This window comes from Geotrypetes seraphini, chromosome 8 (genome assembly GCF_902459505.1).
Source record: "Geotrypetes seraphini chromosome 8, aGeoSer1.1, whole genome shotgun sequence".
In the NCBI taxonomy this organism is placed as follows: Eukaryota; Metazoa; Chordata; class Amphibia; order Gymnophiona; family Dermophiidae; genus Geotrypetes; species Geotrypetes seraphini.
In genome coordinates, this window is record NC_047091.1 from 66,755,295 (window position 1) to 67,043,652 (window position 288,358).

Consider the following 288,358-nt stretch of genomic DNA (forward strand, 5'->3'; position numbering starts at 1 on the left):
TTCTGTCACGAGGAACAGATACCATCTAATCAAGTTAGCCTGTTGGTAGGGGAGGTTGATGTGCCAGACGTCCAGACGCTGGGAAAGTCACTTGTCCCATCCCTCAAAGTGCAAGCGCTTTCATCAGATATACAGGCGCTGCAACCCTGGGGTAGGTGGGTTTCCAGGCCATGGCTTCGAGTTTTGACAGTCAGCAACGGACACTGTATAGATGAACACTGCCCAACACCGTTAGCCTTGCTATCTGCAACAGGCTGAAGCCTGGAGGGTGGAACTCGCCCATGGGGACGCCATTCACAGCTAGCTTAAATCCTTCAGCTTGACACAGCAGTAGAATCTGGGGGACATGGGAAAGAAAAAAAACCTCAAAAGTATTGCAGTCACCTTTGACAATCCCCTTACAGGTCCAAAACAGTTTTAGATGTATTAGAGCAGGTCTTCTCAATCCGATTCTGGAAGCATACCTAACCAGACAGGTTTTCCTCTCCAATATACGCAAGAGATAAAATGTGCATATATTGGACACCCATGTAAGCACATTTATCGCATACATATTCCATTGTGGTAATCCTGAAAATCCAACTCATTATGTGTGCTCTGTGCTGCCCCGATTAGAGAGCTTAGGTCTCCACCCAATCTCCCCATCACCTTTCCATTAGATTCTCATCAAGACACTCCCCTTGCCCCAATAAAAATATTGCCTTTAATCCTCCCCATTCAGCAATCCTCCTTGTATACCTAAAGTATCCTCCTTGTATACCTAAAGTAAGCCCTAACGAATATGCATGTGCAAATGTATGTGCTTTCTGTCCTCTACAACGTTTCATCAGACACAAGAAGTTGATGGCTGCAGATTCCTTACCTCAAAAAAGCGCAGGGGGTGGAATGGGAAAAAGGCAAGCAAGACTCTCTCCTTCCATCTCCGAGACGGGCCACATGACCAACACAGATCCTTCTCTCTGAAGCAGACTGAAAGCTTCACATCATCCCCATCAGACTTTGATATTAATACTAGTGAAAACCTTAGAGGAGTAGATCAAGGTTGGAGACAAAGAAAGGTCACCAACGGTCCTGGACAAGATAGATCATTCCTTCCACCCCTGCCTCCTCCCTCAATGAAGGTCATTTCCTGCCTCAATTTCCTTCACTTCAGTGAAATCCAAGTGACTGCCCACTGTAAACAGGATAAATTTATCCTCCAGATGATGAAATCTCCTGCAGCTCCAGTTTACTCATTCACACTTACTCTTCTGGGTCCTGGTTCACCAAGCCTCGTAACATGATCATATGGCCTGGTGCCAGCCCCTTAGTGAGTGGATACGAGAATGGCAATGTCTACGAGAAATTAAAAAGCCAAGGTTATCACCTAGAAAATGAAAGCTCTGCTAACCATATCCACATGCATCATTTCCATCCCTTTGAAATTAAAATGTTTTAAAGTTACATTTCAGTGGTCCTGTAATAAGCTCCCATGTACAAATCACGCTCACCTGTTCCTTAGCTGTCAACCATACTTTTGTAAAACTGCAGCAAAAGCAATACAAACTGGGAATCAAGACTTACCCTTACTGGTACTTTTGAGGTGTAATATGTTACTTACTAGATCAGAGCTGTTCAGGAGAAGTGGCTGCAAAAAACAAGCACATTGCAGTCAGAATACATGGTATAAGGACAAAGAATACTATGCTGGTGTTCTACAGGGGAAAGTAAACTGGAAAGTGAAAGGGGAGGTACTTACATAGAAACATGATGGTCGATAAAGACCAAATGGCCCATCTAGTCTGTCCACTTGCACATGTTGATGTAACAACGACACCTTCTGGCAGTGGTGGTTCCCCCTCCCCCCCCAGGGGGTGGGTAGCATTATTGTATTGGGATGGAGAAGGAAATTGTAGGATTCACTGCCACAGGATATCAGAGACAAATAGTCTAACCAGTTCAGAAAGGGATCAGACATTTTTGGAGATTCCTCAATGGCAAGCTATTTAAGAGAATACTCTAGATCAGTAATTCCCAACCCTGTCCTGGAGGACCACCAGATAAGTCAGGTCTTCAGGATAGCCCTAATGAATATGCATGGAGCAGATTTGCATGCCTGGCACCTCCTGTTATATGCTGATCTCTCTCATGCATATTCATTAGGGCTATCCTGAAAACCCGACTGGCCTGGTGGTCCTCCAGGACAAGGTTGGGAACCACTGCTCTAGATCACCACCTCAAGATTAGGACATCCTTAAACTATGACTTCAGGAAGTCAGGATATGTGGCACATGCCACATTTCTAAGGGCCCACTGTTTGCCATAACTGGAGCCTTATTAGGTAGCAGCTTCTGAGGAGCGGCAAAGAGCAGCTGTAATCAAAGCAAAACAATGGAACCTAACAGCCAAACACCCTCAAGGAACCTGCATAGAGGATGGGTAATTTTCAAATAACCTAGTTACTTGGACAAAGAGTCTTTGCAAATTGCCCTCATCATGTGCATCTAACTATATCTCATAGTCAGCAGCAATGCAGGCAGAGATATGCTGCAGTGGTGCTTATTCATGATTTAAAAAGGTGGTGTGGGGGGTGTCCATCAATGTGCTATCCAGAATCAGGGACAGACTGCCGACACAGCTCTGTCCTTGACACGCCTCTGTGGTCCATATACGTTTTAGTGGCTTAAACATTTTGGCCTGCCTTTTGTAAAATACTGGTTTATACACTGGCCCCAAAGATGTATAAGTGTCAGGCTGGAAACGTTGAGAGTATGAATAGCACTTTTAAAATGACTGCCAAAGGCACTAGGTCTTACGAGTACAAGAATGTAAGGCTCTGTCTAAGTGAATTTTTTGCACTTATTAGGTAAAATTTGCTGGTTTTGGTATGATGGTTTCAAATTAGAAAAAATAATTTCTCTAAGTGCCCTGTTATATATTTTTCTCTCTGGATATATTGGGGGGGGGGGGATCTGTAACTGCCCTGGAATGTATAATTTCCCCAAGAGTTCCTCATTGGTACAGGATACAGGCAAAAACACACCCAGGCCTAACACACTATTTAGGGGTATTTTCAAAACAAAAACATCCATAAACCTTCCTTGATCAGCACTTGGACGTTATTCTTGGCATAACATCCAACTGCCAATTCTCAAAACAAATATCAGATGTCTTGTAGGATATTTGCCCTCCAGGACATCTAACTCATAAAGGAGTGTGTTAGAGGTGGGATTTGGGCGTCTTGCAGTGATATCAAACCTTTCACAAGATGTCCTGGATGGAACTCGAGACGTTCCGACCTAGATTTGTTTTAGAAGCGTCTAAGTGCCAAAAAGATACCCAAACTGACTAGATGGCCACTGGATGTATATGGTATGACACTCCACAAACCGACACCTCCCCCCTGCCAAATATATGAATGAAACAGTACATAGCTGTGCCTAAACCAGCAACACTTAGGGCTCCTTTTACGAAGGAGCGCTAGTGGTTTTAGTGCACGCACGGGATTAGCGCACGCTAGCCAAAAATCTACCGCCTGCTCGAAAGGAGGCGGTAGCGGCAATTTAGCACGTGCTATTCCGTGCGTTAAGGTCCTAGCATGGCTTTGTAAAAAGGAGCCCTTAGTATGGGAAAGCCTAGTAGAACTTCACACAAATGTCTTAAGTAGCCAGGTGGGTGGGCTAGTGAACCATAGAGAGGAGGAGCCAGACACATAAGCCCTTCATTACATTTTCAGTGGAAAGTATAAGCCCACCAAAACCCTACTATACTGGTATATAGGTGCCACTTGCATCCATAAGGGCTACTGGGGTAGTAGATGTGTGGGTATAGTAGATTTTGGGGCAGTTTGACGCATACGGCTTTAATTTTAGCTTTTAAAAAGTGTTAAAAATCAGGCCAACCTGATTTGGTGAAATTATTGGTTCCATATAAACCAACCTGTAACTTGCACTGAGTATCTGTTCATCAACTGAGTTTACCGTCGGTTCATAGTTAGGTTAGCATCAATTCGTAATTCCACCTTTTCCCCTCTTTTTACGAAATTCTCTTCCAAATGAGATATGCTGTGAACTGTCTTACCCATAATCCAGGTCTCTATTGAAGACCTATCTTTTTGGTTTAGCTTTTCCTTAACTTACATGGTTTAGAGTGGAGTCCGATCTGAGGCAACTAATTTGACCTTTTTTTTTGTTTGTTTTAGAATGGTGTTCCTTTCTTTTTAAATTACCGTATAAGGGGTATATGGTAAGATGTATATCTGGAACCCTTTATGTGAAGTTCACAACAGTGCCCTCTCTAAGGTGCCCCACTGCTCTGTTGGCATGTCCATGTGACCAGTCCCTTACAATGGTGCTGATTTGGATGTTTCTAACTTGGGACGTTTTTATTGCCGAAAATGGTGAGTAAAAAGTAGATTTTCTGGCAGGTGATTTAAAAATAAATAAATAAATAAATTTGAATGTCCCATTCAAAAATGGATATTTCTCCACCTCTGACTTTGGACGTCTTGGGGGAAGCATCCAAAGTCGGACTTAGACATCCTATTGAAAATGGCCCTCCACGTCATTTCCTATAAACTGTACAGATGAGGCCCATGTCTGTTGGATTATGCTCACGTCAACAGCCACCACATACTTTTCTCCCACTTTGAACACTGCTGCCTTTTGTAGCACTTACTTCACAGAAAGGATACAGTGTTCTCTCCTCTGTGAGCGGCTATAAGAAGAGAAGAAAAAAAAAAAAAAAACTGCTGAAAACATCCAGAAAAGCAATCACATAATGTCACACAACTGGCAACTTGCTCTGCTGCTAGATACATTACATTGCTGTTTAGAAAGGCAATGCATCGGACTGAGACTTCTCCATAGATCCCCAGGGTGTCCATCCTTTCCAGGGGCAGCCGGTACCAGTACTCCAGAAAGTGCTGTCCATTCACGCTTACCTGAAGAGATAGAGGTCATGCACAGATGTTAACTTCTGTGCGTCAAACCAGTGGTCCATTAAGTCCAGTATCCTCTCTCCAGAGTGGTCAATCCAGGTCAGAAATACCTGGCATAAACCCAAATAGTAGCAACACTCCAGACTACTGATCCCAGGGGCAAGCAGTGGCTAACACATTACTCTGGCAATCTTTTACTAAAGATTAGTGCATTATCGGGGGGAAGGCTTGTGAGCACACGCTGCACGCAGCCAGCTCACAAGCATCCCTCCCCGCCCTGTCAATTCTGACAGAGAGAAAGTCCCAGGCCAGGCAGCGATTGGATGGCTCAGGACCTTCTCTCTGACATCAGAATTTGATGTCGGGGGGAAGGCTTGTGGTCCGGCTGTTGCACGCGCCATGGCCCGGAGTTGCTGCTGGGGGGATGGAGCGTGTCAGTTCCGGGTTGGTTTCAGGGGGGGGTGGTGTGGTACAGCAGATGGGAAGATTGAGGCAGGGAGGCAGAGGCAGGTTCAGTGGGGGGCAGGCAGGGATCCCAGCGGGAGGCAGGGAGGTATCCCTGGAGACGGCCAGGCCACGTACCTCCAAGGGTACATGTACTGCGTGTTGAGAAATATTGCCTTAGAGTGAACACTGGTAGGGAAAGTTGGCCCTTTTGTCAGCTGGGGGCAGAGATAAGCAGCAAGAATCTTAAAATCTATAAGTTCCGAGTTACCGTACTTACCAATCTGACTTAAGAACAGCTTTAAAAACATAACGTGTTCTTAACCCAGGGAACCTGTCCTGGAGGATCACTAGCCATTTGGGTTTATGGGATAGCCCTAATGAATATGTGTGGAACAGATCTGTATTCCTATCATCTTCATTACATGCAAATCTCTTTCATGCATATTCATTTGGACTATCCTGAAAACCTGACTGACTGGTGGTCCTCCAGGACAGGGTTGGGAACCACTGATATAGAGTTCAAAACTCAGAATCTTTCCCCCCCCCCCTTTCTTGTTATCTGTCACATGACTATGTGTAGCCTGGTGGTCCGGCTCACCTGGACTTTCTTGTCCAGAAAGAGAAAGATGAGTTGGAAAAGGTCCCCGACTTTCAGAGGAAGCCCAGCACTCTTCTGCTCCTCCATCCACCTCTCATGCTGCAGAGTGTTGCAGACCACATGTGGTGTAGAATGAAAACGGGGGTTGAAGTGAAAGCCAATATCAGCCCTTGGCTTGATGCTGCACCCACACTGGAAATCCACCTGGAACCTGTCAGAAAAGAGGGGAGCAGGAGAGAAAAAGAGATGGGATAGGTTGGTATCCGAGACACCTGCATTTTCATTATTTGAAGAGAAATTATGCAACAAGCAGGCAGAGCTGTGAAAAGTAAATACAATATGTGCTACAGAGCCTGCACTTCTGAAATCTGTGGTGAGAGTGATGGTACATGGTAGAGATCATCACTTTCAAGCTCAGCACTGAAGGCATTCTAGCTGAACCACAATCATTTTATACTGTATAGACAAAGGACAAGGTACAGAGCAGGAGATAAGCCTTCACACAACACTTATGGTCAGTCAGGAAGATAGGCCAGACACAGGAGCAGGAGGACAAGAGGAGATGAAGTAGGGAATAGAGTAACTTTTCTCTGTTCTGCTTCAGCTTCACCCCCTGCTCTTCTCCCCTCCACCAGGCTGCATGGAAGGAACGGCCACAGCAAAGCACTCCTGCCTTTCTGAAGTCTGAAAATAAGTGAACTGTGTTCCAGGCTGTTCCCCCTCCCCAAAATTAAGTCCTGGTCACTATAGAGAAGATAGGTATCTTTATCTACATACCAGTCTCGCATGGTATGGGCATGGACACAGGGATACAAAGGCAAATAAATACCAACTGGCTTCATTCATCTGCCCCACTGCCAAGGATGCATCTTGGTGCTGCCCATAAATGCTTCACTACTTGAAGATCTCGCGCCTTAAATGAATCAGGTTTAAGAGTCTTCCTCATACCCAATTCCACACCGAACATCCCTCCATACCCAAGTCAAGCACTAATCTGAACTGTTCCACAAATCTGTGAGACTATGGTCTGAACAACCAGTCTAGATCAGTGGTTCTTAAACCTGTCCCGGGGAACCCCCAGCCAGTTGGGGTTTCAAGATATCCCTAATGAATATGCATGAGGAAGATTTGCCTATAATAGAAATGACAGGCATGTAAATCTGCCTCATGCATATTCATTAGGGATATTTTGAAAACCCAACTGGCTGGGGGTCCCCCAGAACAGATTTAAGAGCCACTGGTCTAGATAGTACTTCGCCTCCATTCACCTGCTGGCATCAATCTGGCTATCCCCGCCTTGGGCTTATGCTATCACTGACTTCTTCAGGGATCCAATTATAAGTCAAGGGAAACTTAAAATTCATCAGATAAATTTCCATAAGCCAGGTTTTAGGATATACAGGACCTATGTAACAGAATACCACAATGTGCCCTATATTGGCAGAGGAACATTCTTTTTTTTTTTTTTAAATTCCTTATATGCTGCTTGCAAACTCAGAAGCAATAAAAGCAGTATAAATTGGGGATATTACTCTATCCCTGGCTCACAAACTGAGTTTGTACCCGAGACAATGGAGGGTTAAGTGACGTATCCAAAATCACAAGGAGCAACGATAGGATTTGATCGGGGATCCCCCGATTCGCAGCTGTAACGATTAGGTTACTCCTCCGTATTCTTGAGTGTCTCCCTCCTCATCAAACCCTGCCTGCAGCATGACCTAATAATGATGCTAGGATCTTTCATTGGGGGAAGAGAGGCTTCTTAGTGTATGGGTTTAGTAGCGTCTTCCTTCACAGGTATTCAAGGAAGAAGGAGGCACTGTGTAGCCTGCAAAGAGTCCTGCTCATGGCCAGCTAAAATCATATAAGTCAGTGTAGTTATCTCTAAGTTTCTTAACATTTTGGAATACCGCCTTATCAGAATTCAAAGCAGTTAGGAGTAACCACAGCTCAGGGTGATCTGAAATTAAGGTGAGGCCTAAGGAGTGAATCCCTGGAGTGAAGGGTACCAAGGACCAGAGGTTGTGTTAAATATGCTGGTGCCCAGTGCAGACGTTTGGGTGGGTGCCTCAAAGCCCATCAGAAGGCTGTATCTCATTCAGGTTCAGACAGGTTTAGAGCCCCCCTGTAGCATGGGGACCTAGGGTAACTGTCCTGTTTGCACCCTGTTCCTGCTGAGAGACTCATGAGTGCTACAAGGTCCATGAACCCTTGGAGTGGTTTTTCCCCCTTCAGTAAGGTGAGCAAAACCAACAAAGTGCATTGGACTCAACCACTGGGAAACTCAGAGCTGAAGTACCAAGGGCCAGATACCCAATCTAGAGGTCATTTTGAGATTTTTGTAATTAAAAAAAAAAATCTTTATTCGTTTTCATATCTTACAACAAGTGTATAATATTCAATCAAGAATTTTACAAATCACTTGACATTCTTATTTATAATCACCAAAGCATAAAAAGAACCCCTCCCTCACTCTTTTTTTTTTAAATCTTTATTGATTTTCAAATATTGACAGTGCAATACATATGTAACTGAATATATAACAAATCAAAAAAAGCACTTTGAACTTACAAATATTCAAGAGCAATCATTCCCCCCTTAATTAATCAAAAATACAAATGCATATAATCTTCCAATAACCTAATTTTAACTAAAATAGTAGTGCATTTCCACTCCCCTCCCTCCCACCCTGGATGTGTAAGGAAATCAAACAAAAATCAAAGAGAAATGACAACTATATAGAAGCAATAAAAGATGCCAATGGGCCCCACACCAAGTTAAATATATTACTATACCCCAAGATTTCAGCATTCATTTTTTCATATTTGTAGCTAGAGCATAAGTTCGCCCACAAAAAAGGGAAGTTAAGGCGATCAGAGTTCTTCCAATTGCATGTTATCATCTGCATGGCTATTCCCGTCATAATTAAGAAAAGCCAGCATTTATAACGATCCATAGGGGGTTTAACATGTAATAAATTTCACTTTTAACATACATTTTGCCTGTCTCAGTTTTTATATTTATCACAGTGGTAGATTTTCTGCACACTAGTGAACCTCTTACATCACTGTTGAAGTTTTACAAACAGGAAGCAAAAGCTACTTTCTATTTATAGTACCAGCCTATAACTTGAAGTGCTTCCCAGAGGGGTACAACTATGGAGGGGAATATTAAAAATTAGTCTTGGTTTACTCAACACCGTTAAGCACGGTTTCAAGTAAAACAAAAGTTGCAGTCTCATTGGTGGTGGAGACTTTTTGCTCACCTTTCAGCATCCTTCAGCACCATCCCCTGGAGCAGGACTAGTTTGCCATGATACAAGCCACCAAAAATGGTTGTGATATACGGGACCACCTGAAAAATGTCAGAGTGAGAGCAGGCAATTAGGCCTCCTCAAACTGGAACTAAACTTGATCTCCCCCTCCCCCATTAATCTTAAATTAAATTCCTCTGACTCCACAAGCTGAGAAATGTGGCCTTCCAGATCAGCTAGTTGAATGCACCGGAGAAGCAAACACAAAAGGACCCCCACCCCTTGCCTGACCTAATCCATCAATGAAAAGCTTGTGCTAGAAACTCCAAAAGTGAGAGCCACTTACTGGGTAGAAAACGGGCGGCTGGAGCAAAAACTGAGCTGGGCAGACATCCATAGCAAGAAGCTGTTTTGGTATGGCTTGCTGAGAGGAATCACATGAAGTGCTTGTCACATGCTTTGCAGACAAGCCCACCCTGGCTTTATAAAATAAAAAAAAGCCATAAACACACCCCCAACTCAGCTTTTAGCTCTTTCTTCTCCCCTCCCTTCCCAAGGCAATACTGATATCATTAAACTGAACTTTCTGGACACGTTTTCAGTGCTTAACACCCTCCACACAGTTGACAGAGAACAAACTTGCTATTTTTAATATTTAGCTGGGACTTTTTGTTTCTGTTTCTGGAGTAGGAAATAAAACTGCAAGTTCATACATAGCCTTACCATATGGTTCCAGAAAAGGGAGGATGGATTGAGACATCCGGGTTTTACTTCCATTGAAAGCAATGGAAGTAAAACCTGGATGTCTGAATCCATCCTCCTTTCTTTGGAGCCATATGGGAACCCTACTTTGGGGATAGGTAAAGCCAGGACTGTATAAACATTCCCAGAACTACTGATGCCAGTTATCACATCTTGGTGTGATTAACAGCTCTTTTTGCTGTATTTGTTATTTTGGGGGGGGGGGGGTTTCCTGGGGGGGGGTTCCTGAAAATGGCCTTTATTCTCAGTTCTCCATGTATTCCAGCTGGATGTCTGCCACCCTGTAAAGAGTAAGTGAGGTCTGCTTTTCTCTCCATTGCTTCTATAGAATAAATGAAAGCTATTATCTAATTAACATAGAACATTCACTTGATGATGTCATCTTTCTCAGATCTCTACATCCCACTTTAAATTTACCTAAATACCAGAATACTTTATTTGATATTTTATTGATCTTGGGGAATTCCCACTGCAGCTCCTTGTGACCCTGGGCATGTCACTTTAGACTCCATTGCCCCAGGTACAATAACAGATTGTGAGCCCACTAGGGACAAAGTACCTGTATAATATGTACTGCCTTGTGTATGTCTAGTACTGTAGTGCCAAAGAAATGATTAGTAGTATTAGCAGTAGAATATTTCTTTTAAATTTCTCCTCAAACAAAATACTACAACACCTTACAGCATGCAAAGCAGGAAGGAAGGAAATGGAGGACTATGCAATATAATGCCTGTCCTGAATTACTTACCACCCCATTCCAGAACTGCCACAGTACATAGTTTCAGACTGTAAACTTTTTATAGAGTCCAAGTTTTGAATTTATTGATTTATTAGCCACCTTTATGAAGAGAGAGTCACCCAAGGCGGTTTACCTCATGTTTTAAAATCAGTATTTTCCCATCTCAGCAGGCTCACAATCAAAACTATGGAACTGTAGGGGGGGAAAAAATCAACTTAGAAATATACTTCTTAATTTAGCACTAGAATTAGGCTAGGATTCTTCTGGAACTAGTAAGGTCACTAATAATAAACCTATTTTTATGTATTATGTGATCCCTTTGTATTTAAGATACCAAATTCCCTATATAAGGGGTTAGCTTCTGTCCAGAATTTAGAACATACCATGTCTGCCTTTAAGACATGTATGTCCTCATATATTGATCAAGTTTCAAGTTTATTGACTTTTAATATACCGACCATCAACAAGTATCTGGCCGGTTTACAATAAAAATTTAAGAAAAGATAAATACTTAAAAAATAATAAAAGTGCACACCAAGGACATTAAGTAGACAGACTTGAAGGTGAGGGAAAGTAAGTAGGATGGGGGGAGAGTTGCATGTTAGAAGAAGAAAGGAGAGAGAGGGAAGAGGGTAAAACATATGGGGTGGGATCGCTTTATAAAAGCGGTTGGCTGAATATGAAAAGAAGAAAAAGATGAAGAATGAAAGGGAAAATCTAAACACAGGAAAAGGCGTCGCTAAATAAGAAGGTCTTCAGGCTTATCTTAAATTTATCAAGTTGATGTTCGGATCGGAGTAGCTGTGGCAGAGCTAAACAATTGCTAATTTTGAGCACAGGCTAGTGATGTTTTTGTTTACAGTTCCACAGTATGTCATATGCCTGGAACTAAGTGCATCAGGCTTAGTCTCCGGCAGTATAGTACTCCCCCGATATTCGCGGGGGTTCCGTTCCAGGACCCCCCGCGAATCTTGAAAAACCGTGAATACGGTTTTTCATGGAGGAGACTGAAGAGGGTAGCGGGAGAGCAGCCGGAGCGCCGCGAGTGCAGAAAATCACTTGCGGTATGCTCTGACCGCCTCTTCCTGCACGAAGTTGGGCCTTATCCAATCAGAAGCTGCGTGTCAAAGAGCTCCTGATTGGATAAGGCCCGACTTAGTGCAGGAAGAGGCGGTCGGAGCATACCACGAGTGATTTTCTGCACTCGCGGCGCTCCGGCTGCTCTCTCCTGTCTCTCCCGCTGCCCTCTCCTTGTTGGCGGTTCGCAGTTGGAAAATACCGCAAATGACCGGGACCACGAACCGCCGACCATGAACGACCGTGGAACATTGTATTCAAATCCATGCTGAAAGACCACTTTTTTGAAGCTGTGTTTAAGTTCTAACCCAACCCACTTGTGGAGCACCCATATCTGCTTGCCATTCCATCTAAAGTCCACTAACGTCTCTGCTTCATCATTCCCGTTGTAATTCCCTACCTGAGCAGCATGTATAGATTCACCCTTTTTGTCCTATTTGTCTGCCATAATTAGATTGTAAGCTCTTTTGAACACAAACTGTCTTTCATGTTTAATGTACAGAGCTGCATGCGTCTGATAGTGCTATAGAAATAATAAATATAGGGTTACCATATTTGTGAAGTGAAAAAAAAGAAGATACATGACCAAGCCCCCGCCCACTCCTCCCACAGCCCCACTCTTGCCCCACCCACAGCTCTGCCCCACCCTTGCCCTCACTCCACCCCTGCCTCCCACCATAATTGACCTTGCCCCCACTTTTCACTTCTTAGTCACCCTTCATGTTCTATGTATCTTTTTAGTTCTTCTTTCTCTCCAACCCCCCCCTCCCCCAACATAGAAACATGATGGCAGATAAAGTCCGAATGGTCCATCCAGTCTGCCCATCCACAACATCTGCTATCTCCTCCTCTCCTTAAGAAATCCCACATGCCTGTCCCATGCTATTTTGAATTCAGATACAGTCTTCATTTCCACCACTTCCATTGGAAGACTATTCTATGTATCTACCATCCTTTCTGTAAAGAAGTATTTTCTTATATTACGCCTGAGCCTAACACCTCTTAACTTCACTCTATGCCCTCTCTTTCCGGAGTTTTCCTTCATTTGAAAAAGTCTCACCTCCTGTACATTAACGCCACAGAGATATTTAAATGTCTCTATCATATCCCCTCTCTCCCGTATTTCTTCCAGCATACACATATTAAGGTCTCTAAATCTGTCCCCATACGATATATGACAAAAACTACTAACAAGTTTTAAAGTAGCCCTCTGGACCGACTCCATCCTATGTATATCTTTTTGAAAGTGGGGTCTCCAAAATTGCACACAAATATCCCAAATGGTGTCTCACCAGATAAATACTTTTAAAACCGATAGGAGGAAATATTTTTTCACTCAGTGATAAAGGCGGATAGCATAGCAGGTTTTAAGAAAGGTTTGGACAAATTCCTGGAGGAAAAGTCCATAGTCTTATTAAGACATGGGGGAAGCCTCTGCTTGCCCTGGCTCGGTAGCATGGAATATTGCTACTCGTTAGGTTTTGGCCAGGTACTAGTGACCTGGATTGGCCATCGTGAGACCGGGCTGCTGCGCTTGATGGACCATTGGTCTGACCCAGTAAGGCTATTCTTATGTTTCTCCTTCCCCCCGTTAGATCTGGTGCTTTCTCAATGTTCTCATTCCCAGCAGCACTGTTCTTGCTCTTCGGGCCACTGGCACCGTGAGTGAAGCTTTCTCTCTGCTACTGCTGCCTGTCCCTGCATAGGGGAGAGAGATGCCAGACTGTGGGAAGGTAGAGTTACCATATTTGTGATGAGAAAATAGGGGGACACATGGCCCTGCTCACGCTCCACCTACAGCCCTGCTCATACCACCCATTTCCTTGGTCCCCCTTCCCATCTTCTGTACCCTTTTAGTGCTTCTCTCTGTCTCTCTCCTTCCAACCACCCTCTGGAGGCACTCCTCGGTTTAGTGCCTCTGAATATTGGCAGTTGGGTGGCTAAAAGTGATTTAAGTGGACAGAAGAAGCCACTTTTGCACACTTAGGACCCCTTTTACAAATCACGGTGGAGGTTTCTACCTGGGCCAGCAAGGTAAATGCTCCGATGCTCATAGGAATTCTGTGAGCGTTGGAACATTTACCTTGCTGGTCTACAGTAAAAACCTCTACCATGGCTTTGTAAAAAGCCAGCGTTAAATTGCTTTAAATATTGGGAACTGAGTTTATCTACTTATGTATAATATAATATACTATATTCTCTTATCACTTGATTCCCTGATATGTAATTTTCATAATTGAATCCTCTACCACACCATGTAATGTACATGAATCACTGTTATGTAATTTATCTAGATAATCTTTATTACGCAATTCTTTTGGTAATGTCCAAATCTCCTATAATTTGTATTCCGCCTTGAACAATATATAATGTATAATGTATTCAAAATTAATTTTCCTATGAACTGTTTTCCTACCTTCTTCTACTCTATGTTTATAACCTAACTAATTTATTTTTCTCAAGTACTTTAGCAAGAATGTGAGCCTTTGGGACAGTCAGGGAACTCTAAGTACTCTCTCTTCATCTTAATTAATCTTACTTATTGCATTTCTTCTGTTTCTACTGTAAACCGCTTAGAACTTCACGGTACAGCGGTATATAAGAAATAAAATTATTATTATTATTATTGCCAATAAATACGAGTAAAATACTTGAACATTGCAAATACACTCTCATCATAGAAAAATCATACCAAGAATCAACAAATTTTAAAGAAAAACATTGAGAGGGTGTATTTAATCACATTTCAAAGAAGTAAAGCAATGACTAGGGGGGGCAACTAGGAGAAATAAGAAGGTAGGAGAAACCTTCCGTTCCATTACCAAGAAAAGAGAATGTTAACAAAGACATCTCTTCCAGAGCAGGGATAGTGTTAATTTTCTATAAAAAGGGACACTACTTACACAGATGTAATGCTGAAATGGGAGAGGACATAATAACTGGAACTATTGGAATTTTTGCTGCTAGGAAATTCTTCAAGTGATTGGGATCCATAAATACAGAATTCTTCAAATCAATCTTCACAATATATTTACAAGGATACTGAAGGATAAAAGTCCCTCCCATTTCCAATTCTTTGGATTTAAAGGCTTAAAATGTTTTTCTCCTCCTCTTCATGGCTCTAGATAGGTCAGGAAACACCAAAATTTTGTAGCCACAAAACCTTTCTTCTTTATAGTAGAAATAAAGATGTGGGACTCAAGCTTTGTCAGGTTCCAAAGCAAACATGGTGGGTGGTTAAGAATTGCCGCGGCTGGGCCAGACCAGTGGTCCATCGTGCCCAGCAGTCTGCACCCGTGGCAGCCCCTAGATCAAAAACCAGTGCCCTAACTGAGACTAGCCCTACCTGCGTTCCGGTTCAGCAGGAACTTGTCTAACTTTTTCTTGAATCCCTGAAGGGTGTTTTCCCCTATAACAGCCTCCAGAAGAGCGTTCCAGTTTTCTACCACTCTCTGGGTGAAGAAGAATTTCCTTATGTATGTACAGAATCTATCCCCTTTTAACTTTAGAGAGTGCCCTCTCGTTCTCTCTACCTTGGAGAGGGTGAACAACCTGTCTTTATCTACTAAGTCTATTCTCTTCAGTATCTACTAAGTCTATTCCCTTCAGTGTCCTCTTTTCAAGGGAGAAGAGGCCCAGCTTCTCTAATCTCTTGCTGTACGGCAACTCCTCCAGCTCCTTAACCATTTTAGTCGCTCTTCTCTGGACCCTTTCGAGTAGTACCGTGTCCTTCTTCATGTACGGCGACCAATGATGGACACAGTATTCCAGGTCAGGGCATACTATGGCCCGGTACAGCGGCATGATAACCTTCTCCAATCTGTTCGTGACCCCTTTCTTAATCATTCCTAGCATTCTGTTTGCCCTTTTCGCCACCGCCGCGCATTGCGCAGACAGCTTCATCGACTTGTCGACCACTACTCCCAAGTCTCTTTCCTGGGGGGTCTCTCCAAGTACCACCCCAGACATCCATGTATAAGATTTTTGTTAACGACATGCATCACTTTACACTTATCCACGTTAAACCTCATTTGCCATGTCACGGCCCATTTCTCGAGCATGTTTATGTCACGTTGCAGGTCTTCACAATCCTCACGTCTCTTCACTATTCTGAATAACTTCGTATCGTCTGCAAATTTAATCACCTCACTCGTCGTACCAATTTCCAGATCGTTTATAAATATGTTGAAGAGCACGGGTCCAAGCACCGAACCCTGCGGCACTCCACTGGTAACAATCTTCACTTATCTCAACCAACAAAACTAAAACAACTACCCCACCCATTACCTATAATAGGCAATGAAAACAGTCATGTTCACATGCATCATGGTTTCTTCAGTGCACGCCTCTGTGAAAGGGAGAAACCCCCTCCCCAGTTCTGTAAAGTTCAATTTCCTCTCATTTAATACATGCATTTCTCTCATTTAACCCATATGATGCACACTGGGAAGAATAACCCAAAATCACAGTTACCAGATGTTTGGGTCCACCTTGGAGGTTAGCGCCCAAGAAAAAGACCTTGATGTCATTGTACACAATTCGATGAAACCTTCCGCCCAATGTGTAGCAGCGGCAAAAAAATCAAGCAAGATGGTAGGAATGATTAAAAAAGGGATGGTTAACAAGACTAACAATATTATAATGCCTCTGTATTGCTCCATGGTAGAAGTGTGGTAGCTGTGGTAGTAGAGTGGTAGCTGTGTTAGTCCATTCTAAAGGTTAATAAATAAAAATAAAACAAAAAATGGACTAATATATTTGTTGACTAGCTTTTGAATGCAAAAACCTGCCTTTCCTGCTCGGTTAAATTGCTTTGAATACTGATCCTGAAGTTTATGCATGTATTAAATGAGAGAAAATTGAACATTATAGAACTGGGGAGGGGGTTTCTCCCTTTCACGGAGGCGTGCACTGAAGAAACCATGATGCATGTGAACATGACTGTTTTCATTGCCTATTATAGGTAATGGGTGGGGTAGTTGTTTTAGTTTTGTTGGTTGAGATAAGTGAAGATTGTTACCAGTGGAGTGCCGCAGGGTTCGGTGCTTGGACCCGTGCTCTTCAACATATTTATAAATGATCTGGAAATTGGTACGACGAGTGAGGTGATTAAATTTGCAGACGATACGAAGTTATTCAGAGTAGTGAAGATACATGAGGATTGCGAAGACCTGCAACGTGACATAAACATGCTCGAGAAATGGGCCGTGACATGGCAAATGAGGTTTAACGTGGATAAGTGTAAAGTGATGCATGTCGTTAACAAAAATCTTATACATGAATACAGGATGTCTGGGGTGGTACTTGGAGAGAACCCTCCAGGAAAGAGACTGAACCGCTGTTGCTGTTTTATGAGTACCAAGTCCTGCAATACTTGGCAAATACTATGGTTTCCTTGTGAGGAGGAAGTTACATATTTCCCTGTTTTTTGAGAAATTTTTCTTATGTCTATAGTAAAAATCTTGGGAATCTGAAGATTCTGGGGCAGATAAATTTGCAGGGCCATGATTTGTGGCTCTAGCTGCCAATATTCTCCAGCAGGTGGCACCGCCAGATCACCAATGTAACAAAACATTTCAATAATGTTTTGATTTGATAACTAGTAACTTGCTGAATTATTAAAATCACCAACCCACAGTCCAGATAATTCTAATTTTCTAAAGTGTTACAGTTTCAAAACAAGCTTCATCAAAGTAAATTGCAATATCATAGCAAGATTTAGTCTACTTGAAAAATTCTTTATGAAAACAAACATCTATGGTCTCCTTTAATAATAATAATAATAACTTTATTTTTGTATACCGCTATACCACAAACAGTTCAGAGCGGTTTACAATGTAAGAGACTGTACATTTACAGCGAAGATACAATGTGAGGGGATGTGCTATGCAGTTGGGAGCAGTTTACAATGCAGGGGACTGTACATATTCAGTATAGGTGTTTATACAGCGAAGAACAATGCAGATTTACAAAGCAGGAGACTGTTCATAGGATGCACATTTTATTAAAAACTCAATGCGGGGAACGGTGCCTACAATGTAAGCATCATTTGTGCATATACAGAGGCATCTAGGCACGCTTACAGATGCCTAATGCTAACGTAAGCGTGGCTTACGCTAGAAGTGACCTTAGGCATCTGTAGGCTTGCCTAGGTGCTTCCGTAGGCATGAATAAGACACCTTAAATGTAGGCTTGTAAAATGCTACATTTAAGGCATCTGTACAAAAAAATAGATGCGATTCTGGACATGGCGCCTGTCGGTGATTGACACGCAGTAGGGCACCCGCTTGCAAATGCCTACCGCGAGAGGTGCTGTTTCCAGAATCAGGCCCATAGGGCCCGATATTTTTGCAGTTGGCAGCGATCATCATTTTTTTGAACTTTCTTCAGTGTTACTCCCAGAAATTCAATGCTGGGCAATATCCAGGTTCCATCATGGAATTTCCATGTTATAGTCTGGTGAAAATTAAACTGATTAAGTAACTTTTATTTGTTCCTAATAGGCAGTTATCTTTGCTGTTTAAGTGCTAACTCCAACCTTGAACACCCCCAAATGGCTGGTTTCACGTTGGAAGCTAACTAGACATTTTCAGTGGCGCTGTCTGGTTATGTGCCGCTGAATACGCCCGGTTAAGTGATTTAAACGGCGCTAACTAAGCATATGTCGCTGCCGAATATATAGACATTTGAAATGTCTACATTAGATATTTTGAATTATTCCCTTCCCTTCCTGAAGAATATTTACCCCACAATTCCTGGGCTTCTTTAGGCTGAATTCATAATCTACGCTTCTTATAATTGTATCATTGCTGGGGGAGTTTTGAGCCTTCCTGAACACAGGAGCATGAATTTCTGGTGCTGTAGCCAAGAGGGGCAAGCATGACGCTGCAAACAGTTTAAAAAAAAAAAAAAAAAAAGAGCAGCTGGTGAAGTTGCATTCAAGTTTGCCTTCCAGAAAATACAGTTAATTTGTTATTTGACATGTAATTGACCCTTAAACTATCTTGCGCTTCGTTAGTCACTGGTAATCTTAAATCTTAGACCTGGCAGGGAAATCAGGCAAAGAGCAGAGATATGAAGCAGCTGCTACCATCACAGAAGTGCTGTAGTTACACAAGAGGTTGGGGAAGAAGTGTACCCTTTATACAAGGGGCAGATAAATAGGTGATGGGTGACAAGGTGATAGATTGGTAGGAGGTATGACAGAAGAAGAGGAGTGACAGAGGGAATGAAAAGAATGTCAAGCTGGAGGTGAATGAAGTCATAGTCACCACAGTTTGAGCAGAGGCTGGCAGAAGAATAAAACTTCAGCCTACTTTAATATAGAAATGTAGAAAATGACATCAGATAAAGACCATATGGCCTATCAGTCTGCCCATCAGCACCAGCTACTAAGCTCTTTCATCCATTCCTCTTCTTCAGCGATCCTCTGTGCTTAAGAACATAATAATAGCCATACTAGGTCAGAGCAATGGTCCATCTACCCCGGTATCCTGTTTCCACAGTGGCCAATCTAGTCACATGTACCTGGCAGGAACCAAAATAGTAGCAAAATGCCATGCTACCAATCTCAGGGCAAGCAGTTGTCTTCCCCCCTGTCTATCTCAATAACAAACAATGGACTTTTCTTCCAGGAACTTGTCCAAACATTTTTTTAAGCCCATCTACACTAATCGCTGTTACCACTTCCTCTGACAATGTGTTCCAGAGCTTAACTATCCTTTGAGTGAAAAAATATTTTCTCCTATTTGTTATAAATGTATTTCCATATAACTTCATCGAGTATCTCCTAGTTGCAATGTTTTGAGTTTTGTGTTTTGCCATTGTCTAGTCTATTTTGGGTCCAAGGTTCAGGCCTCGGAGGCAGTAGGAGTAAGTTAACAAGACAACAACCATGTGGTGAATAAAAAGTATGTTACTGTATATTATGTATGTTAACCTGCAACTCGTTCTGAACTCTTTGGGGAGAACAGGAGAGAAAACAAATAAAATAAATAAATATATATATGAATAGGCTTTTTCAAATATAGATCATAAATTGGATTCAGAGCTGCTTCTTTATGTATATAAGAAAATGTGGCTGTCCTTCTAAAAATGATTGAGGAGGGGTATTTGCTTGTGTATGTCTCTGTGTGGAGGTATGAGTGAGCAGAGCAGAGTCTGTGTCCTGCCTGAATGAATGGTATGTGTGTCTGAATGGATAGGTATGGAGGAGGAGAAATAAGAGAAAAGGGGGATCAGAGCGCTGGAGCCTGTCTTTATAGATTTGAATTTGTTCTAAAAATAGTATCTTCCAGTATCTTTCTGTGTCACAATTTGGTATTTGTTTGAAACAATGGCTCTTAATTGGCAAAAAAGGTGTCTCTCTTTTGAAGAACTGATAGCTAGAGCCATTCTGTGTCTGAATTCCTTTGTTTATACCTCAAGCACCTATCTTCATCATATCTTTTGAAAGTTCAGGGCTTGAGATTTCTCCTACTACTATTATAAGGAAGAAGGTGTGTCAGTATCAATCACACTATACCCAATCCTACATACCACTGTAAAAGGAACACAGAAACCCTTAATCTCTTATATAGACCCACAGGGACCTGAACAAAAATTGTTGGAGAAAAAGACCTCAATTATGCTTCATGGGTCAGAAAAAAACTCCATTAAAGAAGTCAAAATAAGCTGTAGAACATTTTTTTTTTTAACTTAAACAAACAGGGACAAGCCTCAGATTGTCGGTTTCAAGTGTATAAATGAATTGTAGTCTTTCAAATGATAAATGAAGAATTCCTATCCCTATTCATTGAGTTTTTATATTAGATTATTTAATTGGAGAATGAAATAAAATTAGATAGTGAAATTTATGAATTGAAGGATTTAATTAATAAAATCAATAATAAATAAGTAATTAATTAACGTTTTAACTATGATAGGGAGGATGGGTTCAAGTCAGTGATTTTACCAGGAGTAAGAGAAAAGAAGTCTCCTTTCCTTTGGAAGAAATTCCAAAATGGTAAAATTCACTCCATAATCTGAGGCTTGTCCCTGTTTGTTTAAGTAAAAAAATGTTCTACAGCTCATTTTGACTTCTTTAATGGTTTTTGAGATATATATATTTAATAGAAAACCATAAGGAGGGGCATAATCAATAGGTCATATAAAAGATCTGTGTGTCGGCGGCATGAGACGTCCGACTAAACGTGCCGATAATGGAAAGATGTCTAAGTCGTTCGATTATCAGCACGAAAGACGTCCAACATAAACACGTCCACAAACAGTATACAGAAGCACCTAAAATTACCGACTAAAATGGTGATCATCCACACAAGATGTACAAATATTTTTCCCGATATCCGCTGGACGATTTGCTAGTCGTATAGCGCTCCTTATCCATTAGTTGTCCTGGCACATGTCCTACTGATGTCACACGGTCCCCAACAACGTCCTGCATGCCCATATATAAACCTCCACGTAGCAGTGCGACCCTTGTGGGCGTAGTAGGCGTTGTGAGAGGAGTCAGGAGTTTGGTGGTGGATAGCTTAGATATATTGATTACTGAGTGGGATTGAGTGATTGGAGAGTGATCCTGTGAGTGTGTGTGTGAGAGCAAGTGAGAGAGAGTGTAAGAGTGACAGACAGAAGAGATCGTGTGAATGATTGTGGGAGTGAGAGATTGTGTAGTGAGGAAGGGTGTGCTAGGAAGAGTGTGTGGCCACCAGGGAGAGCTTGTGTGAGTGGTTGGGGTGTGATGGTGGAAAGAAGGGAACCTAACTACTCCCTAGGGGAGACAGAGTCCCTGGTGGAGCTGTGCCTCCAGTTTGAGGCCAGGGTGTTTGGCCACAATGGCAGAAGACCACCCCGCAGCGTTGCGATGAGGGCCTGGTCAAGAATACGTGACACCCTGCATAGGTGAGAATCACCCAATACCTATCACTATGTAAGGCCACACATGTAGCCAGTGTGTCCTAGTCTCTAAACCTGTCACCTATTGCCCCCACCCCTTCTTTCAAGGAACTTCTTGCTTATTGTGTGTTCTATGAACACATATATATATCACAGATATAAAGGAAACATAGGAGTTTGTATGTGTATATATATATATATATATATATATATATATATATCAATCCTATATAATAAAACTCTAAGCGCCATGCGCACTTAGAGTTTTGCGATTCCTGGCTCCGTGAGGTGTGCCTCCATGCCGAATTCGATTTTCGAACATGGAGGCAGGCCAGAACATGGAGCAACTCCCCCCTCGCCGTCACTCACCGCCAGAGTGCCGCCTCACTGCTGCCGCTGATTCGGAGGGTGGATGGGCACAGGCGCATCTGCCAGCATCTTCTTCTCACCCTCCTCCCTCTTGCCTGCTCACCCGCCCGCTGCACCTCCTCTCTCGAACGGGCCGGGGACCGCAGCCAGCCGCCGATCGCCTCCATGAGCGAAGTGAGGAGCAGGCCCGGGCGGCGCAAGGTCCATGCCTGACCCCGGCTCTGCCTAGCGCTGGCTGAACGGCTGAGCTGCTGCTGTTGCTGCTCTGCGGAACCCCGGCCTCTTTCTCCTCCCGCAGATGTGTGCACACAGATGGGTGGGCGGCCCGCAGACAGGAGACTGCCGAAGCCGGAAATGCACGAAGCTTCCCCGGGGGGGGGGGAGGGGGGAGAGGGGAGGAGGGAGTGGTAAGCGACGGCGAGTAGGGAGTGGGAGCAGTCCTCAGAGGCTGTCGGTGCCTGCAGGCCGCCGCGGCTTCAGGCGGATGTCGGTGGAGGGCAGACAAAAAAGAACGAAGGTAAGGGTTGTTGCTGGACATGGGAAGAGGTGCTGATGGATGGGGGGGAAAGGAAGGGAGGCCTACTGCTGGACAGGGGGAGTAGAAAAGAGGTGCTGCTGGACAGGGGGGGGCAGATAAAGGAAGGGAGGCCTACTGCTGGACAGGGGGAACAGAAAAGAAGTACTGCTGGACAGGGGAAGAGATGCTGATGGACGGGGGGGGGGGGGGGCAGAAAAAGGAAGGGAGGCCTACTGCTGGATAGGGGGGGGGCAGAAAAAGGAAGAGACGCCTACTGCTGGACAAGGGGAGCAGGAAAGAGGTGCTGCTGGACAGGGAGGAGTTAAAACAAAGGGAGAAGGGCTGCTGCTGGATAAGGGGAGCAGTGAAGGTATTGTGGTGGACACAGGGGAAGAAAAAGGAAGGGAGAATGGACAGGGGGAGCAGGCAAGGGGTGGTGGTGGACAGCCGAGGAAAAAGAAAGACAGAAAGAAAGAAATACAGAAACAGGCTAAGGAGAGAGAGAGAAAGAAAGAAATACAGACACACACACACATATTCTACCACCCATTAATGTAACGGGCTTAAAGACTAGTAGATAGATGAAGGCTAACATTATCTTGGCCGGAAGATGTTTCATCTCTGGATATGTCCCTACCTCATCAGAATATTCATGACAGATGTGATGTGCTCAGTGCCCTCATAAACCTGCATATGTTTGAAAAGGGGGATGCAAAGGACTGTCACCTGACCCCATTCTCCACCAGGTTCTTCTTGAAGGCGTTATGGTATGTACCGTGACCTCGGGTCCCTGAGGCACAGGTGGCACAGGATCAACCGGGACAATCCAGGCCTCATCCGGTGCACCAGACACCGCCTCAGAGCTGGATGTAAGTGGCAGCCCCCCCCCCCCCAACATAGTCATTAGCACAGGTTTGGCAGCTGCCTTGTAAGGCATACCAGAAACCCTGAAACATATATGTGACTATCAGATACTAAAAAGCTATAATGGAGGAACCCGAGGTAATCTTCAGATCAATGAATATCTCTCCTGTTGACATCTGCGCTGGTAGCATACTGAGTGCTCATTCTCTGAACCCCTTATCTGCAATCAACTGCATTTTCAAGGAGGCATAACTGAACAAGGGAAATACGCCTCAGAAGCTGCCGGGCAGATGTTGGGTCTGGAGCTCACCTTCATAGCTCCAGACCAATGGCAGCCCTACTGTTTCTGAGGCGTATTTCCCTTGTTCAGTTATGCCTCCTTGAAAATGCAGTTGATTGCAAAAAAGGGGTTCAGAGAGATACTATCCGATTCAAAGCATAATCTGTGATTCATAGTTGCACCTGTCAAGTTCTATCCTATGCCGAACAATAATTGGGAAATATACAATGTTACTCTGAGAATAAATAAAATTAGTATGCTACTGTGTTTCACAGATATTATAACAATATATTCTTATCCTTTCATACTTTTATATAAAAAATTTTTTTGGTGATGTGCTCAGACCTGTAACCCAATAAATAGTGTAGTCACTGTATTGAGTTTAACAAGGGGACCATCATTGCAATCACCTGTCCCCGACCCTCCCTGATAGAATTTAAACTTATTCAGATTCTATAATAGTACTTATCTGAATGGAGAGGTATTTGTTGTTAAACTTGAGCTGGTTAAATCTCAATGGTGACTGTGTTGAAAACAAATAAAGTGATGCTTAAAATCCAATGGTGATAATTTATGTAGTCATCAATCCCCGTCCCCCCGACTCGAGTTTCGTATTCTTCGTCGGGGAGGGATACTGAAAATCTAAATCTAAATCAAAATCAAATTCAAAACATGGTCATTATTTTAATTTACTTAACAATTATTTTATAAGATTCAAGCTTATTCTTATCTCAATATTATTACTATTCTTAATTAACTTATTTAAATACCTGTTACTGGCTGACTGAGACCAGACACGTTCAAAATCTCCTGGCCATCTGTGAAGCTCTACTGGAACTATGCGCTTTTAAAGGAAGCTAAGCAGGGAAAAAGGGGGTTGTTCCTGTTAGACCCCGGATGTGAACAGCGTCAGGGAAATACTACTATATAACTAGCCACTCGATATCCACATTCAAACCTGTTGGTTGTAGGGTCTGCCAATTATATATGAACCGCTGTTCTTTTTGAATAAGCATTTTGGATATGTCCCCTTCAGAATTGTGAATTTGTATTAGCACAGTGTATTTAAGGCTGAGTCATATATTAAGGACTCAACTCACTTTCTAAAAGTCATAGAACAAAGTTTTCAGAACTCAATGACGGAAGATTCAATACTTGTTACAGCTGATGTAGTGGCGTTATATACTAACGTTCCACAAAAGGAAGCAGTAAATTTAGTCAAAATCCATCTAATGAAACTAAACTTAACAGCTTTTAAGACATCTTTATTGACAGAATTAGCTGAACAAGTTATTTACAATAATTACTTTAAATTTGAAAATGATATTTTCCTCCAAACAAAAGGAGTGGCAATGGGGGCCACAGTAGCCCCTACGCTAGCGTGTCTCTATATGACTCAGTTCGAGGAATCACATGTTTACACTTCACCCCACTTCCAGCACGTTTCATGCTGGAAGCGATTCATAGATGATGTCTTTTTTGTGTGGAGTGGTGGACAAGAAAATTTAAATATATTTTTAGAAGAACTTAATCACAAAGATAGCAATATAACTTTTACATATACTACAAACAAAAATCAAGTTACATTTTTAGATATAAAAATTGTTAAACAGAATCAACACATATCCACCACTCTACACAAAAAGACATCGGATAGAAATACTTTATTACAGTATCAGAGTTTCCATCCACGACCATTAAAAAATAGTATCCCCACTGGGCAGTTTCTCCGATTACGGAGAATATGCTCAGAGGAAACTGATTTTGAAAAAGAGGCTTTTGAAATGTACACCAAATTTACACAGAGAGGGTATCCTGCGAAAACCGTTAAGAAAGCGTGAAAAAGGGCAAAAAACTGTCACCGATCATGGCTAATGCAAGACAAACAAAATAAGCAAGAGCAGCAACACATAGTCTGTGTTATGCCCTATACCAACAAAAGCAATGCCATAAAGCACATCATATTAAAATATTGGCCAATATTGCAATATTATCCATCTTTGCAAAATCAGCCCAAATTTGCCTTTTCTAGAGCAAAAAACTTAGGTGAACAGTTAAAGCATAATTTAAATCATTATGATACTAGAAGTAAGCTTCCCCATAAGCCTTGTGGTAAATGCAGTGTCTGCCGTTATATATCTGACATGAATTACATTGAGATACCAGGGTCGGAAGGACGACACTTTAAATTAAATACAGGCACAAATTGTGAATCTAAGAAGGTGGTTTATTGTATACAGTGTCCCTGTAAAAAATTATATATAGGCCAAACGATTCGTATGATTAAAACACGAATCATAGAACATCTGAGCAACATAAGAAAAAACCGTGTCACCGCCCCCCTGGTATCTCATTGGTTGGAAAAATCACATGCATTGGAAGATCTTAAATACACTGTGCTAATACAAATTCACAATTCTGAAGGGGACATATCCAAAATGCTTATTCAAAAAGAACAGCGGTTCATATATAATTGGCAGACCCTACAACCAACAGGTTTGAATGTGGATATCGAGTGGCTAGTTATATAGTAGTATTTCCCTGACACTGTTCACATCCGGGGTCTAATAGGAACAACCCCCTTTTTCCCTGCTTAGCTTCCTTTAAAAGCGCATAGTTCCAGTAGAGCTTCACAGATGGCCAGGAGATTTTGAACGTGTCTGGTCTCAGTCAGCCAGTAACAGGTATTAAAATAAGTTAATTAAGAATAGTAATAATATTGAGATAAGAATAAGCTTGGATCTTATAAAATAATTGTTAAGTAAATTAAAATAATGACCATGTTTTGAATTTGATTTTGATTTAGATTTAGATTTTCAGTATCCCTCCCCGACGAAGAATACGAAACTCGAGTCGGGGGGACGGGGATTGATGACTACATAAATTATCACCATTGGATTTTAAGCATCACTTTATTTGTTTTCAACACAGTCACCATTGAGATTTAACCAGCTCAAGTTTAACAACAAATACCTCTCCATTCAGATAAGTACTATTATAGAATCTGAATAAGTTTAAATTCTATCAGGGAGGGTCGGGGACAGGTGATTGCAATGATGGTCCCCTTGTTAAACTCAATACAGTGACTACACTATTTATTGGGTTACAGGTCTGAGCACATCACCAAAAAATTTTTTTATATAAAAGTATGAAAGGATAAGAATATATTGTTATAATATCTGTGAAACACAGTAGCATACTAAGTTCTATCCTATATCATATCATGTCTGGCACCTCTCAAAGCTCACCTCCTTGTAAATGTGCTCTTCCTTGGCAGCTGTTATAGTATGCAACCTATTGCCACCCAAAATGTGGGTGATGAGACACTGGTCAGCCCACTGTGTCAACAAATACATCAAGCCCATTCAGTGTCACCTGCATATGCCTGCCACCTTTTGTTTAGATGTATACCGGTGTAACTGTACACAGAAATTAGTTTACGTATTTGTTCACACAGTGGCCTGACCTGTGTCCCTACACCCACTTGGTTTCAATGGGTTGGGTAGGGATTGATACGTAATTGTGTATGTAGTATGCAACCAATGCACGCTATGGTAACCCTAACTTCATATTCTTACTGCACACAAATCACGCACAGCATGCTGCTGAGGGCCTGGCCCAGGAGGTGGTCCCGGAAATGTGTCTACAGGCAGCCAGGGAGGCAGTAGCAGAGGTAGAGGCTGAACAGGAGGTGGAAGGGTACTCTGCATTGGAGGAAAGTCTGCCATCTGAGGATGTTGTGGAGATGTCTGATGTCTGAGGCCCAGGTAGTAGAGGTGGAGGATGCAGCACAGGTGGTGGCGGAGGTGGACAACGAGCATGTGGTTGTGGAGCAGGGAGCATGGGAGGTCCCTGATCTATATCAGGACATGCCCCCTCTTGAAGGGGATGGGGAGGTGGTTATGGAGGCAGCAGCCCTGGCCCCACACCAAACACGATTTGTGCTCCATCAATCGGATCTTTAAAGCACATGATATCAGTCCCACATAAATTAAAGGGCATGGACACCAAAGTGCATAGATCACACCTTCAGTTTGACAGGTTGTATAATCGTTCAATATATACTGCTTAGAAGTTAATGGATGAACAAATTCATTAGACTCCTGCATTAAAGGGCACATTCCACATACACCATATTTATGGTGTCCCCCTATCTCTTTATTCTCATTCAGAGGTACAGATGGTAGCATATTCAGGCTCAATATATCACTTAAATTGGTATTCCTTATACACGAAAGCATCAACTTTACATCCCCCAAAGTCTGGATGGACTCTCAATAGTTGCATTTGCTGGCAAATAACTCATTGTATCTGTGGAGTCATGGTGAGACCTCATCTGGAATACTGTGTGCAATTCTGAAGGCCACATTACCGTAAGGATGTGCTCAGAATTGAATCGGTTCAGCGGATGGCCACCAGGATGGTCTCGGGGCTAAAGGGTCTCCCGTACGAAGAAAGACTGAGCAAATTGCAGCTCTACACTCTCGAAGAGCATAGGGAGAGGGGAGACATGATTGAGACATTTAAGTACATCACGGGACGGGTCGAGGTGGAAGATGATATCTTTCTTCTCAAGGGATCCTCGACCACAAGAGGACATCCGCTCAAACTCAAGGGAGGGAAGTTTCGTGGAGATGCCAGGAAGTACTTCTTCACGGAGAGAGTGATTGAGCATTGGAACAAGCTTCCAGTGCAGGTGGTCGAGGCACGCAGCATCCCAGACTTCAAGAACAAATGGGATACATATGTGGGATCCCTACGAGGTCATGCCAAGGGATAGGGTCACTAGGACTTGAATGAGCGGGTCAGTAGAGTGACAGTATAATTACAATTATACTTTAGGGGGTCAGTAGACTTAAGAGGGTGGGTAAATGGTGTGGGCAGACTTGATGGGCTATAGCCCTTATCTGCCGTCATCTTTCTATGTTTCTATGTTTCTACTTGTGAATGATATCACTTTCTCTGATTCCTTACGTTTTTGATATTCTAATAAAACTTCTCAAGGGTTAAAATATGCCCGCTTGCAAGCATCTCATACAATAGATTCTGGATATCTTCTATTCATGAATTTGTCTGTTAATTCTGCAGACTTATCATGGACAAAAGGAATATTTGTTTTCAGGTGATATGGATGCATACTTGAGAATGCTAATAAAGAATTCCTATCTGTGTTCTTTGAATATACAGATGTCACCAACACATCCAAAAAGGTAATCTTATTAGCATCAGCATGTAATTCAAACCTAATGTTAATATGACATCTATTCATGTGAAGGGACATTTTGATAAAAATGTCTAAGTCTAACTTGGACATTTCCAGTTGAACATCCAAAGTTGCAAGTACAAAAATGGCTATTTTCAAATGGAAAACTACTCAATGTCCCAATATAATTTTATTTTTTAAATCATCTACTTAGATGTCTTGGCCACTGGGACGTCTAGGCCACCAGAACGTCCAACTTTATATCCCATTTTTGATCAGAAAAACATCCAGGTTGAAAACATCCTAATCCTGACCATTTGGACGTGGGTGTGGTTAGCATAGCAATGGTCCGGCCACACAGACATCCCGACAGAGCAATGAGACATCTTAGAGGGCACTGCTGTGAACTTCACATAAAGGGTGCCAGCTGTATATCTCACCATAACTCCGTTATAATTTAGTGTAAGCCCCACCAAATCCTACTATACCCTCTTGTGTACCACCCAATACCACTTATGGCTGCAGGTGGCACCTATTTGGCAGTATAGTAGGGTTTGGATGGGCTCACACATTCTTCCATAAATGCAGTGCACTCCATCATCCTAATATCCCCTCACTGGATGACCTGACACTATCAAACTCCCTGACTCCATCATCCTAACAACCTCTATGTATCACCCTGACACCTTCACACCCCTTGACTTTATCATTCTGACATTTGATCAGGGCTTCACCCTGATATCAATGCACTCTCTCTATCACCCCCAAAACTTTATCACTGTATCACCCTGATACCATCACACTCTTTCTCTTTATCATCTTGATACCTCATCACTTTTTCACCCTGACATCATCACATCCCTTCTGTCACTCTGACGCTTCATCTCTGTATAACCCTTGTACCCCCTCAGAAAGGTAAAATATAAATCAGATATTAAATTAATATAAATATATCCATAGGCACCAGAACGGGGAGGGCCAGATGGGCTGTGGCCTCCCCCAAAATTGCCACTTACTTTTACCCCTGGGGGTCTAGAACTGCAGCAGGCAGGAGTGAGCTTTCCACGCTCCTGCCTGCTGCTAACCTGGTCGGTCGTGGTTTCTTCTGCTGCTGAGCGGCAATGAGTGGGAGCATGCTTTGGCGTTCCTGCTCAGTGGCTTTTTTGACTGGCTCCCGCAAATTCTTGTGGGAATTCATGGGAGCCAGTCAAAGAAGCTGATGAGCGCCGAGCAGGAATGCCAAAGTGTGCTCCTGATCAATGCCACTCAGCGGCAGAAGAAACCAGCCATAACCAACCGGGTTAGCAGCGGCCAGGAGCGAAGAAATCTCATTCCTGCCCGCTGCACCTCTGGACCTCCAGGCCAGAGGAGGTAGGAGAACAGGGCTGGGTGCAGAGGCTGACAAGGGAGAGAGAAAGGGATAAGAAGGAGGAGGGGGCTGGGTGCAGTACCTGATGGGTTGGGCTGAGGGGGCTAGTGCCTGACAGGGGAGGAGGGAAGAGGGGCTGGATGCAGTGCCTAACAGGGGAGGAGGGAAGGGGGCTGGGTGCAGAGCCTGACAGGGAAGGAGGGAGGGGACTAGGTGCAGCACCTGACAGAGGGAGGGAGGAGGGGAGGGAGGGGGCTAGGTGCAGCACTTGACAGAAGGAGGGAAGGGGGCTAGGTGCAGTGCTTGACAGAAGGGGGAGGGAAGGGGGCTGGGTGCAGAGCCTGACAGGGAGAGGCTGGGTGCATGGTGTAGGGAGTTGGGCAGGCAGGGAGGACAGATGCTCAGGGGGTTGGGAAGACAGATACTGCATATACAGGGAGAGGGTTGGGAAGGACAAATGCACGGGTGGTGTGGGTTAGGAAAGGAGGAAAAGAGAGATGCTGCATAGGGGAGAGAAAGAATTGCTGCCGTGAGGGAGGGAAAAGGAACAGAGAATTGTTGGACATAGGTGTGTGGCGTGAGAGGGAAAGAGAGATGATGTATATGGGGAAAGGAAGAAAGAGGGAGAATTGTTGGACGTAATAGTGGTGGAGAGGAGGGAGGGAGAAATGTAACACTGGGAGGGAGGAGAGATGACCCAAAGAAGCTAGACCACTGGAATGGGAAGGAGAGAGAGAGAGAGAGAGAGAGAGAGAGATGCCAGACCACAGAATGAAAGGGAAGGAGGGGAGAGAGAGATGCCAGACTGCAGAGAGGAGAGAGATGTTAGACTTCGGAAAGAGGAGGGAAAGAGAGAAAGATCCCAGACCATGGGAGAGGAGAGAGATTCCAGGCTATAGGAAGGAGAGGAGAAAGATGCCAGACCATATGAGGGGGGAAGACAGAGATGCCTGACCATGGGAGAGGGATGGGATGGTGCATAGGGACGGAGGGGAAGGGGAGAAAGAGGGAGGAGATAGTGCACAGCAATGAGTGCAACAGGGAAGAGAAGAAGAAATGCTTCTTATTGATAGATGGCAGTAGGGGAGAAGAAACAGGGAGGAGATGGTACACATGGATAGATGGGAAGAGAAGGCATGGAAAAGTAGATTTTGAGAAGAAAGCTGAATGTTAAAAGTTAATGCTAAAGATGGATGTATGAATAAATGGAACTTATTCCAATGTATGTGAAAAACACTTTGGGGCTCATACTAAAAAAATAAATGGCCAAAAAGTGGCCTAAATCGGTACTTGGACAATCAAAAAGCCAGACCGTCCAAGTACCAATAATCAAAGCTGGTTTTAGATATATCTAAAACCAGCTTAGGCCTTTCCCCTGCCTCTAAATGCCTAGAGCGAAAAGAGGATTTTTAGAGGAGGGGAAAGTGCAGGAGGTGGGCCGACCTAGACTTAGTCGTACAGCAAGTAAAACCAAAACCTTTAGCAGGTAGCCTATTCGGAACTTATACGTTACCCTTACCCTTCCTAGATGTGTATAAAGAATATGAATAATACAATAAATAATCTGAATAAAAGAAAAGAAACCATCATATACCTCCATGGTTTTTAACAAACATATCCAATGGATCACAAATCCTATAAGAGTCTTCACTTAGCTTTAAAACTTTGTCCGGGGGTCTCAATGTGGCCCCGTTTTGGAATCTGCTTCAGGAGACCCGAATAAGAGTAATACAGTAATAAAGAAAAAAGAAAAAGAGAATATTATTATGCCTCAGAGATTGATCATATGATTTAAACGCTATGATTGGACAGTGAACTCCATGAGAAAAGGGGATTTTCACTCCCCTATAGAGTTCCATATCTCTGAGCGTTCAAGATAACAATTGATCAATCCACTGAGACATATAGGGCTCCTTTTACGAAGGTGCGTTAGTGGTTTTAGCGCAAGCTACACTCTAATGCCTCCATAGAGCTTGCGTTAGTATTTTTCGTGTAGCACGGGGTTAGTGCGTGCTAAAAATGCTAGCGCACCTTAGTAAAATAATAATAATAACAATTTATTGTTTATATACCGCCAAAGCCAAGGTAGTTCGAGGCAGTTTACAATAAAGAAGAGCTGGACATACAGCGAAAAACAATGAAATCTTTGAGTACAATACAATGCAGTGCAATATAGAAGAGCTGGACATACAGCGAAAAAGAAGTAATGAAGTCTTTGAGTACATGGCTGTTTGTGTAGAGTAAGGTAGCTTTGTAGTGACGGGTTTACAATAAGAGGAACCCATAGTGTTTTTCACATACATTGGAGTAGTTCCATTTGTTCATATCTCAGTATACACTATAGTATACTTTACTTATCTCCCCATACAAATTACAGCACCCTGTTTCATTTATAAAAGATGGATGTATGGCAGAAAGTGAAGGAGAGAAAAACAGCAAATGGATAAGGTGGCCTTGGATACACAGTTAAGAGCACAGACAGAAGGAAATGCAGCCAGAGACCGGGAAAGACGGTTTGGAAACCAAAATCACCAGGCAACAAAGGTAGGGGGAAATGATTTCATTTTCAATTTAGTGATTGAATTGTGTCAGTTTTGAGAAATGATATTTTCTGTCTATATTTTGCACTGTTCAGGAAGAAATGCATTTGTTTCTATTTCTCTGGAGGTTGTACTGCATGCAGAGTCTTGAATCTTAGGGTTTGGTTTGTATATATTAGTACTTTTAGTTTGTGGTCCTGTATTTGCATAGGGGTTATCTGTGTTCTGCATGTGTGACTAAGGCCAGGTGTTCTGGTAGGAATTAATGTTGAGAAACATACAATGTGCTTTGCGTACTTTAATTATGTGGTTAACCATTATGTATTGTTAATAAGATTATATTGTGTGCATATATGAAAAATGAATGGAAAAAATGGTATTACAATTAGTACTATTATGGGGGTGGGGTCTGAGGTGGAGCTTGGGCGGGGTCTGTGGCAGAGCTTGAGGGCCCCCCAAACAAAAAAGCATTCCGCTGCCTATGAATATATCCCATGTATATTCCTAGGGTCTCAAGCCTTAGCAAATGTTGTACAACTTCCTCAATTTGTCACAGAGATTGCAGCCCCCCTGTCTTATACTTCTAGAACTGGACGGAATAGTTCAGATACGTTCTGATCAAATGCAAGTGCAGCGGCATAATCCCCTCTCCCTTTCTACCAATTATACCTACCTATGTATCTCAGCACATTTTCTACTCTGTAGCTGGGCTGAAGAAGGGGGAAGAGCGGGGATATGACAGTAACGTTCAACACTCGTAGCATCAGCACTGACTGTGATTTAATCATGTGTTGCTAAATCTGAACTGCCACTGGCTTGTGTCTTTGGAGATGTGGGGAGGCAATAGAGAATGTGATCACTTCAGGCTACCTGTTGATTTCTCTCTGGTCTTTAGAGGGTTTTTTTTTTTCTCTTTATGTGTATTAGCAAAGAGACGCTTGCAAGGAGGAAGTGACCTGTGACAATACCTCTCCTCTTCTTGGCAGCCTCCAGCACTGTTAATATATACTGTATATCCAAATGTTTCATTGGGTAAAGTCAGTTCAACAATGGGGTCTGCCCACCTGACCTATGCACCTTTGTGCTGCCAGAACACTGTTCAAACCCTTAACTGCAACTCAGGATGTGGCAAGGTTGTTAAAATTTGACCAATCAACGAACTCTTCTGCAGCCTCTGACCAACTGAAAAGCTTTCCTAGTCACCTGCAGGAGTGGCCATTTTGGTGATGATGCATAGGAATGTAGGGTCTCATATGCATAGGTCAGTATAGTTGAAAAGCAGCATCGTGTGTGAAAAACTCAGTCCCCAAATGATAGTCCCAATGTCCTAGTCATCCATGCTCCCTCCCACAGCTTCCTGATTGGCTGAAAGTGTCCCTAGTACCAAACAGGCCAGCACAAACCATACTCCAGGGTGTCTTCAGAAAAATGGAGTATTCATCATAGATTAGGTTTGTATATAGTAACCTGCCAAGGCTGCATATTACCAAATTCTTTGCCTATAAAATCCAGCTAATATTTCTGTGTACTTTGAATGAAATACTAATGTGTCTGTTCAAGCAAAAAAAGTCTTTGCAGGATGTTCCATTGGTGAGAGATCTGAACTTGAAGGTAACAGACTCTTGGCATCTTCCTTCACCACGATGTGCGAATTAATCCTGCTGAACCTGCATTTACAGAACCTGGGCCAGAAGTTACAGCAGGCGAACTGATCTACAGTTTGGAGTTGAGGTACATGATCAAAGGAAAAAATGTGCAGATCAGTTCTTTTGAAAGGATAATCTACAATTGCATTCTACAGCATGGAAACTGTGAGAAATGTGATAACTGTACAGTGATAGAGCAATTCACTATTCTAATCTATAGAACGCTATGAGAAATATGTCTTACCCCAAAAGACTCCTCCAACAGTTGTGACCAGGTTTCCGAGATCTCTAGGCAAAAGGTCTCATAGTCCCCAGCTCTCTAAATTGCCTTGAGAGCAAAGGAACAGAAATGCTCTCACTATCATTCTCATTCTCACTTTTTTCTCTCATTCGAGGTATGTTTCACTTATTTGAGGGCTCTCTTACCCTCACACTATTTGAGTCCCTTTTCTCACTCATTAGGATTTTGACAAATGAAGTTGAAGGCTCTCTCTCTCTCTCATTAGGAATGTGTCACACTTACTTAAAGGCTCCTTTCTCACTTATTAGTGCCAGTGCACTGGTCCTGATAACTGCTTTCATGTGTGGCAAGCCTATGAGAAGAGAAACCAAGTGGCCTAACCACTAGGAAGATATCTGAGCAAATTTGCTGCTACCATCCTCTCCCCAATCCCATCCCTCAGCCTTGTACCTTCATGTTCTTTGAAAACTATGTACTTCCTTTTAGCCACTGAGTAGAGATCAGTTTTCAGCCCAGAGAATTTACTCAGCTTTAGGGCTCCAAAGAAAAGCAAATATTAATTCATGCAGATTTTATTCATTAGTAAAGCAATACTCACTCTTTCGCCTTCAGTCTCACTCTGGAGCTGGAGAAGCAGAAGTGTACAAATGGTAGCTTGGAGTTAGCACAGGGTCTATTTTGTATAGAAGCTAACTCTGATCATTCATCACTCCAGTGGTTGGAACCTAAGGACAGTATCAGGTAGACATCTAAGATCCAGAAATAATAAAGAAAAAAGACATTTTAATTTAGTCATGAAATTATAATGCATGTAATTATATGGTAGACTGGATGGACCATTCAGGTCTTTATCTGCTGTCATATACAATGTTACTTACTTTTACCTGGCATCTTAAAACTCCAACTTGTACCCACTCAGTCCATTTCCTCCAAAGTGTAAAATCTTAAGGACTTTTGATTCAAAATCCTTTATGTCTCACTGTAAGTCTTTTCCAAGTGGCTTTGAAACTCTTCTACTTTCTATATCTATACAGATGCATTTATGGAATACTACCCTTCTTTCTGAACCACCTTTCTGGTTTCCAGTAGAACTTCTCAACTATGATACCACTCCAACTTGCGTCTACTTAACCAACAGCTGTGCCATTGCTAGTGTCTCTAGAGGAAATCTTGTACTCCCGGTTCTTTACCAGTCTATAAAAAATGCTGTGTCATTCTATGGGTCCTTCATTATTCAAGTTAAGAAGGATTTCTTACCATCACTGATAAAGCAGAGTGCTATGTCATCAAAGCTTAATAAAATTATCCAAGATTTTATGAATCCCCTCCTCGACTATGTACAGGTCTGGATTTTCCTATAGGCTAACTAGGCTTCAGCCTAGGGCCTCAAGATCAAGAGGGGCCTACATTCAAATTGTTAGCAAAATTAAAATTACACTATTCTAAAAACAATGAACACTAAAACACTGAACTGAAAATAAGGAGAAATTCTACGCTTTGGGATCGGAACCGGCTCCGGCCACAACGGGGCGCCGACTTGGCTTCTCCCTTTCTTTTTCTCGCCCTGGGAGGAGGATCGGGGAGGGAAAGATGTCAGTCCGGAAACAGCTAGGCAAAGCCCAGCCACGTGGGGAGAAAGGCAAACCGTGGATCCGTTAGGACAGGGCGGCCCAGACTGGCATCGGGGGGTGTGTGTGGGGGGTTTCAGTGGAAGAGGGATGGGAGGCAGGCAGGCTGGCATCGGAGGGGGGTGGGGGGGTTTAATGGAAGGCAGGCAGGCAGGATGGCATCGGGGGTGTTCAATGGAAGGGGGATGGGAGGCAGGCGGGCATCGGAGGGGGGTGAGGTGAGGAAGGACGCACTGGGGGCACTATGGACATAGGAAGGGGCAATGTTGTGTGTATGTTTGATTAGTTATTGTTACAACTACTATATATGGTGCTGAGAATAAATGTCCAAATAAGTGTTCTCGACTTTTTTTTATTTATTATCCGTGTTACATTTTTTATAAAGGTTAGTACCAATAACAACATGTTTCATTTAACATATTGATATATATCACAGTAATGATGTATTTTATTATCTCTCATGTAATTTACAAACTTAAAAATGGGAGGTGAAAGGGCCTCATAAGTGGAATAGCCTAGGGCCTCTTTTCATCTAAATCCGGCCCTGACTATGTACTCCTTTATCTCTCACCACTGATAATTTCACCACAGCCTTTTTTGAGAAAGTTACTAATACACTATGGGGCTCATAATTGAAAGTGAAATACATCTAAAATCCCGCTCAAATTGGAACTTGGATGAACTTAAAGACAGGTCGTCCAAGTGCCGATAATCCAAACAGGTTTTAGATGTATCTAAAAACTGCTTAGGCCTTTTCAGTGCCGCTGCATGCCCAGAGCTGAAAGGGCCATTTTAGGATGAGTGGTGAGGACAGGATTTGGGTGGGACGTGGGCTGACCTAGACTTAGTTGTACTGTAAGTATAACTGATAGTTTAACAAGACTGCCTAGAAGGAACTTATACGTAGTAACTTAGGTGATCCAAAAACAGATCTAAATGCACTAAAGGTATCCAAAGTGACCAGATACCCACTGCAGATACAAAGTACAGACCCCCACACACTCCCCCCGTGATCACTGACTCCCCCCCTCCCCCGCCATAAAAATTGGAATAAAAATGTACATACTTGCAACCTGCATCCAGAACATCAGCATCTAGCAAAGGAAAGCCTATTAGAACTGCATAGAGGTGGCTTAAGTAGTCTGAGCGGTGGGCTAGCGAACCATAGAGAGGAGGACCCTGGCCCATAACTACTGCATTCATGGTGAAACTACTGCATTCATGGTGAAACATGTGCACCCCCCAAACCCCCCAAAAACTCTATTGTACTGCCATTTAGGTGGCACCTACAGCCATAAGGGCTACTGGGGTGGTAGGCAGGTGGGTCTAGTGGGTTTTGGGGGTGTTTGGGGGGGGCTCACCATGACCTGCAAGGGAGTTGTGGTGAGATGTTTATGTGGCCCCACAGGTTGATACTTATTGATATATAGCCTAAATGGAGGAAAAAAGATCTGAGAATCACCTTTTGGGGATCATAGATTTCTCACCCCAAAATTGTACGGTGATGAGTCTCTATCATCGATCAAAAACCTCCATCCTATCCTACGAAAAATCCTTTAGATTATAAATTATTTTCTTTTATTATATTTTTAATTACTTTTTAAATTTTTGTTTTCTTATATTTTTTAATTTCTCATACTATAGATAACCTGCCGTGGCACTTGTATTTACTTTGTTGATACACATCTTTCACTTGGTGTGTTTGAGATGTTTATGTGGCACACTTTTTGTGAAGTTTGCAGCAGTGTCCTGTAAGGCACCCCACTACTCTGTTGTAATGTCTGGGTGGCCAATCCATCACTTTGTTGGCCCCTCCCATGTGCAAAAGGTCTTGTTCTAGGCATTTTTGACTTGGATGAATTTTTGGACAAGAATGGGGTATAAAGATAGATGACTTAGCAGTCTGGACGATCAAATGGCTGGATGTACAAGTAGATGTTTCTCGGAAAAAAAATATATTTTGGATGCATTTTTCGAGAATGGACTTTGAACATGTCCGACTTTGGGCAACTAGATGTATTTTTTTATTATGTCCCTCCACATATGCTTCTCTTCCTAGCACTGTTCATTCCTCTACTACTTTATTTGCCTTCCCCTCCAATTTATTTATCTACTCAGGCTCCTTCTTTCCTCATAGTACCGTATATACTCAAATATAAACCAACCCTAAAATAAAACAAGGTAATCTTCTCCCCGCCCCAAAAAAAGGAGGTAAAAAGGTTGACTCAAATATAAACTGGGGGGGTATTAATAGTCAAGTGTATTGCCTTGCCCTGCCCTGCCAGTCTGTGCAACCTGTTTCCCCTCCCTCGCTGCTCTGCCAGGCTCTGCATCCAGCCCCGCCCCCACTCCCCTGCCCTGCCAGTTTCTGAACATAAGAATAGCATTACTGGACCATTGGATCAGACCAATAATCCATCAAGCCCAATAGCCCATTCTCACGAGGCCCAATTCAGGTCACTAGTACCTAGCCAAAACCCAAGGAATAGCAATATTCCATGCTACCAATCCAGGGCAAGCAGTGGCTTCCCCCAGGCTTTCTCTCAAAAGAACATAAGAATTGCTGCTGCTTGGTCAGACCAGTGGTCCATCTTGCCCAGCAGTCCGCTCACGCAGCGGCCCTTAGGTCAAAGACCAGTGCTCTACTTGAGTCCAGCCTCACCTGCGTACATTCCTGTTTAGCAGGAAGTTGTCCAACTTTGATTTGAATCCCTGGAGGATGTTTCCCCTATAACAGACTCCAGAAGAGCGTTCCAGTTGTCTACCACTCTCTGGGTGAAGAAGAATTTCCTTACGTTTGTACGAAATCTATCCCCTTTCAGTTTTAGGGAGTGCCCTCTCGTTCTCCCTACCTTGGAGAGGGTGAACAATCTGTCTTTATCTACTAAGTCTATTCCCTTCAGTATCTTGAATGTTTCGATCATGTTCCCTCTCAGTCTCCTCTTTTCAAGGGAGAAGAGGCCCAGTTTCTCCAATCTCTCACTGTAAGGCAACTCGTTCAGCCCTTTAACCATTTTAGTCGCTCTTCTCTGGACCCTTACAAGTAGTACCGTGTCCTTCTTCTCCCTTCCTGCCAGGTTCTGTACTTCTAAGCGAGGGTCATAGCATAATCATAATCCAATTTGATCTAGACAGTGCATTTAACCTACTAGACTTTGATCAAATGTTAGAGATCTTCAGTGATTTTGGATTTAGAAGTCTAATCCTCTCCTGGTTCCAAGGCTTCCAAACCACTCAGCACTAGGCTGTATGTATGTAGAAAATCTGATTAACATCACATCTAAGCACAATTTCTTTCTTTCTTTTTTTGCTTTGTCATTTACAGTTTCTCCAATCTCTCACTGTACGGCAACTCCTTCAGCCCAGTTTCTCCAATCTCTCACTGTACGGCAACTCCTTCAGCCCTTTAACCATTTTAGTCGCTCTTCTCTGGACCCTTACAAGTAGTACCGTGTCCTTCTTCTCCCTTCCTGCCAGGTTCTGTTCTTCTAAGCGAGGGTCATAGCATAATCATAATCCAATTTGATCTAGGCAGTGCATTTAACCTACTAGACTTTGATCAAATGTTAGAGATCTTCAGTGATTTTGGATTTAGAAGTCCAATCCTCTCCTGGTTCCAAGGCTTCCAAACCACTCAGCACTAGGCTGTATGTAAGGATGCTCTACTTTATGACATCTGCCACCCTCCCAGTGGGGTCCTCCGAGGATCCACACTTTCACCATCAGTATTCAACCTTCTAATGCAATCCTTGGGAGCCAACCTAGATCTCTCAAGAATAAACAATTCACCAATGCAGATGACATAATGATCATGCTACCTGTAATAGCCTCATTAGCCAACATCCTCACCACTTCATAGAAAACTGGACCTCAACACACTGCCTCAAACAAAATAAGAAGAAAATCAAATTCCTTTGGCTAGGACCCTCAAATAACCCATGCTATACTTCAAGGATTGCAGTAGACGACACAGACTTTCCATTAGAACTACAATCCCAAATCCTAGGAATAGAAATTGATAACCACCTATCCATGAAGAGCTAAGTACAATCAATAATAAAACAATCTTTGCTCGTGATGAGAAAGCTAAGATCCATCAGAAAATACTTTGAAACAGAGGCTTTCTGAACTTTAATGCAATCCCTAATCCTATCTCAGATAGACTACTGTAATGTAACACTAGTTCTTAGTTCTAAAACATTGCTATCACGTCTACAACTAGTTCAAAATGCAGCAGTAAAACTCATAAATGGACTATGGAAATTGGAACACCTACAGCCCTTACTATATGAAACTACATTGGCTGCCCATAACTGCAAGGATAAAGTTTAAATTACAACCTTTAAGATTGTGAGAGGGAATGCCCACGATTATCTAACCCGATTACCTAACAGCCTACTCCAGGGTGCCTCCACCAGAAATCTTTTCCATTTTAAATTCCCAGCAGGCAACAATATAAAGTCTACCAGGCAAATTACCTTATCCATCCAATATCAATTAGCAAAATGCTAGAACCAACTACCACTTACATTAGAATCTTGTGACCACTAGTCTCAGATTCAGAAAACTTTTAAAAGCATTTCTGTACCGAGACAAGGAGCCAACCCGGAAGTAGCTGAAATGGTAATTGTAAAAGCCTAATGCAACTCCTGGGACATAATGATGAGCCAACGATGACCTACTTAAACTTGTAATATGTATTTGTAGCTATGACCTAACTGTATTGATAGCTACTAATCTACCTGTATTAGCAACTCTGTTGAATGTCCATGTCAAACTAAACTGTCTATTGTAACTTCCTGGGTAACTGACCCAAAATCTTGTCATGTAATCCAACCTTGAACTGAATGGCTAAAGGCGGAATAGAAAATCTGATTAACATCACATCTAAGCACAATTTCTTTCTTTCTTTTTTTGCTTTGTCACTTACATTTGTGCTAATCCTGTCGAAAGAGTGAGTGAAACGTTAACCAAGTCAGTGCCTGGATTGCATATAAGATGCTGGAAGGCTAGACAGAAGTCTTCAGAGGAAAGGTTGGAATTTCAGAAGCTGGATTTAAGCAGTGAAATCAGTTCCCATATCTCCAAGAAAAGAAAAACTTAAGCCTTCTGCTCCTTAGGAAATGAGCACAGGTTTTGAAACAAGGTAGCAAAAAAATTCCTTTTGAGAAGAACTATCTTCCATGGACCTTGAATCTGCTTCATACAAGGAGAGGAAACAGGAGGAGAGTCAGTGGCCAGGCTAAAACTGTTTCTTTTAGCTGCCCCATTAGTCATCTCAGAGAGTGAGGAATACACTTGTACTGCAGATTCCCAAGCCCACAATCAGTGGATGAGTCTAGCAAGTGCAGATCTGAACTGTCCAGATCAGGTGCTGGTGTCACTTTTATTTATCAACTTGAATCTCCAACAAAGTTTAATTTTGTAATACTGTAGAGAGAAAAGAGGGTCCCAGAGGATTATCAGGGACCGCCAGCAATTTAACATAATCTGGTAATACTTCTCGGCTTTTAACAGCATAAGAGGTGTATTTTGGTTTCACATCTCTTTAGCTTAAATAAGGACGTGTTTCAATTGGGAAAAATCTTTTTTTGTAATTTTTCTAGCTGTATTGTGCTATGGCTTTTGAAGACCTCCTGGATCGGGTGGGTGGCACGGGACGTTTCCAGATTATAAGTGTGTTCCTGCTCGCCCTCCCTGTCCTGTTCATAGCCAATCACAACCTCCTTCAGAACTTCACAGCTGCTATCCCTGGGCATCACTGCCAGCTGCCTCCTATAGATAATGCCAATTCCAGCTGGGTGGCAGGCTCAGTAAAGCTGGAAAAGGCCTTCATCCCGCTGGATAGGAGTTATCGGCCAGAGCGGTGCCTACGATACACCAGGGCTCAGTGGTGGCTTCTGGAGTCCAACGTCACAGTCACTAACACCACTGAGATGGATACAGAGTCCTGCAAGGATGGGTGGACATATGACAGGAGTGAGTTTAGCTCCACCATCATTACCGAGGTAAGATAAATGGACTAGTAAATCTAAATATTGAAGGCTCTCCAGAGCATGAACGCAAGAGCCAGTGTGAAATATGCAGCTCAGTGCTTACTAGTACTCCCTTTTAATTAACAATTACTAACATTACACAGGGCTAGAAATGAGATGGCACATGAAGTGGTGAATTGTTAATCCCGCCCTGAGATGTTTATGCCTATGAGTTTGTATGTGTATGTTCTTGGATTTAATGCTTATGACTCCCACATTGATATGAGGAATGGATTCTTGCCTTTTGCTTCCCCTCTCTGTCACTATGGTAACTGTCAATATCTAATTCTGCTTTATTACAGTGGGACCTGGTATGTGGCCAGAGAGCTATGAAGCAGATGGGACAGTCCATTTACATGGCAGGGGTGCTGGTGGGAGCCATTGTTTTTGGTAGTCTCTCTGACAGGTAAATCTAATCTTGAGTAGTGCTGCTGCTGCTGTAGGTAAGTGCAGCAGGTACATTTTCATTTTGTTCTCCCATGCTGTTTATGGGATATTTCATTTTGGAACAATGCTGGTGTTAGATATGTTGGGTCCCAGGATGGAAATTAAGGAGGAGGCCTCTACTGATCCCCTGTCCCCACTTGTCATTATAACTACACATAAAACAACTTTAAATGTCTTCTTCGCACACAAAATACAGACAGACTCTCCCCAAATTCTGTAAAAGGGATCACAAATCAGAAATGGAAATATGAAGACAAAAATTGAACTGGGAAGGGAACCCCAAGAAGTTAAACTCATCAAGTATTGCAACAGTGGATTAATAAAAATAGAAATGCCCTTACATAGTAACATAGTTCTGGCCTTATTTCCTTTTATACTGAACACAATACAAAGACATCTGCAATGCACATATCCCACAGCTAACACATTCCAATTAATAAATTCAACACAAAACATTGTCCTACCTTTGTTGTTTGGACATTTTATTTTTCCATTATGCTGGTGCCAGTTTCTCTTGTATGCATTCCAGTCTGTCTTCTGCTAATTCTTCCTCCCATGGCTACAGTCTATTTGTCTCTTCTCCTCTTGTTTTGTTCCATTCCTTAACTACGCCTGTTTTTGACATACTGATCTTTCTCTTTTAGCTCATTCCTCTCTTTTTTCTTTCTGCCTCTCTGTCCACACAAATTTCTCCCTCTTTCTCACCCTTCTTCTTTATAGTTTTCAGCTACCTATCAACTTTGTATTTCCATCTCTCACATCCTAGATCTCACATTTCCAATCTCACTCTTCCCCTCGCCTCTTATCCCTTTCTTTCTTTCATCTGCTCTCCATTACCACATTTCTACCCTTTGTACTCCCTATCTTCCGCTCACTCATCACCTTGCCACCTCTTGGCCTCATCTGCATCGATCCACCATTTCTAAAATGTTCCCTCCTGCCACTCATGTGGTTCAGTATCTTCTCTCCTTTTTCTTCCTATCTCTCTCCCTCTTCCTTGACCTCCTCCCATCCTCATTGCCTGACATCTCCTTATGCCTTCTGCTTAACTCCCAACATCTTCCTGTATCATCTCTCTTTCCTCCTGCTCTTCCAAGTCCTCCAGTGGCCCCTAACTTTTCTTCTCTTTCCCTCTCTCTCTCCTTCTGTCCTCATCCCTCCTGATCCAGCATTTCTCCTTCTCTATTTCCTCTCTCCATCCTATTGTCTATCATCTCTATCTCCCTCCCCTCTGTCCCTGGACTGTCATCTCTCCCTTTAGCCCCTTCCCCCTACTCTTAGTCTGGTATTTGCCCCTCTCTCTCAACTCCTCCTCCTGCAGCTATACCTTAAAATGTATTTTTCGCCACAGGGTTATCATCACAGAGGCAATTCTGCTACACTTCTTGTGGCCAGCCCTGGCCCTAAACCTCTACTGTATTCCGCCCAGGTGGAAATAGGATTTTGCATCAGAGAGGTGTAGGATATAACAGAGGGAAAGGTCACAAGCAGTGTAGCAAAATCACTGCCACATTGGCACATCCTGTGAAGTGTAACACCTCTTTTACTCAGTAGCTGGAAAGGGGAACACAAAGTATTTATTTGTTTGAGGACCAAAGCCAGGGCCAACTTGCAGCTGGAGCCCTATAGCAAGCAGGCAGCAGACACTCCTTTCACGCTCTTTAAATAAATGTAGACCACACCAAGGTTTAACAGTCCAAACTCCAACTTTTACTCTTCCAATGGGTTGAAGTGGCACTTTCTTGAACAGAGAAACAAAATGTTGCAAGAACATGTCCAAATCCCAAACTCTCCCCTTAGGTTTCAGTTGTGCAGTCCAAATTTGAAAGCACTGGCATAAGAATCCTTCGTGTTGGATGGAATCTGATCAGATGGTTGGAGATCACCAAAACATAAATTTGGTGCCATCTCAGCCCTTAAATCTCTTTTGGAGGTAGGGCTACTTTCAACTAGCCCTCCCCCCCATCGGAGATTCGAGCACTGGGGCTGGCTTCTTATTTTCCTGGCTTCCAGAAAATGCTGGAACCCATAGCTGGGTCTCCAACTGCCCTCTGGAGTCAGCATGTTTGCACCCCTGCCCCTCTGAACTTCTGTTGACCTTTCTATTCCCATGCAACAGTCACACCTCCCAACAATAGGCAGCCCTAATGCTTAGGGACTGCAAACCAGAAGCTGCAGAAACTCTATAGCACCGATGAGTTTTAAACCACAACTGGCATGGGAAATACATGCACCACATACCACATTCCTACTGCATACTATTTCTCCATGGCTACAGAAGAAAAATACATTTTATGATATACTGGGGAAGGGGAGAAGTGGGAGGAGCATATGTCATGCCAGGGGAAGGAATATTGGACCACTGAGACCCCTTCTAGCTAGCTGTGGGTTCTAGAGCAGCTGCCTTGATTGTCCCTTCCTATCCCCAGGTCACTTTTATTAGTGGCTTTTATCATTTTTTTAATGTTCTTGCTCAATCAGGTTTTGTTTCATGGAACTCTTTCTTTCTCATATTTAGTGCAATTTATGTGGAGCTCCACAAGGCTCACCCCATTTTGTTACTTTTTAATATTTACATGTCTTCTTTAGGAAATAGGTTGTCTGAGTTTGGAATTAAAACATATATATATGCAGATGATATCAATGTTTTTGGTGCCTGTGTCTTCTTTACCATATATGCACCGTGATCAAATTATAACAATTTTATAGGCTGTAGAAGAATGGATGATTGAGTTTAAATTAATGTTAAAATCAAAGAAAATGACTCCCCCCCCCCTCCTTTTACTAAATCGTGATAGCGGTTATTAGTGCAGAGAGCCGTGCTGAATGCTCCCATAAGAACATAAGAATTGCCGCTGCTGGGTCAGACCAGTGGTCCATCCTGCCCAGCAGTCCACTCATGCGGCGGCCCTCTGGTCAAAGACAAGCGCTCTAACTGAGACTAGCCCTACCAGCGTACGTCCTTGTTCAGCAGGAACTTGTCTAACTTTGTCTTGAATCCCTGGAGTGTGTTTTCCCCTATGACAAACTCCGGAAGAGCGTTCCAGTTTTCCACCACTCTCTGGGTGAAGAAGAACTTCCTTACAGTCATACGGAATCTATCCCCTTTCAACTTTAAAGAGTGCCCTCTCGTTCTCCCTACCTTGCAGAGGTTGAACAACCTGCCCTTATCTACTAAGTCTATCCCCTTCAGTACCTTGAATCTTTCGATCATGTCCCCTCTCAATCTCCTCTGTTCGAGGGAGAAGAGTTCCTATGAGCTTCGGGAGCAGCGTGGAGTATTCAGCGCAGCTCCCTGTGCTAATAATCGTTATCGCGGTTTAGTAAAGAGAGGGGTAAGTTCTTGTCTGCTACTCCTACTAGCCTAGTGGAAGAAAGCCTCTGTTTAAATAGATTTGTATGTTTTTTAGCTCCCACTATAAAAATCTTAAGGGTACATTTAGATAGAAATATAATTATGGATGCATAAGTATGAGATGCTGTGATCCGTAAAGCTGCGTTCTATTAGATCTTATTTTGATGATTTTTCTTTTCGTTTGTTAGTCCAGTCATTAGTAATATCTATCTTGGACTACTTAATATTGCCTATTTTGCAGATTTCCAAAAACATTTCTGTAGATTTCCCCACCCCCACCCCCTTTTACAAATCTGCGCAAGAGGATTTTAGCGCCTGCCGACTCGTTGAATGCTCTGCGTTGCTCCAACGGTCATAGAGTTCCAATGAGCATTGGCACAGTGCACAGCATTCAGCATGCTGGCTGGTGCTAAAAACTTCTTGCGTGGTTTTGTAAAAGAGGTCAGTTTAATTCAGAACACTGCAGTATGCTTGATTTATAGGCTGAAGAAATCGGACATTATTACTCAACATCTTTGTCAACTGCACTGGCTTCCTTTGAAGGCCAGAACCTTATTTAAATTTGGTTGTTTTTGTTTTAAGGTTCTGTATGGCCTGGCTCCAAGCTATCTAGTTGAACATTTTTTATTTAGTCAACTTACTCACTTATTGCAGGCCTCTACGTTTTTTGCGTTTCCATCAGTTAGAGGCTGTTTATATAAAAAGTATTTGGAACGAGCATTTTCATATCGGGCTGCATGTTGGCAAATGGAATTGTTGCTTCTAATCAGATCTTCTATTTCCTATTCACATTACAGAACAATGTTTAAAACCTATGGGGCTCATAATCGAAGGAGAAAAACGTCCAAAAACTGGCTTAAGTCAGCACTTAGACGAACATTTCTCATAAATGTCCAAGTGCCGATAATAAAAGCAGGTTATGGACGTATTTCTAAACGACCTAGGTCTTCATAGTGTCGCTGAATGACCAAAGCTAAATGGGGCGTTTCGGGAGGCATGTCGAGGGCGGGAGTTGGGCGGGATGTGGGCCGGCTTAGACTTAGTTGTACAACATGTATAACCAAAAGTTTTACAATAGAGCCTAGAGGGAACTTGGACGTTGTGACTTAGACCATGTAAAACATGGTCTAAGTCAGTGTTCTTCAACCACCGGTCCATGGACCAGAGCCGGTCCACAGAAATTTCCTGCTGGTCCACAGGGCCAGCACGTGCATCAGGCCCAAAACAGTGTTCTTCAACTGCCGGTCCACGGTGCGATCAATGCAGTGTTATCTTCGAGCCAGCTCCCTCTTCCTAACTGATTCAGTGCACAAAGCCACGGGCAGTGGCTCCTATGGGCATCCTGCGCCTGAACCGGAAGCCTTCTCTCTGATGTTGCAACATCAGATGGAAGGCTTCCAGATGAGGCACGGGACGTGCACGGTACAATTAGTACTATTATGGGGCGGTGTCTGGGGTGGAGATTGGGTAGAGATGGGTAAGGTCTGGCCCACAACTTAGCCCAGTGTTCTTCAACCGCTGGTCCACGGACCGATGCTGGTCCACAGAATAATTCTTTTATTTCTGCCGGTCCATAGGTATAAAAAGGTTGTAAAACACTGGTCTAAGTCACAAAAAACCACCTAAAGTCACCAGATAAGCACTGCAAACACATAAAACAGACCCCCACACACTATCCCAGTGATCACCAACCCCCCCCCAAAAAAAATTTTAATCATAACTTTAAAATTCTGCCTCCAGACTATCATCACCTGGCCCTGGCATAGGAAAGCCTAGTCGCCAAAGCCCAGAGGCAGCTTAAGTCATCTTGGGGGTGGGTTAGGGACTCATGGAGAGGAGGACCCATGACCATAAGCCCCTGTAATCACTGCATTGATACTTAAACATGTGCACTCCCCTATACACCCCCAAAACCCTTTTGTACTGGCATATAAGTGGCTCCTGCAGCCATAAGGGCTATTGGGGTGGTAGATAAGTGGGTCTAGGGGATTCTGGAGGTGGTTTTGGGGGCTCACCATAACCTATAAGGGAGCTGTAGTGAGGAGAAGACATGGCACCCTTTTTGTGAAGTTCACAGCAATACCCTGTAAGGTACCCCACTATTTAGGTGCCATGTCTGGGTGTGCAGTCCATCATTTTGCAGACCCCTCCCACGTCCAACAGAGCTTGTTCTAGGCGTTTTGAACTTGGACAGAAAGTTGGACAAAAATGTGGTATAAAGATAGATGATTTAGTGGCTTGGACGATCAGATCGGCAGGACGTATAATTAGACGATTTTCGAAACGAAAAAAAAGTTGGACGTATCTTTCGAAAATGTGTCTTAAGCTGTTTTCTTTACTTTGGACGACTTGCGAGATGGACGTAAACAGACTTAGACGTCTCTTTCGATTATGCCCCTCCACCTGTTTTGTAAATTTTTAAGGGAATGATTATGGCCCTTGTTTCTACTTTGTATCTCATGGTTTACTGAAGTGATATGATATTGTATTGAATTGTAATTCACAGTTATTGTACAGTTCTCTTATCTTGTTACCCGCATCAAACTGGAAGGTATTGTGGGATACAAATGAAGATTTGTGTTATGTTATCCATATTACACACTATTGCTTGCTCCTTTCTCAAATATTAAACAGCGGGCACACCATTGATGACAGAAAAATATTCAAAATCTGGTAGTGGCAGTGGTGGTGTCTGTCATTAATATTTCCCATGTTTCAAACAAAAAACACATCCCTAGCACCCAGAGTTATTCTGCACATCATGATAGTCAATCACAAGCAACCAGCTCTCAGTTCATTTTTCAACTGTGCTGTACAGGGACAAAGATACAGGAGGTTCCTTCTGCCCAGCATGATTTTGAAGACATTTACTACTACTAGTAATTATTTCTTTAATGCTACCAGACTAGGGTTACCAGATTTTCCATTCAGAAAATCTGGACCCCTTAGACCCGCCCTCCAGGCCCACCCAGTTCTACCCATCCTCGCTCCACCACACCCCCAATCCCGCCCTAGCCCTACCCCAGCCTCGCTCCCTGCTGCAAGCTCTGGTCGGGCAGGAGGGGCATCCGTGCATGCAACGTGATGTCATAAGATCATAAGAATAGCCTTACTGGGTCAGACCAATGGTCCATCAAGCCCAGTAGCCCGATCTCACGGTGGCCAATCCAGGTCACTAGTACCTGGCCAAAACCCAAGACGTAGCAATATTCCATGCTACCGCTACAGGGAAAGCAGTGGCTTCCCCTGTGTCTTTCTCAATAACAGACTATAGACATTTCCTCCAGGAACTTGTCCAAACCTTTTTTAAAACCAGCTACGCTATCCGCTCTTACCACATCCTCTGGCAACGCGTTCCAGAACTTAACTATTCTCTGAGTGAAAAAAATTTCCTCCAATTGGATTTAAAATTATTTCCCTGTAACTTCATCGACTGTCCCCTAGTCTTTGTAATTTTTGACGGAGTGAAAAACCGATCCACTTGTACCCGTTGCGTTGCCCTCCCGCCCAACGGCAATTTTGAGGGAGGCTTTTCAAAACCCGGACAAAGTGCCAGATTTTGAAAAGTTGTCTGGGGAAATACGGATGTCTGTAACCCTATACCAGACGTATGCAGCACTGTACAGAGTCACAAAGAAGACATTTACCAATGTACACATGTCCTTTATTTTTAAACTAGAGCATAACAGGATAGTGAAACTAATCCTTCAAGACACACAAAGGAAAGAGAAAATAAAACGGGCTAAATTTTCCAGAACTGCTCATTTCCTTGCTCCTCCTTTTGCTAAGCCAGGATAGAAGTTTCTACTGCAGTCCAGAGCGCTAAATGCTCCGGGCCGCACTAGAAACCTCTACCGCGGCTTAGTGAAAAAGGGCCTAAATTAGGAACATTTACAATCAGGTAAAATGTTCTCAGTTGAAAGAGTGCCTAAATTTAGGTCTGCTATTCATTTGCTAAGATTCAGAAACCATGTTCACTCTAAGCCCTATAGGTACGTGCTGCCCTCTTGCGTAATGTTGGCGTATTGCAGCACAGTCACGGCTTCAGTCCTGTGGGGCCTGCAGGTCCTCTGACAGTCCTGCAAACAGCGGTGTAGTAAGTGGGGCAGACCACCCTGGGCACCGTCTTGGAGGGGGGTGCCAGCACCTCTCCTCCTCCCTTACCCCCTGGCATGCGCACCTTCAATTCACCCCCAGCATACCTCCAGTTCTTCTCTGGCACAAGCACCAGCTCCAACCTGCTCCTTGCACCGGCCTCGGCGCTCCCCTCTGACATTCCTTCCGGGTGCCATGGCTAGGAAGTGACATCAGAGAGAGAACCAATGCTGAGGCAGGCAGCGAGTTAGAGATGCTGCTCGTGCCGGGGAAGCTGTACGGGAGAAGGGAAGGGGAGCACACGCGAGGGGGGACGCCACTGCCCCTGGGCTCCTCCCACCCTTGCAACTCCAGTGCCTGCAAAGCATATTTGTCCTGTGTAACTGAAACTGTGAGATTGCTGCTGAGGATTGAAATTTGGTACTAGGCATGTAGCGGTCCAGAAGTGGCGTAGCGAGGGTGAGAGGCACCCAGGGGCGGTTCGCACCTCCCCTGCCTTCTTTATCCCTCTTTCCCCCCCCCCCTCGCTACGCGCGCACACCCCTTCCCTACCCTATATCTCTTTTGACGTCCCCAGCACGAGCAGCATCCCCAACGCGCTGCCCACATCGGTGTCTGCTCTCCCTCTGATGTCACTTCCGGAAGTGGCGTCAGAGAGAGAGCTGGCGCTGGCGCAAGCAGCAGGTTGGAGTTGCTGTTTGCACCGGTGAAGAGATAGTACAGTAGGGGGAAGTGAAGGTGCGTGGGCTGCAGGGGGAGGAGTGGGGGGGGGGGGCAGAGAGGAGGAGGAAGAGGGGTGCTGGCACCCAGGGCGAACTGCCCTCCCCGCCCACTCCCCCTTACAACTTCACTGTGGCCCAGGGTTTAGGCATCTTAAATGAGGTGCTTGGCCTGTCAGAGGGGCTAGTTTAGGCTCCAAATTCTGAAAATCAGAGACTTAAACCCTTTGAAAACTGATCCCAGTGTCCTTCAGTCTTGTATTTGCTTTTCTTGGTATGTTTCCTATACATTAGGTTTGGACGGCGGACTATCCTGATCTGGTCTCACCTACTGCTGGCTGTCATGGGAGTCTGTGCTGCCTTCTCCTACAATTTTGTCTCATACTGTGTATTCCGCTTCCTGACTGGGACGGCCATTTCAGGCATCGGACTTAACACGGTGTGCCTGAGTAAGTGATATTCCTGAACATAACAAGGGGGTCAAAACCAACAGGGGCTTAGTAAGGGAGGGCGGACTGCCTCGGGTGCCATCTTGGTGGGGTGCCACCTCCCCCCTCCCCGGTACCTCTTTGGATCTTCGCCAGCATGAGCAGCATCTTCAACCTGCAGGACCAGGAAGTGATGTCAGAGGGAGAGCCGAAGCCGGTGTGAGCAGGATCTCTGGCCTGCTGCTTGCGCTGGCGTTGGCTTTTCCTTTGTCACTTCCTGGCCACGTGACCAGGAAGTGATTTCAGAGGGAGAGCCGAAGCCGGTGTGAGCAGGATCTCTGGTCTGCTGCTTGCGCTGGCGTTGGCATTGGCTTTTCCTTTGTCACTTCCTGGCCACGTGACCAGGAAGTGATTTCAGAGGGAGAGCCGAAGCCGGTATGAGCAGGATCTCTGGCCTGCTGCTTGCGCTGGTGTTGGCTTTGGCTTTTCCTTTGTCACTTCCTGGCCACGTGACCAGGAAGTGATGTCAGAGGGAGAGCCGAAGCCGGTGTGAGCAGGATCTCTGGCCTGCTGCTTGCGCTGGCGTTAGCTTTGGCTTTTCCTTTGTCACTTCCTGGCCACGTGACCAGGAAGTGATTTCAGAGGGGAGTCGGGTCAGCACGAGCAGTAGGCAGAGAGGTGCCGGCGCCCCCACCAAGATGATGCCTGGGGCGGTCTGCTCCCCCCTCCCCGTGAACCTGCACCTGGGGAGCCTAATTTTTAATTTCAACTGTCAATGGTGAGGTACAATACCATTCACTGCAATTACAATCTAAAAAAAAACTGGATATTCAGTGTCAGTGAATATCTGGTTTCAGCACAAACCTGAAAGCGTTAACTAGTGATATTCAGACCTCTAAGAAGATAGCACACCAAATAAACTTAGCCTTTTTGCTGTTCTAATTCTACCTAGTTAATTATCTGGTTAGAGTTCTGAATATTGCAGCTAACCAGAAACCTTGCGCTCTGCCCAAGCTCCACCCACAAATTAGGGTTACCATTTGGCTCCAGAAAAAGGAGGACGGATTGAGACATCCGGATTTTACTTCCTTTGACAGCAATGGAAGTATGGAGGACAGATTGAGGCATCTCTGTTTAATTCACTGAAAGCAATAGAAGTAAAACCTGGATGTCTCAATCTGTCCTCCTTTTTTTTGGAGTCTTATGGTAACCCTACACAGACTGCTCAAGAACTATTTAGATCAGTGGTTCTCAACCCTGTCCTAGGGGACCACCAGCCAGTTGGGCTTTCAAGATATCTCTAATGAATATGCATAAAGACATATTTGCATGCCTGTCTCCTCCATTATATGCAAATCTCTCTCATGTATATTCATTAGGGATATCCTGAAAACCCAACTGGCTGGGGGTCCCCTAGGAAAGAGGTTGAGAACCACTGATTTAGATAGTACCGAGGTGGTCAAAGGAAGTATTCAACGGCTCTGCTAACTGCTAAGTGCGTTATATCAGCCCACTGTAGTATGCTTAACTTGACCATTTATTTTTTCCCTCAAAACAGGACAGGGACAGGACCCCGGAACCCCCCTTCCCCCCAAGGTACCTTTTTTTAATCCCAGCAGCTGCCTCCTGTCCTGATGTCTTCCAGCAGCGGCATGCTGGAATACATCAGGACAGGAGGCAGCCACGGGGATTAAAAAAAGGTACGGGGGGAAGGGGGGAGGGCTGTATTCACTACAGTACTTGTTTCTTCAGTGGGCCCCTGAAAACGGAACATTTCAGCGTCCCGAAGCTGTGCTTGGGGACAATGGGACAGGCTACCTAAAAACAGGATGGTCCTATTCAAAATGAGATGTATGGTCACGTTAAGTATGCTCCCCTTCTATGCATTTTATTAAGACTAGGACTTCTTTTGAGAGGAGACTGAGTACCGGAACCTTTTGCATTACTTGATAAAAATGGCCCATGGTTCCCAAGTATTAATAAAAGAGCTCAGATTCTGCACACTGCCTTTTCATGGATTCTGTGGCTGGTTGCAGGGGGCGTGGCTACTGTGGGATGGGTCTCTCAGTGATCACATAGCAGACAAAGAAGCAAAATCCAACAAATCTGCAGTAAAGGAACAGTGAAACCGAAACCAAAGAAAAAAAACTGCAGAACACTGAACAAAGATGCAGGCAATGTTTATTCAAATAAACAGTTTGTTGTGCACAAATAAACCACCTGATCAGTAAAGGGACCCGACACGGTCCGTGTTTCGATCAGCACGTCTTCATCAGGGGTCCCTAGAATGGTGGCAAGAAATGTATTTCACAACAATATTGCCTGATGTTTGGAAAGGCGTGTCACTGCTGAAAAAACATCGCAGCCTATAGATCAGGCAATATTGTTGCGAAATACATTTCTTGCCACCACTCTAGGGACCCCTGATGAAGATGTGCTGATCGAAACACGGACCGTGTCAGCTTCCTTTACCGAACAGGTGGTTTATTTTGTGCACAACAAATTGTTTATTTGAATAAACATTGCCTGCATCTTTGTACAGTATTCTGCAGTTTTTTTCTTTGGTTTTGGTCTCTCAGTGATCACACCACTCCTGAAGAATGACTTGTTATTTGAGTACCGGCACATTTATGGCTAGAATCAATGCACTGATTACAAAAAACTACACTGGCTGCCGATGGAAGCAAGGGTCATTTTCAAGTATGCCTGCCTCTGCTTCAAAACCATAACAGGTTCATCCCCAATCTACCTGTCGCACCATTTTGAATTTCCAGGCACCACTTGCACACGTAATGCCTATCTGTTTGCTTTTCCCTCCTTGAAGGGCTGTATCTACAAGAGAATCCTTGATAGATCATTATCATTCCAAGCAGGCAAATGGAATAAATGTCTAACCACATTCATTTCAAATGCACCCCGACGGCACAGTGCACAGTGGCCGCTAAGAGAGCGAATAGAATGCTAGGTATAATCAAGAAGGGTATTACAACCAGACGAAAGAAGTTATTCTGCCGCTGTATCGGGCGATGGTGCGCCCGCATCTGGAATACTGCGTCCAATATTGGTCACCATACCTTAAGAAGGATATGGCATTACTCGAGAGGGTTCAGAGGAGAGCGACACGTCTGATAAAAGGGATGGAAAACCTTTCATACGCTGAGAGATTGGAGAAACTGGGTCTCTTTTCCCTGGAGAAGAGGAGACTTAGAGGGGATATGATAGAGACTTATAAGATTATGAGGGGTATAGAGAAAGAGGGACAGATTCTTCAAACTTTCCAAAAAATATAAGAACAAGAGGGCATTTGGAAAAACTGAAAGGGGACAGATTCAAAACAAATGCTAAGAAGTTCTTCTTTACCTAACGTGTGGTGGACACCTGGAATGCGCTTCCAGAGGACGTAATAGGGCAGAGTACGGTATTGGGGTTTAAGAAAGGATTGGACAATTTCCTGCTGGAAAGGGGGATAGAAGGGTATAAATAGAGGATCACTGCACAGTCCTGGACCTGTTGGGCCGCCGCATGAGCGGGCTGCTGGGCACGATGGACCTCAGGTCTGACCCAGCAGAGGCATTGCTTATGTTCTTATGTTCTATCTCTTTGATAAATTTCTCTGACTCCTTTCCTTCCTTGTTGTATCTTTGAAATGCTTCCGGATAAATCTTGACTACTCTTGGCATGCTAATGTAATTTGAAAGTCTTTTTCTGTAACATCGCTGTCTGTTTACAGTCTCTTCCTCTGTAAACCACTCTGAACTGCTTGTGGTATTGCAGTATACAAAAATAAAGTTGTTATTATTATTATTTCTTGCCACTCATGTGCCCACATGGAAGTAATCCCTGATGGGGGTTATCTCATTTCAAATCTCTCTCTTTCAGTTGTTGAATGGATTCCTACCAGGTTGCGTGCAATCGTTGGGACATCTACTGGATATTTCTATACTTTTGGCCAAATCTTCCTAGCAGGGTTGGCTTATGCCATTCGGGATTGGCGCTGGCTGCAGCTTACTGCCTCCTTGCCCTTTTTCATCTTCTTCATATGTTCCTGGTATGTGGCCTTGCTTGTCCCCACCAGCTGCTGATAAGATAGTTTTACAGTATTAATTAAGCTGGACAGATCTTGCATGGGCAAAACCAGGACTGGATCAGTCTGTCCTGCTGAAACTGAGCCAGTTTGCCATCCTACAAATAGGCAGAGCAGCAATCAGTCATGGTATTTGGATTCTAATTCAAGCCAAATATGCAGGCAGTCCCCGGGTTAAGAACGAGTTACATTTTTTAAACTGTTCTTAAGTCAGATTTGTATGCAACTCAGAACTTATAGATTTTAAGATTTTTGCTGCTTACCTCTGTTCCCAGCTGCCAGTGTTCCCTCTAAGGTGCAGCATGTACAACCACACACTATTCTTAATGTGGCTAAAGGTCCCTCGGCCACAAGAGGGCACCCGCTGAAAATCAGGTGTGGGAAATTTCATGGCGACACCAGGAAGTTCTTCTTCACTGAAAGGGTGATTGATCATTGGAATGAACTTCCGCTTCAGGTGATTGAGGCCAGCCGCGTGCCAGATTTTAAAAGGAAATGGGATACACATGTGGGCTCTCTAAGGGGGTAAAATCAAGAGGGGTGGGTCATTAGAGTGGGCAGACTTGATGGGCTATGGCCCTTTATTGCCGTCATCATCTATGTTTCTAATCTGCTACAGGAGAAGGGTAGGAGCATATGCCACTGGAAATACTGCTCAGTGAAGTCAAATTAAGACGCAACCGTGTTCTTAAGTACGAGTCGTTCTTAAGTCGGGTGTCTGTAACTCAGGGACTGCCTGTACATCAAAGTACTTGAGTTAGTAGTGCAATCAATATTGCCCCCTGGTGCGGGCACTGCAAGTGAAAGTTGGTGACTGAGCTCCCATAGAATAACTATCAGGAAGCCTCACTCTTCTTCCTGGCAATCCAAAAGGTCACTGACTGGCCAAGCAATTGCTTTTAAAAATAAAAAGAAAGCTAATTAACAGATTCATGCATAAAACATTTTGACTTTCTTTGATTTTCACAGGTTTCTTCCAGAGTCTGCACGTTGGTTGATTCTGACTAAAAAGCCTGAGCAGGCAGTAAGGATGCTGAAGAAAGTGGCAAAAATAAATAGAAGACATGAGGAAGGAGAAAAGCTGACCATAGAGGTACTACATACTTCCCTTTTGCCACCACCAGTTAGTTGCCCCACTTCCAACAGTGGAGGAGTGTGATGAAACTTAGAGGCCATAATATCCTTTTGCTGGTTGGAGACCAGAAGCGAGAGAGGGGAGGAAAAACCACAGAAAGACAGAATTCACTGTGGGTATTAGCCCATGGTTCCACAAGGAAGGATATTTCTTGGACATGATGCCACTGTGCAGCTCCACAGGTCACACGCCCAAAAGTCTGCTGAGTACCTCTTCATCTTCCATCACCTTTCAGTTCTTCTGCAGCTCCTTTTTAAGTTCCTTTCTATTGCCTCTTTCCCAACCCCCAAAATTCCTCTCCACCTAGAGAATGACACAGTGACAAAATGCATCACCATTCCCATGGAGAACTGCGGGAAACAATCCCGTGTCAATTTTTAATGTCTATCTCAACCTCAGTCCTTCTACACCAGCATTCTTCAATTCAAGGCTTGAGGGTCAGTGGTTGTGCCAATTCCTACTCTCATTCTTCCCTCTCTCATGACATGGAGATGGTTTCCCGCAGTTATCCGCAGGGATGAGAACGGTGATGAATTTTGTCACCGTTTCATTCTCTTGCCTCCTACCAGAGCTCTCTACCACCATGCCCTTCTTTTTCCCTTTAGGTTTTTCTATTTTTTTTTTTTTTTTACTTTATTTCGTTTTTAATGCCAACAAAAAGTGCAATACAATTTATATGCAAATAATGATAACCAACCAAGCACTTATAATCAATCACTATCTATACAAAAGATAAAAATTCCCTCCCCCATCCATCATTACCATCAGGAATAATACCAAAACAAAAGATATACCCCCCCTCCCGCTCCCACCCTCCCTGGATGTGTGGGTAAAAAAACAATGGAAAATAAAGATAAAGGACAACTATAGCAAATCTATAAAAGACAAGGTTTTTCTGTATCTCTCCCTTCTCATATCTCTTCATGTTCTCCTCCACTTCATAAGAACATAAGATATGCTATTCTGCCTCAAACCTCATTGCCATTAAGGCCAGTATTCTGTCTCTTACAGAATACCACTGTTCCCTCTAAGCTGAGTGGGAGTCCTCTGTGCAGGGCCGCCATCAGGGCAGTACCACCAGTCCTGCATTCAGGGGCCTCCCCCAGGGTCCTAGGCCACAGTCTAGGGGGAGGGGCGGTCCGCCCCACGTGGACAGGAGAGAGCTGGACGGGGGACCCGCGGAGTTCAATACATCTCGAGCCGCGAGGCTCGTCTTCTGTTCCTGCCTGCCCTGCAGCAAGCGTTCCCCGATGTCAGCGCTGACGTCGGAGGAAGGGCTTAAGCAAATCCTGCCCTCCGACGTCAGCGCTGACGTCGGAGAATACTTCCGGTCGGCTATTTGTGCGCGGCAGGGCAGGCAGGAAGCAGAAGACAAGCCTCGCGGCTTGAGCTTCGTTTTGCTGAGAAAGTTGCAAAGATGGGCTGGGAGGCAAACACGGAACACAAAAGGGGGGAGGGAGTGCGTTTTGGACACAAGGCATGAACTTGGGAGAGAGGAAGGGAGGGAAAGAGATGCTGAGGTGGAGGAGGGAATAGGTTTTTGGACACAGAAGGCATGGACTTGGGAGAGAGGAAGGGAGGGAAAGAGATGCTGAGGTAGGGGAGGGAATGCGTTTTTGGACACAGAAGAAATGGACTTGGGAGAGAGGAAGGGAGGGAATGCGTTTTTGGACACAGAAGAAATGGACTTGGGAGAGAGGAAGGGAGGGAAAGAGATGCTGAGGTGGGGGAGGGAATGGGGTTTTGGACACAGAAGGCATGGACTTGGGAGAGAGGAAGGGAGGGAAAGAGATGCTGAGGTGGGGGATGGAATGGGTTTTTGGACACAGAAGGCATGGACTTGGGAGAGAGGAAGGGAGGGAAAGAGATGCTGAGGTGGGGGATGGAATGGGTTTTTGGACACAGAAGGCATGGACTTGGGAGAGAGGAAGGGAGGGAAAGAGATGCTGATGTGGGGGAGGGAATGCGTTTTTGGACACAGAAGAAATGGACTTGGGAAAGAGGAAGGGAGGGAAAGAGATGGTTGTGTACACAGGGAATAGAAGAAAGGAGAATTTTTGGTCATAGGGAGGGAGTGAGGTACAGATAGTGGCATACCAGGGTGGGGGGGGGGGGCGGTCTGCCCTGCCCCGGGTTTACGTCCCAAGGGGGTGCACAGCTGGCCACCCTCCAGTGTTCTCCCTAGGCCGGCAAACTGCGGCTCTTTAGCCACTTGAATGCCACCGCCGCCATCGGGAACAGGCCGGCGCCAAGTTCTCCCTGCTTTTCCCTGTGGGGCCGGCCAACTCTCACCACTCGCGTCAATTCTGACGTCGGAGAGGACGTTCTGGGCCAGCCAATTGCTGCCTGGCTGGCCTAGAACGTTCTCTCCGACGTTAGAATTGACGACGGGTGGCGAGAGTTGGTTGGCCCCGCAGGGAAGAGAAGCAGGGCGAACTCGGTGCTGGCCTGTTCCCGATGGCGGCAGTGGCAGCCTATTCCCCAGTGGCGGTGGCAGCATTTTCCCAATGGTGGTGACATAGGGGAGGGCAGGGAGAAAGAAAGAAAGGGGGGACAGGAAGCCAGAAAGAAAGAAAGGGGGCAGGGTGAAACAAAGAAAAATGGGGCACGGAAAGAGAGAGAGAGAAAGACAGACATACAGAACGAAAGAGGGTGTGGAGAGAGAAAGAAGGGGGCAGGGTGAGAGAGAGAAAAACAGACATACAGAAAGAAAGGGGGTATGGAGAGAGAGAAAAAGAAAGAAGGGGCAGGGTGAAACAAAGAAAAAGTTTGGGGAGGGAATGAGGTCTGGAGGAGAGGAAGCATATAGAAGGCTGAAAGAAGGGAAGAAATATAAGAAATATTGGATGCACAGTCAGAAGAATAAAGTGCAACCAGAGACTGATGAAATTACCAAAGGTAGGAAAAATGGTTTTATTTTCAATTTAGTGATCAAAATGTGTCTGCTTTGAGAATTTATATATGCTGTCTATATTTTGCACTATGGCCCCCTTTTACTAAACCGCAATAGTGTTTTTTTAGCGCAGGGAGCCTATGAGCGTTGAAAGCAGCGTGGGGCTCCCTGCGCTAAAAACCGCTATCACGTTTTAGTAAAAAGGGAGGGGGAATATTTGTCTATTTTTGTATAGTTGTTACTGAGGTAACATTGCATAAAGTCATCTGCCTTGACATCTTTGAAAACCCGCGGAATATAAATGATAATTAACATTTTCTCTGCGTACAGCGTGCTTTGTGAAATTTTATTGTTGCTAGATCATTTTGACTTGGCCACAAAGGTAAGGGGGAGGGAGGGAGGGGAACTGCTGAAAGACGTCTAGTAATCCTTGAAGGCTTGACTGTGCAGGGAATTATTTTTGTAAAATCATGTTTTGTTATGTGACTGGCATTATTTAGACTTTAATTTCTATGAATGAATAGAATGAAAATGATATAAATTACTTGCTTGTTTTATGTGCGTGTGCTGAAGGAAAGTGGAGAGAGAGTGGGCTGCGGACGCTGAAGGGAAATGGGGAAGAGAGAATGGGGAGAAGACGCTGATTTATAAATTGACAATTGTACAGAATATTGTTTCTTTTTTATAATCATCCATAGCTGCATGTTAATGATGTGCTCATATGCACTTATTTATCATCATAACATATGCATCATCATTAACATGCAGCTGTGGATGTGTAAGGACAGGCTGAGGAGGATGGATGGGAAGGAAGGAAGGTGCACATATCAACATATCGTACATTTTTAACATGCATGATGCAGCTATAGGCAAGCAGAGGAGGATGGGATCATACAGATGTGTATGTTCAGATATGCGCTCAGATGTGTAGTTTTTTCTGGTATATTTATTAAGCTTACAGTATTTATAAAAACACATTTAATACTTGTTACAAAAAAATATTGTGCAATTGTGATCTACTTCTGGCCTACAAAGGTCAAAAGAAATCCTTAACTGAGATTTTACATTCAAAAGTGAATTATAGCTACTAGCACTATTATTTATTAGTTATTTATTATGCAGATGTTTGTTAGTTTGTTATTAGTTCAGTATTAGACATATGTTAGTTTAGAATAGATAAGTATAGATTAGTTTAGGTTAGGTTAGGTCCCTGTTGAAAGAGTCTACCTTGACGTGGTTGCAGGCTTACAAATCTTTTGGTCAAAGAGTGCGGCGACAGAGAAAAGTATGTGTGTATTCAGCCCATGGAAGAAGGGGGAGTCGGGGGGGGGGGGGAAGGGGTGCATGGGGGGCCCAATAGGATTGCTCAGTAAGGGGCCCAGAAATTTCTGATGGCGGCCCTGCCTCTGTGTGTGGGTGTGGGGTCATTATCAAAGACAGGCAAGCCCTGCAGGACTCCAGGGAACCTGCCTGTCCCTAGCAATTGAAAACAATACTGAAACACCTCCCCAACGCTGACAACAGTTCATTTGGAAGACTTCCGCTCAGCTTAGAAAAAACAATGCAGGTCACAAGTACCCTGGCAGAATCTAAAAAGAGTATGTATTCTATGCTGCTGATCCCAAGAAAAGAAGTAGATTTTTCACCAATTTCACCTTAGTAATAGTTTATGGACTAAGGGCTAGATTCACTAGTTCCGACCACTTTGTGGCCCCTTTGCAAACCCGATTCACTAACCTCTGTCCCGATCATCCTCTGATCCGCGCATGCAAATGAGGGGGAACAGCATTCAAATATAGGCAGGAAGCGATTCACTTAAAAAAAAAAAAAAAAAGCAACACCAACTGGGCTGGGGACCAGTCGTTCACATCGTTTCTGACTGCTCTGCCCTGAATCTCCTGCTCTCTGCCCCAAAGCCACAATTCTCCTGCCGCCCTGCACTGCCCCGAATCTCCTGCTCTCTGCCCCAAAGCCACGATTTTCCTGCTGCCCTGCTCTGCCCCGAATCTCCTGCCCGATTCTCTCTGACTCTCCTGCCCTTCCCCACTAAAGCGGGTTAAAACCACAGGCTCGCGAAAAAGTAAAATTTAGCTCTGACGGGCACAGAGTGCCAGAGCAAGCGCAGACCATCTACAGATGCACAAGGCCCTGTGTCCACTGGCTCAATGTTTTTGGCACTCTGTCAGTTGAAGTATTGCCACTCTGGAAGAAGGCGGTAAGGTACTAAACTCATTGTGGGGGATGGGGAAGATGGAGAGTAGGAGAATTTGGAGTAATGTTCCCTCTGAGAACTGAAGATGACATGATTAAAAATTTTCTATTACATTGTGAGCACTTCTTACAGATACATACATGTACAGAAACACTCGCAGAAAGGCTGGAAAGAATTCCATGAGCCATGCTCGGCATACTTTCCCTCCTTGTTTGCCTGTGCATAAGAACAGCTATACTGGGTCAGATCAATAGTCCATCCAGCTAAGTTTCCTTTTTCAACAGTGGCCAATCCGGGTCACAGTACCTTTCAGAAACACATAAAGTAGCAACATTCCATGTGCTGATCCAGGGCAAGCAGTGGCTCCCCTCATGTCTGTCTCAGCCCCCCGGACACGGATCGGATCAGATCCCTCACGGATCCGATCCGATCTATGATCTTAGTGAATCTAGGCCTAAATGCAATTTCTCAGCAGGTAAATACTCACCAGTGCAGTTTTCTTTCCTGCCCGTCTCAGTACTTCTTCAGGTCAGTCAGGGACGCTAGGACATATGCAGCAGATTCTGTAGAATATATCTATTTATTTGTGCTTGTTTCCAGGGATATGTGGTAACTTTCCTAAGTTAATGTGGCTAATAATTTGTTTATCCATAATTCCTCCATGAACTTGTCTAAAACCTTTTAAATTGAACTACTGTATACTAGAAGTCTTAATCTTAACCATTTCATATTCCTCTTATCTCACCCTCAAGTTTGCTGTCCTTCTCCCTATTTCTCTTCAGATTTCTGTCCCATACCCACTACCAGGTATTGGACAGAATGATGGGTTGAGTAGTGGTAGTCTGGTGGAGTGGTGAACCAGAATATTCTCTCTGTTCCCTCAGATATTCTTTCCTCATTATGTATACTTCCTTTCTACTGAGTCATGCTGGGCTTTTTGAATGACTTCTCACAAAAGGATATCCTGTAGTCTGGCCACCTTAATTCTGGTCTATGACATTTTCAGAGGACTTAGGTTAGTTCAAAAGGCTGTGATGTCACTGACTCCAGGCTTTGGTATCAATAGCAGAGGTGGATTGCTTGGAAGGGCTGTGATGTCACAACCACCAGGCTGTGACATCAACAGAGGAATTGGACTGGCATCTTACTGGTTCCTGAATTTTGGCACGTTCTCCTTGCTAGGTCCTGAAAAGCAACATGAAGAAAGAAGTAGCCGCAAGTGAGTTCACCTACTCTGCTGTTGACTTAGTACGCACTGCCATCATACGACGCATTTCATTCTGCCTCTCCTTAGTCTGGTGAGTTGCCTCTTTTGTTACAATTGTTAATGACATGCTGATGTATCTAGGACCCCTGACACTGGTTGTATATAAGATTTGATAAGATTTTGCTCCTGTAACTTAGGGCATGAAACTGGAGACTGCTATTCAGTTTTGTTGTTTTTTTAAATCAAACTTTATTTTCCTTAATATTTTTAAACAAGTATAATCATGTGCATATCGTTACACAATTCTTATATATCCCAACTTCTCTCTATTACTCATAAGGAGTAGCAATGCTATGAATGCCTCGGGAATAGAAAACACAACATGAAATATAGTCTTAATTTTGCCTTCTCTTAACATATCCAGAAAAGGGCCATAACTTTTCCAAAAAAGCATCATATTTTTCCATTACCGGATGAGTCATTTTTTCACACATCATCATTTCATGAGGTTTGATTATCCATTCTGTAGAGTGAAGCTTTCTAGCCATCGCAAAGCTTTCTAGCCATCGCAAAGAGAAAGGGATAATTAGGATGTCACAATTAATTTGAAACAGTATTTTCCTAATTCTGTAACCCAGTGTCTCTCAAACCTTTTTTTTTTTTTTTGTAGCTCTGGCACACTAAACAGAGCAAATGTTTTCCATAGCATATTATAACTAAAATTATAAAATTGCAAAACCAACAAAAAATTAAATTTGAGACTTATTTATTTAAAGTTCTTTAAGTTATGTATGGGTAATTGTAACAATGATGAAACTAAATTAGATAGAATAGAATTGCTAATCAATGCGATGGATGTGCTTGTTTTCAATGCAAATTAATTCAAAATGCGACTCGATAGTCAACAAGCAAATATGCATCTCAACATCCACCATCTGCAGTTGTTCTCTTTTTTCGATTTGATTTCTGTCAGAGACACAAACCACTGAATTGCAAGCCAATCAATTTATTAGTTCATAGAACATGACTCAACACGATTCGTGTTTTGGTCAAGGGCCTCCATCAGGAGTCTGGAGCTTGAAATTGATGAACAACTCAATTAGTTTGATGAACAAATTTGAATAGTTTCCAAGTGCAAGAAATCTCATGGCCATGTTTCACCCTCATTAGGGCTGCTTCAGGGGCTGTAAAAACTGACAATCAAAGAAATAAAACAATATGTTAGTTCAATCACAATAAATGATGCAATCCAGAACATAAGAACATAAAACCACAGACCATAAAAAGTAATTAAAATGTACCCAAAAGGTGTTATTCAACTGGTATCACCTATTGGCAATAGCTGTAAAACATTAAAGAAGCAACCATAAGACATCTGTGGAAGCTCTCACAAGTTAGTTATAAAGCTTAAGAATGTAAATCAGCCAGTCTAAAAAACACATACCGTAGCTTCTCTCCTCTCCTTTGCAAACTTCAACTGTGGTGAAACTGTTGTTAGGTGAAGGACTAGTTAAAAAGCCCAGTGTGCCAGGGTCAAGGGTCATATAAATTATTAATGAATTTTTTTTAAAAAAAACAACAACCCTAATTCAGTGCACTAGTTAAATCAGTGAGGCTAAGAGGTTCTAAAAGCCAGAGTGCCTCAATAATATAAAACCAAAAGGTAAAAAGCACTGGGCTCAAAAAAGGAATGATTTACAAACAACAGAAAGACAGAAACCAATCATGGGGCCCCCCCCTTTATCAAGCTATGCTAGAGGTTTTTAGCGCAGACTGTCACGGTAAATGCTCCAATGCTCATAGAATTTCTATGAGCGTCAGGGTACTTACCTCGTTGGCCTGCACTAATAACCTTTACCGCAGCTTGATAAAATGGGGGGGGGGGGGGGATAATATTTGAATGCCTCAAGATCAAAAAATAATATGGGAACACCAAAAATATAGTCAAAACCAATTTGGTAGCAAAAATCCACAGATGTCCTTAATAAATATGAAATCCTTGCCATCTTCCATGTTTCAAATAGTGTGGTACCAGCAAATAGAAATTCCTACAATCTAACAATTCAAATTCACATGTATAGAAGTCCTAAATCCACCATTGTCCTTAATAAACAGGAATCCTTGCAATCTCTAAAAAAAAAACCCAGATAGGTCCATTTCCATATTCAGACCTATAAAGCTTATTGGTTGAAATTTAAAGATAAATCTTTGTTTAGTTTTCAGCAGAAGTTGATCTCTGTTCCCTCTTCTCTATCTGGGAACTGCCAGTGCAGAAACTCTTCAAAAGCACGACCAGTTTCAGTTGTGTGTCCCACAAGTGGTTTGTCTTTAATCTTCCTCTTAATGGCAGTCTGTTCTTTATCTTGCCAATATAGAAAAAATTACACGGGCAGATACCAGTAGTAGCTGGCCCTGCAAGCATTTTTGCCAGCTAAAACCTAGGGCTCCTTTTATCAAGGCGCGCTACGGGGGTTAGCGCGTCGGACGTTTCATCACGCGCTAACCCCCGTAGCAAGCTTAAAAACTAACGCCTCGTCAATGGAGGCGTTAGCGACTAGCACGGCAGGCGGTTGAACGCGTGGTATTCAGCGCGTTAACTGCCTACCGCACCTTGATAAAAGGAGCCCCTAGTGTAAATACACATGCCTAAATTCGGCACGGATCAAGCGTATTCTATAAAAAAAATTGCAGGTCATTTTTAGAAACGCTCATGCCCCATGCAGATTCCCTCTGTAAAAGAGCTGAGGTTAACAATGTCTAGGGATAGTATATTCCACTGTATAGGGCCTAGGGAATGGAACAGTCTCCCTGAGTACTTTCGTCAGCAACGTAACATACAGAATTTTAAAAGGTCGCTTAAACGGCATCTTGTTTGCCAAATGAAATACAGGGTATGAGACTGTGTAGTTAATAAGGATGGTCACCTATGTCTTTTATTGTTTGTATTTCTGCATTGTGCAGATAATAGTGTCTTGTATTGTTTGTCGATTTATTGTCGATTTTGCATGTAATTTTGTAACCCGCCCTGGGTAAGGGCGGGATATAAATAAACAAACCAAACCCCTTTGAGATCCATACATTAGAATTTAAGTGCACCACTTTATAGAATACGTTTGTGCGCGTAAATTCTAATTAGTGCCAATACTTGCTTGTAAGAGGCACTAAGTGGCTTGTTAAACAATTAATTTGCACGTACACTTTGGCCGTGCACAACTTTAGTCTCCATATATTGAATCCGGGACACTGTGCATATTTCTCAGTCATCTCCTGGGTGTAGAACCTCTACAAAACTAAAAACACTGCCCACACTTTTCCCCTGAGTGTACAGTAGAACCTCTTCAGAATTAGAACATAAGAACATAAGAAGCGCCATCTCCGGATCAGACCCTCGGTCCATCAAGTCCGGCGATCTGCACATGCAGAGGCCCCTGCCAGGCGTCAGTGGCGTACCTAGGGTATGTGGCACCCGGGGCCCATCATTTTTTGACACCCTCCCCCCCCCCCCCCCCATGTAAAAATTTTTTTTTTTTTTTTGCAATAACCATGAAATGGAATAAATGGTCAGAATAGAAACAGGCAGTGAAAATTTTCTTTTATTGAACCTCATATATGTAACCATTATTCCAAACATAACATAACATAAATTATGTCTAAATTGTCATGACATTAGAAGTACATATAGAGTAGTTGCAGGTGATGCTTGGGACAGTTCTGATTGTGTTAGTTCGGTTTTATGTGTTTTTTGAATAGAAGGGTTTTTATTTCTTTTTGAAGGTTTTGCAGTCTGTGGTTGATATCAATTGGTTGTAGAGTTGGGGGTCGAGTGTTGCAGCTCGAATGGCTAGGAGGTTGTCGAACAGTTTTTTTCTTTTGACGTTTTTGGTTGGAGGGTGTGTGAATGGTGCACAAGTTCTCCTATGTCTGTTTGAAGTGGATTGAATTATTTAGCTGAAGAAATTAGTTACCCCCCCATTCCACACACATTAATTCTCTTCCATTTTTGTTCCCATTATAAAAAACACTGATAAGTTCCCAGAAAAAAAATACATTAAAATAAGAAGTGAAAACAAAGGCCCCTACAGATGAGAACATAACATAAGAATAGCCTAACTGGGTCAGACCAATGGTCCATCATGCCCAGTAGCCCATTCTCATGGTAGCCAATCCAGGACACTAATACCTGGTCAAAACCCAAAGAGTAGCAACATTCCATGCTACCGATCCAGGGCAAGCAGACACTTCCCCCATGTCTTAATAACAGATTATGGACTTTTCCTCCAGGAATTTGTCCAAATCTTTCTTAAAACCAGCTACACTATCTGCTTTTACCATAACTTCTGGCCACTTCATTTTTAAGTTTAGATCTTTCTTTTCAAACAGAGACCTTGCTAGATGTCAAATACAGCACAAGGTAACTTCACATGGACTTAGCTGTGCAGGAAATGTGAATCTCCTCATACACCCACCATATAGTGCAAAAATGTGCAAAGGTCTGTTTTTTTCTTTCAATCACTACATAGCCTAATGCCACACAAGCAGCGCTGTTACAAACATATTCTGTAGGTCAATGCTAAGGATAACAAAGTTTCCTTCCTTGGACCAGAAGGAGATAAACCACTGGAAGAGATCCCAAAACAACACCCAAAGACCCACTCAGTGTGTGAATCAGTTGAGTGGAGTGGACTAACTGGGGGGTGGAAATGGGCCCGGAGTTTGCTCAGCAGAATTTCCCAGACCACCTCTTCCTCTCAACACATTGACACGCTGCCACCATCACCACTAGGAACACTTCACTGGGTAGGCCAGCTATGCTATAAACTTTATAAAACACATTATTATATTTTCTTATAAAGCACATATTTTAACTGACCTCTCTGACATCTTCAGCCTTTCCATTCACAAAAATAGAAGGAAGAAAAGTTCCCATTTCCTGCTGTCTCATGTCCCCGGCCTATACAATATTTTTTTTCTGCAGACCCTTCAAAAGTCTGACCAAATCCTCGTTTCACTTGCATTATAAAGTACTGAGGATGCCATCTCTCCCCAATCCCAGGTCCTAAAGTCTAAGACAGTAGCGCAAACTAATGCTGCCAGATACAGGAAAAAAAAATTTTGATTCGATTCAGCCCTATTGAATTGGTTTTTCAATTCGATTTTCCTGCTCAGTTGGGTGATTTTTTTCAAAACTCCTGGTGGGTTTTATAGCTTTTTCACCCCCTTTGGCTTCTCCTAACCACACTGGCGCTGTGGTGTAAATAAAATAAAGAAACAAAAAGGACTTTTCCTCTTTCTGTTAAATCCTAGCTCACGTTTGCAGTCCAACACCAGCTCTGGCAGGATACACATTTCAAATCTGACATGTTATAATCACAAAACAGAAAATAAAATTAATTTTTCTACCTTTTGTTGTCTGGTTATATTTCAAATCTTGTTGGTCCAAGGCTCTGGTTTTCTTCTGATAACTTGCTTGCCAGGGTCTCCTTCTTTCTGCATGCTAACCATCCATCTGCCAACTCTGTCCTCCCTTTCCATTTCCCTTCCCTTCCCAGGAAGTCTGGTATCTTTCCTTTTTTTCATCTCCCTCCACAGATCCACCTTTTCTTAAATACCCTTTCATCCGGCATCTCTCCCTCCTTCCCCACCATCCCAGAGTCCACCATCTCTCCGTTTCTTTTCCTAATTACCCTCCTATCCAGTATCTCTATCCCTCCTCCACACCATCCCTTGTGTCCAATTTCTCTCCCTTTCTGTTCCTTCCCTCCCTAAATCCCATGGTCCATCATCTCTCTCCCTCTCCTCTATTTTCAGACCCATTATTTCTTCCCCCCCCCCAAAGTTTGGCATATGCATGTCTCTTTGAACACCCCCTTCCCTCCGTGTACTTCTAAATCATGGTCCCCCCCCCCAAAGGCCTGTCCCCCCTTAAAGGTCTGCCTGTCCCACCTTGAAGGCCTGCACCCCCCTTGAAGGCCTGTCCCTTCCCCTTGTAGGCCTGTCCCCCCCTTGAAGGCCTGCCTGCCTGTCCCCCCCTTGAAGGTCTGCACCCCCCGAAGGCCTGCACCCCCCCGAAGGCCTGTCCCCCACTTGAAGGCCTGTCCCACCCCCTTGTAGCTTCTCCCCCCCTTGTAGGCCTGTCCCCCCTTGAAGGCCTGCCTGCCTGCCTTTCCCCCCTTGAAGGCCTGTCCCCCCTTGAAGGCCTGCACCCCCTTGAAGGCCTGCACCACCCCCCTCGAAGGCCTGCACTCCCTTGAAGGTCTGCACCCCCCCCGAAGGCCTGTCCCCCACTTGAAGGCTTGTGCCACCCCCTTGTAGCTTCTCCCCCCCTTGTAGGCCTGTCCCCCCCTTGAAGGCCTGCCTGCCTGCCTTTCCCCCCCTTGAAGGCCTGTCTCCCCCTTGAAGGCCTGCACCCCCCTTGAAGGCCTGCACCCCCCCTTGAAGGCCTGTCCCCCCCCCCCTTGTAGGCCTGTCCCCCCCCCTTGTAGGCCTGGCCCCCCCCCCCTTGTAGGCCTGTCCCCCCCTTGAAGGCCTGCCTGCCTTTCCCCCCTTGAAGGCCTGTTCCCCCCCTTGAAGGCCTGCACCCCCTTGAAGGTCTGCACCCCCCCAAAGGCCTACACCCCCCCCGAAGGCCTGCACCCCCCTGAAGGCCTGCCTGCCCCCCTTGAAGGCCTGCACCCCTTGAAGGTCTGCACCCCCCCCGAAGGCCTGTCCCCCCTTGAAGGCCTGCCTGCCTGCCTGTCACCCCCTCCCCCTTGAAAGCCTGCTTGCCTGCCCGCCCGCCCCACCCTGAAGGCCTGATGCCCCGACCCACCCCGAAGGACCGCTCGCCCCCCTGGCCTCCCCGCACCACCTATGAAGCAGCCGCAGCAGGATCGCGAAGTCAGCGTCAGCGATCCCTGCGCTGCTTCCTGCGCCACGGTCCCGCCCCTCCTCTGACGTCAGAGGAGGGGCGGGATCGCGGCACAGGAAGCAGCGCAGGGATGCTGACGCTGACTTCGCGATCCTGCTGCGGGCTGCTTCACAGGTGGTGCAGGAAGGTCAGTGGGGCGAGCGGTCCTTCGGGGGTGGCGGGGGACTGAACGGCAAGGCCGGGAACACCCCCTTAGGGCTGGCACCCGGGGCGGCCCGCCCCCCCCGCCCCCCCCTAGGTACGCCACTGCCAGGCGTACACCTGGCGTAATTTTTAGTCACCCATATCCTTCTATGCCTCTCGTAAGGAGATGTGCATCTAGTTTGCTTTTGAAACCTAGGATGGTGGATTCCACCACAACTTTCTCTGGGAGAGCATTCCAGGTGTCCACCACTTTTGCGTAAAGCAGAAATTCCTGATATTTGTCCTGAACTTGTCCCCCCTTAGTTTCATTCCGTGTCAAATTGGACAATGTAAATAATTTTTTCTGCTCTATTTTGTCGATTCCTCTCAGTATTTTGAAGGTCTCGATCATATCCCCTCGCAGTCTCCTTTTCTCAAGGGAGAACAATCCCAGATCCTCGTATTCCAGTTTCTCCATACCTTTTACTAGCTTCGTTGCTCGTCTCTGCACCCTCTCCAGCAGTTTTATATCCTTTTCCCGGGTTTATAACCTTTATGATCAATTGTATACATAGCAAACATTCTTCTTCCGAATTTAGAATCTCTTCAGAGCTAAGCAAACTGAATGCCCTCCTCTCTTGAGTGCTGAACTTCTTCAGAACTAAGTACATTGTCCTGGTGTCATAGAATCATAAGAGCATAAGAACATAAGAGTTGCCATACTGGGACACATTGAAAGTCCATCAAGCCCAGTATCCTGTTTCCAATAATGGCCCATCCAAGTCATAACCTGGCAAGATCCCAAAGAGTAAAACAGATTTATGCTGCTTATCCTAGGAATCAACAGTGGATGTTCCCAAGCCCAGCTTGAGGCACACCACTGGTAATATCCCTTTCTTCAGACTGATCTCCATTGACCACTACCCTATGTCGTCTTCCACTTAACCAGTTCCTGACCCAGCCTGTCACTTTGGGGCCCATCCCAAGAGCATTCAATTTATTTATTAGACATCAGTGTGGAACGCTGCTAAAGGCTTTGCTAAAATCTAAATATACCACATCTAGCGCACTTCCTCTACCCAATCCTCTGATCACCCCTGAGCTGTCTCTTCAAGCTTATGAGCCCTCGCTATTTTATCCTTTCCTCGTAGGGAAGTAGTCCCATTATCTTTATCATTTATTTATTTTATATAATTTAAAAAATGTATTAACCGCCTATATCAAGGATCTCAAAGTCTCTCCTTGAGGGCCGCAATCCAGTCGGGTTTTCAGGATTTCCCCAAAGAATATGCATTGAAAGCAGTGCATGCACATAGATCTCATGCATATTCATTGGGGAAATCCTGAAAACCCGACTGGATTGCGGCCCTCAAGGAGGGACTTTGAGACCCCTGGCCTATATCTAGGCGGCATTACAATAATAACATGCATAGAATATAACAAACAAGACTTTTACAAACATCTTGGATTACAGATGAATAAGCGCATCTTAAATAGATCTTCACAGTACAGTTCATCTTAAAACCAGCATTCATTGTTTCAACTTTTCATTGTCCTTCTTGGTACATTTTTAAATCACATATGTTACTAGTCACAGTTAATGTTTCTAGTTTGTTGAGGTCAAGTCCCAGATAACCATGAGACTTTTCTTATTCTCTTTACTATGTGCAGGTTCTCTACCAGCTTTTCCTATTATGGTTTGGCCATGGATCTTCAGAGCTTTGGAGACAATATCTATCTGATCCAAGTCATCTTCGGAGCTGTTGACATACCTGCTAAACTGATTTGTGCTACAGCAATGTGCTACATTGGACGCCGCATAACCCTGAATGCATCACTCATCTTGGCCAGCCTTGCAATATTAGCCAATATATTTGTACCAAAAGGTGAAGATTAATTTTCTTTTTACTAATAAGGACATACCATGCTAAGTCATTGTGGTTAGGTCCAAGGCAAAGGCCAATATGGCCAACATTGGCCAGTTTGAGTCACAAGCACGCAGCAAATGCTAAAACAATAAGTCTCACCTATACAATGGAGTCAATCAGGAGTTCCCTAATTATAGTCTGGAGAGCTCTTTTTTTCAGCCCAGATTTTCTCAACAGTGCCCAAGCTCAGCGAAAAATTTCATTTAAATTATGTTTTTCGATAATTTTCAAGGCAACTACTGGCACCTATAAAATCAGCACCAGAATTGTGCCTCTGTAGGTGTGGCTAAAGCCGTGAGTGGCGTTAGGCGCCATAAAGCACCTACTGAGGCACGATTCACATCAAAGGTAGGCATCGGAAATGTAGGCCTGGAAAAACCTGGCCCACATTTCTAGCGCCTACCTTTGCTGGAAGATTCTCTAACCGGCGCCGTTGCGTTATTGACATGCAATAGGTGGCTGCCTTTAAGGTGACTGCTGAAAACGGCACAGGTTAGAGAATCCAGGCCTTCCTGCCTACAGCTGAATCTGGCTTCTAGACAAAACTTTAGGGGGTCAATATTCAAAGTGATTTTAACCAGGCAGGAGAAATTTGGAATAACCAACAAACATTGCAAAGCAGAGTGAAGAGCAGTGGCATAGTAAGGAGGGGGTGGTCCACCCAGGTGCCCCTCCTCCTCTCTGTCCCCCCCCCCCGCCTCTTCCTAATCCTCCCCTCACCATGTACGTGCCCCCTTCCCTTCCCCAATACCTCTAGTTGAAGTTGTTTGCGGTAGTTAACAAAATGCTCCTAGCAACCCCGTCGGCTCTCCTGCTGATGTCACTTCCGACTAGAGATACGGGGGGAAGGGAAGTGGTGATGTGGTAGAGGGGTCGGGGAAGGAGGGGGGGCAGAAATGAGTGCGGGGGAGGCATGTTACCACCCCAGGTGCCTCTCACCCTCTCTACGTCACTAGTGAAGAGATTGCTGAGGTAAATATTTTATAAGATTATTTGATAAAAATGAAGGGAGACCAGAAGATTGGATCTAGTGAGAATTTTATATGGAATCCAGTAGTCTACAGGAAGCCAGAAAAGAAAAGTGATGCAGTCATATTTTCTCCATCCACGATTTTCAGTGACACATAACAGGATAATTCTGCTGAATGCAAGCACTAAGGGCCTGATTTTTAAATGGCACCTAATTCGGTAGGCGCCTAGGAAAATGGCACCTACCACGTCATTCAAAGTTAGGCGCCGTTTGTAAAATCATGCCTAGCAGCACTTAAATCTAGTTAGGTGCCTTTAGGCGTCAAAAACATAGGCGTTGGTATTTTAGGCCAGGGTTTTCTTGACCTAAAATACCAGTGTCTAACTCAATCCACGCCCAAACTCCACCTCTAACCATGCCTACTTTATGTGTAGGCGCCTCGGTGTAGACGCCTACATCCAAGTTGAAGGCCCCCACTGAGTTAGGTGCCTACTGACAAATTAATTTTTTTAATTGTTTTGTAATTGGTTTTTAATAGCTCTTTCAATTAACAGCACCAATTTAAAAAAAATTAAGTGCACCCTGATCTAGGTGTTTATCGGTAGGTGTCGTTTATAGAATCAGGGCCTAACTGTCTAAGCCTAAACCAGCTATGTAGTGGGTTTAGTGGAGTCTCAGTGCTTATCTAGTTAAGGCCTGAATATCAGCATTTGACCAGTTAAGTTAACTGGCCAAATATGACCGCATAAATAGAAGCCCTATTTTTGGCTAGTTTAACTCAACCAGGTCAAGCTGAATGTCGGCACGTAATTGGTTAAGTGCTGGCCCTCTGCACTTGTCTGGATATTCAATACTGGTACTTGGGCATAAATGCAATGGTAGAGAAAAATTACTGATTGCCTCTAGGTGAATATTTGTCCCTTAATATAGCAGTTTGTAAGACAACAAAGATGTCAGGTATCCCGGGCTTCACCAGCCAAAGAAGATTAATGGTAATGGGGCACAGCAACAAATTCAGCAAATTCCAGTGGGGATCCTATCCTACCTAGCCCAGCAAATTTCATGGAGATCCCAACCTTCACCAGTGATTGCAGTGATTGCAAATGTGATGTGTATCCCTTCTCTTGAAAACTTCGGAGGTCCATGGAGGAAGTGAGACAGCAGGAAAGTGTAGTTAATTACTTGTAATGTAGGTTCTCCGTGAACAGCAGGATAAGTCAGCCACATATGGCTTCCACAGTGGCGTACCAAAGGGGGGGGGGGAAGTCTGCCACGGGTGCACGGCTTGGGGGGGTGCACAGCCGGCCAGGTCCAGGTCTTCCTGTCCTTCCTTTCCCCCGGCCGCGCCACTATGATCTTGCCTCCCCCCGCCGACAAGAAGTCTTTCCGACGTCAATTCTTACGTCGGAGAGGACGTTCCAGGCCAGCCAGGCAGTGATTGGCTGGCCCGGAACGTCCTCTCCGATGCAAGAATTGAAGTCGGAAAGACTTCTTGTCAACGGGGGGAGGTAGGATCGTAGCGGCGCGGGCCGGGGGAAGGAAAGGGGAGAGGTGCTTTTTTTTTTTTCCACGGCAGGGAGGGCAGGATATAGGTAGGCAAGCTGGCTGGCTTTAGCGCGGCAGGGAGGGAGGGAGATAGGTAGACAGGCAGGCTGGCTTTGGGGGTGGCCAAAATCTGGAAAGTAGTGAGGGGACATAAGAAGGAGGCACTGGAGGCACTTTCTCAAAGGACCCTCAGCCACAAGAGGGCATCCGTTCAAACTCAAGGGTGGGAAATTTCATGGCGACACCAGGAAATATTTCTTCACTGAGAGAGTGGTTGATCCTTGGAACGAGCTCCCGGTGCAGGTGATCGAGGCAAACAGCGTGCAAGAATTTAAGAGCAAATGGGATGCCCATGTGGGATCCCTTAGAGGGTTAAGCCAAGGGAACCTGTCACCAGGAGTGAGATCCCTAAGATAGTAGACTTGGGGGTGGGTCAGTAGAGTGGGCAGACCTGATGGGCTATGGCCCTTATCTGCCGTCATCTTCTATGTTTCTATGTTTCTATGGACACAGGACGGAGGCACTGGAGGCACTAAGGACACAGGATGGGAGCACTGGGGGCACTATGGACACAGGACGGAGGCACTGGGGGCACTATGGACACAGGACGGAGGCACTAAGGACATGAGAAGGAGGCACTGGGGGCACTAAGGACACGGGAAGGGGGCACTGGGGGCATTATGGACACAGGAAGGAGGCACTAGGGGCACTAAGGACACAGGACGGAGGCACTGGGGGCACTATGGACACAGGAAGGAGGCACTGGGGGCACTATGGACATGGGACGGAGGCACTGGGGGCACTAAGATCTTGGCCTCAACACTGATTAATGATGGTAGGAATCTGACTTCAAAATCACTATTACGATTTGAGCTGTATGTAGCAAATCAGGCACTGGGGGCACTAAGGACATGGGAATAGAAAGGAACAATTGTTGGGCCTGAGTGCAGAAAGAAAGAAATTAAAGAAAGGATACACAGTCAATTAATAGATGCCCCTTTTGATGAATAAAATAAATGGTCAAGTTACCTCTGACTTACTTTCTCTGCAGCAGAGTTGGCAACCATACTGATGTACAGGAAGGTCCCGCGCTGACTCGTCTGCCGACTCTGCTCTGGAAGAAGTAAGTTATGTCAGATGGGGTGGACCCGGCAGACGCTGTCATTGTGAGACTTTGCCACAACTCCCTGTATTTGCTGGGTCCACCCCCTCCGACGTAACTTACTTCTTCTGGAGCAGAGTCAGCAAACGAGTCATCGCGGGACTTTCCAGAATGCGGCTGCTGAGTCCGCTCCAGAGCAAGTACGTCGGAGTGGGTGGACTGGCAGCCGGCAGCTACAATTATTGTGGGACCTTGCTGCATGAAGGGAGAGAAAGGAGCAGGATTGCTGGAATGGAAGCGTGGTGGAGGGAAAGAAAGGGGGCAGGGTGGTATGGAAGGATGGTGCTGATAGAATTGATGTACAGAGAAAGGGGAGAGACATAAGGGGGAAGGATATTGGAGGGAGAGAAAGGGGCAGATGCTGATTGAAGAGGGGTGGATAGCGAGAGAAAGGGCAGACATTGGATGGTAGTGGAGAGCCTATGCTGGATGGAAGTGCAGATGGGAGAGATAAGGGAGAAAATGCAGGAAGAAAAAGGGAGGAGAGAAAGAGGGGAGCAGACGCTGGATGGAAGTGGACAGAGAGAGGAGAAGGTACTAGATGGAAGGGTTGGAGAAAGAGGGTACATGATGGAAGGAAGGGATAAATAAAAGGAGGGCACATGATGAGAAAAGGATTGAGTTAGGGAAACACTGGAGGGGTGAGGAAAAGAGGTGGCAAGCTTTAGGTAGACAGTAAAAAAGGACATTGATGAGAGGGTAGTAAGAACGTAATCTAGACAGATGCAGAAAATAAATTGAAAAGGAAAATGAGGGAAAAAAGGGAAAGAGATTGCAGAGGAGAGGTGTGGGAGAGGGAATGAGAGGAGAGAGATGCCAGACCAATGGGGGCATAGAAGGAGAGAAGATGCCATATAGGAGGAAGAGAGACGGCAGACAGTGGATGGAAGGAAGAAAGTTACAAGAAGATGAGGAAAGCAGAAACCATAGAAGACAAAGGTAGAAAAAAAAATTTCTATTTATTTATTGCTTTAGGAGACAGACATGTGTCACTGTTTCTGTGGTGCACTGTATGCAGAGTCCATCTTCTTACTGGTTCAATTTAACCTTTGTCTATGTATTTCTATTTTATCCCCCCTTTTACAAAACTGTGGAGCTTTTTTTAGCACCAGCCATGGTGGTAGCAGCTCTGATGCTCGGAATTCTATGAGCATCAGAGCTGTTACCACCATGGCTAAAATCCACACTACAGTTTTATAAAAGGGGAGGGGTTAGTTTGTGATAACATATTCCATACTAGGCGAAGGTGTTTTCTGTGTTCTGTGTGTTCGAAAGACATGGTTTTTTGTTAGGATTGACTGCAGGATTGATCTGTGCTAGTCTGGCTTGTTTAGTTTTACAATGGGTGTATTGATGTTGTACTGCTCACTGCATATGTAAGATGCTGCCTTTTCCTAGGTACTCATGTGTGATGTGTAGCTTGTTACTAAAAATCATGTTTTTCGTACAGATGGGGGGGAGGGTCAAAAAATGATGGGCCCCGGGTGTCACATATGCTAGGTACGCCACTGGGCTTCCATTCATTGGATAGCTCTCTAATAGCTCAGAAAGATTTTTATTTTTTTTTCTCTGACCATGTGTGGTGCCGGGGCCCTACCTGGCATGCTCGGGCACTACCCATTCTCCTCTGCTCTCCCATATTCCCTCAGGATGTTCCTAGCTATGACCAGATTGGCCCTAAGAGGAGGTAGGTGGGTTTTGTGGCTGACTTATCCTGCTGTCCATGGAGAACCTACATTACAGGTAAGTAACTACACTTTCTCTTAGGACAAGCAGGATGAGTCAGCCACATATGGGTGTCTCAGCTGAGGGATGCGTGGATTAGCCTTGCTGTGCTTTTGCGCCCTGCGCATTCCTCACCTGGCTGTGTAGGCCGAGCTGGGCAGGATAAAAAGCAGACCAAATTAGGTTGTGTGAATATGGCTTTAAAGAAGTGATATGGGTGCAGCAGATGGAGGTAGTACAAGGCAATAACTTGAAAACAACTATCAAGCACCACTTAATCAACATCTAGTATAGACAGAGAGCACCTGGTGAATTACTTAATCCAGGGGTGCCCACACTTTTTTGGTTTGCGAACCACTTTTAAAATGAGCAAGTCAAAATGTTCTACCAACAATAAAATTTTTAAAAACACAAAGTACGCAGAGAAAATGCTAATTATCATTTGTATTCTGGGTTTTTATCAGAGGTCAAGGCAGATGACTTTAAAATATGCAATGCCACCTCAGTAACAACTATTCAAAAATAGACAAATATACCTCCTCCCCTTTGACTAAACCACGATAGCATTTTTTAGCGCAGGAAGCTGCGCTGAATGCCCTGCACTGCTCTCGATGCTCATAGGCTCCCTGCGCTAAAAACCGCTATTGCAGTTTAGTCAAAGGGGAGGGGGTATACTTTTCTATTTTTGTATAGTTGCATAGTGCTAAATATAGACAGCAGATATAAATTCTCTAAATTGAAAATAAAATCATTTTTCCTACCTTTTTGTCTGGTGATTTCAAGAGTCTCTGGTTGCACTTCCTTCTTCTGTAAAGCCAATATTTCTTTATTTCTTCCTTTCTTTCTTTCTCCCCCTGCCCCCCTCAAGCCATCGTGCTGATTTCTCTACTTCTCCGATACTTTCCCTACCCCAATCCCCAAGCCACTACGCCGATTTTACCCTGCTGCTTCCCCGAGCCAGGCCTGGCGCGTTTAAGCGCCGGGCACACAAGACTTCTTCTCCAACATCAATTCTAACGCCGGGGCTAGCCCAGACCTTCCTCTCCGACGTCAGAATTGACTTCGGAGGTGAAGTCTTGTGAGTCCGGCCCTTGTATGCGCCAGGCCTGGCTTGGGGAAACAGCAAGGATAAAAAGATTGCAAAGGCAACGCGATCAACTCGCATTGCCTTTGTGATCTACTGGTCGATAGCGATTGACCATTTGGGCACCCCTGACTTAATCAATATCTAGTAGAAACAGAGAACCTTTGTTCAACACTTAGTTAACATCTAGCTGACATTTAACAGTTAATGCTTAGTCAACTTCTAGCTGACACTTAACAGGCAACACTTTGTCAACATCTAGCTTGCAGGGCTGTGAGGTGGTGACTCTAGCCTACAAGTCTATCAAAGAGTCACAATTTGTTTCTCAAGGCTGTGATTGGTGTGGGGACTGAGAAGGCTCCCCTGGTCTGCGGTCATCTTCTATTGACTTTCAGACCATGATAGTGTGGCCCCTCCCGGGCAGTGCAGCCTCCTACTTCCCTTCCTGGGTGATCGAGGTTGAGGGTTGCCCTGGTGTAAGAGCCACTTGTAATACAATTTGCCCGAATGCATTAGGGACTTGGAAGGCTCTGTCCAGGCAGTAGTGTTTGGTGAAGGTATGCATCGAGGACCATGTGGCCACGTTACAGATATCTTCTATTGGTGTTCGGTGCAAGTGAGCCAAGGTGGTGGCTACAGCCCTGAACTGGTGGGCGTGGGCTCCCGTTGGCAGTTCTAGTTGTACTCTTCTATAGGCAAAGGATATACACTGGGTTATCCAACGCGACAACATGCGCTTGGTGACCGGGAGGCCTGGCCTGTTGTGGTAGTAGAAGACAAACAGTTGAGAGGCTTGTCGGAATCATTGTGTCCTGTTGCGGTGCATGGCTAGGGCCTATACACAGTCCAGGGAGTACTGGTGGCATCGTTCTGAGCCTCCCTGTGGTTGGATGTAGAGCACAGGGAGGTACAGGAGCGAGGGGGCTGCACTCCTGCCTCCGAAGACCTCCAAATGGACAACCAGGCTGGGCTGGAGGAAGGGGAGAGGGGTACTGGACCTGCAAGGAAGGGCTGGGTTGGATGGTAGAGGGCACGAGAGAGAGAAAGAGAGATGCCAGGGTGGTGGGGGAGGGGTCAAGAAAGAGATGCTAGGATGGTGGGGGAAGAAAGAAGAGGGAGAGGTACTGGATGTCCAAAGGGGAGACAGGAGTGAGCGAAGAGAGAGAAATTCTTGCTATACCCCTGGGGAAGGGGCCTACCAGGGGACAGGAAGGAGAAGAAGAGATGCTGGCATATTGAGAAGCAGGCATAGGGGCACCGAATATTATGATGGATAGGGGAGGGAGATGCTCAACAAGGCAGGTTTGGTGTCACAGGAACTGGAACTATAGGCATTTCAGCTCAAATCTATACATAGGAATTTTGGGGCTAAATTTAATATTTTATTACCTTCTGAAAATCACTAATTTCCTGTGCCCCAATTCTACTCTGGTGATCTGCTTAACAGAGACGCCCCTCCCAGTGCTGGATATTTAAAGCCATTGAATAAAATTTTTCTTTTGGGCCCCTCCCATGTCATAAACCAGTTTATCATGTGTACATTGCAAATACTGACATATTCTAATTAATAAAAAAAATAATTCTACATTTGTTGTCTGGTAATTTTACTTTTGCAATCATGTTGGTCCCAGTCTCTGGTTTCTGGTTTCCTCTGTCATTATTTAATTGTCTTGTCAGTGTCTCCTTGTCCTTTTTTCTCCTTGTCTACCTACTCAGGTATGGTATTTTTTTTTTATTAATCAGAATATGTCAGCATGGTGGTGGTAAATCTCCAGCACTGAGAGGGGCCACCCTTGGCGTCTCTGTTAAGCAGAGCGCCACAGTAGAATTGAGGCACAGGAAAGTAGTGATTTTTTAAATATTAAATCTAGCCCCCAAATTCCTATGTATAGATTTGAGCTGAAATGCCTATAGTTTCAGTGCCTCGTATGTAAACTCATTTGTGCTCTCAATTTTTTAATGTCTTTTTAAATAATAGGCTGTATTTTTACCATTACTATTTTGTACTTCACTGATTGTCCAGTTTTTCTCTTCTGTGGAAACCGCCTAGAATTCTTTTGATTAAGGTGGTATAGAAAAATAAAGTTATGTTATGCTAACATGATCTCTCTCACAATCAACTTTATGCCATCAATGATATAGAAATCTGGATTTTCTATTCCCCCCTTCCCCCCCACAGATATGCATATACTACGCACCTCACTGGCTGTGTTTGGCAAGGGCTGCCTCGCCAGCAGCTTTAACTGTGTCTTCCTGTATACCACTGAACTATACCCCACTGTCATCAGGTAAGGATCTGAGGCCTCACTGTGAGAATGTGCATTTACAAAATCCAGAGGAATCCAAATTCTAATCCCAAATTCATAGCAGCCTTGACTTTATTTCTGTTGTACCCTCCCTCCATCCTTACGCTAGGGCTTAGGTTGTAAATTCATTAGGGAAGGAATCTCTTAAAGCTATGATTTATGTCACACAGTACTGGGTATATTAATCTCATTATGGGGACAAATTTTAGAAGCTCATGTTGCTGCAAAATACACAAAGAAAGAAATATTCAGCTAGACAATTGCCTCATACAGTTCTGTATTGTACTGGGGTCTGGACCATTCACAACAGAGTTAATCCACTCCACTTCGTTCTCAGTTCCAGGAAACCCAAGCACAGGTGTTTGGCAGAATTTAAAGCCTTTTCTAATCACTTCTTTCAAAATAAAGTCTCTGAAAAATTCCTCAGTATTTTTAAGTAAGTTTCAGATTGGACCCACCTTAGGACAGTGGTCGTCATTAATTTTTAAGCAGCAACTTGGGATTCTAACGAACTGAAGGAGAGCTGTTCAATTCTTTCCCTTAAGGAGGCCATCTCAACAGCCCATCTTCAGACTTCATTGGGGAGTATTCTCAAGGTTTTGCTTAATTTCCAAATGTATTCTCTTGTCTATTGAGAAAATCCTTGTCCTTCAAACATGTGCTCTGGCCCCAATCTACTTTCCCCTTTCTGTCTTGAGCCTGGGTAGAGAGGCAGAGGAGCTGAAAAAAGACAACCAGGAAGGCCATGAGGGTTGCTAAAGAGGTCTCCAGGGGTCGCCATTGGCCCCGGGCCTTGCATTGAAGATCACTGCCTTAGGAAGTCTTCTAAAATTTCACTCCCTCTCCGGTCCCAGAGGGGAACCTCTAGATCTCAAAATCTGTAGCCAGGGGCTTAGCCAGATGGCTCATTGGGGGGGAGAGAACACCAAATGTACTCCCCACCCCGCATCCTTTCCCTCCTATCCCCTTCCTGAATGCAAATTATAAATGCTTGAGATAGCAGCCAGAACTTTCCAAGCAATGCAGCCAGCAGCATTTGCTGACTAGCCAGGTACAGTTAACCAGATACTGTATATGCTTAAACTTGCAACTTGCCCCAACATAGCATAAGAACATAAGAATTGCTATACAGGGCAAGACCAAAGGTCCATCTAGCTCAATATCCTTGCCAAACCAGGTCATGAATATCAGACTGGCAGGATCCCAAAAAGTAGCAAGTTTCTACGAGGATAGAAATTAGGGCTCTTCAGCTTAGGAAAAAGACAGCTGAGGAGGGATATGAAAGAAGTCTACAAAATTTTGAGTGGTGTAATAGGTAAATGTGAATTGACTAAGTCTAGCAGACACTTAATAAAGTTACATAGTAATACTTTTAAAAGAAATAGAAGAACATATTTTTTTTCAGAGGATGCAGCAAAAATGTTTTGGGCAAGTTCCTGGAAGAAAAGTCCATAGTCTGCTATTGAGATAGAAGTGAAGAAAACCACTGCTGTCCCTAGGATTGGTAGCTAGGTTGCTATTATTTGGGATTCCTGAATCTTGCTACTATTTGGGATTCTGCCAGGTACTTATGACTTAGATTGGCCACTTCTGGAAGATAGACTATAATGTCTGTCTCAGTGTAACTATTCTTATGTTCTTATGCTGTTTTTATGTATCTATCCCAGGGATAAGCAGTGGCTTTCTCTAGGCTGGCCTTAGTAATTGTTTATAGACTTCAGCATCAATTTTACTGTATAAATTGTTGCCTCTTTTTAGGCACCAAAAGGGGGCACAATTAGCATTAATTCTATACAGTTTAAGGGTTCACCTAAACATTAATGCAAAGCCATACTGGTACGTCAAAAGTTAGGCACACCTGCCTATAACTGGTCAGTGGTTAGCAGGAAGAGTATTGCGTAGTGATTAGAGCTACAGCCTCAGCACCTGAGGTTGTGGGTTCAAACCCACGCTGCTCCTTGTGACCCTGGGCAAGTCACTTAATCCCCCCATTGCCCTAGGTACATTAGATAGATTGTGAGCCCGCCAGGACAGATAGGGAAAAATTCTTGAGTACCTAAATAAATTCATGTAAACCATTCTGAGCTCCTCTGGGAGAATGGTATAGAAAATTAAATAAATAAATGACCATACTTAAGTGTACCATGCAATGTGCATAACTGATCATAATCTACATCAAGGTTGTCCAACCTTTTGGCTTTCCTGGGCCACATTGGCCAAAAAAAAATGTTTCTGGGGCCGCACAAATGCGCAAACGCTGCAGCAAGACAGAGGAGGGAGCCGGCAAGACGGCAAACACCCGGGGGCAGCAGAGGAAAACACTGCATCGCCCTTGACCGGGGCCGCACAAAATACTTCACGGGGCCGCATGCAGCCCTCGGGCCACAGGTTGGACACCCCTGATCTACATGTTGCATGCATCACCTGGTGACACGACTATGATACATCTTTGATCTGCTCACATGTACACCCCAGACAGTTGTACACTAACCCCCAAATTCTATAAAATCCACCTAAAATTAGGTGCCTTCATCGGTGTAGCTAGCCAATGTAAGTGCCTCTATCGTAATAGGTTAAATTGGTACCAGTTAACATCTCGGTCACTGATGTAATTAAGGGGCAATTCTACAACTGGCCCTCCATTTAAGCACTCTGTAGAATACATGGTAGGAGCCTACAGTATTCTATAAAGGTACTTGGGCACTCAGGTTCTGCTAGCCGCTAGCGTAACCCAGTATTGACACATCTAACAGTTTCAAGCTTGCAGTTACACCCATCATAGAACTGGCATAAGTGTGAGATCCTAAATGCAGCAGGATTGTGTATAATTTACAGCACAGTTCTTCAACCGCCGGTCCGCGGACCGGTGCCGGTCCGCAGAAAATTCCTGCCGGTCCGCACAGGACCGGCGAGATGGACGCCGTTAAATTTCCTGCCCTGGTGGTGTTCGGAAATCTTCTGTTCCTCCCAGCCTCGGGCGATCAAGACAGGCTGCCGACGTCGGGCATTCCCTCTGTGAGTCTCGCCTATGCGGAAACAGGAAGTTGAAACAAAATAGGTGGGACTCAGAGAGGAAAGATCCCAATATCAGCAGCCTGTCTTGATCGCTGCCCCTGCCGAGTCACTGAAGAGGGCCGCGGAGAAAGTGCAGGCAGAGAGGAGATGGTCAGCGTGCGCGGGGAGGTCAGCATGTCGATTGGGGCCATCAGCAGCGTTTGTGCTGAGAGTCTGCCCACGTGCAGGATGCGGCGGGTAGGGGCCTCCAGCTCGTCTTGGGCGGCAGGGCCTGCGGTGCAAAGCTGTTTTTTGCCGGCTTGGGGGGGGGGGGTCGCGAATGTGCAGGGCACAGCAGGAGTAAGATCATGGGGAGCCTTCAACAGTGACTGTCTCCTCTCCTAGCAGCTCTGTACTTACCAGGGCAGTGATTCACTTTGGCAACTTCCCCTTTCCTCAGAGGCGGCAATGGACCCAAGGCTGCCTAAGGAAATCACTGCTGCAGGCAAGTACTGAGAGCTGCTGGAAGGAGAGGAAGCCACTGTTGGAGGCTGGGAAGCTGTTGGATAAAGGGAGAGCTGCTACTGCACCTGGAGGGAGGTAGAAAGAGAGATGCTGCTGGGAGGGGAAGAGGGAAAGGGATGGGAAGAGAGCTACTGTTGGATAGGGGGGAGGAGGGAAGGGAGAAGGAAAAAAGGAAGTAAACAGCTGGCAAGGAGATTAGAGGAGGGAAAGGGGAGAGACAGGAATGAGAAAGTAGAGAGAGATTGATGCTGGAAAGGGGGTCAGCAGAGAAATGAGAGAGGGATAAATATGCTAGATCTGGTGTAGGAGAGATAAAAATGAAGAAAGCAGTGAAGCTGGAATGAATGATGTAAAAAGGAGAGAGGAGGCACAGGCTGGATGGAAAGGGGAGAGGAGCATAGAAAGAAGTCAGATACATATGGAAGGGGGAGAGGCCAGACAGTGAAAGGAACGGGCAGACGCTGGAAGGAAGGGTGGAAAGAAGTTGAAAGCAGAGACCACAAAAGGTAGAAAAAAATCATTTTATTTCTATTTTGTCATTACAATATATCAGATTTGAAATATATATCCTGCTAGAGACATAACTGGGGACTGCAAAGCCTAACACTATTCCTATCATGTGTGACTGCAGTATTCTGTTAGCATGATATTTCTGTGTAGCATTCTGTAATAATTTGGCTTGTTCAGTTTTCTTGATAGTAGAGGGGATATATGTGAAGGGGAGGGGAGACAGGGGTTTTGTTGGTCCTTGCTCTGAATATTTATATTTATAAAATGACAATTGTACAGAATATTGTTTCTTTTTATATTTTAATAAAATACGTTCAATATAAAATCATAACTGAGGCTTGTGCAGATGGGATCAGATGGTTTGTGGGGACCGAACTTGCGGAGACGGGGCGAAAATGTGTTTTTTATTTCGGTCTTAGTAGTTTGCCGGTCCACAAAATAATTCTTTTATTTCTGCCGGTCCACGGGTGTAAAAAGGTTGAAGAACACTGATTTACAGTATTCTGTAAGATGTGTGTGTGAGCCCCGCCCATATTCCCATGCTCTACCCCAGGGATCTCAAAGTCCCTCCTTGAGGGCCGCAATCCAGTCGGGTTTTCAGGATTTCCCCAATGAATATGCATTGAAAGCAGTGCATGCACATAGATCTCATGTATATTCATTGGGGAAATCCTGAAAACCCGACTGGATTGCGGCCCTCAAGGAGGATCTTTGAGACCCCTCCTCTACCCCATGTGTTCACTCCCTTGCATTTTCATGCTATGTAAGGCACATCAGAATACATTTACACACATAAGTGCTAGTATTCTAGACATTTATGTTGCAAAAAGTTTGAAAATACAGGTGCCTAGATTGAAGATTTTCCTTTCAATTGATTGGAAATGCAAGACAGCCTCACTTGATAGTACCAGAGCCCATGTCTGAATCAGACACATTACTACCAGGATTCACAACAAAGGCGACCTTGGGTGCTCAATTTTTTTATTTTATGTTATTAGATTCAACACGTTCATGTTTTTGTGCATTCAGCAGCAGACACATACGGATCATAAGAGAGTATATGCTTTTTTAAAATGATTTTTAACATCCAGGACATTGTTGAAAAGATGAATAATCAGTTGACAATTTTTCAATTTCTTTCGCACAAATACCATATAGACTCCATATAGGCCACAGGGCTGAAACACGTACATATCAAGCCTAATAACATAAAATTTTAAAAATTGTCGCCTTCGCTGTTTTTCTTGCCTTTTACCTTGAGAAGGTAGCATCTCCTGTTTACCTATGTGACCACCAGGATTCATGCAAGAATCATATACTCATTACCACAAGAATCGATGCCTGAATCACATATATATTGCCATCAGGATCCATGTTTGAATCGCATATGGGTTGTCACTATGATCCATGCCTAAATCACACAGATAGTTGAAGAAAGGATTTCTATTGAAAGGTGCCAATAGACAAGGCCTAAGAAGTGTGATTTGACTTTCTATTCACTAAACCTGAATAAGATAGATTTGTGTTTCATGGGCATGCATCACATCCAATGTATTTTTTGTTATAAATATGGCAGAATTATCTTGTCAATTCAATTAGCAAGCTTAAGACAGGTCTTAAGATCTATTAGCAGAGACCTGGGGTGCCATCAAGTACCTGAAGACTATGGTCTAGAGCTGTGCAATTGAGACCTTTTGTGATTTTGCCCACTCAGTGATTTTATATATTAATATTTTTTTCTTCCTCTGCTCTCACAGACAGAGTGGGCTGGGACTGGGGCAAACCATGGCCCGAGTGGGTGGTATTGTGGCTCCCATTGTGAAGATGACCAGTGAATATATGTCCTCCCTGCCACCCATCATCTATGGTGGAGCACCTCTGGTTAGCGGCATCATCGCCTGTTTTCTTCCAGAAACTAAGGACCAGCCTTTGCCTGAAACCATTGAAGAAGTGGAAGAGAGGTGAGGAGTGCTTGTGCTTCTGTTCGCTAATTTAGGTACAATGACCAGTTCCTCTTACACACACACATTATTAGTAATAGTAACTTTGAGATAGCGTGAGCAGGGGAAGGGCATGGAATCTCCACTGAAACAGTCAAGCCTCAGTGTAAAAGTAAAATAAATTTCTTTTAATGGTGGCTTCCAAACAAATATACACAGAAGCCTGTTCTCTTCACAGGTCTGGAGATTTAGGATTAAACTTATATCATCTCACATTTCAGTTCCAACCATCAAAAGAGACTGACTTCTGTCAGTTTACAGAAAGTCACAATGTGCACACAAGTATCATTTTAGAGTAAATGAAAAGGCCTGGCTCCTGCCAGATTACAAAAAACCACAGTGTTGCAGTGAAAACTTTTCCTACTATATGTAAAACCCCCTAGTGGTGATGTGATGTGATGCAATTAAATTACAATTTCATTATTACCGTACAATTAAATGTATGAGATGTTATAATCACGTTCAGATGTTTTAATAGGTTTCCCCTTCAATTCACACCAACAAGGAGGTTAATATTTAAATATTTGTATTTGTTTGTTGCAACTAAAATAAAAACAATGACTATTGAGGGTGGAAGATAACTAAATAAGTATGTCCAACAATTGTTATCAGATGTTGAAACAAGCCAAATTAAATTTAAATATAAATGAATAGCAAAGCTAATTTACTATTCATGTGTGATCAAGTTTACATTGATAACACAATATAGTTAATGATATTTAAACCTCAAACAAACATGTCATGCCTTCAGCTTAATATCATCTTTGTTCCAGAATATCCAGAACCACAGGTAAGTATTTGATTAGGTGACTCTTTTAAAACCAGAGAGTGTTTCTCAGAACCACAGTTCAATAATATACAAAATATATATATACAGTGTGTGTGTGTGTGCACACAAAAATAAAGTATTTTTTAAAATCCTGTTTTTCACCGGTATCACTGCTTTCATGATCTGGGTACCACTGAGTTATTATCCTGTCACCTGTCTGGAACCAGCAGCTTCTCTGAAGATCTAGATGTGTGTTACTAACTTATCTGTAAACAAATGAAAAGAAGCAAAACCCTAATCTCCCTAGATGAATGCAGGCTAACGTCAGTGTCTTCTTAGGCTAAGGCCATGTATTTCTAAATAGATGTGCATAAGAACAGATGATAATTTAATCCCTAAGCTGACTCTCCCATGAAAGGAAAAATGTTTCAAATATGAAATCAGCTCACAGAGTATCAGAACACACATTCACACAATATCTGAGCAACCTCAGTTTTATCTGTATATCCAAGTATCTTTGATTTAGAAATAATGAAACTCCTCATTAATTAATTAATTATTTATTTATTTAAAAAATTTCTAGGCCGCCTATCAACTAAGCGGATTACTAGTTCATATACATAATGCCTCACAGCTTCCTCACACAGAGCAGAGATTTAGTGCTGTTTATCAGGAATACTGACTGGAAACAGCTCTGCACCACAGAATTTCCTAGAATCCCAAGACAATAAATCATTCCCAAGGGCCCCCATCTCCACACCCCACTCCTTCCCTGATCCAGCCTGCCACGTATCCCCTCTTCCCTTTCCTTGTACCTCTAGTTGAACTTCTTGTTCGCGGAGGTCATCAACATGCTCCTCGTGATTCCGTCGGTTCTCCCTCTGACGTCACTTCCTATCCACGGCACCTGGAAGTAATGTCAGTGGGAGAGCCTGCGAGGTCGTGAAGAGCACGTTGTTGATTGCCGAGAACAACAACTTCAACTAGAGGTATGGGGAAGGGAAGGGGGGCGCGTGTATGGAGGGGGAAGAGGTGGGGGCAGAGAGGAGGAGGGGTTCCAGTACCCCCCCCAACATGGCGCCCAGGGTGGACCATCCCCTCATCCCTCCTTACTATTCCACTGTTTATATTCCTTGTAAATTATAACATTGTTTCAATTTGCTATCATGTATAACCATTCTTTCTGTATTTGTTCTTCTTTTCTTTTTCATAACATGGCATATATTTTGGGGGTGTCTTCTAAAAAAAAGACTGAATAAACTCAAGAATACTGAAGAAATGCAGGAAAAGCTGGACATTCCTATGTTTAAAAATGCTTGCTGACCACAAAGACCCAGTGAACACAAAGGATAAAGAGACATTTGGGGTTTTTGAGTATTTGGGAACCAGGAATGATTCTTCCAGTGACTGAAAAACCTTAAAGACCATAAAAGGAAGCCCATATGAAGCTGCAAAATGCTCTCCCAGTCACAGCATAGGATGTTTGGGAGAATGCCAGAAGATGTGAATGATGGCTCTCTGAAGCGAGTCATTGTTGAGCGAGAATGACCTTCTGGAAGATAGGAAAAAGCTTAATCATTTTTAAAGCGATGTTGTACAGCCCTCACTCCACATATTCATGTGCAGTTTTGACAGAAAGTTAAACATCCGACTCAGTTTCAATCACAAGACTCTCTTCTTAAACTTCCAAAATGATTTATTTACAGAACAATTGAATAGACAAAGAATTTACTGTAAGGTGAAAAGAAATTAAGGCTAGCTATACAGACTCTGGGGCCAAACGACTGTGATGAGACTTTCGCTGACTCCATGATTGATTGAATTCAGCATGGAAAGGTAATACATTCTTCATGTCTCAGGGAAATGGTGGCTGCAAAAGTCAGTTCAGAACTCTTTGTCTGAAATGGAGGTTTACTTCAAAGAATAAACATTTCTGCAATGTGCCTTGCCAAGGTTATCTGGGACAACTCATATAATCACATGCCAGAGCAGGGTAGTGTAACACATATGTATGGAATATAAGCTGTATGGACATGATAGATGTAGTTACATGCTAGCCTACTTAAATATCTCCATATTTAACACACATTTGTCCCACAGAGGGTCACAGAACTGTCCCTACATTCAGCACACATTTGTCCTGCAGAAAATTGTAGAAATCAGTTTACCCTAACTCCTGTTAACCGTGTCGAGCTTTGCGAATGTAGAGATGATGCGGTATACAAACCTAAGGTTTAATTTAGTTTAGAAGACAAAAGTGGATTCCCTGTCTCTTATTTCTCTTTCTGGAAGTTCTCCATGCAGTCTCTCTCTGCTGCACCTTACACAATGTTTCTAAATTAATATAAATATGAACAGGGGATCCTGTATTGCTCAGGACAGGCTGAACCAGCCCTGCCAATATCCTCTACCTTGACCTGACTGCAAGACCTCCTCTCCCTTTTCTCTGAACTGCATCATGACGTGCTACATTGTGCATTTGTTAGGTCTGCTGTATTTGAATGCTGTAGAAGGCATTTGGTTACCTGGACAGTGGTGGGTGTATTGTACAGGACAGGGTCAAAGGTATCAGCCACCTTAGGCCAGGGGCGTCAAAGTCCCTCCTCGAGGGCCGCAATCCAGCCGGGTTTTCAGGATTTCCCCAATGAATATGCATGAGATCTATCTGCATGCACTGCTTTCATTGTATGCTAATAGATCTCTTGCATATTCATTGGGGAAATCCTGAAAACCCGACTGGATTGCGGCCTCAAGGAAGGACTTTGACACCCCTGCCTTAGGCAAAATCTTCATCCAGGCCAAATCCCCACCCAGTATTCAACCCTCTCCCCGTCCTGTCTTTACCCCTTCCCCGCCCACGGTCAGCATCTCCTTATCCCTTTAACCCTTTCCCATTAGCCTAACCTCTTCCTACCCAATTGGCCAGCCTCTCATCTCTTTTTTTTCTACTCCCATGACCAGCATCTCCCCCTTTCCCATTATGCAACCAAACCTACTGTTGCCACTGTCCCCACCTCCTCCTAGACCAGCCAGAATTAAAAGAAGCATCAACGCTGCATCAGCCCTATGAGCACACATCCACACTGCAAGTGCTGTTTGTCCCGTTCCCCTTAGACTGGAACTATGCCTCATAGGGGTATAGGACAAAGTGGCACTTCAGCACCTGTCTGTGCTAACGGTGCCTGGGCAACACTCATGCTTTTTAAAAAATTTTCCAGCTAATCTCGGAGGGCAGCAGCATTTGCCAGCCCAGCAGTGAGAAGGGGGTGCAAAGGAAGCTAACTCCAAGTTCTGCTGCCCTAGGCGGACATCTATTCTGCCTAGTGGCTGGGCTGGCCCTGTGTTTATATGTAGATACACATCTGCACTCCCATATGGTCCTGAATAATGCTTCTTCCATTATCTTTTTTTAACTAATTGTTAATTTCTGCCAGTTTTATTAATAAAACCGTTTCTTTTTTTTTTCTAATTGTTTTCTGCAGTGTGTTATTGGTAGATGGAATAGCTTTTATATGAGAAAAGGCTTAAAAGGTTAGGGCTTGTCTTCTTGGAGAAGAAATGGCTGAGGTGCATAGCCTCAGGGCTTTTTTTGAGGAGGTACTCAGGGGTTTCCTTGATGAAAATGACCCATGAACCCCAAGTGTTAATACAAGAGCTCAGGGTCAACACACTCATGGATTCTGTGGCTGGTTGCAGGGGGCCTGGCTACTGTGGGTGGGTCTCTCGGTGATCACCCCACTCCTGTACAAGGGCCTGGTATTTGTAGCACTGGAACCTTTATTTTTTTATTATGTGCATCGCTTAGAAATTTTATAAGCCTTTTTATCAAATTTTAAATAAACTTGAAACCTTTTTTTTGCTAGAACAAATGACTGATAGCTAAAATAGATATTTTGGCACTTGACCTTCAGGTAGTTATCAACGACCTCCCTTAGCTAGTTCTCTCTTTCAGTACATCTCCTCACCCCGATGAGAGACAGAAAGAGAAAGAGAGACAGTGGTGGCAAAGAGAGGTGCTGAGGAAGAAAAAGAGACTACTATTTATAAATTTAGTGTAAAGCAATTTTTATTGAAGCAAAAAGAACACTGCAAAAATACAATCATGTGAAAAGAGTAACAAATCCCCCCACACCCCCACACCCCAAACCCTACTCCTCCCCAACCCACCCCCAACCAAAACCATCCAAGCAGCAGAAGGAAGAAGCACGAAATTGCCAGCCCAGAACCAGCAGCATCCCAACCCCGTGCTACTGGGGAGGCCCAAGCATCAAAGGCCAAAACATCATGCAAACAGAGCTCTGTACTCTGATGAGCCCTGAGAGGAACACTAGCCCCCCTACATCCACTCCCATTAAAACACGAAGAAACAAAAAAGAAAAAAAGAAAAAGAAAAAAGAAAAATAAAAATTAATAAATAAAGAAATTTGAAAATAACAACCATAGCCGGGGAGAGGCATCCACGGGTCCACGCACCCACCGCCTAGAACAGCTCAAATCTGCAACCTATTAAGAATTAAGCTCCGACTTCTTGGGGACAGTGAATAAATATAGGGCCCCCAGACACGCAGAAAAAATTTTTTTTGTCGAAAGGAACCACGCACCTGACTCCTCTCAAGTAACAGTAAAGCATGCAGCCTATTGCGCCATGCCCAATATGCAGGAGGATCCGCGGACACCCACGCAGTCAATATGACCTTTTTAGCCACCAAGCCCGCCTTCCGCAAGAATAAATTGCCGACTCCAGGCGGCAAACGAAAAGCCTCAAATTTATCTAAGAGAAACCCCACCGGAGTAAGCGGGATAGAACAGCCCAACACAGCCTCCAAATAACGGACTACCTGCCTCCAGAAAGACTTAACTACCGGACACCCCCAAAAGGCGTGAAAAAAGGACTTCGGGGAAGCGGCACATTTCTCACAAAGATCCGAGTCAGCCAAACCAGAATGAAACAGTTGGACCCTCGTGAAGTACGCCCTATGGAGCACCCGAAACTGGCACTCCCTAAGGTCAGCGGAAACAGAAAGAGTCGGGATCCGACGAATAAGGACGCCCACATCCAAATCGGTCGGGAGAAGGCCCAAGTCCGGGGCCCAACGAGCGCACAAGAGGGCCCAAGAGCGAGGCGGGGACAGCAAGCAAAGCGCCTTATGGAGCGCCGAAACAGAAAGCCCTCCTTCATCAAAACCAGCAAAAAAGGAGCGAAGCCTAACACCCAAACCAAGCCGCAGGCCCTCCGTCCTCAAGGAACGAATATAATGGTCCAATTGCATATAGGCAAAAAAATCCGTGTCACAAATCCCGTGCCGAAGCAAAAATGCCGGCCAAGAAAGGAGAGTCCCATCCCCGGTCAGTACATGTTCCAAAATAGTCAAACCAAGCTGGGCCCATACTATTTATAAATTTAATTCATTTTCGATCCCATTCTTCCCAATGAGCTCAGAACAGGTTACAGGTTAACATGCACAGCATATAGTCAACTGGGTTATAATTTGCCCTAGTTACTAGGGGCAGAATATGAAATGTGAAAGAGACTGCTAGGCATTGGTGGGTTTTAACAGACACTCTAGGGCAGGGCCTCTGAGCACGCGTGGATGTTGATTGGTGATGTCACATGCGTGTGTGCGATGTCATCACATCGACATCTGCACTTGCTCAGATGCCCTGTAGATGCAGCCTTGTGCTTGCATGCCTTCCAAAACCCAAACAAACTTCCGGGTTTTGGAAATCCCTCCGTCACTGGGCTGGGGGAACACAGTTTGTGATACACTGCTCTAGAGCTAGGCTGAGATGTTTGGAATGAGACTCATAGCTCAGGACAGGAAGGAACCATGGGCAAAAAGGATGGTTCTTACCACTGGCTCTGACAGCCCACAAGGACTGTGGGGTACAATGATAATGATGATGCATTTTGTGCATCATCCTGGGTAATTCTCTTCATAAAGGTGGTTAATAAATCATAACAAATAAATAAATCATTGTCATCCTTTAGCAGTCTCTCTTTCTCTCAAACTCTCACCAAATCTTCTTTCAAATCCCTGCTACCCCATCTTTCTCTTAATTGACCATGCTGCTCAGTTTTCCTAGAAGTGTTGCTAGGTAATTAAACAATGTAAAACTCCTCAAAAAACTTTGCCACAGATACTTAAAAGATCCAAAAAATAAGATCTCCCCTCGACTGGCTCCATGTTATACCATCGTCTGTTTCCATCTGTGGGTTCCTGATGAAGGGACATTAATTTCCCAAAACCGGGCTTGGTTGAACCCGGCATCTTGTACACAGCTAGTACCAACATGACTGTTTGAAGATAAGTCGGCTGTGGCCGTTTGTTAAATATTTTCTGGGGGAGTTGGCTGGGGAGGGTTCTCAGAGTGTTTTTTTGTTATTTTTTCACACTGAGTGTTATCATTACCTTATTATGGTTTGGCACTTATTAATTATTTTGATTTCTGCACACGTGAGGCCACCGATGATGGTGTGCAGGCAGAGGTGTTGCACCTTTAATGTGAAGCGCTGGAGTTTTTCTCCCCTCGCTGATCCTCCACACTGAGGTTGCCTCTATCACTAACATTACGGATTATTTAGTATTGTTATTCAATTCAGGTGTGTCTTATTTGCACTCTACACTCTCAGAACCGCTAGGTAATTCAAGCACATGGACCCTGTGGCACTCTTACCTTCACTACCATCTTTCTTGTTCTCCAAGGAGTGCCACAGGTCTTTAGCTTTAATTCAAAGCTGATGAAGACATCTGCCCCATCCCCTTTGCTATTCTTTGAGGTTTATACCTCTACCCAATCCCCTGAATGCTGGTTAAACAAATGTTACCTGAAGACCACCAAAATGCAATGAAATATATTTATTTATTACCAAAAAATACTCCACAAGTTGAATATGTAAAAAATAAATATAAAGTGCAACAAGTGCTAGTAAAGTGCCCAGATCACCAACCGAAAACTGTTGTAAAGTACCATTACAAGTACTAGCGCCGGTTGTGTACAGGGACCATCATAGCACTCGGATGTCCCTTGCACCGCCCTCAACAACACTTTAATAACCTTTGAATACTATATTCACATTAGCGTGTTAAATGGAATACTTATCTTGAGTTGTTGTAAGTTCATAAATGATATATTTATTTATTTCATTTTCTATCCTGTCCGCGAAGAGCTCAGAATGGGTTACAGCGAGAGATTAGAGAAACTGGCCCTCTTCTCCCTTGAAAAGAGGAGACTGAGAGGGGACATGATCGAAACATTCAAGATAATGAAGGGAATAGACTTAGTAGATAAAGACAGGTTGTTCACCCTCTCCAAAGTAGGGATATTACGTTATAATTACTGCCCACGTTCTTTACACCATTAAAATATTACAAATACTTCCCAATGTTCATTTTTCTAATATTTATTCTCCACCAATAATATATATCCCTCTCTGGCTTAGAGAGATATACATTATAAAGAACTATTGATTGGGGGGAGGTGGAAGTTAGCTCACGTGATTAAAACAGCTCTGTAATAATAATTACTTAATGAAGACTAAGACACAGAAAATATGTAAGCAAACAGAAAATTTATTTGAGAGCACTGAAAACCAAGCAGGTAGGCAGTTGTTACAAATGGGCCCTTTTGAGCTAAGATTTAACAGACATACACAGGCAAAATTTCTCTAAGTTCAAAGTTATGTGGGTTGAAAAGTCATATGTGGGTTGAAAAAGTACTTTGAAGGCCGAGCAGAGGCCGCATGACCTAGAGAAGCCACATGGTGATCCAGGGAGAAGAAATTGTAGCTTGATCCAGGCTGATTCCAGAGGGAGAGTGTGTGTGTCCCTGTGTCCATCTTTACCCTACTGAGCTTCATTTTTATAAGGCTGAGACCTGTTCTAAAAATAGAATCTTAGGTCTTTGGTGGAAATGATTGAATTACAATGGCTTGATAGGCTGTCCCAATAAAGTGGTTTAAAATGGAGTGATGAGCATCTATTGTTTTTGCTTATTGCAGTAGCCCAGAGATGAATTTGGTGTGAAAAGGACTCTTGTTTGATCCTGCAGACTAGAGATGACTTTGGTGGAAAGGCTTCTGTTTGATCTACATCCTGTTAAAGTTCTGTTTAGCTCTGGTCCATGGGCTAGATCAGTGATTCCCAACCCTGTCCTGGAGGAACACCAGGCCAATCGGGTTTTCAGGCTAGCCCTAATGAATATGCATGAGAGAGATTTGCATATGATGGAAGTGATAGGCATGCAAATTTGCTTCATGCATATTCATTAGGGCTAGCCTGAAAACCCAATTGGCCTGGTGTTCCTCCAGGACAGGGTTGGGAACCACTGGGCTAGATTCACAAAGTAAACCGATCGTGTACCGATCAGTTTGTGAATCCTTAGCGAGCAGATTTCCCTCCGGCCCGATTCACAAACCTATCCTGTAATCTGCTTCAAATCCGTGCATGCAAATGAGGGGAAACGCATGCAAAGTAGGCAGGGATGCGATTCACTAAACTTTTCTTCTGACACACCAACTGGCTGGCCGATCAAGAACAAGCGACTGGTGAAGACCAGTCGCTTGTGTATAAAAACTCCACTCCTCTCTGCCTAGACCTGCTCTCTGCCTGCTACGACTCTCTCTGCCTCCCACGACTCTCCTACTCTGTGCCTGCCCTGACTCTCCTGCTCTCTGCCACCCTTCCCCACAATGTGAGCCCATGGTTTTAAAGTGGGAATGCATTGCAGGGAAAGGCGGCAGAGAGCAAGAGAATAAAAAATTGCCACCCCCTACGTAAAAGTTGGGAGCAGGAGGGGTGGTCAGTCCCGCCTGCTCCATAGGCCTGATCCCCCCACTGGCCCACCACACTCCTGTCCGGCCCACTTGTGGTTGGACCAGCCGGCTGGACCAATGCCCCTCCCTGTACCTTTAAAAATGTTGGGAGCAGGAGGGGTGCCCAGTCCCTCCTGCTCCTTAGGTCTCCAGTAATCTTCGGGAGCAGGAGGAAGCGCAAAGTCCTCCTGCTCCTGTTGCTTTACCAGTCCAACACAATAGCGGCCTTAGGCCATGCCCCGGTGCATCATGTGATGCACAGGGAGGGGCCTAAGGATCTGATTGGCTGAGGCAACTCAGGCTCTTCCTTTGGGAGAGGCCTGGAGCGCCTCAGCCAATCAGGGACTTCCTTAGAGAGGAGTCAAAGGAAGTCCCTGATTGCCTCCCTAAGGAAGTCCCTGATTGGCTGAGGCGCCCCAGGCCTAAGGGAGGAGCCTGAGGTGCCTCAGCTAATTGGGTCCTTAGGCCCCTCCCCATGCATCACATGATGCACAGGGGCATGGCCTAAGGCTGCTATTGCGTCGGACCAGCAGAGCAATAGAAGCAGGAGGACTTTGCGCTTTCTTCTGCTCCCGAAGATTACTGGAGGCCTAAGGAACAGGAGGGACTGGGCACACCTCCTGCTCCCAACATTTTTAAAGGTACGGGGAGGGGGGTTGGTCCATCCGGCCCGACCATGGGTTGGCCAGTCAAGGATGCGGTGGGCCGGTCAGGAGTGGGACCCTCACATCAGGTTGATTTTTTGGTTTGGGGAGAGGGGAAGGGCACTTGTCGGGAGAGAGAGGGGGGCTTAATTTTTTTTTTTAAACGGGCTGATATTTTGCCTCTTCACCCCCTTTGCCCTCTCCTACCCACACTGGTGCTGTGGTGTAAACAAAACAAACAAACAAAAAAGACTTTTCCTTTCTCTGTTAAATCCTAGCTCATGTTCGCGGTCTAACACCAACTCTGGCAGGATACACATTTCAAATCTGACATGTAATCACCGAAACAGAAAATAAAGTGATTTTTTTCTACCTTTTGCTGTCTGGTCATTATTCAAATCATGTTGGTCCCGGCTCTGGTTGTTTCCGCTTGCTAGGGACTCCTTTCTTCTTTCTCCGTGCTAACCAGTAGTAAGGTGTCACATGATCAAACTTCTTCATGTGACACCTTACTACCGACGTCTGCATTGGCTACAGAATAACACGGGGACAAATTTTTCCCCATTCCCGCAGGAACTCAATTTCCCCAAGGAAGATGGGATGCACACATGATGGCAGAATATCGTTGGAATCTTATGCGGGATTGTCCTGGCAGATCCCACTCTCGGAAGTCTTGCAAAAGGAGCTTCTTGTGTGTCGAATAACTGGAACGTTTGTATCGTAATTTTGTGCTTTTGGTATGAAATAAGTAGCTTTTCACGTTGTTCACTTTTCTTTTAATTTTTAATATGTTTCCTTTATGCTTAAAAGATATTAAACACGACAATAAAATACCCTGATTTTTCAATGGACGCTCACAGTGAAGAGTGGTATATGACACATGTTCTGTATCTCAAAAGCTAGAGCTGTTAGGAGAAAACTGGTGCCATTTTTGGAATCAGCAGGTCAAATATACCCAGAAACAGGTCTAACATTTGAGGCACCAAAATGAGTGTTGGCCAGTGTAATGTATTCAGGGCCAAATCAAATTGAAAATAAATATTCAGTACAGCCCTAGCTCAGAGCTAATGGCATTCAAATTATATGTGCACTTTCAGACTGAAAGTAAGGGGAAGGAGTGTGCTTAGTGCACGCAAACAAGAGTTTTGTGGTAAGCGTAGGGTTGCCAGATTTTCCAATCGGAAAATCCGGCCCACCCAACCCCACCCTGTAACACCCTAATCCCACTGCCCTAGCCCTGCCTCCCGCTGCCTGCTCTTGTCGGGCAGCGAGGAAGTCTGCGCATGGGCGGAAGCCACGCGATGATGTCACAAACTGGGTTGCCAGTTGTCTCTGAGAAAGTGCCACACTCCAATAGCTATTCTCTGATGGTTTCCAGGGACCCTGTGATCCCAAAAAACTTATTGGTCACACAGTTCTTAAAAGTGACACCCCCAAACCACAGGCAAAATTCCTAGCATCATCCAGTGGCTCACTTACACAGGCCACTGATCAGCCATAGAACAACCAAACAAAACAGTTTATTAGGAAAAACAATTTATTTATTTGTTTATTTATTTATTTATCCAATTTTTTTTATACCATTCTCCAAGGGGAGCTCAGAATTATTTATTCTGGTACTCAAGCATTTTTCCCTGGCTGTCCCAGCGGGCTCACAATTTATCTAATGTACCTGGGGCAATGGGGGGATTAAGTGACTTGTCCAGGGTCACAAGGAGCTGCGTGGGTTTGAAACTGCAAAGAACAGGAAAAAAGAAATCCCCAGAGGCTACAGCAAGAGTCCATTCACAGCATGAACAGTGTTAGGGTTGCCAGCACCATTCCCTCCCCCACAACGATGCACCGATGCTCCTACTCCCCAACTCTCCCCCCCCCCACACACACACACACTGCCATCTTCCCCCAAATCCACTGCTGTCACCATTGCTACTAGCCTAATGTAAGGTGTTCTTCTGTAGGCCTTCACTCCATCAACACTGTGTCCAACACCCCCCATCCCCGATGACTTCTTATCTGGAGGGATGGGATGTACAGTGCTGTAACATAAGCCTGGAACCATAGTAAGTCAGATAAACATGCCAATCTCCAAATGTCAACAATCTCCTACCATAATTATTTGGTATTCCAAGTTCTGTTGATCCTGGTCCATAGGATACCGGTCAGAAATAGAACAGGGTCCTAATACAGGTCTGGTCACCTGTACTGATTTATCATTACAAGAAGATTCTAAGGCCCAGATTCTCAAAACTATGCAGTCGCTAAACCGGTTCCAGCCGGTTTAACGTTCATGCATTTTAGCAGCAGATTCTCAAAATGGATTACCATGGTCTTTTCCAAGCTTCCTAGCAGTCTCCAATCCTACCATGCAAATGGGCTCATCAATATTTAAATGAGCACTGTGGTCAATTCTTCATCATCGCCGAAAATGATTCTCTAAGCGCGGCGTCGGCTTTTGATGAGCAAAAATCAGTGACTAGTCTGGGGGTGCTGGTACTGTGCCAGCACTGTGAAAAGCACATCTCTGGCCTGTGTTTTGAGTGTGGATAATGAAACAAAATAAAAATTACATGATTCACATAAATTGTAGTCTTTTTTGAGGGGTGGGGGTGGACAAAAGCACACTTCTTGAGTGTCTGTATTAAAGGTGTGTCTTATGTGTTTCTGGCTCTGGTTAATGATAAAATCTACCAAATAAACAAAAATAAAGGAGAACTCCTTATGTATAGAAGAGAAGACTTTCAACCAAAGAGGTGCTCAGAACCTTGAATAAAGGTGATGAAAAACACTAACTGGGGAAGAACCCCTATAAGTGTTTCAATGCTCTATCATTGCATCTTCTCCATTGGAAGAAAGAATGGCGAAACGCGTTAGAGCCTGCTGGAGTGAGCCTGCTTCCTAACCACCCATGCAAGCTAAGTTTCAGCACATTATTAGAAATACGCTTTGCTTATATTATATATATATTTTTGACACCAGTTAAGTTTTTGCACAAGTTTTTCCATGGATTTCTTTCTTCCAATGGAGAAGATGCAATGATAGAGCATTGAAACACTTAAAGGGGGTTCTTCCCCAGTTAGTGTTTTTCATCACCTTTGTTCAAGTTTCTGAGCACCTCTCTGGTTGAAAGTCTTCTCTTCTATACATAAGGAGTTCTCCTTTATTTTTGTTTATTTGTTTGGTCCTATCCTTTGGGAGACTACTTGCTATACTATTGACCCAGTATATTTGATTGGTAATGATAAAATCTGACATTAAAAAAAAAAAATTCAAATGGAACGGGTAATAGCTATATAGCAGGGTAATTTTAAGAAATTTAGGGATGTTTGGGAGCCATTAACAAAATATTGTACAGAATGAATATTATTTTTTCCCTTTGTTCATACACGCCAGGGTGGGGAGGGAATATTTTATGATTTCTTATGCTTAAGAACAATTGTTGGGTATAAGGGAGGGTGATATTTAATGTGAGTTAGAATTTGATGGTATATTAAGTGATGTTAAAGTAGAAAATGATTGTATCTTATGTTAAACTTGTTGAAAGTTTTTTAAAATGAATAAAGATTTTAAAAAATTACAAGATTTACAATAAATTATAGTAGTTTTGGGGGAGAAAAGGCATGTCTTGTGTGCGCTTGTTGAAAGCCGACATCGCATCTCCCCTCCCTTCCCTTCATCCAATAGCTCTGACACGCCTTATATCCACCTATACCAGGGGTCTGCAACCTTTAAGACATAAAGAGCCACTTGGACCCGTTTTCGAAAAGAAAAAAAACTTGGAGCCGCAAAACCATTATAAAACAAATCTAACACTGCATATATTGTTTCTTATCTTAATGCTATATACAGGATCATGCAGTTAGCTGTCAATCTGAAGAAAAAAAGGACTTTTTCACTTAACAATGTAAAATATATTTTTGCACATTAATAGCTAATTAAAATATTTAATTTAGCTTGTTAATGGGAGTCCTGTGGGCCAGGGGGCGTCCCCGTGGGAGTCCCGTGGACCAGGGGGGGAACCCGCGGGATCCCCGCGATCCCCGTTCCCGTGCAGACCTCTATCACACGTCATCCTCCGAGCCTCCCATTCTTCAGGAGCGCACCGCAGCCACTGAAAGACTCTGGCCCACGTGACACACTACCGGAGCCGCGGCAAAGGTGAAAAAGAGCCGCATGCGGCTCTGGAGCCGCGGGTTGCCGACCCCCGACCTATACCATCCATCGGCGCAGCTATATGATGTTGTGGTTTATTCTGCGCATGTGCCAATCACTATCACCATTAACTCATCTCATGTAAATTTAGTGAACCTTCGCTACCCTCCACCAACCTTATTTGCATGCAGGGTTTTTTGAGAATAATTTGCCTTTTTGAAATTGCTGCCGCAAAGTTTTGAGAATCTAGCCCTTGGCGATTCTCAGCCAGCTTACTAAGGCTGGTATTGTGGGATCAGTTATAACCCAGGACTCTGGCTCCCTGACCAACAACACCAGAGATGCCAAGTTACCAAGTTCCAGGCTGGAGACTTTTTTGGCTAGTCCTGATTTTGAACTGAAATCCCAGAGCAATGTGGGGTTTGTAGTGCCTGATCCTGTTCTTTATAATCAGTGTTGCAAGTCCCAGAATGTACCAGAATGGGATTGTCAGAGATCCAGGACTGGGCTATATGTTCCCTCCTAGAACAGGGAAACTGCCTGTCACAAATGTTCACAATATCACAACTTTCTGTAGGCAACTAAGGACCCTGAAGTCCAAATCCCCTTAGGAATTAACCCCCTCAGTCCTGACTGAAACAAAAGAGAGCCTCCCCTCTCCCAACTGCCAGGCACTACAGGATGCTGCAGGAATTAGGATAGAACCACCAAAAAAAACCACTCAAAACGAGGAGAATACTGGCAATTGTCTAGAAATCAAGTCTCACCTTACCCGAAAAAGAAGGAATTAGAATGCCACCTGCATGGCAGGTTTAATAAAGGAGTTCTCACTGTGGAAAACAAAGGCCCCAGAGCAAACCATGGAAACACAGCATGCACATAGATCCTCATTTCACAACATGGATTGAAATATGAAATTTCAGAATATTCACATTTCATTACATTAAGGTATATTGGCTTACAGCTTTATTTCTGGGAAACTTTTCAGATTTTAGGTTACTTTTCAAGAAACACAATACAACTGAGATTACTAGAGTTTTGGGAACAAAAATTCGGACTCATGGCCTCGTCCTCAGGCCTGCCCCATTCTGCTTAAGTCACGCCCCATTCCGCCCCCTCAACCTGGTCATTTGTCGGGAGGGCATCTGCGCTTGCGCTGGTGTGACGCAATGACATCGCACGCATGCATGTGATGACACCACGCTTCATCCACGCACGCACAGATGCTGTCCCAATGTCGCTACTATCTGGAAAGCTTTTCAAAACCCAGACAAAGTATCAGGTTTTGAAAAGTAGTCCAGTCCCCCAGACATGTCCTCGAAAAGGAGGACATGTCCTGGAAAATCCGGACGTCTGGTAACCTTAAAAACAACAGATTTCCTGCACTAAAATAATCAATTGTACGAAAAGACATTTTCATCCCTAGAATGTTCTAGTATTATAAACCCTTCTTTTGGCATTTTTCTTTCCTTCGCTTAGGGCAGTGTCCCGCAAACGTTCTCGAGCCATGGCACACTAAAGGTAGTGGCTCGAGGGGTGACAGGTCAAAAGCGCGCGATGACAAAGGCACACCGACAACCCAGCGCAGACAACTGAGCGCAAGGTGGAAGTGCGCCGAAGAAAAACAGTATTTTAAAGGGCTCCAACAGAGGGTGTGGGGGGGAACCCCCCACTTTACTTAACAGAGATCACGCCGGCGTTGTGGGGGGTTTGGGGGTTGTAACCCCACACATTATACTGAAAACTTAACTTTTTCCCTCTTTTTTAGGGAAAAAGTGAAGTTTTCAGTAAATGAGGAGGGTTACAACCCTCCAAACCCCCCATAACGCTGGCGCAATCTCTGTTAAGTAAAGTGGGGGGGTTCCCCACCAACACCCCCCGTCGGAGCCGCTTCCGCCTTGCGCTCAGTTGTCTGCACTGGGTTGTCGGCGCGCCTTTGTCAGCGCGCGCTTTTGTCTATGAACCGGCTCGAGGCGCCTGGAAGTGCACAGATATCGCCGTGATAACATCATGCACATGTGTGACATCATTATGTCGATATCCGAATGTGTGTGTAGGCCTCCAAGAGGGCCCTGAGACGCCAGTGGGGGTTGCCAGAGAGAAGGAAAGGTTCTGTCGCCCACTGATTGCCTACAGGACGTGCCTTTCGCCACGAGAGGCACATCCTGTAGGCCATGGGTGTCAAAGTCCTTCCTCAAGGGCCACAATCCAGTCGGATTTTCAGGATTTCCCCAATGAATATGCATGAGATTTATTTGCATGCACTGCTTTCATTGTATGTTAATAGATCTCATGCATATTCATTGGGGAAATCCTGAAAACCCAACTGGATGCGGCCCTCGAGGAGGGACTTTGACACCCCTGCTGTAGGCAGTCAGCTGGTGCCGGCGCCTCTCCTCCTCCCCAGTGTACCGCGGCACACCTGAAATCTCAGGAGGCACACAGTTTGAGATATTCTGGCTTAGGGGTTGGTTGAATATTCTTTCCTTCTCTGGAAGCAAAAAAAAAAAAAAAGTGTTGTAGTTTTTCCAGGGGAGAGGTAGTAGCAGTTTTCCCAGAGCAAATTAGGTCTTTCTGGTGATCCAGGATCCATTACATTGCTGGCATCTTCAGTCTGAGCAATCTAACCAGGAATAAAAAAAAGTCTTTGAAAAGTTTTTCTAGAAAATTCCACTGCTACATTCCCTCCTGTGCTCTGATGATGTAGCGACTGGAAGTTCTTGTGAATTACAGTATGGTGTAAATTTTTAGAGGAAAAATGTGAATGAGAAAAACATCTGTTAAGCGATTCTTCCATCTATCCAGTGGTCTTTACAATCTCCAGGAGAGAGTGTATCTGGAGATTTTCTTCTCTTGGTTCTTTCCTGTTTTCATTAAAAATCAATGAGAAAAATATAAAAGCGAGTGAGAAATTAGTATAGTCTCTCCTCTCCCCTGTCGATTTACCAGATATAAATCCTATGGTCCTGATTGGCTCAAAATCACCATTTTGAGCCACTCAGGGCCTTAGGCCCCTCTTACTGCATCCCAAGATACACTGGGAGGGTGAAGGCCCATCATTCTGAACAGGCTGTCCTATAGGCAGGAGGGAGTGGGCTTCCATCCTGCTGATTTGTCAGGAGGATATGTGGGGGTCCAGGGTTGCTGGGGGATATTAGGGGGGTCCAGGAATATCGGGGGGGGGGGGGGGAGGATGTCAGGGGGAGGGGTGTAGGGCTTGGTGGCTCTTTTTGGAGAGGATCAGTGGGTGTGAGGAAACAGGCTGAGGTTATGTCAAAGAATAAAAGTTTTGTTGCACCTTTTCAAGTGCTCATGTCTGTATGCTGTTTGGGTGAGTGTTTGCAGAGATTCAGGAAAGCCCGGACTGGACTCTTATCACAGCTGCTCTCCAGGTTTCAGAGATGTACCACCCATTTGGGCAACAGCAGATGGGCAGCGTTGGAGGCGGAGGATCTCATTTGATGCGACAACAATGGCAACATTGAATTTATACTGCGCAGAAGAAAAGCCCGGCAATCTACTTCTGTATTCTGCCATGAAAACTTGATGATGTTCACCAAGTCGCTAGGACTCAAACACGAGTCGATAGCACTTAACATCAATTATTGATATAATTGGCACAAATCTGGAGTTGTGTGTGCAACTGACTATGTGTGATCCTGCAGAGAACTGCACCTATATTCTCTTGCATGTAACCGAAAAGAGAAAGTGGCCATGAGAGGATCATAATCAGGACATGGGCATTATCAAAAGTTACATGCAGTGTTATACAATTGAGGGGATGCACACCCAACTTGTGTAGCAGGATTTCCAGCTGGTTTCAACAGGCATAAGTCCTGGAGCCTTATTTTATGAGGGGCACCATCGCGACACCATAAGTCACAAAAATCTTATAAAGTAATATGGTGGATCCTGGAGCTAGTTTGGTTACTGAATGGCTCTGGTGAGTATCCAGCAAACTGAAGGTGGTATGTTGATGTATGATTGAAATTTGTTCTCAACGATTGAAATATGTTATTGGAAATTTAATGTGTTATAAATAAATAAAGCTGCGGCCAATATTGTGCCAAAAATCATAAATTTGTTGAATTATTTGGTGTGAGTTAGGATTAAGGTTATGGCTGATGTCTGAGTCCCAATGTTATAAGCTTTCAATACCACACAGTCTTTCCAAAAGAGTGCACACTTTAATGACTTTGCTCCCATTGTAACAGTGAAAGACCTCCCCCCCCCCAAAAAAAAAAAAAAAAGATCATTCACAGAGATGACACGGAAGACGACACAGCACAAAATGTTTTTGGCTACCCATGCTTTGTGCCACATAGTTTGTGACTCACACACAGGCCATCCATCCCATAGATAACTGCAGGTCTTCTTTTACAATAATGGTACAGAGACCACAATAGGAGAATCGTTTAAATCCATATTAAGATACTGACCTCTCCACCTCCTCCAGTGTCTCTGGCAAGTGCTTATTGAGGGTTTCTGGGAGGAACCAGCCTAAGATGCCTGATATGACAGGCGCACTACCATAGATAATTAAGGGCAGAGAATGGAAGTAGTCCGAGGTCATCTGGACGACTGGTGCCACAATACCGCCAAAACGAGCCATAGTGTTGCAAAAGCCCATTCCGGTCTGCCTTTGAGGGGAAGTAAGAGGAGCCTCAATTAATCAGCTAGCTGCAGTAAGGCCCAGGCAAAAGGCAGGTCTCCTTTATATACAGTTGCAGGGTGAGAGCTTGAGAAGAAGGTAGGTATCCCAGCACAACACAGGAGGACAGCCTAAGCAGTTCTCTTTACACAGCAGACAGGATCACAAGCTCACAGGCTAAGCAGATCTCCTTTACATACCACACAGTGCAGTGGCCTAAGAATCTGGGAAACTGGGCGATTCCCACTGTAGCTCCTCGTGACCCTGGGCAAGTCATTTTACCCTCCATTGCCTCAGGTACAAAAAATTTATAATATGAATCTACTAGGGATTGAAAAAGGACCGGCATATATGTAAGCTGATTTAGTTGTACCACAGAAAAGCAATACACTTCTCCCTCGGTATTCGGGGATAGGGGCAGAGCTGGACAGTGAAATGAGAAAAACCGCGAATAACTTCTCATCCGGCTCTGACCCACCCCCGCCTCCTTCCCGCCTTCCCCCCTGGCATCCCGGCCTTACCTTGTGGTCTAATAGGCTTTCGGGACAGGAGCGATCTTCCTACACTCCTGCCCCGTGCAGATCGCCAATAGGAAATGACTGCCGCGAGTTCCCGTAGTCTCTCGAGACTACGACGGGAGCTCACGGCAGCCATTTCCTATTGGCAATCTACACGGGGCAGGAGCGTAGGAAGATCGCTCCTGCCCCGAAAGCCCGCTAGACCACCAGGTAAGGCCGGGATGCTGGCAGGAAGGCTGGAGGGAGGCAGGAACGTGGTAAAATATGAGGTTCCCCCCCCAAAAAAAAGAAATCACAAATATGTGAAACTGCGAGTGTCGAAACCGCAAATGGGGAGGGGGAAATGTATATCAAATCTATGACTCTTTACTCTTTAACTTAAGTAGGTCACCTTTACATTGCACAGAGGACCACAGCCTGAGCAGTTTCTCTTACACAGCACATACATTCAGGCCCTGATTCTGTATAGGACGCCCAGGAGAGGTGTCTTATACAGAATCGGTCCTACACTAAACCCCGATTCTGTAACTGGCGTCCATGGTACAGACGTCAGTTAGAGAATCGGGTTAAATTAGACGCGGCCGCTATACTTATGGCAGCAAGGGATCTCCCTGCTGCAATAAGTATAGCGGCCGCGGTTGCGGCCGCCTATCCCATCGCTGACAGAAGGATGCCCAATCCTCCTGCCGGAACCCCCCTGGAACCCCCCTCCCCCCCAAACTGGTAATCGCGGGCAGGAGGATGCCCAATCCTCCTGTCGGAAAGCCCGATGACCCCCCCAAAACTGACCTCCCTCCCCCAACTAACCTTTACATGTTGGTCGGCTGGACGGGTCTTGCTGCCGTCCAGCCGACGGGCCCGCCTCGTGGAAATGAGACGGGCCCGCCCCTTCCCGGCCCATCCCTGCTAAATCTAAGGCCTGATTGGCCCAGGCTCTAGAAGCCTGGACCAATCAGGCCTTAGGCATAGCGGGTCCGCCCATCCCCACGAGGCGTGCCCATCGGCTGGACGGCAGCAAGACGCAGTATTCGAGGTGAGGGTGTACCATGGCCTGGTACAGCAGCATAGTAACCTTCTCCAATCTGTTCGTGATCCCCTTCTTAATCATTCCTAGCATTCTGGTCGCCCTTTTTGCCACCGCCGCACATTGCGCGAACAGCTTTATCAACTTGTTGACCAGTACTCCCAAGTCCCTTCCTGGGGGGTCTCTCCGAGTACTGCACCGGACATCCTATTCGTGTATAAGATTTTAATTAAGGATATTGCATATCTGATCCTACAACTTCTTTGCTTGGACCACCATCAGAAACATTTGCCCCTGTTTGATGTTGAATGTACAACTAATAAAACATGGCAAACAAAACCACAAATATAAATACACGGAAACAGAGTGGGATTGTCCTAATCAGAATGATGCGCACAAATAAAGTGTCCTTCAACTCATCTAATGGTTCAAATGCCTTTAGTCATCCAAAAGCTCATTAATTCATCCAATGATTCGACATGTACATGTTTCGGCCAAACCGGCCTGCCTTAGGAGTCTTGAGAGTCTTCAGCAAGTGTATCAGATAACGTAATGCATAAATATGCAGACACACTAATGGCGGCTGCTGAATCAAAACTTGTGGAACAGTGCTTAAAGCCGGATCACCTACCGAACATTTTGGAGCTACAGAACGTTCGGTAGGTGATCCGGCTTTAAGCACTGTTCCACAAGTTTTGATTCAGCAGCCGCCATTAGTGTGTCTGCATATTTATGCATTACGTTATCTGATACACTTGCTGAAGACTCTCGAGACTCCTAAGGCAGGCCGGTTTGGCCGAAACATGTACCTTGGCCTCTACAGGCATTCATGGTTTCCCTTCCTACCTCATTGAAGGGAAGCTGAGGACATAGCAGTCCTCAAGCCCATCCCAGAACCTGAGAGCTTGATGTGAAAGAGGAAAGGACCCAGCTACCCATCCTTAGCCCCCTTAAAAGAAACAAACAATCCGAGAAAGAAGGTTTTTGGTGGGGAGGGAAGGGGGGTTACACAGAAGAAGGATTTTTAGACTCAAGAGACTACCTGAACCCCTGAAGGCTCTCTACCCAAACCAGGCTTGTCACATCTACCATTTGCTAGAGACTGAGAAATATAACTCAAGCGTCTGGACCAATCTGGAAGGATGAAGGAATGATCTCCTTTACACAACCCACAGGATCATAGCCTAAGGTCTCCTTTATACTGTACACAGTATTACAGCTTTAGTAGGAGAAGTGTTTCTTACACGGGATCACAGCCTATGCAGGTCTCCCTTTAACTATACATAGGATCACAGTGTGAAGAAGAGCTCATACCTGATAACAGTGGGGTACAATTCCCCAGTGTAGAGGTAGGCACAGCTGAATGATGCAGAAAGACACCCTTTCCCTATCACAGCCATCACTGTTCGTAACACCTGTAGTTCTGAGGAAAGACAGGAAAACAGATTAAGAGAGGGTGCAGATTTACAATATTAAAACCCATTTAAAGCAAACATATTGTTACTGTACTGATTTGCATAGGCTTCACTCCTAGCTACTTGCCTTGAGGGTTGTGTTCAATTCTGGTCTGTATCTCCAAAAAGATATAGTGGAACTAGAAAAGGTTCAAAGAAGAGTAGCCAAAATGATTAAGGGAATGTAACTCCTCTCATTTGAGGAAAGGCTAAAGAGGTTAGTTCTCTTTACCTTGGAAAAGAGATGACTGACAGGAAATATGACTGAGGTCTACCAAATCCTGAGTGGTGTAGAATGGGTAAAAATGAATCAATTTTTTACTCTTTCAAAAAGCAGATTGACTCGGAGACACTCCATGAAGTTAAATGTAAATACTTTTAAAATAAATAGGAAGAAATATGTTTTCACTTAACAAATCGTGAAGATCTGGAAGCCATTGTTAGTAAATGAGGTAGCAGTGGTTAGCATGTATGAGTGGTTTCAAAAAAGGTTTGGACCAGTGACGTACCCAGCATATGTGACACCCGGGGCCCATCATTTTTGACCCCCCCCCCACACACACACACACATCTATATGAAAAATATGATTTTTAGTAACAATACACATATCGCACAACAAGAGTGTACCTACGAAAAGGCAGCATCTTAAACACTGCAGTGAGCACTAGAACACCAACACATACATTGTAAAACTAAACAAGCCAGATCCTGCACAGTCAATTGATCCTGTACAGTTGATGCTATCAGAAAGCCATGTCCCTTTCATACACACAGACAGATACACCCTCGCCCAATATGGAATAATCACAAACTGAAAATAGAAATGTGTAGACAAAAGTTAAACTGAACCTCCAGGAAACCAGACTCTGCATACAATGCAACACTACAACACCACAAAAACAGTAATACATGTCTTCTAATACTGTGCAAAATATAAAGACAGTAGATGTAAATTTGAAAAAACTGATACATAACAATCACCACTTTACAAATTAACAAATAAAAATAAAACAAATAATGAGAAATAAGAAAATACCATTTTATTGGACTAATCCCCGTAAGCTCGGTCCCCATCCCCGCAAACCACCTGATTCCATCCACATAAGCCTTGAATTGTTATATATTGAACTTATTATATTAAAGTATAAAAAGAAACAATATTCTGTACAATTGTCAATTTATAAATCAGCGTTTTCTCCCCACTCTCTCTTCCCCATTTCCCTTCAGCGTCCTCAGGCCACTCTCTCTCCACTTTCCTTCAGCTCACGCACATAAAAACAAGCAAGTAATTTTATATCATTTTCATTCTATTCATTCATAGAAATTAAAGTCTAAATAATGCCAGTCACATAACAAAACATGATTTTACAAAAATAATTCCCTGCACAGTCAAGCCTGCAAGGATTACTAGATGTCTTTCAGCAGCTCCCCTCCCTACCTCCCCCTTACCTTCGTGGCCAAGTCAAAATGATCTACCAACAATAAAATTTTAAAAACACAAAGCACACTGTACACAGAGAAAATGTTAATTATCATTTATATTCCGCAGGTTTTCAGAGGTCAAGGCAGATGACTTTATGCAATGTCACCTCAGTAACAACTATACAAAAATAGACAAATATACCCCCTCCCTTTTTACTAAACCGCAATAGTGGTTTTTAGCGCAGGGAGCTGCATTGAATGCCCCACGCTGCTCTCAACGCTCATAGGCTCCCTGCGCTAAAAACCACTATTGCGGTTTAGTAAAAGGGGGCCATAGTGCAAAATATAGACAGCATATATAAATTCTCAAAACGGACACATTTTGATCACTAAATTGAAAATAAAACCATTTTTCCTACCTTTGTTTGGTAATTTCATCAGTCTCTGGTTGCACTTTATTCTTCTGACTGTGCATCCAATATTTCTTCCCTTCTTTCAGCCTCCTGTATGCTTCCTCTCCTCAAGACCACTTCAATAGGTCAGAGTCAGCAGCAACGATTACTACAGGCTGCCTGCCTTTAACTCAGAAGCTTCTCCTCTGCTACTGTCACAACTTCCTGTTTCTACCGGGGCAGGATGTGACAGAGGAGAGGCTTCTGGGTTAGCGGCAGGCAGCCTACAGGAATTGCTACCACTGACTCTGACCCATTGAAGCTGGAAAGTGAAGAGAGGGAGGTGCAGGAGCCTATCCTGTTCTCCCGATGCCAGCAAGAGAGAGTTAGCTTCTTGAATATTGAGGTCAATAAATCAAAATCATTTTGTTGTACCTTTATTTAGAGAAATCTTTTTAGACTCTATTTGTAAATCTATTTTCTCTATTCAGGGACCTGAATTATGGAATTCTCTTCTAAATCATCTTAGATTTCAGACTTCACTGAATCTATTTTTAAAAAATCTTAAATCATTTTTATTTGCAGATGCTTATTCTTAAGTATTATTATTATATAGGTAACCTTTAGCTCACCAGTTGGAGCACTGAGACCTTTCCTTTTGTGTTATCCCACCTTCTTTCCTACCACATATTGTAGTTCTTCCGTCTTCCATTTATGTCTCTGTTTTGTTATATTTTTATTTCAGATTCTAAATTTATATTGTAAGCCATTTAGATATTATTTGATTTGCAAGATATCAAATTAAAATAAACTTGGAAACTTGGGTAAACTTGAATTGGAAGAAAAGATGCTGCATGCAAGTTGACCAGGACAAGAGAAGGAGGATTGTAGGACATGAAGAGGAGGAAAGGAAAGGAGAGATACTTCATAGGGGCAGAGAGGGAACATGTTACATATGAGATAGAGAGGAGGGAGAGATACTACAAGGAGAGGGGCAAGAGAGGAAGAAATGTTGGGGAATAGGGGTGCATGGGGAGAGAGGAAGAAATGTTAAAAATTATGGTGGAAGGGAGAGATGTTTGACTCAGAGCACAAGAAAGAGGTAAAGAGATGGTGGATAGTGGGAGATAGGTAGAGAAGTTGGACATGGCAGAGAAAAGGAGAGAATGCTACTTGAGGGAAGGGAGAAGAGAGATGTTGGACCAAGGGTGCAAGGTAGGGAATGGAGAAGAGCGATGTTAAACATGTGGGTGAATGAGAGGGCAGGAGAAATACACAACAGGTGGAGAGGGGAGAAAGAAAGAGATGGATGCAGGAGCAGAAGGGAGTGATGGGTAGGGTACGGCAGAGCAAATTTTGAGTCTGCCTACTTTGGGCTCAAGCCCGCCCAAAATTGGCTATCTGGCAATGCCACTGAAGGAGGTTGGGATGCCAGACATGCTGGATAAAAGGGGAGACGGGGAGGGGTACAGACATGCTTAACGTGACCATTTATTTTTTTTTCATCAAAATGGGACATCAATTAATTTCAGTCCTGCCCCAAATCCCGCACTAGCCCCACCCCAGCCCCACCCCCACCCCCAATTCCTTCCATTAATTTTTCATATACACACAATATCTTATTAATTCATAATGTTAACCACAATTTAAAAAAAAAAAAAAACAAAGCACACTGTACACAGAGAAAACGTTAATTATCATTTACGAGTTTCAGGTTTTTTCCAAAGATGTCAAGGCAGATGACTTTAAAATATGCAATGTCACCTTAGTAACTATAGAAAAATAGACAAATATAGTGCACAATATAGACAGCAGATATAAATTCTCAAAACTGACACATTTTGATCACTAAATTGAAAATAAAATCATTTTTCCTACCTTTGTTGTTTGGTGATTTCATGAGTCTCTGGTTGCACTTCATTCTGACTGTGCATCTAATATTTCTTTCTCATCCAACATTTCTTTCACAATCCAGCCCCATCCTCTTTGGGTCCAGGTCTCTCTCTCTTTTCCCTCTTTTCCCTCTGTTACCCTTCCCAGTTCTCCTTTGTACCTTTGTTCCAGGTCTCCCTCTCTCTCCCTCCTCTGTTATGATCTTGCATCTCTCTGTTCTTCCTCAGGGTCTCTCCCCCTCTGTCTCAACCTCCCATAGTCCTGCATCTGCCTCCTCTCTTTCCCCTTTGGTCCAGGCCTTTCTTTTCTTCTTTTGGGGGGGAGGAGGAGTCAGTCATGTGACTTTCTAGAGCCTCATCTATTGGCTTCAGAATTTACATACTACAGCCTGGTAAAATTATAGGCTCCAACCCCTCTTCTTCCTGTTTAACACTTTTAATGTAATGCTCTCATAGAGACCAGCACTGCAGCCTTCTCATCGGTGTTTATGTATATCCTGCATTCCCCCTTCTTCCACATACCTCCACTTTATTTCTCCTTATGAAAAAAGCAGACAAGTTGGAATACATACAAAAAAATCATGTTTTATAGAACTTGGTAAGAAAATAATTTTTAAACTTCTTCCATTTTTTTCTCTTCACTGTACCGTACTCCTCACACAGAAAGAACAAAATTTGCTTTTTTAATACAGAAAGAAAAAAAGCTGTTTTTACAGACAGAAAATGGAAGTAGATCACATTTTTTAAAACAGTTTTCCAATGTCAGATTTCATCTACTCCAGCTGAACAGCGCCTGAACCATAACCCTGTTTGCAGGAGAGATAAAATATCTTCTCAAAAATACAGTTTTAGAAGCGTTATCTCAATTTCTGGATTATTTTCTCCAACCTTTTGTGGGACAGTCCAGGTCTTACATTAAGGACACTTCTGATTTTCTATGCAAACTGGAAAGTATTGGTCATCTCCCTTCGGAGTTACACTTAGTAACCTTAGATGTGCTATCTCTTTACACCAGTATACCCCAGACTGAGGCTTTATAGATAGTAGAGTGCACTTTAAATAAACGTGACCCTTCCATCAGAGTTTCTACTATATTTTTAATGAACCTAGAAACTTTGGTTCTCACAAAAAATTATTTTTGATTTGATCAAGATTTTTTCCAACAAAATCAGGGGGTCGCTATGGGGACTACGGCTGCCCCCAATATAGCTAATTTGTTCATGTCGCACTTTAAGAACAGTTTTTGTACTCTCATGCTTTTTTTGAACATATTATCTGTTGGTTGCGGTTCATAGATGACATCTTTTTTATTTGGACTTCTACTGAAGAACAACTCATAACTTTTGTCACCTGGATTAACTCTTTAACCACAAGTCTGAAGTTTACCCATACTAGCCACAAACAACACATTGTTTTTTTAGATACTGTGGTCTTGGTCCAAGGGGGTAATCTCTCTACTAAGGTTCATCATAAAAATACAGAGCGAAACAACCTTCTGTCATATTCGAGTTATCACCCTTTAAGTCTAAAAGCGGCTATTCCTATAGGCCAATTCTTACGGGCCAGAAGTGTACTACCAATGCAGATTTTAAAGCAGAAGCCAATATCTTGTGGGATAAATTTCTCAAAAGGGGTTACCCCACATCTGTGATTCGTAAAGCTCATTTACGAGCTAGTCATGCTAATCGAGATCTTCTGCTTACCCAGACAAGAAAAGAAACATCTCTCAATCAAATCTGTGTTATTTCTCATTCCACTCAATCTGCAGCTGTAGCTTGGAGTATACGAAAACATTGTCATGTTCTTCAATTACACCCAGTATTCAAGGACAATCCTTGTATTGCATTCACAAGGGGCAAGAACCTGTCGGAACATCTGGTTTCCTCTGATTTTTGTATGAAACCTCATTCTTTTGGGGTCAGAGGCTTCCATTCCCCCTGGGGTCATTGCATTATGTATGATATTTCTCATCAAGGAGATTCATGGATTCATCCCATTTCTAAGTAGACCTACTATCTTAAGTCCATTACATCTTGTGATTCCACCCATATGGTTTATGTGATATCTTGCCTTTGTGGCCTCATTTATGTAGGCTGCACTATTAGGGCAGTGAAAGTTAGGCTTATTGAGCACCGGAGCTGTCTAAATGCAGGTAAACAAACAGCTCCTATGGTGTCTCATAATTTGAAACATCAACATTCCTTTGCTCAACTGAAATGGGGTGTTTTAGAGCAACTTTCCAGTACTTTTAGTGGGGATAAAAGTGCTTACCTGCTACAAAGAGAAAACTTTTGAATTTTTCATCTAAAAGCATTTTCCCCTTATGGACTAAATGAAAACGTAGATAAGTGCTTTACATAATGCATATATATTTTCATATTATTTTTATTTTGTGGATAGTTTTTTATCATTTTTTCATTCATTCATTTTTTCAATTACTTCACGGGATACACGTCATTACGTCTCTGTGCGTTGCTGTGGGCGTGGTCATTGGTTGTTTTAAAAGAATTCTCCCAGCACACCGTTATGTTAAGAGTTTCAGCGTGATTGTACCGCTGTGCATGGAGTGGGGCTTACTGGATTATGACATTGTGTTTTTCGCCCCTGGACCAGAGAATCTACTGTATTTTCCATTTCTCCCTCCTGACGAAGATATCGAAACAGGGCCTGTCGAGTGGAGATACAGTGTCCACATGAATTTGTGCACATGAAACGGAGACTCCAGCTGCTCTAGCTAAGTAGTTCAATTGACTCTTATAAATGTTCCGTCTTGTTCGTTCTTTTTACATACTCTTTACCTTGAATGGAGATCTAATACCGACATGAATTGGAATACATGAACTGACAATTTAGCTAATCCAGCTGGGTAAATTATCTATTCATCTATTTATCTATTTATTCATCAAACCGGAAACACAATACGGTATTTTGATATGGACTTTGATATGAATTGTTGATATGCATTGTTGTTTTTCATGATTTTTGGTAATTCGGGGATGTTATTTTCATCTAGTTTTTCATCATTGTTTTTGGGGTTTTTTTTAAACACTTTTATTTTTCTTTGTTCCCACACTGGATCCACGTTTGCACTTTATACTTATTCATCAAGGTTAAGTTTATATACATGAGGGTATTATGATGTATGGGGCAGGATTTATTTAGACTTGTGTCTAAGTGCTAGTCACTCATGGGCCCAGGGCCTTTGGTTACTCGTAGGGATAATTGAGCCCGTACTGAAACCCCTTTATCTAATCACTGAGTTTATTTAATGATTGAGCCTGAAGTGCAACTATCATTCCAGTGTTGGTTTACCAAAGAAAAGAGTTTACCAATTATTTTGTACTTAACTTAATCTTTACAAGAATTCTGGAACAGAAGCTGCTTTCTTATGTGGCAATTTTCCCCTGCCTCTGTTGTTCAAGATAAGGAACATACAGCACACAGCACAGGTGTTACAACACAGCACAGATGAGACCAGTGCTTGTTGCTTGGAAAGAAGATCATAATACTGGTGCTTAGCTGGGAGACAGAGACAGGCCTGCAGGTGTAAAGCAGTCAGCAATGATTCCTGTTTTCAGCAATGATTCCTGTTTTTCCTATAGTCTCTGACCAGAGGTGAAAACAATGGACAGCAGGCCAGACCAGGCATGAGGCCTATGCACTGTATGCACAGAATGCAAAACTTGGACAAGGTTGTCCTTCTGACAGTTGCCACCGCAGATGGAGTAACAGCCTTTTTGGAACATCAGATAATGCAGATAAAGACAGAACTACAGTTGTCCTGGTCCAAGGAACCACAAAAGGATGAGTTGACCTACACGTATGCAAAACCACAGCACCTAGAGGACAGAGAGGGGGACGTTCTTGGAATTGGGCAGAGGTCATGCATATATAACTTCTGAAAAAAGCCCCAAGCAGAAGGGTGTCATAGGCAGATAATTTTAGGTGTTTTTCTGGTGGTTTTTTGACATATGTAAGTGGAAACTGCTTTAAGGACATAAGCAGATGTTAATGGCTATTACGTCAATTAGGGATATAGCCAATTATATGCATCTATAACCACTGAATTAAATTTGGTAATGATGCTAACAAATCAGATTAGCAACTGATTACTTGTGATAATGCTAATAATCAATCAGAAACTTTCCAATAGATTGGAATGCATGGCTGATAATATATCAGTCCATGTAAGATGAGAAAGAGACACAGATAGGGTATTTTTCCGCATACCTGCAGGGTGTGGAACTTTATCTGATCTGTGACACTTCTGAATGCTGGTAATCTGTTCTTCTTTTTCCATGCTGCTTCTTATTTTATAATAAATCTGTACTTTTATGCAACAGCATTCCTGGTGTGGCCCGAGTCAGTTTTTATGGAAAGGGTTTAGCAGCCTCCCTTTTCCAATACTTAGTAGTATCTGGATAAGTGCTTTTGAATATCTACCCCTCCATCCTTTGTACATTTAAATCTTACCAAGTTTGAGGCTTCCAGTTGAAATATTTGTGACTTCTCTGCCTAAATCAGCATTGATTGCTAAACTATATGACACCCTTTCAGAATTGTATTGGTTAGATGCTCAATTGATTGTACCTCTAAAGTATTTTAGACATTCTTTATTAGATCTTTTAGACCAGGGGTGCCCAAAACGTCGATCGCGATCTACCGGTCGATCGCAAAGGCAACGCCGGTAGCTCGCAGAGCCAATGTTCTCCCTAGCATTCCCCCGGTCGCTGTCTCACCTTTAAAATAGTGGAATTATGGCAGCCTGCAGAGCGAACGTAGCAGACTGCCGTCAGCCTCTGTAGCACGTTCCCTCTGCCGCTGTCCTGCCCCCAATGTCAGAGGAGGTGCGGGACCACGGCAGAGGGAACGTACTACAAAAGCCGACGGCAGCATGCTACGTTCGCTCTGCAGGCTGCCGTAATGAACTTTCAACTGTGGTAGGCCCAGAGGGAAGAACGGAGGTGAGGGATCTAGTCTAAGGGAAGCAGCTCGATGATCCAGTCTGAGGAAAGCAGCGGAGATAAGGTCTTGCACGTCGGGGTAAAATTGTGCCCATTGCGAGGGCCCCGGTGGGAGGGAGATTGCCTTAGAGATGCTGGATCGGGGAGGGGGTGAGAGAAAAGAGACAAAAGAATGAGGAGGGGTGGGAAAGCAGTCTTGAACCAAAAGGGAGTGGGAAGACATGGCAGATAAGGCAGATCCTGGACTACTAGAGGGGTTAGAGAGGTTGAAATACTCTGAACCGAGGAGAGAGAGATGCCAGGCCCTGGGGAGGGGGAAGACAAAGAGAGTGAGAGAGGCAAAGACCTGGACCAAAGGTAAAAGGACTCAAAATGTTAGAAGGAAGAGAGAGAGAGAGGGAGAAACCTGAAACTAAGGGGAGGCAGAAGAGAGAGGGGTATATAAGAACATAAGAAATGCCCCTGTCAGGTCAGACCGGAGGTCCATTGTGCCCAGCAGTCCGCTCACGCGTCGGCTCCTCAGGTCCAGGACCTGATAGTGCTCATACCCTAAAACTGTCATACGCTTTTCGCTTATGACCTGTAGAGTAACCTTCTAACTATACCCTGTAATCCCCTTCGCTTCCAGGAAGTCATCCAGCCCCATTTTGAAACCCAGTATTGTACTCTGTCCTATTACCTCATTTGGAAGCGTGTTCCAGGTGTCCACCACCCTCTGAGTGAAGAAAAACTTCCTTGCATTCGTTTTGAATCTGTCCCCTCTCAGTTTTTCTGAATGACCTCTTGTTTTTGTTGTCCCCGCTAGTCTGAAGAATCTGTCCCTCTCCACCTTCTCTATGCCTTTCATGATTTTATACGTCTGTATCATGTCTCCTCTCAGTCTCCGCTTTTCCAGGGTAAAGAGCCCCAGTTTGTCTAACCTTTCGGAATATGAAAGGTTCTCCATTCCCCTTATCATCCTGGTTGCTCTCCTCTGGACCCTCTCAAGCATTGCCATGTCTTTCTTAAGGTACGGTGACCAGTATTGGACACAGTACTCCAGATGTGGTCGCACCATTGCTCGATACAATGGCAGGATAACTTCCTTCGTTCTTGTAGTGATACCTTTTTTGATAATGCCCAGCATTCTGTTTGCTTTTTTTGAGGCCGCTGCTCATTGCGCCGCTGGCTTCATTGTTGTATCCACCAATACCCCCAGGTCTTTTTCTAGGGTGCCTTTCCCCAGCACCCTTCCTCCCATCGTATAGCTGTACATGGGGTTCCCTTTCCCCATGTGCAAGACCTTACATTTCTCCACATTGAAGCTCATCTGCCATCTTTTTGCCCATTCACACAGTTTGTTCAGGTCGCTCTGTAATTCTTTGCATTCCTCAACAGTTTCTACTCTGTTGGAGAGTTTTGTATCATCCGCGAACTTGATAACTTCACACTTCGTGCCCGTTTCCAGATCGTTAATGAATACATTGAACAGCAGCGGACCCAGCACAGACCCCTGTGGGACACCACTCGTGACCCCTTTCCAGTCAGAGTAGTGTCCTTTTACTACTACCCTCTGCTTCCTATCCGCCAGCCAATTTTGGATCCATCTGTGGATGTCCCCTTCCACCCCGTGGTTCCACAGTTTCTTCAGCAGGCGCTCATGGGGTACCTTGTCAAAGGCTTTTTGGAAATCCAGATATACAATGCCAATGGGGTTACCTTGGTCCAAATGTTTGCTTATCCCCTCAAAGAAATGCAGTAGATTCGTTTGGCACGATCGTCCTTTACAGAAACCATGCTGGTTTGTTCTCATCAGGTTGTTTTTTTCTATGTGCTCATTGATACCTTCCCTGATCAATGATTCGACCATCTTCCCCGGAACTGAGGTCAAGCTCACCGGTCTATAGTTCCCCGGGTCGCCTCTCGATCCTTTTTTGAAGATTGGTGTAACATTTGCTATCCTCCAGTCTTCAGGGATTATCCCTGTTCTCAAGGATAGGTTGCAAATATGCCTGAGTAACTCCGCTATTTCGTCTCTGAGCTCTTTCAGTATTCTCAGGTGGATCCCATCTGGGCCAGGAGATTTGTCAATTTTTAATCTATCTATCTGCCTGAGAACGTCTTCGTTGGACAATGGGAGGTGCAGACAGAAGAGACAGAAGGGGAGAGACCCTGAAGAAGAACGGAGAGATGCAAGATCAGAACAGAGGAGGGAGACATGTTGCCAATAGGTGTAGAGGAGAGAGAAAGAAAAGCTGGACTTCTGGAAGGACAAAGAGAGATGTTGGTTGGAGATTGGAGCGAGGTCTGGAGGACAGAAGAGGTGCACTCGGTATATATAAATAAATATGGGGGTATTTTACTAAGGCGCGCTAGCTGATTTAGCACGCACTAAATGCTAACGCGTCCATATAATGGGCGCACGCTAAATCGGCTAGCGCACCATAGTAAAAGAGGGGGGTATATGTTTAGTATTTTTATTGTTGGTAGATCATTTTGACTTGGTCATTTTAAAAGTAGCTCGCAAGCCAAAAAGGTGTGGGCATCCCTGTTTTAGACTATGTTAAGGTAGCTCGAATTAAACATTCAACTTCAAGGGTTTCATATCCAAAGATTTTATATAATTTGTATTATTCATATTATTCATATTGTTGTTATATAATTATAAATGTTGTAATATTCTTTATTTTTGTATATTTTAAAAATGTAATAAATATGATTAAATTAAATCTTACCAAGTTTGAGTCATCCAGTTTTGAACTAACAGAAAGCATTTATTCGCTTGTTGCCCAAATACATAACCTGATACCCCTTCCCCCCAGTGATCCAGAAGCATGCTGGGAGAAGGAGAGCCTCCTACTTCTTTCCACAGGGCTGAATCTAAATGCCAAAGCATGGAGGATTCAGCTATTCTTTTTACTAGTGTATGGCTCTGCCCCTTCATCAACAATTGTTAGTATGGTACAGCAATATGTGCAGAAGTGTGTCAATGTACGGGAATACATGAAAATCAGTGAAGTCACCACGACTAAAGCTCTGACGGCTGGTGCTGCTACTGACATACAGTATGTGACACTTAGGGCTCCTTTTTCAAAGGCGCGCTAGTGGTTTAACTCGTACTAAACCGCCGGATGCGCTACCCGCGACTGTCTCCTCTTCAGCAGGTGGTAGTTTTTGGCCAGCGCGGGGGTTAGCGCGTGATGAAAAGTCACGCATGTTAACCCTGCTAGCGCGCCTTAGGGCTCCTTCTACAAAGGCGTGCTAGTGGTTTTAACGCGCGTAATAGCGTGCGCTAAACCGCCGGATGCGCTAGCCGCTACCCCCTCCTTTTGAGCAGGTGGTAGTTTTTGGCCAGCGTGGGAGTTAGCGCGTTATGAAAAGTTGCGCGCGTTAACCCCGCTAGCGCGCCTTAGGGCTTCTTTTACAAAGGCGCGCTAACAGTTTAATGCGCATAATAGCGCGCGCTAAACCACCGGATGGAGTAGCCGCTACCCCCTCCTCTTGAGCAGGTGGTAGTTTTTGGCCAGCGCTGGGGTTAGCGCGTGATGAAAAGTCACGCGCGTTAACCCCGCTAGCGCACCTTAGGGCTCCTTTTACAACGCATTTTAAATTTCTAACTTGGAAAGTGGTCTTTCTTATAGCTCTCACTTCTGCCAGGAGGGTCAGTGAGCTCCATGCACTGGTGGCTGATCCACCTTTCACTGTTTTTCACCATGATAAGGTCGTCCTCCGTACACATCCGAAATTCCTTCCTAAGGTTGTGTCTGAGTTTCATCTTAACCAATCCATCGTTCTTCCTGTTTTTTTCCCAAAGCCTCATTCTAATCCAGGTGAACAGGCTTTGCATACCTTGGATTGTAAACGTGCTCTGGCTTACTATCTTGATCGCACCAAACCTCACAGATCATCTCCTCAACTGTTTTTGTCCTTTGATCCTAACAAGTTGGGTCATCCTGTATCTAAACGCACCCTGTCTAATTGGCTTGCCGCTTGCGTTTCCTTCTGTTATGCTCAGTCGGGCCTGACACTGGAAGGTTCTGTCACAGGCCACAAGATTAGAGCTATGGCAGCGTCTGTAGCTTTCCTCCGTTCCACTCCTATTGAGGAAATCTGCAAGGCTGCTACTTGGTCCTCAGTTCATACTTTTACTTCTCATTATTGTCTGGATGCTTTCTCCAGACGGGATGGACACTTCGGCCAATCTGTTTTACAAAATTTGTTTTCCTAATGGCCAACCTTCCCTCCATCCCTCTTTTTGTTAGCTTGGAGGTCACCCATCAGTCAAGAATATGCTGCCTGCTTGTCCTGGGATAAAGCACAGTTACTTACCGTAACAGGTGTTATCCAGGGACAGCAGGCAGATATTCTTACATCCCACCCACCTCCCCGGGTTGGCTTCTTAGCTGGCTTATCCTAACTGGGGACCGTGCGCCTCTGTCGGGCGGGAAGGCACTCGCGCACGCGCGGTGCGGCCTAGCTAGAACTTTCTAAAGTTCTTAGAGTGCAATCACTCTAAAATTGTCCATACCGGGGCTCCGTCGGTGCCTCTTGAGCAGGTGGTAGTTTTTGGCCAGTGCATGGGTTATGAAAAGTTGCGCGCGTTAACCCCCCTAGTGCGCCTTTGTAAACGGAGCCCTTAAGCTCCCTTAAGCTTAAATTCAACCAATTTTTCTTATGCTTGCAATTAAAAGTGTATTTAGAACAGTGTTTTTCAACCGCTGTTCCGCGGCACACTAGTGTGCCGCGAGATGTTGCCTGGTGTGCCGTACGGTGCAGACACTGATTAGGCCTCAGGCCGGGTCCCGCACGCGCTCCCATGAGACTCCCCCGGTCCCTGCTGCTGTTCAGTTTCGATCTTCTGCTCTGACGCAACCGGAAACAGGAAGTTGCAGCAGAGCAGAAGATTGAACACTGAGCAGCCGCGCGTGCGCGGCTCTTTGGGAAAGTGTGCATGTCGCCGAAAAACAAAACCTACAAACTAAGGTGAGGCGAAGGGAGAGAGCTGGCTAAACAGTAGGATCGATTGGGCAGGCGAGTGGTGGCTGCGGGGACCGTGCGATCGCTCGTGTTCCCGGCTCAAATTGGAAGGAGGGAGTGAAAGGGAAAAGGATTCTGAGCCAAGGGGATGAAGACGGAAAGAAAAACCCACAGCAGGAAAGAAAGGGAAGGACAGGCAGGTGAGCCAGATGCTAGAAGCAGGGGGGGGGGGGAAGAAAGAGGGAAAAAAGCTAGATGTGGTTGAAAAGAAGAGGCACACTGGTATGGAAGAGGAAGATAGGGGAAATCTGGACACAGGAAGATAACAGAAAGAGGGGAAATTATGTGCATGGGGCATAGGGACAGAGACATAAAGGGGACATGCCATGGGGATGGTATATGGACACGGGGGGGGGCAATGACAGACACATAGGGGAGATATTAGAAATGGAGAAAATAGGAGCACAGAAGCAAGATGGTTTGTGGGGATGGGACAGGGACCGAGCTCGCAGGCTCCAGTGGCTTGCACAAATTACATTGTAACGTGCCATGAAAATAAGAGGGAGGAAGGTAGATAGATAAGCCACGTGAGAGGAGCTGAAGGGTAGTAGAAAGGAACAGATGGTAAAGGAGGGAGGGAAGGATGGTGGTGGAAAGGAATAGGACAGACATTAAAGGAGGATGGAGAGGAACAGACCCCGAAGGGAAATGTGGAAGACAGAGTGGGAAGAAGACAGATGCCAGACTATGGGGGAGCAGAGGGAAGAAGATGGGTGCTAGACCAATTGGGGGGGGGGGGGGGGTGAAGGGAGAGGCACAGTAACAGCAAATGGAAGACGTAGAGAGAAGACACACAGTGGATGGAAGGAATTGAATGAGAAGATGTGGAAAGCAGAAACCAGACAACAAAGGTAGAAAAAATTTTTTTATTTATTTATTTATTTATTGCTTTAGGATAAAATAGTATATTAGTTGTGTTGATAAAAATTTATAAACAAAGCCCTGCCAGCTGAACATCTCTTTCTCTAGTTCAGCAGCAGGAACTTTGATTTATAAGAAAGGAATAAGCTAAATATTACAGTACTAAGGCTTATATGGATGCAGCGGGGACGGTGACGGGGCGGTGAATGGGATGGCAGTGGCGGTGACGGGGCGGTGAAGGGAACGGCTGTTGACGAAGAGCTACGTGTGTGTCTTTCTTCGATTCCAGCCAGAATATCAGCTTTGTGTTCAGCCAAACAGGCCCAGGTTTCGCACTGAATAAAGTATTTTATAATTTTTCACTATTCTGTTTACTTAATATTTCATAATAAAGTAATTATAAAATACTTTCTTTGTGTTTATTTGATTCCTATTCAAGAGAATTACTTTATATATAGTCAATATAGGCACAGAGTTAAATTTTTTAACATTTTCTAATGGTGGTGTGCCTCGTGATTTTTTTCATGAAACAAGTGTGCCTTTGCTCAAAAAAGGTTGAAAAACACTGATTTAGAAGATACCATTATGAGATTAAGCAGGTTCTCACCGTATGGCACAAACACATTGATAAGTATAGCCAGGCCAGCCAAGATAAGGAAGCCTGCTTGAGTGACACGACGTCCAATGTAACTCATCATCAAGAGAGAAGCGAACTTGGCAGGGATATCAACAGCTCCGAAGATGACCTGGATCAGGTAGATGTTTACGCCAAAGCCCTGAAGGTCCATGGACAAGCCATAATAAGCAAAGCTGGTGGAGAACCTGGTAATGACATTACAAAAGAGCTGTCAGGTCGTACCAGGGGATTAAAACGGTGCAGGCATAACAACAGCAGTTACTGACAAAGGACTTCCTGGTCCATCAAGAGTCCAGATGCCACTGCCTACTGTTTCACTCTGTTCAGCCTACATTCACATCCTTGTCTTGTCCTAACCACTGCCATTTCCCAGGTCCCAGCATTTGCTGATTTGGTTTGTTACAAACTCTAGCCGATACAAAATACAAACATCCCACTCTTTCTATATTTAAAAGTGAATATTTTAAACTAAGTACAAAAAAAGTGCTCAGAACCAATCAACTGGTAGTAGAAAGATCATGCCGGGGTTGTACCCTTAGAGGAAATCTTCACTTGTTCAATCATCGCACTTTAAATATTGTATTATATTGATGACTATTCCAACTTCTCAAAGTGTCATAAACATTCAAAAGGTTTTTAGTGTACTCATCTTGGGTGTCTAATTGTTCCAGGTTCTAAAAACCTTTTGTGCATGTTTATGACACTTTGAGAAGTTGGAATAGTCATCAATATAGTACAATATTTAAAGTGCGATGATTGAATAAGTGAAGATTTTCTCTAAGGGTACAACCCCGGCGTGATCTTTCTACTACCAGTTGATTGGTTCTGAGCACTTTTTTGTACTTAGTTTAAAATATTCACTTTTAAATATAGAAAGAGTGGGATTTTTGTATTTTGTATCAGCTAACATTTTGACCACGTATTTATTACCACTTTCCCATTTTTTCATTTGTTACAAACTCTGCCAGTGGTGATCGAGCCAAAATATAAAGATCACAAGGGCTTAATATTCCAAAACGTCCTGAAAATGCAATGTGGAGAAGACTGAAAATATGAGAACTTCTAAAGCCAACCCCCCAAAAAACGGAGAAACACGTCTACGAAATATCACAGTCCTAAGGCCAAACATTTAAAGAAAATTATGCCTTTTTGCCAGCAGGCCACAAATGTTTAACTTAAAAAAAAAAAAAAAAGTTTATTTCAAGAGAGTAGCACACAACAAAACATCAATATAATAATCCAGCATACAAACAAAACATCATATCCAAGTTCAAAAAAACTCAAAAAACAAATATATCACTCTCAAAAAGTTTTCAGTTTTCTCTCCTCCCCAAAAAGCCAGTACCCCCCGTCCTAACCTCCCGCCATCCCAAAACCCCGCAAAAATAGAAAAAAGCCATCTAACTGGACATCAGTGACAGCACAAAACTACTGACTATGCTGCCCCCTCTGCACATAACTATCCCACACTCAAAGTATTATGGCGAATGGCTGTCAATTTAGACATCAGTTGGAGGTAGTCCAGCCGACTATAGATCTCACAAGTCTTGAAGAAAGTCACTCCATTAAGGTAAAAAATGAATTCAACCCAAATTTAATTGATTTGCATATCTAGTAGAACTCTGCTCAGAGACATGAAGACTGAATGCTCCGCCTCACCACCCAATCATCGGAAATTCAAACCAGTACTTGTAATAGTTCATTATACTATCACTAGCTACTCGAGCTGTAGAGGAATGTCTCTTTTAAATAATTTGAAAGTATATTGAAAATGCTGAAACTTAGCTTAGACTGTTTACTGGTTCCGACGTGCCACGTTTCGGTACTGCTTCAGGAAACCGACATAAGGTTTAAATACAATTTAAACTGGAGGTGAAGTCTCGCTAACTTTAAACGCGATTACAAATACAGTGATTTTTGACTATAGATCTCACGGCAACCAGGAATGCCAGGTGACTGCCAACGATGAACCAAGGCTAACCTGGCGGCCGTGAATCTACAAGCTGCAAACTTCTATTCAGCTTCAGGAAAGCCAGAAATACCCACATTTAACAAACAACTCTTCAAACACACCAGACAATGTCTCTGCAATACCAACATACATCCCACCAGTTGCCAATACTCCTTAACCAATGGGCACACCTACCAAATATGGAGGAAATCCCCCCTGCCCCCCCCACAATTTCGCCAACAATGATCTGATCCCTGCCCCAAAATATGCTGCACTCTATCAGGGGTAAATTACTACCTATAATATATTTTATAGCCGTTTTCCACATAGTTAATAGATAGAATAGGCGTAAACAAACCCTTATAAATAACCTCCCAAGTAAGCAACCTACTCCCCCCTTGTAACACCCACTCCCATCCCCCTAGATAAGGGTCCCAGGGATCCTCCCTATATAATAATGCCTGATATACTCTCGAACCCCCCCCCCTACGTCCGGACCCCATCTTCAATGCTTGTTCGAGACGCGTGTCCCCTACAGAAATTGTTTCACTTTTTAAACCAGATATTTTCAGCCCTTTATCTGGATCAAATCATGCCACTTCACTTTCTAACCATAGCTTTCAAAAAGGGAAAGTTATCAGTACGAGCTATTGTTAAGAAGGGATATTTTACCACATGTTATTCTATTGTAACAGTTCCATTTTATGCAATAGCACAACATGGTAAATAACCTATCTTAACCACGTTGATAACTTCTCCCCTAAATGGCCAAATTTTATCTAGATCATGAGTCATGTTAGAGGAGGAGAAGAAAATGGAGCTAACAACTATCCATTTACCCTCAAATTCTGACCTTATGTGCAGCTTTCTTCAAATTAGTCACTTATTTTCTAACTTCTCTTACTCTATCTCTTCTATCTACTGTATACAGTGGTGCAGCGAGGGTAGGAGGCACCTGGGGTGGTGGTGCCCCCTCACAACCTCCCCTAGGCTCCCCCTCTTTCCACGCCCCCCATATCACCCTCACTCCCTCCCTTCTCCCCCCATGCCTCTTTAAACCTTCGCTGTGCAAACAGCTTCTCTAACCTGCTGTGTTGGCTTTCCCTCTGATATCACTTCCTAGCCCCACGACCAGGAAGTGATTTCAAAGGGGAGCCAGGTCGGCGTGAACAGCAGGCTGGAGAAGTTGCTCGCACTGGCGAAGATTTAAAGAGCTATAGGAAGAATGGAGGGTGGGAGTGTGGCGTGGGGAATGGAGAGGTGCCGGTGACTTCACTGAGATGGAGCCCGGGGCGGTCCTCCACTCCCGCCCCCCTTGCTTAAACCCTATGCTGTCTATTAAAATGTTTTATCACTCTTTGTGTTGATAATTTAATGTCATGGGAATTGACTACACAAATGTGGCTGATTTGTGAATGGAATTTTGTTCAACACCTTCTATATGTGTGTGATCATATTGGATTGAAGTTTCAGGACTCCCAGGTCATAGCTATCAAGATAAGTACATTGCTTCATTCTCTGAATTTTGAAATTGTATGTTTGTTTTGTTAAGTGGAATTTTTTGAGAGATCTATGACTACCGTATATTGCATCCCTTGTCAGGACTGATGGACTGAGAGTTGGGGATTACGATTTCTAAAGTCTCTTTTTATCCACATTTTTTACATTAATTAATAGCAGCTGCTCTTTCTCCATAGCTGTGGAGTTGTTCTCTATATAGATTTTGATATTTTAATTAAACATACTATGCCATACTTTGTATTGGAATCTGAATTTTTTTTTTCTGCTTAATTTTCTATTGCTTATACTTGACTTATTCTTGCTGTACATCGTCTTGAAGGAACCCTTCAAAAATATGGTGAATAAATCCTAATATATAAATAATTCTATTTGCACATGCAATAACTGAATAATGAGCCAATTGCACATGTAATTGGTTTCTTAACAAGCAATTATTAGCGTTAATTGGATTTAATTTAAATATATGTGTGTACATTTAGGCACAGAATCTGCGCCTAAAATTTATGCATGGCACCTATAAAGGGGCACAGAAATGAGAAGGTCATGGGCAGATCGGGGGCATTCTAGAATAAGGGGCATCTATGCCTAAGGTAGGCGTGAGGATTTGTACCACATTTCAGTTAGTGGAAATGGACTAAAGTTAGGCACAGGTCCCAGGCCTAACTTTAGGCATAGTTTATAGAATACCACTCAGTATTTTATTTTTTGGTATCGATTTTTAGGTACCATATACAGAATTTATCCCTTAGTGGTGATATTTCAGTTGGTATCTATTTAGAATGGGGTAAATATTTTCTGGCAGGGTGAACATTTACTGATTGTTGCCAGCATTATTTCTGGATATTTGATGCTGGGCTATGTCCAGACTTTGGCACTGAAAATCTAGTTCTTGTGGAACTGGAGATAATGCATAAAAATAAGACTGTTTTCTCTAGTACCCTGGTTGGTTAAGTGCTGAATGTCGGCAGTTAATCAGCCAACTGCTGACTCCACCCCCATAATTCTCACCAAAATAGCTAATTACCAGGGGTGATAACTGGTTAAGTGTGGCTGAAAATTAGCAAATAACCCTGATTTGACTGATCAGCAGCTATTTACAGCCGGTTAAATTGTTTTGAATATTGACCAGTTTATATCTGACTTATAGCAGGCCCAAATTAAGTGGATAGTCATTGGAGCGGTCACCAATTCTACGTTTATTCAACAATACTCCTTAAATGGATAATATCACTAAGCATTGATAGCTAGGTAGGTTAAGGGGAGGTCACTACTTAATTTCAAATGGTGATCATCTCAGCTAAAAATCAGGCACCTAGAGGTTAGGTTAACCTACCATACAAAGCAGAGGTACAGGGATATCCTGCGAATATTTGGGGTGCGTATTAGGTCCATAATAGTATAGGTGGATTTTTCTGGCCTGGCACTCTGCTGCATACTGGATTTCAAGGTCTGCACAGACAGAAAAAGAGAGAAAAACCGAAGAGATGTCACAAGAATAACCTGAATTTCTGACCGGGCAGTATCTCCAAATGGGTTCCTTTCATGCATACCATGATAGTAATGAGAATTTGTAGAGAAATGAAATGCAATTCTTAATAAGTTTCAAGTTTCAAGTTTATTTAGATTTAATGGTTCGCTTAATAAATTCTAAGCGAATAACATAACAGTTTAATAGGGATAAAACAGTCAATTAAAAAAGCGCAGTCGATGGCCGTACAACAGGGACGGTATAAGAAATTTATGGATGTTTGGGAACCATTGTCTAAGTTCTGTAAGGAATGATAACTGATTTTATTTTATTGACACATCCAGGGTGGGTGGGTGGGAGAGGGGAGGGTTTTGCATTGGAATTTCATTCGGGGCATATAGGGAAGGTTTCCTGTAGGTATGTACTTTTTCTGTTTATTGGTGGGGAGAAATAGTTGTGCATTAATGTCTATAAGTTTAATGTGCATTTCGTGTAATATTATGTATATTGAAATTGTTTACACAATGGTAGTTTGAAAATTTAATAAAGATTAAAATAAATAAATAAATAAGCGCAGTCTGGATTTGATGCTGCTTATTAAAGAAGCTACTTCGGCTGTGGAACAAAGATCAAAAGTACAATTGATGAGTCAGAGAAGCAACTGAAACAGAGTACTGCGACTGAGAAATTGATAAACTAAATAAGTCTCAGGATCTTTTAAAGAGTCCTTAAAACAATCGAAGATTAAAAATTTTAGAAGAGATGAGCGAGATTACCAGCTGGATCAAATCTATCCCTGGATGTATCAAACCAAATTGGTTGGGCAACAAAGAAAGAAAATATTTCATGAACCATCTTTAGACTTGGATTCTAGTGGAGTATCTGGATATAGTGATCAGCACGAAGATAGAGGGAGTTTTGTACCTAGACAGTGAACATCTAGACCAGTGGTCTCAAACTCACACCCTTTGCAGGTCCACATTTTGGATTTGTAGGTACTTGGAGGGCCTCAGAAAAAATAGTTACTGTCTTATTAAAGAAATCTACCAACTACAATTGACTCACTACTTGTACTTAACCAATATACCAGTCACAACAATCACTCAGTGCAAAAATTCTTCTCCAGTGGGAATTCTGATTCCACTTGCTCAAATCGAGTCCGTGGTCATGGGATTCTTCATTATTCCCCACTGATAGAATTCTATCAGTGGGGTTTAATGAAGAATCCCATGACCACGGACTCGATTTGAACAAGTGGAATCAGAATTCCCACTGGAGAAGAATTTTTGCACTGAGTAATTGTTGTGACTGGTATATTTATTAAAGAAATGACAATTTTGCATGAGGTAAAACTCTTTATAGTTTATAAATCTTTCCTTTTGGCTAAGTCTTAATAATAATATTGTAATTTATAGTTAAAGAGGCATATGATCAAAAAACTGTTTTATTTTACTTTTGTGATTTTGATACACATACCATGGGCCTCAAAATAGTACCTGGGGCTGCATGTGGCCCCCGGGCCGCGTGTTTGAGACCACTGATCTAGTAGGTTTTGAACTTTGGGGTGTCCGGAATAGTGGGTTTTCATGACATCGATGGGAGGAGATTGATTACCTGATATCAGCTGTTTCAAGCCTGACAGTGATTAACATCTTGTTTTTATCTTTATGTTTATGTGGATTTTCTTTTGAACTGATAAATACAACTACATCAAAAAAAAAGGTTGACCGTCAAAGGGCAAACTCAATAGATTATAGTCATTAACATTTTTATTTATTTATTTGAAATATTTATTACCCTCTTAATAGCTAGGCAGTTCACAATAAAACAAAACATTTATAATCACATTCAAAAAAATACAAATACAATCCAACGGACTACATAGTTCAATGAAAGCGGTCAATAACTCTTCCCTCATATGTTAGAAGCTTTGTCTGGACTACAATTTAACCCCTTTAGCAGAATGCTTGCACAAAAGTTAGTTTTTTTAACAATCTCTTAAACATCATAACATTACTGCATGCTCGCATATAGCCTGATAAGGCATTTCATATGACCTCACTAAGAATCTAGGCCTTTGTGAGACTGGATTCCTCAAATGTTTCTGGAGGAGAATAGACCTCTTGACTATTTTTCTCTTTAGATTTCATGCAGCTCATTCCTGTTTGAGAACTATAGAGTTGAACATGATATTAGATGAATGTAATGGAATCTAAAATCTCACTTTAAAATACAGTTGATTTTTTGCACTAGTCAAAGTTTAAGATGTCAGATGTTAAGCATATTTAAGTGCCAGTTCTTTTTTTTTTTTAAGTATGCCATTTTACTTGGCTTCTCTGGCCCCCTCCCCCTATCTCTCCCTCCCTCCCTGCTGTTTCTCCAGCCCCCTCCTCTCCTGATGTTGATTCTTCAGTCCTCCCTCCTCCAGCCTCCAATGCTACTAACTTCCCCTCAAAACCTCTCTCTCTAACTCCCAACTCTCTCACCTCCTCCCCGACCACTGTAAGCCAACCTTTGGGTAGATGGCAGCAGCACCAAGGTGAGCCTGCTTCTGCCAGCTTGCCTTGGAGGCCACCTCTCTGCAGCTACTTTCTGTTCCTGCAGAGATGGGACTTGCAAAGAGGCGGCTTCCAGGACAGGCCAATAGTAGCAGGCTTATCTCACCACTGCCGGCTGCCCGAAGATTGAATTACAGTGGCTGGGGAGGAGGTAGGTGGGGGAGCCAGGAGAGTCAACTAAACCCGGGCAGACTCCCCAATTAAAAACAAAATGTCCAGACACTTGGACAATCCTCTAAAAAGAGGGCATGTCCAGGTTTTCCTGGATGTATGATAACCCTAAAACAATATCCAGCCTTTCCTTAGCCTGGAGACCATATGTAAATAATACCCACTCTTTCATCAGACTGGATCTCTCCTGACCCAGTGTGCATCGATGTCACGAAGGAATGTAGGGAAGCAGAAGAACTTGGGCCAGTGTGTTCCTGCTCTCCAAAACATTGCAAGATTTTTTTTACCTGGGAAGTGAGTTTCTTGCCTTCCTCTTTTTTCCCATTCATCTTCGCCACTCTCTGCAACTCTCTCACAGCTCTGTCCAGTTTCCCTTTCAAGACCAGCCAGCGTACTGACTCTGAAAACCACCTGCCAGAACAGGAAAGGGAAAACCATTGGTCTCAGTTTATCTCTGCTGTAACTCAGCTCTAGCAATGGCACTGCGATCTTGTGATGAGCCACTTTATCTCTCTGTAATTTGCTTCTAATTTCTGGTTCTGCCAGTAACATTCTGCATGTGTATAGGGACTCAGCCTGGGAAATGGGACATGAGGTTGAGATGTCCACATTTTCCCAAGTATTTTACAAAAAGTTCTGCTGAGTATGAGGCCTTTAGTCAAAGATGTATAAAGAGACTGGCAAACACTAATGTATTTGCTGGCACATACAACGTGATCAGCGTTTCCTGAAACCTACTTCCAGATATAATTGCCAGAAATGATCCCCCTAATTCTATATATGACGTTCTGAGTTGCGTGTGCAACTTTGGGCATCTACTCAATTTGCATACAACTTAATTGAATAACGAGCCAATTAGCACGGATATTTGGCTTCTTAACAAGAAATTATTAGCATTCATTGGATTTAATTTAAATTTATGTACAAAAATGTGTGCATCGTTTACATGTGGCACCAAAAAGGGGGCTCAGAAATGGGAAGATTGGGGGCATTTCTCAAATTTATACATATAATAGAGAATAAGGGTCATCTGCACCTAAGTTAGGCTTAAGAATTTGCCCCACATTTCAGCTTGTGAAAACTGGCACACCGAAAGTTAGTACGAGTCCTGGACATAAGTGCTATTCTATAAACAGCACATTTTATATAATACTGCTCAGCATTTTTTTTCAGTGCCGATTTTATAGGCACCATATATAGAATTTACCCCTATATGAAGAAGTGCTGATTTTTCCCATTTCTGCTTATAGATAATGGCCATATTCCAGACAATTGCAAACATACAGTAAATACATCCAATTAAGAAGCAAAGCTACAAGGTCACACGCAGAGATCCAGTGACTGAATTGGGGATTACAGCTGAGGGAAAGGGTAATAAAGGAGACAAGAAACTAAAGGCCAGTAAATCTGACTTCTGTGGTAAGTAATTGAATGGAAACTAGGGTTACTAGACGTCTGGATTTCCGCAGACATGTCCTCCTTTTCCAGGACATGTCTGGACGGCGTTTCAAAACCTGGTACTTTGTCCGGGTTTTGAAAAGCTTCTAGCACTGAGCGACGTCGAGACGGCATCTACGCATGGGAGGCTGCAATGCGGTAATGTCACACGCATGCTAGTGATGTCATCGCGTCACACCAGCACATGTGCAGATGCTGTCCCAACGAGCAAACAGGTCGAGGAGGCGGGGATGGGGGCAGAACGGGCATGACTTGGGTGGAACGGGGCATGGTCGGGCAGAACGGGGCGGGGCCATGGTCCAGATTTTCATTCCTGAAAATCTGGTAATCCTAATGGAAACACTTTTAAAACAGACAATTGTGAAGTTTCTGGAATTCAATGGCAACTAGAGGCAGGTCTTGTCAGAAAAATCTGATCAAGTTCTCTGACTGGATGAAGAGAGTTGGATAGAGGGAAAGTGCTAGATGTGGTTTATATAGATTTTAGCAAAGCTTTTGACATTGTTCCACACAGACATCTAATAAATAAACTGAATGCCCTCAGTGTGAACCCCAAAGTGATGTACTGGGTTAGGAACTGGTTGAGTGGAAGGCGGCAGAGGGTAGTGGTAAATGGGGCTCACTCTGAGGAAAGGGATGTTACCAGTGGTGTGCCACAAGGTTTTGTTCTTGGGCCTGTTCTTTTTAACATTTTTGTAAGTGATATTGCTGAACGGCTGTCTGGTAAGGTTTGCCTCTTTGTAAATGATAGCTAAATCTGCAATAAGGTAGACACCCCTGATGGTGTGGATAACATGAGGAAGGACCTGGTAAAGCTTGAAAAATGGTCTGGAATATGGCAGCTAAAATGTAATGCTAAGAAATGCAGGGTAATGCATTTGGGCTGCAAAAACCTGAGGGAATGGTATAGTTTCGGGAGTGAAGAGCTTTTCTACATGAAAAAGGAGCTGGACTCGGGTGTGATCGCACGTGATGATCTTAAGGTGGTCAAAGAGGTAGTAGTAAAGGCAATGGCAAAAGCTAGAAGGATGCTTGGGTGCACAGAGAGAGTAATGGCCAGTAGGAAAAAGGAGGTAATCATGCTCCTTTATAAGACTCTGGTGAGACCTCATCCTATATAATAATACCCTTAGCACGCACGCGCACTTCAATCTTTGTGGCTCTGTGTGTCTGTAGCTCCGTGGCCGGCAGAGAAATTTTAAAACATGCAGCACATAATGATTTGCTTCGAATGACAGTTTAACCTAATCCAGTAGCCAGTTGCCCTTCCCAACACAACGCGTGATTAAAAAAAAAGGTAGGATGGGGCACGATACTTGACAGGGAGAGAGATTGAAAGAAAAAATACCCAGACGGGACATTGACAGACTGACACACTGAAAGACAGGTAGGTGGGAGTGAAAGACACACACAGGACAGGGGGGCCAGGGAGAGAGATTGAAAGAAAAACAAACAAACCAGACAGCGGACAAGGAGAGAGACACACACAGAAAAAAAGACAGACATACAGCGGCCAAGGAGACAGACAGCAAAAAAAGACAGACAGACAGACAGCGGCCAAGGAGAGAGAGAAAGAAAGAAAGACAGACTATTTAATGTAACGGGCTTAAAGACTAGTTTAGAATATTGTGTATAATTCTGGAGACCGAACCTTCAAAAAGATATAAACAAGACCGAGTTGATCCAGAGGAAGGCTAATAAAATGGTTGGTGGTCTTTGTCATAAAGAGTACGAGGATAGACTTAAAGATCTCCATGTATATTTTGGAGGAAAGATGTGATAGGGAAGATATGATAGAGATGTTTAAATACTTAAATGGCACAAATGAATGTGAGGTGAATCTCTTTCAATTGAAAGGAAGCTCTGGAATGGAGGGGGCATAGGATGAAAGTGAAAGGAGATAGTCTAGGAAGTAACCTCAGAAAATACTTTTTCATGAAAAGGGTGATGATTGCGTGGAATGGTTTCCCGGTAGAGGTGCTAGAGATGAAAAATGTACTGAATTCAAGAAAGCTTGGAGTAAGTATATTGGATCTCTAAGGGAGAGGACATTGTTAGGCAGACTAGATAGGCCATATGGTCTTTATCTACCTTCATTTTCTTCTGTTTCTATTTTAGAAGCTGATGACTCATATAACACCCTTTCCAAAATGAGAGCTTTGCCACATTTTATGTGTGCTTCGAGAGAGGTGAATAGGGAAATGAGGAAATTTTTAAAACTCTGTATAAAATGGGAAAGACAAATCTGAAAGCGCTTATGTCAGCGGTCTCAAACTCGTGGCCCGCCAGGTACTATTTTGAGGCCCTTGGTATGTTTATCATAATCACAAAAGTAAAATAAAACAGTTTCTTGATCATATGTCTCTTTAGCTATAAATGACAATATTATTATTAAGACTTAGCCAAAAGGAAAGATTTATAAACTATAAAGACTTTTACCTCATGCAAAATTGTCATTTCTTTAATAAGACATTAACTATTTTTTCTGAGGCCCTCCAAGTACCTACAAATCCAAAATGTGTCCCTGCAAAGAGATTGAGTTTGAGACCACTGGCTTATGTGCTTAGGGATACACCTAGCTGGGAAAGTGCATGCAAGGAACTTAATAGCAAGAAATGCAAGGAGGACATGGACATGGGTAAGGCTCCCAGTTACATAGCCAATTTACAGAATACTATAAGTTACAAGCATCCCAGCCACAGTACAAATGGTTGCAGTTATACCAGGTCTATTACTGCTGTAACTATGCCACATTCATTCTGTGGCCCCTCAATGTCTCTTCTCACTTATCTCTCCTTATGCTCCACCCTGCAAACTCCATTCTTTGGGTAAGTCCCTCACATCAGCACCCTTCTCTTCCACCGCCAACTCCAGACTTCATCTCTTCTTTCTTGCCATGCTGTATGGCTGGAAGAGGCTGCCAGAGTCAATACATCACGCTCTGTCTCTAGCACAGTGGTCTCAAACTCGCGGCCCGGGAGCCACATGCGGCCCGCCAGGTACTATTTTGAGGCCCTCGGTATGTTTATCATAATCACAAAAATAAAATAAAAGAGTTTCTTGATCATATGTCTCTTTATCTATAAATTACAATATTATTATTAAGACTTAGCCAAAAGGAAAGATTAATAAACTATAAAGAGTTTTACCTCATGCATAATCGTCATTTCTATAAAAAGACATCAACTATTTTTTTCTGAGGCCCTCCAAGTACCTATAAATCCAAAATGTGGCCCTGCAAAGGGCTTGAGTTTGAGACTAGAGAATGACACGGTGACGGTTTACCCGCGGCCACCGCATTTAAGCCGCGGGTCACCGCCGAAAACGGGGAAGAAAACTAGCAGTCGCTGCGGTGACGGGGACAAGGCCATTCACCGACCGCGGAAACGGTGAACAGGTTTGTCCCCGCGGGCCAATGTACCCCCTTCTAGGAACCGCTATTTACCGCCCGACGCCCGATTCACCCCCCCAGCAGGACCGCTCGCACCCCCACCCCGAACGACCGCTCGCACGCGCTCCCACCCGCACCCGCGATCGGAGCAAGAGGGAGCCCAAGCCCTCTTGCCCGGCCGACTCCCCGACGTCCGATACATCCCCCCCCCCCGGCAGGACCACTCGCACCCCCCCCCCGAAGGACCGCCGACTTCCCGACAATATCGGGCCAGAAGGGAGCCCAAACCCTCCTGGCCACGGCGACCCCCTAACCCCCCCCCGCACTACATTACGGGCAGGAGGGATCCCAGGCCCTCCTGCCCTCGACGCAAACCCCCCTCCCCCCCAACGACCGCCCCCCCCAAGAACCCCCGACCGCCCCCCCAGCCGACCCGCGACCCCCCTGGCGACCCCCACCCCCCTTCCCCGTACCTTTGGTAGTTGGCCGGACAGACGGGAGCCAAACCCGCCTGTCCGGCAGGCAGCCAACGAAGGAATGAGGCCGGATTGGCCCATCCATCCTAAAGCTCCGCCTGCTGGTGGGGCCTAAGGCGCGTGGGCCAATCAGAATAGGCCCTGGAGCCTTAGGTCCCACCTGGGGGCGCGGCCTGAGGCACATGGGCCCAACCCGACCATGTGCCTTAGGCCGCGCCCCCAGGTGGGACCTAAGGCTCCAGGGCCTATTCTGATTGGCCCACGCGCCTTAGGCCCCACCAGTAGGCGGAGCTTTAGGATGGATGGGCCAATCCGGCCTCATTCCTTCGTTGGCTGCCTGCCGGACAGGCGGTTTTGGCTCCCGTCTGTCCGGCCAACTACCAAAGGTACGGGGAAGGGGGGTGGGGGGTCGTGGGGGTCGCCAGGGGGGTCGCGGGTCGGCTGGGGGGGGCGGTCGTTGGGGGGGGGGGGTTTGCGTCGAGGGCAGGAGGGCTGCAGTGCAGAACATAAGCCTTTCATTAAGACAATCCTGGTTCGCTTTTCCAAGTTAAAACAATTAGAAAAATATTTCTGGAGTGCTGTAATAAATTAAAATTAATAGTGCTCAGAACCCCCAAGGTAACTTCAGGCATCATTTTGAAGCTGGGGGGGCGGTCGTTGGGGGGAGGGGGGTTTGCGTCGAGGGCAGGAGGGCCTGGGATCCCTCCTGCCCGTAATGTAGTGCGGGGTGGGGTTAGGGGGTCGCCGTGGCCAGGAGGATTTGGGCTCCCTCCTGGCCCGATATTGTTGGGGAGTCGGCGGTCCTTCGGGGGGAGGGATGTATCGGGGGGGGGGCATCAGGCTTTCAGGATGGGGACAGACCTTCAAGGGGGGACAGTGCAGGGAAGTCAGGGAATTTATATTAATTAATTTTTTCTCTGCGTGTTTTGTTTTTGTATAGTTATTAACTAATATTTAACTAAGTTTTAAAGTTTTAAAGAATGTTTCCTTTATACGTAAATAAAGAAAAGTGAATGGGATTGCAGTGGCGGTGACGGGGCGGTGAATGGGGTGGCAGTGGCGGTGACGGGGCGGTGAAGAGGATGGTGAGACGGGGACGGGGCGGTGACGGGGATGGTGAGACGGGGACGGGGCGGTGACGGGGATGGTGAGACGGGGACGGGGCGGTGACGGGGACCAATTTTTTCACCGTGTCATTCTCTATTTGAGACCACTGCTCTAGCAGTATTCAAATCCAAACTATAAGCCCACTTTTTTGAAACTGCTTTCAACTCTTAGCTCACTAACCATCAGTTATCTCTACCCACCGTATCGTTCCCTCTGCTAGAAACAACCTAATCCCGAGATGTCCTGTCTGTCCATCCAAATTAGATTGTAAGCTCTTCTGAGCAGGGTCTGTCTAATGAATGTTAAATGTACAGTGCTACGTACACCTTTCAGCGCTACAGAAATGATAAATAGTAGTATGGAGTCTGTCATAGGGGAAAGCACCCTCAAGGGATTCAAGACAAAGTTAGACAAGTTCCTTCTGAATAGGAACGTGCGCTGGTAGGGCTAGTCTCGGTTAGGGTGCTGGTCTTTGACCAGAGGACCGCCGCGTGAGCGGACTGCTGGGCATGATGGACCACTGGTCTGACCGAGCAGCGGCACTTCTTATGTTCTTATAAATGTTAAGCTCACTCATGCCCGAGTACGCCAATATTCTATAACATAAACTGGGCTCCCACTTTGTGACCTCAGGGCACAAAAAGAACAATGTCCAGTCATAGAGTTGCCCCCATATTTTTTTGGCCTGGGCCAAAACAATGCCCATGATGTGCCCCCTTTCAGTCTGTGCCTTCCAGGCTTCTAAACATATAAATAGCCGCATTCTGAATTTACCATTTACGAATGTAGCCAATCAAAACATGCAAATACTCTTATTTACCCATGCAGAGTGTGTGACCTGAGGTGACCCGTCCAATGTGCGCAGGACATTGGAGTGCCGACAATTCCGACCTGACATTTGCTCGCAGGACAAATGCGCGCCTCCCCCAATGCCCTCCCGTTTGCGCTCTGAGGAGAGGAGAACCTCCAATGCACTCTCCTCCCAAAGCCTTCCCGTTTCCACTCTTCTGCTCTGAGGGGGATGTGGGGGGAATACCCACGCTCTCCTTCAGGGGGATGTCGACACACTCTCAATTGCTGCAACCCCACCCACCCCCACTACACTTACAATTGTGCTCCGAAAATACCACTCCCTTCATGCATGCACTTGTTGGTGCACGCATTTGACGGAGGAGAATTGTCGGGGCGCAATTGTCCTGCACGCTATTGACGGTGTACCGTGACCTGCCCACCACTGAGACCCATTAGCAGCACAATGTGTGACACACAGCAGTGCTAGTTTTGCTTGTGATGAGAGATTCCTGACAGGATATAAGAACATAACATAAGAACATAAGCAGTGTCTCCGCCGGGTCAGACTATAGGTCCATCCTGCCCGGCAGTCCGCTCCCGCGGCGGCCCAAACAGGTCACGACCTGTCTGAATCACCAGAAGGGGCTCCCTTGCCACCTTGGTTTCTCATTGAAGTCCTATCTTCCCATCGAAGTCCTAACCCTCCGGTCTTGCACATGCATGACCTGGTTGGGTTTCTATATTTATTACCTGGTTAGCTTTCTATACTTGTGTTACATCCCAGCTCCTCCCTCAGTATCCCACGATCCTTTTATCCCTCAGGAATCCGTCCAATCCCTGTTTGAATCCCTGTACCGTACTCTGCCTGATCACTTCCTCCGGTAGCGCATTCCAAGTGTCCACGACCCTTTGGGTGAAAAAAAACTTCCTTGCATTTGTTTTGAACCTATCTCCCTTCAGTTTCTCCGAATGCCCCCTCATACTTGTTGTCCCCTTCAGTCTGAAGAATCTGTCCCTATCCACCCTCTCTATGCCCCTCATGATCTTGAAGGTCTCTATCATATCTCCCCTGAGCCTCCTTTTTTCCAGAGAGAAGAGCCCCAGCCTATCCAACCTCTCGGCGTATGGGCAGTGTTCCAGCCCTTTTACCAGTTTCGTTGCTCTCCTTTAGACTCTCTCAAGTACCGCCATGTCCTTCTTGAGGTGCGGCGACCAATACTGAACGCAGTATTCCAGATGTGGACGCACCATCGCTCGATACAATGGCATGATGACTTCCCGCGTCCTGATTGTTATGCCCCTCTTTATGATGCCCAGCATCCTGTTGGCTTTTTTCGAGGCTGCTGCGCACTGTGCACATGGCTTCAGTGATGCATCCACTAGCACACCCAAGTCTCTCTCAAGTCTGCTGTCTCCCAACAATGCCCCCCCAATTTGTAGTTGAACAACAGGTTCTTTTTCCCTATATGCACGACCTTGCATTTTTCCATGTTAAAGCGCATTTGCCATTTGTTTGCCCAGTCTTCCAGCTTGTCCAGGTCCCTTTGCAGATCCTCACACTCCTCCCTGGACCTAACTCTGCCTCACAGTTTGGTATCGTCTGCAAATTTTATAACCTCACACTTTGCCTCCTTTTCCAGGTCATTGATAAATATGTTGAAGAGTAACGGCCCCAGCACCGATCCCTGTGGCACACTGCTTGTGACTCCCCGCCAGTCAGAATATTGGCCCTTCACTCCGACCCTCTGCAGTCTACCCGACAACCAGTGCTTGATCCATCTGTGCACATCCCCTCCCACCCCGTGGTTCCACAGCTTCCTAAGCAGCCTTTCATGTGGCACCTTGTCGAAAGCCTTTTGAAAATCGAGGTAAATGATGTCTATGGGTTTCCCATTGTCCACCCGACTGCTTATTCCCTCAAAGAAGTACAGAAGGTTCGTTAGGCACGACCTTCCCTTACAGAATTCGTGCTGGCTTGTTCTCAGTAGGCCATTCCTCTCGATGTGCTCGCAAATGCCGTCCTTGATCATAGCTTCCACCATCTTCCCTATAATTGAAGTCAGGCTCACCGGCCTGTAGTTCCCGGGGTCACCCCTTGATCCCTTCTTGAAGATAGGTGTGACATTTGCCAATTTCCAGTCCTCTGGTACCTCACCAGTTTTCAAGGATAGGTTGCAAACATGCTGGATTGTGCCCGCTATTTCTTGTCTTAGTTCCTTCAGAACCCTTGGGTGGATCCCGTCCGGGCCCGGTGATTTACCGCATTTTAACCTGTCTATCTGTTTGAGGACATCCTCCTTACTTACCTCTATGTGCTCCAATTTTTCGGCCTGTTCCCCACTCATGAGCTCCTCTGAGTCCGGTATATTACATGTGTCTTCGCTCGTGAAAACCGACGAGAAGAACGTGTTTAACCTCTCAGCTACCTCTTTATCCTCCTTAATCACTCCCTTCCTATCCCCATCGTCCAACGGCCCCACCTCCTCTCTCGCTGGTCGCTTCCCCTTTACGTAACTGAAGAATGCCTTGAAGTTTTTCGCCTCCCTGGCCATCCCCTCTTCGTATTCCCCTTTCACTTTTCTAACCTCTCGGTGGCATTCCTTTTGGCATTTCCTGTGCGCCTGGTGATTTTCCTCCGTTGGGTCCTTTTTCCATCTCCGGAAGGATACTTTTTTGTCATTTATTGCCCTCTTTACTTCAGTTGACATTCAAACCGGGTCCTTTGATCGCTTGTTCTTGCAGCCTTTCCTGAAACTGGGGACGTACATTCTTTGTGCTTCCTGCAGGGTGTCCCTGAATAGGGTCCAGGTGCTTCCCACAGTCTCCATCCTAAAGATGTTTCTGAGCTTCCTCCCCACCATTTCCCTCATAGCAACATAGTTCCCTTTCTTGAAGTTGAGCGCAGTTGTTGCGGTCCTCCTTACTATGGGTGTCCCCCTTTCTAATGTAAATCTGATCGCGTTGTGATCACTGTTGCCTAGTGGTCCTCCCACTTCTACCCCTCTTGCAGGGGTTACTCATAGTTACAGCCTCTGCTTTCCTTTCTTGCAATCCCGATAGTCTTGCCAACCCTGGAGAAGCTGCTTTCAAGTGACTGGAAGGAGAGGCTTCTGGGAAGTGGCAGCACTGATAGCAGGGATGTAAAAGGTAAGAGGCTCCAGCATTACTTGCAACAATGAAGACTCCCTCCTTGTATTTATTTATTGGGCTTTACAACTGCCTTTTTGATGAAGAGATTCATCCAAAGTGGTTTACAATACATTGAATAGTAATCAGGTTGTGTTATGTTAGGTGCCATCGACTTGTGCTCGAGTCCTATTGACTTGACGAGTTACAGATCGAAAAAGAGATCAGTTTGTGCTAGTCCAGTAAGTGTCATCCCCATGGTTGTTTTCAACATTTCCAGCCATCTGATTGCAGGTCACCTTCTGCCTGGTTCCTTCGATCTTCCCAAACATAGTGTACTTCTCCAATAATCTTTCTCTTCTAACAGTGTGACCAAAATAAGAGAGTCGTAACTTCATCATTTGGGCTTCGAGTGACATAGCCGGTTTGATCTCTTCCAAAATTGATTTGTTAGTTCTTCTGGCATTCCACGGTACGCGTAAAATCCTTCTTTGGCAACAAAGCTCAAATGGTACTCTTAAGTATTTTCCCTATCCCTCTCAGCAGGCTCATAATCTACCTGTGGTACCTGGAGCAATGGAGGGATTAAGTGGCTTGTTCAGAGTCACAGGGAGTGGGCTGGGATCAAACTCACAACCTCTGGGTGCTGAGACAGCAGCTCTAACCAGTGGCATAGCGAGGGTGAGTGGCTCCTAAATTGGTGGCACCCTCCCTCCCTCACCCTCTTCTCTGCCTCCCCTGCTCCTTCCCGACCCCCGTACTGCTTTAATTTTCCCGGCAACATCATGAACTTACTACCCGCATCGGTGTCAGCTCTCCCTCTGACGTCACTTTCTAAGCGCGGGACCCGGAAGTGGCGTCAGAGAGAGAGAGAGAGAGAGCCGACACCAGTGCGGGCAGCAAGTTCGTGATGCTGCTCATGCCAGGAAAATTAAAAAGGTACGGGGAAGGGGTACACACATATGGCAGGGGGGGGTTGGGAAGGAGGGGGGTAGAAAAGTCGGGTGCTGGTGCCCCTACAAAGATGGCGCCCAGGGCGGATCACCTCCCCCTTACTATACCAGTGGCTCTAACCACTAGGACACTCCTCCCCTTCACTCGCTATTATTATTGAAGTTGGATGCAAGATTTCAAATTTAAGGAGGAACAACTTTCAGAAGCTGTTTACCTAGATAATTGGCTGTTTAAAATTACCCATCTCTTACCTAAAAGGGATGAGTAATGCAATTACTATGAAGAGCTCAGGAGAGAAAGAATGCAGACAGGTGATAGGATCAACATTCTGCATGATTTAAATGGATAGAAGAGGTTCCTGCTAGAGACACGGGGACCGTTTACCGCGGTAAACCATGCTCACCGCAGTAAATCCACAGTAATGGGGACATTTGCAACTGGTTTACCGCAGGAATGGAGACAAGACCTTTCACCGCCCCGCAGGAATGGAGACAAGATCTTTCACCACCCCGTGTAAGCGGTGAAAAGTCTTGCTCCTGTGGTAAAAAAAATTGCGCCCGTGTCAGACTCGGCATCTCTTCCCCAGCTCCTCTTGGGCCTATTTTACTTTTAGGAGTCAGCCATGCCAAGATGAAGACAGAAGGAACCCAAAACCAAAGCCTGAGACCAATGTGATATGAAGAATAAAATTACCAGACAAGAAAAGGTAGAAAAAAAAAATTATTTTATATTTTGTGATTTGAAATATGTATCCTGCTAGAGCTGGAAAACCGCAAAGCTCAGGCTGTGCTTCTTTAGCTTCCAGCTGGCTTAGGGCTCTTTCTCTGACCAGGGGGCAGTTGCTCTAGTTGCTCTCCCTAACACTATTCCTGTCATGTGTGACTGAAGTATTCTGTTAGCTTGAGTTTTCTATGTAGCATTCTGTAGTAATTTGGTTTGTTCAGTTTTCACAATAGTGGAGGGGATATTTGTGGAAAGGAAGGGGAGACAGGGGTTTTGTTGATCCTTGCTCTGTATGAGACAGTATGCTCTGTATGCTCTGTATGAGACAGTCGTATGTATGCAGTCGGTGTCAGGAACTGAAAAGCTTGAAGAAGGAGGTCAAGCGACTAGAGGACAAGATTCAGGAGCTAGAAGGATTTCACGCCACGGAGAGACACATTGAGGAGGAAGTCAGGGAACTCGAGAGATTCATTGAAGAGGCATACAGGACGAAGGTGGAAGAGAACGAACTTCAGATGAAAGAAGAAGCTACACGGATACCAACATGCAAGGGAGAGCAAGAAGAAGATTACCTCAAGGATGACACCCACAGAGGGCTATCGCAAGAGGGGGAGATTTTGGCTAGTCGAGGCCCAAAAGAAGAAAGAGTGAAGTACATTGAGGACATTGACCTGAGACCAAAGCGAAAATTGAAGAGAGGAAAGTCAGCGATCCTAGTGGGAGACTCGATCCTTAGGCATGTGGACAGCCACATAGCAGGAGGGAGAGAGGACCGACTGGTGACCTGCCTTCCGGGAGCAAGAACCAAGGACATCGTGGACAAAATTGAAATGATCCTGGAAGGGGCGGAGACAGAAGAGACCGCTGTAGTGATCCACATCGGGACGAACGATGTCAGCAGGAGAGACTACAAAAGAAGCACGCTGTTAGAACAATTCAAGATTCTGGGAAGGAAGCTGAAGATGAGGGCCCAGAAGATAGTGTTCTCAGAGATCCTACCAGTACCGAGGGCAGATGTGAAAAGGCAGGAGGAACTACAATCAATAAATACGTGGATGAGGAGATGGTGTGAGGAAGAAGGATTCCACTTCGTGAGGAACTGGACGGCGTTCTGGGGCAAGAGCAAGCTATACAGGAAAGATGGACTGCACCTGAGCGCAGCAGGAACTAGACTCCTAGCAAACTACGTCAAGAGAGGAATAGAACAGGCTTTAAACTAAGAAGAAGGGGAAAGCCGACAGTTGACAAAGGGTCGACGATTCGGAAGACGGTATCCTGTGAAGATACCGAGGGGAAAAATGGCTGAGAAGGAACAAGGGACAAACTGCAGGAGTCGACTAACCCAGAAGAAGTGGTTACAATGTCTGCAGCAAAAGAGAAGAAAATATGGACCGAAGCACAGGGAAAAGAAAGGAGGACAGCAAAATACCAGGATCTAAAGTGCATATATGCTAATGCAAGGAGCCTAAGAAACAAAATGGGGGAACTAGAAGCCTTGGCCAACGCAGAAGACATCGACATCATTGGAATCTCTGAAACATGGTGGAATGAGGAAAGCAAATGGGATAAAGCACTACCGGGATACAAGCTCTATCGCCAGGACAGAACAGAACAAAAAAGAGGTGGAATAGCCCTATACATAAAAGAAGGCATACAATCCACACAAATGGACACAGCAGAGACGGCCAGCAAGCCGGAATCTCTATGGGTTATAATACCGGGAAGGAAAGGGCCTGAAATAAAGATGGGCCTATTTTATCGCCCACCGGGGCAAACCAGAGATATCGATGAGGAAATGGAAGCCGAGATGAAGCGTGAATGCAAAAGTGGCAACACGGTTATTATGGGAGACTTCAACTACCCTGGGATAGACTGGAGGCTTGGAAGCTCGAAATGCACTAGGGAGACAAAATTCCTGGAAGCTACACAGGATTGTTTCATGGAACAGCTTGTTAGAGAACCGACGAGAGGAAATGCCACTCTGGATCTAATCCTAAATGGGTTAAGGGGACCTGCAAAGGAAGTAGAAATAGTGGGACCGTTGGGAAACAGCGATCATAATATGATCAAGTTCAAGGTTGAGGTAGGAGTGTCAAAAGGCAAGAGATCCATTGCGACAACTTTTAACTTCAGGAAAGGAAACTACGAAGCAATGAGGGAATTGGTAAGGAAGAAACTTAGGAACACTTCCAAAACATGGCTAACGGTAAATCATGCCTGGTCCTTCTTCAGGGACATGGTGAGCGAGGTGCAAAATCTGTATATCCCCAGATTCAGGAAGGGGTGTAAAAAAAATCGAACAAAAGACCCGGCGTAGATAACCAAAACAGTGAAGGAAGCGATAGGCAATAAGAAAAAATCATTCAAGAAATGGAAAAAGGACAAAACTGAGGGGAACTGGAAAGAGCACAAGAAGCATCAAAAAGAATGTCACCGTGAGGTTCGGAAAGCCAAAAGAGAGTATGAAGAGAGGCTAGCCAGGGAAGCAAGAAATTTCAAACCATTCTTCAGATATGTTAAAGGGAAGCAGCCGGCTAGAGAGGAAGTGGGACCGCTGGACGACGGAGACAGGAAGGGAGTGGTGAAGGAGGAGAAGGTAGTGGCAGAAAAGCTTAACATGTTCTTCTCGTCTGTATTTACAAACGAAAACACGTCCAACATACCGGAACCTGAGCAATTCTTCAACGGAAGTCAGGCAGAAAAATTAACATCCATAGAAGTGAGCCTTGAGGACGTTCGTAGGCAGATAGAAAAACTAAAAACAGACAAATCCCCGGGTCCGGATGGCATACATCCAAGGGTTCTGAAGGAATTAAAGGAGGAGATAACGGAACTACTGCAGCAAATTTGCAACTTATCCCTGAAAACAGGCGAGATCCCGGAAGATTGGAAGATAGCCAACGTTACGCCCATCTTTAAAAAGGGATCAAGAGGTGACCCGGGAAACTACAGGCCGGTGAGCCTGACTTCGGTTCCGGGGAAAATGGCAGAAGCACTGATAAAAGAAAACATCGATCAACATTTTGAAAAAAATGAACTTCTGATAACCAGCCAGCATGGTTTCTGCAAGGGAAGATCGTGCCTAATGAACTTATTGCACTTCTTCGAAGGGATCAACAAACGGATGGACAAAGGAGACCCCATAGACATCATATATCTAGATTTCCAAAAAGCCTTTGACAAGGTGCCCCATGAACGTCTACTCCGGAAACTGAAGAACCATGGGGTGGAAGGAGACGTACATAGATGGATCAGAAACTGGTTGGAGGGTAGAAAACAAAGGGTAGGAGTGAAGGGTCACTACTCCGACTGGAGGAGGGTCACGAGTGGTGTCCCGCAGGGCTCGGTGCTCGGGCCGCTGCTATTTAATATCTTCATAAATGATCTAGAAACAAGAACGAAGTGCGAGATAATAAAATTTGCGGACGACACCAAACTATTTAATGGAGCTCGGACTACAGAGGACTGCGAAAAGTTGCAAAGGGACTTGAACAAATTAGAAGAATGGGCGGCGAAATGGCAGATGAAGTTCAACATTGAAAAATGTAAAGTATTACATGTGGGGAGCAGAAACTCGAGGTACAACTATACAATGGGAGGGATGTTATTGAATAAGAGTACCCAGGAAAGGGACTTGGGGGTAATGGTGGATATGACAATGAAGCCGTCAGCACAGTGTGCAGCGGCCGCTAAGAGAGCGAATAGAATGCTTGGTATAATCAAAAAGGGTATTACAGCCAGAACGAAAGAAGTTATCCTACCGTTGTATCGGGCGATGGTGCGCCCGCATTTGGAGTACTGCGTCCAATATTGGTCGCCGTATCTTAAGAAGGATATGGCATTAGTCGAGAGGGTTCAAAGGAGAGCAACACGTCTGATAATAGGTATGGAAAACCTGTCGTATTCTGAGAGATTGGAGAAGCTGGGTCTCTTTTCCCTGGAGAAGAGGAGACTTAGAGGGGATATGATAGAGACTTACAAGATCATGAAGGGCATAGAGAGAGTAGAGAGGGACAGATTCTTCGAACTTTCGAAAAATAAGAGAACAAGAGGGCATTCGGAAAAGTTGAAAGGGGACAGATTCAAAACAAATGCTAGGAAGTTCTTCTTTACCCAACGTGTGGTGGACACCTGGAATGCGCTTCCAGAGGACGTTATAAGGCAGAGTATGGTACTGGGGTTCAAGAAAGGATTGGACAAATTCCTACTGGAAATGGGGATAGAGGGGTATAGATAGAAGATTACTGCACAGGTCCTGGACCTGTCGGGCCGCCGCGTGAGCGGACTGCTGGGCACGATGGACCTCGGGTCTGACCCAGCAGAGGCATTTCTTATGTTCTTATGTATTATTTGTGTTTATAAAATGACAATTGTACAAAATAGTCTCTTTTTATACTTTAATAAAATAAGTTCAGTATAAAATCATAACTATTCAAGGCTTGTGCGGGTGGGATCTGACAGTTTGCAGGGCGGGGACGGGGTCCGAGCTTGCAGGATGGGGATTGATCTCGCATGGACGGGGCAGGGACGGGGACAAGCTCATGGGGATAGGGCGGGAATAGCAATAAATTTTTTCCCCGTGTCATTCTCTAGTTCCTGCCCACTTAAACCATGCTGAACAGGCCATCCCCAGATTTTCAGTGCTACTTTACTGCATGTTGCTGTTGAAAATCTAGTGTGATGGCTGTGGAATTTACCAGTTTGTTCCGGGGCAGTCCAGGAGCAGAGTAGGGAAGGAGCTGGAAGTTATGCGGATAGTGGTGATGTTGAGTGATGGTTCCCATTGAGCTAACTGGGCATGTAGGTACATGCTGGACATCTGCTGTACCTGCATAATTTCCAGATGGCTCAGATGATCCAAATATTCACTGTCAGTGTCCGGATATGGCCCGACACAGAATATTTGGACCTCATTGAACTGGCAGTTGTCAACATTTAAAGAAATGCTGATTGTGCTGGTTGAATGTTGACCTGTGTATTTTTAAGGGAAGAAATAGTGACTGAAAAAGTAGGTACATATTCCTGAAAGTGTGAAAAAAAAGGAACCAAATCCCCACAAGTGGATAACAAAACCAAAAGAATAAGGTGGGTGTGAGGCCTTTTTCTATTTTGTTGTTCATTATTTTGCATATATTGTTTACTTCTTTGTTGTCTTGGAATTCATGTAAAAATGCCAAAAAACCTTTTCAATAAAAATTTATTGATACTAAAATTTAAAAAAACCCAAAAGAGTAGGGTTAAATCTTCAAGCATCCAACCAAGGAAATTCAAAGAAGTCTAGGCAAAATCTAAATGCTTCAAAAGTTCTATCAAAAGGACCTGACACAGTTCATGTTTCTGATCTTATGAGCCTGCCTCAGGGGGTCAGATAAATGCTGTGGATGGGCTGACTAGATGGGCCATTTGGCCTTTATCTGCCATCATATGTTTCAGAAGTCATAGAAAGCCTCTAAAAGACCTTCTTAACTATCTGTCCCTCAGTTCTAATGCCCAGTTTTGTCATTGGATCTCTGTGTCTAACCTTGTAGTGAGTTACTTCCCCTCCCTGTTTCAAGCTCTATTTCCCAGCATAGGGAAATGGATTTGATATGTCACTTTTCTGTGGGTACGATCAAAGTGGTTTGCATATACTATATGCAGGTACTCTTTCTGTTCTTAGTGGGCTCACAATCTAAGTTATGTACCTAGGACAGTGGAGGGCTACGTGACTTGCCCAGAATTAAAAGGTGCTGAAGTGGGAATCAAACCCAGTTTCCCAGGTTCTAAGTTTATTGTAATAAACATTAGGGTACTCCTCCACTATTTCCCAGTGTGTGACCTTGGAATACATCCCTTCATCTCCCTGTGCCTCAACTCTAATCCCCAGTGTGTGACCTTGGAATACATCCCTTCATCTTCCTGTGCCTCAACTCTAATCCCCAGTGTGTGACCTTGGAATACATCCCTTCATCTCCCTGTGCTTCAACTCTAATCCCCAGTGTGTGACCTTGGAATACATCTTTTCATCTCTCTGTGCCTCAACTCTAATCCCCAGTGTGTGACCTTGGAATGGGTCATTTTGCCTCCCTGTACCTCAACTCTAATTTCCAGAGTATGACCTTGGAATAGGTCGCTTTAGCTCCCTGGGCTTCAGCCCTAATTAATAGTGTGTGACTTTGGGATGAGTCGCTTCACCTCCCTGGGCCTAAGCTTTAATTCCCAGTTTCATCACTGATTCTGTGCAAGAACTTGAGGCAATTCATTTAATGTGTGCTGTACTTATAATGAATTTGAAACATCTCCTACCAGGAATACAGGAAGAAGACATAGAAGGGAACAGACACAGCCAGCTGGAGCCAGCGCCAATCTCGAATGATGTAGGCTATGCCCACCAGAATCAGTTGCCCCAGTGTGTAGCAGTATCCACTCAGCATCCCTGTGATCGTGCGACGGTATGTCGGTGTCCACTCTACAACTGTATGATAAAAATAACTTATTTATATACCTCTCCTTATGCAGACCTACCAAGAGGACAATTCAATAACAGTATGCTTATAAAGATACCAAGATAGCGACTAGGGCCTATTCTAAAATGGAAAGCAGACATATCCCTAATTCTATATGTTCTATAGCAGGTTATAGGTGCCAGCTCTGTGGGTGCTAGAGTAGTGTTTCTCAACATGGGGTATGCGAGGCATTTGTGGGGGGTACACAGTGCATGTCTCCTGCCCCCCCTTCCCCCAGCGGCATGCCCCCTTCTACCAAAGCTGACCCAGAAGGCTTCCCTTCGATGTCAGAGCTGATGTTGAAGGGAAGCCTTCCGGGTCAGCTGGGGTGGCTCCACAGCCCAAGCAACACCAAGCTAACTCCAGCGATGAAGAGCCATCCTCCCACTGCCTGTCAGGGAGTCCAGAGTCTATACAAGGTCCAGCACAGGTACTAGGATTCTTTTTTTTTTTTTTTTTTAATCATTTCAGATTTTACATCACCATAACAACTGGGATATTTGAAAACAGAAAAATACCCCCAAAAAATAGAATATTACAAAAAGTACCATAAAGTACAATAAGGCAAATATTTTTTTAAAGTTTGTCCACCACATACAGTAACAGCAATAAAATCTCTAGATGGAAAGGGAAATAAGTCTAAAGTAATCTTTTAAACTATAAGCATCCTACCCCTAAAAATCCCTCCTCCAAGCCGGTTTATCAGTTAACATATGAGATTGCATTATAACATTAACATCCTCTCTAGTTCTCAGAAAATTTTCCAACTGTTTAAGATCATAGAACTGAAACTGTTTCCCCTCAAAAAGAATGCAACAAACACATGGAGAACGTAACTTAAAATTAGCTGATAAAGCCTGCACCTTAGGCCTCAATGCCAAAAAGGCCTTGCACCTAATCTGTGTGTGTCTTGCTAAATCTGGAAAAATTCTTATTTTTGATCCTAAAAAGTTTGCTTCCATATATCTGAAGATAAGTTTCAGTACTGAATTGTGGTCCAACTCAATGTGTTTTTTTGCGTTATCACCTTCAAAGAGGATTCCAGAAAAGCTGTCAGGCCCATATTGCCCCCTTTCATTTCAGGGCCTTTAGAAATTAAATCACCCGAACTTCTAATTCCTTGCAAATATGTAGCTTTAGTAATCGGGGGTAATGAATTGGCGGGCATTTTCAAAATCTCAATCAGATATTTCTTGATCATATCTACAGCAAACACCAATGGAGATTTAGGAAAATTTAATACTCTCAAATTATATCTCCTGATTTGATTTTCTAAATATTCCAGGCATCTTATATAATTCTTATCTTTTATTGCAACAGCCTCTACTGCTTCCAAAGTCTGAACTTTTTCTTTCAATATTTTCAAATCTGAGGAACAATGTGCCTGAAGAAGAACCGCTTCCGAAATATCTGTTAAATCACCAGTATTTTGCTTACCTGTACTTAGCACCGAGTGATACGTGTCACTAATGGCCTACCATAGCCCCCTTTGCATATGGGATCTATTTGCAAAGTAGTGTCCTCAAATCTGCACTGACTGGCGGACACACCAGTTCCTGGCTTAGGGGAGCCGCATGTTGAACAGGGCTCAAAGATGCCCCTTCAACACTGCCACCTGAAATTTCCATTGTGGGGTCAACCGAAAAGAGGGTGGATTCTGTCCTGCTGTGGCTTGAAAGCTATCGAGCATTGCCTACTTCATCGCACTCTCCACAACTGAACGAGCCTAAAAATCACTGATTGGGAGATATATTACTACTTTAATTGCACTGGGTCAGTTCTGGGTAGCTGCTCTACTCTTTTCTTCCAATCTTGCAGTCACTGTGGGTAAATAAGGTATTTCTTTAGAAGGATGGGGAAAGGGAAGAAGTTTGTGGAAAGATGAAATACCTTGAACTGAAGATCTCCATTTTAAAACTTACTTTCTCTTGGCAGCTCAAAAAAATCGCAGACTGTGGAGCAAGCCTGGTCTTTATTCAAGGACACGGTGAATGAAGCACCAAACCTGTATATCCCCAGATTTAGAAAAGGGTGCAAAAAGAACCGAACAAAAGACCCGGCGTGGATAAATAAAGAAGTGAAGAAAGCGATAGGAGATAAGAAAAAATCATTCCGGATGTGGAAAAAGGACAAAACCAGGGAAACCTGGAAAGAGCACAGGCAACATCAAAAAGATAATACAAAGAGAAGCTAGCCAGGGAAGCACGAAATTTCAAACTGTTCTTCAGATATGTTAAAGGGAAGCAGCCGGCAAGGGAGAGGTGAGACCACTGGATGAAGGAGATAGGAAGGGAGTGATGAAGGAGGAAAAAGAAGTAGCGGATAGACTAAACGTTTTTTTGTCAGTATTTACAAGAGAGGACACATCCAACGTGCCGGAACCTGAAAAAATCTTCAAAGGAGATCAAGCAGAAAAATGAACATCCATAGAGGTAAGCCTCGAAGACGTACTCAAGCAGATAGATAGATTAAAAACAGACAAATCTCCGGGCCCAGATGGAATCCACCCTAGGGTTTTGAAAGAACTAAAAGAAGAAATAGCGGAATCACTACAGCAGGTTTGCAATCTACCCCTGAAAACAGGGGTGATCCCGGAGGAATGGAAGATAGCAAATGTTACACCCATCTTTAAAAAAGGATCGAGAGGTGACCGGCAGAACTACAAACCGGTAAGTCTGACATTGGTCACAGGGAAGATAGCAGAAGCGCTGATAAAAGACAGCATCGAAGAGCATCTAGAAAGAAATAAACTGATGAAAACAAGACAACATGGCTTCTGCAAGGGAAGATCGTGCCTAACGAACTTATTGCACTTCTTTGAAGGAATTAACAAACAAATGGATGAAGGGGCCCCCATAGACATTGTATACTTGGATTTCCAAAAAGCCTTCGACAAGGTACCCCATGAACACCTACTACAGAAACTGAAGAACCATGGGGTGGAAGGAGATGTACATAGATGGATCAAAAATTGGCTGGCGGGTAGGAAGCAAAGGGTAGGAGTGAAGGGCCACTACTCAGACTGGAGAAGGGTCACGAGTGGTGTTCCGCAGGGGTCGGTACTTGGACCGTTGCTGTTCAATGTATTTAATGACCTAGAAACAGGGCCGAAGTGTGAGGTTATAAAATTCGCAGATGACACAAAACTTTTTAGTGGGGTTAGGACTAAAGAGGACTGTAAAGATTTACAAAGGGACCTGAACAAACTGGGAGAGTGAGCGAATAAATGGCAGATGAACTTTAATGTAGAGAAATGTAAAGTCTTGCATATAGGAAACAGAAACCTGATATACAGCTATATGATGGGAGGGCTGGTAATGGGTGAAAGTAGCCTAGAGAAGGACTTAAGGGGGTACTGATAGATAAGACGATGAAGCAGTCGGCACAGTGTGCAGCAGCCTCAAAGAAGGCGAACAGAATGCTAGGTATTATCAAGAAAGGTATTACAACCAGAACGAAGGATGTTATCTTGCCGTTATATCGGGCGATGGTGTGCTCACATCTGGAGTACTGCGTTCAGTATTGGTCGCCGTACCTTAAGAAGGATATGGAAATACTCGAGAGGGTTCAGAAAAGAGCGACGCGATTGATAAAAAGTATGGAAAACCTTTCATATGCTGAAAGATTAGAGAAACTGGGGCTCTTTTCCCTGGAGAAGCGGAGGCTTAGAGGGATATGATAGAGACGTACAAGATCATGAAGGGCATAGAGAAAGTGGATAGGGACAGATTCTTCAAACTCTCGAAAACTACAAGAACGAGAGGGCATTTGGAAAAATTAAGAGGGGACATATTCAGAACCAATTTAGGAAGTTCTTCTTCACCCAAAGGGTGGTGGACATCTGGAATGCGCTTCCAGAGGGTATGATAGGACAAAGTACGCTATTGGGTTTCAAGAAGGGATTAGATGATTTCCTGAAGGAAAAGGGGATTGAAGGGTATAGATGGGCTGCCGTGTGAGCAGACTGCAGAGCACGATGGACCTCTGGTCTGATCCAGCAGAGGCATTTCTTATGTTCTTATTGAGAGAAGCTATGGACAGAGACCTGAACCGAGGGAGAATGGAGAGTAGCACTATTTCCATTCCTTACAAAAATTAAAAATATTATTCCCCTATTACGTTCTACAGGAGGTAGAAATGGTAGGGTCACTGGGCTATATGAGCCTAAAGAAGTAGCACACTAGCTGCAGCCAGAAGAGTGACAGGAGACCATTGGCAGGATTGGGGATAGAGGAGAAGGAACATGCTGTCTCACAAACTGTGCTTCCTGGTTTGCCTTTCTTCTTGCTTAATTGCAGAATCCTTGCTCCATTATTTGCTCTTGGTAAAACTCTGCAAGCACCACCCATGTCTCCACTGGGTTCCTTGAGCTGGATGTTTGTTCCTTTTTTTCATAATTCTTTATTTGCTGATTTTAACATTTGACAATTTTCAACTTTTAAGTCAAAAGAAAAAATACAATGTAACCACAATCAAACATAGAATCAAGGAAAATGCTTGAGTACCTGATTGTAAAACCGCTTAGATAACCTTGATAGGCGGTATATAAAATCCTAATAAAACTTGAATAAACTTGAATTTAGGAATGTAAACAAAATATTACAAAGTATAGTTAGTCCACCATTTAAATGAAAGCGGAGCTGATGATAGGCTGAAATTTGTAAACAAATAAGCAAATAAAAGAAAAGAGAATCATGATGCGGTCTAATTGCTCTTAAACTATTCTTTCTGAGCTATCTGAGAGCCAGCCATACCCCTAATTAATCAAGAATTACTCTTAGTGGAGATAAATTTAGATAACTCCTGTGGCTCATAGAAGACGTACATGTCCTTATAAACCAATACACATTTACAGGGGAATCGGAGAACAAAAGTTGCCCCCAGCTGAGTAACCTGTGGTCTCAAAATAAGAAACTGTTTTCATCTTTTCTGGGTAAAGCGAGATACATCAGGAAACATTCTGATAGTATTAGTCAAAAATGTAACATCTTTATATTTAAAAAAACAGCTTTAACATCCATTCTCTATCAGAATCAATAGCAAACTGTACCATCTTTGCAGCAGAAGCTTGAACCTCAGTTTCCGACTTCTCAAGGAAATTAGTTAAATCTAAACTATCAGCAGATAGTTCTGCTGGTTTGGATTTTGACGCCTAACTCTCTTTGGAAGGTAACATATCTTAGAAAGAGGTGGATAAGAGGTTTCTGGCACCTTCAGAATCTCATTCATATATCTTTTAAACATAACTAAGGCAGCTATTGGGAAAACTTTTGGGAAATTAATGATCCGCAGATTACATCTCCTTATGGAATTTTCCAACATTTCTTGTTTGAAATGTAAGCTAGAACTGTCTTTAAGCCAAGTGAAAGCTTGTGCTTCCAAAATTTTCATCTGAATTTCCAAATCATCAGATTTTCCAAAGTTCATTTTTAAGTTCCAGATTTTCTGAAAGTACCTTAATACACTGAGTGGAAAGTTGCTGTATTTGGTTCCCCAGTGAGACTTGCAAATTAGCAATAGCATTCCAAATTGATTCCCTCAGGTCTCTGTAGGGGAGAAAACTCAGTTCTATGAGCCCCTGTTGCAAATAAAGTACCTGTATCCACAGTAGCTACTGTAGAAATTTCATGAGCCAGCCATACTCCCTCCACCGATCGCTGTGGTGACAAATCAAACAGCTCCTCCTGCCTCAAACCAGAGTCGGATCCCCCGCTCTGCTTAACCAGCAGGAGCACGTCCCAGGCTGACACCTCTTCCACTGCTGCGGGTCGGGTCGGTAGACTGTGCTTATCCGGGGACAGAGTAGCAACCTCAAAGGAAAACTGTGCCTCAGCCTGCACTCGTTCTCCAGCTGAGGAAATTCCCAGTTGTAGTGTTCGCGAGCTATACTCGATGAAGACGTCCATTGGGCTGGTCCACAGCACAATTTCGTCCGGGAACACCCGGACCTTCAATTTCCTCTTTACCATCTGGTAAGCGATGGAAAATTCTAGACCACAGTGACGGTGTCTCCCCGAAGACCGAACACCGCCATCTTGGTCAAGCTCCGCCCAAGGCTAATGTTCCCTCTAATTTTTCATAGGCTGTGTGCGCAAAAATTTCATCTGTGCGCATTTTAAAGAAAAACTAAATTTGTGTGCGCTATAAAAATGATTGCCAGAGGGCCCGGAGTTCAGTTATGGGCATTTATGGGCAGGTCTTTGAGTTTAGTCTGAATTAATGAAAATACAATGTAATTTTAGTTACACTTTATGTAACATAAAGTCTCATTTCAATAAACATAAATTATGTTTCATTGAAATGTTTCATTGAGCGCTAGCTATAAATAAGGTATCATTGTACTTTATACTTAAAATTTAGAAAATAACAGCAATTTAGTTATCAAAGTTTTTCCCTGCGATCTTTCATATTTATCCAGTCCGAATAAATTCTGTCAAGATCTGTTGAGCCTCCATCTTGAAGGTGACTCTTAACACACATCAGCATTTCCAAATGCTCTAAATGTAAACGATTCCTTTGTTTAGTCTTCAAATTGTTCATTAGACTAAAACCATGCTCACAATCTGAACTAGATGCTAAGAATGTGGCACCAATGTCCATCAATTTTGCTAAATCTGCAAATTGTTCATTCTGAAATGCAAATTTCGTCATATCTGGAAAGCTGTTTATCAGATTGCTTTTGATTTTTTCTGCAACAAGAAATTTAAAGTCATTGTATTGCTGAATAATAACACTTTCCTCTGGAAGAAATTGTTTATACGTTAAACAAAGAGATCTGATATGTCCATTTCCAAAGTCAAAGTCGCATTGTGATATTGCTGTACAGTCAAAAGCAGACCATTCCTCAACTTCATTTTCAGGAAATCTTTCACCCAGATGCAAACATAGGATGTTGATGAAGGTTTAATATGGAATTAATATCCACTGAAACTTTTTCTCCAGACCTCATCCTGTTGTCAAGAAGACTGTTGACTTTATCACTCCACTTAACCTTGTCGCCTAAGTATTGCATTCGAAGTTTGTTCAATTTACCCTGTGCAAGATGATAAGCTTCCAATGGTGTCAAACCACGTTTTTGAAATGCCATGGTTAAGGAAGCCAGTTCTGATAAGACAACATTCAAAACTTCAAGTGTAATATGAAATTGTTCACTGTTCAGCTTCTTATAGCAGTACTTTGCAATAGGATCATTATCTTTGTCTTCTTCAAAATATTTTAACAGGGGATCATAATTTCGAATAATTGCTTTAAGTGCAAAGTGTCTAGATAACCAGCGCACTTCATTAAGAGGTCTGAGAGCAATTGATTCACATTCAGATGCATCTGCTATTTCTTGAAATTTTCATTGTTTAGTAGAAGACCGAAAGAACACCGTGTACACAGTTCTCATTACAGTTTCTACTTCTTTCATCAATTTTACTTCTTTCCATGAATCAGAAAGTCCCAAATTTTCCCGATGTGCAACACAATGTTGCTGCACTAAATGTGGAATGTCTTTTTTCAGCTGTGCTGCAACACCATCTATTTTGCCCAACATAACAGAGGCACCATCAGAGGTGAACATAACCATTTTATTCAGGTCAAGTTCATGTTTCCTATAGAATTCCATAATTGCTGTTACTATTGATGTAGCATCACATGCTTCCAACTGTAGCATCCCACCAAATGATGTCCTATACTCATCTGAATTGACTGGCCGATACTTAAAGTAGAGTATTAAGTACTTGTTGACAGAAATGTCTGTGCTTTCATCAACAGTTAACGTATTGCTAATTTAATGTTTGCCATACAATCATCTTGCATGATGACATTGATAATTCCAAGAAATTCAAACGCATAGTTTTTGCTCCTCCAGCTATCAGGTATACTAACATACTTCGCCATGTGCTCATTGATATCTTGAACAAAGAGCATTGAGATATTCATCTTAATGGCCAGCACAACACTGTCGACAAGAACCTTAATTTCATCAGGACTGGAACGCTTCCGTTCATTACTAATTTGCCTGTTTTCTTTTTCGGTTGGGCTTTCAAGCAACATGTTAACCAGTCCCCCTCTTAAATTCAGATTTTTACTTCTGAGTTTCCTAATACTGTCGGTATGAGATTTACTTGATAGATGGCGTTTCAGAAAGTCCAGTTTCTAAACATCATCCCATATTTTTCCAGTAGAGAATTTTTCAGTTGCCTTGGCATCTTGACAATAACAACACACAACTCCATCATCTTCGTCATAGGTAAATATTTCACACAGTCAAACACGCATTGTATTTCGAGATTCCGGTGTCTCCGTTTCAACAATTCCTTCAAGCCATTCAGACCTAAAAGCTGTTGCAGCTCTCTTGTGTTTTACACTTTTCACCATTCGCGGTTTAGACATTTTAAGAGTTATATCTGGTTGCAATTTAATAAACGAATACAGTTATACAACCGCAGTACCAAGCTGCACACTACAATTCCATGAAATAAACAATATGGCGGAACTTCAGGAAGTCAAAAAATTGGAAGTGTTTCATATCCTATGGGCCATAGGCTATAGCCCTATGGGTTACGTGACGTGTCAAGTTCAACTGCCAAAGATAACGGAATCATGTGAATGACTTCAAATTTATATTATAGCGCTTCAATAAATGTGATAAATGGGAAATCGGAACAGCTGGTCTTCTGCAACATTTCATTTTAGCAGTTAAAATCATTTTAGGCAAAAATTTATTTTTTTGTGCGCACTATTTTAATTTGTGTGCGCGGGTTCGGCAAGTTGTGTGCGCGCGCATAAGCGCATAGCTTAGAGGGAACATGCCCAAGACCCTGGATATTTGTTCCTTAGCCACTGGAGCAATATCCTGCAGGCACCTCAGAACACAATGGCTTAGTATGAGTGCGTGCTTCTATGCCCTGGGCTGCTAGAACATGTTCTCCCACTCAGCATCTAATTTTTGAGGTTTCAAACTATGATGCTTGCTGAGCTTCCAGAGCTCAGGGTGCGCATGCGGCAAAGAATCTGATGTGGACTCTGAAGGCAGAAGGTGGCCACTGGCCTGGAATTTGTGAGTGCCAGTGGAAGTGCTACAGTTCTGTAAAAGGGGATGGGGAACCAAGGGAAAATGAAAAGTAGAACAGGCTAAAAAGATTCAAGGAGTGGAGCAGGAAGAGAACTATTAAACTCCCTGTCCCCAAATATAGAAACATCAAATTATACCTATGCAGGAGGAGTAGGGAGGTGGGGAAAGGATCAGGAGGAGCAAGGGGGAAGAAAAATTAGGGGAAATGAAAAATTGGGGGAATAGAGTGTGGTGTAGATGGGCTTTGGGAAGAAAGGGACTGGTTGGAGAAAAGTACTATGCATGTCTTGAATGGAGAGAGAGAAAGCATGATGCTGACAAGCTGCGAGGGGGAAAAGAGAGTGGAGGACCCTAACTTTCAATATGTCCACATTAACTGCCCTGCTCTTGACATTTAGATATAGGTTGGTCACTCACTACCAGAGGTATTTGGGGGTTTTCTTTTTTTCCCTTTGCTGGATGAGGAGACATTTGTTGTGAGTTATGAGTTGAGCACCCCCAATCATTTTCAAAAATTGGCTTCTGTGTAACAGGTCACCTAAATTTAAGCACCATTTGCATGCTTAAAGCTCTGGAGCTCATTGTTAGATGATGTGGTAACAGCAGTTAATGTATCTGGATTTAAAAAGATTTGGACAAGTTCCTGGAGGAAATGTCTTTTGTCTGATATTGAGACAGGCATGGGGGAAGCCACTGCTGTCCCTGGGATTGGTAGCATGGAATGTTGCTACTATTTGGGATTCTGCCAGGTATTTGTGACCTGGACTGGCCATTGTTTTAAACACAATATTGGGCTAGATGGACCATTGGTCCGACCCAGTATGGATAGTCTTATGTTCTTATGTTTGTTTTTACCACTTTCATTGTGTCTTATTTAAAAAATAGCTATTTCCATTCTCCATCTATAGGAAAATTTTTATTGAATAGATTATAAACTACACACATGCACTAGTAGATACACATAGCCGATGCACCAATAGTTTATTATAATGAGGAATGCCAATAACCCATAGGTAATGAACATTGCAAGTAAGAAAGCAAACAGAATGTTAGGTATCATCAAAAAGGGTATCACGACCAGGATGAAGGAAGTCATCTTGCCGCTGTATCATGCAATGGTGCGCCCGCATCTGGAGTACTGTGTCCAGTACTGGTCACGTACCTCAAAAAGGACATGGCGATACTTGAGGGAGTCCAGAGAAGAGCGACTAAATTGGTAAGAGGTATGGAAAACTTTAAAATCCTGAAAGGCATAGAGAAGGTAGACAGGGACAGATTCTTCAGACTTTGGGGACCACAAGTACAAGGGGGCACTCGGAGAAATTGAAAGGGGATAGGTTTAGAACAAATGCTAGGAAGTTCTTCTTTACTCAGAGGGTGGTGGACACATGGAGCGCACTCCCGGAGGTTGTGATAGGGCAGAGCACGCTACAGGGGGTTCAAGGAAGGTTTGGATAAATGCTTGTATTTCTATGACAAAATGCTAATAAAATTGATTGAACTTAAAAAAAAAAATAAAAATAAAAAAATTCCTGAAGGATAAGGGGATTGAGGGGTACAGATAGAAGTAGAGATGGGTTATAGGAAAAGTCGGGGACCACCTAACAGGTCATGGACCTGATGGGCCGCCGCGGGTGCGGACTGCTGGGCACGATGGACCTCTGGTCTGACCCAGCGGAGGCAACTTATGTATGTTCTATGTTCTTATGTGTTTATAGTTAAAGAATGCTAACACTTATGTGGGTGTTAACACTTATTTATATATATTAACAAAGCGCTCAGTGGTATTCTATAATGGTCACACACAAGTGCTTAATGTCTAAATACAAGAGAGACATTCACTGGAGAGCAGGGCATAGCCACAGTTGGGCACAGGCCTACCCACTTTGGACTCATACCCATCCAGTAGTGATGTGGCTGGTGGGGATCCTCAAGCTCTGCCAGCTGAAGACTCCCAGCATCTTTCTCTCTCTCTCTGAGATCATAGGGGGGATACTTAACTTCACTCCCTCAACCCCTGACCTCTCTCCCTGGTACCTTTAAATCCTTTAGCTCTTTATCAGCAGCAAGCAACAACACCTTCTCCTTGCTTGCACCTGTGCAAGCCTTCCCTCTGACAAAGCTTCCTGCTTGTGGGACCTGGAAGTTCCATTAAAGGAAAGGATCAGAGCTGGCATGAGCAGGGCAAATGTGTTGTTACTAATTGCCAGTGAAGAACTATAGGATTTAAAGATATCAGGAGGGTTGGGGAAGTGAAGCTGAGTGACCACCTGACCGTTTTATGTAGGGAAGGAGAAAGACCGTAGAAGTCCACCCAGTGCTGGCCAGACATCCTCTTTCCATGTAGGGATCCTATGTACAACAGGAGTTCATGCATGCCATGGGGATAAAATCAGGACTGAATGGTTCAGAGCAAAATCATCTGATCGCCCTTAGAGAACCATGTTTCTTACTTTCTTTGACCCCTCCCACCGTCAGATTACACTGTACACACATCTCCTGCAAACTGAGGGATTTACTTACGCAGACAAACACAGTTGAGCAAAATTCCTGAGAGAGCCATGCCAGTTATGAAGCGGAAGACACAGTAGAAGATGAAGTTGGGTGAGAAAGCTACACAAGACCCTGCCACAGCCATCTGCAGATAAGACCAGATTAGGATTGCCCGGCGCCCAAATCTAAAAAAAAAAAAAAAATACACAATAACAGTGAAACCCATAAAGCAGTCTCCAATTCTAATTTTTGCCACCAATTGTGATCCTGGCAAGATCGCTTCAACATTCCCATGCTCAAAGTAAAAGCTAAAGTTAGGCATGTAGACGTCGACTTAATACCAGTATTCTATAACAGTAACTGCATACCAGTGGCATAGCCAGAAGTGAATTTTGGAAGGGGGCCAGGGGGACCAGGTATTCTCTCCCTATCCCCCCCATCCTGCTCCCACCACAGCTACGACCTTGCCACCACCATCCTGGCGACATTGAGGTATAACTTTGCTGGCAGGGATGCCAAACCCCATCAGGTGAACAGATCTCCTCTGCAAGTCCCACCTGTGTTGCCAGAGCAGCGCTCTAGTCGACAGCGCACATCGGCTGCTGACGTCGGCACTCCTAAACATGCTCAGTTCAGCCATTGGGGATACACCAGCTATTGAAGCAGAGGGGGCCTGAGAAGAAGGTGAGAAGGCCCATGCTACCCCATATGGGAGGCATGGAACCAAACAAGCTTAGTGGTGATTAGATTACAACATTAGTAATTGAGATGCAAAGCCACCGCAGGGCAGACTTCTACGATCTATGCCCTGAAATTAGCAAGGACAAATCATATATATATATATATATATATCACCATATATTATACATTTATCTTGTTGGGCAGACTAGATAAACTGTACAGGTCTTTTATCTGCTGTCATCTACTATGTTACTACAGAATTACCCTTCGTACATCTGTAGAAAAGAACATCAGAACATAGCATGTACCATGCCTGGATAGACCAAAGATCCTATGAGCACAACATTTCCAAAAGTGGCCAATCTGGATCATCAGTACCCTACAGATCTCAGAAAGTAGATCCATTCCTTGTTTCTCACTCTTGGTGTTCACATGGCTAAAAATTATTTATGGTCTTTTCCAATTGTAGATTGCTAGAACTCCATTTTAATCATTGTTGCTACCAAAAGATATTTTATATGTTCAAGTGTTTTGGATCAAGTGTTTTATATGTTTTGGTTCAAGTGTTTTATATGTTCAAGTGTTTGTATCTTTTTGGTACAGTTTCTCCCTCAGACACATATAATTATAGCTTTTTATTCTAGTAAAGTGATAGGTCCAAAAATGTGGAACAATCTTCCATCAGAACTAAGATTTATTGAAAGTTTATCATTATTTTAAAAAGATCTGAAGACCTTTACGTTTGAGCAAGCATATGTCATAATTCATGACTGATGAGATGTAGGCTGTAAAGATAACCCCTGATATTCAGAACAAATTAACATGTCGGTGATGGCTGCCAACCGGTTAACTTGTGTTTTGGTAACTAAGTGGTCATTTTCAGTGGGAGATAACTGTTTAGCTTTGCTGAAAATCACCAGTTATCACTGAAACTCTAGCTGGAGATCCTGGGGATATTCCAGGGGCAGGTCCAATATACTGTAGACCCCGATATGGCTAACCGGACAAAGTTAGCAGAGAGGCATTCAATAATTTATCTGCCTCAGTAGGAAAAAAAAGAGTTTTCAAAAAATTTTTGTTTTATTATTCAGTATAGTCTCCTAATAGCTCCATAAACATCATCCATTTTTTCTGCAACGACTTTAACCCCTTTGAAAATAATTCTTCAGTTTGACCTTCAAACCAGGACATCACAGCTTCCTTGATAATAATAATAATAATAACAAATTTTTTATATACCACAGGACCGTGAAGTTCTATGCGGTTTACAATGATTAAAGATGTTACAGACTAAGTGGAATCAACAAAGTATAGACTTGGTGATTGATAGTTCTAGAGATCATTTGTTGAGGACTAAGATTGTATAGGTTGGTTTCCTAAGTATTTCAGGAACAGATGTGTTTTTAGACGTTTCCTGAATTCCCTAGGTAATAGGTACGAGTAATTGTTCTAGGTCTTTACTCCACAGTGCTGCTTGATGTGAGAAAATATGTTGATGATGACTTTTAAATTTACAACCTCTAACCGGTGGAGAAACAAAGATCGGGTGAACTTCGCCTATGTCTGCTGGTTGTGAAAGAGAAAAGGTCTGTTATATATTTAGGGGCTAAGCCATAAACAAAAACACCCAAACTTGAATTTCACACGTGCCTCCATCGGCAGCCAGTGTAGAAGTCGATAGGAAGATGTTACGTGATCAAACTTCTTCAGTCCACAAAGTGGTCTAACCGCTGCAGTTGTTTCGGTCTGACAGTTTTCCCGTTTTTTTCCAGATTCTTTCTAGTTGTCTTACTGATTGTTTCATTGTTAGGAGTTTGATGTCAAACCATTTGTTGTATTTGTTTGAGCAGCTTTTACTATTCCGTTTAGGGGCAATTTTATCTAAAATGGATGTGCTAGTTATCGTCCAGTGATCATAGAAGTCAACTCCTTTTTCTATCTTCGCTTGTAGATCATATTGTGACCAATATTCCTCTGGGTTGATATGGCCCCTTGTGAGGTGTTCTCTTTTTGTCCATGGGTGTGTCTTAGATTTTAGCAGAGTCCAGATTAGATTGAAATAATAAGTGAAATGGTCAGACCAGATATCATGACACCAAGTACTGTCCGAAAGAGAGATGGGAGGGGTTATAATCTCCTTTACGGACATCGCTACCACATCTAAATGATGGCCTTTTTCATGTGTTGGGTGAAGGGAGATTGTAATTGAGTAAAGAAAGAAAGTTTTTAAAGTCTTTCGCTTCTGGGTTGTCTATTTCATCTAGATGTAAGTTTATGTCTCCTGCAATTAGATGTCTTCATCACTTGAAAACCACTGTTCACAGAAAGAAATATTAAAAACTCGGAACAGGAAATAATCCGAGAGAGCTAGGTCAGTTCTGTAGGGTGGAAGGTTCAGCTGCTAAAACTCACATTCTCAGACGGCAGCCTGTGATTGTCGTGATATGCACTCCGGCGCATTGTCGTGAAGAAGTAGCATGCCTGCTGTGAGCTTTTCTCATTGTGTTGGCATAACTCTCCCCAGTTATGTTGTCCTGTGTAGCAAGAACTCCAGAAGCAAAAGTCCTTCATCATCCTAGAAGACAGTTGCTATGTCTTTGCCTACAGATTTTTTTTGTCTTGAACTTTTTTGGGGTAGGGGATGACTTGTGCTTACACTGCATTGACTCCATTTTGGACTTAGGATTTCTGTGATATACCCAAATCTCATCTCCAATCACTAAAAGATGAAAAAAAAAAATCCACATGGTCTTCATGGAGCATCTCCAAGTTCTCTTGACAGCACTGTAGCCTTGTGGCCTTCTGACATGGAGTCAGCATTCTTGGAACCCATCTTTAACTAACCTTAGACACGCCCAACTTTTCATGAATTATTTTCTAAACTGTACCTCCTGAGATGCCCATTTTTTTCAGCTATTTGGGAAATCTTAATTTGTCTGACCAAATTAAATTGTACATTTCTTGCACATTTCTGTGAAAGTTGCTTCCAAAGGCTGTCTAGCATGAGGGTCATCTTCAATGGACTCTACCCTACTTAAACTGCTTGCTCCAAAATTTTACTTTGTAGGATGATGGGGCAGACTCACCATAAACTGCAGTCATGCATTCATGGATCTCCTTTGACTTTTTCCCCTTATTTTATGAGAAATTTTATCACTGAGCGGTGCTTCAAATCTAGCAATTTCGTATTTGATTCTCATGCGGTCTCTCCTGAAATCCTGTCTCTTGGAATGTTAGACTGGTACTGAGCCTCAACTGTGCGTGAGTAACTTTGAGACATGTCACAACTTGCATAGACTTGTTTCAACATGCTTGCTACTTTCTTTCATATTCAGGTAGATAAATTATTGAATGTCCCTCGCAGGACTGCATAAATAACAGTCCTATCTTTATGCTCTAGTCCAGTGTTTTTCAACCGCTGTTCCGCGGCACACTAGTGTGCCGCGAGATGTTGCCTGGTGTGCCGCAGGGCCGCCGGGCCCGGAGCTGACAGGGGGCCCGAGGCAGGGGCGTCAGTAGCTCGCCAAGGCAAAGTGAGTCGATCACCCAGGACTCACTTTGTCTTGGCGATCTAATCTATCGAGCCGATAAGTCTTCTTCTCCCCGACGTCAATTCTGCAGTCGGAGAGGAAGTTCGGGCCAGCCAATCGCTGCCTGGCTGGGCGGAACTTCCTCTCCGATTGCAGAATTGACGTCAGGGAGAGCATGCGTCGGCGTCGGCTTTGGGGCCTGTTATCCATTGGTGGGTCCTGTTCCCCGATGGCAGCGGCAGTGGCAGTGGCTTGGGGAACGGCAGGGAGAAAGAAAGAAAGGGGGCAGGCAGGGAAACAGAAGGAAAGAAGAGAAACAGAAAGAAAGGTCAGGGAGAGAGGAAGAAAAAGTTGGGGGAGGGAATGAGGTGTGGAGGAGAGAAAGCATACAGGCTGATAGAAGGGAAGAAAGATTGGATGCACAGTCAGAAGAAGAAAGTGCAACCAGAAATCACCAGACAAGGTAGGAAAAATGATTTTATTTTAAATTTAGCAAAGTGGAGGCAGTATTACCACAGTTTTCAAAGGAATTTGCCCAAATAACTTAATAGTTAACTGGGTAAATTCCCAGAGATGAAAACTTCCCTTCACTTACTATGCACAGTTCTGAATTTATATCTGCTGTCTATATTTTACAATATGGTCACCTTTTACTAAACCGCAATAGTGGTTTTTAGCGCAGGGAGCCTATGAGCGTCAAGAGCAGCGCTGGACATTCAGCGCAGCTCCCTGCGCTAAAAACTGCTATTGTGGTTTAATAAAAAGGATGGAGAGTATATTTGTCTATTTTTGTATGCTATAAAAACCAAATACAGAGAGAGACTGAGAGCTGTTGACGAAGAGCTACGTGTGTGTCTTTCTTCGATTCCAGCCAGAATATCAGCTTTGTGTTCAGCCAAACAGGCCCAGGTTTCGCACTGAATAAAGTATTTTATAATTTTTATAATTTTTATTTCGTAATAAAGTAATTATAAAATACTTTCTTTGTGTTTATTTGATTCCTATTCAAGAGAATTACTTTATATATAGTCAATATAGGCAGAGAGTTAAATTTTTTAACATTTTCTAATGGTGGTGTGCCTCGTGATTTTTTTCATGAAACAAGTGTGCCTTTGCCCAAAAAAGGTTGAAAAACACTGCTCTAGTCAATGGCTGGTTAGCGCTGAAGATCAGCTACCCAATTATTGGCTAGCCACCTTTACAAAAACCCCAGATATTCAATGCCAGTCACCAGAAACAGACCTGCATTGAATATCCAGGGTCAGTGCCGGCAGCAGGCTTTAAGCGTTTTGGCTGAATATCAGCCCCTATGATATTACAAAGACTGTATTACACTGTAAATAATCAGATGGTCCAAGTATTGAAATAAAGCAGTTTACTACCTGTTTAGTGTATGCTTTGTTTTAGTAAACTGCTCTTTTATATATTTTTAAACAAATTAATTATATATGTTTAATTTTGTTACCTGCCAAGAATGGCAAGATCAAGAGACATATACTTCCCCTTCCGTATTCGCGGTAGTTAGGGGCAGAGCTGGCCTGCGAATATTAAAAAAACACGAATAATATTCGGGCCAGTTCTGCCCTTAACCCCCACTTCCCCTGGCTATTTTAAGCCCTGATAGCCCCCCTTTTGATGGTCTAGTGGGTTTTCAGGCAGGAGCGATCTTCCCACGCTCTTGCCCTGTGCAAATCGCTCACAGGAAATGGCTGCCTTGAGCTCCCGTAATCTCTCAAGCCATTTCCTGTGAGCGATCTGCACGGGGCAGGAGCGTGGGAAAATCACTCCTGCCCCAAAAAACCGCTAGACCACCAGGTAAGGCTTAAGGGGGAGCTTACAGGGCTTAAAATAGCCCGAAAAAAAGAAAAAGGAATTTTAGGTTTAAAATCACGAATAAGTGAATCCGTAGATATGGAAACTGCGAATATGGAGGGGGAAGTGTATTACTACCATCCATTCAGTCATGTCTGACCTTTGGATACTCTGTAGGCCAGTCCTTGCCATGCTTCCCTGTTTTCTGCGGCTTCTTTCAATTGCTTGATGTTCATTCCCGTGTCATTCTTGATGGTATCCAGCCAATGGGCCTTTGGTTTCCCCTGCTTCTTTTTACCACTGCTGCTTATTTTACATCACTGCTTATTATGGTCCTTTTACCACTGACCATTCCTAGTAGCACCTCTTTTTCTAGTGAATTCGCCCTCATCACATGTCCAAAATAGGTCAGTTTCTGTCTGGTAATCTTGCCTTTCAGGGACAACTCCGAGTTTATATAATCAAGAACATCTTTGTTGGTGATCCTAACTGTCCATGGGATTCATAGAAGTCTTCTCCAGCACTACAGCTTGAAGTTGTCGATTTTTCTCCTATCTGCTTTTGAAGATTCCTGGAATTTACAGGTGTGACAGTTGTCACCGACGATATGAAAACTGAGATTGTGAATGAATCAAACTTATGTAAATACATTAAAATACAGTAACTGCACATTACATTGGAAACTCAGCCTTGAGGCCTTGTAATAAAGAGATTAAGCTCCCAGATTGGCATTCCCTGTCTAAATTGCTGATTCTACATTTCAGCTAATGCTAGGAAGTTCAGAAGGTTGATTTTGTGACTCTTAAGAGACATAGATTTATGTACCATGCTTCATATATATCCATGGGGATAAGGTTCTCAGAGGAACAGGAAATTTGGGGTTTTTACAGAGAATCTGTTTCTTGTAGATTAGAATCTGCAGGAAGTAGGGCTTTTTACTGACATGATTGATATTTGAAAAGGTCAGAGATCAAAAGTGATTTAGGAAGAAAAATTGAAACACTGTCACCTACTGGGTTAAAAAACTTAACTGAATGGACTTTTAATGTTAACACTGACGTAAGGCATTTTTGGAAAGGAAGTCATGTGATCAACTGTACCATTGTATTCTAAAGCATGATAATTATTACAAATGATATTACATAGGGTATAAATCTGTTTGCCTTGTTTTCTCTCTTTGAAGAGCACTGAAATTTTGAGGGCTTGCTCTTCCCAGGCATTGGGAGCTCTGTCAATAAAACCTATTTGTTTTTTGCATGGCTTTTCCTCGTCTGTTATTTGAATTTACAGAACGGAGTCTCTAGCCCAATCATGTGGGAGAGAGAATCCATTCTGGCAATTCTTTTGGCCTCGATGTTCAAGTCTTCCAGCCTGCTTGAACAGTGCCATGTCTTGCAACCATATGTCGTGATTGGGAACACAATGGCAGTGATTAGTCTTTGTTTGATGATGACTGAGACGTCTTTGAACTTCCATATTTGGTCCATGCTCACCATGGCTGCATGCCCCAGAGCTAATTGACATTTGATCTCTGCTGTCGAACTGCCACTGTGATCAATGAAGGATCCAAGGAAAACAAAGCTGACAACCACTTCTATTTCTTCATTGTTGATCTTTATATGAACTTTCTTGTTGCCAGTAGTCATAATTTGGGTCTTCTTGATGTTCAAGTAAAGTCCCATCTTCTCGCTTTCTTCTTTCAACTTCAGGATCAACCCACCATATGCTAATTTTTTCATATAAATAAAAATAACTTTGATACTCTATTAACTGAAGACTAATCACATTTATTTATACTTTTCAGCACAGGGCTCCTTTTACTAAGGTTAGCTAGCGTTTTTATCACACATACAAGATTAGCGCACGCTAGCCAAAAAATTACCATCTGCTTAAAAGGAGGCGGTAGTGGCTAGCGCTCATGCATTAAAACCGCTAGCGCACCTTTGTAAAAGGAGCCCATAATGTATGAGGGCAAAAAATATTCTGTTAATATCTGTTTGCCAATTTCTTCACCACACTAATTCAGCCACAATTTAATTGGCATCTTTCATCAACATTTTTACCTAATGGTGTAGAGACCTCTAGTGGCTCTATCAAAGAAAATCGGTTGATATAGTTTTAAAACCAAAGAACTTTTCAGGCTTCACTTCTCGTAAGATAAGAGTAGAAAGACTCCCCAGCAAAAGGAAGTAAGTGTTAATCTATAAATATTACAGATCAAGGATGATTTTTGTCTTTGCCTGGCCAAACCATCTGTGCCATCAGGGCCCTGCTCTTGATTTACCAAGCCATTAAGTGTTTGAGTAAGAAGTAAAAGGATAAATGGGCCCTCAAAACAAGAAAGGGGTTTTCTGATCCTTAAAAAGAAGTACTGTACAAAAATTCAAAACTAAGGCGCACTAGCGTTTTTAGCGCATGCTAACCCCATGCTACATGGCTAGAACTAACGCCAGCTCAATGCTGGCGTTAGTGTCTAGCGCACGCGGCATTGTAGTGTGCGCTATTCCACACGTTAAAGCCCTAACGCAGCTTAGTAAAAGGAGCTCTAAATATTCAAGAACATTAAACATTGAAGAAATAGCCCTCAAAATAAAGTACAGTAGTTTAAATAGAAAGAAAAAGTAAGTTTACACTTACTTTTGCTCTTCATCCATCCTATTATTCCCTCTCCGCCACCACATCCAACATTTCTCCCTCTCATCTCTCGCTATCCCATGCATATGTACATCATATCTATCCCACCACCATATCCAATCTCTTTCTCCCTCCTTATGTCCAACAATTCGCCACTTTCTTCATTTCCCCATGTGTACCATCTCTTTCCCTCAAATTCAGACCCATGCCCAACAATTCTCCCTATTCCCTCCCCCACCTCAGCTTTTTTTCCCTCAATCCCTCCATTGTTCCATCCTATATCCCAAATTCATGCTTCCCTCCCTCCCTCCCTCCATTCTGTGTTCAAAACTCATGCTCCCTCCCTCCTTCCTTCCTTCCTTCTATCCTTTGTCCGAGGGCACTGATGATAAAAGGTGCCAAAATCCTAGTCCAGCATCTATCCCTCTTGAAGTCTGAAGGTAGACTGGACTGGGATTTTGGCACCCTTTATCACTGGTACCCAGTAAGGGTAAGGGTCTCACCTGGTCCATAGGTTGAATCAGCTCTGCATGGTCACCACAGCTCCAGGAGAAACAGGATGTTGTGTCAGAGGGTGCGGACCACAGCAGAGGAACAGCACTGAGAAAGCTATGGGTAGTACCAGAGAATCACAGCTGCACTGGTGATCTCTTTACATTTTTTTTTTTGGAACAGAATGCGGAGAAGGGAAGGACATCCTATTCTACGGGGTCCCCTGGAGTAGCTGATTTTAAAATGAAGGGAGGGATGCTGGAAGAGAAAACATGTGGTGGACCTAGGGGTGATGGGGAGAGATGGAATGAGGAGGAAGGGAGAGATGCTGAATGGGTGGCCATTTGGGTCCTTGTATAACTTACTTATCAGAGAGGCCTCCAAAGACGACAGCACCCAGCAGTACCCCCGTCATGTAAATAGACTGAGCCATTGGCCCCATTCTGCTTTGATTGCACACCAGATCCCACTGTGAGAGAAAGGAGAGAGGAAAAGTCATTTGCTAGCCAGTGGTCCTTGGAGACATTTTAATGCCGCATAAAGAAAGATACCACTTTTTACTTCTGCAACCCTGTTCTACGTTTTCATTAGACACTGTGGAGCCATTCTACAACAAATTATTTAAGGCCCTATATCTTTCTGTTATGTTTTGCATGAGCCATACAAGCGACACAGGTTCGGGATTGTTCCAAAATAAGTAAGTCGTCAGTCAAAGCCAAGTACGCAAAGGACAGCAGATACTGTCTGCATAATTTTTTTTTTTAATTGCAGCTCAGGAAATGGATAGCTCTTGGCCATTTACCATAAGTCACAAATAAGGTTACCGTAATTCTATAAGTTAAGTTGCAAGTACATACATAAATGCAGGTATTCTAGTCATTGATGCATCTACTGTATGTGAATACACAGCTAAAATTATCACTTCACTGAACTGTGTTCCCAAAAAAGATTTCAAATACCATAAAACTATTAGTATGAAGCTTCTATGGAGGGAAAAGCCTCAGAGGCTGGCATTAGCTTCTGAATTCTGCAATAAGAAACTGATTCTATAAAGGATGCCTAAAGTTAGGCCCCCTTTTATCAAGCTGTGTAAGGATTTTATTTTATCACAGACCACTACTGTAAAAGCTCCGACACTCATAGGGTTAGTGCTTTTACCACAGTGGTCTGCAATAAAAAAATTTTTTTAAAAACTTACGCAGCTTGATATAAAGGGGGCCTTAATTGGCAAAATACCCTTAATAGTCTTAATAATTGGTTTAAAAAAAAATTTTAATTGGACGATAGGCGCCTATCTGATTCTATAAAAGATAGGCACAGTGGCGCCTAACACCTAAGTGGGCATTTCTATGGGCGGAGCATGACTTAGGCACTACTGAAATGTGGGCCTGTAAAACCACGGCCTACATTTCAGGCACCTAAGTTTTTACATAGGCTTCGCTAGCCGCGATTCTGTAAACGGCGCCTAAGTGTGATTGACATGCGACCAGCATCATTTTTCTAGGCACCGGCTGATTTAGGCGTCATTTATAGAATCAACCCCTAAATGGCAATGATCTGCTTGACGCAGCAGTGAGAGTACTGCAAAACGCAGGCCATCGTTGGGCTATAAGATTGGGTTTGCATTGGCGCCTCTTTGCTTGGCGCTTTGAGCACCAAAGTCAAGTTTGCTTTTATGTTATTTTTGTCATTTTTTTCAGTATTCTTTTCTGTTTGCAGTAACAAAAATGTGGAATGACTTACCAGGGGCATTTAGATATTTTAATATATATCTTTTGTTTTGAAGAATTTTAAAAACTTGCCCCCCCCCCTTTTACAAAACTGCAAAAGCGGATTTTAGCACTGGCTGGTGAGTTGAATGCTTTGTGCTACTCCCAACACTCATAGGAACTCTATGAGTGTCGGGAGCAGCGCATAGCATTCAGCGTGCGCTAAAAACCATTATCACGATTATAAGGGAGATTGGTTAGTTGAAAGATAACAACATAACATAACAGCAAATTTCTAGACCGCATAACCTTTAGTTCAATGCAGTTAACAAAAGATTATGCTATGGGAAAATACAGAGATAATGTGATGCACAGAAATTTAGCTAGACAAAATTTGGAGAAAAGAAAAGTCTTCATAAGTTTTCTGTAATGTTTATAAGATATAGATCTAATCAGTAATGGACGTAAATCTTTGTCATAAGAAGCAGCTTGATAGGAAAGACAATGCCCATGATGTTTCTTACTTTTACAGCCCTTTGTTGAAGGAAACGTAAATAGGGCATGAGATTTTCTACTCCTCTCATGTGTCACGATAACAAATCTATCAACAAGATAGGATGGGGCAACACCAAAAGCAACCTTATAATATAAACATCCCACCTTGAAAATCACCCGGGCCTCCACTGGGAGCCAATGCAACTCACGATAATAAGGAGTTACATGATCGTACTTCTTCAGGCCATAAATCATTCTTACAGCTGTATTTTGAACCAAGGTCAGTCTAGCCAAATTTTTCTTAGTACTTGTCAAATATACAGTATTACAGTAATCTAAAATACTCAAAAGTAATGTCTGAACTAAGAGTGTAAAAGCGGTAGCATCAAAGTAAGATCTGATGGTACAGAGTTTCTATCCTATATAATAAAACCCTATGCGCGCATGTGCACTTAGGGTTTCGTGATCCCTGCCGCCGTGTTTTCTGATCCGTGGCCAATTTCTATTTTAGAATGCGGAGGCAGGGAACACTCTGGCCACTCCCCTCTTCCTGCCTGACTCACTGTAAGGCCCACTGTTCATCGTCGTCACACCCCCCGCGCACTCCTCCCCGCCGCATCCGAACCCCCATTGACCCTCCCATCCAACCCTCCCACCGTGAGACGACCAACAAACCTCCTGGCTCCAGCAGCATCTGCAGCACTCTAAATATGCTGCTTTGCTGCCTTCAACTGCCCTGATTTCCTCTGCTGCGTCCCCGATGACGTCATCAGGGACGCAGCAGAGGAAATCAGGGCAGTAGAAGGCCGTGAAGCAGCATATATAGAGTGCTGCGGACGCTGCTGGAGCCAGGAGGTTTGTCAGTCATCTCACGGTGGGAGGGTCAGATGGGAGGGTCAGTGGGGTCAGCTGCATGGCAGCGGTAGTGGCGGGGGGAGATGGAAAGATGCTGCTCAAGGGTTCTACTGCACAGGGGGATGGAAGGGAGGGAGGGAGGGATAGAAAAATGCTGGGTTCTATTGCACAGGGAGATGGGAGGCAGGCAGGCTTTGGGGGTGGGGGTGGGACAAAGTCTGAAAGGCAGTGAAGGGGACATAAGAAAGAAGGCACTGGGGGCACTAAGGACATAGGAGGCACTCAGGGCACTAAGGACACAGGAGGCACTGAGGGCACTAAGGACACGGGAAGGAGGCACTGGGGGCACTAAGGACACAGGACGGAGGAACTGGGGGCACTAAGAACATAGTAAGGGGCACTGAGGACATTAAGGACATAGGAGGCAATGAGGGCACTAAAGACATAGGAAGGGGCACTAAAGACATAGGAAGGAGGCACTGAGGGCACTAAGGACATAGGAAGGTGGCACTGGGGGCACTAAGGACATAGGAAGGAGGCACTGAGGGCACTAAGGACATAGGAAGGGGGCCACAGAGAGACAGGTGGGCATGGCGCAACAGAGAAATACAGGCAGGCAGAGGGACAGGAAGACAGAGACAGAAAGAAAGACAGACAGACAGTGGGGCCAGGGAGAGACACAGACAGAAGGAATGACAGACAGCGTCCAAGGAGAGAGAGACAAAGAAGAAGAAAAAAAAAGATAGACAGACATCTACTCTAGCACCCGTTAATGTAACGGGCTTAAACACTAGTAAGGTATAATAACTCTTCTGAACCACTGCATCTATCTAATTTTTCAGAGTTAAACATTGATCAAAAACAACTCCCCAAATTTTAATTGTAGGGCTTATTGTAAATGATACTGAATTGATCTTAATTGTTGGTTCAAGGGTAATCTTTTGTGAAGACAGAAGAAAGAATTTAGTTTTTTCCTGATTTAGTTTCAGCTTGAATTCTAGCATCCAGGATTCCATCGTATTTAGCACAGACTCAATAAATTGAGTGCTGTTGGATAATGTATTACAACATGGGATAACAATTGTAATATCGTCAGCATAGCTGAACAACCTCAAACCCAATTTACTTATCCAATGACCCAATGAAAGAAGATACACATTAAAAAGTGTAGGAGAAAGTGGGGAGACCAGCGGGACTCCACACGGATTCTTCCAAATTACTGAAAGTGCGTCCTTGAATTTAACCTGAGAGAGTCTTGATTCTAGGAATCCTTTAAACCATGAGAGTACTTTACCTTGGATTCCTAAAGAATCCAAAAACTCGAGCAATTTGCTTCAGTAAAGGTCTACACCTCACCAAGCAAGGAGCAAGAGTCTTGGCTGAAAACATGAAGAAGACCATTGAGAAGGCTTTAAACTAAGGAACAGGGGCGAGCCGACAGTCGACAACCAGTCGATGGCCCGGGCATCAGGAGATCCCAAAGAAGGAGCTACAAACAACTGCTTGGATAAAGGGGAAGAGCATGTTGCAATTGAAAGAGACAGAGAAAGAGCGCAAATAGATACAATGAGGGCTGCGGAGACTAAAAAGCCCAAGAAGCCAGCACAAAAGGAGCTCAAATGTATGTACACAAATGCCAGAAGCTTGAGAAACAAAATGGGGGAGCTGGAAGCGCTAGCGAGACGAGAAAAACTTGATATTATTGGCATAACAGAAACGTGGTGGAATGAGGAAAATGAATAGGACACAGTACTGCAGAGATACAAACTATACAGAAGAGATAGAAAAGGGCAAAAAGGGGGAGGTATTGCCCTGTATGTCCAAGAAGGATTAGAGTTTATCGGAGAAGGGCAGATGGAAGGAAAAGAAAAACTGGAATCCCTCTGGATAAAGATCCCTAGATAGAGTGATGCTGACACAAAAATTGGCCTCTATTATCAACCCCCAGCACAGACGGAAGTAGCAGACGAAGAAATGATAAAGGAAATCAACCATGAATGTAGAACGGGTAATGTAACGATCATGGGAGACTTCAACTTTCCAGGGATAAACTGGAACCTAGGAACCTCGAACTGCGGCAGGGAAACGAAGTTCCTGGAAACAATAGGGGACTGCTTCCTAGAACAAATGGTGGAAGAACCAAGGGGATCCGCAACCTTGGACTTAGTCCTCAATGGCTTAACTGGGAGAACATCAGACGTGGAAGTCACGTTCCCCCTGGGGGACGAGCGATCACAACATGATCAATTTTAAAATTGGCATTGGGAAGGGGAAAAGAACCAAGACCCAAACCACAACCTTTAACTTCAAAAAAGGGAATTATGACAGCATGAGAGTCATGGTTAAAAAATGGCTCATGAAAAGGACAGCCAGAATCAAAATGGTCGATCAAGCATGGTCCCTACTAAAAAATACCATCACCGAAGCGCAGAATCTTTACATTCTGCGGATATCCAAAGGAAGGAAAAATAAGAACAAAGTAGAACCAGCTTGGCGAACTAAAGGGGTGAAGGATCCGGTAAGGGATAAGAGGGACTCGTTCAAAAAATGGAAACGTAAACGAACAACGGAGGCCTGGAACAGTCACAAGGTCGACCAGAAGAAGTGTCACAAGGCGGTAAGAGATGCCAAAACGGCCTATGAGGAAAAGATAGCGCAAGAAGCCAAAAACTTCAAAAATGTATTAAGGACGACAAACAGATCGCTGATAGGCTAAATTCATTCTTCGCATCTGTCTTTACCAAGGAGGACACTACATCACTGCCCGAAACTATGAAAGTATTCAAGGGAGAAGATGAGGAAAACCTCACCACAGTGAATGTGGACTTGGATATGTTATACTATCAGATTGACAAACTAAAAAGTGACAAGTCCCCTGGACCAGATGGTATTCACCTGAGAGTGCTAAAGGAGCTTAAGGTAGAAATCGGAGAACTATTACAATCCCTAGCAAATTTGTCAATTAAAACCAGGCAAATACAAGATGACTGGAAGATAGCAAATGTCATCCCAATCTTCAAAAAAGGATCGAGAGGAGAACCAGGCAACTATAGACCTGTGAGCCTTACGTCGATTCCTGGGAAGATGGTTGAACCATTAATCAAGGATAGCATAGTGCAACATCTGGAAAATCACAATTTGATGAGAGCCAGTCAACACGGCTTCAGGAAGGGGAAGTCATGTCTGACGAACTTACTAAAATTTTTTGAGAAGGTGACCAAACAAATTGATAGTGGAGACCCGGTGGACATAATATACTTGGACTTCCAGAAAGCGTTCGACAAGGTTCCACACGCAAGGCTTATGAGGAAACTAGAAAGCCATGGAATAAAGGGGGACATACTAAGAAGGATAGGCAGATGGCTGGAGAACAGATTGCAGATGGTAAGCATAAATGGGAAGTTCTCGGACTGGGAAAGGGTGACAAGCAGTGTGCCCCATGGCTTGGTTCTTGGGCCCATCTTATTCAATATCTTCATAAATGACCTGGAAGAGGAAACAACTAGTAATATAATCAAGTTTGCAGATGACATGAAACTATGTCGGACAGTTGGGTCACTAGTGGACAGCGAAGAACTCCAGAGAGATTTGAACCAGCTAGACAAATGGGCAGAAAAGTGGCAGATGAATTTTAATATTGAAAAATGCAAAGTGATGCACCTGGGCAGGAAAAACAAGGAACATGAATATAAAATGTTAGGTGTGACATTGGGCAAGAGTGAACAAGAAAGGGACCTGGGGGTACTGATAGACAGGACCCTTAAGCTGTCGGCGCAATGCGCGGCAGCGGCACGGCCAAGAAAGCAAACAGGATGTTGGGCATGATAAAAAAGGGAATCATGAGTAGATCGGTGGACGTCATAATGCTGCTTTATAGAGCAATAGTCAGACTACACTTGGAGTACTGTGTCTAGCACTAGTCTCCCTACCTTAAGAAGGATATAACCCTGCTGGAGAGGGTGCAGAGGCGAGCCACGAAACTAGTAAAAGGCATGGAAAATATGAGCTACAAGGAGTGCCTCGGAAAACTGGGATTGTTCACCCTCGAGAAGAGAAGACTGCGAGGGGATATGATAGAGACCTTTAAAATACTAAAAGGATTCGACAAAATAGAGCAAGAAACGTTGTTATTCACATTGTCAAATGTGACTCGGACGAGAGGCCATGGACTGAAGTTGAGAGGAAACAAGCCCAGGACAAACGCCAGGAAATTCTGTTTCACACAGCGAGTGGTGGACGCTTGGAATGCATCCCAGAGGAGGTTGTGATGGAGACCACCATTCTTGGTTTCAAGGGCAAGTTGGATGCACACCTTCTTGCAAATCACATCGAGGGATACAGGTAAACAAGGTCTTCCTCAAGGAACACCTAGCTTGACCTCCGTGTGTGCGGGTCACCGGATTAGATGGACCAAGGGTCTGATTCGGTGAAGGTGTTTCTTATGTTCTTATGTAAAATGTTTTTATGGATCTGTATATTATGAAAAGATCAAATATGTATTTCCCATGTACTCCTGGCTTTACTTATGTGATTATTTAAAATTGTATGTACCACATTTCCTGTGTTACAGATTACAGGGCAGTTACAATAAAATAGCACATAAAAATGAATTAAAAGAACACCAATTTAAAAATAGGAAAGATCCATTCATACAACACAAAAGTTTAAAAAGAACAAACAAATATCTAACCAGATGTCTGGCAAAGACTTTCCAGTTCAGTGAATCCACAGTGCTAGGCTACTATTTGCTGTTACATCTCTCTCCAAACACCTTCTGAAACAAATGTTTTCAGGGCAGTGAGAAATTTTGGATACGATAGTTCCAAACAATAGGGAGAGCATTCCATAGTGATAGGGCAGTGCAGTAAAATGCACAGAGGGGCATAATCAAAAGGGACGTCTAAGTTCATTTACGTCCATCTCGCAAGTCGTCCAAAGTTAAAAAGAGCCTAAGACACATTTTCGAAAAATACATCCAACTTTTTTTAACTTTCAAAAATCGTCTAATTATACGTCCTGCCGATCTGATCGTCCAAGCCACTAAATCGTCCATCTTTATACCACATTTCCGTCCAACTTTCCGTCCAAGTCCAAAACGCCTAGAACAAGCCCTGTTGGATGTGGGAGGGGTCTGCAAAGTGATGGACTGCACACCCAGACATGCCACCTAAATAGTGGGGTACCTTACAGGGCACTGCTGTGAACTTCACAAAAAGGGTGCCATGGCTTCTCCTCACTACAGCTCCCTTATAGGTGACAGCGAGCCCCCCAAACCACCTCCAGAATCCCCTAGACCCACTTATCTTCCACCCCAATAGCCCTTATGGCTGCAGGAGCCACTTATATGCCAGTAAAAAAGGCTTTTGGGGGTGTATAGGGCAGTGCATATGTTTATGTATCAATGCAGTGATTACAGGGGTTTATGGTATGGGTCCTCCTCTCTATGGGTCCCTAACCCACCCCCAAGATGATTTAAGCTGCCTCTGGGCTGGACGACTAGGCTTTCCTATGCCAGGTGGCCAGGTGATGATGGTCTGGAGGCTGAAATTTAAAGTTGTGAATAAAATTTTTATGGAGGGGGGGTTGGTGATCACTGGGGTAGTGTATGGGGGTCTGTGTTATGTGTTTGCAGTGCTTATCTGGTGAGTTTAGGTGGGTTTTTGTGACTTAGACCATGTTTTACATGATCTAAGTCACAAAGTCCAAGCTCCATCGATCCTGGGTTGTATAACTTTCAGTTATACATGCTGTACGACTAAGTCTAAGCCAGCCCATGTCCCGCCCAACTCCCACCCTCAACACGCCTCCCAAAACGCCCCGTTTAGGTTTGGACATTGAGCGGCACTATGAAAGCCTAGGTCGTTTAGAAATATGTCCAAAACCCGTTTTATTTTTGGCGCTTGGACGTTTTTGAGAAATGTCCGTCCAAGTGCCAACTTAGGCCGGTTTTTGGACTTTTTTCTCTTTCTATTATGAGCCCCACAGTCTCCAGTTGATTCAAACATAGCAATTAGAAACATAGAAACATAGAAATAGATGGCAGATAAGGGCCACGGCCCATCTAGTCTGCCCACCCCAATGACCCTCCCCTACCTTTCTCTGTGAATAGATCCCACGTGTCTATCCCATTTGGCTTTAAAATCAGGCACGCTGCTGGCCTCAATAACCTGAAGTGGAAGACTGTTCCAGCGATCAACCACCCTTTCAGTGAAAAAGAATTTCTTGGTGTCCCTGTGCAGTTTCCCGCCCCTGATTTTCCAATTAGCAGACGGTGGTCATTTCGTGAATAAAGGATGCTAGGTGGAGCATAAAGGATGGAAATGGCATCGAGATATGATGAAAAGCTTTGAATGTGAGAATAAGCATCTTGAATTGTACACAATAGAGGATAGAAAGCCAATGATATTGGATAAAAAGGGTAGTTATATGTTCTGTCAGCTTCACTTGAGTATAGGCCCAAATAGTCATAAGAACAGCCATACTGGGTCAGACTAATAGTCCATCTAATCCAATCTCCTGTTTCCAACAGTGGCCAATCCAGGTCACAGTACCTGGCAGAAACTCAAATAGTAGCAACATTCCATGCTATCGATCCAAGGCAAGCAGGGCCAGATTCTATAAACAGCTCCTAAGCATGTCATTGTAGGCACTAGGCACTGCTCAGCGCAGTTGTCAATCAACTGCTAGGCCCATTTATAGAGCCATGCCTAGCAACACCTAAGCAGACTTAGGCATCACTAGACAGGCACTGCTCCATTAGGCCAGCTTTCCATTCACCTAATTTGGCGACACCTATGTCAAATGCCTAATGATACCTAACTCAACCATGCCTATTCTCTGTGCATAACCACGCCTACTGTTTAACATAGGCATCGTTAGGTGGCATTAGGCTTGGAAGGGTGCTTCCACGTAGGCATCCTAAGAGTTTGGCACTGAACTCTTAAATTGTTTAATTAATTTTATATTTTTGAATGGCTGATAACTGGTGCAGTCAATTAGTACACTGATTAAGCCAATTTAAAAAATTATGTTCGGCACAAATCCCGAACTTAGGCATCGCTAGGCGGCTGAAATTGGGGTGTCCAGCAGCACCTAATATAGAAGCCATTTATAGAATATGGCCCATAGTGACTTCCCCCATGAATGTCTCAATTTTTCCTCCAGGAGCTTGTCCAAACCGTTCTTAAACATTACTGTAACCACTTTCTTGGAGTAAAAAATATATTTCACCCCATTTGTTGTAAAAGTATTCCCATGTAATTTCATTGAGTGCTACTAGTTTTTGTGCTTTTTTCAAAAGGGTGAAAAATGTATTATTTATTTATTTCATTCATTCATTCATTTTCTATCCCGTTGTCCCCAAAATGCTCAGAACGGCTTACAGATTAAACATACATGTTATATACAGTAGTTGACAGGTTACAACTTGGATTTTCAGCTCTGACAGAAATTAAATTAAAAAAAAAAAAAGAGATAGTGGAAGATGAAATAAGTGCTTGCTTGTCAACTATTGTGCCACGTTTTGAGTTAATTTGCACTCAAAAAACATCCATCAAATTGATTAGCAATTCTATTTTATTTACTTTAGTTTCACCATTGTTACAATTACCTATATGTAGCTTAAAGAACTTTAAATACATAACTCTCAAATTTAATTTTTTGTTGGTTTTGCAATTTTATAATTTCAGTTATAATGTGCTGTGAAAAAAATTTGATCTGTTTAGTGTGCCATAGCTAAATAAAAGTTTGAGAGACCTGGTCTATATTGATAATTAGACAAGCCCTTTTTAAATCTGAGGCTTTCTTCTTCACTTTTTTCCAATTCTAACAGAGGATAATTTACCTCTTTATATGGTTGGATACAGTTGCTTGTAAGCTTGAAATAAAGTTTTTTTTTCATTTTGGATGTGATTGGTTCAAATGATCCTATTGTGGTGAAGATAACTGAATTCACCCACTATTATACTGTTGCCCAATTTGCCAGCTTTCTTAAGCTCTGTAAACATTTCATCTGGCTGCTCATTCTGTCCTGAGGGGTGGTAATATAGCCCTACCTGTATATTCCTTCCCTTCACATATGGAATTTCTATCCATATAGATTCCACATTACTATCTGTGTCATGCAGAATGTTTATTTTGTTTGATTTAATTCCCTATTTAACATATAGTGCAACCCCCCTTCCAATTTGATCTACTCTGTCATTGCGATATAATGTGTACCCAGGTAACACAGTGCACCATTGATTGTCCTCCTTCCACCAGGTCTCTGAAATACCTATTATACCTACCTCTTCATCCCTGCTATATACAGTATTTTCGCGGATATAACGCGCACCCGTGTAAAACGCGCACACGGGTATAGCGCGCAGAAATCACGATGATATGTACAAAAACTTTTGTATACCGCGCTCACGGGTATACCGCGCATGATGCCCGATGCTCCTTTCGCCCGCCCTGACTTTCCGTGCGCTGTCCCGACTCTCCGTTCACCCCCCCTGACTTCCGTACACTGCCCTGACTTTCCGTGCGCTGTCCCGACTCTCCGTTCACCCCCCTGACTTTCCGTGCACTGTCCCCCCTTGAAGTCCTGTCCCCCCTTGAAGGTCTGTCCCCATCCTGAAAGCCTGATGCCCCCCCCCCGACGTCCAATACATCCCCCCCCCCCGGCAGGACCACTCGCACCCCCACCCCGAAGGACCGCCGACTCCCCAACAATATCGGGCCAGGAGGGAGCCCAAACCCTCCTGGCCACGGCGACCCCCCTAACCCCACCCCGCACTACATTACGGGCAGGAGGGATCCCAGGCCCTCCTGCCCTCGACGCAAACCCCCTCCCCCCAACGACCGCCCCCCCCAAGAACCTCCGCCCGTCCCCCAGCCGACCCGCGACCCCCCTGGCCGACCCCCACGACACCCCCACCCGCCTTCCCCGTACCTTTGTGTAGTTGGGCCAGAAGGGAGCCCAAACCCTCCTGGCCACGGCGACCCCCTAACCCCACCCCGCACTACATTACGGGCAGGAGGGATCCCAGGCCCTCCTGCCCTCGACGCAAACCCCCCTCCCCCCCCAACGACCGCCCCCCCCAAGAACCTCCGACCGCCCCCCCAGCCGACCCGCGACCCCCACGACCCCCCCACCCCCCTTCCCCGTACCTTTGGTAGTTGGCCGGACAGACGGGAGCCAAACCCGCCTGTCCGGCAGGCAGCCAACGAAGGAATGAGGCCGGATTGGCCCATCCGTCCTAAAGCTCCGCCTACTGGTGGGGCCTAAGGCGCGTGGGCCAATCAGAATAGGCCCTGGAGCCTTAGGTCCCACCTGGGGGCGCGGCCTGAGGCACATGGTCGGGTTGGGCCCATGTGTCTCAGGCCGCGCCCCCAGGTGGGACCTAAGGCTCCAGGGCCTATTCTGATTGGCCCACGCGCCTTAGGCCCCACCAGTAGGCGGAGCTTTAGGATGGATGGGCCAATCCGGCCTCATTCCTTCGTTGGCTGCCTGCCGGACAGGCGGGTTTGGCTCCCGTCTGTCCGGCCAACTACCAAAGGTACGGGGAAGGGGGGTGGGGGGGTCGTGGGGGTCGGCCAGGGGGGTCGCGGGTCGGCTGGGGGGGCGGTCGGAAGTTCTTGGGGGGGGCGGTCGTTGGGGGGGGGGGGGGGGTTTGCGTCGAGGGCAGGAGGGCCTGGGATCCCTCCTGCCCGTAATGTAGTGCGGGGTGGGGTTAGGGGGTCGCCGTGGCCAGGAGGGTTTGGGCTCCCTTCTGGCCCGATATTGTCGGGAAGTCGGCGGTCCTTCGGGGTGGGGGTGCGAGTGGTCCTGCCGGGGGGGGATGTATCGGACGTCGGGGAGTCGGCCGGGCAAGAGGGCTTGGGCTCCCTCTTGCTCCGATCGTGGATGCGGGTGCGGGTGGGAGCGCGTGCGAGCGGTCGTTCGGGGTGGGGGTGCGAGCGGTCCTGCTGGGGGGGTGAATCGGGCATCGGGCGGGGTGGGAACTATGTTTAAAAACTTTTGTATACCGCGCTCAGGCATATAACGCGCGAGGGGTATGCGCGGTAGGTAAAAACGCGTATAACGCGCGCGTTATATCCGCGAAAATACGGTACTCTTAACTCTCCCATCGCCCATTTTATTTTTTAGGCTTCTAGCATTTGTATATAGACACTTCAAATTGTGGGGTTTTTTCCTTGCATCTACAGGCTGCTGAGAAGTTGAAAGAGATAATCCTGTACTTTGCCATCCTCTTAAACACTCCTAACTTTCTTTCATCATTATTGAAATCTCTTTATTGGGACTCTCTAAATATCCTGCTTCAATAGTATCCTTTAAGGATACTCCACACCAAACCATCTGCTCCTGGATAGCTGTTGGCTCCCCCGCTCCATTTTAGTTTAAAAGCTGTATATCCTTTTTAAATGTTAGCAGCCTGGTTCCATCCTGATTAAAGTGGAGTCCATCCTTTCAGAATAGTCTCCCCCTTTCCCAGAACGTTGCCCAGTTCCTAACAAATCTAAATCCCTCATGCCTGTACAATTGTCTCTACTTGCCTCTTAGGTCCTGCATGTGGATAAAGAGCATTTCCAAAAATACTAACCTAGAGGATGTGAATTTCATTTTTCTATCTAAGAGCCTAAATTTGGCTTCCAGAACCTCCCTCCCAAATTTTCCTATGTCATTGGTACCTACTAGTGCTGCCTGATTCAGGAAAAAATTTTTTTTATTCGATTCAGCCTATTGAATTGGTTTTTCAATTCGATTCGATTCGATTTTCCTGCCCAATTGGGTGGGGTTTTTTCAAACACCCTGGTGGGTTTATTTTATGCCCCTTTGCCTTCTCCTAACCACACTAGCAATGTAGTGTAAACAAAATAAACAAACAAAAAAGACTTTTCCTCTGTCTGTTAAATCCTAGCTCATGTTTGCGGTTTAACACCAGCTCTGGCAGAATACACATTTCAAATCTGACATTTTGTAATCACAAAACAGAAAATGAAATTAATTTTTCTACCTTTTGTTGTCTGATCATTATTCAAATCTTGTTGATCCCAGGCTCTGGTTGTCTTCTGATAACTTGCTTGCCAGGGTCTCCTTCTTTCTTCTTTCTTGTGCTAACCATCCATCTGCCATCCCTGTCCTCCCCTTCCGTTTCCCTTCCCTCCCCAGGAGGTCTGGCATCTTTCCTTTTTTTCGTCTCCCTCCACAGATCCACCTTTTCTTAACTACCCTTTCATCCAGCATCTATCCCCCCTTCCCCACCACCCCAGGGTCCATCATCTCTCCCTTTCTGTAACTTTCATCCCTAAATCCCATGGTCCATCATCTCTCTCCCTCTCCTCTATTTTCAGACCCATTATTTCATCCCCCCCCCCAAGTCCAGCATATGCACATCTCTTTGAACCCCGCCTTCCCTCCCTCCCTCCATGTACTGAAGGCCTGTCCCCCCCTTAAAGGTCTGCATCCCACCCCTGAAGGCTTGTCCCCCCTTGAAGGCCTGCATCCCCCCCGAAGGCCTGCCTGCCTGTCCCCTCCCTTGAAGGTCTGTCCCCTCTGAAGGCCTGCATCTCCCCTTAAAGACCTGTCCCCCCCTTGAAGGCCTGCATCCCACCCCTGAAGGCCTGCCTGCATCCCACCCCCAAAGGCCTGCCTGCCCCCCTTAAAGGCCTGTCCCCACCTGGAAGGCCTGTCTCCCCCCTGGAAGGCCTGTCTCCCCCCCTTGAAGGCCTGTCCCCCCCTTGAAGGCCTGCATCCCCCCCAAAGGCCTGTCTTCCCCCTTGAAGGCCTGTCTGCCCCACCCCGAGGGACTTCTCACCCCACCCCCCACCCTGAAGGACTGCTCAGCCCCCCTGGCCTCCCCGCACCAGCATTAACCTTAACGAAGCAGCCTGCAGCAAGATCGCAATGCCAGCGATCTTAAGTTTGCACTTCTTCAGAGCTGTTTCCTCCGCCGCATTCCCACCCCTCCTCTGATGTCAGAGGAGGGGTGGGACCGTGGCGGAGGAAACAGCTCCGAAGTATTGCAAAGATCGCTGGCAGATGAAGTTTAATGTGGAAAAGTGCAAAGTAATGCATTTAGGCAGAAAGAACAAGGAACATGAGTATAGAATGTCAGGTGCAACTCTGGGTAAGAGTGAACAAGAAAAGGATCTGGGTGTACTGATAGATAGGACCCTGAAGCCATCGGCACAATGCGTGGCAGTGGCAAAGAAAGCAAATAGAATGTTAGGCATGATAAAGAAAGGAATCACGAATAGATCGGAGAAAGTTATAATGCCGCTTTATAGAGCGATGGTGAGACCACACTTGGAATACTGTGTCCAACATTGGTCTCCCAACCTAAAGGATATAAAACTGCTGGAGAGGGTGCAGAGACGAGCAACGAAGCTAACAAAAGGTATCGAGAACTTGGAATACGAGGAATGACTTAGACTGGGATTGTTCTCCCTTGAGAAAAGGAGACTGCGAGGGGATATGATCAAGACTTTCAAAATACTTAAGGGAATCGACAAAATAGAGCAGGACAAAAAATTATTTCCAATGTCTAATGTGACACGGACAAGAGGACATGGACTGAAGCTAAGGGGGGACAAGTCCAGGACGAATATCAGAAAGTTCTGCTTCGCGCAACAGGTGGTGGACACCTGGAATGCTCTCCCAGAGAAGGTTATTGCGGAATCCACCGTTCAAGGATTTAAAATCAAACTAGATGCACATCTCCTTACGAGAGGCATAGAGGGATTTGGGTGAATAAAATTACGCCAGGTGCACACCTGGCTGGGCCTTCGTGTGTGCGGATCACCAGACTTGATGGACTGAAGGTCTGATCCGGAGATGGCAGTTCTTATGTTCTTATGTAATGCAAAACAATTAAGGCCCTCTTTTACAAAGTCGCGCAGCTGAGTGCTCCGTAGCAAATGCTCCGACACTCATTCAATTTTTATGGGCGTCAGAGCATTTACCATGCCGGCCCGCACTGCTGACTTTTGAAAAAGAGGGGGTAAGATAGGTGTTTATTGGATAAACAATGGGAAACCCCCACTTACCCTAGTACTCTGTCACCCTATGAAGTCTCGTCTTGCATCCTCCACTCAGTGTTTATGCCTTTTTTTGCACTGACAATTCCTAAGTGACACAAATGAACATATGTTTCACTGAAGAAAGCACCCAGTCGTAGAACCCATGGCACAAAAACATTGGCAAATACCCTCAAACAACGGTGTACCTGGCTCAGCGACCATCCAGGGCAGAGCATTCCCCTCCTCCAGGCAGTTGGAGGTAACATAGTAACACAGTAAATGGTCCATCCAGTCTGCCCCGTAATCACATGCATTACAATTTCATGATTAAATTAAAATGTCTTTTTTTCTTTGTTATTTCTGGGCCATAGACCTTAGAAGTCTAACCGGTACTGGCCTTAGATTCCAACTACTGGAGTTGACGTTGAAGCTCACTCCAGCCTATCCAAACCATCTCCTTTGTGGGATTCAGACCGCAAAAGTTTGCCCATTCATATTCTATGCTTTTTTGAATTCCATCACAGTTTTCCTCTCCACCACCTCCCTCAGGAGGGCATTCCAGGCATCCACCACCCTCTCTGTGAAAAATCATTTCCTAACATTACTCTTAAGTCTACCACCCCTGAACCTCAATTTATGTCCTCTAAATTGTGCGCGAAGTGGTCAGAGGACCATTGTCCACATGTGTGCAGCATTGGCTCTGCTGTCCCCTGCCTGGATCAGGAAGTTAATGTCAGAGAGGCGGGGGCTGGTGGAGCTGTCAGCCATACACATGCAGACCGCAGCCTCGTAACTGCTCCACGCACCCCCAACAGCCTGTATCTGAGGAGGACCACCCCCACCTGCTGGTAGTGAAACTACAGCATAGCTTTCAGCTTCATAGATGCACACAAGCCCCATAAGAACATAAGAATAGCCTTACTGGGTCAGACCAATGGTCCATCTAGCCCAGTATCCCGTCTTTATGGAGGCCAATCCAAGTCACAAGTACCTGGAAAAAAACCCAAATGGTAGTAGTGTTCCATGCCACCAATCCAGGGCAAGCAGTGGCGTCCCCCATGTCTGTCTCAACAGCAGACTATGGACTTTTCCTCCAGGAACTTGTCCAAAGCTTTTTTTAAACCAGCTACATTAACTGCTCTTACCCCATCCTCTGGCAACGCGTTCCAGAGCTTAATAGTCCAGTGGCACGACAAACCTATGCACCATGACTGGACAAAATAAGTACCTGTATATAATAGTGTAAACCCAATGTGGTATATCAAATACCATCCCCTAAAAATGCCTACTAATAGTAGTCCTAAATGTAGCCATATATAAATCATTGGTCAGTGACATCATGGAAAGGTTGCAGCCTGATTCCCACCCCCCAGTGTCCTCTGCTTCTCTAACAGTTTTTAACATAGTGGAAGTGGCAGATCATCAGACTTTGTAAGATTAGGATCTGTATGTGTGTTTCCCATTGTGTCCGTGTATGTAGTCTTTACCTCGGTGATGATGGTGGAGCTGAATTCACTCCTGTCGTATGTCCACCCATCTCTGCAGGGTTCTGTATCCATCTCTGTGGTGTTACTGATTGTGGCATTGGACTCTAGGAGCCACCACTGAGCCCTGATGTATCGCAGGCACTGAATTGGTCTCCGGGTCCTGTCCATTGGGGTGAAGACTCTCACATGCTCTGCTAGGTCCCAGTCAGTACTGGCATTGTCCCTGGGATGCGGCCGGCAGTGGTGCCCAGGAACTGCAGCCGTGAAATTCTGCAGAAGGTTGTGACTTGCCATCATCAGGGTAGGGATGGAAAGCAGTAAAACGTTGACAATCTGGAAACGCCCCATGCCGCCTACCTGCTCCAGGAGATCTGGAAAAGTCATCACGCCGGCAGTTCTAGATTACTGTAGAATACACTCCAAGATTTCCAATAGGAGAGGCAGATGTCCAGGAAGCCAATGGCAAATGACACTTTGCTTGCTTGAAAACACAGAAGAATCGCTTGCTATCACAGGGAGTCACTGTCTTTGAAGCAGAGTCCTAAGCTGACTTAATATCTTTTGGAGTTGGCACAAGCCTTTCATACCTCCTTCTCCCCTCTGAAATGTCCCCGAATAACTTATATGTGCTGTCCTTCTTCTCTTGAGTCCTTGTGCCTGCAGTTGTACCAGGCCTCATCACGAAACGATAGAGAAATTTCTCTCCTCTACCATACCTAAACCCTTTCCAAAACACAGTCCCATCTAGCTGCCTGCCAACCTTTAGGCTGCATAGGGAGGGGGAAAATCCAGCCAGCTGAAGAGGTCTTGTGAGGAAAAGGAATCGTGCAAGGTGGTATTTAAATCTTGAAAGGACCAAGTTAGAAGGTGGGGGTAGTAAATTCCATCCAAAGATTTCATAAGAGGTTTAATCAGCTGCTCAAGTTAAAGTGTTACTTCAGTTTCTGAGGGATTAACTGGGGAAGGAAAGAAGCCAGAGTAAAGGAATTCTGGTAATGGGGAGTGGGGGCGTAAACATCAGTAGGTGAAAGGATTATGGCCCTTATCTGATGATTTGGAGGGCATCGGGGAAAGGTGCATGTGTTTTGCATTAATATTTAGGGGACAGAGGTCCTCCATACTATGATGGTTTCCCTAAAACTAGAAACAGAGAGAAAAATTGGGCAGAAAGCATCCTGTTGCCACATTAGGATGCCTGCCCCTTGGCTCCATAATTCCTAAATTTGGCTTGTTCTCCTAAGTCTAGCAGGGGATAAGCAAGCTGCAGCCCTATTCCAGGGATTCTCCACTTTTCCACAGCAAGCTACATTACAGCAACATTTGTTCCTTCTGCTGTTTCATGACAGATGTGTTTCTGAGCTACTCAGCCCTTCCACCAGTCCCTGGAGTCCAGGATTATCAGCTGAGGTGTATGCTGCCAGCTGTTATCCTCAGCCTGCAGCAGACCCTGCACCCTTTCTTCCATTCCTCTCAAATTCCTACTCCTTTGCAGCAATCCCATTCCACAGCTCGCTGCCGTTTCATAACAGATGTATTACTGTGCCACTCGGCCCTTCCAGATTTATCAGCTGAGGTGTAGACGGTCAGGGTCAGGGAGGCGTTGGTTCATGATAACATTAACTTCAGAAAGTTTATCAGCAAGATCCTGTTAAACTGTTCAGATACTGAATTTGAAATGGTGCATGTCAGCCAAACCACAATCCTCTGCTCTTGGAGCCATTCAGTTAATATTCTAAGCCAGTGTCTCTCAAACATTTTTAGCTCCTGCACACTAAACGGAGAAAATGTTTTCCATAGCACATTATAACAGAAATTATAAAATCGCCCCGGTATTTCTTTAAAGTATTTCTTTAACAAAATTTCAGAAGATAATAAATGAGTCACTGGAAAATTAACCAAATGGAGGTTCCTCACTCTATTCATATTTTCTAACATTTCCATTTTAGAATGTAGCACTGTAGAATCCTTAACAGCAAATACTGAGACAGATTGCAATGTATTACTTTGAGTTTCTACCGCACTTAATCTTTTATCCAAGCAACTTAAATTGGAATCCACATTCACAAATTTTTGAGAAACAGACTGTGAATAGTCCAGTGTTTGTTTCATAGATTCTCTGAGAAACCCTTCAACTCTAGAAATACCTAACCACAAATCTTTAAGGGTAATATCTTGTTTTTCCGCTGCTAGTGGTTGATCTTTTACAGCACCTGAAAATTCAGGTAATTTAATATTCCACAAAAGAAAATACAATCCGACCAGGAGGAGGACCATCTGGTCACAAATGAAATAAATCTGACAGAATTTTTGGAAGATAGTCAAGATGTGATTCAGAGTAGGTCCACTATGGTAATAACATGCATGAGTGAGATAGATAAAATGTTAATAATGAAACTTTACTTTAAAAATAGATTGACAAAATTCTGTGGAGATTAAGTTAGGATTTTTCCTGATGTCTCAAGAGCTACGCATTTAAAGAAGGAAATAATTTTTGAAACTAAGAAAAAGAGTTTTAGCTCTTGAGGCATCATTCTATCTAAAATTTCCATGTAAATGCCTTGTTAAATTACAGGATATCGAATATGTTTTTTGGGACCCCATTCAATTACAACAATTTTTAATGGCCAGAGAACAGAAATAAGGTTTGTTGATTTAATGTTTCATTACTGAGAAAGTTGGAGGATGTCAGAGTCCCATAAATAATGAATGGTTAGGATTCATATGAAACCGAACCTATTCTTAGTTTTCTTTGTATTTAAGTTAGGTAATATAAAAGTATGGCTCCCCAGTTTTGTGGGCTTGAAAAGGAATTTTGTGTTATATATATATATGAATGTTAAATTTTGTGTAAGAATCCTTTTTCTTTGATATCAGTTGATATTAAATGTGTAAAAATTTTGCATAAATTAAAAAAAAAAGAAATTATAAAATTGCAAAACAAACAAAAAATTAAATTAGAGAGTTATTTATTTAAAGTTCTTTAAGCTACGTATGGGTAATTGTAACAATGGTGAAACTAAAGTAGAACAGAATTGCTAATCAATGCGATGGATGTGCTTGTTTTTGAGTGCAAATTAACTCAAAACATGGCATGATAGGTGACAAGCAAACACGCGTTTCATCATCCACCATCTGTAGTCATTCTCTTTTTATCAATTTAATTTCTGTCAGAGCTGAAACTCCAAGTTTGCAGAGATAAGAAGATCCATACGGTGGCTTGATTGCTTTGTTTCTCAAGTTAGGATAACTACCACATAAAAAAGTAAAACTAAAATTATTTGACGTTAGTTTTCAAGGACCAAACATGTCTGGGCAGTTGAATCCTTATGCACACAGACTCTAATAACATTGACTGACTCTTGTGTATGCGAAGTTCATATCATCCAATCTAATGTATAGTTATGAAGGAAATTTATGCAGAGAGTTAACCAAGGACCTGTCTAAATATCAGCTGGTGCACAGTTGACTTCTGAGTCCCATCTTGAAGTAGTTCTACCCTCTCCCTCCTCCCACCTTAATGGAATGCACCAATGCTGCCCCAATCCTGCCTCTGTCCCATCACCCCCAGAACAAGATGAACACCCCCACCACCACCACCATTCAGTCCTCCCTCCCACCACCCTGGAACAAGAAGAGACCCCCTCCCTCTGATTTTTTTTTTTGCCTCCCACTCCCTAATAAGGCAAGACCCTCCCCCCAGGTCCTCTTTCCCCACTCACAATATATCACCATTTGGCCTACCTAAAGTCCCTGGAGTTACATTTTTGGTGATGAGGACAGGAGTGAATCCCACTCACTTCTGCCCCTTGTGGCTGTCTCATGAGTACCTGAGTGTTCTGAGGCTACAATGAGAGGTCACTGTTATGCCCTGACAGCCCTGCACTAGTTTTATGACTCAGCTCTAAGATGTGTTTAATGCTATTCTCATTTTTAGAACCTTAATGCTACAGTTCTTTCCTGTTATGGTGTGTAAAGTTTAAACTAGTCATTGTAGGTAATGTAGGCTCATGCCCATTGTAACCATCCTTGCTTACCTGTAAAAGCTAGTGGTATTTCCCCTGTAAGACCTCCTCCCTTTTTCTCAGCTAAACCTGAATCCTTTGTCTTACTTCTGTGCCTTTTGCTCTCCTTTACTTCTGTGCCCTGATGGGTCAGTTAAGGTGTGACCTTTCCTTAACACCTCTGGCCAAGTTCTGTTCCCATTGGTCTCACCTGAACTTTCCCCCTGCAATGTGGATGCTCTTTCCAAACCCTTTGTTCAGAGCTCTTTCTTTCTCCTGCCTCCATCATAATAATAATAATAATAATAACTTTATTTTTCTATACTACCATAATCTTGCGACTTCTAGGCGGTTCACAGAGAAGAATAGCTGTACAATCAGCGAATTACAACATACAGATAGAGAAGGGGGTCTCAGAGCAATCAGTGATTAAATGGTGTAAATTAGCAAGAAGAATGATATATATAGGTTACATATAATTTTAACATGTTACATTGAAATGGTTGGAAAAACCAACGAATAGCAGAATACAAATGAGAAGAGTCAGAGAATACGGAATACCAAGTACCGTTAATGGGGAAAAAAGTAGAATCAGTATGATGAGCGGTAGCTTTGAAAGGGGGGGAGGAAGTCTGGCTATGGAATAAATTTATTGAACAGAGTGGTCTTTAATTCTTTTCAAAAAGCGCCGTATGTCAACCTGGTGCCGTCAATGAGGTGGCCTAGCCAGGTTTGCTGCCTACCAGCTTGAAACTTGAATGTTCTATCTAGAAAGGTTCAGTATCTGCAGCCTGTAATCTTCGGGTAGGCACATTGCTGGTCTCCCTGAATAAAGACTGCCTTTTTCACCTTAAGTCATCCATCACACGCTTGCATGATCTTTTATCTAGCCCAGGGGTGGGAAAACTTTTTGACTTCTGGGCTACTATGGGTTCTTAAATTTGACAGAGGGGCCGGGCAACCCGGGGGGAAGGGGGGGGGACAATCCAGGTCACAAGTACCTGTTAGAAACCCAAACAGTAGCTGACTTATGTTTTTACAAAGTGTCTGTAACATATATGGCTTTCTCCCTGAAGGACTGGGTGGCTGAAACCAGTTTTGAGAATCTGGGCCTTTGATTCAGCTACTTTGTTTTTAAGATCCTTCAGCTCTGAGCACTCATACTGGGGATACTCATATTTCTCTACAGATTTGGGCTCTCCTCCAAGATTATGATAGTCCCTATAGAATTGGGGCTGTAGCCAAGATAGTGATATCTTCAGGTACTGTGAGATTTTCTCCAGAGTTGCTAGTCTTACCAATCTGTACAGGCTTCGAGACAAGAGCTGCAATATTTATTGGGACTTAGGCAGGTTTAAAAAAAAAAATAAAATTCCCAAGTATATTCCCTCTGCTGCACATGATCCAGACAAAAAAGTCAGTATGATGAGAGTCAACACAAGGGCTTCACATTTTACTGAGAAGTGAATAAAAAGAAAGGCTTAAAACTCCAAACACTGATATTTCACTGCTTTCAGCTTTTGGCTCTTCCAGGTGGAATCTATGAGCTCCCTTCGAGTTGGCACCTATGAAAAATGGGCCTAATAGAGGTGGTTCCATTACACGTCAAACAAACCTGAACTTAATGTTCCAGTCAAATAAATGAGCTATCCCTCTCGCCCTCCCCAGCGACTTGTGCAGCAACCCTACCTTACCCTTTATAATGAGTTGAGTTGAGCCGAGATGACAGCCAGGTCCGGAGTTTCCCACTTCCGCAGACTGTGCAGTGGGGACCCCACCACCCTGCTGCTCACTGCGAGGATCTAGCAAAGCCCAGCGACTCACTTCCTGTGCATGGTGTCCCGTGACTACATTTCCTGAGGTCAAACGATCAACATCTACTAATAATTCCCTCACTTAAAATTATTAATACACAGCAGCAATTCAATTTTTCTATCACAGCCCCCCCCCCCTCATACATGGAATTCCCTCCCTATTTATTTAAGGGAAGAACGCAATTTAGACAGATTTGAGAGCAAATTAAAAAGCTTTCTTTTTAAGGATGCATTGGATAGTTAGAAAGGGAAGGGGTAAAACACAGACCTGACGGACCTCGCGAATCTAAACCCGCACAGCCTTAAAAATCTGAGGTCCGTGCCGTTTGAAGTTAGTTTCTGGCTCTGACAGACCTCGATGACATTGTAGTGCTGACGGATCCGTCTCAGCATAGGGATGGAAAAGTATTAGAATCCGTCAGCACTACAATGTCATCGAGGTCTGTCAGAGCCGATTTACTGGGGCTGCAGGAAACCAGTTTAAAGGATTCGTTTTAGAGCCGCTCCAGCACTAGTCTCTGGCTCTGACAGACCTCGGTGACATTTTAGTGCTGACGGATCCTAATACTTTCCCCTCCCTATGCTGAGACGGATCTGTCAGCACTAAATTGTCACCGAGGTCTGTCAGAGCCATTAACTAACTACAAGCGGCATGGACCTCAGATTTTTAAGGACGTGCGGGTTTAGATCCGCGAGGTCCGTCAGGTCCGCGTTTTACCCCTTCCCAGTTAGAAAGCCTGATTAGGAGTCTCATTTCAATTCCACTTCATACATTGCTCTCTCCCTTCCTATTGTTTTTTCCCCATAAGTGTCTTATTTACTATCAACAATTTGTATTTCTCTTCCCATCCTTTCCTTTTGTTTTAATATGTTTGTAAGGTTAGTCTTTAATATGTTTTGCAAGGTTGAGTTTTTACCGTTTGTTTTGTTGCCCCCTAAAAATTTGTAATTTCATTGATGTGTACATCGCTTAGAATTTTGAATAAGTGATCAATCAAATTTATAATAAACTTGAAACTTAAACTTGAACATAGGCATCTGCACTATACAGTGGGCCAGGAAAATCCCAGCCTACATTGCCGATACCTATGTTTTCTGGTAGGCCCTATTAGCCACAATTCTGGACATGTCACCTAAACATGATTGACATGTGGTTTTTTTTAGATGGCTGCTGATTTAGACACAGTTTAAAGCGGGGGTAGAGAACTCCGGTGCTCGAGAGCCGTATTCCAGTTGGGTTTTCAGGATTTCCCCAATGAATATGCATTGAAAGCAGTGCATGCAAATAGATCTCATGCATATTCATTGGGGAAATCCTGAAAGCCCGACTGGAATACGGCTCTCGAGGACCGGAGTTCTCTACCCCTGGTTTACAGAATCTGGCCTTAAGGGTCAAAATGTCTATATAGGTCATTTTCAGGAAAAAAAAAAAAAACAACAAATAGATGTCTTGTGGTTTCGAAAATGGACATTTTCTCTACTGGATTTTTGAACAACTTTCTCAAAACGTCCAAACTCAGCCATCCTATCGAAAATCCCCCTCTGGGTATCTAAATGGCAGATATTTAATGTGGACAAGTGGAACGTGATACACATAAGGAAAAATAATCCCAAACACAGGTACAAAATGTCAGATTCTCAATTAAGAGTCACTACCAGAGATAAAGATCTTGGAGTCAGCCCAGCCCACCACAGCTGTTAAAAAGCAAACAGAATGCTAGGATCATTTGCAAAGGAACTGAGAACAAATTTAGAATATCATTATGCTTCTGTATTGGTCCCAGTGCAACCACACTTTTAAGTATTACATACAGCTTTGGTTACCCATCTGAAAAAGGATATAACACAACTAGGTAGTAGAGGTTTAGAAAAGGGTGCCAAAAATGACAAGGGGGATGGAACACCTCCCTTATGGAGAGAGATTAAACAGATTAGGGCTCTTCAGCCAGGAGAAAAGACAATTGATAGGGACTATGACGGGAGTTTATCATGAGTTGGGTGGAGCAGTTAAATAGAGAAATGATTGTTTAACCTGAATAAAAGCACAAAACAATAGGACTCTAACGACACTAATGACTGAAGACTGAAAACAAATCATGCAAAGAATAATTTCATGCAGCACCGTGGCATTTACAACAAAAAGTGCAATTGTACAGGCCACTGTGTCAGTTGAGATCTCCTACTGATAGATGTATGTCTGTGCCAGATTTGAACAAGACTCATTATGCAGAGAGAACAGCGTGTGCATTTTCTATAATAGGTCCATTCTTGTGGAATAAGCTCCCAGGGCACATTCACTTCTCTACATCTTTCCAGCAACTTAAGAACGTGTTAAAAATACATTTATTCATACAGACTTTTCCCATTGAGTAATGCTAAGATCTTTTCCTGACCGATGTGTCTCTGCATCAGATTGGAAAGGGGTGGCAGAATGTGCATTCTTCAAAGGGAAAGGTGAGGTTATTATTATAGAATAAGCTTCTAGGGCAGTGGTTCCCAACCTTGTCCTGGAGGATCACCAGGCCAATCGGGGTTTCAGGCTAGCCCTAATGAATATGCATGAGAGAGATTTGCATATAATGGAGGTGCCAGGCATGCAAATATGCTCCATGCATATTCATTAGGGCTATGGTGGTCCTCCAGGACAGGGTTGGGAACCACTGTTCTAGGGCATGTTTGTTTTTTTACATACTCGTATTAAAGATATTCTTGCTTGTGCAGATTGTTCCTATTCTGTAATTTTATTTAATTATTATACAGGCTCTTTTGTTAGATTTGGTTCATTTGTTTGCCTGTGTTGTTTACGTATGTTTTATTGCATACCACTTAGGGCTCCTTTTATCAAACCGCGCTAGCGGGGTTAGCGCGCGTGACTTTTAATCACGTGCTAACCCCCGCGCTGGCCAAAAAAACTACCTCCTGCTCAAGGCAGGCGTTAGCGGCTAGCACGGGCGGCGGTTTAATGCACGCTATTATGCACGTTAAACCGCGAGCGCGGCTTGATAAAAGGAGCCCTTAGTTTTAGGTGTTTAAAAAAAAATAATTGAGCTGCGGAATCTGTTGGCTGGGGATATGATCAAGATGACTAACACGGTTCAAAAGAGATTTGGACAAGCTCTTGGAGGAAAACTCCATAAAAGATTGCCAGGCAGGTAGAAGAGGCATTGCTCGTCTTTGCAAATGAGCTATGTAGGGATTGCCCAAAGATCTTGCCAGGTACTTGTGGCCTGGATTGGCCACTGTTGGAAACAGGATACTGGGCTTAATGGACCTTTGGTCTGTCCCAGTATGTCAACTCTTATGTTCTTAAGGATATCTGACACCCCAGTCAAACCTTTATCCGTGCACCCCACTATCCCTCCCCACCCTAGAGGTGGCTCAAGCTTTTATGTTTATTAACAAGCCTGATACACCGCCTTTCGCAGATATAATAGCAAAGTGATTCACAATTCTTCAAGGAATTGGATCAATAAGTGCCAAATACAAAATGTTATTCCAGAAACCAGTTGTGGATCAACATCAGACACATGAATGATTAAGGAGGGATGAATTGAAACCTAAGGATGAGCAACTGATAGCTGCAGCCCAGGACAGCGGATTACAGAATAGATGGTTTACTGCAAGCATTGAAACATAATAATTGTAATGTATTTATCTATTTATTTTTTTGTGGTTGGTGGGCTTCTTTACACATCCAGGGGAGGGTGGGGGGTGAGAAAGGTATTTGGCTATTAAAATTACTTGATTATAATATATTCAAATATATTTTATTGAGCTCAACAAAAGCAGCAAACAAGAAACAAACCAAGAACAAGCGAGCTCAGCATTTTAAATAACAACACCCAATCCCCACAAGGCACAGGCCCCAAAAGAAACCCCCCCGACCAACACAACCCTACCCAAAAGAAACCCCGCCCCCAGGGTCCTCCTTCCAAGTACAGCTCAGGCAGATAAAACAAACAATGGTCAGGCTAACCAGATATATCAAAAGAAAACAGAATACAGAAATTCAACAGTTCAACAAGCGGCTTCGAGCCAGCGGGGTCATAGTCGTCCAAAATGGTTCCCAGGTGCGTTGAAACATACGGCCTGGGAGAGAAGAAAGGTCGTTCACATCTCTCCCTTCCCAAATCAAGAGGGTAATCATCCGACAACTCCAAAGAGAGTAATCCGGAGCATCGTCCTCAAGCCAGTTCAGCAATATACATTTCAGAACCACTAGAACAGTCCATTCTAGGAAAGCAGCAGCTCCCTGCACCCGAGGGAAATAATGAGGAATAGTTCCAAATAATAACAAAGGGGAGCGGCGAATAGTAATTTTCCAAATGCGCTCCACAAAGACAAAAACAGCATTCCAAAAAGCTTGAACATTAGGGCAAGTCCAGAACATGTGTCCTAAGCCCGCTTCGGGAGCCTGGCAACGGAGACAGGCAGCAGTTTCCCGATGGGGGACTTGATTATAATATTATAATTACATAATTTGACTTCTTGTATTAAATCTGGAAAGGGGGGGAGAAAATGATTGTTATAAGTATAAATTGTATGTTTAATAATGCATTTTATGAAATATTTATGTTCAGATAATTGTATTGCATTGTCTAAGTTTTGAAAATCAATAAAGATTTATAAAAAAAAGCTGGTGCAGCAAACATCTTAAATTCTGTGAGAAAGAGCTAAAAACAGCTACTCTTCTCATGACTGGCTGTGAAATGCTGTTGGCTGTGTAGCAGCAAAAAAGAGCTTCACGTCACTGTTTCTTTTGAATCTAACGCCATTGTTCAACATCATATGGTTCTTGATACGTGGAATATTATACAATTTGGACCCCTGAGGAAGAAGTGTTTTTCGAAACACAGACCATGTCAGGTCCTGTCTTCTTATTACAGAGAACCATTCTTTGGCAAACATTTTATGGACTCCAATAAAGTTCCTGTGTTTCGTACATTGTTTTGCAGTATAGTACTCCTCCAATATTCGCGGGGGTTCCATTCCAGGAACCCCCGTGAATGTTGAAAAACCGCGAATACAGTTTTTAGCAGAGGAGACAGGAGAGGGCAGCCAGAGAGGCAGGAGAGGGCAGCTGGAGCGCCGGCGAGTGAAGGAAATCATTATAAACATAAAAAGTAAAAAATATCTTCCCGTACAATCGGATGCCATCTTTTGATTGTCTTCTTGAAAACATATTTCATAATGCAAATGATAACAAAATCTGCAATAGACACCCCTGACGTTGTGAATAACACGAGGAAAGACCTAGCAAAGCTTGAAGAATGGTCTGAAATTCAGCAGCTAAGATTTAATGCTATGAAATGCAAGGTCGTGCATTTGGGCTGCAAAACCCTGTACAGTTTAGGAGGTGAAAATCCTTTGTGCACATAGGAAGAGCAGGACTTGATAGTATGTGATGATCTTAACTTTTCTGATCCAGAGGATGCAGGAGAGGTGCTGAACCCTGCAGTCCTTCCTCAGTTGCAAGGCATCCTTCCTAAGGGAAGTAGATGATGTGCTGAGGCCCTTGATGCTCTGTGTGTCTGGGCTTGTAATATTTTCAGCATCAGAATGGGACACAACCACTTATGGACGTTGTAACATGCGTATTTAAGATAAGTGTTGAATCTATGATTTTATAGTTCAGAAAGATGGGGCTCCTTTTATCAAGGTGCGCTACGGGGGTTAGCGCGTCGGACATTTCATCACGTGCTAACCCCCGCGGCACACCAATAAACTAACACCTCGTCAATGGAGGCATTAGCAACTAGCGCAGCAGGCGGTTGAACGTGTGGTATTCCGTGCGTTAACCGCCCACCGCAGCTTGATAAAAGGAGCCCCAAGTTTATTTGGGGATGTATTTGAATGTGAAAACAGCTTTCCCATAATGATTTGGAGTCTCTAAATATAACCAAATGGGAAATTTATTACATCCTAAATCATGGAATGGAAAGCAGGGCACGTCCAATTACAGAGGGACAGATTACACACAATCCTGCTCTCATAACTTACTCTGGTAGAATTATGCTTTCACGGATTAGCCAAGTTATTAACACAACCATTAGATGGCGATATAACACAGAGTTTGCAAAATATAAGCTATATACAGTATACAGAGCAGTCATGTTAAGAGATATCAGGATACCTGATAACATGGTATTCTGTTAAAATGTGAGTGATGTTCTAAAAAAAAAAAAAAAGTTTGCATGACTGTGCCAAAAGAAAGATAATTAATAAGACCCCAAATGCTCAATTTCAATGTCACATACAATGCTTGCAAGAGAAAACCATTTTTCTGAGAATAGCTTAGATAAAAGATGCAAGGTTTCTCCAGCTAAACTGTAAAGACTCCATTACATATTTTTTAAAGTTCCATACCATAAATTACATTTTGCACGGGAAATGAACTCAAACTTCTTTTGAATGTACTTCTGGGGACTTTTTATCCTTCTAGAGTGTGACATAAGAACATAAGCATCGCCTCTGCCGAGTCAGACCATGGGCCCATCCTACCCAGCAGTCCGCTCCCGCGGCGACCCGCCCAGGTCCATGACCTGTAAGTGATCTTACTAAAACTTTTTATTCCCTAATCATTTAATATCCTGTATAGTAACCCTCTATATACCCTTCAATCCCCTTTTCCTTCAGGAAATCATCCAATCCCATTTTGAAACCCCAAATCGTACTCTGCCCTACCACCTCCTCTGGAAGCACATTCCAGCTGTCCACCACCCTCTGAGTGAAGAAGAACTTCCTAGCATTGGTTCTGAATCTGTTTCCTTTCAATTTTTTTGAATGCCCTCTTGTTTTTGTTGCCCCCGCTAGTCTGAAGAATCTGTCCCTCTCTACCTTCTCTATACCTTTCATGATCTTATAAGTTTCTATCATGTCCCCTCTAAGTCTCCGTTTTTCCAGGTTAAAGCTACAGCCTCAGTTGTGGGTTCAAATCTATGCTGCTCCTTGTGACCCTGGGCAACTCACTTAATCCCCCCATTGCCCCAGGTTCATTAGACAGATTGTGAGCCCACTGAGACAGACAGGGGAAAACACTTGAGTACCTGAATAAATTCATGTAAACAATTCTGAGCTCCCTTGGGAAAACGGTATAGAAAATTGAATAAATAAATACTAGAGATCAAACTATTAAAACTTTGGAGTAGATATTCAGCTGGTGGCAGTGAGCATTTTTTCAGCTGCTGCTGGTGATATTCAGTGCCAGACCGTGCCCATTACCCAGGCACCAGTACTGGACATCTGAATTCATGCAGCTAGTTCTCTCTTATGCAGTTACGGTAAGTGTGATATTTAGCTCTTAACTGTATAAGTGAAAGTAAGGAAGAGGTAGGGAAGGGACCTACAGGCTGATAAGTCTGACTTCTGTGGTAAGTAAATGAATGGAAACACTTTTAAAACAGAGAATAGTAAACTTTCTGGAATCTAATGGATTACAGGTCCTCCGGTAAATGGTTTCATTAGAGGTAGGTCTTGTCAGACAAATTTGATCAATTTCTTTGACTGAGTGACCAGAGAACTGGATAGAGGGAAAGCACTAGATGTGGTATATTTCGATTTTAGCTGTATTGACAAATAGAAAAATGAGCGTGCACAGCTATTGTTAGTAATTATTAATTTATCTTTAAAATACATCATGGTACCGGAATATTAGAGGGTGACCAATGTAACATCAATTTTTTAAAAGGGTTTCAAAGGTGATCCTGGAAATTATAGACTAGTGAGTCTGATGTCAGTGGTTGGCAAAATGGTAGAGGCTATTATAAAGAACACGGTTGCAGAGTATATACCTAAGCATGGATTAATGAGACAGAGCCAACATGGATTTAGTCAAGGGAAATCTTACCTCACCAATCTACTACATTTCTTTGAAGGGCTGAATAAATATATGAATAAAGATGTGGTGGTTGATATCGTGTATCTGGATTTTCATAAGACATTTAACAAAATACCTCATGAGAATCTTCTAAGTAAATTAGAAAGTCATGGGATAGGAGGCAATGTCCTATTATGGATTACGAACTGGTTAAACGACAGAAAACTGAGAGTAGGTTTAAATGGTCAATATTCTTAATGCAAAAGGGGTCTGTGCTGGGACATTGCTTTTTAACATATTTATCAATGATCTAGAGATGGAAATAACTAGTGAGATCATTAAATTTGCTGATGATACAACGTAGTTCAAAGTTGTTAAATCATAAGAGGATTGTGAAAAATTGCAAGAGGACCTTGCAAGACTGGAAGACTGGCCCTTATGCCTGCAGGGGACACTTCACATATGAGATTTGGGTGGAGTTTGGAAAGCTCACAGATTCCACCACAAGTGTAGTAGAGTATTGGCCCGAGTCCCCATCTCTGTGGTTGACCACCCTGCCCATAAGGCTACTCCAAAAGCTTGCTGCACTACTAAGACTAGCCATACAGACAGGTATGTACTGTTTCATTTACATCTTTGAGGGATGGGATGGGGTCAGTGTGGGGTGGCCATGCATACATCCCTCCAGTGATCATCTAGTCAGTTTGGCCACCTTTTTGGCACTTATTCGTTATTAAAACAGGTCTAGCCTCTCAGACATCTGACTTGTGCCCTGAATGTATTCTTAAATGTTTGATTATTGCAGAAAAATGTCCAAGTCATAAGCCCACCCTAGACCTGCCCACACCATGCCCCCTTGAGATTTAGATGAACTACTGATCAAAAGCATAGATATCCTTCTAGAAAATAGGTTTCGAAAATAGCAAACTGGAAAAATGTGGCAAGAAAAATGTCTATCAACCCCTTTATGTCACTTTTTGGACATTTTTCTCCTTTGAAAATGAGCTCCTTAGTATGAGCAAGTGCAAAGTGATGCATGTGGGAAAGAGAAACCTGAACTATTGCTATGTGATACAAGGTCCCACATTAGGAATCACCGCCCAGGAAAAGGATCTAGGTGTCATCATTGGGTACGTTGAAACCAATGTTCCCTCTAAGTTGAGCGGCTGCACATTTCTTTTGAAGACTGCGCAGTTCCAGACTGCCACGCACCAGGAATAGCACTTCCCCACCGCCATCCTGGCTGCTGCCGCTGCTTCTCTAAACGGCTAAATGGCCTGCCCCACTTTAATGTGGGGCAGCACTCACAGTCTCAGTATAATCAGCGGCTGGTACTGGGAGAGGACGTCGGGACATAACCAGCAGCTATGTGAACTGAGGCTGTGAGTACAGCCCTGCAGGAGACCAAGGTAGGCTCTTTTGCCACTGCTGCTGCTCATTTGGAGAAGCAGCAGCTGGGGTGGCCATGGGAGGGAGACGGGAAAGTGCGCGGTACAAGAAGCAGCAGCAGCCAGGGTGTCAGGTGGGGAAAAAAAGAGACATAATATAATAATAATAATAATAACTTTATTCTTCTATACCGCCATAATTGCGACTTCTAGTTGGTTCACATTGAAGAGAACTGGACAATCAGCGAGTTACAATATGCAGATAGTCAGTGAAATTATAGTATGTAGAAACTTTAAAAAATGCAGCGAATTACAATGTTAAGAATTTCAGAGGGGACATATTATAAAAAATATCAATGGAAAAAGTGTTTGGAATACTGTGTCCAATATTGGTCGCCGTACCTAAAGAAGGACATGGAGATACTTGAGAGGGTTCAGAGAAGAGCGACAAGAACGATAAAAGGTATGGAAAACCTTCCATATGCTGAGAGGCTAGAAAGGCTGGGGTGGAGACTCAGAGGAGACATGATAGAGACTTACAAGATCATGAAGGGCATAGAGAAAGTGGAAAGGGACAGATTCTTCAGCCTATTGGGAACTACAAGAACAAGGGGGCACTCGGAGAAATTGAAAGGGGACAGGTTTAGAACCAATGCTAGGAAATTTTTCTTCACTCAGAGGGTGGTGGACACCTGGAATGCGCTTCCGGAGGCTGTGATAGGACAGAGTACAATAAGGGGGTTCAAAGAGGGATTGGACAAGTTCCTGAAGGATATGGGGATTGAGGGATATAGATAAAGGTATAGATAGGTTCATAAAAGGGTATGGATAGAAGAATAATGAGGATTGAAAGGTTTTAGTCAAAGGATCACTTACAGGTCATGGACCTGAAGGGCTGCCGTGGGAGCGGACTGCTGGGCGCGATGGACCCCTGGTCTGACCCAGCGGAGGCAACTTCTTATGTTCTTACTGTTTAGATGATATATCTGTCGAATAAGGCAGTTTTTATGACTTTTCTAAAAGCGTCGTAGGTCAGTTTAGCTCCATTAATGTAGTTGTCTAGCCAGTTTTGTTGTTTGTTTGCTTGGTACATAAAAGTTCTATCCAGAAATGTTTTGTATTTACAGCCGGTGATGCTTGGGCATGCAAATAGCTTGCAGTTTCTAGTTTGTCTTATAGGGCTTGCATAATACGAAGTGAGATAGCAAGTATGTAGGAGCTAGTCCCCAAACTAGCTTGAAGCATATGCAAGAGAACTTGAATATTATTCGTGCCTCGACTGGCAGCCATTGCAGCAGTCTGTAGTAGGGGCTAACATGGTCGCGTTTTTTCAATCCAAATAAGGGAGATGTGATGAAAGGGGGGAGACACTGAATGGAAAAGGAAAGAGGGAGCAGATGCTTTATAAAAAGGGGTTCACAGAGTAGGTATAATCTGTTCAGGAAAGACAGGGCAGGAAGAAAAGGAGGGGGAGTAGCTTTATATGTTAATATCATATTAAATTGGCCAAACAGCACAATAGTTCAAGTTAAATTTTCTGTGAGAGTATAGCCCAAGCTTCAGATTGGAAGGGTGTATATTCTCTTACCCCTCCTAACTCTCTTCACAGTAAATAGTACAGCGTTTCTAGATCCTCAGAGGTACCACCTAGCACTCATACAAATTCATTGTGTCAGGCTTTATGTACTACTTCCTCACTGGATTTTCCATACTTTGCTATTAAATTTATAAATACTTTTTTCCACCATATTGTATAAATAGTTTAAATACTTAGCTTAAAACTTGTGGTCATGCTTTCAGGGATTTATACCGCCAACATGTTTCACCCGAAGGGGTTTTATCAAGGCACCATATTCCTAATAAAATCAAAACAAACATTTTAATACTCATAAGAACGTAAGAATTGCCACTGCTGGGTCAGACCAGTGGTCCATCACGCCCAGCAGTCCGCTCATGCGGCGGCCCCCACATATCTAAACTATGTTACTATCTTAGATTTAGTTAACTACCATATCCCAACGCCGTGGGAACACTTTTTACAGATGGTTCTTTAATAAAAAATGCACAAAGACATTCAAACCTTTCAGCTTACCTTTCTATCGCGGCCATTTTGAATTAACTATTCAGTGGTCGGTTACAGCAGCGTTAAGCTTTAGAAAGGTAAGCTGAAAGGTTTGAATGTCTTTGTGCATTTTTTATTAAAGAACCATCTGTAAAAGGTGTTCCCACGGCGTTGGGATATGGTAGTTAACTAAGTCTAAGATAGTAACATAGTTTAGATATGTGAGTAATGAGATGAAGTGCGAAGTAATAAAATTCGCAGATGACACCAATCTATTTAGTGGAGTTAGAACTAAAGAGGACTGCGAAGATCTACAAAGGGACCTGAACAAGCTGGGAGAGTGGGCAATGAGATGGCAGATGAAGTTTAATGTAGAGAAATGTAAAGTCTTGCATTTAGGAAACAGAAACCCAAAGCACAGCTATATGATGGGAGGGCTGGTAATGGGTGAAAGTACCCAAGAAAAGGACTTGGGGGTAATAGTGGACAAGACAATGAAATCGTCGGCACAGTGCGCAGTGGCCGCTAAAAAGGCGAATAGAATGCTAGGTACTATCAAGAAAGGTATTACAACCAGAACGAAATAAGTTATCCTGCCGTTGTACTGTGTCCAATATTGGTCGCCATACCTAAAGAAGGATATGGCGATACTCGAGAATGTTCAGAAAAGAGCGACACGATTGATAAAAGGTATGGAAAACCTTTCATATGCAGAAAGATTAGAGAAACTGGGGCTCTTTTCCCTAGAGAAGCGGAGACTTAGAGGGGACATGATAGAGACTTACAAGATCATGAAGGGCATAGAGAAAATGGAGAGGGACATATTCTTCAAACTTTCGATAAATACAATAACGAGAGGGCATTTGAAAAAATTAAGAGGGGACAGATTCAGAACCAATGACAGGAAGTTCTTCTTCACCCAAAGGGTGGTGTACACCTGGAATGCGCTTCTAGAGGGTGTCATAGAACAGAGTACGGTTTTGGGGTTCAAGAAGGGATTAGATAACTTCCTGAAGGAAAAGGGGATAGAGGGGTACAGAAAGAGGATCACTATACAGTTCCTGGACCTGATGGGCCGTCGCGTGAGCGGACTGCTGGGCACGATGGACTTATGGTCTAATCCAGCAGAGGCACTGTTTATGTTCTTATGAGTATTAAAATGTTTGTTTTGATTTTATGAAGGATATGGTGCCTTGATAAAACCCCTTCGGGTGAAACATGTTAGCAGTATAAATCCCTGAAAGCATGACCACAAGTTTTAAACTATTTATACACTAAGGTGGAAAAAAGTATTTATAAATTTAATAGCAAAGTATGGAAGATCCAGTGAGGAAGTAGTACATAAAGCCTGACACAATGAATTTGTATGAGTGCTAGGTAGTACCTCTGAGGATCTAGAAACGTTGTACTATTTACTGTGAAGAGAGTTAGGAGGGGTAAGAGAATATACACCCTTCCAATCTGAAGATCATATTAAAGCCACACAATTGCAGGATTTGCAGGGCAAGGAAGAAGCACTGTGGATCAAGTTGGAAAGAGGAAATGGTGAATATATTTATATTAGTATGATATATAGGCTTCCTTCACAGACAAAAGAAGTAGATAGAGATTTAATAGTAGACATTCAGGCCCTGATTCAGCAAAATGCGTCCTGATTGTAGGCAGCTGTAGACATTCTACAGCTATCTAATCAGCCAATCAGGAGGCACGTTTTCTTAAAAAATGCTCCCCAGGCAAGCCGCCTATATTGAAGGTGCCTCCAGGAGCCTAGGGAGGCCCACAAGCCCACCTAAGCTCGCCTAAGGCTAGGGGATAGCCTTAGGCGACCCTATGTGTCTACCTATCAGAGCGGGAGATGCTTACAATGTAGGCTAGCAAAATGCTGGCCTACATGGTAAGTAGACACAGTCGCTATACTTTATCACAGCAAGGGATCTCCCTTCCGCGATTAATATAGCGGCCGTGGGTACAGCCGCCATTCTCCCAAACCCCCCCCACCCCGATGTTTGCGGCAGGAGGGTGCCCAACCCCTCCTGCCAAAAGAACCCACCCCCCCAAGATTGCCGGCCAGAGGGTACCCAACCCCTCCTGTCGGACCCCCCCCAATGACCCCCCCAAACAAAATGCCCTAACCGCCCTCCCATGAACCCCCAATGGCCTCCCTGAAGATCGCCGGCAGGAAGGTACCCAACCCCTCCTGCCGAACCCCCCATGCCCCCCAAAGAACTCCGCCAGGAGGGTGCCCAACCCCTCCTACCTGCCCCCCCCCCAACAAAACCCCCACCCCGGAACCCCCCTCAAGCTTACCAACAAGTTGGCCGGATGGGTCTTCACACTGTCCGGCCAGCAGGCCTGCCTCTGTCCAAATGAGGCGGGCCTGCCCCTCCCCTGCCCAACCCACAGGATCCTAGGGAGTGATTGGCCCAAGCGCCTAAGGCCCCTCCTGGGTTGGGCACGGGAGGGGCGGGCCCGTCTCATTTGGACAGAGGCAGGCCTGCTGGCCGGACGATGTGAAGGCCCATCCGGCCAACTTGGCGGTAAGCTTGAGTGTTTCGTTGGGGGGGGGGCTAGCAGGAGGGTTTGGGCACCCTCCTGCCGGCAATCTTCAGGGAGGCCATTGGGGGAGTCCTGGGAGGGCGGTTAGGGCATTTTGTTTGGGGGGATCATTGGGGGGGTCCGAAGGAGGGGTTGGGTACCCTCTGGCCGGCAATCTTGGGGGGGTGGGTTCTTTTGGCAGGAGGGGTTGGGCACCCTCCTGCCGCAAACATTGGGTTGGGGGGGTTGAGTACCCTCATGCCTGCGATCTTTGGGGGCCGGGTTCTTTCAGCAGGAGGGGTTGGGCACCCTCCTGCCGCGAACATCGGGGCCATAGCCGTGGTTGCTATACCAATTGCGGCAGGGAAATCCCTTGCCGCGATAAAGTATAACGACCGTGTCTAAATGCTAAACAAAAACCCGATTCTATAATCGGCATCTGCAACATGAATGTCAGTTATAGAATCAGGTTTACTTTGGGCGAGTTTTGTTCCAATTTTGTACAGGACGCCTGAGATGGGCGTCCTATACAGAATCTGGGCCTCAGAATATATCTAAAAAAGGGGAAGTCTTACTAATAGGTGATTTTAACATGCTGGATATTGATTGGGGTATATCTATTGCGGGGTCTTCTAGAAGTAGGGCGATCCTGGATTCTCTACAAGGTGAACTGTTCCAGCAGTTGATAATGGAACTCATGCGGGATGGGGGTCATAATAGGGAAAGTGTTTCTGATGTTGCAGTGGGTGATCATCTGACATCCAGTGATCACTGCATGGTACAGTTTAATATTGAGATGGGTATAGAGAGGGCTTATTCAAAAGCAAAGGTTCTAGACTTTAAAGAAAAACTAACTTTGTTCAGATGGGGGTTTACTTCAAGGAATTATTGTCTAGATGGGAATGTATGGAAGGAGTGGAAATGCGGTGGGCAAAACTGAAAGGAGCGATTGTAATGGCAACAAACCTTTTTGTGAGGCAAGTAAGTAAAAGTAAGAGGAAAAGAAAGCCGCTTTAGTTCTCAAAAGTAGTAGATAAGAAGGTATGGAATAAGAGTTTAGCTTTCATAAACTACAAAAGATCGCAGAAAGAGAAAGACAGGCAACAATATCTGGAAAAGTTAAGAGAGGCTGGTCGTGTAGTCAGGAAAGCAAAGATGCAAATGGAAGAAAAAATAGCTGACACGGTAAAACGGGGAGACAAGACATTTTTTAGATATATTAGTGATAGGAAGATGTGCAAAAGTGGCCCAAAGGTGAAGGGGAGGAATATGTAGAAGCTGATAAAGAAAAGGCCGAATTGCTTAACAAATATTTCTGTTCTGTGTTCATGGCTAAAGCACTGAGAACAGGACCGCAGAAGACAGATGTGAATAGGGATGGAGGAGTAATAGCCCCTGATCGATTTTCAGAGGGTTGTGTTCATGAGGAGCTAGCTAAAATAAAGGTAGACAAAACGATGGGGCCAGAGGGTGATGAAGGAACTTAGGAAAGTTCTGGTAGCTCCGCTGACTGACCTTTTCAATGAGTCTCTAGAGTCAGGCGTGGTACCAGAGAAGGGTGGATGTGGTCCCTCTCCACAAAAGTGGAAGTAAGGAAGAAATAGGGAATTACAGGCTGGTATATCTGACTTCTGTGGTAAGCAAATTAATGGAAACCAGAGCATGGTCATGTTTCTGGAATCCCGTGGATTACAGGACCGGAGGCAACATGGATTCTTTAGAGGTAGGTCTTGTCAGACAAATTTGATGAATTTCTTTAACTGGGAGACCAGAAAATTGGATAGAGGATGTGCGCTAGATGTGGTGTATTTAGATTTTAGCAAAGCCTTTGACAGTGTTCCACACAGACATCTGATAAATAAACTGAGTGTCCTTGGGATGGGTCCCAAAGTGACGGGCTGGGTGAAGAACTAGTTAAATGGAAGGCAACAGAGGGTAGTGATCAATGGAAATCGCTCTGAGGAAAGCGATGTTACCATTGGAGTGCCTCAAGGTTCTGTTCATGGCCTGTTCTTTTTAACATTTTCATAAACTATATTGCTGAAGAGATGTCAGGTAAGGTTTGCCTCTTTGCGGATGATGCCAAAATCTGCAATAGGGTAGACATGCCGGATGGTGTGAATAACATGAAGAAAGACCTGGCGAAGCTTAAAGAGTGGTCTGAAATTTGGCAGCTAAAATTTAACGCTAAGAAATGCAAGGTCATGCATTGGGGCTGCAAAAACCTGAGGGAACGTTACAGTTTGGGGGTGAAGAACTTATGTGTACGAAAGAAGAGTTGGACCGGTGTGATTGTATGTGATGATCTTAAGGTGGCCAAACAGGTTGAAAAGGTAACAGTGAAAGCTAGAAGGATGCTAGGTTGCATAGGGAGAGGTATGGCCAGTAGGAAAAAGGAAGTATTGATGCCCCTGTATAAGACTCTGGTGAGACCTCATTTAGAATATTGTGTAGAATTCTGGAGGCCGCACCTTCAAAAAGATATAAAAAGGATGAAGTTGGTCCAGAAGAAGGCTACTAAAATGGTGTGTGGTCTTCATCAAAAGGCATATGGGGACAGACTTAAATATCTCAATCTATATACTTTGGAGGAAAGGCGGGAGAGGGGCGATATGATAGAGATATTTAAATACCTACTTAATGTAAATGCGCATGAGTCGAGTCTCTTTCATTTGAAAAGAAACTGCAATGAGAAGGCATAGGATGAAGTTAAGAGGTGATAGGCTCCAGAGTAATCTAAGGAAATACTTTTTTACAGAAAGGGTGGTAGATGCGTGGAACAGTCTCCCAGAAGAGGTGGTGGAGACAGAGACTGTCTGTGTCCGAATTCAAGAGGGCCTGGGATAGGCAGACTAGATGGGCCATTTGGCCTTTATCTGCCATCATGTTTCTATGTTTCTAAGACTTATATTGTCATTTGTCTATTCCATCTGTATCTCATGCTCAAATTGATTCTACTCATGCGTTTGCATTCTACTGTATCGCTTCACTATTATGGAACTCTTTAACTGTTTACCCGCCTAGATCTACAACCACTTTGAAGGCCTATTTATTTAGTAGAGTGTTTAATATTGAGGTGTGACAGTAGCGGTGAGGCTAAGGTACCTTTTTATTGCCTATGTATTTCTTTATTTCTCTATTTTAGTTATTAATTAACTTCTTTCTATTTGTTTAATTTGTCCATCTATCATTTTTTATAGATTTTATCCTGTTTTCATTTGTTCTGTGACTACATGCTGTGTTGTCATTTGCCTTTTCTATTATAATTGGATTTTGAACTATTGTATACAGCCTTGATACTTGCACTTTGCCTTTCAATGGAGGAATATTAAAACTAAATAAACCATAGGCCATATGGTTAAGTTTGTTTATATACCCTTTATCTGTGTCCTAGAAGGACTTCCAAATCAGAATAAGGATGTCCACGTTAGCATGTCACATAAGGACTTCCATTTCTCATGTATTTGAGAACAGGATTTGAATGCATACAGCTTGTTCTAAAATACATGAGAAATAGACATCCAAGTGTTGGCTATGCCCAGCATGAACTTCTATTTTACAAACTGAAACATCCAAACTATGAAGAGGGCAAAACAAGAGATAGCTCTTTTCCATTTTGCTGTAATCTAATCTAATCTAATACCGAGACTTCAATCCAGGAAAGCTTGACTCGGTTTGCAATGATTAAGTTAGGCCAATAAGGGCATATAGAGAATTATCAAGAAAGATTAGTTTCCAAAATGTTTAGTAAACAGAATGATTTTCAGAGGCTTACGATAAAAGGGAAGGGAACCAGAACTTCTTAAGTGAAGTGGAAGGTCGTTCCAAAGTTGAGTAAGTCAAGATTGACCAAGAGTCTTGATTCTTTTAATACCTTTACTAGATGGAAAGGACAGCTTGAATTGTTGATCACCCCTTGCAAAAGAGAATCTATAAGAGTTCCAAGATAAAGGAAATAGGGGAGTAAAAATACCACAGAGGATTTTAAAAGTGACACAGGCACATTTAAACTGGATTCTAAACTATACAGGGAGCCAGTGGAGATTATAAAGCAGTGGGGTCACATGATCAAACTTGCATTTCCCGAAAATCAATCTAGCAGCTGTATTCTGGACCAATTGCAGTCTAGAAAGACAGGTTTTGTAATAGTGAGGTAAAGGGCATTACAATAGTCAAGGATAGATAAAATAATCGATTGAACCAAGATGGAAAAATGGTGTTGATGAAAAAGGTGTCTGACCTTCCTCAGCACGCGTAAGTTGAAAAAGCATTTCTTAATCATAGAGTTGATTTGATCCTTGAAGGAAAGTGAGGAGTCGAGGAGGACTCCTAGGATCTTAGCAGAAAACTCAATTTGTAGGGAGGATCCAGAAGCCAGTACTACAGAACCAGGGAGACAATCCAATTTTGAGCCGAGCCACAGTAGTTAACTTGTAATTTATTTTATAATACTATATAAATAATAAATACATTTTTAAAAAAACATGAGACATAGCTTTGTGATAGCATAGGAGTGTCTGTGTTATAAAATGTTGAAGAATAAACTTCCATGTGGAAGAGTAGTCTAATGATTAAAATGGCTCCCTGATCCCCAGGGCAGAGAACCAGAGGAGTTTCACTGATGCCTTCTCTAATTTATTTTTTTTTTTGGGGGGGGGGTTGTTTTTTAATTGCAAGCCCTCCAGGAATATAAAGATACCTACTATGATTTTCTTTATTCCCTACAGGGAGAACCACTCATTTTGAGCATCTTTCTGTAAATTGGACATGCTACAGATGTTCTTTCCTCTTCTGAAATCAGAGTTGGATGTCTGTTTTTTGACTCCTCACTATTCCTGCCCAAAAAACACCCAGACCATTCCCCTTACTGACATTCATATAATGGCTTTATAAAATCAGGAGTTGGACATCTATGCAATATGGATGTCTAAATGCCAGTTTACAAACATCCAAAACATGAACAGAGCTTCTAAAATAAGGGCCATTGTCACTGTGCCCCTGATACAAGCACTACATGTGCTGAAACATGCCAGAAAACAAAAGGAATTGACCTCAGACATGGTTTAATATGATCACTTGGACATTTTGATCTACTCTGCTGTATAAAGGTTGCTCTTTGAACAAAAGCTTCTTGATTCCGGAACTTGGAGGCTGAGTGAATGGCTGGCTGAAGACTGAGCTCCCTCCTCTGAGCATCTAATACAAGAGTTCAATATACAATAAATAATAATAATTTTTGTCTTGTTTGGGGAAAAATCTTCAAAGATGACATCTACTAAACAGAAGTTACAGGAAATCTCAGCAAAGTCTTTAGGAAAAAACAAAAGACTAAAGGAAGATCCACAGACATCAAGTGGAAGTTCATCATCTATAGATGCATTGGATGTTATAGATGTTATGGACAAATTGGAAAACATAAATTTGACTCTGATGGAGATGAGAAAAGAAATGAATCATATGAATAGCAAACTGGATATAATTACCAACAGAATTGATAACATGGAAAACAGAGTAGTTAACCATTAACAAAATATTGTACTGATTAGATGAAAATTTCTTTCGCTTAAATTTATAGATTCAAATAGGAGGGGGAGGGGGTAATTTTATTAGTACATATTGTATGAGGTATTTGATTATATAATGGGAAGGGGTGGGAAGGGTGAGAGATAAGAGAATATCATTTGTAACATTGATGTTTATTAAGTGATATACTTATTGATAATCTGTTTTAATATGTTGACACACTTATTGTAAGTTTGAAAATTACATTACATTAGTGATTTCTATTCCGTCATTACCTTGCGGTTCAAGGCGGATTACATCCAAACTAAAAACAAGAATTACATTTCAACTTTGAAGTAATAGAATAAACGATGAGATAAAATTTTAATGAATAAAGATTTTTTTAAAAAAGAATAAAAGCTGCTTTTTTCAATGGTCACTGGTTGATATACTGTGATGCTCTCATTTTCTTTGGTCATACAATGAGAGTCATGGATTTATTTATTTAACAATTTATATACTGCATAAAATTATGTGGTTCACATATTAGTTACACACATATTATCTTAGTTGCCCTTTAGTCGCATACATATATACAAACACATTATCAAAGTTCAGCAGTAAAAACCAAGACCAAATATTCGTTAATATTGTAACTTAAAACTGAAGCAGTTATAGCAATATTTTCATAGGAAAGCATTTGCAAAAAGTTGTGTTTTCTTTTTTTTAATTCTTTATTCATTTTAAAACATACACAAAGTGCATTAAAAAATACAACAATTGGTACAGAAAAATACCACTTATAACTAACAAATAGTAATAGAAATATCTTCCCCCTTCCCTCCCCACCCTCCCACCCATCCAGGATGTGCATAAAACTCTATTAAAAATGGAAGGCTTGTACTAGTGATTAGTTGTTACTAAATTTGCCAATGGGCCCCAAATCTCATTAAAGTTTTTACAATGACCAGTTAGTTCCGAATTCATACGTTCATATCGATAGAATAAGCACAGGGATTCCCACCAAAAGATATGATTCAGTCTATCCCAATTCTTCCAATTTTTTGTGATCGTCTGTAGCAATTCTAGTCATAACAAGAAGTAATCTATTCTTAGCTGAAGAAATTAGAGACTTGGGTTGCAATATAGTTCCGAATAGTACAATATCATATGACATTGGAATGGAAGTTTCCAGTATCTTATTAATTGTAACCCATATCGACTTCCAGAAGCTGAGTATTAAAGGGAAATAGTAAAACAGGTGATCCAGTGTCTCTATTTCAAGATGACAATGCCAGCATCTATTAGACTTTGAACTATCTAATTTTTGCAAACGAATAAAATAAACAAAAAAGACTTTTACTATCTCTGTTAGGTCCTAGCTCATACTTGGTGTCCTAACACCAAAAAAAAAAAAGCTGCATTTTCAACATTTTCTTGAGGTTGATCTTTCCAGCACAAAAACGCAGAATACCAGGCAGAGCATTCCATAGTTTAACACCAGCCACTGACATCATTGATGTTCCAATCCGAACATGCATAATAGACATCTTACCCTCTAAGCTCAATTTCATTGTATTTTCAGATCTTAAATTTCTACTAGGTTGGTAAATTTCAAACAAATCTTGTGGTACCCTTGGAGAAATATAATACAATATCTGATGAATGATTGCAATGATCTTAAAATGCACCCTTTGCTGTATAGGCAGCCAATGCAATTGTTTTAGTATAGGAGATATATGTAAACTCCTAGGAACCCCTGTAATCAATCTTGCAGCCGAGTTAATCAACATCTGCAGTGCTTTCAATTTCCCTTTAGCAACTCCCAGATACAGTGTCTACTCTACTCAATATTAGAGCTTGGACCACACTACAAAAATCAGATGCTGGCAATAATGGTTTCAATCTATAAAGCAGGGGTGTCCAATGTTGGTCCTCGAGGGCCGCAATCCAGTCGGGTTTTCAGGATTTCCCCAATAAATATGCATGAGATCTCTATATATGCTAATAGATATCATGCATATTCATTGGGGAAATCCTAAAAACCCGACTGGATTGCGGCCCTCAAGGACCGACATTGGACAACCCTGCTATAAAGTAACTGCAATTGCATGTAACCCAACCGAGATCAGATATTAAACCACATCTGACTGATAAAACCAGCTACCTCATAGGTGTCCTGCTTCTCATTTATTTGAAAAAGTTTCTTCTATGAGTTTTCGCTTCTATGGCATGCTTCTTTTCAAATTTATTTATATATTTATTTAAAATATATGATAAACTGTCCTCAAGAACAATGATACAATGATCAAAATTAGCAGAAACTCAGAAGAAAAGTTGTGATCTAAGAAAATGTAAACTACCACAGATGGCAGGCATTTGCCCTCTACCCCTAAGAGCATGGTCATAAGAGCTCATAAGAATAGCCATACTGGGTCAGACCAATGGTCCATCTAGTCCAGTGGTCTCAAACTTGCGGCCTGCCAGGTACTATTTTGAGGCCCTCGGTGTTATAAAGAACTTATAGCGGTCGCTATAACCTCACGCAAGTACTTTCCTGTGTCTGTACACGATTGTGAGGTGGAGTCCAATTGCATGCAGACACAGGAAAGTGCTTGCGTGAGCAGTGAGGCGGGCAACGTTCCAGAACGTAAGGTAACCTTTGGAGGCAGTGCAGCTTGTGCTTGTGTCCGGTGCTGGAGGAGGTAAGAGCTGAAGGTGGTTGCGGACATGACCGGCGGACACTTAAAGCACAAGTTTTCCATAAAGAATCATTCTTTATAATAGTTGGTCCAAAATCATGTCTCTTGCAGTTGATACTTTGACAGTTTTTCACTTTCTGCTTTCAGCTCTGTATAGCTGAAATTATCAGAAGCAATTAAGGAAAGATTTATAAACTATATTATAACTATATGACAACTTTGCATAAGGTAAAACTTGTTATAGTTACTATAACGGGTTTGACCTCATACAAAGTTGTCATTTCTTTAATAAGACATTAACTATTTTTTCTGCAGCCCCCCAAGTACCTACAAATCCAAAATAGCCAAGGAAGCCAAAAACTTTAAGCATTCTTTTGATATATTAAGGGGAAATGACCCGCGAAGGAAGCGGTGGGGCCATTAGATGACTAGGGAATAAAGGTAGTACTAAAGGAGGACAAAGCCATTGGCGACAAACTGAACACATTTTTATGTCTGTATTTACCAAAGAGGATATATCCAGTATACCGGAAGCCAACAGGCTATACACAGGAAATGAAGACTGGAAGCTGTCAGGGACGACAGTCAGTCTAGAAGAGGTATGCCGACAGATTGATAGGCTTAAAAATGATAAATCTCTGGGACAGGACAGCATCCACCCAAGGGTAATCAAGGAACTGAAGGGGTTATAGCTGAATTGCTCCAACTAATAGCCAATCCGTCGATCAAATCAGGAGAGATTCCGGATCATAAGAACATAAAAAAATAAGAATTGCCGCTGCTGAGAAAGAACATAGTAATACTCGAAAGAGTCCAGAGAAGAGCGACAAAAATGGTTAAGGGACTGGGGGAGTTGCCGTACAATGAGAGGCTAGAGAAACTGGGCCTCTTCTCCCTTGAGAAGACAGAGGGGACATGATTGAAACATTCAAGATATTGAAGGGAATTGACTTAGTAGAGAGAGAGAGACTGTTCACCATCTCCAAGGTGAAGAGAACAAGAGGGCACTCGCTGAAGTTAGAAGGGAAAAGATTCAGTACCAATGTAAGGAAGGTTTTCTTCACCCAGAGTGGTAGAAACCTGGAATGCTCTTCTGGAGGCTGTTATAGGGGTAAGCACCCTTCAGGGATTCAAGACAAGGTTGGATAAGTTCCTACTGGAACAGAACACACGTAAGTAAGGCTAGACTTTAATAGGGCACTGGTCTTTGACCTAAAGGCTATTGCGAGAGCGGACTGCTGGACACGATGGACCACCGGTTTGACCTAGCAGTGGCAATTCTTATGTTCTTATGCTCTTGTGCAAAGGGTTTTAGTTTGAGACCGCTGATATAGCCCAATACCTTGTTTCAAACAGTGGCCAAGCCAGGTCACAAGTTCCTGGCAGGAACCCAAATAATAGCAACATTCCATACTACCGATCCCAGGGCAAGCCAGGCTTTAACAGCTTTCTTTAATATGGTGAACAGAAGATTCTTAATGAAGGTAAAGAAGAAGAGAGTTCCAAAGACAGGGGACAAGAAAGGAGAGTAGAGTGGCAAGAAATATCAAGATAAAGGTGAGACAGGGAGGGAATGACAGCAAAGAGTACAAATTTTCTTTTGGTCTGCCTGACTTGCCAGTTCTTATGCTCTTTTCTATTTCCATCACTTGGATCCAGTTAGTGCCAAGGTAATCTGTGGGTGGACAGGGGCAGAATTCCCAGTTATCCATTCCCCCCCACCCCCGTATTCTTTATATGTCACACAAAATTGTGATAACAAATTTTTGCACATGCCCAGTTTACATGCACAATTTAATTAAGTAATGAACCAATTAGTACCAATAATCAATAATCACTAATAATCAATAAGTACTAATAATCAATTATCAGCGCTAATTGGCAATAATTAGAATGTATTCGCACATCTTGCCAAGTGCTATTCTATAAAAGTGTGCATGTAAATTCTTATGAGTGGATCTGAAAAGAGGGCATGGGTGTTCCAAGCATTTGCACGTACTGTTACAAAATATGCTTGATCCATGCCTAATTTAGGCACGGGGATTTCTACCAGGTTTCAGTTGGTGTAATTCCTCATGCTAAAAGTTAGGCACAGATCCTGGCACCAGGTGCTGTTCTATAAACAGTGCCCGACTCGGAACACCATTTATAGAACGGCATTTAGCATTCATTTTTTTCAGAACTGGATAACTAAGCAGATAAGGTTAGAGCAGCAAAAGGGCTGCCCTAACTTATCCAGGTAGCTATCTGGAAAGCACTGGCAGTCAATACTGAGGCCCCAAAGTCTTAACTTACCATGCCTTCAACAGTCAACGCTAAACCAGTTTAGTCTTGAAATATTTTAGCTTGTGATACACATAATGGCTCTGCATGGTCTCTTCTGTGCTTTGTACCATCCTCCGATAATACAAGTGCTGGCGTGCTCATTAATATTAAAATGAGCACTCCAGGCGATGCCCAGACATCATGATGATGCATGAGATGAAGCACTGATCTTCAATATTCCAAAATTACCAGCAGGTCTAGAGATGCCAGTAGCATTGAACCGCGTGTGTTAAAAGGTGCATCTCATGCGCATGTGTCAAAAGTGTACACTGTCAGGTCTGCTTTTGATTGTGTGAGAGATGAAGATACATTTATCATACCTGATGGGGGTGCCATATATACATGTGTTCTCATGTGCATATCTTAAAGGCGCATGTCATGCATGTTCGTTAGAAGCATATGCCAGCAAGATTGGGGCTGCTGACTGCATGAGAGGCGGAAGTTAAAAAAAAAAATGCAGGGGACCGCATAAATGTCCTGCAGAAGCAGTGTATTATAAAGCATTTGCATTTCCATGGTTTGTTGGTAGATATTTTCTGGTTTATGCACACATTTGTCTCTTTCCATGGACTATTCTGCACACGTTTCACCGCTTTCTCCAACAACTGATCTGATAGAATTTCCATGGATCTCTGGGGAGCTCATTTGCATACAAAGTTTTTGCAGCATCACTCATCTTTTTGAAATCAGAACATTTACTGGCATTACAACAACCCACATGATTTTAAGTGTAAGTATAAAACATCAGGGCCTGAATCTGGATATTCAGTTGCAACTGCTATCCAAATTTCAGCACTGAACATCCAAACTTAATTGAACGGTAGTGGGTAGCATTTTTTTTTTTTTTAAATGCTGAAGAACATGACTGAATTTCGCCCAAATATTTTCAAACAGGGTCCACACATCTATTAAACTTTTAACCCTTGTGATGGCTCCTTTTATATTTTTCTATTTTTTCTAATTTTATCATAGTTTTCCTTTTTAAAATTTAAATTGTACAGCAGAAGTTTTGTTTAGTGTTCATCCAGTTCTTATGACAAATTTTAAAATCTCTTAAGAGATTAAATTACCACAGAATGGTTTTGGGAGTTCCTACTTCTTAAACCCAGAAGCCTTTTGGAATCTAAGGGGGAAATTCTGTCTAGGACGTCGATCTCTGCAGCCTCTTAAGAAGCGGCTGATAATCTCAGACTGGCATCCTATACAGAATCGTGTCTGCCCTAATGGACAGATGCCTAACCTAATCGCATCTGTTCACATGACTTGCCTTGCCACCTGGGCACTAACACCCTGATGGGATTTCCATATTCATGCACACAACTCCTTTTGGGGGAAGTCCTTTGGGTGTTAGTGCCTGTCATAGTATACCATACCAACTCTTGTATCCCACAAATTTCAGCTAGGAATCATTGCAGCTTCACAATATTAGAATTGCTACAGAGACATAGATATTATATAGAAATTGCATGGAAGATATCATAAGAACATAAGAAATGCCTTCACCGGATCAGACCGAGGTCCATCAAGTCCGGCGATCCGCACACGCCCATTTAGGTACTCCTTTTTGGAGACCCGAAATTACCGTATCCCTCAATATGATTTGCAAGAAGGTGTGCATCCAACTTGCAAGGACTGCATGGGAATGGGTCAATGCATTGAGGAAGGGGAGGTTTGCAGCAGCAGAAAGAAGTGGGCATCCCTCCTGCCTCTATTTTTGTTCTGGGGGTTGTCGGAGGAGGGGGGGCATCTCAACTTTTTTTTTTTTTAATGAGGCAGATATTGTGCATGTGTTACACACACACACACACACACAACTTCTGTACCAATAGAAAAAAGATGAAAAAATATGGCAGACCTGTTGGCTTTTTCGGTTTCGCAAAATTTAGTGCATGCCTTTGCGATCAATCGGATGGCTTGTTTTAATATTAATGACCTCAATTTAATAGTAATGAGGTCGTTTGCATGGCAGAGTCGGAGAAGTACGAGCACACGGAAAACCACGAGGTGAGCTGTTTTGTACATCGGGTTGACAAATTTGGTCGTTCGCTAAAATTAGCGATTATCAGTAGACGATTGGAGCATTTAGTGCATCTAAGCCCTAGAATTTTGACAGCACTGCCCTAATCTTTTCTGGTACTTGTGCTCATATACTAAAGAGAAGGAATTACAAACACCACAAAATACTGGCAAAGAAGTTCAAAAATCAGCAGCAGCCAAACGGTTCCCGCCTTCCCTTCGCTCTCCTTCCCGGCCTGCAGCTATGGTGGCCCAGTCCTTGGTTTTAGCCCACCACACACTTGGGACTTGCTTTGGGTGGGGGAGGGGAGAAGCAAAACGGTATCGACCTGACCCTCAGAAACGGAGCTAACTGCCAATTTTAGCCTAAGATGAGCTCACCCTTTACTCCTTGTTTAGATTTAAAAGAAAAGCTGACAAACATACCAAAGATTAGAGGAGGGGGCTGTAAAAAAAAAAAAAAAAGAAACCTTGGCATCGCTCTGTCTCCTGAGCTCAGAGAAGAGTAGGCGCAGTTTACAGCTACTAGAGGGAGCTGCAGAGACAGTCTCTTATTGCCAGCTTAATCCGGAGTGACAGCAGCACTGTGCAACTAGCAGGTGTCTAGACCAGACCCTTAGAACTACAGCTTAAAAAGAGGGGAGAAAACCTAAAATGTAGAGCGACCCATATATCAGTCAACAAGGGCATGCAGACGCTTGCTATGGAAAATGACCTTCATTTCAGGGCCAGAGCCTCCAGAACAAGACTTGACACACATAAGGAAGGTAAGCACTTTTTTTTCCTTTCGTCTTCGTTCATGGGACTGGGCACATATGTTTCACTTTCTTTCTCTCCCCCCTCCACCATTCTTCCGTCTGAGGATTTGTTACGTGGCTTTCTGAGCAGCTTGCGTGCAGTTTGGGCGAAAAGGAGGCTTTGCGCCTTTTTCAAGCTCTGATGTGGGATCGCAGGAGTTTTCCCCCTCCCCCCCCCCCAAACCCCTTCTCGGCGGGCCCAACTCTCTTGGTTCAAATGCTTGCTTAAGAAAGATAGCGCGGTTCTGTCCTCGGCGATTTCGTAGTGTGTGCACAGTTTCAGACTGTTGGTTTGAGGTTCTGACCATTTTTTTGGCTAGTGACACCTTTTTTTTTAAATTAAGTTGCTTGTTGCTGCTTCTTAAGAAGTACAGTACTTCCTGGGAAATGTACTGGGGATTTTTCTTCTTACACACCTGGGTAGGACCTAGTTGAAATCTTGTCTCTCCCCCCCCCACCCCCCAAAGTAATGAATATCCAGGATTTTAATACGTTCATTGTTTATTGGCTTTGCATTCTTCTTCTGGTCATTTTTTCACCCAAACACTTTTTCTTTAGGTTTTTACACTCCCCCCCCCCATTTTGAATTTGAACAACAAAATCACACTCTCAGTGTTAAAATCTCAACAGAGCACTTGGCAAGAAATGAGGCCAGGGAATCCCTGACCAATGCATGAGAGAATGTGATTGTGCCAAGTTCAAGTGGGAGATGTCATGTGTGCCTCTCACCTGTAATGGTTAGGCTGGATTGGAAATGGGATTTAAAAAAATGAGGGATCATCCCCTCATGTACTCAGATAGCTACAGAGAAAGGCTCATGGCATTAAAATCCCAGCTTGTTTTATTTCCATCGAATGCTAAAAAGGGGCAGCACCAAGCTGAAATCAACAGCAAAGAGGGGCATGCTTTTATATATTATGGCAATGCCCCTCATTTCCCCAACCTGCCCTTTCAAAGATTAATACCTCATCCAGAACAACTTGAAGATGCTGATCCAGTCCAAGGTTTCTCCTATTAGATGCACAGATTTGTATTCTTGATTTCATTAATCAAAGTAGAACTATACTGGAACTGGACTAAAATCTCCTGGTTTATCTGGGTGAGAATGCTAAACCTAGTCTTTCATCGCTGTCTGCAACCATCTGTGCTGTACTCAAATGGTTTCAGTGTGATACTTTCTTGAAAGAAAAAGGGAGGGTGCAGTGGGATGTTTAACCATTATCATAATTCAAGGATGACATTAACACCTGGCTATCCACCTTTGGTGATACATCCGTTCCAGACCAATAGGACCTGAAGTCTGTCTCCTCCTAGGCCCTACAAAATTATATCTTCTACTCCTTACTTGCGATTTTACCTTATCTATCTGTTTATGCATCCTTTTTCAATTATTTTTATGCTTGACAGTTCTAGGCAATATATGAGGTGGGATAAATCTGCACGATAGCATTTCTCATACCTTTCAGCCCAGCTCAGATCTGCTCATGCTTACAAATGGTTGAAGTGGCCATGTGGGAGGAATTTGCAAAATAGCTTTAAATTCATGGGGTGGATATCAGCCAGCAGTGTTCTGTGGTTTTTGGCTGCCACCAGCTTTATCTATGGCTATTTGATACTGGATATGAGCATTGAATATCTAGTCATATACAACCAGATAACACATAAGTGGTTAAGTGCAAAATTCAGCTCTTAACCAACTATGATGAATCACATCAAGATAGAATTGTGTTTTTTGTGGCCTTGTTTATGCAGTTACCTTATGCAGGTAAGCACTCTATACTGACACTTTGTGCTCCTTTTACAAAGGTGCGTTAGGGCCTTAATGCATGTAATAGCGCATGCTAAAATGCCACTCACACTAGCTGCTACCGCCTCCTCTTGAGCAAGCAGTAGTTTTTTGGCTAGCGCACGTGCTAAAAACGCTAGCACACTTTTGTAAAAGGAGCCCTTTATTTCTATACTGTTCTCAGAATAGTTTACTTGAATTTATTCAGATGCTCAAGCATTTTCCCCTGTTTGTCCCAGTGGGCTCACAATCTATCTAATGTACCTGGGGCAATGGAGGAATTAAGTGACTTGCCCAGGGTCATATAGAGCAGCATGGGTTTGAACCCACAACCGCAGGGTGCTGAGGCTGTACCATTAACCACTGTGCCACACTCTCCCCCTTAACTACATAACTAACCTCACTTAACTGAATAAGTGCTGACTCTGCCCCCAGACTGCCCACAAAATAGCTGGTGTTGGCTTAGTGCCACTGAATGTGGTCAGTGAACCCCAGACAGATGATTTAAATGTCCAGGAGCCATTTCACTTTGAATATTGACCCCCCCCCCCCCCAATATAGTTCTTCAATAGTAGTAAAAAAAAAAAAAAAACCAGGATGGGCCCCAAATAATGTTGCTTCATTTTGACTATCAAAAGAATTGTTGGTCCTCCAACTTCCCTCTTCCTCACTTCGAAAAATACTTTTAATATGAAAGTTTGTTTGTAGTAAGGTAGAAAGGGGCAGGAGATGTAGAAGTGCCCATCTGGAGGGACTAAAAGAAAAAAAAAATTAGCAGGTAAGAACCTAATTTCTCCTGTTTATCTAACGTTACTGTACACATATAAATTCATAATTTATTAGTCTATGCATGTCAACCTTATTACCCATTCTAAGCTGGTTGGGGAGGACGGGATATAAAACTATCCAAATATATAAATAAATACATAAGTAATGCTACTGTGTGATCATTTGTGGAATTCCTAATAACTGGTAACAGTGCAGATAAAGAGGAGTTGACCCATCCTTCTGCTTAGCTTATCCTGTCATACTCTGTTGAGGATATATCCCAGCTGTGAGCCATGGATGTATCTGTGGATTGTCAAAGGTGGTCATATCTTTCATATGCACACAGAGTATGGTACACTGATTCTACTGCAACCTGAAGTCCCATTATTAAGGATTTCCCATTTTGAGCAAAGTAAAAACTACACCATGCACTGTTGTGGCCATTATGGCCCAATACCTGCACTACAATTTGGCCTATAATGCATTGGGAGCAATGAACCTTTTGGATATGGTGCAATAACCTTTGCAGTCTGTCTTGCATAAGGAAAGCTTTTGCATCATCCACATCTAGACAAACTCCTTTGACTAAGATTATCATTGTACACAGATAAGAAAACTGAGGTTTTGAAGGAGGTAAATTGTTAGGATCTTAAAGAACATATGAACACAAGAATAGCCTTACTGGGTCAGACCAATGGCCATCAATCCCAGTAGCCCGTTTTCACGGTGGCCAATCCAGGTCCCTACTACCTGGTCAAAATCCAAGGAGTAGCAATATTCCATGCTACTGATCCAGGGCAAGCAGTGGTTTCCCCCATGTCTTTCTCAATTACAGACTATGGACTTTTCTTCCAAGAAATTGTCCAAATCTTTCTTAAAACCAGCTACTCTATCTGCTCTTACCACATCCTCTGGCAATGCATTCCAGAGCTTAACTATTCTCTGACTGAAAAAATATTTCCTCCTATTGGTTTTAAAAGTACTTCCCTGTAACTTCATTGAGTGTCCCCTAGTCTTTGTAATTTTTGACGCAGTGAAAAATCAATCCACTTGTACCCATTCTACTCCACTCAGGATTTTGTAGACTTCAATCATATCTCCCCTCAGCCATCTCTTTTCCAAGCTGAAGAGCCCTTTCCTCTTGTGAGAGGAGTTCCATCCCCTTTACCATCTTGGTCGCTCTTCTTTGAACTTTTTCTAGTGCCACTATATCTTTCTTGAGATAAGGAGACTAGAATTGAACACAATACTCCAGATGAGGTCGCACCATGGAGCGATACAGGGGCATTATAACATTCATAGTCTTGTTAACCATCCCTTTTTAAATAATTCCTAGCATCCTGTTTGCTTTTTTGGCCACCGCCACACATTGGGCAGAAGGTTTCATCGTATTGTCTACGATGACACCCAGATCCTTTTCTTGGTTGCTAACCCCCAAGGTGGACCCTAGCATCTGGTAACTGTGATTTGGGTTATTCTTCCCAATGTGCATCACTTTGCATTTGTCAGTAGCCAATCATTGAGATATGGAAAAAGAAGACCAGATTTCTTTTCTTGTGTAGATGAACTGCTGCAACTACCAGACGTTTGGTGAAAACCCTGGGAGATAAGGAGGGACCGGATGGAAGTACCTTGTATTGGGATGAATAAGTTTAAACATAGAGACAAACTGCAACAGGATGAATAAGTTTAAACATAGAGACAAACTGCAACAGGAAAAAGAAACAGCCTTACAAGTCCACTAACCAAACAACAGAGTAGGGATTAGACCACAGGTGTCAAACTCAAGGCCCGTGGGCCGAATCCGGCCCACCTGGCCATTTTATGTAGCCTGCGGTGCAATGCGACGTTTTCATTGCCACCCCTGGTGTTATCTTCTGGCCGTCTCCCTCCTAATCACAACGTCAGAGAGAATGCTTCTGGATGAGGCGCAGGACGCGTGAGGAGCCGCCGCCCATGGCTTTGTGCACATTGCGGCTGTGAAGAGGAGGGAGCAAGCCAGAAGATAACACTGGGAGCGGCAATGAATACGCTGCTTCACACCACGGGCTGCATAAAATGGCCAGGTGGGAGCCGAACACCCGCCGGAGGGAGGCACCTGGTTGAGGCACAGCATGGAGAGAGGGAGACAACAAAGGTAGGGGGAATGATTTTATTTTCAATTTAGTAATTGAATTGTGTCAATTTTGGGAATTTACCTCTGCTGTCTATATTTTGCACTGTTCAGGAAGAAATGCATTTGTTTCTGTTTCTCTGGGGTTGTACAGCATGCAGAGTCTTGAATCTTAGGGTTTCGTTTGTATATATTAGTACTTTTAATTTTTGGGCAAATCAAACTCCCATGTGTGTTCAGTGCCATGGGGGTGACGATGAGTGTCAGCTTGTAAGTACTTGTACCACTGGGAAGCACAGCCCTTAGTGGCATGTAACTTGGCAATCATAGGTATCAAACTAGGAGAGTCAGAGGTGAGGTTCTCATGAATGACGATAAACAATGGATCAGTTGTATCCAATGAAAATGTTGCGTGTGAAGAAGATGAAAACGCTGTTGCATTTGGGAAAATGACATCCAGGAAGAATCATCCCGAAGGTCCTGAACAGTCCAAATACTAGCTTTCTGCCACTCAGGCCAAGAAATAAGTCCATTATTTATTCTAAATGCAGTATTATTCCAAAGAGGAGCGTGCAGAGTAGATATCCAAGAATGATCCAGACATTTTTCAAAAAGACCAACTGCAACTTTTGTACTATGGAGAATAGGGTTGGCAGATTTAGGTAGATGTTGGAAAGGTAATAGATGGAGAGGATGGTTTTTTGGACAATAAGATTCCCAAGTGTGCCAAAGCGGAGAATAATCCGCCAAAACAGGCATGAACCAGTACGATGTTTGTTGCATGATGAAAGCAGCATGGTATGTACGAAAGTCTGGAAAGTTGACACCACCATGTTCCTTGTTGGCCTTCAGTTTAGTCAACGCAATTCTCGGCGGTTTGGAGTTCCATAGAAAGGTAGTAAGAGATTTTTCAATAGCCTTGTAAAATGCATCAGGAAAAAAAATGGGAATCATATATAGAAAATAATTGATCTTCGGGGCAATCATCATTTTGATAGTGCTTAATCGACCCCACCAGGTGAGTCGTAGAGGTGACCATCTCAGTAGAAGTTCTTTGACCATGGATGTCATTCTGTCAACATTAAGCGATATAGTTTCAGCAATTGTAGGTGCGAAGTAAATTCCTAGATATTTCAGAGCTGTGTCAGACCATGCAAAGCTGAGATGCTGAAGATCATATTTAGTCTCAGGGTGATTGAGTGGCATAATTTCAGACTTTGATAGATTAAGTTTGTAGCCAGAGACCAAGGTATAGTCAGTGATGGAGTCCAGTATTGAAGGGAGAGAATCAGGAGTGGTATAGAGTAATATGTCATCAGCATAGGCCGAGTATTTGATCTGAACTTTGTCCAATTCCACTCCTTTAATGGTGTTATTTTGCTTGATGTATAGGAGAAGGGGCTCCAAGGCGACATTAAAAAGTAAGGGAGACAGTGGACAACCTTGACGTGTACCTCTGCTTGGATGAAAAAAGGACGATAGCTGGTTATTAATGAGAATCCTGGTGGAAGGAGCGGTGTATAAAACTCTGATCATGTTGATAGCTTGGTCTGAGAAGCCAAAGTGCTGTAATGTGCTGAGAAGGAAAGTCCATTCAACCCTGTCAAAGGCTTTCTCAGCGTCGAGTCCAATAGCGAGGAAGGGTATGTCTGAAGTTTCTATGCGCTGAAGGATGTTGAAAAATAGCCTTGTGTTGTCATGAGAAAGACGACCATGCATAAAGCCAGTCTGCTCATAAGAGATCAATCGAGGGAGCAATTTTTGCAATCTCACCGCCATTACCTTTGCGTAGATCTTAGCGTCCACATTTATCATGGATAACAGACGATAACTCTGAACTTGTTGTTTATCCTTACCAGCCTTGGGCAGTACCACAATCACAGCTTCCGTGAAAGATCCATGAATTTCTCGAGCTTGAACCAGATGAACAAAGAAGTCACGCAGCAGTGGGAGAAAAAAGGACTGGAAAGTGATGTAAAATTCTACCGGAAAGCCATCTGGACCAGGTGTTTTCCCTTTAGCCATGTTTAACAGTGCATTTTCAATATCAGCAGTGGTGATAGGGGTACAAAAGGACTCATTGTCAGCAGTAGAAAGACTGGGTAATTCAATCCTTTCAAGAAAGTTATTGATGTTTACAGAAGAAGGCGATTGAGAAGTATAGAGCTCTTGATAGTATTCATGAAATCTAGACAAAATAGCTGATCTGGATGTGAGTGTGTCGTCATTCTTTGATTTAATGGAAGTTATGAAAGTTCTTTCTGACTGAGACTTTAAATAATTAGCCAGCAAGTGTCCAGAATTGCCATGTTCAGCATAATAAGACGCGTCTTTCATAAATAATGTTTTTCCAGCAGAGGCAGCAAGCATGGTATTATATTGGAGTCAAAGACTCCCCAGTTGGTTAAGAAGAGCCATGTTGGATGGATCAGTGTTAAAGAGTGATTCCATCGATGAGATCTGAGATTCTAGTTGAGAGCGAAGTGTCGCATATTCTTTATTTTTCTTAGATTTATAGGAAATTATTACTCCCCGAAGATAAGCTTTAAGAGAATCCCAAAAGTTGGTCCAGGAGATTTGATCAATCGAATTAAATTCAAGAAATTCCTTAATAAGCTTGTTTAAGTATTCCACAAATTCAGGATCATCTAAAAGCGAAGTGTCAAATCTCCAACAAGGCCTCGATGTAACTAGATGTAGGAGATTAAGCTCCATACTAATCCATGCATGGTCAGACACAAGGATGGAATGGATGGCTGTATGTGAAACACTAGAAAGTAAGGAAGCAGAGGTCAAAAAATAGTCAATTCTCGAAAGAGATGAATGCGGTGAAGAAAAAAAAGAGAATATTCGCATGGATGGATGAGCAATTCTCCAAGGGTCACAGAGGTTTAAATGTTGAATAATGTCCAGCAGGGCCATCCATGCCTTAGTCGGCTTGTGTGGAGCTGATGATTATCTGTCAAGTAAGGGGTCCAAAACAATGTTGAAATCACCACCAATAAAGAATGGTAAGCCAGCCAAGGCAGTGACGGAGTTTGCCAAATCATGGAAAAATTCAGGGCAGTCTTTATTTGGGGCGTAGATGTTGAATAAAACCAAAGTTGATAGTCGATGGGACATCGTTACTCTTACCCATCTACCCTCGGTGTCACATGCTTGATCAGTAACCAATAAGTCAGGATGTTTCTTTATTAGAATAATGACCCCATTTTTCTTGTCATGAGCAGGTGAAAAAAAAAGGAGGTAATGCCCAGCTACAAGTAAATTTAGAAGCTTCCGTCGCATCTAAGTGCATTTCTTGTAATAGTACCACATCAGGGTGTAGCTGGGACAAATATTGAATTATTTTAATCTTTTTTAAAGGGTTATTCAAACCTTTCACGTTAAGTGATAAACATTTGAGAGGCATGGAAACATAGAAATACATTATAAACATAAGCTGTGCATAGAGTCAATAGAACAATAACACCTCCATATTGTGATAACTCCCCACGTCACATGAAAACCATACGACAGAAAGGGTTGACTAATGGGTCAGTGAGTGAGGAGAGAACAACAGACAAGAACAAGCCGTAGCAGAGCCCTGCCATTAGCAATATAGTTGTAGTGATAACAATTGAAAGAAGAATGAGCAAGAAAGCAATAGAGAAGGAACAGGAGAGACAGGGACTTCATAGAGAAAAGAGAAAGGGCGATGATCCTAATCGATGATATAGAAAACAACACCAAGACAGTATCATGCTAGTATTCCAAGACATTAAGGAATAGAGCATCACTAGATAGTAAAATGAAAAGGTCAAGGGAAAGAAGGGCAAATGAAATGAGCAAGGATATTAGGAAGAAAATTCACTTGCTCTACATATGACAGCCACAGTAAATAGCAGTATCAGTGGAACGAAGAAATACAGGAAGAAAGCGAGGAGAGGCAAGAAGGAAAAGGAGAAAAGACATCAATTGGCCAATAACAAAAAAGTAAATATTTTACAGCATTGGCAGAGACCAAAATGCAGTAAACAGACTGGTAACACAGGAAGGAGAGAAAGGAAGAGAAAGTTTCAAGTCAAGATTATCAGCCAAAGGAATACAGTAAGGCATATTAAGAAGTAATCAATTGCAGTAATAAAAAAGAAAAGGTATAGCAATCATGTAGCATCGATAGTACTAGGAGAAATAGATTCCAGATAGTCTCCAAGCAGGTTAGGATCTGTAAAGTCTTTGGTGCAATTTTGAAGAGTAACTCTCAGACGAGCAGGGTAATACATTCCGAAACAGGCATTAAGGGCTTTCAGTCTGGGTCGGTAAGCAAGGAATTGTTTCCGAAGGCGGGCTGAATTTTTACTTAGGTCCGGGACAAACATCAGATTTCTACCCTCAAACTTCAAAGGCGCTTTCAGTTTAGCCCGTTGCATAATCTCGAGGGTTTGGCTGAAGCGCAACAGACTCACAATTATCGGCCTGGGGAAATTTTCACGAGGCACACGCTGCGAGTTGATGCGGTGGGCCGCTTTGATCTCCAGCGGCTGGGCGAAAGTGATGTTGAGTAAGGTAGGAATGGTGTCCTGGAGAAATTTAATCAGGTTCTGTCCTTCACGACCCTCCGATATTCCAAGGATTCTAAAGTTCCTTTTTCGTGCCCTATCGTTCGCGTCGTCAAGGTCTTTTTCGAGCTGCACCATGCATTTAAAATGGCGCTGCAAATCTTTAACGTTTTCATCCGTGGCACGCTGTTTGAGTTCTAGCGACTCGACACGAGTACGAAAATGCAAAATGTCAGTTTTCATTATTGAAACGTCTTGCTTAATGTCCTCTATACCACTGTTAGTTTCAGAAAGCATGTCCTTCAAAGCACGCATTTCTTCCAGCAAGACAGTCATCGGCGCGTCCTCCGATTTTGAGGCCTGCGCCTTAGCGGGAGAAGGGGGATCAATTTTTGTGCGCTTACCACTTTTTGAAGCAGACATTTTTCGGTAGACGAATAATATAGTAATCCAGTCCCCACGGGACAAGTTTTCGAACTGAGTTGAAAGGAGCAAGAATAAGTTATCACGATTCTAAGCAGAGTTCTGCCGGAGCTCAAATTCAATCAAAAGATATACTGGAGGGGTAATAAACTCTAAATAAATACCATAGAGTGACTAAAGGAAACAATTTGAAAAAAGTCACTGCTTGAAAAATTCACTGTATAAAGGTATAATCATGAGTCTTTGTGCACTAAATCCTAATGCACAATCTTTTACAAAGAACTCTGCTCAGAGATATAAAGGCATAGTATTCCGCCTCACCCACCAATCATTGCAGTGTTCAGTGCATAATTGATATATCCAATTTTTTAAAGTGCTAAACTGTTGTGTTGCTAGCTGCTAAAGCTATGCTTAGTTCTTAATAGCAATAGCAAAAATCAAAGAAATTTTGCACGTTTCGAGTCTGCGTCGGGGAACCGACACAACAACTTTTTTCCCGGTTTTGTACACCGGGAAGAAATCGGGTTGTGTATACCTTCAGAAATCTATAATTCTTATTCAATGAGCTTATACCTCCAGTCTATAACTTTAGTTGTTGTGTCGGTTCCCTGACGCAGACTCGAAACGTGGCATGTCGGAACCAGCTAATTTTTCAAAGATAAGTGCTAAATTTCTTTGATTTTTGCTATTGCAGGGAGTCCAAGGCTGGCGGCTGGAAAGCAATGCAAAGCAGTACTGGGAAGCAGTAAGGCTGGGGACTCGCGCATGCGCACTCCTGCAAAGCCACGGACATACATCTCAGGGATTTCAGATCACGCAGGTCTGAGTGCGCATGCGCGTCTAGCGTTTTATTATATTAGATTAGTGTAAGAGGTGAAATATGCCCAAATAATTGAAACATGAGCACTTACACCAGCCATTGAGCTGGTGCGTGTGTGCCTAAGTCCCGGTGAAAGGCACATAACTGAGTATTCTGGGATGAGTAGGAGGAAAGAAGCTACTTATACCTTTCACTTCTTTACCCTCCTTTCTAGTATGGCCCAGAAGAGGCAGGGTTAGAAGTGGGCCTGGAGAGGGTCTTAGACATGTTACACTGCTGCTTGATTAGGGTAGCAACCTCTTGCACCTTATCTCTGAAGAGATTCTCTCCATGGCCTGACACATCAGCAGGTTCTTAATGTACATCATATCTTAGACCTAGAGCCCAGGGCTAAGTGAATATCTGGGCACCAATACCCATTGCAGAAGTTTTTGGTGCTGTATTGAAAATGTCATACATCATTTGGACCATGTATTTTCCATACTCCTAGTGAACAGAATTGCTCGGCTTTCCCTGAGAAAGCACATGGGGTATAACCGTCACAATTTTAATATACAGTATCTATGTTATTTGAATATTTTATTGCAGTGTATCGCAAACTGTGTGCCATGGCACAATAGTGTGCTGCAGCAAGATTCCAGTTGTACCGTGAAAGAGACGAGTCGGTCACTTTCAACACCGAGCGCTTCTTATCCTCTCTGCCCCCTGGCAATGGAGGGATTTCCAAAACCTGCCAGTTTGTCCAGGTTTTGGAAGACCCCCCCCCCCCCCCCCGGGCTCAGGGCCGTGTCTGCAGGGCCTCTGAGCATACTTGGATGTCAATGTGATGACATCACGCACATGCGTGTGACGTTACCAGTCGACATCTACGCATGCTCAGAGGCCCTATAGATGGAGCCCTGAATTTAGTGTGCCGCAGTGAAAATTTTTTGCAAGGCACTGTTTTAATGCATGCCTATTAGATGTTTCATTTTTATTTCGCTGACATCGTATCATATATACTGTATATTATATGAATGTCCTTCCATGCCATTTTGTATTGTACTGATATTTATCATATTTCTGTTATATGATAAATATCAGTACAATACAGGTACAATCAGGTCCATCCAGTCTGCCCAAACCATACATGCTCCTAAATTAATTTAGTTTAAATGGTCTTTTTTCTTAGATATTTCTTGGCCAGAAACCCAGAGCCCTGCCCAGTAGTGTGCTTAGGTTCAATCTACTGGAGTCTCCATCAAAGCTCACTCCAGCCCATTTTAACCCATCTCAGCCATCAAAACCCTCCCCAGCTCATCCTCAACTGAATGTTCATATACGGGACACAGGCCGTGCAAGCCTGCCCAGTACTGGCTTTAGTTCCTTCAATGTATACCCATTATTTTCTGATTAGAGATCCTCTGTGTTCATCCCACGCATGTTTGAACTCTGTCATCGTTTTCTTCTCCACCACCTCCTTCGGGAGCACATTTCACGCATCAACCACCCTCTCTGTAAAGAAGAATTTCCTAGCATTACTCTTGAATCTACCACCCCTCAACCTCAATTATGCCCTCTGGTTTTACCATTTTCCTTTCTCTGGAATAGATTTTGTTTTATGTGAATACCTTTGAAGTATTTGAACGTCTGAATCATATCTCCCCTGTCCCTTCTTTCCTCTAGGGCAGGGGTGTCCAATGTTGGTCCTCGAGGGCCGCAGTCCAGTCGGATTTTCAGGATTTCCCCAATGAATATACATGAGGTCTATTTGCATGCACTGCTTTCATTGTATGCTAATAGATCTCATGCATATTCATTGGGGAAATCCTGAAAACCCGACTGGATTGCGGCCCTCGAGGACCGACATTGGACACCCCTGCTCTAGGGTATACATATTCAGGGCTTCCAGTCTGTCCTCATACATCTTCTGGCACAAGCCTCCTACCATTTTTGTCACCTTCCTCTGGACCGCTTCAAGTCTTTTTATGTCCTCCTCCATATACGGTCTCCAAAATTGAACACAATTCTCCAAGTGGGGCCTCACCATCGCCCTGTACAGAGGCATCAACACTTTCTTTCTTCTACTGGTCACGCCTCTCTCTATACCGCCTAGCATCCCTCTGGCAACTGCCACCGGAATCTAAGGTACCAAGCTTCCATGAGTACCTCCAATAGTTGGAACCTGAGAACAGTACCGGCCGGACTTCTACAATCTATGACCCAGTAATATAAAAGAAAAAGGATGATTTAATTTAATCATTAATTTATAATGAGCGTAACTATTGGGCAGACTGAATGGATCATTCAGGTCTTTATCTGCTGTCATTTACTATGTTTTATGCTAAACTGTGCCTGCTGTACACTGCCTTGGGTGAATCTCATCAAAAAGGCAGTTAAATAAATCCCTCTGAATAAATAAAATATGCTATAAGTTAGATGTGTAACTATGTGCCCTGCCCAGATACCGCCCCTGTGTATGCCCACCTGTAATCTATGTGCTGTCTAAAATATGTGCATAATTACAGACTAGCGGTTAGGAAGAATGTGATTACTGAGACAACTGAGGCAGTCCTAGGCTTACTAAGTCGTTCTGGCACAGCACTTGCATTCAGCATGCTTATATGCTCAGATCCCAAACAGATGTGATGCCTGGAATGGATATTCTAGATTTGTCTGTTATATTCATGATATGACGGAAAACCTGATAAAATGAATTAGTAGCAAAAATATTGTTTTTGAAAATCAAATACAGTACAATCTGATTGAAGGCAATGAAAAAGAACATCAGGAAAAGCTTCAAACTATGGGAGAGTTTTGTCTCACGATCATTCAGCAGCGCAGTTAATACAAAACTTTGGGGGGGGGGTGTCTGAGGAAGAGCTGCATATGCTCAGAATTTGACACTATGTTTGAGCTCTGGGAGCCATGTGATGACAAGTATACCCAATTACATCCTGTTTGTAGACGGAGAAATAAAATTCCCCAGCAATGAAATAAAAAGAATAAAACCTGCACATTTCTAGCATTCTGTCAAAACTGGAGAAAAAGCTGATTAAACCTAGGGATGAACATAAGAACATAAGAAGTTGCCTCTGCTGAGGCAGACCATAGGTCCATCCTGCTCAGCGGTCCGCACCCGCGGCGGCCCATCAGGCCCATTTCCTGAGCAATGGTCTATACCTATCTATACCCCCCAATCCCTTTTTCTTCTAGGAATCTATCCAAACCTTCTTTGAAACCATTTAATGTTTTCTTGTCTACAACAGCCTCTGGAAGCGCGTTCCATGTATCCACCACCCTCTGAGTGAAAAAGAACTTCCTAGCGTTTGTTCTAAACCTGTCCCCTTTCAATTTCTCCGAGTGAAGCAGAACAATAAACCTCCCTTCACTTAAACAAAGCTACAGATGATGAAATGCAGGGTCAAGCTGTTCACCCCTTCCCTATCCTGACCCTCAATTGAGCTAGAGTATAGACAGAGAAGCCTTGGCAAAATCTCACCCGTTACAGAGTCATATAGCACATGAGAGCAGACAAGACCCAACTTACCTTTCCAGTATGCCCATTTGCCTTCATCTCTGATTTTCTAGCATCAGAACTGCCAAAGGGAAATTTCAACATGTGCCCCCAGCTCTACCCATTGTACCTCCTGGCTCCCCATACCACTCCCTCCATAAGGAAGCAGGCCATGCCTTAATAAAATATCATCTCTTGCTGCCACAGGACCAGTTATGCGATGAGAGTTTTGAGATTTTGTAGTTCACATCAAAAGACTGCTCCTGTGGCAGGTGGAGATGATATTAACATATCTCCTGCTGTTGATCATATGAGGAGGTGGCTGAGCAGGAGTTCTTCACTCCCCCAGTGGAAGTGCAGGAGATGACTTGCCAAAATGAGTGAATGCGGGAGACTTGGTAGTCTATAACACTGTAGGTATAATGAGCACATAAATTTAATTCCTATACTTAAACCGACATTAGCACCCCTTCCTTGTCTTTTACCTGACCTTTGACTCCTGTTCCTAGACTGTCCTCAATATCTGTGCCAAGATTGGTTAATGTTCTTCATTGGCAGGCTCATTCTCTCTCTCGTTAGTTCTTACAAGATACCACCAAGCTTGTTATAATCCAACAGCCACCAGATTCAGGCGGTCAATTACTAAACAGTTCTAATGCTTCACTATTAACACAGATAACAAGGAAACATGCCCAGTAATATTTTAAAGTATAATGAGGCATGCCAGGCATGTAGGGGCGAAACAGCCATCACATTAAGAAGTGATTTCTAACACAGATGCACTAACTACACCTCTGAAAGTGCAGTTAAGTTTCCACAGTAAATCCTGCATTAGTGTTAACATATATTAGTCCATTGGACTTCATTCCCAGGCCTTCCCACCCCTTCCATACATTTAAATAAATTTCCATGTTCATTTTAATGTGCATTAACATTTTTTTAACATACATTAAAACCGATATTAAACTGCTAATGCAGGTTAATGATTAAACCCTTGTGAGACTTGTCTAAAATAACCACCACTTCAGCATTCTTTAGTATTAGGGTACATTACATTTGAAAAACTGACTTCTCACATAGCTGATCCAAATCTGACGTATGGGCAAATGATTTTGGGCAGGCATATGGCTGTCAGGTATATCTCCAAGCCTAGCCGGCAACAGGAGCGAGATGGAGGGATGTGCAGACAGAGACATGTCCTAGTGTGGAATGTCAAGCTAGGTTAGTGAAGCACTCTGATGTTTCTGTAAGCAGCTTGGGGCTGAAAGTGGGTGGATAGACAGCACAGAGAAGGACAAAGCTTGCAGCTGTGCGTGGGAGTATTCACGGGAGCTAGGGCCTCCAAGGAACAATGAAAGGGATTTCTGCATCAATTGTCATGCTGTGACAGGGGAGGGAAGGTGTTGGTGACATCATTCACATATTAATTCCCCCTTCAAAACAATAGAAATAACGTGATCCGCCACCCCTTGGATTTAATTTAAAATTATTTTTTAATGACTGAATATTTGGTAAAGTATATTGTAAGCGCTTCAGAATATAGTGCCACTGGGATTGCTTACTGGGGGAGTGAGTTGGGTTGAGTTTAGTTTACAGTGGTGCCTCGCATAACGAACGCCTCGCACAGCGAACAACGAACTTTATGTCTTGCTTCCTACAACGAACTTCGTTTCACACAACGAAGTCGCCCGAGCTGCATCCTTCCGCGCAGGCACTGCGCTTAACTGCCCTCTCTCCGCCTGGCTCCCTGTGCAGTGGCGGACCGTCGGCTCGCAGGGGCCCGGCGCCTACTGCTGATGCGTTGGGGGGGGGGCGGAGCTACTCTCGCCGCTTCCCCGATGCTAGAAAAAAAAAAAAATGAACAGTTAAGTCCCAGTTTTTGCCGCTGAGACTCTGCCCTCTCTCACTGTAAAATTATTGTTTATACAGTATATCATGGCTTCTAAAAAAAGCAGGAAGGTGATTTCTGTTGAAATTAAACGGGAAATAATTAGAAGGAGTGAATGTGGGGTAAAACAGTGTGACCTCGTCAAAAAGTTTGGCCTCAGCAAAACCACCATTTTCACCATTTAGACAAATAAGGATGCAATAAAATCAGCCAAAGTAGCCAAAGGAGTATCAAAACTATTTCATGAAAAACATAGGTCTTCAATCCACGAGGAAATGGAGAGGCTATTAGCAATTTTTATGTCATCTTAGCATATTTTATGCTACAGAACGAATTATTTTTTTTAACATGTATTGTTATGGGAAAACGCGTTTCACATAACGAACTTTTTGCATAACAAACTTGCTCCTGGAACCAATTAAGTTCGTTGTGTGAGGCACCACTGTATATCTTTTCAGTAGTGATGTAAGGTGACTTATAATCAGGTACAGTAAGTATTTTCCTGTCCTTGGAGGACTTACAATCTGATGGGGCATTTCTATAACTTAGCTCCTCAATATCACATGCTAAATACCAATTCTTTAAAGCATTTTGATGCCAATACTAGCATAAATTAGTATCAATGTATACCCACTTATGCCAGGTTTATGGCTGTTGTAAGTTGGTGCATCAAAATGCGCTATGCAGCATAGTAACATAGTAGATGATGGCAGTTAACGACCTGTATGGTCCATCCAGCCTGCCCAACAAGAAAAACTCATAGCATAACATATGATGTGATACTCCGTACGAAAGGGTACTGAAAAGTTCTCAACCCAACCAACTTCCTAAATTCTGAGTGTTAATTTTGCCACTGTAGCTAAAAAGAGTGCTATTTTATTTTGCAAAGTGCCAATTTACAGAATCATAATGCTATGTTTTGACATTTATTTATTTATAAAAGTTCTATACCGTTTACGACCTGCATAAATTTACAATAAATAAAGCAAATAAACAAAAATAATCAAGTCTTCAGAAGAACAGCACATAGGAAAATCACTACCGGTACTTAAAATAATGCAGTCACAAACAATTGTGGTTTAAGAAGTTTCCTGAATGTACCTCTATCAACCCATTTCCGTATTTGCCCAGCAAGGAAGTTCCACAGTTTTATCCCTGTGCAACAAAAGGTCATTGCGCTGGTTTCCACATATTTTGGATCAACATTCACCTTCAACAGAGCAGAATTTCAGAGTGCAGTGATCTTTTTGGTTGGTAACTAGATATCTTGCTCTTAAAGAATTCAGGGATCGTACCATATAAAAACTGATGGCAAATCATCACTGCTTCATTGTTTCAGATCATTGATTGAACCATGTCAACAAAAAGTGTGGAACTCCAAGCCATCAAGAAGTTCCTATTGCTGCAGAGGAAAACTCCAAAGGAAATCCATGAATGTGTGATGCAAACATTGAGTGACAAATGCTCATCATATTCCATAGTGAAGAAGTGATATACAAACTTTCATCATGGAGATATTGAGATCAAAGATGCAGCAAGATCTGAGAGGCCTCAAATGGTGGCAACTCCTGAAATTATTGACCATATCCATGACCTGATTTTGGCAGATCAGCGAATATCAGCTAAAACAATTGCTGAGACAGTACAGATATCCAGGGAAAGTACTGGGTGTATAATCCATGAGCAGTTGGGTATGCAGAAGCTGTCAGCCAAGTGGGTGTCCAAATGTTTGAATGCTGACAAGAAACGATGTTAATTAGACACTTCCAAGTTGATTTTACAGCATTTTCTGCGAGCTGGTGCCAACATTTTGGGATCAGTAATGACTATCTTCCAAGGGGTCAAAAGGTTAATGCAGAATACTACTGTAACTTGCTGTGCCAATTAATGGAAGCATTGAAAGAAAAAAGGAAAGGGAAGCTGCAGAAAGGAGTTCACCTTTTGTAACACAATATACCTGCTCACAAGGCCGGCAAAAAGATGGATGTTTTGATGCATTGGGGTTTCAGTGCACATAGACCATTCACCCTACTCACCAGATCATGCTCTATTTTATGTTTCCAAACCTTAAAAATAATTTGAAAGAGCAACAATTTTTGATTGTTTAGGAGGAGACTGGAGCAGTATTTCAGTGACCGGACACCAGAGTATTTTTTGGAAGGGTTACAAATGTGCCTAGTATGTTGAACTTAGAGGTGAATATGTGGAATAACCTGCAAGTTTCATGGCTCCACATCATTCCCTTCTTGATCTGTATTTTTCAGCACCCCTTCATATACATACTTGATCTTGATTTGACCTTGCTGTTTTCAAGGTGCATAGAATCTGCCTGGCACTAGCCTGTTCCCCAACTACTGGAGCTGCCATCAAAGCCCCATTCCAGCCCATCTACCGTATTTTCACGCATATAACGCGCGCGTTATACGCGTTTTTACCTACCGCGCATACCCCTCGCGCGTTATACAAAAGTTTTTCTACATAGTTCCCACCCCGCCCGACGCCCGATTCACCCCCCCCAGCAGGACCGCTCGCACCCCCACCCCGAACGACCGCTCGCACGCGCTCCCACCCGCACCCGTGATCGGAGCAAGAGGGAGCCCAAGCCCTCTTGCCCGGCCGACTCCCCGACAATATCGGGCCAGGAGGGAGCCCAAACCCTCCTGGCCACGGCGACCCCCTACCCCCACCCCGCACTACATTACGGGCAGGAGGGATCCCAGGCCCTCCTGCCCTCGACGCAAACCCCCCTCCCTCCAACGACCCCCCCCCCCCAAGAACCTCCGACCGCCCCCCCAGCCGACCCGCGACCCCCCTGGCCGACCCCCACGACACCCCCACCCCCCTTCCCCGTACCTTTGGTAGTTGGCGGGACAGACGGGAGCCAAACCCGCCTGTCCGGCAGGCAGCCAACGACGGAATGAGGCCGGATTGGCCCATCCGTCCCAAAGCTCCGCCTACTGGTGGGGCCTGGGCCCATGTGCCTCAGGCCGCGCCCCCAGGTGGGACCTAAGGCTCCAGGGCCTATTCTGATTGGCCCACGCGCCTTAGGCCCCACCAGTAGGCGGAGCTTTGGGACGGATGGGCCAATCCGGCCTCATTCCGTCGTTGGCTGCCTGCCGGACAGGCGGGTTTGGCTCCCGTCTGTCCGGCCAACTACCAAAGGTACGGGGAAGGGGGGGGGGGGTGTCGTGGGGGTCGGCCAGGGGGGTCGCGGGTCGGCTGGGGGGGCGGTCGGAGGTTCTTGGGGGGGGCGGTCGTTGGAGGGAGGGGGGTTTGCGTCGAGGGCAGGAGGGCCTGGGATCCCTCCTGCCCGTAATGTAGTGCGGGGTGGGGGTAGGGGGTCGCCGTGGCCAGGAGGGTTTGGGCTCCCTTCTGGCCCGATATTGTCGGGGAGTCGGCGGTCCTTCGGGGTGGGGGTGCGAGTGGTCCTGCCGGGGGGGGGGGCAGGGCAGGGCGGGTAAACGGAGAGTCGGGACAGCGCACGGAGAGTCGGGGAGGGCGAAAGGAGAGTCGGGGTGGCCAGAGGAGAGTCGGGGCGGGCGAAAGGACAGCCGGGCAGCATGCGCGTTATACCCGTGAGCGCGGTATACAAAAGATTTTATACATAATATCGTGGTTTCTGCGCGCTATACCCGTGTGCGCGTTATACACGGGTGCGCGTTATCTGCGTGAAAATACGGTAAATCTTTCCCACCACAATCAGGGCACAGACCATAGAAGTCCTCTCAGCACACTGGCTTTATTTCCTAATTACTGCAGCTTCTATCTAAGTACTGTATTACTAAATTTGTTTGGTTTATTTTCTTTTCATACAGGATTCCTTTATGTTTATCCCATGCATTCTTTAATTCTGATACCACCATCTCCTGTGGGAGGGCATGCCAGGTACTTACCACCCTCTCAGTGAAAGTATTGTACTTCCTGACATTATCCCTGAGCCGGCCCCCCTGCAACTTCAAGTCATTTCCTTTAGTTCTACCACTTTTCTATCTCTAGAAAAGATTTGTTTGCATATTAATGCATTAAAAATATTTAAACGTCTGTATCTTATCACCCCTATCTCTCATTTCCTCTATATATCTTCAGGTTATGAAGTCTCTTTTCAAACATCTTGTGGCACCAACCCCATATCATTTTCATCGCTTTTCTCTGAACCACTTCAAATCTTTTTGCATCCTTGATGAGATACGGCCTCTGAAACTGAACACAATATTCCAACTGGGTCTCACTGATGACTTGTACAGGGGCATCAGCATCTCCTTTCATCTGCTGATTATACCTTTCTCCATGCAGCCTAGCATCTTTCTGGCCATGGCTACCGCCTTGTCACATTGTTTTGCCACCATGCGTCCCTTTTCTGAGCTGTGCTCACCAATGTCTCTTCTTATCTCGTACATCTCCTTTGGACTTCTGCACCCCACATGGGACCATTCAATAACTTGGCGCCATTGTTCTCTCTAAGCCAGGTGTTCTCAACCTAGTCCTTGGGACACATTCAACCAGTCAGATTTTCAATACCCACAATGAATATGCATAAGAGAAATCTGCATGCTCTACCTTTACTGTACACAAATTTATCTCATACATATTCATAGAGACTTACAGAATCATGAAGGGCATAGAGAGAGTAGAGAGGGACAGATTCTTCAAACTTTCGAAAAATAAAAGAACAAGAGGGCATTCGGAAAAGTTGAAAGGGGACAGATTCAAAATGAATGCTAGGAAGTTCTTCTTTACCTAACGTGTGGTGGACACCTGGAATGCGGTTCAAGAAAGGATTGGATAATTTCCTGCTGGAAAAGGGGATAGAGGAGTATAGATAGAGGATTATTGGACAGGTCCTGGACCTGTTGGGCCGCCGCGTGAGTGGACTGCTGGGCACGATGGACCTCAGGTCTGACCCACCAGAGGCATTGCTTATGTTCTTATGTTCATTGTGGGTATCCTGAAAACTTGACTGAATGGGTATGTCTCGAGGAGTGGGTTGAAATCCCCTGCCCTAAGCTGAGCGGGAGTCTTCCTACTCTATTGCTGCCAGTCGGAGGTGCTAGTTTAATATTGTGTTTTCAGTCTCTGGTGTCCTGCAGAGTTTGCCCGTCTCTTGCTATTGAAAATATGACAGTGAAATGGCACAATCCACTGGCAAGACTGTAGGGCTAAACTAAACTAAACCTTGGGTTTATATACCGCACCATCTCCACGAATGCGGAGCTCGGCACGGTTTACAGGAAGAAAGATGAAAGAGGAACTACAGTGGAGAGATTAAAGAGTTAGGTGTAAAGGGGGAAGGTGAGAGGCCTAAGAGGGGGGAAGTGTTACAGTTTTGAGAATAGCCAGGTTTTTAGGTGTTTGCGGAAGAGTTGGAGGGAGCTTGAGGTTCGGAGAGGGAAGGTGAGGTTATTCCAGATCTCAGTGATTCTAAAGGGGAGGGATGACCCAAGTTTGCCTACATGGGAAATACCTTTTATGGAAGGGAAGGATAGTTTAAAAATTTGGGAGGATCTGGAGGAAGTAGGGGTTGGGGAGTTCCAGGATAGAGGGATAACGGCAGGAAGGATGCCATGTAGGATCTTGTAGGCCAGACACGCACATTTGAAGTGGATCCTGGGGATTACTGGGAGCCAATGGAGCTTAGACAGGAGTGGTGAGACGTGATCAAATTTGCTTTTCGCGAAAACAAGCTTAGCTGCGGTGTTCTGAATCCGCTGAAGTCTGTGGGCTCCTATTCAGCATAGAGCAGGGGTGTCAAAAGTCTCTCCTCAAGGGCCGCAATCCAGTCAGATTTTCAGGATTTCCCCAATGAATATGCATGAGATCTATTAGCATACAATGAAAGCAGTGCATGCAAATAGATCTCATGCATATTCATTTGGGAAATCCTGACAACCCGACTGGATTGCGGCCCTTGAGGAGGGACTTTGACACTCCTGGCACAGAGGAAACAGTGGGTGCCTCGATATAGGTGCCACAATGGAATGTGGTATGCCTATGGATTTAGAGCATAGTAGTTTAAAGGCTTGTTGGTGAGCCAGGACTTTGGTGTGCTCACTTACAGCAAATCAATGGCACCATACAACATGTGCAACTGATAATATTCTATAAGTTGCCCATGGTTCACCAATACCCCCTTCCAGGTATGCAATAACTCCTAGATCAGGGGTAGGGAACTCCGGTCCTCGAGAGTCGTATTCCAGTCGGGTTTTCAGGATTTTCCCAATGAATATGCATGAGATCTATTTGCATGCACTGCTTTCAATGCATATTCATTGGGAAATCCTGAAAACCCGACTGGAATATGGCTCTCGAGGACCGGAATTCCCTACCCCTGCCCTAAATTCTATATATGGCGCCCAAAGATGTGAATGCTAATAAATTGGATAATGAGCTCTCCATCAATAATTGGGTGCTAATAATCAATTACTGATGTTAATTGGCACTTATTAAAATTTGTGCTTACATCTGGATTTGCATTATTCTAGAAGGAGCAACACCTAAATCTTATGGCATGTTTTTTCAAAAGAAGGTGTGACCACTGGTGTGCCAGGGCGTTCTGAAAAATTGCAGGTAGAATTACAGAATAGTATCTAACTTGGGCTCCAGGTTTTGACAGGCATAAATCTGGCGCCCAATATCTAGGCATGGAATCCATGTTAAATGCTATTCTATGTAAGGTTGCGTATACAGTGGCCTGACCTGAACTGACTATGTAAAAAATACTGTCAAGCAGCATGTGACCTGAACAACTGCCCCACATACCTTATAAAAACAGCCTCCCCCAAATTTAAATCTCACCTCATGCAATGGGTACAAACTACGCTCAAGGAAAGTCAATTCCCACCATGCAAGTTCAAATCAATAAGACCTTCCAGCCTTTATAGTTGTGCGCAACCTGCAAAAATCAACAGAGAGCAATACCGTCTCATAGTCCATTCCCTAGTCCTGCCATGCCTGGGGGCGGGGCCTTGGGCACATGGTCGGGTTGGGCCCATGTGCCTCAGGCCCCGCCCCCAGGTGGGACCTAAGGCTCCCGAGCCTATTCTGATTAGCCCAGGCACCTTAGGCCCCACCAGTAGGCGGAGCTTTGGGACGGATGGGCCAATCCGGCCTCATTCCGTCGTTGGCTGCCTGCCGGACAGGCGAGTTTGACTCCCGTCTATCCGGCCAACTACACAAAGGTATGGGGAAGGGGGGTGGGGGTGTCGTGGGGGTCGGCCAGGGGGGTCGAGGGTCGGCTGGGGGGGGCGGTCGGAGGTTCTTGGGGGGGCGGGCGTTGGGGGGGGTGAGTTTTGCGTCGAGGGCAGGAGGGCCTGGGATCCCTCCTGCACGTAATTTAGTGCGGGGTGGGGGTAGGGGGTCGCCGTGGCCAGGAGGGTTTGGGCTCCCTCCTGGCCCAAACAACTAGCGTGGGGGGGGGTCCCCAGGGCCAGGAGGACTTGGGCTCCCTCCTGGCCCGATATTGTCGGTGAGTTGGGGAGTCGGCGGGGCAAGAGGGCTTGGGCTCCCTTTTGCCCCGATCGTGTCGGGGAGTCGGGGGGGGGGCAAGAGGGCTTGAGCTCCCTCTTGCCCCGATCGTGTCGGGTGTCGAGACCGGCAAGAGGAAGCAGCAGGACACCGGTAGGAGCTTCTACATGATGGGGGGGTCGGGAGGCTGTGGGGGAGCGGGTGCGGGTGGGAGTGCGTGCGAGCGGTCCTTCGGGGTGGGGGTGCGGGTTCGTGCGAGCGGTCCTTCGGGGTGGGGGTGCGAGCGGTCCTGCGGGGGGTGAATCGGACGTGGGGGGGAACTATGTAAAAAAAATTTTGTACAACGCGCTCACGCGTATAACGTGCGAGGGTATGCGCGGTACGTAAAAACCACGTATAACGCGCACGTTATATGCGAGAAAATATGATACTCACTAAGCAAATATGACCACATCACCACCGCATACCTAGACTCACACTGGCTTCCTAAACAAGCACGAATACTATTCAAATTTTACTGTCTATTATTCAAAGTAATGAACGGGCACTGCCCCCACCTACCTAATCAATCACCTAAACCGGAACAAATCAACCAGACCAAGGAGAACTCAGGCCCTGTTTACCCACTCCCCAATCAAAGGTACACAGTGCTAGAAGATGTATGACAAACTACTAGCAACACAAGCAGCACCACCTCTCCAACAAAGACTGATTACAAAACATTTCGAAAGGAAATCAAAACCTTGTTATTCGGAATATTTATCAAGAAATACTACTACATCTCTATGACTATTCCCAGTCTTGTAAATTTCCCATCAAAGTCTCAACCATGTAAACAGCACCCTAATTTGTAATTTTCTTGGAAATGTCCAGTTATCTTCTTTTGTAATCTGCCCAGAACTGCAAGGTATTGGCAGAATATAAATCACTCATGTAATGTAATGTACTTTATAGAATGCTGTTTAGAGTTCAATTTTTTCAGTGCCATTTATTGAATTCTCTCCTAAGCAAATTTGACACATACTTTTTAGAATAGGGTCTATGACTTATGCTGTAAACTGGTGTTTCTCAAGTCAGCCCTGGAGTACCCCCTTGCCTCCATTCCATGCATATTCATTGTGGATATCCTGAAAACCTGACTGGCAAGGGGGTACTCCAGGACTGACTTGAGAAACATAGCTGTAAATGACAATTATTGGCATCAATGATGGGTGTAAGCTGTTGTGTACAAAAGGGTGAAATTGCTCGACTTCCCCCCCCCAGTGGTGGGGGGTCTTTTAAATGCATTTTCTTCCCCACCCCCTTGCCTGTTATATTTGTTACTTGCAGCAAGCAGGCTCTCCTACCCACCTCTTACGCTGGCTGAGCCTGCCCTCTGATGTCACTTCCTGGTTCCATGACCAGGAAGTGATGTCAGCGAGATGGTTGAAGCCAGTACAAGCAGCAGGAAGAGACCCTGCTCATTGCAATAACTACAAAGGGACAGGGGTGGGAATTCATTTTTATAAGACCCCCGCACTGGGGCGAGGAGGAGAGATGCCAGTACTTCTGCTCCCCCTTTATTTATAACCTGCTTACATCAAATTTTCAAACATACAATAAAATAGACAATCACATTAAAATAATAAAAAGGAAAGGAGTATCTCTATACCACCATCTATCAACACACTGCTCTTTGTGACCCTGGACAAGTCATTTGGTCCCCCATTGCCCCAGGTATATTAGATAGATTGTGAGCCCACCAAGACTGACAGGGAAAAAGCTTGAGTACCTGAATAAATTCATGTAAACCGTTCTGAGCTCCCCTGGGAGAACGGTACAGAAAATTGAATAAAAAAATAAAAAAAACCTTTCTAAGTAAAAGAGCATGTTTTCTGTATACATTACACAGGCTCGAACCAACTTGAAAATATGGCAGATCTCTTTTTCTTTGAGAAATGGGGCCAATCCTGCTGTTTTGTCCAGTGATTCACCAGTCAGGAGGGACATTTCAGTGAATTTGGTGTGTGTTCTTGCCAAACACAGCTGTGTTAGCAGCACTGTGGCTGTCACACCTTCTAGTTGGATTATCCTATGAACAATGTATGGCCAGACTACCCCTGCTCATCAAACAAAGAACCTCCCCAAGTATGTCAATATGCTTTTGTAATGCAATAGGACAGGGACCTGCTTCCTCACCACAACCCAAAGGAGATTCAAGCTATTTTAAAAGAATGCTGATGTTTTAATGGATAGCAACACTTATAGAAATCACAGTACTTTGCTGGGATCTAATCACCTCATACAGGTGTGTTTGCTCCCTTAACTGTGATATCATTGCCAGCCCACAATATGATTGGCTCATGCTAGCAATGATATCACAGTTCATGGAGCAAGCGCACACTTCCTGGGGTGATTAGATCCCAACATAGTAAGTGATGGCAGTGATAGTGAGACTCTGAGCCCTAAGGGAAAAAAGGTCCCAGTCAATATTATTTCTCAGAAAACACTTTTTTGATTCCTCCTTGAAAAAAAAATAATTTCCTCTCATTCAGAGGCAGTTCCTTTTAGGTAGCCCTTGGCTTTACTCTATACACAGTCCACCTCAGGAACTTCCAAATAATCAAAAGAAGCTTTTCCACAGTTCAACTGTTTTCTGAATTCCGTAGAATGGTAGTGCTTGGTATAAAGGCTGCTTTGCATTAAACAGTTCCAGCAGCTGCCTCTCCCTTCCCCCAAGGGTGGGTTAAAGGAGACCCTAACGTCTTGGCTAGGATAAGGCTTTCCCCTTCCCTGCTCTCCACTTCTCAGGGAAAAATGTTTTTTTATTTTCCTCTCTTCTTATTCCTATTCAAGCTACAACCTAGCTTACTGCAAGGCTTCTCTCAGCACTTTTGCCCTGCTTGGCCAATGGCACTGCTGACCCTTTTACTTATGGCCAGAGTGCTGAGGACACTCCTTCCTGCATAACAGTTGAAATCATGTCCTCCTGCCCCCCCCCCCCCATAAGTGCCCTAGAGCTCTGGTAAAAGGCAGCTTTTAGCTCCCTAAGTTTTATCACCTAGCTCTCGTGCAGTGAATTCTATTCCCCCATTCCTGGCCAGGGAATTCAATAGTCTTCACTCACACACTTTCCATTTTGAAACCAACTGCAGTGTTTGCTTTCATACCCCTAGGTTTAAAGTTAAACTGAGGCTTCATGCCAACATATCTTCATTCACACAGACGTCCCCTTCATTTAGCCATTCCATGCACTGCCCTGTATCACTATAAACAGATTCAATATCTTCATAACCCATTAAGCAATCAGGCTCTGCATAATTCTCCCTGCCCCCTGCCGCAGGAGACAAACGGACATTTTCAGCAGTTTCAAAGGCTTCCCCTTCCCCCACCTCCTCCCACACCGCTACCTGGGATTTAAAAACTCTCCTCTTGATAGGGAATTCAAGTGGGTGGGGTATGAAGGAGCAGACAGCCTTCTGCCTATGGAAGCTGTGGAACCTCAGCTGCAGCTTCAGCTCCTCCCTCCCTGATAGATAAGCTGGGCTCAATTTACCTCTGAGTTCTCTGCCTGCTGGGGAAACTCTCTCTGATTGGCTGCACAGCGTGTTACTCACTAGAATGGATTTACCACCTCTGTTAACTCTTTCAGTGTCAGATCTTATTCTCTGGAGCCCACAGATATTCTGCTCAGTCTTCCTAGCAAGGGAATAATAGGGAGTTACATTATCTGGTCTGATTATGGTAGAAATCTCCCTTCTGTTTTTATCCCTCTGCCTTATATCTCCTGGGCTGTCTCTCTTAGCTGGAGTTGGGACAGCTTTATCTCTGGCAGTGTCAGAAGGGGTATTTCTACCTGAGATAGGCAGTTGCCTGTTACATTATGTTAAGGTGCCTCCTGCATTGTGAGGGAGTATCCAGCAGGGAAGGTGGTAGCGTCTTTTAGACTTCCTCACATACCCTCCCCCTCAACTCAACCATGTCCAGTTAAGCATCTGCCATGACAAAATATCAGCATTTGCATTCTCCCGGCCAGCCCGATGGTTTACCTCAAAATCAAACTAAACTAAACTAAACCTTAAGTTTGTATACCACATCATCTCCATAAAGATAGAGCTCGGCACGATTTACAGGTAAATTCAATAAATGAGGGAAGGACATAATAAGAAATTAGAGGTTATGAAGAGGATAGCTAGCTTTACATTTTAAATAGATAGCTTTACGTTTTGGAGAAAAGCCAGGTTTTCAGGTGCTTTCAGAATAATTGGAATGAGCCTAGGTTCAGAGCGGGGCAGGGAGGTTATTCCAAATCTCAGTGAATTTGAAGAAAAGGTATTTTCTTAATTTACCTGCATGATGCCTTTTAACGAGGGGAAAGATAGTTTGAGTTTGTGGGCGGATCTGGTAGTGTCAGGTCTCGAATTCCAGCATAGTGGAATTAGGGGAGGAAGAATGCCATGTAGGATCATGATACATGCATTAGATTCACAATGGTGAGCCATCCACTGAAGGGAAGTGTGGTCCGTGACCTGCAGAAAGTGTCGACCCAGTAAATAGTATTGGAAGGTTTCCAAGGCCCATTTTACAGCTAGGGCTTCTTTCTCAATTACCACATAGTTCCACTCCCTAGGGAACAGCTTGCAGCTAATGTAGGCCACTGGGTGTTCTTCTCCATTCACCTCCTGAGCCAGGACAGCCCCAAGTCCAACCCAAGAGGTGTCTGAACCACAATAAAGTGATCGAGGTCTGGGCAAAACAGCTCCAGCTCCCAGCAGATATCATCTTTCAAAGCTTGGAATGCCTTGTTCAACTCTGATGCCACTGCACTTTTTCTGGGGCATTCTTCTGTAGAAGGTGTGTCAGGGGTTCTGCTTTTTCAGCTAACTAGGATAAATTGCCTGTAGTATCCTACAAGCTCTAAAAAGGCTCACACTTGTTTCTTGGTCTAGGGTGCTGGCACCCTGGTAATGGCTTCCACCTTCCAGATCTGGGGTTTCACTAGGCCACTCCCAAACGAGTATCTCAGACACTGAACCTCCTGACCTCCCAGGAAACCTTTTTTTCAGATTGGTCATGAACCCAACGGTCTGCAAACTATCCAGAACTACTTCCATTTGGATGAGATGTGTCCTTCGTCCTTACTATAAATGACAATGTTGTCTAAGTAGTCAGCTGCATAGTACCAATGCTGCTTGAGGAAGTGATCAACCAAGTGTTGAAACGTAGCAGGTACTCCATGAAGTCCAATAGACAGCACCATAAACTGGAAAGACCCTGGACTGTGGAAAAGGCTGTCTTCTTCTTGGCAGCCGGCGTAAGGGGTACCTGCCAATATCTCTTAGTCATGTCCAAAGTAGAGATGAACTGTTGACAAGTTTGCTTCTCAATGAGCTTGTCAACTCTTGGCATATGGTATGCTTCTAGCTTGGAAACAGCATTCACGTTCCGGAAGTTGATATAAAACCAGGTGCTCCCATCTAGTTTCAGCACCAACACAATGGGGGAAGACCAGTTACTTGCTGACTCTTCAATAACGCCAACATGTCCAAAACTTCTTTCACTATAGCTTGCTGCCGGGATCCAGTAGAGCCGTTGCCAGATAACCACTCGCAGCTCAATAATAATGTCATGAGTGGCTTCCCTGAAAACATATCTTGGTTTAGCTTTACCAGCTGTTCCAGGTCAACATTCTATGGAGAAGAAAGCTGATCATTAAAAGGAACTTGTAGGGGCCCTGGCTTAGTAGTGACCTCTGGGCCAAAGTCATCCCTCTTGACTAATGCTGCAGTTATTGGGAGCCATTTCTTTAATAGATTGACATGGATGACCTTCGTCTTATGTCTCTTGTCAGGTTGAGCTACCTTGTAGTTAACAGGTCCAGTCTTCTACACTATTTCATACGGTCCCTGCCACTTACACAATAGCTTGCTTTCAGAGGATGGCAGGAGAAACAAGACTCTCTGCACAGCTTTGTGGTTATAGGCTTGGGCTTGCCATGTCTGAGCCTTCTTCAAAAGAGTTTGGCTGTTTTCCTGACCTTCAGCCTCTCCTGCATGGTGAGTACATATTCAGATTCTTCATCCCAAGCTTCTTAAACTATGTCCAGGAATTTTGTCCACCAGGCCATCAGTCTGTGGATGTTAAATGCATGTCCATAAAGTCTTCACCTGAGTTGGGTACAGATCTGTTTCATTACTCTGGACATGAAGATAGTCCCTTGGTCTGTCAATATTTTCACTGTGATTCCCATCCGGGAGGAGACTTTCCACAAGGCTGTGGCCACAATAATAACCTTCATGTTGCGCAGAGCAATAGCCTCTGGATATCAAGTGGCATAGTCCAAAATGACCAAAATATACTTGTTGCCCTGTATGGTACATTCCAGAGGTCCCATAAAGTCCATAGCCATTCGATCAAAAGAGATGTTGACCGGGGCATAAGCATAAGAGGGGCTAGTAAAACCCCTGTAAGACTATCTAATTGGCAGGTTAGGCAAGATTGACAGAATAATTTTATTTGCTTGTATATTCCTGGCCAGTAAAACCAGGCCAGAATCCATTTTCGTGTCTTCTCCTCAAGTGACCTCCTAGCAGGTGACTATGGGTTAACTACATGACTTGCTTGTGATAGGGATGTGGGACTAATAGCTGCTCTATCTCCTCCCCTTCCAGGGTTCCCTTGGCCACTGTATGCACCAGATCCCTCTTAATTACGAAGTACGGGATTGCTATATTAGAGGGATCTTGAAGGCCCACAGGGTTCCCAATCACAGTCACCACCGTAGCCCATGCTTCTCTAAGGGGCTCATGCTGGCCTGGATTCTCTTAAAATCCCGAGTCTCCACCCCCACTCCATTCAGGCAGGCTATCCTGTTCCTCTTCTCTTGATACTGGATTATCATCAACTGCCACTCCCAAGTTCAAGGGGTGGTGCAATTTTTCCCATTGTGAGGGAGTATCCAGCAGAGGGAGTGGTAGTATTTTATAGACTCTCTCACAGTTCCTTTAAAATATTCTACAATAAAGCAGCAGAAGAGCTGAGTGTTCCTCTAACTCAGTGATTCTCAACCGTTTTTTTAGTCGGGACACACCTGATGGATAGGGTATACATATGTGACACATTGCATCCCTGACCTTCATGGACCTTTGGACTGAAACAGTTCTTATCAATTAAATGTAAACATGTTCCCCAGCTACAAATCTCTATTTCCCCCAAACAACAGCTGCAGTTCAGAACTAGGACATTTCGCCATAGAAGCTATTATGCAAAAAATATTCTGATTAACATGTTACCTGAGTAATCAATAATAATAAAAGGCTAAGCGCGCATGCGCTTTTCAAAGAGCGTGATTCCTGGTGGCGTGAGGTGTGCCTCCATGCCGAATTCGATTTTCGAACACGGAGGCAAGCCAGAACACGGAGACACTCCCCCCTCGCTGTCACTCACCGCCAGAGTCTTCCACTGATTCGGAGGGGGAGGGGGGCACAGGCGCACCTGCCAGGATCTTCTTACCCTCCTCACCCGCCCGCCGCGGCTCCTCTCTCGAACCGCACAAGGCAGGGATTGAGAGAGGAGCTGCGGCGTCAGCTTTCAAGTGAAACACGGGCGGGCGGGCGGGCGGCCGCAGACAGGAGGCTGCCGAAGCCAGAAACGAAGCTTCCCGGGGGGGGGGGTACGGCACGGCAAGGCAAGCAACGGCGAGGAAGGAGTGGGAGCAGGCCGCAGAGGCTGTCGGTGCCCGCAGGCCGCGGCGGCTTTAGGCAGATGTCGGTGGAGGTAAGGGTTGCTGCTGGACATGGGAAGAGGTGCTGATGGACAGGGGGGAGGCAAAAAAAAGGAAAGGAGGCCTACTGCTGGACAGGGGGAACAGAAAAGAGATACTGCTGGACAGGGGAAGAGGTGCTGATGGACGGGGGGGCAAAAAAAGGAAGGGAGGCCTACTGCTGGACAGGGGGAACAGAAAAGAGGTACTGCTGGACAGGGAAGAGGTGCTGATGGACGGGAGGGGGGAAAAAAAGGAAGGGAGGCCTACTGCTGGACAGGGGGAACAGAAAAGAGGTACTGCTGGACAGGGGAAGCGGTGCTAATGGACAGGGGGCAAAAAAAGGAAGGGAGGCCTACTGCTGGACAGGAGGAACAGAAAAGAGGTACTGCTGGACAGGGGAAGAGGTGCTGATGGACGGGGGGGCAAAAAAAGGAAGGGAGGCCTACTGCTGGACAGGGGGAACAAAAAAGAGGTACTGCTGGACAGGAGAAGAGATGCTGATGGATAGGGGGGGCAAAAAAAGGAAGGGAGGCCTACTGCTGGACAGGGGGAGCAGGAAAGAGGTGCTGCTGGACAGGGGGGGAGTTAAAACAAAGGGAGAAGGGCTGCTGCTGGATAAGGGGACCAGTGAAGGGGTGGTGGTGGACACAGGGGAAGAAAAAGGAAGGGAGAATGGACAGGGGGAGCAGGCAAGGGGTGGTGGTGGACAGCCGAGGAAAAAGAAAGACAGAAAGAAAGAAATACAGAAACAGGCTAAGAAGAGAGAGAGAGAAAAAAAAAATAAAGAAATACACACACACATATTCTAGCACCCGTTAATGTAACGGGCTTAAAGACTAGTAGCAACATAAATCTCTCCACTACAAGGCACACTGTAAAGTATAAAACCTGAAACAAATCCTAACATACATATGGCAAACCTGCCATACAACAGTAACATTAATTCCTATTGTTTTTTGTTTATTCCAGCAGTTCTCAAACTGTTTGCAGCAGCAAACTCTATTTCTGTGTTCTCTTTCTGTGAACAACCCCCTCATCCTCTCTGTCTTGTCGGCTCACAACACTGGGGTAATCTTTGAGTCATCTTTCTCCTCTTCACATATCCAACAGACTGCCAAAACCTGTCATTTTCTTTCTCTACAATATCGCTAAAATCAGACCCTTCCTTTCTGACCGCACTGCCAAGACTCTCATCCATACCTTCATCACCTCTCACCTAGACTACAGCAACCTACTTCTCACTGGCCTTCCGCTAAACAATCTCTCTCCCCTTCATTCTCTTCAGAACTCTGCTGCAGCCTCATATTGTTTATTGTTAGCTTCTATACCACTACTAATGACTGGGTAAGTCAATTCAGAGCGGTTTACATGAGCTTCTGCACAGATGTTATAATACAGAGTCAGAATGTTTCTGTGATGGTTTTTGGCATAGCACTCCTTTAATTTAGGTGTATTTAGGCATTGTGTGGTGCATTTACATATCTTCTGTGAGGAGGCAAATCCTAACCTACCAGATCTGGCATATGTGAAGCCAAATGATCAGCAAAAATTTGTGCAAACAACTTAATATCTACATTGAGCAATGAGATAGGTCTCTAAGAGTCAGGATCATCGGCTGGCTTTCCCGGTTTCAAAATCAGAGAAATAAAGGCCTCATTAGCGAAACGCGGAAACCAATCCTTGTTTAATGGCCTTAACATAGTAAAACAATAAGGGGGCACAAAGTTGAGCATCCAAGAGTTTGTAAAACTCTTCCATAAAACCATCAGGACAGGGAGCCTTTTCAAATTTAGTAGCTTTTATTGCATACAGTAATTCTTTGGGTTGTAACGGGGCATTTAAACCCACTATAACTTCCGGGGAAAGCCTGGGCATGCCAGAAGATTCCACATAATCTAATATAACCTCTTCAGAAACAGGTACCCTTTTCTTATACATATCTTGAAAAATGATAAGAAATTGTGCTGCTACTTCCTCTGGCTAAGACATCAGGGTTTCAGTCATTGTTCGGATGGAGAGGATAGGATTCTGAGTCTGCCAAGTAGCTGCAATTTTAGCCAGTAATTTGCCAGGCTTGTTACAATGTTGAAAATTATATTTAAAAGTTGCCAGCTTTTGACATCTTGCATGTAGCAAAGAATTTAATGCAGCTTGTGCAGCCAGATAATTATCCTAGCAGGAGAAAGTGGGAGCCAGATACTTCCTTTTAGCCCTACGGAGTGCTCTTTCTAAAGTTATGATACCCTGATTTATTCTACGATTCCATGCACTAGTGTAGGAAATGATGTATCCTCAGAGCACTGCCTTTGCTATTTCCCAAAAAAGCAATGGTGTGTCTGTATGTTATATAATATGTTGAGAAAAATCATTCCACTGAGCAATCATAAATTTATGAAAATCTTTGTCATAATAGAGATAGGTAAGAAAACACCGAGGGCAGGCCTGACAGTAAAAGGTTTTTCTGTAAATCCACCTAGATTGGAGCATGATCAGAAATATTTACAGGGCCAATTTCTATAGATTTAACTAGAGGAAAGAGATGTAGAAATAAAAATATAATCAATACGGGACCAACTACCATAAGCCCTGGAGAGGCAAGTGTAATTCTGTATCTCTGGGTGTAATAATCTCTAAGAATCCACCACCCCCAGGGTACGACAGAATGTAGAGAGAATTTTACCTCAAGCCCCTAGAGAAGAAGCTGGCTCTCCAGATCTATTTAAAGTTGTATCTGAAACTAGATTAAAGTCTCCCACTATCAAAACAGACTTATCAGAGTGACTAAACTAAACTAAACCTTAAGTTTATATACCACATCATCTCCACGGATATGGAGCTCGGCACGGTTTACAAGAACTTAAAATATAGGAAGAGAAGGAAAAAAAAGTTTACATGAACTTATATATAGAAGAGAAGAGTAAGGGGGGATAGAATTACATTTTAGTGAAAAGCCAGGTTTTCAGTTGCTTGCTGAATAATGGGAGGGAGCCCAGGTTTTGCAGTGGGGTAGTAAGGTCATTCCAAAGACCTGTAATTCTGAAGAGAGGGAATTTTCCCAGTTTGCCTGCATAGCGAATAACGTGTAGAGAGGGGAAGGATAGTTTATACCTTTGGGTGGGTCTGGTAGAGTCAGGACTCGAGGAGTTATAAGATAGTGGGATTAAAGGAGGAAGGATGCCGTGAATGATCTTAAAAGCCAGGCAGGAGCATTTGAAATGGATTCTGGAAATCACTGGGAGCCAGTGAAGTTTGGCTAGGAGTGGGGAGACATGGTCAGACTTGCGTTTTGCAAAGATCAACTTGGCTGTAGTATTCTGGATTAGCTGGAGTCTTTGAAGACTTTTTTGATAGGCTTAAGTAGATGGCATTGCAGTAGTCTAGTTTGGAGAGGATAATGGATTGGACAAGGACGGCGAAATGTTGTTGGCAAAAATAGGATCTTACTTTCTTCAGCATGTAGAGGTTGAAAAAGCATGATTTAGCCAAGGAGTTGAGGTGGTCATTGAGGGAGAGAGAAGAATCGATAATGATGCCAAGGACCTTGCTTGAGAACTCAAGCTGCAGTGCAGCGCCTGAGGGGAGTGCGAAGAGGGTGGGCAGATGTTCTAATTTTAGGCCGAGCCAGAGTAATTTTGTTTTTGATTCATTCAGTTTCATCTGTACCGAGAAGGACCAGGAATGGAGTCTCATTATGCAAGCTGTAATGTTCTCGTTGAGGTTGGTGAGGTTCTGGTCTGTCTCAAGGAGGACAAGGATGTCATCAGCGTATGTGTAGATTGTTTCAAGGGGGGATAATTGGAGGAGATTCAGGGAGGACATATAGATGTTAAAGAGAATAGGGGATAGGGGTGATCCCTGAGGGACACCGCAAGATGGTGTCCAAGGAACGGACATGGTGCCATTTGTATTGACAGTGTAGGAGCGAGAGTGTAGGAAGTTTGAGAACCACTTTAGGACGGTGGAGTCAATTCCTATCTCAGAAAGTTGATAAAGTAGTATGTCGTGGTGGACAACATCGAAAGCTGCAGAGAGATCGAATTGTAAAAGGACAGCAAATTTGTTACGAGAATGTAGTTGTTGCACCTTAGAAATTAAGGAAACTAGGAGGGATTCGGTGCTGAAGCTGGGTCTGAAGCCATATTGGTAGGGATGGAGGATGGAGTGATGAGTGCAAAGGGTGGATAGTTGCTGTATAAAGGACAGCTCAAGGGTATTAGGGCCATAAACCAACAAGTAAACCTGCTCACCCAAAGTAAGGGCCAACAGTAAATCTGTAGCTGTCTCATACATGAACATTAAAGGATACAGATTTCTGAACCAATACAGCCACCCCTCCATGCCACCACGACAAAGAGAAAAATTATACCTCACCCACCCAGTATCTTCTCAGTTTGAGATGTTCTGTGTCAGTAAGTCTGGTCTCCTGGAGACAAGCAATGTCAGCTTGATAGCGATTAAGTGCAGTCAAAATCTTAGCGTGCTTCACCAGAGGGGTGATCCCTCCCATATTCCAGGAGACCAGCCTAACAAAATGGCATGCTATGCGAAAAAGTATGAAGGAAAAATATTTGAGCTAATGCATTATGATCGCTCCCCAGGAGCCCAGTCTCTCCTGGAGTGACAGTCTGCCAGAAATGAAAATACATAAATCCAATGGGCCGAACAATACATAGAAACATGATGGCAGCTAAAGGCCAAATGTCCTATCTAGTCTGACTATCCACAGTAACCATTATTTCAAGCAATTGAAAGGGGGACCTCATCCTATTTACCCCATCCCACCCACCATCCCCTACTTCCCTCCCCTATCCCCCACTGTATCCCACTCCCCCCAAAAACCTAATCCCCATCTGCCAAACCTCTGGTATGGAGAAACACCCCAGTGTCAGAGGAAAAAACCACCAAGCGAGCCACTGGGGCCCCGCTCCAATCTGAAAATAGTAGTAATAAGAAGCCATAAATAAACATAACCTAACACTCACAATCACTATGCAAAACAGTACTGGGCCGCAGCAGCAATGTACTTATACACTGTGACATAAGAAGATCCTCTGTCCCTGGGCCCAGAAGATTCCATAAGTCTAGCTAAACCACAAACATATTGGCCAGGTCAGAGTCACCTGTCCCCCTCAGGGGGTCCAGGGTTGACATCCCGCATTGCTTCCCCATTAACGGCATCTGATGCAGCTTGCACAGAAGTAAAGGATTTCCAAGAGTGACCCAAATAAACTTTGAAGGTGGCTGGATAAAGTAACATAAAGTGGACATGCTTTTCACTGAGCATGGCACAAAGGGGAGTAAACTGTCTCCTGTGCACTAATAACACTGCCGAGCAATCCTGAAAAATTTTTATGGGAGATCCATTGAATTGTAGACTGTCTCTCTTTTTGCGATAGCCCCTCAGGATCTCCACTTTATGAAGATAATTGAGAATTTTTATTAACACCACTCATGGAGTATGCCAATCATCTTGCGGGTGCCCAACTCTATGGGCCTATTCCAGGCACAATGGTCCATAGCTGTCCGATAAAGCAAATTTAGTTTGAAGCCATTTTTCCAGCATAGTATGGAGGAGATGGTCCGGTATTGTTTCAGGCAGGCCCAGAAGGCTTAAATTCGCTCTGTGTGAGCAATTCTTTTAATTATCTAATTTCTCCAACTGGGCCACCATGCGCTTCTCCAGCATTGCATCCTTTCCTTCCTTCGCTGCCATGCATGTCAGAGGTCCACTGCTCCAATGTTGTTGTCTGATTTACAACTTCAGTCAGCAGAGTTTCCACCACTGTATAGCGTTCCGACAGATGATCTTAACAAGGAGACAAAGCTTTATTCACTGCTGTGGTGAGCTGTTATAATTGAAGGACCATAAAACTGGAAGGGCTAGAAGTCTGCTGGTCAATCATCTTGTCACCAGGTCGCTGCTTTTCCTTCTCTTTATTTTGCCGTGCGGTTCGACATCACTGAACCTGACCTTGTAAAATAAGCATCCATTCAATAAGGGGCCAGCCAGCACAAATTGTGCAATTTTTAGTGGTCCGAAAGGAGAAAAAAGGTGAGTTTATGGAGTGGAGCCCCAGAATGGCACAGACCTGCATCTTGCTATCAAGCTGACATTGCTTGTCTCCAGGAGACCAGACTTACTGACACAGAACATCTCAAACTGAGAAGATACTGGGTGGGTGAGGTATAATTTTTCTCCTTGTCGTGGTGGCATGGAGGGGTGGCTGTATTGGTTCAGAAATCTGTATCCTTTAATGTTCATGTATGAGACAGCTACAGATTTACTGTTGGCCCTTACTTTGGGTGAGCAGGTTTACTTGTTGGTTTATGGCCCTAATACCCTTGAGTTGTCCTTTATACAGTAACTATCCATGCTGGATTTTAAAGATAAATTACCGCACATCAGTCACACACAAAGCACAGACAAACTTGTCTCAAATACAGAACAAGGGATCACAAATTTGAAATAGAACTATGAAGACAAAAATTGAACTGGGAACCCAAGAAGTCAAACTTGGCACATATGGGAACACTGGTGAAATTTAAAAAAAAAAAAAATAAATATATATATATATATTCATTTCCTTCTGCACTGAACACAATGCAAAGACAGCTATAATACATGTTTCCAAAAGCTAACATATCCCAATTAATAATTTAAAAAAACAAACATTTTTCCTACCTTTATTATCTGAAAAATAATGCCTAATCATGTTGGTGCCAGTTTCCTTTTTCTACTTTTCTGTCTGCTCTAACTTCTGCTGTCCATTTCTCATTTCTCTCTCTCCTCCAGTCTTTTCTATTCCTTTACTATCTGTCTGAAATATCAATTTTTTAAGTGTTTTCTCCCTTTCTTTTCTGTCTTGCTCCACTCAAATGTCATCCTCTTTCTCACCCTCATGTTCTCCATCTCCTTCTTTTTAATTTTCACCTATCAACTTTCCATTTCCTTACTATTATTACTTATCATTTCTATAGTGCTGCCAGATGCACACAGTGCTATACATTGCATTAACCATGTAAGAAACAATCCCTTCTCGACAGAGCTTACAATCTAATGACACAGACAAACATAACAATTGGGGTAGGGAATTACAGAGGGAGTGACAAAATAGACATGGGTACTTTACAAGTGGTTGGAGTTAGGAGTTAAAAGCAGCCTCGAAAAAGTGAGCAAGACAGAAATCCTGACAGATCGAAAGGGATGCAAGAGGGAAGGAAATGCAAGAAAGTAACATGTTGCAAACTCAAGTGTATGTACACGAACACAAGGAGCCTAAGGAATTAGATGGGGGAATTGGAAGCTATGGCATAAAAAGATAACCTTGACATCATCGGCATCATGGAAACATGGTGGAACGAGGAAAACATCTGGGACACTGTGCTACCGGGATACAAGCTATACCGCAGAGACAGAGTAGGTTAAAAAGGTGAGGGTTTTGCCCTATACGTCAAAAAGGGAATTGAGTCTACCGGAGAGAACACACCGGAAATGAAAAATAAGGTAGAGTCTTTATGGGTCAAAATTCCGGGAACAAATGGAACAGAAACAAAGATCGGCATCTACTACCGACCCCCAGGGCAGTCCGAAGAATTAATGGAGAAATGACGGACGAGATTAAATGCAACAGCAAAGGAGAAGGGAGGCAACGCAGTTATCATGGGTGACTTCATTTATCCAGGGATAGACTGGAACCTAGGCACCTCTGGCTGCAATAGGGAGACCAAGTTCCTGGATGCTGTAGGTGATTGCTTCCTGGAACAACTTGTCAAGGAAAATGCAAGAGGAAATGCAATTCTGGACTTAATTTTAAATGGACTACGAGGACCGGCGCAAGGTGTAGAAGTAGAAGGGACGCTGGGAAGCAATGATCACAATATGATCCGCTTCAACCTGAACACAGGAGCAAAACATCGATCCAGAACGACAGCCACGGTACTGAACTTCCGAAAAGGGAATTACGAAGGAATGAGACTCATGGTGGGGAAGAAGATTAAGAAGAGGATAAGCACTGTAAAAACGCTAGAGCAAGCATGGTCCCTTTTTAAGGACAGTGTCTCTGAGGCGCAAAATCTATATATACTGCGTATCAACAGGGGATCCAAGAGGAAAAAGAACAAGGAACTAACGTGGCTCACTGTAGCGGTGAAGGAAGTGATCAGAGACAAGAAGACTCCGTTTAAGAAATGTAAAAGGTCAAAAATGGATGAAAACTGGAAAAAGCACAAACAACATCAAATCAGGTGCCATAAGAGACTATGAGGAAAAAATAGCCAAGGAGGCAAAAAACTTCAAGCCGTTCTTTCGATATATTAAGGGGAAACAACCCGCGAAGGAAGTGGTGGGGCCGTTGAATGACCATGGAATAAAGGGAGTGCTAAAGAAGACAAAGCCATTGCCGACAAACTGAACACATTTCTTGCGTCTGTATTTACTGAACAGGATATATGCAACATACCGGAAGCTGACAGGCTATACGCAGGAAACGAAGATGGGAAACTGACAGGGTTGATGGTTAGTCTAGAAGAGGTATGGAGGCAGATTGATAGGCTTAAAAATGATAAATCCCCGGGACCAGTTAGCAACCATCCGAGGGTAATCAAGGAACTGAAAGGAGCTATAGCTGAACTGCTTCAACTTAATAGCCAATCTGTCAATCAAATCGGGAAGGATTCCGGAAGACTGGAAAGTGGCAAATGTTACACCGATCTTCAAGAAAGGTTCAAGGGGAGATCCAGGAAACTACAGACCGGTGAGTCTGACCTTGGTACTGGGAAAAATGGTAGAGGCGCTGATAAAGGACTACATCATTGATCATCTTAACGGACACAATCTGATGAGGACCAGACAGCACTGCTTCAGCAAGAGAAGATCTTGCTTGATGAACTTGCTGCACTTCTTCGAGGGAGTAAACAGGCAAATAGACAAGAGTGACCCGGTCGACATCGTATATCTGGATTTTCAGAAGGCGTTCAACAAGGTCCCGCATGAACGACTACTTTGAAAAATTGTGAGGCATGAAATCGAGGGTGAAATATTCACGTGGATTAAAAACTGGCTGGTGGATAGGAAACAGAGAGTGGGGGTAAATGGACAATACTCGGACTGGAAAAGCGTCATGAGTGGAGTGCCGCCGGGTTCGGTACATGGACCCGTGCTCTTCAACATATTTATAAACGACCTGGAAATTGGTACGACGAGTGAGGTGATTAAATTTGCAGACAATACGAAGTTATTCAGAGTAGTGAAGACACAGGAGGATTGCGAAGACCTGCAACATAACATAAAGACACTCGAGAAATGAGCCATGACATGGCAAATGAGATTTAACATGGATAAGTGTAAGGTAATGCATGTCAGCAACAAAAATCTTATACACAAATACAGGATGTCCGGTGCAGTACTTGGAGAGACCCCCCAGGAAAGAGACTTGGGGTACTGGTCAACAAGTCAATGAAGCCGTTCGTGCAATGTGTGGCGGCGGTGAAAACGGCGAACAGAATGCTAGGAATGATTAAGAAGGGAATCAAGAACAGATCAGAGAAGGTTATCATGCCGCTGTACCAGGCCATGGTACGCCCTCATCTGGAATACTGTGTCCAGAACTGGTCGCCGTACATGAAGAAGGACACAGTACTACTCGAAAGGGTCTCGAAAAGAGTGACTAAAATGGTTAAGGGTATGGAGGAGTTGCCGTACAGCAAGAGATTAGAGAAACTGGGCCTCTTCTCCCTTGAAAAGAGGACACTGAAGGGAATAGACTTAGTAGATACTGAAGGGAATAGACTTAGTAGATAAAGACAGGTTGTTCACCCTCTCCAAGGTAGAGAGAATGAGAGGGCACTCTCTAAAGTTAAAAGGGGATAGATTCCGTACAAACATAAGGAAGTTCTTCTTTACCCAGAGAGTGGTAGAAAACTGGAATGCTCTTCTGGAGTCTATCAGGGGAAAACACCCTCCAGGGAATCAAGATAAAGTTAGACAAGTTCCTGCTGAACCAGAATGTACGCAGGTAAGGCTAGTCTCAGTTAGGACACTGGTCTTTGACCTAAGGGCCGCCATGGGAGCGGACTGCTGGGCATGATGGACCACTGGTCTAACCCAGCAGCGGCAATTCTTATGTTCTTGTAGAAGGAACATAGTAAAATAGTAAATGACAGCAGATAAAGACCCGAATGGTCCATCCATTCTGCCTAACCATACATGCTCCCTAATCAATCATTTAATTTAAATGGTCCTTTTTCTTAAATATTTCTGGGCCAGAGTCCTGCCCAGTAGTGTGCTTAGGTTCTATCTACTGGAGTCTTCATCAAAGCTCACCCTAGCCAATCTTAACCAACCCAGTCATCGAAGCAAGCCCTTCCTCAACTGAATGTCCATATACGGGACACAGACCGTGCAAGTCTGCCCAGTACAGGCTTTAGTTCCTTCAGAGACTAGAGTTGGCAGTAGAGGAGAAAGGTACAAGAGAAACTTATCTGAACAAAGTTCCCAGAGAGGAGTATAGGGAGAGACAAGAGAGAAGAGATACTGAGGAGCTGCAGCATGAATGTACTTGTAAGTCAATAAGAAGAGTTTGAACGGTATGCATTTTCTTCCACCATTCCTAACATCGCCCTCTCATTCTCATTCTCTCTGCTTCTGTACCCATTGTTGCTGTCTAACTTCTACTATACGGATACAGCTCTCTGCATAGTCCTCAGGTTTTTGTACTGAATCATGGACTTCTCTAAGTTACTGGCTAATGTAAGAGTTTCCTGTTCAGTCAGACTGAATCAATTGAACAGTTCTTTAATAACGAAGCAAACTTACAGTCAGATGATAGTTCAATGTAGTTCAAGCCTGTACATTCCTTCTCACTCCACTAACATATCACGTGTATGCTAGAAGTGTCCACACTGTGGAGATGATACCGTTCTCCAGACTTAGAAATAATCTAAAATGTATTTGAGTGTCAGAATTAAAGGGGTGAAAAACCTGGTGGGAGAATACCACTCTCAGGCTCTCACTCTAGCATGTGCCTAGCAAATATGGCCACTGCTCTCCTCAGACTGAAGAAGGAGGTGGGCCCATGCTTTGTGGAAGAAGCTCAGACTACTGGAAGCAAAGCTCTCTGGGTAGTTGAGTCCACAATGCACCCATAACTACTACACATTTAAACAAACACTAACTGAGCAAATGCCCACATAATATGGGGCATAACACCCATACAGTGCAGAATATTCTCTGTTCCCTATAATGTGCCTATGGGGCTTGTACAGCCAACTTAGAGGCTCTACCATGCCCCCCAGGCACACCTCCCAAGCTTTCACAACATATTAGTGTGTTGTGGCACCTTGGTTGCAAATCACTGCTCTGACATATCCTACCATAAAGCAGCAAGCACAGTCAGAAGAAAGAGCTGAGTGCTGTCACAAGTGCTCAGGAATATCCCATGCCCTGATACACCTCTAGTGAGCATCCCCCATCCTCCACTGCACCACAATGACAGTAGTAGAGGCAGTGGATGGGCCCCATCTCTCTTGTGGCCTGTACCCTGTGTTTGCATAGCTCTCAGGAAAGCCCTGAAAGTGTTGCACTCCATTAGAATTCATCCTTGTCTGAAGGTAAACTTTGTGTATTCAGGATTAGCAAGCGTTCATTTCATGACAAAGAGAAAGAGTGCAGAAATCAGAGCCATAGCAGGAAAGGCTCAGAAGTGTGGGAACAAACATATCAGCATATTAAAAATGCAAAGAGACTGATGTAAAGTCCTATTAAACAAGTGACATGAGCACCACAGGAGTCAAATGGGGACACTGGAAATTTTGTTATTATACCTTATTCTCATCAATATTTTTACTTCCAAATTGATATGTAATATCATTATCAAATGAGTACAAACCTCTTTTTTTATCTTACCCCTCTGTCACATCAGTACATTTTTCAGTCTTTTAAAGTGTGTGTTAAATAAATATTCAAGAGAAGCCACATCTGAAACATTACTCCTCCAAAACTCCATCTGAGAAAGTTTTCCAATTAAAGGCAATAGTCAAACAGGCCGCATGTGTTAACTGAATCTCACAATATTCTAAGTATACCTAGGAGATCAGATCTTCTTCCAAACATTGAAGCAGGCACAGTAAGGGGAAAGGTTACATTGGTTCAGCAGTACTATGTCATATTCTGAAACTACTGGACAATCACTCATTTCTACTACATATGCAAATTTAAACCCAGGGCCAGCCCAACCATTTGGCATGGTCAGGCAGTTGCCTGGGGTGACATTTGTCTATGGGTTGAAATTCAAGTAATTTAACTGAACAGAAATGGCCCCTGGCCAGTTAAACTGCTTGTGGAGGGTTATCTGCTGATCTTCAGCAAAAATTAGCTGGTTAGCGCAGCTGAATATCACCACAGACCACTAAAGTGAAAGCCAGCCATTTTGTGGGAGGTCAAGGAATGGAGTTGGCACTTATGTAGTTAAATGCCTGTATTCAACACTTTAAACACTTAAAGTAAGCAGTCAAATCAGGACTATATAAAAATCAGTCCCATCTTAAGTAATGTCACTTAGACCAGTGGTTTGCAACCCAATCCTCAGGGGGGGGGGGGATCACCTTAGCCGCCATCTTTGTGGGGATGCCAGCACCTCTCCACCCTTCTGTATACCTCTTGAAATATTCACTGGCACGAGCAGTATCTTCCACTTATTTCCCACACCGGCCTTCCTGGTCACGGGACCAGACATGACGTTAGAAAGGAGCCAATGCCAGTGCGAGCAGCAGGTGGAAGATGCTGTTCATGCCAGTGAACATTTCAAGAGATACATGGGAGGCGGGGGCGCTCAAGCGGTAGGGACGGGTGGCAGGGGGCGCTCAAGCAGTGAGGAAGAGTGGGAGGCACATGGCATGGTGCCAACCTCCCTCTCTACGCCACTGAGGATACCCACAATGAATATGCATGACAGATTTTTGCATGCACTTCCTTCAATGCATGTTAATGCATATCAAGCATATTCATTCGGGATATCTTGAAAACCTAACTAGCCTCTGAGGATTGGGTTGAAAACCACTGACTTAGACAGTTAAGTGCTGAATATCATACTTAACTGCAGAACAGGTACCAGGCTGCATAAACCTGGATATTCAGTGCTGATGCATGGACATGACCCGACATTAAATATCCATAAACACTATCAGGAGCTAAAAAAAAAAAATAAAACATTCACCAGCAGCAGCTGATTGTCTACCTCTGTTTCTGTGTTTCTTGTAGGGGAGGGGCTAAAGGACTGCTGCAGTAAACACAAAACAGTAGGTTGTGACAGGCACAACAGGAAGTATTTTTACCAGTAAGGAGGATGGGCAATTTTAAAATAGCCAATGTATTCAGATTATTTTGGGAGATGTGGTATTGAGATGATTGTAGGGTTACTATATTTAGCGACATAAAAACCCGGACACATGGCCCCGCCATGTTCTGCCCCTTTATGCCCCCAGCCCCACAAAATCTAATTTCTTCTTCCCTAAGCTGTGGGCCACGTCTGGAGAGCCTCCGAGTATGCGCAGATGTATGTGACATTGTCTTGCGCATGCTCAGAGGCCCTCCAGACACAGCTGGAGCTCGGGGCTTTCCAAAACCCGGATAGACTGCTGGGTTTTGGAAAGTCCGTCTGGGCACCCGGACAGTCCTCTAAAAGGAGGACATGCCTGGATATCTGGTAACCTTAGATGATCTGGTAACCTTAGATCAGTGGTTCTTAACCTGGGTTCGCGGTTCGGTGAGTCAGTCTCGCGGGTTCGGCGGAGGTCAAAACACACCTCCGACTCATATAGCGCTTTGGTCACGTTCAATCATCTATCAGTTATTCAGTGATTTTGATCAAGACTGATCGTGTACTTGGTTTCTTGATCTATCAATCTGTAACTAACGCCTTATATACATCAATCAATTCCTGATCAAAATTTGTGATTTAACTGATAGATGATTGAACGTGACTGAAGCGCTTATGATTCGTGATGATATGCCCCGCTTGTCCATAATTGGCTGCAGGTGATCACGCAACATCGCTTGGCCTATCTGTGCTTCAGGGGATTTGATGCGCACAGTAGTCGAATTGTAACTGTTGTGATGGTACGTCGTGTGATACCTATCTTAATATTTTAATCCCTTACTAACTATGTCGAGCAAAATACGAAAGTGGTCGGATGAATATGTACAATATGGATTCACATGTATAACAGAACGTGATGGGAGTCAGCGTCCTAATTGCATGATTTGCAATGCCAAGTTGAGTAATTCTAGTCTAGCTCCGGCAAAACTAAGGGAATAAAGAAGGGTTCGGTGAACACGCATATGAAACTGGTGGGGTTCAGTACCTCCAACAAGGTTAAGAACCACTGCCTTAGATGATTTGCGAGGAAGAGGAAAGTCAAAGAACTAAGGCTAATCAAAAGAGGGCATAAGGCTGATGGTTTGCCTAGGACACCTCATATGCTTGCACTGACCCTATTTAAACTTTGTAGTTCATAACCCTTCCAACACAGCAGACTAGAATTACTAAATTTCATAAAATACAGAGATCGAGTTGGTGTTAATGTTCATTCCCTCCACTGGAGTCTTACTCCCACTCCTAAACAGGAATATAGCCTCTTTGTTCAACCCACCGTCCATTCCCTACTCAGATCTTTTTTTTTTCCACAATACCTGCACGTATTAGGGGTGCTAAGGCAACTATGAAATGACACATAACCTTTCAAAGTTTAAGCTGAATAAAAATGCAATCAGCTTTCATTTGAACCCAGCAAGCTTTACATCCCCACACCTGCAGTGTTAAGCAAGCACAAAGCCAGAGGCATTTTGAAGTGACAGATGTTACGCTAACACTGTTCAGCATCCTCCCCTAACCCATTTAAACAAGGAGACAGCAGTCATAGAGGAATGTTTAATGACCTGTGTGTAAAAAGCACACGGCGGTCCCTGCCATTTTCAGTCAGTCAGGTTGAGAACAACCAGACCACAGGACCTCCATCCATCAGAAAGAATATAAATACTTTCACCCTGTTCTCTAGTATGGAGCTGGCTTTGGATGGGAAAATAAAGACAAGCGTGAAAGGGGAGGAGGCATCTACAGCAAGCACAGCGGGGCTTGTTTTGAATCCAGACTTTGCTATTAAAACATAACCTTCCAGCCTGTAAGAAAGAGAAGACAATTTTGTAATAAAAAACAACTCATCATTGTTCCAGAGCCTTCCGAAGGCCATACATTCAGTCTTCTCATGATTTAAGAATAACCACCAAAGCATCCCCATAAACCATGGCAATTCCTTGGTAAAAGTTGTACCAACCAAACCATTTGATAGGCCAACCTTCCTCTGCCACCCCTCCTCTTAGTAGATCTTTGTCAGTAGGTTAGAACATAAGAATTGCCATACTGGGACAGACCAAAGGTCTATCAAGCCCAGCATCTTGTTTCCAGTATTGGTCAACCCAGGTCCCAAGTACCTAGCTAGATCCCAAGTAGTTAAACAGATTTTATGGAGGAAGTGATGTCACCGGGCCGAATGGCTGCTTAAGCCCAAGGCTCCTTGCTAACCTTGAGCAATCTGCATTCATTGGTTTCTCAAACCACGATTTTGGATTTCCGGAGCACTTTCTGGAGAGCTCTTTTGTTGGTATACTCATATTATGAACAAAAAAATGCCTGACCGACTTGTGCGATTTTGCTTAGCCAGGCAGAAGTTAGACTCGTTGTGAGGCAGATAACATGGTCGCTGCTCCTTTGAGTTCTATCGCTGCTGTGGCCACAGTCTTGTCTGAGTCTGCACATAACTCTGATTCCACCCAGATGGAGGACATAAGGATATGCCTTAAGGAGAATAAAGCAGATATTGCTGCTTTTCATTTGATATGGAGACGCATGTTTCGGAGAGGTGGGCTGACTTGGTGGAGTTTGGACGCTGCATTGAAGAGGTGGAGCAACGAATTGACTATCATGTAGAACAGCTTGCTTCGCACAAGAAACAATTTGTTGCCTGTCTTCAGAAAAATAATGATCTTATGGACCGAGTTGAAGAGTTAGTAAATAGAAGCAGGCGGCAGAATTTACGAATTCGTGGAGTGCCTGACAGTCCTGAATATCGTGATTGTACTGAGGTTGTACAGAAGATTGCTTCTCATATCATGTCATTGGTCCAGACTGATATACCCCCTTATCAGGTGAGAGTTGAGTGAGTTCACCACGCTCTTGGCCTAGCGAGATCCAATATTGATAAAGATATTGTTGTGTGTTTTCAAAGTTTTTCTCAGAAGGAAGCCATTTGTGCTGACGTGAGAAAACAGGAGTCGATTATTTGGGATTTGCATGAGATCTCTGTTTTTGCTGATTTTTCCCCTCAAGCATCAGAGGAACTTTGACAAATTTATGGCAAAATTAAGATCTGAGCTGATTCACTACAGGCGGACTTTTCCTTGTGGTTTTCAATTTAATCACAATGACAATACTTAGCAGCATGAAATTAACAGTATTAGCATATAAATGTGTATACTACTATACATATAATGCTTGAGCTTCATTAGATGAGGCACATATAAATATAATGAATGTGTTTTAAGAAAGTAATGTTCCCAGTGAAATCAGTGCTAAAGTCTATATTTCCATATATATAAGGTTTGAACTTCATTAGAAGAGGCATATTAACGCATTCTTTAAAAGTAATGCCACTAGTGAAATTTATGAAATGCTATTAAGTAATAACATAAGGGAGTGTATGTTTATGTTTATTCAAGTTTTTGATGAAACTCCAAAGGTACAAAGCGTTGTACAAAAAAAAAAAAATTAAAAATAACAAGGAGACAAACCTTTAGACCAATTACCGTAGTTTTTTAATATAAAGAAATACGTATAAAAATATTTAAATAATAGCAATAATAGATCATTCTGATTGATATACTGTATAGGCTGATAAGTCATTTTGTATTTAAAGGTCTAATTTAACGTTGGGACTACTCTTGTAAAGAATTTATATAAAAGACATCTTAAGAGGTATACAATTTTAGAATTTATAGTTATTTTAATAAGAAGAATTAGAATTTTATGATAGTAAGACATGTTTATGGATTTAGATGATTATATAGATAAACTGAGATTGATAGGTAGAGCAGGGGTGTCAAAGTCCCTCCTCAAGGGCCGCAATCCAGTCGGATTTTCAGGATTTCCCCAATGAATATGCATGAGATCTATTTGCATGCACTAATTTCATTGTATGCTAATAGATCTCATGCATATTCATTGGGGAAATCCTGAAAACCCAACTGGATTGTGGCCCTCGAGGAGGGATTTTGACACTCCTGGTGTAGAGAATCAGAGTGATTGATGGAATGGCTAAGCCTATGGATATAAAGAATAAAATGTTGATTGACATGAGGTTGGCTTTAAAGAGTTTTTAAAAAATCTGTTTTGATTTAGTTGAAATATAGATGCTATTTATGAGTATATTAGAAGAATATTTTTGAAAATATATGCAAGATGGGGTGAAATGTAAAAAGTAGGATGTTTTAATCTGTGTATTTGGATTTATGTAAGCAAATGTTTTTTGTAAGTTATAGACTCCTGATGCAGGCCAAGAGCCTAAACACTGGCAGTGTCGGGTCTTTATAGTGAATAAAGAATCATTTGTCCCAGTTCTATTGGCGTGTACACCAGGAGTCCCCAAAGTCCTTCCTTGAGGGACGAATCCAGTCGGGTTTTCAGAAATTCCCCAATGAATATGCATTGAAAGCAGTGCTTGCACATAGATCTCATGCATATTCATTGGGAAAATCCTGAAAACCCAACTGGATTCGGCCCTCAAGGAGGGACTTTGGGGACCCCTGGTGTACACACTTTTTAGTGGGTGTTGTTGACTTTTTTGTGTATTTTGATCCCTTTCTGTATTTAACAGCACATTTTTGCTGTTTTCCTACCTGTGGGTTTTTTCTTGGTTTAGGGCTTGGCTGCAAGTGGTTTGTGTGTGTGTTAGGGGGTTATGGTTATTGCTTTGCTGGAGTATGCTTGTGATTTGAAAGTTTGTGCGTTTTCTAATTTGTGGTGGTTTTGCTTGGTGTTGGGAGGTCCTTCCTTTGATCAGATCCCCCGTTGGTTTATATTTTGTATTTCTGGGGGTTCTGATATTATGGATGGGAGGAGGGGGGTATTGGGTTGGGGTTTAGGTATGGGAGGGATAGTTGGAGCTCCATCATTGGGTTATGTTATATTTCTGGAAGTTATAGGACTGCCATGCTTCTTTATTTTTCCATTTCTTTAATACTACTTTTTTTAAATGTCCCTTAAGGTAATTCCTCTTAATGTTAAGGGCTTGAATTCCCCGTTTAAGAGACAGTGTCTTCTTAAAGAGGCTAGGAGATTAGTTGCTTCTATTGTTTCGTTCAAGAGAACTACTTCAAAAGACATGATGGACGTTTCTTAGCCTCTGCTAGTTTTTGCTTCACAATCAGCTAGGAAAGTAGCAGGTACTGCTATTCTTATATCTAAGCACCTTCCGGATCGTATTTTAGATCAAGTTAGTGACCCTGATGGTCGGTTTGTGGCAGTTGACCTGTATAGGTCCCTATATAATATTGTTTCAATTTATGTCTCTAATGATAAAAGACCCTTTTATGTTAACCTTGCAGAAAAGTTAGGGGACCTACCAGTGGATCATAGGGTGATTCGGGCCGATTTTAATGTTACTTTGTTCCTTCCACTAGATAATTCAGGTTCCATCTTATATCGTAGGCAGAATAGGAGGGCACTTCAGACTTTGCTTCATGGCTTGGGTTTAGTTGATGCATGGTGACTTTGGTATCCTTGTAGGGCTCAGTTCACTTTTTACTCACATGTCCATGACTTGTATTCAAGAATTGACTATATTTTTGTTGATAAACAGTACACGTCTCTTTGCTTAAGGGAGCTGATATAGATACTAGAGAATGTCACAGTAATAAAATTTGTCCCTGTTTCCACGGATAACCACGGAAACCATCTCCATGTCATTCCTTAAGGAGAGAGGGAAGAATCAGAGTATGAATGGGCACAGCCACTGACCCTGAAGCCTTGCATTGAAGAATGCTGGTGGAGATGGACTGAGGTTGAAATAGACACTAAAGAATGACATGGGATTGTTTCCTGTGGTTATCCATGGGGATGGGAACAGGAATGGGAACAGTGATGAATTTTGTCACCATATCATTCTCTAATGGATACTATTATATGGTCTGATCATGCTTCAATTGGAGTAGAGTTCTCTCTTGAGTAGGTTGATAGGCCCCTCCAAGTTTGGAAGCTTAACGAATCCTTTTTGGCCAATGAGGAGGTTCTGACAGATCTCCACATGGTTATTCCAGAATATTTAAAGTTTAATACCTCCCCCAGAAACTTCCTTGGGAGTGATGTGGGATGGTTTTAAATCTTACCTATGGAGTCACTTGTTTAAATGGGCTACCCGTTTGAAGAGATGGTTCCTCATAGGAGGCTATTGAACAAACTTGAAGGGCTGAAGTTAGGACCCAAAGTGGAGAACTGGATTAGAAACTGGTTGACGGACAGACGCCAGAGGGTGGTGGTTAATGGAAGTCGCTCGGAGGAAGGAAAGGTGAGTAGTGGAGTCCCTTAGGGTTTGGTGCTGGGGCCGATACTGTTCAATATATTTGTGAGTGACATTGCTAAAGGGTTAGAAGGAAAAGTTTGCCTTTTTGTGGATGATACCAAGATTTGTAACAGAGTAGACACCGAGAAGGGAGTGGAAAACATGAAAAAGGATCTACAAAAGTTAGAGGAATGGTCTAAAATCTGTCAACTTAAATTCAGTGCAAAGAAATACAGAGTAATGCATTTGGGGATTAATAATCGGAAGGAGCAGTATATGCTGGGAGACGAGAGGCTGATATGCACAGATGGGGAGAGGGACCTTGGGGTGATAGTGTCCGAAGATCTAAAGGCGAAAAAATAATGCAACAAGGCGGTGGCTGCTGCCAGAAGGACGCTGGGCTGTATAAAAAGAGGCGTAACCAGTAGAAGAACGAAGGTGTTGATGCCCCTGTACAGGTCGTTGGTGAGGCCACACTTGGAGTATTGCGTTCAGTTTTGGAGACCGTATCTGGCGAAGGACACAAAAAGGCTTGAAGCAGTCCAGAGGAGGGCGACAAAAATGATAGGAAGTTTGCAATAAAAGATGTATGAGGAGGGACTGGAAGCCCTGAATATGTATACCTTAGAGCAGGGGTGCCCACACTTTTTGGGCTTGCGAGCTACTTTTAACATGACCAAGTTAAAATGATCTACCAACAATAAAATTTTAAAAAGCACACATGTTCACAGACAAAATGTTAATTATCATTTATATTACAGGGTTTTTTCAAAGAGGTCAAGGCAGATGACTCTATGCAATGTCACCTCAGTAACAACTATACAAAAATAGACAAATGTACCCCCTCCCTTTTTACTAAATCACGATAGCGGTTTTTAGCGCAGGGAGCTGCGCTGAATGCCCCGCGCTGCTCTCGACGCTCAGAGGCTCCCTGCGCTAAAAAACACTATTGTGGTTTAGTAAAAGGGGACCATAGTGCAAAATATAGACAGCAGATATAAATTCTCAAAACGGGCACATTTTGATCACTGAATTGAAAATAAAATCATTTTTCCTACCTTTGTTGTCTGGTGATTTCATGAGTCTCTAGTTGCTCTTTCTTCTTCTGACTGTGCATCCAATATTTCTTCCCTTCTTTCAGCCTCCTTTATTCTTCCTCTCCTCCAGACCTCATTCCCTCCCCAACTTTCTCTTCCTCTCTCCCTGCCCCCTCCACTTTCTTTCTTTCTTTCTACTTGCCTCCTTCTTTCTTTTTGTCTGTCTTTTTTTCTATCTCCATGCCCCCTTTCTTTCTGTCTCCCTGTCCCCCTTTCTTTCTTTCTGTTTCCCTTCTTTCTTTCTGTCTGTCTCCCTGCCCTCCCCCTTTATTTCTGTCTCCCTGCCTGCCCCCTTTCTTTCTTTGTCTTTCTTTCTCCCTGCCCACCCCCTAAGCAACTGCCGCTGCCATCGGGAATCAAGCCCCTAAGCCACTGACGCCGAGTTCTGAGCTCTCCCTGCTTCCCGATACCGTAATCAGGACAGCAGAAGCGCGAGGCCCACCAGCCCTCCCCTCAACATCAATTCTGACGTCAGAGAGGAAGTTCTGGGCCAGCCAGGCAGTGATTGGCTGGCACGGAACTTCCTCTTTGACATCAGAATTGACATCAGGAGGGGGAGGGGGGAAGGCTGGTGGGCCTGGTGCTTCTGCTGTCCTGTTTACGGCGTCGAGAAGCAGGGAGAATGCGAAGGCAACACGAATCTATCATGGAGCCTGGGATGGGCTCCTTGATTGACTCACATTGCCTTCGTGATCTACTGGTCAATCGTGATCGACCCTTTGGGCATCCCTGCCTTAGAGGAAAGAAGGGAAAGTGGAGATATGATTCAGACGTTCAAATACTTGAAAGGTATTAACGTAGAACTAAATCTTTTCCAGAGAAAGAAAAATGGTAAAACCAGAGGACATCATTTGAGGTTGAGGGATGGGAGACTCAAGAGCAATGTAAGGAAATTCTTCTTTATGGAGAGGGTGGTGGATACTTGGAATGTGCTCCCGAGAGAGGTGGTGGAGAGGAAAACAGTGACGGAGTTCAAAAAAGCGTGGGATGAACACAGAGGATCTAGAATCAAAAAATAATAGTAAATATTGAACTAAGGCCAGTACTGGGTAGACTTGCACGGTCTGTGTGTGTATATGGTCGTTTGGGGGAGGATGGGCTGGGGAACGCTTCAGTAGCTGAGAGGGTGTAGATGGACTGGAATGAGCTTTGACGGAGACTTCAGTAGTTGGAACCTAAGAATAGTACTGGGCAGAGCTTTTTGATTCTTGCCCAGAAATAGCTAAGGAGAAGAAGAAAAAAGAAAAAAAACAACAAATTTTTAGATTGAATCAGGTTGGGCAGACTAGATGGACCATTCGGATCTTTATCTGCTGTCATCTACTGTGTTACTATGTTACTATGTAGAACAGAAGGATAGGCAATTGAGGGAGGAGATATAGTTGTGAACATTGTTTTTCTCAGGGTTCAAAGTGACTTCAGAAATGCTTGGTGATGTTTAGGGAACAGCTTCAGGCATTATTAGCTGATAAGGTGCAACATAATTTGCATTTAGCTCAGTGTGTTTATTTTGAAGAGGGTAATAATGCTAGTAGACTATTATCCAATCAGCTGAAGGCTAGGTAGCAGCAATCTTCTTTTTTGGGGTTAAGGGATTCCCAGGGTCATTTTGTTATTGACCCCCTCTCAGATTAGGGACTATTTTATTGCCTTTTATCAACAGTTGTATCAGTCCAAGGTGCATCTTTCTCCCGTTGAGATAGATCCATATTTGACTGTGGCTTCTCTTCCTCATGCCCAGACTTTAGCTTTGGATCATCCTATATGGTTGCAGGAAGTTCGGGAAGCCATTTTGGCTTTGAAGCCAGGCAAATCCCCTAGTTTAGATGGTCTCACTGTGAAGTTTTATAAATCCTTCCAGGATATCGTTGAACTGGTTTTAGTGGAGGTTTTTAATGACAGTCTTCGCGGGGGGAAATTGCCAATGACTATGCTAGATGCAAGTGTGACTATTATACCAAAACATGGGAAGGATCCTACTTTGTGTGGGTCCTACCATCCAATCTCATTATTGAATTTGGATGTTAAAATTTTGGCAAAGGTTTTAGCTACTAGACTTAATATGGTCATTACTCAGTTAGTGGGGGAAGATCAGATGGGATTTATGCCAGGAAGATCCACTAGTGACAATGTTTGGAGAAATTTAGAAGTGATTTAGTAGGCTAGGCAGCAGGGAGTTCCTCTGGCTATTGATGCGGAAAAGGCTTTTGATCTGATGGAGTAGGACTTCATGCTGCATACTTTGCAACATTTTGAGCTGGGACCCAATTTTAGGAGCTGGATTTCAGCATTATACTCCGAGCCTACAGCTCAAATTTGAGTAAATGGGGGATATTCGAGTTCTTTCCAATTGATTCGGGGAACCAGACAGGGCTGCTCATTATCCCCACTATTGTTTGCTTTAGAGGCACAGCCCTTGGCTATGACCATTTGCAATCATCCTGATATCAGAGGGGATGTAATAAATCAGGAGGACTGTACAATTTCTCTCTTTGCTGATGATATTCTATTGACTGGGGGGGGATCCTGGTACTTCTTTACCATTAGTATATCAGGAATTGTTGGCCTATGAGGTGCTCTCAGGGTTCAAAATGAACGCTTCTAAATCAGAACTGCTTAATATTACTCTGAACTCTGACACTATAGCAGTTCTCAAATGAGACCTCCCTTCTGACAGGGCATTTAAGTATATTCAATGCCTTGAATTGAAATTATTGGAGGGTTTGTCTTTTCTATTTAAACTTAATGGTAAAATTCTAACTGAGCTATTGAATGCTGTGGACCATTGGCATGGGTTAAGTCACTCTTGGTTGGGGAAGATAGCAGTCTGTAAAATGATGATATTGCCTAAGTTATTATATTTATTTCAAACTTTGCCGATTAACATCCCTAGGTCTCGCTTATGAGTTCTCTAGAGCAGTGTTCTTCAACCACCAGTCTGCAGACCATTGCCGGTCCGCAGAAAATTCCTGCTGGTCCGTGCAGGGTCGGCGAGATCGGTGCGCAAAATTCCTGCTGGTCTGCGCAGCACCAGCGAGAGCCTCCAATTGTGGCTTCCTCCCCTCTGCTCCCCTCCCAGCAGCTCTCGGTACTTGCCTGTAGCAGCAATTAATTTCGGCAGCCTTGGGGCTTTTTCTGAGTTGCAACTTTTTCTGATGATGCAACTTCCTCTTTCCTCAGAGGTAGCGCGACCCATCAAAGGACCCATGGCTGCCTAAGCGAATCACTGCTGCTGGGAGGGGAGCGGAGTGGAGGGAAGGGAAGGGAACGGGAAGAAGCCACTGTTTGAGGCTGGGAAGTTTCTGGATAAAGGGAGAGCTGCTACTGGACTTCGAGGGAGGGAGGGAGATGGATAAATCCTGCTGGGAGGGAGGAGGGGAGGGAAGAGAGTTACTGTTAAATAGTGGGACATTAGAGGAGGGGAAGGGGTCAGGGTGGAATGGAGAGATCAGATGAGGGAAAGGGGAGAGACAGAGGAATGAGAAAGTAGAGAGAGATTGATGCTGGGAAGGGATTAACAGAGAAATAAGGAGAGAGGGACAAAGATGCTAGATCTGGTATGGGAGAGATAAAAACGAAGAACAGAATTAATCATGTAAAAAGGAGAGAGGGGGCGCAGGCTGGAGGGAAAGAAGGCAGATACCATATGGAAGGGGGAGAGGGAAGACAGTGGATGGAAGGGGCAGATGCTGGATTGAAGAGACAAAGAGGGCAGATGCTGGAAGGAAGAGAGTAAAAAGAAGATGAAAGCAGATGACAAAAGGTAGAAAAAAATAATTTTATTTCTATTTTGTGATTAGAATATATCAGATTTGAAATATGCATCCTGCTAGAGCTGGTTTTAGACATAACTGGGGACTGCAAAGCCCAGGCAGTACTTCTTTAGCTTCCAGCTGGCTTAGGGTTCTCTCTGACCAGGGGGCAGTTGCCCTAGTTGCACTGTCCTAACACTATTCCTGTCATGTGTGACTGCGGTATTCTGTTAGCATGATATTTCTGTGTAGCATTCTGTTAGCATGATATTTCTGTGTAGCATTCTGAAATAATTTGGCTTATTCAGTTTTCTTGATAGTAGAGGGGATATATGTGAAGGGGAGGGGAGACGGGTTTTGTTGATCCTTGCTCTGTATTATTTGTATTTATAAAATGACAATTGTACAGAATATTGTTTCTTTTTATACTTTAATAAAATACATTCAATATAAAATCATAACTGAGGCTTTGTAGATCCCCCTTTAGGGAGTCCACTCTGTTGCAAATCTTGTTGTCATCTGCAAAACAGCAAACTTTTCCTTCTAAACTTCTGCAATGTTGCTCACAAATATATTGAATAGAATTGGTCCCAGTACTGATTCCTGAGGCACTCCACTACTTACATTTCTATCCTCTGAGAAAACTCCATTTACCACCATCCTCTGCCGTTCCCATTTCAGTTCACCACTTTGTCTTAACTTTAGCCAGGTGAGTTCATTTGTGAGCCTGCTATGAGGGACCGTGTCAAAGTCTTATCGAAATCTAAGTAACATAGAAACATAGAAAGATGACGGCAGAAAAGGGCTATAGCCCATCAAGTCTGCCCACTCTACTGTCCCACCCCATTAAGTCAGAGTGCTGCTCGACCCACGTAGAGATCACACGTGGATGTCCCATTTATTCTTAAAGTCGAGCACGCTAGTGGCCTTGATCACCTGCACCGGTAGTTTGTTCCAGTGATCCACCACCCTTTCTGTAAAGAAATACTTCCTGGTGTCACCCCCAAATCTCCCTCCTCTGAGTTTGAGCGGGTGCCCCCTTGTGACTGAAGGTCCCTTAGGAAAGAATATGTCGTTTTCCACCTCGACACGACCCGTGACGTACTTAAATGTCTCAATCATGTCACCCCTCTCCCTGCGCTCCTCTAGAGAGTAGAGCTGCAACTTGCCCAGTCTTTCCTCGTATGAGAGACCCTTGAGTCCGGAGACCATCCTAGTGGCCATTCGCTGGACTGACTCAACTCGAAGTACATCTTTACGGTAATGTGGCCTCCAGAATTGCACACAGTACTCCAGATGAGGTCTCACCATGGCTCTGTACAATGGCATTATGACTTCAGGTTTACGGCTGACGAAGCTTCTATTGATACATCCCATCATCCGCCTTGCCTTGGATGAGGCCTTCTCTACCTGTTTGGCAGCCTTCATGTCTGCACTGATGATTACTCCCAAGTCCCGTTCTTCTGAGGTCGTAGCTAGTGTTTCTCCATTCAAGGTGTATGTTCTGCATGGATTTCTGCTGCCGAGATGCATCACCTTACACTTCTTTGCGTTGAAGCACAGCTGCCATGTTGAGGACCAGTTTTCCAACTTGATCAGATCCTGCGCCATACCATCCGTGAGATCGCTTTCACCTACTATATTACACAGTTTGGCGGCGTCAGCAAACAGCGCTATTTTTCCCTGAAGCCCTCGGGTCAAGTCCCTTATGAATATGTTAAAAAGGGATGGTCCCAGGACTGAGCCCTGCGGCACTCTGCTAGTCACCTCTGATGTCTCAGAGAGAGTGCCATTGACCACCACTCTCTGAAGTCTTCCACTTAGCCAATCGTTGACCCATGCAGTTAGTTTCTCACCTAACCCCATCAATTTCATCTTGTTTAATAGTCTACGGTGTGGGACACTGTCAAAAGCTTTACTGAAATCCAAGTATACTATGTCCAGAGAATCTCTCGAGTCTAGCTTTCCTGTCACCCAATCAAAGAAGCTGATGAGATTGGACTGGCATGACCTGCCCCTAGTGAATCCATGTTGACAGGGATCCCTCAGATTCCCCTCATCCAATATCGTGTCTAATTTCCCTTTAAGTAGAGTTTCCATGAGTTTACATACTATTGATGTGAGACTTACTGGTCTGTAATTCGCAGCCTCCGCTCTGCAACCCTTTTTGTGCAGAGGAACAACATTGGCAGTTTTCCAGTCCAGGGGGACCCTCCCCGTACTTAGGGAGAGATTGAAAAGCATGGCTAATGGTTCCGCCAAAACATCGCATAGCTCTCTGAGCACTCTTGGGTGCAGATTGTCCAGTCCCATGGCTTTGTTCACCTTGAGTCTTGACAGTTCTCTGTAAACATCAGCTGGTGTGAACTCAAACTCCTGAAATGGGTCATCCATGCTTTGCTTTGCATCCAGCCGAGGCCCGTGCCCTGGTGCCTCACAGGTAAAGACTGAACAGAAGTAATCATTCAGTAGTTTGGCTTTATCGGAGTCAGTTTCCACATAATTCCCGTCTGGCGTTCTAAGGCGTACTATCCCGTTTGTGTTCTTTTTCCTGTCGCTAACGTATCTGAAGAAGGATTTGTCCCCTTTCTTGATATTCTTCGCTAGAGTTTCTTCCATACTAAGTTTGGCCTCCCTGACTGCTATTTTGACTGCTGCAGACTTTGTCCTGTATTCAATGTTTGCTTCTTTTTCCCCCATGCGTTTGTATGATAGAAATGCTCTTTTCTTCTCCTTGACGAGGTATGATACCTCATCTGTGAACCATTGGGGTTTCCTTTTTCTTTGTTGTTTGTTTACCGATTTTATGTAGCGGATAGTTGCCTCATGAAGGATCGATTTCAAGGTTGTCCACATAGCTTCCACATTATCAGTTACTTCTTGAACCTGCAGCGTCTGGTAGACGAAATCTCCCATGCATGCGAAGTCCGTGCCCCTGAAATTGAGTACCCTTGTTTTTGTTTGTGATCTAGGGAAGCCTTTCTTAAGGTTAAGCCATACCATGTTATGGTCACTGGTGGCTAGCGTCTCTCCCGCCGAGACGTCCGAGACGCTTTCCCCATTCGTAAGTACCAGGTCCAGGATGGCCTGGGCCCTAGTGGGCTCTAGTACCATTTGTTTGAGCCATACTCCCTTTATGGACGTCAATATCCTTCTGCTATCACAAACTGTCGCTGATAGCGTGTTCCAGTCTACATCAGGTATGTTGAAGTCTCCTAATACAACAGCCTCCCCCCGTAAGGTGATATTCTCAATGTCTTCAATTAATTCTGCCTCCTTTTCCTCCGATTGTCTCGGAGGTCTGTATACCACACCAAGGTACAGGCATTTTTCTCCACCTCTGGCCAAGTTTACCCAGATGGATTCCCCAGTATACTTGACATCTGTGATCCTGGTTGTCTTAATGTTCTCTTTGATATAAAGTGCTACCCCACCACCTAACTTACCCTCTCTATCTTGTCTAATCAGGTTGTTTCCTGGTATGGTTATATCCCACCCATGAGAGTCTGTGAACCATGTTTCGGATATAGCTGCTATGTCTATGTCTGCATTAACTATTTCTGTTTCTAGTTCTAGAAATTTATACCCTAGGCTGTGTGCGTTAACATACATAGCTCTCCATTCTTTCTTTTTGCTAAGCTCCTGTTGTGAGCCACCCATTTGAGTCAAATTGTCTCCTAGCAATTCGCTCGCAGTAAGGGTACTTACCTCAGACCTAGAAGCGTAATGTTGGTTCGCTACATCAGGATCGTTACTTACTGCTCCAGTGTAAAAGTGGGTACCCACCCCCGACTTACCTAGTTTAAAGCCCTTCGAAGTAGGCGGGCTAGTCTGTGTCCGAAGACATTCTTACCTCTGTTGGTCAGGTGGAGTCCGTCTGGTCCCTGTAGTCCCTGTAGTGTCTCTCCGTGATTCAGGAATCCGAAGTTCATCTCCTGGCACCATCGTTGTAGCCACTCATTCGTCTTCAGGATGCGTTCGTCCCTGTCCCTTCCTCTGCCCCTAACAGGAAGAATGGAAGAGAATACTACCTGTGCTCCTATCTGCTTCAGTCTCTCCGAAGTCTCTCGCTATGTCCTCCAGGGTGTTCTTGGCAGTGTCATTCGTTCCAACGTGGATGAGCAGCATGGGGAAGTGGTTCTGGGGCCTGAGAAGTCTATCGAGACAGGTGGTCACGTCTCTTATTCTGGCTCCGGGCAGACAGCAGACCTCCGTCGACTGCATATCCGGTCTGCAAATCGGTCCCTCGGTGCCCCTCAACATGAAGTCTCCAATGGCTATTACTCTACGCTTCCTTCGGGGGTGTCGATCCATCGTCCCCGGAGATGGAGAAGTGTGTTGATCCTGGTCCACGTCGGTAGTCTCTTCCTACAGGACCTGGAATCTGTTCTTCAGGCTCAGCTGTGGAGTCGATATGGAGTCTATATCTAGCACAGTGGTCTCAAACTCGCGGCCCGGGGACCACATGCAGCCCTCCAGGTACTATTTTGAGGCCCTCTGTATGTTTATCATAATCACAAAAGTAAAATAAAACAGTTTCTTGATCATATGTGTCTTTAGATATAAATTACAATATTATTATTAAGACTTAGCAAAAGGAAAGAGTTATAAAATATAAAGAGTTTTACCTTATGCAAAATTGTCATTTCTTTAATAAGACATTAACTATTTTTTTCTGAGGCCCTCCAGGTACCTACAAATCCAAAATGTGGCCCTGCAAAGGGTTTGAGTTTGAGACCACTGATCTAGCACATGTTTACTATCCCAGTCAAAGGAATCAGTCAGATTCATTTGTCACAATGTTCCTTTGAACATAAGAACATAAGCAGTGCCTCCGCCGGGTCAGACCATAGGTCCATCCTGCCCGGCAGTCCGCTCCCGCGGCGGCCCAAACAAGTCACGACCTGTCTGAATCACCAGAAAGGGCTCCCTTGCCACCTTGGTTTCTCATTGAAGTCCTATCTTCCCATCGAAGTCCTAACCCTCCGGTCTTGCACATGCACGACCTGTTGGGTTTCTATACTTATTACCTGGTTAGCTTTCTATACTTGTGTTACATCCCAGCTCCTCCCTCAGTATCCTACGATCCCTTTATCCCTCAGGAATCCGTCCAATCCCTGTTTGAATCCCTGTACCGTACTCTGCCTGATCACTTCCTCCGGTAGCGCATTCCAAGTGTCCACGACCCTTTGGGTGAAAAAAAAAACTTCCTTGCATTTGTTTTGAACCTATCTCCCTTCAGTTTCTCCGAATGCCCCCTCGTACTTGTTGTCCCCTTCAGTCTGAAGAATCTGTCCCTATCCACCTCTCTATGCCCCTCATGATCTTGAAGACCTGGCTCTATCATATCTCCCCTGAGCCTCCTTTTTTTCCAGAGAGAAGAGCCCCAGCCTATCCAACCTCTCGCGTATGGCATGTTCCACCCTTTTAACCATGTTTCGTTGCCTCCTTTGGACTCTCTCAAGTACCCGCCATGTCCTTCTTGAGGTGCGCGACCAATACTGAATGCAGTATTCCAGATGTGGACCACCATCGCGATACAATGGCATGATGATTCCCGCGTCCTGGTTGTTATGCCCCTCTTTATGATGCCCAGCATCCTGTTGGCTTTTTTCGAGGCTGCTGCGCACTGTGCAATGGCTTCAGTGATGCATCCACCAGCACACCCAAGTCTCTCTCAAGTCTCTGTCTCCCAACAATGCCCCCCCCCAATTTGTAGTTGAACAACGGGTTCTTTTTCCCTATATGCATGACCTTGCATTTTTTCCACGTTAAAGCCAGCATTTGTTTGCCCAGTCTTCCAGCTTGTCCAGGTCCCTTTGCAGGTCCTCACACTCCTCCCTGGACCTAACTCTGCACAGTTTGGTATCGTCTGCAAATTTTATAACCTTGCACTTTGCCTCCTTTTCCATCATTGGAGCAAAGTTGCCTAAGATCTTGTAACCTGTTAGATTCCATGAAACTCACTATCCTTCCTTATGCATTGCCTCCATTACCTTTCCAACCACTGAAGAAAGGCTTACCGGCCCAGCTCCTGATTCTTCGTCTACAACTTTTGTGAAAGGGACCATTTCTGCTCTTCGCCAATCCCGTGGACCCTCTCCCCTAAGGATTTATTAAAGAAATTTTTAAAGTGACAGGCTAGGTATACTCCAAGAGGAATAGAGAACATTAGGTTAAAGAAAAAAAATCTAAGGGTTGTTTAAACACAGGCCCCATTTATGTAGTAGACCTAGTTACGAATAACTGGGATTAATATAAAATGATCCATTTTAAATGGTAACTCATATTAAAATCCCTTCTAAAGGTGTGTTTTCCCAGTGTAGAAAAGTGAGTAGAGTATTCCAGGATTTATAGTATGATCTGGAAAGGGATAATGAGTGAGGTGATCAAATTTTCAAATGACATAAATTTATGCAATATTTTAATACATAAACAGATTGTGAGAACTGGAAGACGACCTTGCCAACTGAGGATCTGTGATAATGGGGGGGATGTTATCAATGTGGCTACTATTAGATGGGCTAACATTTGGTGGAACACAGTGTGTCTTCATGTTAATATAAAGAGTTAGCTGAAAGACATAAAACTCATTAACTCTTACGTCAAAACCTGATCTTTAATACAAAATATTGTGAATCAGGCCCCTGACTACTTTTGGTTACACAACCTATAATTAGATTCAAATGTCAAGTTTAATTACCGCTGTTAGTATCATATAGTAATGTCAGCGTTTAATCTGCCTACCTACCGTATTTTCTCGCATAACGCCACGTTATACGTGTTTTTACGTACCCGCATAACCCTCGCACGTTATACGCAGCGCGTTGTACTAAATTTTTTTACATAGTTCCCCCCCCTGACGTCCGATTCACCCCCCGCAGGACCGCTCGCACCCCCACCCCGAAGGACCGCTCGCACGCACCCCCACCCCGAAGGACCGCTCGCACGCACTCGCACCCGCACCCCCACAGCCTCCCGACCCCTCCCCATCATGTAGAAGCTCCTACCGGTGTCCTGCTGCTTCCTCTTGGCGGTCCCGACACCCGACACGATCGGGGCAAGAGGGAGCTCAAGCCCTCTTGCCCCAGCCAACCGCGCACACCCACACAATCGGGGCAAGAGGGAGCTCAAGCCCTCTTGCCCCAGCCAACCGCGGCACCCCCGACACTCGGGGCAAGAGGGAGCTCAAGCCCTCTTGCCCCCCCCGACTCCCCGACACGATCGGGGCAAAAGGGAGCCCAAGCCCTCTTGCCCCGCCGACTCCCAACTCACCAACAATATCGGGCCAGGAGGGAGCCCAAGTCCTCCTGGCCCTGGCGACCCCCCCCCCCCGCTAGTTGTTCGGGCCAGGAGCCCAAACCCTCCTGGCCACGCGACCCCCTACCCCCACCCCGCACTACATTACGGGCAGGAGGGATCCCAGGCCCTCCTGCCCTCGACGCAAACCCCCCTCCCCCCAACAACCGCCCCCCCAAGAACCTCCGACCGCCCCCCCAGCCGACCCGCGACCCCCCTGGCCGACCCCCCACGACACCCCCACCCCCTTCCCCGTACCTTTGTAGTTGGCCGACAGACGGGAGTCAAACTCGCCTGTCCGGCAGGCAGCCAACGACGGAATGAGGTCGGATTGGCCCATCCGTCCCAAAGCTCCGCCTACTGGTGGGGCCTAAGGCGCCTGGGCCAATCAGAATAGGCCCGGGAGCCTTAGTCCCACCTGGGGGGACCTGAGGCACATGGCCCAACTCGACCATGTGCTTAAGGCCCCGCCCCCAGGAGGGACCTAAGGCTCCTCCTATCTGATTGGCCCAGGCGCCTTAGGCCCCACTAGTAGGCGGAGCTTTGGGGCGGATGGGCCAATCCGGCCTCATTCCGTCGTTGGCTGCCTGCCGGACAGGCAAGTTTGACTCCCGTCTGTCCGGCCAACTACACAAAGGTACGGGAAGGGGGGTGCGTGGGGTGCCAGGGGGTCGCGGGTCGGCTGGGGGCGGTCGGAGGTTCTTGGGGTGGCGGTCGTTGGGAGGAGGGTTTGCGCCGAGGGCAGGAGGCCTGGGATCCCTCCTGCCCGTAATGTAGTGCGGGGTGGGGGTAGGGGTCGCGTGGCCAGGAGGGTTTGGGCTCCCTCCTGGCCCAACAACTAGCGGGGGGGGGGTCACCAGGGCCAGGACTTGGGCTCCCTCCTGGCTCGATATTGTCGGGGAGTTGGGGAGTCGGCGGGGCAAGAGGGCTTGGGCTCCCTTTTGCCCCGATCGTGTCGGGGAGTCGGGGGGGCAAGAGGGCTTGAGCTTCCTCTTGCCCCGATCGTGTCGGGGGTGCCGCAGTTGGCTGGGGCAAGAGGGCTTGAGCTCCCTCTTGCCCGATCGTGTCGGGTGTCGGGACCGCCAAGAGGAAGCAGCAGGACACCGGTAGGAGCTTCCACATGATGGGGGGTGGGTCGGGAGGCTGTGGGGGCGAGCGGTCCTCAGGGTGGGGGTGCGGGTGGGAGTGCGTGCGAGCTGTCCTTTGGGGTGCGTGCGAGCGGTCCTTCATGGTGGGGGTGAGCGGTCCTGCGGGGGGGGTGAATCAGACGTCGGGGGGCATCAGGGGTGGGGACAGAACTTCAAGAGGAGAGTCGGGCAGGCGAAAGGAGAGTCGGGTAGCCAGAGGAGAGTCGGGGCGGGCGAAAGAAGAGTCGGCGTGATGGGAGAGTCGGGCAGCATGCGCGGTATACGGGTGTGTGCGGTATATAAAAATTTCTGTACATAGGTTTGTGTTTTTCGCGCTATACCCGTGTGCGCGTTTTACACGGGTGCGCGTTATCTACGTGAAAATACAGTAACTTTAATCTCCGTGCTATATTTTGTAGAATTTACACAGGTACCCTGTTTCTCCAAAAATAAGCCCCATCTCATAAATAAGCCCTAGCATGATTTTTAAAGATGAGTAATATAAGCCCTACGCCAAAAATAAGCCCTAGTTAAGATCGCCCCCCGAATCCTTCCCCTGAATGTCCACAGCACTCCCCGACTCCATCCCTGACACTAGAACTGCCTGATTCACCGAAAAAATCTGACTCGTCAATTCAGTGACCCCCCACCCCAGTGACACCTGACATACCTCCTCTCTGAGGCCTCCAAAAACAGCAGTGGTGGCAGCGCTTTGAACGGGCTGCTTCACGGTTTTCCCCCTGCCGCATCATTGACATCATCAGTGATGCGGCAGAGGGAAGGCCCCAGCGGGAAAGGCCACAAAGCAGCCCATTCAGAGCACTGTTTTTGGAGGGTTCGGAGCGGAGGTATGTCAGTCTCACAGTGGAAAGGTCAGTGGATTCTGCTGCACAGGGGGATAGGAGGGATAGAAAGATGCTGCACAAAGGGATGGGTGAGAGTGGAGGAAAGATGTTGCTTGTGGTGGGGAGGGGTGGAGAAAGGAAAGAGGAAGAATTGGGGAGGAGAGGAACATAAAAATGCCTTCACCGGATCAGACCATAGGTCCATCCAGTCCGGTGACCCGCTTACGTGGAGGCCAAGCTAGGTGTTTCCTGAGGAAGACCTTGTTTACCCGTATCTCTCAATGTGATTTGCAAGAAGGTGTGCATCCAACGTGCCCTTGAATCCTAGAATGGTGGTCTCCATCACAACCTCTTCCGGGAGAGCATTCCAAGCGTCCACCACTCGCTGTGTGAAACAGAACTTCCTGACATTTGTTCTGGGCTTGTACATGAAAAAAAAATAAGACATCCCCAAAAATAAGCCCTAGTGCGTTTTTTGGACCCAAAATCAATATAAGACACTGTCTTATTTTCGGGGAAACACGGTATAACAGTGTTGTTATATATGAGCAATGTTACATGAATTTGCCTACAGCCTGGCTGCCCTGAGTAGGCCCACACAATATCAGAAGCTAGTACCTGGATGGGGAGACCTCCTGCGAATACCAGGTGCTATAGGCTGCAGCAACATAATGAAAGGCGGATGCTTTCCAGTGCACATTGTGTCTCCTGTGCTCTAAACTACATTAAAATATCTAAATCCTCTCATGGAAAAGTGCATTCTATAACGGCGAAAACTTTCTGCCCAATTGCACAGGAAAAGGCCTCAGAAATGGAGCCTACACACAGTCATAAACTGAATAAATCAGCGTAGCTTATCAGCTCCTTGCTCCAGTCATTGGCCAAAAACCTGTTTACAGAAACTCTTCCTTTCAGCTTAATGTGATTTTTACTAAACTTTTTTTTTTTTTAAAAACCTTATTTTTAAATACTTAATTTTAAATACTTTTTGTCAATGTACTTCTTTGAATTTTTAAAGCACTCATCCACTCCACTGAAAAAGGTGGCTAAAGTCAATTGTTTAGAAGCAATGTTGAAAAAAGCCACTTATCTGAAAGCAGTTTCTGCCTGTGAAAATGCCAGAGCAATGTTAGCTCAAGGAAATGCCGACGCGGCCAGCGTTTCGCCGGTTTATATTTTCGTCCGCTGCGTCAGGGCCATAATTTAGGCATTCCAGGCTTTTCCCAACACTATCTCGTCAGCGATTTTCTCTTGTACTCTGCCATGAAACTTCACAGCACCGATTCTTCACTGTGCATGTTGCCATAAGTTGCTGGCCAACTCAGTGGTACGATCCATCCATATGGAAGCTATTAAAATCCTAATAAACTTATTGACATATTTTACTATTTTACTGTTAACTCTTCCCCCCCCCCCCCCATATTTGAAGAGATCAACAGGTAATACAATATTGAAGAATTATAACACAAAAGAAAAGTGGCATTACAATGAATTACCTTCAGCCAATAGCAAGTTATACATTGGTTGCTACGGATGCTCCTCCTTCTCTTGTTTCAATAAACTCTAACAGGTGTTTGGGTTCAAAAAATAAGAAATTCTTAGTTTGATAGGTAACTAAACATTTCACCGAAATTTTAACAAAAAGGTTCCACCTAGGGAAAGGATTCTTGGCCTTAATGCTAATAACTGGGGTTATCAACTGGGGCACTAACTCATGCTATTTTAGCACAGATCCCATTTTAAGCAATGAGAACTAGTTACTAAAATAGCACAAGTTAATGGTAAAGTAACACCTCTTAACAGCAGCCCACATTAATAACAACACACCTATAAGTGGGCAAGCTGTAGATGCATAATTCTAGGCTCCGTAATAAGTCAATGAATTCAATAATTTGAAATCCTAAATTCAATATGCGGCAGTAGTCAAAAAAGCATATGAGATGTTGAGAACTATTTGAAAAAGAAATAGAAAACAAAAAAAAAAGAATTTTATACTGCCTCTGTAATGATCTCTGGTGTGCAGTTCTGTTCGCCGTATCTTCAAAAGATATACCAGAACTAGAATAGGTAGGAGGAAGGTTGAACAAAATAACGGGGATGGAATTATTGTTCCCTCTAAACTGAGTGGGAGTCCTCCAACTGCATTGCTACCAGTAGGAGGCAGTGCTTCATTATTATGTTTTCAATTGCTAGGGGAAGGCATGTTCCATGAAGTCCTGAAGAGCTTGCCTGTCCCACACTGTTGAAAAATGTGATGATG

At 43.9% G+C, this 288,358-nt stretch overlaps 4 protein-coding genes across 7 annotated transcripts in view; 2 read left to right on the forward strand and 2 right to left on the reverse strand.

Moving 5' to 3' along the window:
* Window positions 1-9,713, reverse strand: part of LGALS12 (galectin 12) — a 10,048-nt gene extending 335 nt beyond the window's left edge. The window contains exons 1-9 of one of the 2 annotated variants that reach the window (XM_033957106.1): window positions 9,563-9,713; window positions 9,229-9,317; window positions 5,964-6,174; window positions 4,802-4,921; window positions 4,657-4,695; window positions 1,601-1,627; window positions 1,247-1,335; window positions 863-1,022; window positions 1-337 (exon numbers count right to left, since the gene is read on the reverse strand). The exon at window positions 1-337 is cut by the window's left edge and continues 335 nt beyond it. In XM_033957106.1, coding sequence (XP_033812997.1) covers window positions 191-337; window positions 863-1,022; window positions 1,247-1,335; window positions 1,601-1,627; window positions 4,657-4,695; window positions 4,802-4,921; window positions 5,964-6,174; window positions 9,229-9,317; window positions 9,563-9,613 — 933 coding nt within the window. In that variant the 5' untranslated portion in view covers window positions 9,614-9,713 and the 3' untranslated portion in view covers window positions 1-190. The remainder of the gene's footprint in view (window positions 338-862; window positions 1,023-1,246; window positions 1,336-1,600; window positions 1,628-4,656; window positions 4,696-4,801; window positions 4,922-5,963; window positions 6,175-9,228; window positions 9,318-9,562) is intronic. The other variant, XM_033957107.1, reaches the window with a different exon arrangement.
* Window positions 9,714-41,359: 31,646 nt separating this feature from the next.
* Window positions 41,360-90,972, forward strand: LOC117365367 (solute carrier family 22 member 6-A-like). Its single transcript, XM_033955732.1, has 10 exons — window positions 41,360-42,353; window positions 42,683-42,786; window positions 51,291-51,445; window positions 55,304-55,472; window positions 56,478-56,601; window positions 62,931-63,046; window positions 71,657-71,871; window positions 80,579-80,687; window positions 86,492-86,695; window positions 88,754-90,972. The coding sequence occupies exons 1-10, from the start codon at window positions 41,964-41,966 to the stop codon at window positions 88,824-88,826; spliced, it is 1,659 nt and encodes a 552-aa protein (XP_033811623.1). The 5' UTR covers window positions 41,360-41,963; the 3' UTR covers window positions 88,827-90,972.
* LOC117365368 (solute carrier family 22 member 6-A-like) lies at window positions 63,858-194,132 on the reverse strand. 3 transcript variants are annotated; one of them, XM_033955735.1, is made up of 10 exons: window positions 194,071-194,132; window positions 171,190-171,293; window positions 161,706-161,860; window positions 149,922-150,090; window positions 131,897-132,020; window positions 128,746-128,861; window positions 123,911-124,125; window positions 108,616-108,724; window positions 105,548-105,748; window positions 103,443-103,972 (listed from the first exon to the last, which is right to left on the reverse strand). In XM_033955735.1, exons 2-10 carry the CDS (start codon window positions 171,264-171,266, stop codon window positions 103,906-103,908), a joined length of 1,233 nt encoding a protein of 410 aa, XP_033811626.1. In that variant the 5' UTR covers window positions 171,267-171,293; window positions 194,071-194,132; the 3' UTR covers window positions 103,443-103,905. The 3 variants fall into 3 exon arrangements, with proteins under 3 accessions (XP_033811625.1, XP_033811626.1, XP_033811624.1); XM_033955733.1 differs by lacking the exon at window positions 194,071-194,132 and adding an exon at window positions 188,376-189,176; XM_033955734.1 differs by lacking the exons at window positions 103,443-103,972; window positions 105,548-105,748; window positions 194,071-194,132 and adding exons at window positions 63,858-64,148; window positions 188,376-189,176.
* A 26,940-nt stretch (window positions 194,133-221,072) lies between these two features.
* The window catches only part of CHRM1 (cholinergic receptor muscarinic 1), a 223,231-nt gene continuing 155,945 nt past the window's right edge, over window positions 221,073-288,358 (forward strand). Inside the window, exon 1 of the mRNA XM_033957459.1 lies at window positions 221,073-221,303. The gene's annotated coding sequence lies outside the window, so the exon portion shown is untranslated. The remainder of the gene's footprint in view (window positions 221,304-288,358) is intronic.

What these genes read in the sequence shown, in the direction of transcription:
- LOC117365367 (XM_033955732.1), top strand. Translation starts at nt 41,964, where the DNA reads ATGGCTTTTGAAGACCTCCTGGATCGGGTGGGTGGCACGGGACGTTTC. An exon ending in ACTTAACACGGTGTGCCTGA is followed by an intron (nt 51,446 to 55,303) that starts GTAAGTGATATT and finishes TCTCTCTTTCAG; the next exon opens with TTGTTGAATGGATTCCTACC. An exon ending in CTATACCCCACTGTCATCAG is followed by an intron (nt 80,688 to 86,491) that starts GTAAGGATCTGA and finishes CTGCTCTCACAG; the next exon opens with ACAGAGTGGGCTGGGACTGG.
- LOC117365368 (XM_033955733.1), bottom strand. Translation starts at nt 188,759, where the DNA reads ATGACTTTTCCAGATCTCCTGGAGCAGGTAGGCGGCATGGGGCGTTTC. An exon ending in CTGTACCTCTGCTTTGTATG is followed by an intron (nt 124,126 to 128,745) that starts GTAGGTTAACCT and finishes TGTCATTACCAG; the next exon opens with GTTCTCCACCAGCTTTGCTT. An exon ending in TTGTACCCCACTGTTATCAG is followed by an intron (nt 105,749 to 108,615) that starts GTATGAGCTCTT and finishes TTCCCCTCAAAG; the next exon opens with GCAGACCGGAATGGGCTTTT.